General features: G+C 39.8%; 3 protein-coding genes across 16 annotated transcripts; 2 read left to right on the top strand and 1 right to left on the bottom strand.

Annotated features, from left to right (window-relative positions):
* The first annotated feature begins 23,085 nt into the window (after positions 1 to 23,085).
* NSUN7 (NOP2/Sun RNA methyltransferase family member 7) lies at positions 23,086 to 45,143 on the top strand. The gene is made up of 12 exons (XM_088163309.1): positions 23,086 to 24,183; positions 26,688 to 27,047; positions 27,601 to 27,659; positions 29,009 to 29,139; positions 30,295 to 30,447; positions 31,712 to 31,895; positions 33,444 to 33,654; positions 34,254 to 34,397; positions 34,937 to 35,038; positions 35,550 to 35,667; positions 38,258 to 38,375; positions 40,437 to 45,143. The coding sequence occupies exons 2-12, from the start codon at positions 26,735 to 26,737 to the stop codon at positions 40,884 to 40,886; spliced, it is 1,983 nt and encodes a 660-aa protein (XP_088019435.1). The 5' UTR covers positions 23,086 to 24,183; positions 26,688 to 26,734; the 3' UTR covers positions 40,887 to 45,143.
* Positions 44,130 to 211,234, bottom strand: APBB2 (amyloid beta precursor protein binding family B member 2). Of its 14 annotated transcripts, none has more exons than XM_088163301.1 (17): positions 211,111 to 211,157; positions 156,833 to 156,919; positions 147,340 to 147,449; positions 137,541 to 137,608; positions 132,766 to 133,566; positions 109,380 to 109,585; positions 104,384 to 104,446; positions 103,851 to 103,936; positions 103,679 to 103,739; positions 89,231 to 89,377; positions 84,845 to 84,972; positions 53,551 to 53,665; positions 50,970 to 51,057; positions 49,819 to 49,902; positions 49,210 to 49,325; positions 48,267 to 48,446; positions 44,130 to 47,653 (listed from the first exon to the last, which is right to left on the bottom strand). In XM_088163301.1, the coding sequence occupies exons 4-17, from the start codon at positions 137,557 to 137,559 to the stop codon at positions 47,486 to 47,488; spliced, it is 2,262 nt and encodes a 753-aa protein (XP_088019427.1). In that variant the 5' UTR covers positions 137,560 to 137,608; positions 147,340 to 147,449; positions 156,833 to 156,919; positions 211,111 to 211,157; the 3' UTR covers positions 44,130 to 47,485. The 14 variants fall into 14 exon arrangements, with proteins under 14 accessions (XP_088019427.1, XP_088019426.1, XP_088019424.1 ...); XM_088163300.1 differs by having other exon boundaries at positions 109,380 to 109,588; XM_088163298.1 differs by lacking the exons at positions 137,541 to 137,608; positions 211,111 to 211,157 and adding an exon at positions 211,216 to 211,234 and having other exon boundaries at positions 109,380 to 109,588.
* A 15,339-nt stretch (positions 211,235 to 226,573) lies between these two features.
* Positions 226,574 to 231,213, top strand: UCHL1 (ubiquitin C-terminal hydrolase L1). The gene is made up of 9 exons (XM_014871096.2): positions 226,574 to 226,626; positions 226,730 to 226,741; positions 227,112 to 227,240; positions 228,062 to 228,212; positions 229,453 to 229,538; positions 229,614 to 229,661; positions 230,027 to 230,096; positions 230,427 to 230,485; positions 230,787 to 231,213. Exons 1-9 carry the CDS (start codon positions 226,594 to 226,596, stop codon positions 230,871 to 230,873), a joined length of 675 nt encoding a protein of 224 aa, XP_014726582.1. The 5' UTR covers positions 226,574 to 226,593; the 3' UTR covers positions 230,874 to 231,213.
* The last annotated feature ends 25,081 nt before the right edge of the window (positions 231,214 to 256,294 follow it).

Below are 256,294 nucleotides of genomic sequence, written 5' to 3' on the forward strand. Positions count from 1 at the left end.
AGGACAGCATAACATTTCATCTGCTCTTGGCTCTAACAAAATCTTCAAGCCCTTCCCAGAAGGGAAAGGCCTTAAAAAAAACCCCCTAAAACAATACGAAGAAACCCAAACCAAAAACCAAACCCACAAAGCCCCAGACCAAAACTGTTTCCAGGAGACAACAAATGGGAAAAAAAGGAAAAGGATGTAAAGGTTACAAGCTCAAAAATTGATCTGTAGAGGACTGGAGGGAGACAACAAGCAGAGCATCCTTGAGAGCACCTACTACTCCTTGAAGCTGTCCAGAGAGGCAGTGGCCACCACTGGGTTGCTCTGCACAGGGACTCAAGAGGACTTGGTGTGGACACAGGCCACCAAGGTGCCTACACAGCTTTCTCCTCCTGCTGATATGTGAAATCAGTCTGACCAGAGCCAGGAGGAGGCCAATGAGGAGCTCCTGAGATAATAATGCTGTCTCCCTCTGTCCCCTTACACCAGGAGAAGGGAGGTCTTTATTATTCAGTGTAAATTGCCTTCACACCCTCTGGCAGGCCACACAGCAGCCTTTTGACCTGAGGTTATCCCAGATGAAGCCCCATGAAGTCCATCATGTGGCTGTATGAAATGGTAGGACAGATCTCCCATTTTCATGCTCTGAGCTGGACAAAGCTGTCTGGGAAGAACTGGAACAGGTAGGTGCAGAGCTAAAAGCTCTCTTTTCCTGTCCATGATTTTGAGAGTGGGTATCAGCACTGGTGTATTACCTTGATGGCAATGCAGAGCTGCTCAGAAGCAGCAGCTGCCTTTGAACATGAGCTCTTTAGAGGAATATGAACTCTGGCAATGTATTGCTGAGGCCAGAGAGCACCCTGCAAATTTGAACCCTTTGTATTCAACAGAAAACTGTTCAAAATCCCCATCTACATGGCTATTTAAGGCAAGTCTATCAAGCTGGACTTAATAGTGCTGTGCAGAAACAATACAACTCACAGACTTCAGGTTACAGGGGAATAACCTTATCTTCCTCATAATGAGTTGTATCATGTCATAGTGACATAATTCATTTGGGTGACATGGCAGTTGAAACCAAGAGGGCTCCTTTGCCATAACAGGGGTTGTGTTGTAAGTGCAAATTGTACTTATAGGGTTTGGCTTCTCTGCAAGACCTCTGTTGTTAGTTACTGCTGCTAAATGCCAATCCCTGGGAGCAAGGGTGGAACAGAGGGAACTCCAGCCTTTGTGCCTTCCCAAGCACCACAGGAACAGCACAGGACACACTGAGCCTCAAGCCCCAAATGCAAAGGTTTGTGGTCAACTTGGGCTGGATCTCAAAGCAGCTCCTTTACAAAAGCCTTTAAAATGTTCACCTGTTTTTTTATCTGCAGGCATTTCGCAAACCCAGTACAACCAGCTAGCCATTCCCATAAAACATGAACAACAGAATTCAGAAATACGACTCGCATGAAAGGCTTTAGATAAAACAAACAGGTGAACAAAAGCTCAGTGAGACCCTCTTTTGCCAGATAGCTCTCTTCATAGATAGATAGGCTTTTGTTTAGCTTCTTGGCATCTTGCAAGGGAATAAATGGGATCTAATATATAGAAAATCTAGAATTTTTTTTCAAACACTTTTTAAACACTCCAAAGCACTGACTAGGTACAGATTACCTCGCCCACATCAAAGAATGGAAACACAGCTATGTAAAAGAACCCTTTTCACTGGAGAAAAACATTCCCTTCCAGTGTTTGCAAACAGAAAATTGTATTGAATAATAGTCTTAAATTCATCAGCTAAAGCAAGCATTTGTAAAGGATTTGGGGAAACTTCAGTGGAAGCAAAACATAAGGTGTACAAGACCTAGTGCATCTTTCTTAAATTCTTCTGAAATGTGTCAAAACTATATTTACACCTTTTTAAATCCTTTTTCTTTTAATTTTCTATTTTTAACCAGGGCTTTGCAGACTGTATCCACTCTCCTCAAAACTCTTAGCTGGCTTTAAGCTAACAATGTGCTTATTTTTGATGAACAACAGGGGAAAGTTCTAACCAGCAGCATTACTTGGATTTTTTCTTTTTGTGCTGCTTGTTGAAAGACAGATTGTGAATGCAGACAAGCAAGCTATTCAAAGTCAGCTGTAGTATGGATTCACAGATCCATTAGAGTAGCAAAGGCCTTTTAACAAATCCTGCAACATCCTATACAAAAGTTGAGAAGATAAATAAAGCTAACAATGTAATTTAATGGAAAAAGAGCACCTTTCAAGTCTACCACCTTCAGGAAATACAGGTTCAGAAATTCTGTGCCTTCCCTCCCCATATATAGTAAATTAGGTTATCTATAAAATGGAAAGCTTTGGAAGTCTTGAAAGGCAGAAAACCATGTTCGTTACCCAGAAATGAGCATAGGCCTTAGTGTGAAGAAGTCGCATATAATTCTTCCTGAAATTTGGAATCTGATTGCTCGGAATAGAATGCTTTTCCTGCAAATTGTTGGTTTGATTCTGGTTTGGGTAGCAGCTCTCATTCAGCTTTGGCAGTTCAGCCATTGCTGCCTACCAGGGGAGATGTCTTGGCAGAGAAGAGGATACCACCCAAAAGATAAATGAAGCTGAGTTCTGGGGGAACCTCCACAATAACCCAGAACCTCAGCATTGCCCCTGCTGTATATTACAGCCCATCACAAAGGCTGCATGGATTCTCCTGCTAAGCCACATGAGAAGGTCACATGAAGGTGAGGCCGTTTTAGAAAACAGAACCTGTAGAAAACACACCAGATGTACATAGAGAGATGAGAATCAAGTGCACATCGAGACATGAGAATCCTTCCTTGCCTCAAGGTATCTCTCCTGGTCACATGCAGTTAGTGGGAGCTTTGCTAAATGAGTGATGTGTGGAAGCACTTCTGGTTTCCTCATCTGGCATAACAGTACATCAAAGAGAAGCATAACAGCCTTTCCTTGATTACAGAGCTGATATGCGATCCAGTGTGGTGAAATTTTGTCACAGTATAATATTTCTGAATATTTCTGAATTTTGACTTAGATTGGCTTAATTATTTTCAAGAATTGGCCAGATTTTGATGAGCTGTAAAGTACCAAGCAAATGAGCATTTCTGGGTGTTGTGTGAAAGGCTTGTTTTGGCTTCAAATTTCTGTATATGTGTTCCTGAGATGATATAAAGTAGTCAAAAACTCCTACAGAAGAAGCAGTCAAATGTTCACCTTGTAAGAGATAAATCCTCACCATCTGTCCACCTTCCACAGAGCAAGAGGTTTGCAATAAAAAACACACCAGGTACCCTAGCTGCCCAGGTACCATTGTAAACCTGTGGTTTCACAGGTCTTTTTTTCAGTAGCAATGCAAACATAAGAATTTTGTCCCACTTTTTAAATTTCTGGTGCTCATTTCCAGACCTCATAGAAAATTTCAGATTTGTAGACATAACTGATGGGACTGTATGGTTGTGGGAATGAGTACCTAAGCATATCTATGAAGAAAGAAGAGGTGAAATTAAAAATAAGTCCAATTCAAAATTTCTGTTGCACAGGGTTGAGTTAGTATGTAGGAAAATGTATGGTTCAACTTTCCTTGTTTAAGTTAATTCTGCCTTGCAAATGAATTTCAAAACTTTACTGGAAATAAAATTCTTATCCAGGCATATACTAGACTGGTGGAATAATACTAGTCCCCACCTCATTCTCTGACATTATTGAACAATGGCTCTTTTGTCTGATATTAGGATATTTAAAGAAGCTCATATATTAAGAGAAATCTGTTGAAAACAGATAAGAGTTACATAATGCAGGATTTCAGCTTCACAAGCACCATAACCTGGAGATTCCTAAGAGCAAAGCGAAGTGCAGGTATTTGGTCCCTGACTTGTATAAGCCCATGGAATTTTTTTCAAATTAAAAGCTTCTCCTGCTTCCTAAGGAGACATCTGAATGATGCATTTGAATGGGAATCTGGAAACCTGTTCCAGCCCATCTCTTCTACATTGTGAAATCCAGCATTTACTAGTGGTATTTGGCATCATTAGCAACTCTTTTATGTACACAAAGGCTTTGGAAATCAGTGCAGTACTAGTTTTAGTCCAAGACTTCAAAGCAAGACCAGAGTGACATGTAGGGGAAGCATACCCAAATATAAACAGCCATGGGTAAACACAGGAAAACACTTCAGTTTTCTGATATTCCACTGCATGCACAGGAACAAGCAGATATATTTATTGTCTAATTGGGATGAGCTAACATGGATGTTCCTGGATCTACTGTAGTAGTAATTTCAAATTCAGCATGCATAGATGCAGAAAAGGTCACAAACTGCAACTTTCATATATTTGTCATGGAATAAAGGTCTGTAGAACAGAACAGTAAGATCTAGAATACTTTAAGATTACAAGCAGTGAAGAATGGATTCACTTATCAGGCTTAGGAAGCACAAACATTACATCTTCTACCAGCAAAGCCTCTGCTTGCCCCCAAGAGACTTTCAACTCTGAAACTGCTGAGCTTGCTCCTGCCATCCTGATTGTGTATGACCCCTAAAGAGGATATACAGCTGCTTGGTCAGTTCTGGAGCAGACAAATAGGGATCATTCTCTTTTTCCCTTTTTTTTTTCTTCCTTGCAAACCTTTTCTCACTGAGTGGCTCTTGCCACTGACACGAGTTTCCTGAATCCTCTGCTCTTCAGCAGATGGGGGTCATAGTTGGTGTACAGTTTCACACATTCTGAGTAATTTCTAACCACCGTCTCTTGAGCTGGAAAGGAAGAGGTTTGGAAGCTGAGTACTCTCTGCCTCTGGGGAATTTGGGGTAGGATTTGCATCTATAGAAATCTTTCTCTGTAATGTCACAACTAGTTGGGACCTCCAAAATTAATGCATGGTTACAAACCCAAGCTACATGAATTTGGGTGAAATCAGCAGTGCTACAGGGATCAGCAGCAGATAAAAATATACACACAGTATATTTTTGCCATGACAGAGAGAAATGGATTGTTTACTCATTGACCTGGTACAACTGGTCAGACTAGCAATGATTACTTTAGTAAACAGCTCTCATTCCTGCCTTTTCTGCCACATACAGGTTGTGCTCTCCTATATTAAAAGCCACCACAAAGAACTCTCCAAAGCAGTGGCAACCAATATTGTGCACCTTACACAACCTAGGTGGTTTAAGTATGAAAAATAAGGAGCTGTTGGCACACTGCTGTACTATCACAGGAGAAAGTGGAGCTAAAGGGTTTTCTGAAGGGCAAGGAGTTGTGTGGCAACATGCTGCACCATGTGACCTGCCAACAAAAGCAATCAGTGGCACAGACATGGCACAGACATGCACCAGGCATGGGAACAAAAATGGAGAACAGGGACAATAGCAGGAAGCCAGAACAGTCCTTGCAGCAGAAAAAGGGGGAAAAATTACATTCATCAAGTACCTCTATAGATTTGCTTTGTAAGAATGTGAAACAAAGGGAAATGCTTTGATGCTCAGCTTTCAGGATCACTAAATGCATTCTGGGAATCATTGTAATTGTTATCCCCATGTTCCACTCAAACAATTAATGCTCTGACTTCTCTTCACATTAGAAAGGAGTGGTTTGTTAGTTTTGTGGCAAATAAAAAAGAGGAGGCATGTCAATACAAATTATGGACAAAAAAATGTAGCTGAAAGTCCAGTAGTGATTATTAGTGCTATTTTAAAGTTTTAGTTAATAACAAGCATCATTGCAGGGACTCCTACCAAACTAGCTAAGTCCTTATCTTCATGAATGTGTGCATATGTGCATGCACGTATGTCTGTCATGATCTAAGGAATGCATAAGTGATTTTAATAGCTTTCAAGGACATGACTATACTTTTGATTACTTCAGCATTGTACTGCTCATGACACCAAGGCAAAAGTGCAAGTGCAAAAAAAGCTATGAGGCCACAGTATGAAACTACCTTTCTTGGTTAGCTAGTAGGATATCTACGCAAACATTTTTAAAAAAGAGAAAGGCTAGCAGGGACTTTTTGTGGTTGTTACTTTGAGAACATTACTGCGTGACTCAGCTTGAGAAATCTGAAGATTAACAACTTTGCTCTTAAGAAAAACTTGAAAAATGAGGTCAGATACAGTTCGAACTGGTTAAGATTCCCCAAGAGAAAAGTTACAAACACAAATAACCCCAAGACCAAATATATTATTAATTATCTATCAGGAAGCTAAAGGGTACATGTTAAATGAAGATAAAGAAAAACTGTAGTAAATACACAGCAGTAATTTATCCTTTTCATGAGCAGGGGGGAGAGGGGCAGAAGGAGTAGGGACTCTACCTTTGTGTAGACTATTACATAGAGATATCCCATTAAAATATAGAAGTCTTCCTTATTCTAGCAAGAAATGCCAGAATAAGACTCCACTCTGATGGTCATGCTCATTCACTACAAAGAATCTGTATCAAAGAAGAATACTTTCAATATTCTTTTGCTCTGTATTCAAACCAAACAGTCTGGTCTGCTATCTCTACCCAGTTTGTTACAAGCTTGGGGAACCTAACAACAGATACACATTTGATTCAGAAATTTGACACAGTTAATTGTATCTAACATAAAAAGATACAGGGATTATTTCCTTAAAACTGTTACTCATCAACGATGGTAATTTAAGATGACTGTCCATGAACTTACGTTTTATTGCCTTTAATTTGGGCAATTGAGCTAGAATCAAGCCAAACTCTGAGTTTATCTGACATTTGATGATAAATCTATTATCTTTCAAAATCAAACACCATATTATACTTATTTAGATATTTTTCTAAGTAATGAGAGAAGATGCTTTCTGTTTACACATTTACACATTTTGTTTACAGATTCAAAACATTGGTGATGAAAAAGAATTGTATAAGCCCTAAATACATTCAGAGAGCAAATTAAGCATCCTTATTTTTTATAAAAATCTAATAAGTAATTATTTTACAGAAGTGAAGGATTACTGATCCTGAATTTTTTTATATCTACATATTTTAAAGGATTACTGGAGCAGGATCACTGCTCTTAACAGACTTTCAAGTATCATGTCTGTAACGTTTTAAGTGGAAGCCTGGAGCTATACTCAAATGAAGACACAACTGATCCCACCTTTCAGGCTGGAGATAAGGTGATAGTTGAAAAAATACAAGTGATGAAAGGGGAAAGAAAATCACTTTCTTTGTAGTCTGAACAGGGTGGCAGGAAAATTTTGTTTCAGGAGACAATAAACAAAGGAAGGACCTCTAGTAAAATGAGTGTGAGGAAGATAACGGTGGGCATCCACCCCCGAGTCTCAACTAGCCTTAGAATAGGTCAGAGTGTCTGTGTTTCCCTAGCACATTAACTCAGGCATAGAAACTGGAAAAATTCTAGTTGCCCTGACTTTAAAAATAATGCAGACATAAGGCAATCTTCAGAAGCAGTGCAATTCCTTCACAGTGCTATCAAATGTTTTTTCCCCTTCCATATTTTCAAACACCAGCATTTCAATGCTGAGATATTATGTGTGTGCATGGAGTTATTAGGATGGTACAACACCAGATTTACATCTCAAGATTCACTTGTTTCCAGCCTAAGATTCTTGACTAAAAGGTATTAGAAGTCAGGAAGAAAAGATCCCAGAGCCACTGGATCTTCAGTCTCCTACTTAAACACAAACATCCACAACAGTTTCACAATATTTTGCACTCATCAGGATCGTGGGGGGACAGACATGGGGAAATTCCTAGAACCCCTCCAGAGTGGCATATATGCAGCCTCCTTTCATTATCTCCTCCCTCAAAACCGCGGTGCTCCTGCCTTTTGAGGCAGAGGCAGCCCAGCCTCATATTTTCTTCCTCTTTAGTTCAAGACTTGCACAGCTCTGTGAGGAGCACTCCCAGCCTGGCTGCTCTGTGGTTATCCCTTGTGACCATGTCCTGTTTCCACCTCATCAAGTAACAAAACAAATAAACATGTTCACAGTGACACATGCTGCAAGTTCACTCTTTTGATTAAAGGAAGGAGAGGATCTGACACTATTGCCTAGAATGGCTTGCAAAGCTTTCAGAGCAAGCTCTGGCTTTGCCTCACCCATTCTTTGGAAAGGGGATTTGTCTGTCTCAGTCTGACTGAAGCAATTCCTGACCGTAACAACTCTGTGTGTGGCAGGACCAACATACATTTATTCCCAGTGAAGTGGCTGCTAATGCATCCTTTGACCATGTGGTGAAACAGGCAGATAAGACAAACTTCACCTCAGTAAGATTCTGCTACTATTTTATCTGGATTTAGAAGCTTGTCAGGCTGATATAACCAGCAGGCAAAAGAGCATATATGAATATGACTGGAAGTTTATCTATTCTGCACACTGTCATGTCAACACTCATGAGCATGGCTCTGGAACTCTGGGGAAGCATTGAGAAAACCACCCAAAAAGACTGCTTCGAGGCAGTGAAGTTCTGGACTCGTATCTAAGCCCAAACTTTGGCAAAGTTTAGATTTGGATATTTTCTACCTGTCTTGGAGGCTGCTTCTGTTTCATAGTTTAAATGCACAGCTGATTAAGGAAGTTGTAGTGTGACACCCTGTGCCAGAATGCAAAGCTCTACCAGAGCTGCACGCTGAGCGTTTATAAAAGGGAGCAAGGCAAAAAGCACAGTATAAATAGCCAGGTATTGGGGTGTCAAATAACTTTCTATTAATTCCTTGTGCACAAATGCCAATGTTTTTAGGACCTGGCCAGTCATTTTCTAGTTTATTACAGGGCCCAGCTTGGTAAATGAAACGTAATATGTCTTGGTCTAACAAATACCTAACGAGAGAGGGAAAAAAATCACTGTGACACTGCACAGTTTGAGAAAGAGACACGAGGAGCAAAGATAATGACCAAACCAGCCAGCAAAACCTAACCAGATGGAAGTTATTGGATAAACCTGGTATGAATAAGGCCAAAATCCTACACAAAGCTTTGCACTTGCTTAACTTAGAGTATATAAGTGGTCTATTTGCTGCCATTGTATACCAAAGTGTTGGCACAAGTGTAGGAATGAAATCAAACCCATGCAGAGAACGTGTCACAGGATCTGGTCATGACAGAGCCCTAAGGTAAGACAAATGAAAGGTAAGAAAAAAGCTTCCACTTAAAAAAGCAAGGATATAGATGAAGATATGGCAGCAGGATTATTAAAATGGAACAGACCAATATACAGGAAAGGTACAGGAAAAATTATATGCTGATTAGGTAGCCAAACTTCCTTTTATCCATAGTTAAATATCTATTACCATGCACAGTCATTTTTTTAGGCTGCCATTTCAGTTTCCTTTACTTAGTTGCACTATTCTGTTTGTTTAAAAATACTGCCCTAAGTAATAAAAAACTAAACCTATACTGTCCCTTTCAACCATATTTATGTCTCTTCTACCTGGATTTGCACAGCTGTCATGTACTTAGTTGCTAATGACTGACAGCTGAAACTCAAAAGATTTGCTATAAATGAGTACTCAACACTGGGGCTTGGAAAACACTGTCTTAATTTTTGATAGACCTTTTACTCCTTGCAAAACGAAGAATAAAGCGGCTGATAATAAATGAGTGTCTCAAAAACATCTTGTATTTCACCTGTTGTACAGTAACGTAGACAAAGGGGAACTCTCCTGACAAATGATCCCAGGTATTTTTCCTTAGTGTGAGAAGTTTGAGAGGAATTGGCTCCTTGTTCCTGCAGCTCCTCCTGCTGGACAAGCAGCAGAGTTGCAGGAAAATAAGGAGAGAGCGGCTCCTCGCTCTCTGTGCTGGGAGCTGCTGCCAACACCAGTCATTTTCCCGAGCTGAACGAAACGTTCCGTCTTTTAACAAAGGGGAAAGCCTGAAAATACCTGCAGACATAAAACAGTGCAGTTATATAACAATAGCCCTTATGGAAGAAAACAACGTTGCCTTCTGGCTTACATGCATGTTAGATACTCTGTGATGATTCCATAGCAAGAAGAAAATATGACAAAATGCACTGATAATTACTGTGTACACACATGACTCAGTCCAGACACTTAGTTTCACAGCACTCTGACGACTAATTGAATAAACAGCTCAAAAGTCAGCATCCATATTGCAGCTATTAACCTTGCAGTAAATGTTATGACCCGTGGGACCTCAAATGTTGGTGCTTTTACCAAGTCAGCACTTCGAATCTACTTAAGTTTCAGTTCACGACCTGCATCTAGGAAAAACCAGGATCTTAGAAGTTTGCGTCTCAATTAGCACCATGATGTCTGCTCTATTTGAGAAACAGCAGACCCACAGAACTCTTATTTTAACATTTAAATTCATTTTCATGGAAAGGTGGTGAAAGTGCTGAGCTGCCAGTCCTGAAGACTGGCATGTACTTTTTGCACAGAGGAAAAAAGTATCCAAAAACTTGCCTTAGCTTTGACATAGGATATTACAAAATTTTCATCAAATTACTTTTTCATTTGGAAAATTCCATATGAAGCTACTGATGTAGGAAATCTAAAACACTGCTGATAGCTCATGTTTTCCAGTCTTAGGTGTCTTCCTGAGAGGTTCAAATATGTAGAAACCCTCTTTATGCCTGCTGATTCGTAGTGCTCACATAAGCACTCTTTCTGCAATAGAACTTGCAACATTTTCGTTCTCTGGTGCCATCATGCTAGAGAACATTATCATCTTTACCAGGACACTGCTGGTGCATGATGAGTTTCCCTGCATTTGGTAGTATCTTTTGGCCTGTTTTTGCCTCTTTCCTCTTCACAGGTCTACAAAATCTAATTTAAATTCTAATTAAAATGGCTTCTTGACTGCTGTATAGCTGAGCATATTCATCCCACCAGAGGCACAAAAGAAAAGATATATAATGCTAACTATATACTTTTTTTCTGCTGGTGTTGTTATATTTATTAACCACTCAGCACTTTAATGTTTTCATGTCTTAATAGATTTAAATAGAAAATGCCCCTGTAAAACTGCAAGGGAAGGGTGCATTTTCTAAATTTGATGTTAAAATGTTTCATACACAGAAAGCTGAGGAATATTTAAATGGAATGACTCTAAATAAAACCAAGCTCTAAGAACACTTTCGTTAAAAGCTCCCAGCAAAAGGTGTGTTAGAAGCCATAAAAAAGTATTCACTGAAAAAATACCAGAGACTGACAATTTATACGGCTCCCCTCTGAATGTGGGTCCCTCTCAGTTCTGCTGGTGGAAGAAAATATGTGGGCATTTTCTATCATCTATTAAATATTCCCCAGCTTCACTTGAACAGCCTTGCGCAACAGCTTAAGTTAAGCCTTCAGACTTTGCACTGATATGGCACAGAGTATTCAGGTGCCATTACACCACTGATATCTGACACTGAGGTGATAAGAAATCCTAGGATAAGAGGTGTGGGGAAAAAGCATTAGCTCTAGCCCATTTGTCAGATGAAAAAATGTTTTAGGCTTAGGTTTATTTTTGTGATGGACAAATGTCATATGTCTCTACCAACTATTGGTGCAGAAAGGTGAGATAGATGGAGAAGCACAAGTGAGGAAAATGAGGCTACTTCCCATTTGTTCTGGGCGCTAGTTAAGAAATACTGAACTTTGTCCAAAAGTCAGCCAGCAACATGTAGAGCCAACGAAGTGGATGGGTGAGGACGTCCCTGGTGCAACAATGGATTCCCAGTCTAGCTTAGCAAAATACAGTGAGGACCTGCAGTGTCCTATATGAATCCACAAATATCACATACATGAAAGCACTTTTATACTGTCACACGGGGGTTTACACGCAGGGATTCCCAGGGCCATTGTGCCCCATTTTTTCCTGCTATATGGCTAGAGTGGGCAAAACCCGCGCAGCAGCGCTGCGAGAGGCTCGAAGTGCCTGTGACACTGCCAGGCTCGGGCTGTTCGGAGAGGAATGCAGCAGAACGCCGGCCGGGAGTGCCAGGGCTGGGCCGGGAGGTGGCAATGCCGAGGCACGGCTGGCACCTCTCCCAGGGGTACGGCTCCCTTTTGCACCGGAGCTATGACCGCTCCAGAGTGCCCGAGCCTTTGAGGGCTGATTTACCGCATGCATTTTGGGATGCGCTGCTCAGCTTTTCCCCCAGCAGTCTGAATGAACCAATTAACAGAGAGCACTTGACTCCACAACGTCTTAGTGCCTGAGGAGTTTGCTGAACCAGCTAATGATGATGTTTTATTTGATTGAAGATGATATTTTTTCATAGCAGTTGATGTCAAAGCATGAGGAACGTAGCAAAAACCCCAGATTGTTATGAGGGTCTCAGAAAGGCTCTGATTAGATTAAGTTTAGCAAGAGAAAAGCTTAATGACTTTTATAATATTTAAACACTATGTTCCAAACACAGAAAAGTTGGATGTGCAATTTTCAGTGTGGGACTGAAAGAGCATTAGCAGCAGAAATCACATTAATTCAGTTACAGATGAAGTTTGAACTCTGGACTTTATGGGTTGGCCCCCAACTCTTTTAACTATGGGCTGTGTCTCCAGTCATGGTTTCTTAACAGTGAGCAAGATCTTACCAAAGTGTCTGCTTTTCTGTTCTTTGAGATCAGAGATGTCATTCATTCCTTTGATGCAACACGTTCAAAGAGTAGGGGATATTTTCTTATTTGACTCCAGGGCTTGGATTCCAATGGGAAAGATATAACACCAGAACAAGGAGAATTTGGATATGTAGCATTAATTCAATCAGATAACTAAGACGTCTGATGAAACACAGCCAAATTGACAATGTCTTCTATTGAATTTATATACATGTTTTGTATGGTAAATTCAGTGTAATGTTACAGAATTTTATTGTAATGTTCAATTTAAAAAATATTCCGGCAAAGTTCAGTTTGGGAATACTGCTTTTCCTCTGGAATTCTTCTCATGCAGAGAAATAGATGGCAGTATGTTTCAATTTCCTTCTGTGTAGGTGTCAACTGTTGCCTGGGTTCTGCATGATAAACTGAAAGAGTCTGAACAGTGCCAGCAAGTAGCAGAACCATACGAAATTCAGCAACAGAATCAGATCAGGTTTAAACTACTATTAACTGTTCTCTTGGCTGAAATGATAACACAAATCACTACTAAGGAGAATAGCCCCCTACTCTACAGATATCCTTTCCATACATTCTGGGAGCTTCCACATCATCAGGGGATTACTGCTGAGCCAAAGCAGCCAAGTGCCAGAACGGAAATCTGTAAAAAGAGTATGAGATTTTTGCTGTAAGTTCTGAATGGATCATTGGACTTCATGCTGTGAACTTGCAACACAAACTTGAGAGATTAAATCTGGAAGATTTCTTAGGAGTACCCAATGCCTGTTTAGAAGACAACGTCCAGATTCCTTCATGGAATATCACTGAAATTACAATTACGAATTGTTTCTCCTTCTCACTGGTACATCTCAAGTTAAAAATTGCACTAATTAAGTGGCATGAATCTGCTGGGGGAATATCCTCAGGCAAAAGTAAAATACTCTTCACTCGTTCTAGAAACTTTTGCCAGTTTTTCTAACTGCCAATCATCTGAACAGATAAATTAAGAAAATATGTGATTCCATATAACAAAGACATTTTTAATTCCAACCGGGTGAGCTAATGTAGTCTTTTTACTGCCCAGGACTTCCTATGACCAATAATACACTGCTGAATCCAAGAGGAGCTGATTTGGATGAACAAGACAGGGATTCAATAAATTAGAAAAGAAAGATTAAATAATTGAGGACTCTTTCTGTAACTGAAATATAAACCTATCAGAGCTCTTGTTTCAGAAAGGAAAAATGTTGCTTAGACTTGCATCCCTATATTTTCCTCCCAATTATACTTCTACAGATCAAGGGAAATTCAGAAGCCCAGTCAGGAAGAACAAAAATTTCCAAGTTGCCGATAAATACACTGATATTAAACAATCAGTGTTTCATTCACCTATATAAAAAGAGGAAAACTCAGGGCCCTGCAGTGCTGCTATGCTGATTAACAATATCACTGAAGGTTTTAACAAGTGAAAGAGGAACAACAGCCTTCCATATCATTTTGCAAATTAATGTCATGATATCCTTTGCTCGCATAACTGAGTGCTTCACAAAGAATTTAACATATGTAAAGATTTGGAAAAAAGAGATTATGATAAATGGAAATGTATTTTCAATCTTTTATACTCTCATCTCTTTTTTAGTATTTTCATGTTAGTTTCCTTGCAGTATTTTGAATAGAACTGTTTTTTCTCCTATGAGAAGCAATAGCTCTAATTCCAACAGTCTCTATGGAAACTCATAATGTTTGAAAGCAATTACTAAGTTGTGAAATGCTAATGTACACAGTGGTCTTTGGCTTGAACCAGACTAGAATGCAGACGCAGAATCAGTAAAATTTTAAATGGAAGCCTGATGGCTGTTTTGATCTAGGACAGACAAGCACATTGCTATTTCTGTTGAGGAAAGTTTTGCTTGGAAAGCTAATATGATCACAGCAGTGCACAACAGCTTTTAGTATCTCTAGCTATTAATATTAACAAATTTAACCACTCAAAAAGTGCAACCTTTTCGCCAACATCCACTGAGTAATGCAAAAAACCAAACAAGCCATAAAATCACATGCAAGAAAGACTCAGGCCAGTCTTCAATGAGAACAGTAAGAACTGCATAAATCCTTTTTTTGCTAAAAACATGGAGAAGAAAATTGTCTTCTTATCTCCATGCTGGCCATTCCAATATTGAATTGATGTCTTTGTCCTGCACGGAAAGAACAGAAACCTATCAGCAGCCTGTAAAACTGTTTTTCTTAGCTTGTAGCTTGTATGTCTCTGTCTACTTTGACACTGTTATCACTTGCATGAGTCACATGCACAGTTCCTCACCAGAGTGGCTATTATTAGATGCATGAAATCAGTTGGAAGGCTGTGTTTTCTAAAGCCTGCCCCATTTCTTAGAGTACTTAAACACTGCAGGATACAGGCTGGGGAAGTGCCAGACTTTATAACAGGTCACATCTGTTCTTCACTGCCTGAAAGAAACCGGGCTTAAAGTGAGGAACACAAAGAGAGGAAACGATGAGCACTGTGAGGACAGGCTCCAAGCCCTAGCAGTGTTCTATTACACAACATAAAGACAGCTTTAAAAGTCATTGCAGTATGCAGGCTACCTATTTTATAGACAAAAGGTCTAAAAAAGCCACTAAACTAAGACATATCAGAAAGCAAACAGTGACAACCTGCTTCTAGTTTCAGGTTATGTCGTGAGCAACATTGAACTTCAGCAAAATACAAGAACAGAAATGTGATTCAAAACCACTGTTTCTCTTCTTTATCATCCTGGCTTTGACGAATACTCTTATGCTGCCTCTGCTGGTTCAGTGATTTAAATTCTTTTAACCTTTGTTTTGGAGGACTGTCTCATTTCTGTTTGTTCAATAACATAAAAATGCAAATCTGACTTGCTAGGACTAAGATTGTGCATTTTCATTATTAATTTTGCTACGTCTTGGTGAGAACGGACTGGTCTTACTAAAAGACTTGTCAATTCATGTTATTAGCAGACTATTTTGTCATTATTGCAGGAAAATTGTGACAAAGTACTCAAAAGGAAAAAATGGATAATTTCACTCAAACTTACCAAGTGAGTTGCAAACGGTAAAAAGCAATAAATAGGATCACAGTGTATTTCTTATGGCTGTGGCTGCATAATGGATCAATCTCATTCCCAGGCAATGATTTGACGATGCATATGCACTGCCACAATAGCTGCATTGAAATTGCACTGCTTAAAAACCACTTTTCACAAATCTGCTTCACATAAAATACATTTGAGAGGGACTTGATTGATCTTGTGAATAGGGCTGAGTTAATTTTGAGACTTAAAATGGTTGGCAGCATTCCAAGGAGAGTTAGACTCACGGATTTCTCTGCAATATTCTTATCTGCAGAGCAGTGCCAAAGATTTCCAAAAAAGAAATCAGCTTCATCAGCAGAGAAAATTGCATACAGGCACTGTGATGAATATTCTTAATCAGAAAGGTGTCTGTAACACACGGGTGTTTCTTAAGTTGCAAAGTCAGCATGTTGACATTCAAGTGAGATTTAACTCTTGGTTATATGTTACTTAGTTTCCAGCAGGGAGAGAAAGTAGGAAAACCCTCACAAAGACGGTAGTTTTCTGCCTGATCCTGTAAAATCTACTGGACTGCAATGATAACAACAACAACAATAATAACATGTGCCTAGAATATTGATCTCTGTCTTTTTAAGCTTTGCAGTTTTTATTTATAACACTGCCTAACACATTACAAATTCTTAAGAGACATATGAAAATAGTCTGGGCTGAAAAACGTGCTATTAGATGATAGTAAGTCATGGGGAAGACTACTGGAATGCAAGGCTCTTCTGCTAAATCACCCCTGTTCTTACAAGGTACCCAGTATAAACAGCCAGAGCTGTAAGAGCTGTTTGATCTGGAGGCAGATACTCTCAGTTTTGTAAGAGAGCGGCTGGAGACCCATTTGCAGATGAAAGGAATTTGAAAACAGGAATTCCCCTCCAGAAAAAGGATAAAAAATTAACTGAGGTCAAGAAGATTCCTGGGCATATCATTGATTATGCTAACAACAAAATTAAGCACAGTGAAATGGGTGCTTGCGGGCATTAGCAGCATGTGTCTTCACTTGGTTTAGAGCACAGATACCTTAATGCCTTGTTTAGAGTTTATCTTGGCTTTGACAGTGATTCACAGAGCAGAGACAAGATCGGGGGAGACATCAGGGCAGCAGTGAATTTGGATTTTAGGGAGAACTAGCAGGCACAGATTTGTAGTTTCTGCCATTACAGTAAGACGGATATCAACAAAAGTGTGAAACGTCGGAAGGGGGAAGGGAATATGTACAATCCTACAACACCAGTCCTCCCACAGAATTGGATACTTACTATTTCCTTGTGAATAAAATTAAATTAATTTGGAACAATGGGTACAATGAACTAAGAATCTCAAAATGACAGGTAGATATTACCTGAATTTAGCTCAGTAGATGCAAGTGGTGAGAGGAAAGGCTGAGTGGGCCCCAGAAGTATAAATCTGTCTTGGTGTCTAGTGTTACCTGTGCAGGGGTGCTGGAAAAGAAGACAGGATCTCATTTCTTCACATCTCCTCAAGTTGTCCTAGACATTCAGATTGTCTCTGAACCTAAGTTACAGAAGAAAGGAAGAAAACAGACAACAGAAGCGTTGAGCACCACTTTAGACATGTACCAAAAAATATGTACTAATGAGTCAGGTTATAATTTAATTTTGCAACTGTAGGGACGTAAACAAATCACTTGGGGCTTGGTTAATTATGCATGTACAGCTTCAAGGCTCTCCATTCTGTATAGGTGGGCTTACCTACGTACAAGATGAAAATTAAAGGAGCTGTTTATGTCACTAAAACTAGAACATGTTGTCCCTGAAAGGTAAGAGAACGTCTTCTCTTATATCTTGCCAAACCACAGAGCTGCTGCTTTTTGGTGTCGAATTATCTGACTGTGCTTTACTTCTCTGTGCTATATCTCCTTTATCTTCCTGGCAGATATCTTTGCAATTTTATTAGTATTTGCATAAGTGAACATTGTCTTGCACAAATGGTTTCTATGGAATGTATGCAGTAGCTTTATTTTTCTTGGTAAAGTATAAGCATTAGCAACTGAGGTGACTTACATGTTAAGTCCTTACATTTGAGCTGTAATTAGATTATACAGGGAAATATTTGTACTGGTAATTGCTCTCCTGTTCTTCCAGGAATAATATTTTAAATATATCTATCTATATTTATATATAGATGTAAACTATAAACAGGTATTTCAATATAGATATGTACTATCAATATGGATTTATAATATAATAGAAATTACATATATATATATATATGTATATATATATATATATAAACAGTATCTGAAGGGTTGTTTTTTTGTATGAATATGTCAAAGTCTAGCTTTGCTAAACAATATTGTTTTGATAATTGTCCAGGTATGCTAACAGGAATTTATGCCTGTCTGTCTATGAAAAGTATTTGTGAACAGAAAATCACTCTTGAATCTTAATGTTAGCAGTACTGATTACTATATTAGCTAGAGGTCATAACCATCATTATCCAGAAATAAGGAACTCAGTTTTGCATGTTCTCAGTAAATAAACAATATAAATACTTTTACATAACCTTTACTGTAATGAAAGAGTATATCTGAAATGTTTTATTAATACCCTGGCTGCTGTGTTTTTACAAAATGTCAATAATAATAATAATAATAATAATAATAATAATAATAATAATAATAGTATCTGAAGACTTGGAAAGCTAAGGTCATTAGTTACAAAAATATTAATTACTGCTGCAATGATTTTTGTACCCCTTGCTTCTGTGTGACTGAAAACTCCACTATTTTGCTCTGCTCCTTCTTTGATAGCCTCTGGCTAGAAATGTTGGCTCCATTTCCTCTGTCTCTTACTCCTATTATCCCTGAAGCAGTTCATATTTCTCCAGTTCTCTTTCAAGCTCCAACACATCTTATTAATAGAAACTCTTCTGGTGCCTGATCTTCAGATTTCTTCCTGAGCTTTCCTTGTCATCAGCTTTTCCTTGTCCTTCACATTTCCAATTGCTAAAATAATGCTTTAGTTATCCTACTCTTTTCAGGGCATTTGTTAGCTTCAAGTCAATTCCTGCTAGTTGTTCTGTGTTATTGAGTTGCAGACCTCCTAGCTGTAAAATAATTGTTCAGAAGAGTGAATGAGGTAAATTTATAACATTCCATATCAAAACAGACCTTTTTTTCCCCTTATTATAAAGCCTAACACAAGATTTCTTGCAAGTGTAATGAGATAAAAATTAAATAAAATCTCAGTTGTTAAGCACAAAACATATCTGGGCAAGCTTTCCAGTGAATAGTTGATCATTCAGTAGCCATTAGCAACTTTTGGACTCATTTGGCCATTATCTTTAAAAATAAAATTAAACAATCTAGAAAAATCAAATGTAAAAAATGGGTTTTGAATTAACCCCTTACATTTTTGACTGGATTTGCAAATTAATTAGAAAAGCAAAAGAGGAACATTTATCACCTGCACTTCCTTTGTCTGTCCTAAGGTCCCAGCTTACATTACAGTCCAGGCAGCTGTTTGCATACACTTGAATAGTTGAAGATTTAAGGTTGAAGTTATTATACTGAATTCAGATTAGTTTCTAAATCTAATGAAAGACACTCTGCTCTAGAACTTAAATCTTTCAGTTCTGAGACAGGAAAGCTGACCATAACCAGGATACTGATGAGTATTTGAGAAATTTACACTAAATGTAACACTTCAACATGAAGGAAAGACATAAAATTAAAAAGGAATTTGAGATAACATCTCATATGTTTTTCCCCACTATAGCTCCCTAAAGGTTTCAAGTTTTGTTAAATGGTTTGAAAAGTGAACCAAAGACACCCTTGAGTGAAACAAAATATTACAGTGACTATCAGTTTTGAACAATTAAATTTATTAGCATTCCTGCAACAAAATGATTTTCAGATTCACTGAAACCACAGTTACTGACAGAGTGATTAGAAGGGACAAAACTGGTGAAGTCTTGGTTCACTTACTAACTCCAGTTACTACATAATAGGTCTGTTTACACATTAATTTGGCAACCTGTGTTGGGTCAACTAAAATCTGCAACCTCCCTCACATATTTAATCTAGTCTGAAAGAGCTATCAAAAGAGAACAACACCACACAGAGCCAGGTCCCAGGGCCACCAATAACAGCACAAGTACAACGTGCTTGTACACCAGTAAGTACAGACGTGCCTGTTACATATGGCATAGAACGTTAATGGTATAGAATGTTAATGACATCTTACTTGCTTTTAGTAAATTATTTACTAGTCTTTAATTATGAAGAGCTTCACAAGCCATTAAACCCAAGTTCCTGTGGATTCAATGAGTAATCAAAACTTCTACAATGTTCAAGGCTTAGATGAATTGAAACTCCTATGATCTCCTAGGTTTTGTATAATATGTCAGCACCTGCTACTTCACTAGATAAATCAAATATTTGATGTTTCTTGATTTTTTTGGAGAAATTGAAAGTTTCAGAAATCAGCGTGGACAATAATCAGCAGGTAGATGTTTGTGGGCATGACCAGTTTGGCAGATTTTGATTTTTCTGCCTCTGCATAACTTGTTATGCTGGGATTGTAATTTCAAAATCAGAAGGGTACAAAAGAATGCCCTTGTATGGATGAAAAATTGGCAAAAAGATTGTAAGGGACGGTGGGAAGGGAATTCACCAGTGGAGTTCTTTAGTTATTTATATACTGACTTTTTTTGTTCAGCAACTATCTGGAAAGGAGCAACGAGATGTGATAGTTTGCCAATGCATAAAAGTATTCAGAGTAGCAAGGATGAGGGAAGGCATTAGAAATGAGGTCAGAAAAACCTCAGATAAAAATCATATAAATTATGTACATAGGAAAAAATAGAACCCTGGCTTCAAATACAGGCAGGTCGACTCTGAGATGAAAGTTGTGACTTAGGAGCAAGATCTCACTCCCACAGAAGTATCAACTCAATGCACTGTGTCATCTTCAAGCCACCAAGTTCAAGTTTTACCATAACCAGTCCTTGAGCAGTATTAGATATAGTTTAAATCACTATCTTACATAAAACAGCCTAATGGTTTTTTATTGCTCACCTTCAATGAAACAATTTACCAAATTTGACATTATTTAGCCTAACGAACACACTCAAGTATTAGAAGTTGTGCTGGAAGAAAGTGAGATTTAATCTTTTATTCTCATTCTTAATGTTCTACTCTAACTTTGTCAGCAGTTCATTCATGCACTACATAGTGTGCTGAGCCTGCAAGCCAGCAAGCCACTTCAGCTTGCATCAAATTAACCCTAATGAGATTGCTCAGCTCCAGAGCAAGATAAACTCTGGGAAGAAAGGCCCCAGATGGAACAGAACACTGTTTCCTTTTTTCTCCATCCATGAATAAGTTAAAAGCATGTAGACTAAAAAGTCTAACTTAAAATATGAAGGACTTTTACAGGGCTTCCTATGAGGGGACAGTAGCTCAAAATGTCACAGACAAAATGGAAATGAGATAGTGGTGTTAATATATATTTATTTCCTTCAAAAGACAAATAGGTCCAGGTATTGAAAATTCTCAGCAGAACTGTGAACAAAATCAACTACTTCAAATTGAAGGTGAAATATTACTACACATAAATGAAATTGACTTTGGGCAGCAATTTCCAGTTAGATCTTTCAAAAAGAGCTGCCATACCTATTTGGACAATACAGAAAAACCAGCACAAAAATTCCTTTCCATCTATACTGTAGCTAGCACAGTGGCCTATTGATCCACACAACCTACTAAACACGTATTTTACCCCTTTATCAGGAAAGATTCAAGATCTATTTGAACTGCTACATGCAAAGTTTACCCAGCCTATTTGGCTCTCGTTGTAACTAATTGCTGCTGTCAAAGTTGCACCAGCCATGCTGGAGCACACAGAAGCTCCACATCAGAGGGGTGTCTTTGTACCATCAACAAATTAAGCACTGTTTCTAACTCCCCAACTTTTCTAGTCCTGATGTATGTGATTACATAGAATCACATCTTGGTTTGCTTAGATATCTGATGAGATTGATACCAGAAAGGAACCTGGCGAACACCCAAGTTTTTGGCAGGAATAACAAGCATGGGCTTGTGTGCTTCAACGCAGCTTGTTCCCAAAAACTCTGTAACCTCACAGTCTGTAAAAACATAGCTATACTTAGGTTTGTACTGTGGTTTACTAAATGTGCAGCCAATCTACATCAAAGTCTTGGTTACCTAGCTTTCATGCAGCCCTGCTGCAGAAATCTGTACTTCTGTGTTCCCTGTGCAAGGGCACTCATACCTGTGATAGATACTTTTGTGAGGTGTCAGGTAGGATCTTGTTGGAGAAATGACACTTCAAAAGTCACCACAGATTTTAACAGAATCACAGCAGTTTTTCCCTTATTCAGAAGAATTAAAAGTTGTCCATGAAAGCATTGATGTAACAGGAACAAACTTCACAGAGAAAAAGCAATTTCTGTTTTTTGACAAAGGTTATGGCTCATTTATTGGTTATTGGAATATTTTCAGTATTTTTCCCCCTTTTCCCGCCTTAAAAAAAGAAATTGGAAACAACTTTAAAGCATATTCCAATTACGTTTTCAAACTCTGAATAAAAGCAGAGACAGCTAAACCATTACAAGATCACGCTGCTAATTTCAAGTGCAAGTGAAAACCCAGCACCTTATCAGGAGCTATTCCTGTACTTGGGGGATTTCCAGGTCTGTCACTGGTGGCGTTTCGATGCTGCTCGGAATGCAAGTGTCGGTAACACTTGGCTGTAAACATGCTCATGGAGTGTGACAATTAATGCTGTTTGGACTTTTTTTTTTTTAACAGCAGATTTTTTGGAAAAAAAACAACAAACAAACCAAATTTAGGAAAGGAGCGTGGGAGCAGCTCTCGTTCCCGCGAAGGGATTTTCCTAGAGGCGCGTTCAGGGAAACCTCTGGAAGCAGCGTTTCTCCGGCACAGCCCCGTGCGCGCCGTTATCTGGCGTTCTGCGCCTCCCGGTGGGCGCCGCGGGGCGGGGGCTCGGCCTGGCGCTGGGGATGGAGCTCGGCTGCCAGGCCGCGCCCGGCGGGGCTGGCGGGGCCTGTGCGGGCCGAGCCCCCGCCCGAGCACGGCGGGTGGCGGCGCCCCGGCCTCCCGCAGCGGAGCCGCAGGTGCGTGTGGGCCGCGGCGGGGCCGGCCGGGTGCGGCCAAAGACCGGGCCGTGCCGGGGCCCCGCTGCCGTGCCCGGCATGGGGCCACCCCTACCCGGCACGGGCCCGGGGGTGGTGCCCGCAGCCCCGCCCGTAGCGCCCCGAGGGAGCCGCAGGAGCCGGGCCAGGTACGAGTCCCGCGGCCCTGCCCAGGCCAAGGGCGGCGCTTCCGCCCGCGCCGCGGGGCTTTGGGGAGCTGGGTGTGTTCCCGGGCTTTTCAGGGCAGTGTTACAATGAACGCTTTGCCTGCTTTTACAAAGAAGTAGCTGGTTGATTTTTTTTTTTTTTTTTTTTTTTTTTTTTTTTTTTTTTTGTTCCTTTTCCCTCCTATATGAATGTTGTGTGTGTGGAGTTCAGCTCTTTCTCCTGAATAAAGCGCAATAGGGGAATGGTCTCTTGGCTGACTTGTTTTCCTGACTCCCACCAGTCTTCGCTGCCCTCCAGCTTGGCTGGAGCAGCGGCTTTTGTTATAAATGAGAGACAAAAGTCTCGATATTCAGCAAAATTTAGATTGCTTTATTTGATACAGAAATGCAAGCAGCGCGCTGGGGAACGTGAGGGGTCATCGCCCACTCCACGCTCCCCTGAACCTTGGTTTGCAGCCTCTTTTTATACTGTGGTTTCTCGTTGTAATCAATGATTTTTGGTTTTTTTTGTTGTCATAAGCAGTGGTGTTTGAATAAACATCTTTACACAAATTTAGAAAGCCTTCGGGCGATAATCAGTCACAGATAGCCATCTGGTTCTTGTAGATAACCACCAGAGAAGTTTTGGGAGTCTGGTGCTTGAGATAAGCAGTATTGATTAGACAAAAGCAGGAAGGGCTATTGGGAAGTTTGATTTTGTAAGCTGGTAGCCGATACAACTTATTTGGAAAACATAACATAATATAACATAATATAATGTAACATAATACAACGTAATATAACAAGGTGATTTTAAACAATGATTTTATCATCTAATTTCTTTTATCTAGTGTCCATGCTTCACTTCGGAGCTTAGTATTCTGGTTTATACAAACCCCAATGCTTTTGTGATTAACACGAATCTTTTATTAATTATCACAGTTTGAAGCTCAGTGTCAGTCACAGTGATGTTAGGAAGCAGATGCCGTCATGCGTACCCACAAAGTTAGTGACACCAAAAGTACCGCGTGTCTGCGGCTGCCAGGGATTCTCTGTTGGTGTGTGAGCAGCCACGTCCATGCTCACGTACCCGCTTCTCACGGAGTCGCTGTTAATGTGAATCGGAACTGGGTGGTCAGGCTGCCTGCTGTACCTGATACAACACAAGTGCTGTGCGGCTGTTTTCTGTTAATCTCTTTTCTTTATTTGTAGAGGCTACTGAGAAAGGTGATAACTGAAGAAATGGGGAAGATACACTTACTGGTATATAAACAAAGGAATTAGTGATTTTTATGTGTGTGTGAAGTACTTACTATGCTGTGCAGTGAATAAATGTCATAATTCTGTCTGCTTGAGTTTATTAAGTCAAAGCTGGAGATGTCCTTCAAGCCATTCTGTTTTAGGAGACCTTGGGACCTTCAGTGTTTTTTTTCCCTGTCAACTGAGTAATCTGCTTGAGATCCACAAACAAAGGCAGGATCTTTTCTCTCTTGTCTGGGAAGCTCTTCTTCAGAGTTGAATTTTGTATTAATCCAGCTTGGTGTTTTCTGCTTGGCACAGTGTTGAGTAATTCAGACCGTGATTTACAGTGTTGCAAGCACACAGTGTGTCTGCACAGGGCAGAACACTGGCATCTCATCTTTATTAGGATGACATTTGTCTTTTGGGAAAGTATATTCATCAAATCATCCAGTGGGTGTTGTGGCTCAGCAAAAATGGCTTTGGCAAAGAAGTCACAAAGAGTAGCTGGGGACTCTATGAATCTTCAAAGTCCTTACAACACAGACATGGTTCACGTGCTGTATATTCTAAAGTGGAATATTTGCATTCACCTGGAGAAGATATTTGAGTTTCAGGCCTCTGAGATGGTGCCTCTGTTTCTGTGAGATACATTTGCTAGTCAAAATAGTGTAAAAGATTATGAAAGCATTTATGGTTTTTTTCCCTTTCTAAGCACAAGCGTTTCAGTTTGGTTTAGGTGATCTGGTGCTTTATTCTAGTGAAGAATAGGGCTTTCTTTTTGATAGCATTGTTCAATTGTTTCAATAAGGCTTCATAAAATAAACTTATTTTTGCTCCATGGATCCATCTAACAGGGATGTTGGGGCAAAACTACGGCTAGAAGAAACTGTCTGAGGCCTGAGGCCTCTATAAAGTAACAGTAAAAGTTGCTCCTACAGGGTTAGCAGTTCTCAGTTTTGGAGAGCAAATCCTGGGGAAGGGGAATGAGATGTGGCCTCTTCCAGACGGGTTGCCAGAATTCAGGAAGCCACACTGGTCCATTGTGTGGAGCATGCCGGGCTGGTCAGCCACTGACTTGTGCTGGCCTTGGAGAGTGGAGAGATGGGCTGAACATCACCCATGTTTGGGAAAGGGAGTTTGACTGGGGGAATGCTGGCTCAGCATGGAGCATTTCATGGCTGCCTGCTGGAGAAGCAACAATTTGAAGTTTGTGCCCCTTCCTTGCCTCTCCAACTCAGTGTCCTGCCATCCTCCATTGCCTCTATGGTTTTCTGTGATGGGGCAGGAAAGGAGAGAGAAAGAAAGGATGCTGAGCAAGTATGTCAGAACTGGGGAGAAGAGGTATGTATGTTATCCTTAGTGATGCTGGGGAGGGCAGGGAAAAAAGCTTGAGAATTGTTGTAATGAACTAAATTATGTAGCAAAAAAGAAGACTTCTTCCATTTGAACAGAATAGCATCTTCTCCCCCACCCCCCCAATTGTGCTATTTTGTGCTCTTAATTCTAAAATATCCAGAACTCTTTGCCAGCAGCGGATCCATGCCTAGCTTCTTGTGGTATAGCTGCTAAATTTCTCATAGTCCTTTTGTATTATTCTTCCCTAGGCAGGAAAATTAGTTTGATTTTTTTTTTAAATCTTTATTCTGTATTTAAGTTTGTTCTGGCTTAACCCACTTCTGAACATTTAATATGACTTCTGCATCTGTAGGTATTATCATAAATGCATATTATAACAACCAGAACAAGTAGGGTAAATCCAATACTTTAGATATGTTTTATGTGGAGCTTTAGCATATTTTTGCATACAACTGACTGTGGGACTTTTTCATTTCCTTGATGCCCTATTCCACCTCCGAGGAAATAATTTTTATTCTACTGTTAATGTAAGATGTGTAGAAAATTTAAGAAATGCACATGGGCATACGGAGAGTTGGATAACACCTCGAGAGACTCTCAGAATGGATTTCCTGCATTTAAAATTGTGCTGTGTAGATAATACATTAAATACATTAACATTTAGGTGATCTCTGTTTTCCACTTTTGAGAACAGATATAGAGTTTAGTGGACAAACATTTGGAATTCATTGCAGCTCTTTTCAAGATGGTTCTTCTTTGGAAGACATGATGTCTGCTTTGAAATTTTGGTGTCTTTTTTGTTAAAGGAGAATTCCTAGTAAGAGATACTATTCTGCCTGCAATAATAATGGTTTATTAGACACACAGAATCGAATCTGTGTGTATAGTCCATAAAGGACCAGTGATTGTAAAGCAGTGACCTTTTTGAAACAAGTAACCAGTCTTTGCATGTGCATTGGTGAAAACCAATAATGTAAGAAAACTCTTATAAATACTTCTCTATGACGTGTAAGATGATATGTGTATAGAAATATAGATGATACACATATATATGTATTTTCAAGATTGAAAAAATAAAAGAAATTCTATTGAAAACCCTGAAAGGAAGGGAAAAGTGTATTCTAGTGAAAGAAAATTTCATGATTCAATACAAACTTTGTGTTTTGCAGAGGCAGCAGGATTGTGACTTGCACTTACAGAGTCAGCAACTGGAAAAATGCCAGATTCTGAAAGTAATTTGGTGTCTTCACATGTGGATGTTATAAATGGTACTTCAGTCTTGAGTGAAATGAAAATTTCGGATGAAAAGAGATCTGTTGAAAAAAGAGCAGTGACTCAGATTGAGAAGAATGGCTATCCCGATTCGATATACATAAATGCAGCTAAGATTTTTCAAGGCATTCATACTGAAAAGAGTGAGGATAAAATCCAGGTGCGGTATGGCAGTAACTCAGAGTCTCCCATGATGGCTTTTAAAGATGAGCATTCCAGGCGTGTATCTTATGAACTGGCTTTCAATACTCTAAAATGTAAGTACAAAACTTACCCAAGAATTGCCAACAGAAATGATGCAGCAGAGAAAACATGGCAGAACAAATGTTCAGTGTCTTGCCTGACAGCAGAGATCTGGGGAAATTTTTGTGAAGGTTCAGGTTATTACAGAGTCACAGATTCACAGAATATTCTGAATTGGAAGGCACCTACAAGAATCATCAAGAATGGCCCATAAGGGGATTGAATCCATAACCTTGGTGTCACTAGCACCCTGCTGTGTTACTAGAACCAAGCTCATGGCAGTGTTTCTTTTCAGATCCTAATTATGGATGAATATATACATTTACTAGATTACTCATATCCCTCAAATATTTAAATATAGCTAAGTATTTTCAGCATTTGTGAAATTGAACATTTAAAGTCTATTCTTTTTCATGTAAATGAATTACATAGGGTTGCTTCTGTTGATGATTGAATTTGCCCTCAATTTTCATGATGTTTAAAATTAGTTTGGTGACTTACAAGGTTAACTTCCAGAGAATCTTGTAGAGAGTGGCATAACTTGTCAACGTTTTCTTCTTTTTACAGATCAAAATCTTCTTGAAGAAATATTGTTAGATAGTCGTACTTACCCGTGCTACTCAATAGTAAGTGAACATTTCTGTGTTGATGTAATTAGTACCTGTTCTGAGGGTTCTACAACATTCTTCAAAACAATTCTTTGTTGTTTTGAACTACATGACAGCCTTAGACTGGAATATTGCTGACCTTTTTACATAGTTGTCTAAAGCATCCATCTCCAAAGTCTGCTGTCAGATTCTCTTGCAACTGGTTGCTGGGAGTCAAAACTTTCAAAGAAAGGAAGTGAGAGAGCAAGCCATGAACTTTACTGCAGTGTAGTACTTGCTCAGTACTGCATTATCCATGTCCATGTGCTTTCCTTCCCAGCTATGTCCCCTTGTGAGCAGGGAAAGAAAATGTTTCCTTCCTATCCTTGGGAGTTGGAAAACATGGAGTGAATCCCATCAGACAAAAAAATGCATTGACCCCATTATTCATTTCCTGGGCAAATGGTACTATATACAAATACTGTACTGGCAAAAACTGGTCCAGTTTACTCTCTCAACATGCTTTCCTGCTTTGACCTGGAAAGGAATTCTAGAGGTAGCAGAATATTCTGCTGTTATTTCCAGTTTTGTCTTTGATGCCTTTGAAAATTGGAAGATAAACTTGAGCTGTTCTTGTTTGTGGAGGTTGATGTGAGCAGGCAGATGATTGAACACATTTATCTTTGCCTTGTTTTTGTAAGGAAGTAAGCCTTTCATGCTAACATTTTGTGTTTGGTGGTATTTCCCTAATAACTTGAGGTTTCTAACTGATTTTGAGACAAGACTATTTTTGAGAAGGTGAAAATTTTAGAAGGCATAATAATTGTAAGAATTTCATGTAAAGAGGCAGACAGTAGTAACTGAAGTGCAGTAATCATTGTCCTTGAGCAGGAGATGCTCCCTGGTTTAAACATCTAGACAGGGAAAGAAGGTTTTATATATATCCCAAAAGCAGAAAGGTTATTGTAACTGAGTGTATTGGATGCTACATATGGAAGAATCCCACAAGAGAGGAACTGATAGACAAGAAGCTTTTGTTAGCTTAGCTATTTAACAAATTACTTTATGAAGAAAAAATAATTTCAAAGTTTCAATTCTGGTAACATTAGATATTAAGACAGAGTATTTTATCTGTGTGCATGAAGAATGTTTTGAATTTTGATAATCTAAATAGCTTATAAGTTATGTATTTGAGCTTTAAAACAATATTTTTTAAAAAGTGTTTTATTAACCCTTCACAAGTAATTGCTTTCATATTCTCGCGAGTGAGCATTTAAGGGTTTTTAATGCCTTTTACATGGGAGACTGCTGTTTGATATGGATCTTTTTTTGCAGAAATAATGCACACTTTGGGTCACTTTCTCTATCCAGTTGCTTTTCTCTTGCAGCCAGATGAGTTAACCAGCTTGCTTGTTGTGATTCTTTATGATCTACAAGACCGAAAGTTTAAAAAACGAAAGATTTTTGCTGAAGAGGAACTTGTAGCTGAGGTTCAGGAAATAGAGAATTATTTATACAGGTATATGTGCAAAGAGCTATTTTCTGTTGATAGAGACTAGCAAAAGTGAAGATTTGTAGAATCAGTGCTTTTTAAAGGTAATTCTAAACATGTCTTTCACCTTAAAATTTTGCGGGCTTTTTTTTTTTTTTAGTGAGAGCTTAGTTTGTAGGCAAACATTCATATTTATACAATTATGAAAAATACAGCTAAGAAACCATCCTTATATTGTGGATTATTTTGCAGGCATCTTATCTTATTTTGGCATTGTTGAAACTTTCATACAATTCTAGGAAGGAAATTAAATATTCAGTAAATGTTCATAAATGCAAGTGTAATAGAGTCAAAAGGTCATGGAAGAGAATAACACTTGTTTATTTAGTAGTACTTCTACTATGAAACTTTGTTAAGTATTTATTATTTTAAGTAATTAGAACAATAACCAGAATACATAAACATTTTAATATTTATTGTCTCGTCCATCAGTCAGTTGATTAACATAAAAGGCATTTATTAGACAAAATTGTTTTGCTGCTGGATTTAGAATAGCCAAGTTCATTAATCTCTTAAGTGCAAGGTATTTCTGGAGGGCAGTAATTAAGATATCTTAAGTAGTTCACCAGCAATTTTTGTTTGTTTTGAATTGTCATGTATCAGGAGTATGCATGAAGCTTGTGGGAAGAAAAGATTGGAAATATTTTCTCAGACATTTTCATGTAATAATAATAAAAGTGACTCCTGGTTGCCATCATACTTGTATTGTTTCTGTACACATTTAGGAGCCAGCTTTCATCAAATACTCATTTTGCACATATATGTAGTTACATTTTCAAACATGCAAATGAATCTGATGGTTGTATTCCACATATTGCAGTTCCAAAACATACTGAGATTTTTTTTTAGCTGAGAATATGGATGTATTTGAGAGTCACCTGTTATGATTTCAGTCCTGCTTGATAAAAATAAAATAATCGTAGCTCTTGACTACCCCCTTGCATCTGCTGTTGTCTGGGGTAGAAAACGTTCTGTAACTGTATTTTCTGTTGAAACTTGCAAAAGAAGGTGTCCCTTTTGGATTTGGTTTCTGAGGAAGATGGTATTGTAACAGAAATGTTGCATGCTAATAGCTGATGAAAACATTTGTAAAACTTATAGAACTTGTGACTGTTTTTATAGTTACAGGACCAAACTGGCAGCTGCACTAGCACGATGTCGCATCAAATATGATGCTCTTTCAATTGAATACTTTGTACCAGAAACCATATGGAAGCAGGAACAAAGGGCTTCTACTTTACCTCTCTGTTTTTGGATAAACACATTTAAAATCAGGTAAGGTCTTTAAAAGTATCATCTGATACATCTGATGTTTTTGCATACGAAGTGATATAGTTTGCTACATACTTCTTTTAGAATTCCCAGATTTCCATATTTTTACCAGTAATTAAAAATTCTTACAGGAAACTCTGTTTCATCCAGTGCCATTTTGTTACAGTTTTTTTGGTAGTTTTTATATATTGCAGTAGTGGTATTTATACACTATTTTGAAACAATTCTTCTTACTGTTCTATTGTTTGTGTGGGTCTTTCACCAAATCAATGAGGAAATAAAGTTAGAAAAAAATATAGGTGAGTTAACTTGGTGACAAAAAATAAGAGAAATTGTCTTTAAAAGTGGGTGTATTAGTGTAAACCATAATCTTGGCAAAGGGTGTTAAGACACAATACTTAAACCTGCTGTTTATTTTGTCAGGATAGTATAAACTTGAAATTAAAATACACTTTTAAAAATCCTTATATTCTGTAGGGTACTATATATGTAACACTGATGTTCCCAGTTCAGTACTAACTGATTCATGAACCATACCAGATTATCCTGTTATCTGTTTTGTTAGACAGGTAATCCACTTTATAACATTTTCAGGAATTTTGTTTTACTGCTCTTGTCTTGGGCTAATGTTCAATGCTTAGGTTATAGACTCTTTAAGATAATACATCTCACTTTGGGTGTGACTTTATAACCCTTAAATAGGAAATAAATAAAAACTGCTCCATTCATTCCACGTTTAATGTACTGTATAAACTTATGGCACTGTCTGAAATAGCATTTCAACAACCATCTCTTGCTATATATGCCTTTAAATATTTATGATATTTAAATTGCTAACCTCAGCAGTTATGCCTTTATTACATTTACACAAGGATTCTTTCAGTATCAGCTATTAAAATTATTGGTGAGTTGGGCTAGACTGAAAGCAATTGAAAGAACTAAAGAATTCCAGCAGTGAATTTACTACAGTGTCTCCTGAGCACATGGACATTTCTGTTTCGATGCTTTGAATCATCCTCTGGAGACACATACCTCTTTTTTAATTAATTGCATCAGACTTATTAACTTACTTGTTTCAAACTAGAACTTACATGCCTAAAGTAGAGTAAATTTCCCTCCTGCATTAGACAGCATGCATTTTATACCTCTATATGGATGCATATGTATACACACACAATAACAGAAGTAAAAAATTCTTATAATCAATGTAAACTATGTTGCTGAAGTAACTCTTGTATATTTAATGGTCAGAGTTGTGTGTTAACAGCCTTGAAGATGTTATCAGAGATTTGGAGATGAAGGGATTCAGAAAAGTTGAATCTGTGTCAGACTTGGACCATTACACATATGCCGTGGACCAACATTGCCATGATGTATTGGTTTTTCCTTCCTCTCTTAGAGAAGAACTGCTTAATTTAGATCTTTTTGCTGATTGCAAACTCTTACTGCAGGTGAGTTGATGTTCAGCCTTGAGTCAGATGACCTGCAAATTGAAATAATTGCTTTGTATTAGGAAGAGGTTGTGTATTGTGTGACTAGTCTATTAAATCAGGCAGCAACAAACTCTCATAAGGCTTTGGACATTTGTAATAATTAGGTTACAAACTGATCCACTTACTGAATTTAGCATACAAATGTCAATGCTTATAATTGATAGCTGCAATTAAGTTAGTAGAATGTTTTAAATTTAATCTTAGAGGTGTTGAACTAAATATAAAAAGTGGTCAAAAGAGGCAGTCTCACTTCTGAAATTGTGAGGAAAGTTTCAATATAACTCAATATGCTTTCCGTCAGTTAGTAGATAGTGGTATGCTATTGTAATATTTCTTTCTCTTCAAATGCACGTTTGTGATGGAATGATTGCACTTTGCAGTGTGGTTCCTTGATCTCCATAACCCCCACTGGTCTTCTTCCTGACTTGCCATCATTAGAGACTCCCCAGTGAAGTTTGATGGGAGGTTTCTGTTCTAGACTAGTGGTTTGCAGTAACCATGCAACAACACAACCATGAATTATCTGAACTGTTTGGTGATTCTTGAGTGCCTATCAGAAACATTTCAACCATCATTTTCGCTAGATGTCTGAAAACTTTAGCCTTAAAATGTATTGCTCAAATTAAAAAGTGACTCAGTATTCAATATTCCACTTCAGTTTGTAGATTTTAAATAGAATACTTACAGAAAAGAACTATAGATGAGAGCCCTGTAGGTAATGGGAACAAATTCTGAGTGCATGTACTTAAAAGTATTCAAAATGAGTAAAGAAAACCATCAAAACCTCCATCTCTGTGGTGTGGTGGTGCTTGAATACTGTGTGTACATAGACAATGATGTGAACTTAAAAGCTCAGCACTTTGTTTTTCCCTTTCCATTTATCATCAGTTTGTCAGATTTGGTGCAAGACCTGGTATCTTTGGTCAGTATCTTCACTCCTTGCCTTTCTAAGTAATGTGATAAAGTTTTCTCTTAATCATCAGTGGTACAAGAGTATTTACTCTTGTGGAGCTGTCTCTGTTTTCTGCATTCCAATCTGCCTCTCTTGTTCGAATTTCAGCAAAATCTTGATCTTTGATCTACAAGGGAAACATTTTTCCTGGAATTACCATCAAGAGCTATGTGAATAGTTTTGCATTTCTCTGTTAAGCTGCCTCAGAGAATGAATTCTGCCTGAATTGTGGCCTACGTTTGTCTTTGCTGGAACAAACTGTTGCTAAGAGTTCCTCCTTACAGGGATGATATGCACTTAATTTTCACCTATAGATATTATACTTTTTAATGTATTATTTAGAATTAAGTTATTCAAACTTATTGAGTGACCACTTGGTTTTGTAATTTATTTAATTCTGTATTAGCAGATATCCCTCATTAGTTTTTTTTCCTCCCTTCTTTTCCATTTGCTATGAAAACAATGAAATACTTTCCCAATTTGGAAAAGAAGGTTGGCATTCACAGAAACCAAAACAGTTGATTATACTTAATTTTTGTGTCATTGTTTTGTAGGATAAGTCTCGCAGCCTTGCTGTCCACTCTGCACAGGCACTGTTGAGTGAAGGTGGTGACATTATAATGGCTCACATAGGTTCCCACCTGACCATTGCCCATATGTCAGTGCTGACAAATAGCAGCAGATCCAAAATTTTTGCTTGTGGTGTGAAATCTTCGGCAAAAGAAGAAGAATTGAGGAACAGTTTCAGTCACATGGGATGTGAAAGTAGGTGCTAAAGCAGTTGGTATTTAAAAAGTATTGTAATACAGATGTTTATGATATTTGTAAATATGGACTCATTCTATCAGAACTCAGAGATCCCTTTGGAGGCTTGGGGGTGGCAGTAACAACTTTTTTGTCACAAGGTGAGCTGATAGCTCTTCAGCTACAGTCAAGTAAATTGCAGTCTACCCATATCATAGTTGAAAGCTCCTGAAATATTGGTGATTTTTTCCATAGAAGTAGCTTCTACATAGCAGTTGCTGTAGGTGGTAGCAGGGAACTTTTGGTGTTTTGGCTGTTGCTTTCAGTCTGATTTCCAGCTATCTGAGAGTGTTAATCCAAAACACATGCAGTTTTCCAGTTTACCTGGAGGACACTATCAGGACAGAATGCAGCAAAACTGAAACCCCATTAACTGTCTTTTCAGTGGAAGATGCAGCCCTTTGACCTCTTTGAAATCCATAGCCCATACTTTGGAGGATCTGAATCTAGCAGGCTCTAGCTCTGTCGACTTCCATGTAATACCACAGTCTCTTCACTTGTATCACCTGTAGGCAGGCTTGCTTGCAGTCTGTAAGTGTTGAGTTTTTCCTGTTTTTCAGATATTCAGTTGTTACATGAAGATTTTACTGAGCTTGAACCAACAGACCCAAGGCTTGATAAGGCAAAAGTTATTTTGCTGCTACCACAATGCTCTGGACTGGGTGCTGGCAATCCAATGGAGTTTATTTTAAGTGAAAACAGAGGTAACTTTTGATATAAATCTAGATATGCTTTCTGGTAGAAACAGATCCCAGTATTATAGTCTAGACAATATAAGTGCTTCAGTAAATTATATAACTTAAAGAAGCCTTCCTTATTTTAATTACTATAAAACATATAAATTGCATAATTCTGTGACTTCTTCAGGTTGATAGTATGAAAGTTTGAGGGTGAATCTGTGGAGCAGAGTGTGTATAGTTTTTTTTAAGTAAAAAGACTATAGGCAGAAAATTTGTGTCAAGATACCAACATGTATATAATTTTCTATTTGATTATATTCCTTTATCGACTGTTTGTGTAAGTCCTTTCACTGTACAGTTTTTGTTAACTAGAAGCAAGTAAGAGGCACCAGCAATTACCAGTAAAGAAGTAAAGCAAATAAATCAGGTGCTCCTTGGTGTTCTAATTTGTAAAACTTACCTTCCCATTGCACCAGTAACAACCATGTCTGCTTCTGCAAACAACTGAATTGTCAGACACGAATATAAATTGCAAGACTAAATTTACTACTCTCTGCTTTTAGATGCAGGATTGCTACGAGACCTTTTCCAGGGATTTGTGTCTGAGGATAAACTCAGTATTCTTGCTGAGAGGCAGCTTAATGAGTTGATTCATGCACTGAAATGTAAGTGTGCTAGTTTCCTAATTTCTGGGAAGACTTTGCCTATCAATTAAATTGTATTATCACAGTCTTAATAGAGTTAAAAATACACCAATTACTCTATTAATTAGCAATAAGCATGTAACCAAACCCCCTGAATAATTATTTCCTCCAGTCTGAAGGTGTTTGTGTATCCTGGTGTCTACCAGACATTAATACAATAGTCTTCAGTATTGTGCAGAGAACTGGCTTATGGCTTAGTTATACTCTGCTTTGGAAATTCTGCAAATGTAGTCTCCCTCCATCTGCATGCTGCCACTTTTTTCCTCTCTCCTTTGGTAGCTGTATGAAAAGACTGGAGACAGCTTTGACTTTGTGCTGAAATCTGCAAATATTTGAAAATATTTTAATTATTTAAAAACACTAGAGATCAGGAGGTAAAAGTGACATAATTTTTATGATGCTTTTAATCCTTACCAAACCACTGTCTGTATGAAGAATCTGAAGAGTAAAAAAGTTGTGTTTTGTTTTGTAGTTAAAAAAGTACAAGCTATTGTTTACTGCACTTGTTCAGTTTACCCAGAAGAAAATGAACTTGTAGTGCAAAAAGCACTGGAATCTGGAGTGGAGGGAGATAAAGTACGACGATATAGGTACAGAATGAGTAGTTTTTATCTGTGGAAAAATTAAAGTATGACTTTAAATTGTAGCATAATTCTTATTCTAGACTGATAAGTATCTTACATGAAATTAAAATAGCTTTTGCTGCCTGTCACACCATTCTTTTTGTTTATGAGATTACTTAGCAGTATTCAATTGACTTTCTCATCTAATATTTTTGTTCATCTGAAATTAAGATTGGAGGAAAGCATCACTGGTTGGAAATAACATTCTTCAGATAGAGCTATTGCCATTATTGTATTAGTATTCAGACAATGAAACTAACTTGCTAGCATGCTCTCTGCTTCTGATGTAGAATAATCAATTTCAAAGGAAAAAGTAAATCTTAAATTGTAAGAATAATACAAAAGAATAAGAACCATTTGCTGTAGGATTGCTCATTGCTGTATTCAGATGAATGACTTCTGGGAAGGACAGGTCTACTGTAGAGATCATCCTTTGGAATCATGGCAAATACAAATATATATGAAAAAAGTATGTATGCTGTATACTTTGTATGTCGTTATAACCTGTCATCCCGTCAGCCATTTATGGCCTCTTGCTTGTGCTTTCCTTTGGAATTTGAAATTTTCTGGAGTCTGACCTCTGTGCAGCTGTTATTCTATGAAGAGAACTTGGGGGACTTTGGAATGTAATGGCCTCTAAATTATTGAACATAAATAATATGTAAATTCATAACAAAAAAAAAATATTAAAGAAAAAAAAGTTCCTGGAGCTTTGTTTTTTTTTTAAAATCCCCCTTCTGTAAAACACCTCCCCTCCCCACAAAGCTATCCCAAAATCTCTTCACTGTTTTGCAGAAGCATTATGGATGTTGTCAAACCACCAAATCATATTACACTTTCAAAAAGGCAATCTTGGATGGTAAGAAAAGGACAATAAAATTATGTTAGGATTTTTTCAGACTTGAGCACATTTCTGAGTTTCATAAATGACAATTTCAGATTCAGTTCCTCCTTCACTGTCTGGCAGTATCTTGGATGTTTCATTGTAGTCCTTGCTACAATAAAGCTGCTGGTAACCAGCACGAACAGAGCATAGAACACCATAAATAAAATATACAGAGTGATTATGCTTAAGATGAGAAAGGTCAAGCCATTTAAGATGCATGTACTACTTACCAAAATTCCTTTTACACTTTTCTTAGAATTAGAGAATTTATTTGACTAGAACAGTGCAGTATAGAATAAAAGGCTGCTGCAGAGTTACTAGCCCCCAAGTTCACAGTAGTATCTTTGAGAGACAAGTCATAATAAAACATGTTGTATGATCATCAAAGATCTACTGAATATAAATTCTCTTTTCTAAGAAAATGGAGGCCTCTTAGGAAACTCTTACAACAATTTTGCTTAGTTGCAATTTATCTTTTGGAATTCCTCTGCAGTAGGGAAGTGGTGCCAAACAAAATAAGGCTCTGTTGGAGTTTGGGGTCACACAGCTGGTCTTAGGGCTGTGCAGTTTTAAGGGTGATTTCAAACATGTTTGCACTGGTTAAGCTGAACTTCCCTTCAGGATATGACAGTTTACAGCAGCAGCTTTACCTAAAGAAAGGGTACACATGGCAAACAGGTGTGTATAGAAAGTAGTCTAAACCACTCATGTATTTTGCTTTAGCCTATCACATTTGAATTAATTTCTGCATAATTTTTCAGGGTCATTAAAGGGATTCCTGATGAACAGTAACTTGTATACATCAATAAAAGATTACCACTTTGTGGTTTTTTCCATTGAATAAGCTGATCTAAAATCAAAAATCTGTGTCATAAGATGTAAGAGTTTTATTTATTAATGTGAGGAGAACATGAGCCTTGTAGCCTGTTTTATGAAGTTCCAAGAGACACAGAAAAAAAATCCAGATCACGGTGAGAACTTGGAAACAAATAGTTTTGCAGATTTCCCATTAAAATCAAACTAGCCAGCCAAATCAGGATATTGTTTTCAAATATTGAATATATCTCTCTGTAACCATCTTTGAGTAAGGCTTTTTCACAAGAGGGTTAGTGGACCATTAAGGAGTAGCACTCTAGCTTACAGTGAAGAAGAGGGAATTATAATTACAAAACGACATTTTAATAGTGTTTGTCTGTACTGAGACAGCTTAGTACTAGTTTGCTAGCTTTATGAGCCAAGTCCTTGAGACTGTTTTATAACAATCAGGCATTTCTGGAATCAATGAAGAACAGGAGAAGAGGTTAGTTCTTCCCTCCCCACTGATGCACTGAAAAACTAAAATTGGAGAAAAAAGTCCTCAATTAGAACAAATAGCAAATTTTCCTAACCTAATATTTTTAGCTTAGATAGATATTTATTAGTTATTATTATTATCTGGTGATTAATACACTTAATCATTGGGGAAAAAAAAGGAATTACTGAAAAAAAAGGAAAACACCCACTTATTCTAAAAAGGTGAATTATCATGATTTGCCTGAATTGCAGTTTTAAAAACTAATGATAAAACTGTTATTGAAAGATATAATTTGAAAATTACTTTTAATGTATCCTTGTTTATTTCCTTTTATATTCTTAAATATTATTTTCTGGTCTTCTGTTTCCTTTTTACAGGGTTATTCCTTCTGTTTTTTCTACTTGCTCCAATTCAGAGTCTTCCACTGAAATGTTTTTCAAAATGGAGCCATCAGAAATTTCCAGTGGCTGTTTCCTAGCTGTTCTAGAGAGAGAGGTAAGCTACGAAGATAGCCATTTAAAATCACTTCACAGAAGATGAGTACTGCCATTTTCCACAGAAGAATAAACAAAATGGAACATTTCAAATAAAATTCCTGGCTGCTCTTTAGTTGTCTTAAGACTGAAAGACAGGTGAGCAGTTGAAATGTGCCACTTCTGGAGTTTTATGCTGAGCACAGCTTTAAAAGATGTGCTTGTTCTTCTGGAGCTCTTCATGATCAGAGCAGGCCCTTGCTCCAAGTTAGTGCCAGCAACATCTAGAAGAAATATATTGCTGTTATCACACTTTGGAATTAAATACACAGCTTGATTAGACTCATGATAAAATGGTGTCTAGTAAATGTATTTGTTATATGTGTCACCAAGATTTTTCAGTATCCAAGCAGCCAAAATCTTAATTCCTATGGGTGACACTATTATAATTTGAATAAAATAGATATGAATATGTTTCCTTCCCAAACTAAGGCATATGCAAATCTGGCTTGAAAGACAGGGGGCTTTTGCTGAGTAAACAGAAAAGTCTTGGCATGATTCCTGAAGAAAAGCCTTAAAGGGCTAGTTTGCATCTCTGAGCATCAACATTGTCCTTGTCTCTAAGAAAAACACACAATATTTCCACCAAAAGTGGAAGGGCTGTGGGGAAGAACTAATCTTAATTTCATTGCAAATTAAATATAAGAGATCAAGGAGATTGAGATTGGTGATTTGTACCATTTTCTGTCATACTGCGATTACAGTGTTTGAAGGAAGCTTGCCTCTTGGGAGAAGTTAGATTTTATTAAGAGTAAGAGAATTACATATGAAAAGCCCTTCAAATTACCTATTATTTCTTTCTTTACAATATTTAACTAAAGCTCAAACCAAGTTAAAAATATTTATCATGCTATGTGCATCTCTACCATATTGTCTCTCTCCAGAGAAACAAACACTTTTGTTGCAGGTAGTTAATTCAAGTAATTTTTTTGGGCCAGATTCTAATACAAAGAAGCAATTGCTCCAATGGCCACTTTTTAGGTGATTCAGGAAATGAACATTTTCCACAAAGTAGAAAACATGTACTTATAATTTAAATTGAAATTCCTTGTTTACAGAAACTTTCTTCTTAGCTTGTTGTAAATAGTTTCTTCTCCAGGTTTCTCTTTATATACTTGGATGCTTACCTTGTTCCTAGTTTGAGAGCTCCTTACTTACTATGAGCAAGAACTTTCATTACTGCGAAATTACTCATGTTTAATGTTACTGATATTTCTGTATTTTAGTAACTCTTTCTGATACACACACAGAGGTAATAGATATGTATGTTCTTACAGACATATTACAGACCAGGTCAGTGTGGGAGTGTGTTGGTTTTGGCTGGGGTGGAATTAATTTTCCTCACAGTGACTTGTGTGGACCTGTGTTTTGGATTTGTGCTGAACACAGGGTTGACAACATAGAGATGGTTTTGTTATTGCTGGGCAGGGCTTATACAGAGCCAAGGCCTTTTCTGCTTTTCACACTGCTGAAGGGACTGGGGGTGTGTGGGAGGCGACACAGCCAGGACAGGTGACCCAAACTGACCAAAGGGATATTCCAGACCATGTGGTATCATCTCAGTATATAAAGTGGGGGGGGGAAGGAAGAGGAAGGGAGGACATTTGCAGTTATGGCACTTGTCCTCCCAGGGAACCACAGTCTTTATCTTAACCCAGGAGTTCCCTAGCTTTACTCTTCCAGTTCCTTCCCTGATCCTGCTGGTGGGGGAGTCAGCAAGCGGCTGCGTGGGGCTTGGCAGCCAGCTGGGGTTAAACACAAGTCAGACACACATTACAGAGCCCAGAATTGAGTTTCCCCTCTTTGGGTCAGTAGAGAAGAAAGCCTCTGAAGAGCAAATGCTCCAGTACCTCTTTGCATGAGTCAAGTTTTTAATTTGGTGAATAAATAGTTTGGTTAGCATTTATCACACGAGACTTAAGTCCTTCTGCTAGATTCTGCTGTCTTTTTTTTCCAAGGAGTAAATTCTGAGTAGCTCAGTATTGTGGCTTAGATTCATTGGTGTTTCCTGTGAAATTTTCAGAAAGGTACTTCTAAAAAAGTGTCTGCTAAAGACATTTTGGATGCTGCTGAAGAAGAAAATCTACTAGATGGCATCGCTGAAGAAAAACCAAAAGAAGAGGTGAAAAAGCAGAAAGTAAAACAACGTAGACGTAAGGCTACTGCTAGTAAGCCAAAAGCTGCAAAGCTCCTTCACCGCCAAACTGGTGCGAATGTTAAGGCTGAAGTTCCTGTGTCTAAAGCAGCCAGTAAGATACAAGAACAGCACGAGGGCCACGTAAAAGCAGCCAGTAATGCATCACAGAAGACGGTGCACAGGAAAAAAGCAGCCAGTAATGCACCACAGAAGACTGTGCACAAAAAAAAAGTAGTCAGTAACACACCACAGAAGACTGTGCACCAAAAAAAAGCAGCCAGTAACACACCACAAAAGAAAGTGCACCGAACAAAAGCAGCCACTAAAATACCATAGAGGAATGTGCACCGGAAAAAAGCAGTCAGTAACATACAGCAAAAGAATGTGCCCCCAACAGTCAGCCGTGTTGAACTGAAGAACCCTCATTCACACACAGCCCCACTGAAAGTGCCAAAGCCCACATCTCATCTGTCACCTCTGGGCAAGGCATATGAGAGACAGACACCTGCTCAAAAGGCACATGCAGAACAGATCAGGCTTGTGCTGAAGCTCCTGGCAATCACTTTGCCTCCATTAATAACACAATATGAAAGGTTGTAATGAAACAAGCCCAGGGTATCAACTTAACATTGCTTTCATGGCCAGATTGGAGCACAGGATCCAAGTGGTTGGATAATTCCACCACCCTGGTCAAAAATGGTCAAGCAAACTTGGCTGTATGAACCTTCAGACTCTAACTTCCCTTTGTAAAGAAGGTAAAGATTCCTGTATATTTATCAATACTCTTACATTACAGTATATCTTTATGCAAGGATAATCTGGCCTTGGGATAGATTTATTATGGGCTATGTATGTATAAATATCCATGTTAGATAGTAACTTTTAATGCAGTAATGACACTTTAAAGTGAATGCAGCTCAGCTGCCTAAGGCTGATAGACTCTTGGTGGAAGTGAGGTCAAAGAATGATAGCCTCTTGCTATACACAGGTATAAGTGACAAGCTAAATCCCCCCACTGTGATCTAAACCTGTGCAAGTAATCAGTTTCATATTGATGTTTTTAAAGTGAGACTGAATTTTTTAAAGTGGGTTTGCTCTACAAGTTCTAGATTTTTGTGAGTTTCCGCTTAAGATCGATGCATGGAAAATAAGCCTTGTATTTCTAAAACTAAATATTGAACTTTTGTATAGGAAACTGGCTAAGTACATTAAAGCCCATGCATAGGCTTTCCAGTACATGTTCTCTTGGTTTCTTCTTAAGTGTGCATTGAAATACTAATAGTGAAATTTACATCAAATATTCTCATGCTAAAAACCCTGAATTGTCATCATAATGTCACATCAGACTATGTCATGGTTCGTAACTGCTTTTCATCAATTTCTTAACATAAACAGTTCTTAGTTGAAAAGAGCTGCTACTGTCAAAGTAACATTTTTATAAATGTTACTGCTAGTCAGCTGAATAATGACTGGACAAAGAGTAGCTGCCTGTCTTTGGAAACAGCTGTGGGCTTCTAAGCTGCTCCCTTTTAGTAGCAAAGATAAAATAACTGTAAAATATCTACAATTGTCTTGTAATGTGAGTAGAGGATAAAGGGAGGCACAGAGATACTTTTAACAATAAATCTGATTTGTATTTAGAAGTTGTAAAAATGAAATAGAGATAGCACAGCAATACAGAAAGGCAAAGGTAGCAGAAATTTTCCTCTAGGCAACCATTTCAGATACTTGGCAAGAGTGTTGCCAGGAGCATCACCAATATAGTGTGGAACTTAACCAATTTGACATATGGGTTTGGATTTAGACCCACCCAGAGAAAATATTGTAACATCTCTGTTTTCACCCACAGCAGTCAGTGTCACTGGATGAGCAGTACCTTTTTAAGAAAAGATGTGAATGATATTACACTAGCAGTGCAGACAGCTGTCTCTTGTTCATCTGATAAATATCCTTGCTTCACTGAATCAGTGAAAATTTCTTTTAGCATTTTAATCTGAACCAGCTGTCTTGTACAAAGACATCCCTCACCTGCATATCGCTGTGAGCAATCCATGCTCCCTACCCATTCCAGTAACACAGTGAACTCTACTCTTATTCCTGAACAAATTTGTAAGGATAGATTTAGACATAGATGTAGACCCATACACATGTCACGTGTAGCACTAGAAAAAAAGAAGTTCTTATTTTATTGCAAAACCATCTAGGAGGAGGAGAGATTCTACATGTTGGATAGAAGGAATGGACACTATGGAGATATATTTTTTCCAATATGGTTGTTAAATGCTTAAAATAGACTTAAGAGGTTCTGCAGTTAAAGAATGATTTTTTTTTTTAAATCAAGATCTGTATCATTCATTAATAAAGTTAAAATTACTTGTAAAACAACATACCTGTGTCTAATGACAGAATTTCTGGGCTACTTACGTAATATGTGCCATGATGTCCCAAACTTGGCCTCATGTTGCTTTCAGGAATTTGCATTTTTGACACAGTATGGAGGTTAAACCAGTTAGAATCTTGATGTCTTACCAAGAATATCAGAGATTGAATATTTCAACTGCAGGTCAGCAGCTTACTTTGTAAGCCTGGAACATCACATGGTGGCAACATCTGGGACTGACTTCAGATGGTTTGTAGGTAGATGCCTATAACACTCAATGACTTTTTACAGTAAAACTGTATCTTATGTAACTATTTTTCTGTAATCTAGTTGTCTATTTGTAATTTTCAACTAGAAAGTGTTGATTCAGCTTTCCAGATACAAAACTCTTCACAGTACTGCTATTGCCTCTAAACCACCAGTACGTTTTTCCCTTCCCTCAACCACCATTTTGAACAAAATAATTTCGCAGTTTCATGGAGTAGTAACAGTTGAGACAATCACTTTATGCAGCTAAATTTATTCTCAGAACAGATTACATTTAAATGTGGAGAAGTGGTCAACAGCAGGGAAAATTGTCCTTTTTGTTGTCAGTCATGTACTTTTATGTAAGACTGGGCTCTGCTAATAAACAGTGGTGTGTTTCCATCTTTCTTACTGCTGTTAAATCAAACCTGATTTAACTTAAGTAAACCTGTCCCATTGACTGATGGGACAGCACACGTTGTGGCAATGTGCTAATTACCATGCCCAAGAAAGGAGTAATGCATTTGGGGGTAATATTGAAATGCTGAGCCCATACTGACTCTTGAAATGAGAATGTTCTCTTTTCAATGGGTGATGTACTAACACTTTTGGATTCCATGGTAAATGATCCATGAAATGCTTGATAAAATTAACACATGTAGAACCCTTAGTGACAGAGAACTGGTGTGAGCTGTTAGATATTCCACAGTTTTTGTTCCTGTGCCACTAAAGGGTATAATATTTGTTAGGTACAGGTGACTCTGCACAGGAAGTGTATCAGTATACCTTGTTCTACTGTGAATGGATTTTATGCTATTCCTATGCTATTTTTGTTATTCCCAGTTAACCACCCTGTAGGTAGCCTCCATAGCCTTTCATCTCCCACACCTCCTTGCTCCCCAGTAAATGAAACAGTAAGTGGCTTAAATAAAACCTACAGCCAGCACTACAGATTTCAAAAGAAAAGCTTTTATCTATTAGTCATTGACTGTGAATATAAATCTCCTTGCTTCTGCAAGGAGTGTGTTAATTACATGACTGACTGACATGTGATACCTCTAACTTACTACTTGCATTGAAAAAAAAATTAAGAAGTTTGCTTTGCTTTACATGATTCTTCTACAGATTTCAATAAAAATGTGACTACAAATAATTACAAAGCCTATCTTTTTTAGGCAACCTATAGTATACAGAGTGGAGAATGTTACAAGAGCACATCCAGTAAAGACAATACATCAACATAATAAAGCAGGATATTTCAGTAAAAATAGAATAAATAAAATAAAAATATTTTAAGCTGTATTTAACAGGTTAAGTTAGAATATGGCATCAGACATACAAGGCATAGTGAACATGGCTGCCGGCCTACAGAATCACTAGGTATTATAAAAAATGCATAGATAACTGAAGGGTTGCTATAACATCAACTAGAACAGTTGCAGTTGCTTAAACTCACATACACACACACCCCATACATACTTTTTTGGCCATGGTAAAAAGGGTGCCTGAATATATTGTGAAGATAATAGGCTTTGCAATATTAGGCTCTGATTCTGCAAACACCTGGGTGTATATTAAATCTTTTGGAGAATAAGGAGCTCTACTGAAGCAAAAAGGCCACATATAGTCAAATCATCAAGCACACTACTTAAATATTTGCAAAATCAACAGTATTTTGTTAACAGACATAAACTGCTTAAAACATACACTGGCAAATGATGTACAGCTTTTTAAATACCTTTCTGTCTTCTCCTCAGCCCTGCCTGCAGTTGCACACATTGCTAATGAAAGCTAACAGATGCTCCTAGCCTTGACAACACGGATATAGAATCTTTACACTGCTGTTTGAAAAGTGTTGGTTTAGTTAAAGAGAATTTGGATCTGTCTTGGGGAGAATCAGCACTATGCAGATACAATGACAAAACTTAATTATACTGTTTAAAATTAATTCACTGCTATACAACAGTTGCCAATTCCAAATCATGATGTTGTCAGCAGGTACTTTAAAAAGACACTGTCAAAATATTTAATTTAAAATAAAATAAAGAGTGAATCACTAGCACAATGACGAACAAGGAAACCTTTATCTCTTAACTTCACAATCCTACCTAAGGGTACCATGTTAGCCACCACAGTTTGAAAGCAGGCATCCCTGGAAATGTTCAAAACCAGGTTGGGTGGGCGACTTTGTCTGGTGAAAAGTGCCCCCTGGTAAGGATTTGGAACTAGACAACCTCTGAGGTCTCTTCTGAACCAAACAGTTCTGTGATTCTGTGATAGGAAGTGAGTTTTACACTGCTCCTAACAGAGGTGACTGGGATCAGTACTGGAATCTATAGGAGCTATAAGCAAGATGTCATCCCCATGCTTTGTGATCTGGCTCCGTGGTCAGTTCAAAGACAGGCACTGCTAAAGGGGGTGGGTTTGTTTGCACCCCTCCCCTCCAGCTCTCCCTGTGGGCACAGCATAAGCAGCTTCTCCAGCTGTACAGGCAATAGAGGTGGTGCAAAGGAGGTGGCAAGAGCGTGAGCCTTGAGAGGGGAGAAAGTTGCTTCAGTGCCTGAGGTGCAGAATTGTGGTCATGAAGAGATTCGAGATCCATAGAGGATCAGCTCTTCAGAGGGCATTGTAGAAAGCTAAATTTAATTACAATAGTTGCATAGCCAGCCTTCACCTGACACTTGCTCATACATCACACCGAGTTTAGTAATGATTTTACTGCATTTTTCAATGCAGAAATTTCTTGAATCATCATTCTTTTCCTGTTGTGTTCATAAGTTACTTTGCCAGGTGTGGTCATTAATTTCTTCAAACAAGGAAATAAAAAAGAACAGTCTCTTGCACAGTAAAATAAAAAAAGAGCTATTGTAACAAGAACTTTGCCAGTGCTCCTTTATCATTGGAGTATGACAAGATTTGCAGTCTTGGGAGACAGTTACAGTTTGGAACCTAGCTATAAACAGAGGCAAAACATTTTTAACACGAGTTATACATACTTAATGTTCTATTTCCAAAATCTGTACCAATCTGCAGGTTTAGACAGAAGATGACAAAGGGAGAGACTGAAGATGCATGAATGCATTTCAAAATCAGCCTGAGGTATAATTTTGAGGGCAATGCTGGGCTGATTTGTGAGGGTCTGCAGGTGTTAAAACAAATCAATTAGATGAAGTCTTTGGAACCAAACATTGAAATCCAATTGTACTACCTGAAACACTATCATGTTAAAAAACAACTCTCTTCTTATTTTGTTACAAGAGCATTAAAAGTAAAATAAATTTAACAAAATTTTGCAAATAAAAAGAAATGTAATTGTTCTTTTTCTGGCATCCTAAGTATTCAGCAACAAACTCTGAGGGGAAGGGGGATTTATGCAACCAGACACCAAACTGAACATTTTATCAAACACTTGTATAGAAAAGGTCTGGAATTGTTTAGTCTCTATAACAGTTGTAAGAGAATAAAATCACTAACTACTTCTTTCTTATTACTTATATTGGTTTGAGCCCTCCAGGAAACAAACAGTATTTTTGATGAATTAATGACAGATTTAGGAGAATAAATTTAACAGCCAGCAGTTGAATTTGTATGTTTAAAGCTGAAAAGCTTCAGTGGATCACTCTGCAACTAAAAACACTACTGGATTTTTCATCATTGGTTTGGTTTTAAACAAAATTCTTCTGTAAGAGCATAATGTGTAACCAGAAGATGACATAATGACACTATAATTCAAAAACATGTCAGGGAGATTTTGAAGTAGTTGCTAGACCAATGCTGACAAACAATTTAAAACTAATAGGTGCAGTTCTGTAAAAAATAAAACTTGGTATTTAATCTACAGTAATTCAATGGTAGCTAATACTTGATACCTATTCCAGTGTTGAAAACAGAGCAAAGTGCTGTAAGATTTAAGATTGGTTTGTGACAAATCCAGCTCAAGAAGTTGAAATTTTACTCAGGCATCATTCACTCCAAGGACTTTAGCATGAGTTCACTGGGAGGGACGTGGCCATATTCTCTTTTTTGTGTGAGTTTAGGTAATGTTCAAGTATTTACAATCAAACAGACCTTCCATTGCCCATGATGTAACTCACTGACAGCAAAAAAATTATTCATGCTTCTTTTCATATCACACGATGGTGGCAAGAATGAGAACATGCTTGTTTAACATTGTTTCAACAGGGGTAAATTCTCTGAAGAGAAAGCATCAGCAACTGAAATGGAAGGTCAGACATCGTCCGTTCATTTTCCCTAGTGTAGCTACTTTTATCTTCAGTCAAATGGGAGGAGAATCTTCTCTCTTACACAGCTATGGCATCTCAGTGACCGGGCGTTTCTGTTTCAAAGTGTCAATGAGAGACAAGACTCCTCTTTTGACGTTGGTTGTAACTCTTCTGGTCACCGAGTCTGCAGGAGGTGGGGGCGGCCGAACCTTCTGTGAAGGAGGTCTGGCTACTAAGCACTTCTGATACCGTAACTGCAACAAAGCAAAGCCATTCTGCAATCAGGACTGGGTCAAATAACTTCATAGACCTTTTAAATACACTTTTAGTATTTTCTCGTTAAATATAGTAAAACCTCTGTTTTGGTTGTGACCAAATGCTCAGCTGAAGTTAATGGGAAATTGGTCTGTCAATGTTTGGGCAGAAACTATCCATTAGCACACAACAGATACTAAATTATAAAAATATCCACTTGAAAACTGAAAGATAACTTTTCTGGGTTCAGGTACTCTTCAATAAGGATTATTTTCACTATATTACCACTAGATTTCTTAACACAGTTCCAAGCAAAATGTTTTTCTGGCATTAGGTAATTTGTGTAGTGAAAGAAAATATTTCTAATTTACATATATGTTGCAAAGGTTAGGAGAGAAAATAATTAAAGGGGCATTGTTCACTAAGCTGGCATTTCAAACATTAAAATGTTTGAATTTTAATTGATTAAATATATCATAATATTAGTTCCTACTTTTATCTTTCTTTTCTTTGTCTTGAAATTAATATAATTGCAAATTTGAAAAAATGATAATTTATGGGGGCAGTGAAAATCAAAAGTGCTATTAGGTGCCTTTGAAGAAGGTCACTTACCATACAAGCAGCCTGAACAGCTTCTGATACATTGCCTGCATTTGGTTCACACCAGAACACATGGCACTCAAAATGCTGGTTTCCTGTGTCCATAATGAAGGCAAACGTGTGGATGTCTTTGCCTACTCCCATGAAGGACAGGAACCGCACACGACATTCCACCATGACTTCCTCTTCATTCTGGCCATCAACCAAAGGATTTGTCATTACTGCTGGATACTCTGTGGAACTCTCAATTTCAAATAAATGGGAGGATATCCTGGTACAGTGTAGTAATTCCTTCTTATCTATCTGCATAAACCAAGTGTGCTCAGGCCTGGGCTGGATTTCCCCTTCTAGGCTTTCACCAAAAAAACAAAGCTTTGAGCATCACCGCAAAATTTTAAAATGTTGTACATTTTAGTAGCTGCTTGTTTTGTGAAGAAACAAAACAACGTGGCTACAATGACTCCAAAACATGATCCCCTATAACTGATATGCTACACAGATTTTGGTTTAGTACCTCATCAAAAGGCATATATAAAATACTGCATTAATAAGTCTCACTGTATTAAACTCTATGGAAAGTGCTCTACATTTTCTTCTGTAACACATTTTTATTTTACTCTTGGCATCCATACCAAGAGTAAGGCAAATGCAGTTTGGAATTGCTACTACTTTGGGCTTAACCTACAACATTTTAGGCTCAAAATTCCTAGAAAGGAAAACACTGAATTTAAGTATCTAATGAATACTTATAGTAATTTATTTCTGAGAACATGCTTGGAATGATAAAGAAAACGGAAGCTGATATGAGCAGTAAAAACCTCTGCAGATTCTGGAAAGAAATAAAATGCAAAATAAGCAAATGAATTTTAGTTTAAATTAAGCCTACTAGCATTTCTCTGTTCCTGGTTTTCAACACTAATTTTAACTGTGTTTTAAACAACACAGTCTGCCTTACTCTTTCATTGATGACTGTGACAGTAGCATCAGCAACGTTCATGGTAACTGGCAACCAGTCATCTTTGCTAGAGGAAGCCATTAGACTTTCAATGGCACTGTTCAGAGTATCCATTCCTAAAAGAGAATAAAATGCAATAGTGAAAAATTATATATATAAAAAATAACAGATTTTTAAATTTTCACACAGTACTATAGCAAACAGATTGTTTTGGATTCAGTTGAAATTAATTTGATCATGGAAGAAAGTATTGTGAAGTTGTATTTTTCTATCTGTAAAACCAAAACAGGTGCCTCTGGCTTAGAAAAAGACAGGATAGCATCTTGTTTAGCTTTTGTACTGTTTCAGTTCTTTAGGGCCCTTCTCATTAGTAGCAGAGCTCATATTCAGAGAAAGCTGTAGAAAGAAACTCTGCCTTCTTGGCAGCTCCCAAAATACCCTGTTTGCAAAACACATGTTTATATGATGGTCTGAATATTAGATGTCTTCGTGCCTGATTCATGTGACTGAAACAGAAGGGTTGCTACCCTTCAAATATCATGCACTGGCAGTTGACAGGCCATTAGAGTTTAAGTAAAATACTCTGAAATTCACTTAAATGTTACATACCCACAGGTTTAGCTACAGGTAGCATGCCCAGGTACTGGACGTGAAACTTCTGTACCAGTTCTGTCTTTGGTGTTGGGAAATCTACTGCATGGGAACAAAAGTCAATTTCTATTAATCAGCATTCACAGCAGGAAAAAGCATTTTTATTTCATCAATAACATAAAACTGTTTACCCATTAATTGTACTCTGAAGGTATTGCATTGATTTGAAGAAATTTTTATTCCTTCTAACAAGAACAAGCCTCAATAATTTCTAAAGGAATTTTTGGTCTATGCTAAGAATAAAATCACATTACATTGCTGGCATATTAAAACACAGAAAATATAGATGAATGCATCTCTGAGATGTACAAACCTAAGTTTCACTGCAATAACTATGCAAAATCTATATCTGCTTCTAATACCATCCTTGCTAATATATTAAACAGTCTCCAAGTAATCAATACTACTGGAACAGTACACATTACACAGACCATTGCACAAGTTGATGTATGGATTAGGAGTAAGATATTCAGTACAAACTGGTGGATCTAGAAGCATATAATTTGCTGTAAAGCTAACACAAAGTATATTTGTTCTCCTGGAATAGTTTCAAAACAGCAGCTACTAAGATATGAGAAATAACAGCACACAAAGGCAACTTCCTTCTACCAGGCAGTATAGTGTGCAAAAGCTGGATTAAAACCTACTTGCACTCTTGCCTCAGAAGTTGCTAAAATAGATGCTGAAACCTAGGAGGAGTACTCCTATGGCTCTTCTGAATCCAAGTAACTGGAGTATATTCTGCTTTTAAGGAAGATTTGACCAACTGGTACAGTCTCAAGTCAGGAGGTATTTTGATTTGAAAAAGACAATATCCTGAGTAGCCATAAATAAGTAAGACTGTGTTTGAAACATCTGCATTTCAAAATAAAAGATGAAATGCACAAGTTGACATAACTGAGCAGGACTCCATAACGCCAACATAACTAAGAAAAATACTTACAGTAATACAGGAACAGATTACAATCAGTCAGATACGCTAATTAAAAAGCAGGAATATACTCCTGACTTCTCCACCCAGCATGCTCCATTTTTGTCAAAATCTGCATCAGAAACAAACTTATCTAAAGCAGGAGCATGCTGAGGATACCAGCTGTAACACACAGTACCTTGCAGAGGAACATCAAGGGTGACATTTGCCCTGTCTTGCAATGAACTGCAGGCCATGGCTTTAGCATTCTTCCGTTCAGCCATAATCTGAAGAAGACAGTGATAAAACAGCATTAAAAAAAATAATATATACATATATAGTATAGCAGCAACTACAAATCTACTCCTATTACAATCCTATTTCTGAAACCTAAAATAAGTCAGAAGGTACATGACTAAGCAGGTTATTCTTTTTAAATAACAACTTTGATTTTACCCCACTTTATTCACCATTCCTTGACTACATAAAGAACTTAAGTGGTGTCCAAGGCTAGATGAAAGAGAGGTTGAAGAGGAAAAAAAAAATCTAGTCATTTTTATCAACAGCAAAATTATAGTGAGGAGTAATATAGCAAGAAACATAAATATTTAACACAAACAGAAGAATGTTCATTGTGCATGTTCCTCTCTAAACTATCTTCTGCTGTGTAAACTTATTCCTCCATTTTTATGTTTATTGTGGAATTACAGATCTCATGCAAAATACAACATGTGGTTCCTTCAAAATGTGTAGTACTAGCAGAAGAGGAATAAAGTCCCACTTCTAAATAAACATTTTGGATGGCTATTCCCTACAAATACATGACTGAGAACAGATCCAGGGAAGCTGACAGAGGTTTTCTGAAGCTCATATATGAACCATAGCTATCTGCTCTTTTATCTTACAACTGTTCATTGTAATTAAGCTATAGAGATACCTGGTCTTACAGCAGATGACACTTGGTCTGAAAATGCTTCTAGCAAACTTCTCTCCTCTGCCCCCCTCTTTTTCTTTTTTAGGTTTTAAATTCTGAAAGTATTTTCAGTTGCAGGGTCACATGGGAATATTCCTGCCCCCTCTGATTAAAAATTATACACACTATCTTAGGAAGAAGCTGTGACTCAGTAAAGAGGTACAGTATGTCAGCACAAGCCAAGTGCTTCCCTGAATCAGGATTACATCAATTGCTGAATTAACTGTGTTGCTGCTAGCTATGGTTTGAGATATGTAGTTATTCTCCTACCCAAAATTAATGTCAGAAGTCTCATGTCATAATGCTTATGTGACAGCTCTGCTCCCTTGCTGATATTCCTGTGTAAAACTACCACAGCCTTTACTTGATGTTGACCTTACTGGATTAAAGCAGCAGTAGTAGGGCCTGTGTAGCACATTCTTCCCTGCTAGACTTGCTGGAAATACCTGTGTGAATTGGAAAGTTGGAGGAGAACTAGGAAGAACATAACAGGTGTCCATTCAGCCACTGCTGCAGTGCTGGTGTTAAAATTCACCAAGCACAGCCAAGTTGGCAGTTCCTTGGCCAACCTGAGCAGCTCCCCAAGTGCTACCACTGGCATCCCCTCTGGAGCCCAAACACACACAAACCTGCCAGGCTTTGCACAGTTGCTGGGCTACCTTCTGCCTCAGGCATAACTCTGCTGCCCAGAGGGTTGCAGAAATGCACTCTGTGCAAAGGCTCATGAAACACCACAAACAAGTTCAATACCACATCTTGAGTGTTGCAAAAATAAACAATTTTTAGACTACACAACCAACTACAGAGGAGGGTTTGGCATCACTGATTCCATTCACTAACACGGAAACAAAAGGCAAAAACCAAATGACAGTCATACAGTAGAATTTTAAAACCTGAAGGTTTCCTAACTAGCACTTCTGGAAGATCTGTGACTCATGAGGAGAGACAAGTTACACAGGGATAACTGATGTTATTCACCCCCACAGCCCACTTTTTATGTGATGCACACTAAAATGTTTTAAGGAAGACCAAAATGAGCAGTGTAATCTTTTTAAAAAGAGGATGCAATCTCAAGACCACCACCGCTCAATAAAAGAATAAAAAAAGAGTTTCAAGTAGATTAATTTAACTTCCTCTTTATAAAGTGTTTCAGATTGCTCACTGTAAAAGATGTGCTGCATTGTTACTGCTGCATGAAATAACTGTACAGAGGACACTCATGAACTGATCAACCAAGAAAACCAAAATTAATAACCAGGGAATGGGGTCAAATCTGTAAGGCAGAATGACTGAAAAGTCCTTCCCAGTATTATTGACAACACTATCAGAGCAGGAACTAAGATCCTTTAGGATACATAAGCAGAGTATCTTAAACCCCTTCTCTCCCATGTTTTTTTAAAATGCAGTTAGCAACTATTTTCCTCTATGTCCTGCAGGATAATGCCATTGAAGAAAACCATTCAAACAAGGTCTGATTTATTTATGGAGTTTAACATCATTGTTTATTATTAATTGAACTTCTGTGTTCTTTTTCCATTTTGAACCTGCAGTTTCTTTATTATTCAGGAAATCCTTTGGCCTCTATACACACTTGTCAAATCAAAAGCACATACCATCCTCCTCAAATCTAAATGCCCACTCTCCCACAATTCTCACCCATTTGCATACTTTCCCTTACAAATTCTTTACACTGTTTCTTGTTGCCAGCTATATAAACTAAACTACCACTGCATACAACTGCTGATTACATGTATAAGGCTCAGGGACCTCTGAATAGACAAATGCAGCCGATTTTAAATCCACTTGCCTTTGAGCAGATTTCGTGTAAACTTGTAGCAATGGCTTTTGCAGGTGTGTCACATCGAAACACATGACATTTCAGAATTCTTGTGTCTTTGTCTCTTGCCACATAAGCAAAGTCTCTGTGTAAACAAGATAAATGGACACATTAGAAACATGCAAAACAAATTTGATGACATTAGAATCAGTAGTATTTCCAAAACTGCAAGTCCTACTTCAGTTTAACGGGTGTATGTCTCAGATCTCAAGGTATAAAATACATGCCTTCGACAAAGCAGTTCTACAAATGTAATAAACTGCTTACTCATAAAACATATATCTATGATTTGTTGCTTAATCTATATAACTCAAAAGCTCATTATGGTTTCCTAACCATGCAATTCAAATTACAACCCATAATTCCAAATGCAACTGTAAGCAAACAGGAAAATTTACTCAAGTATGTTATTGAAGGTGAAGTAGAGAAAGAATTACATATTAAGACAGAAAACATATGCAGGTCTAAACTGCTAAAGGACTCCAAGAAACAGCATATAACACTGTAGTCAGAGAAAAATCGTATTTCAAAGGACTCCATAAAGTGTTTAAAATATGCAGATAGTAATTAGAGATCTGGTTGCAAAAGGGAGATGTGAACCTGCTGAGCTTTGCTCACACTAATTGCCCTAAATTTCTGACCTTATTTTTTCAAAAGTTAAATAAAGCTGCCCTACAAAAGAGATTTTTGCACTGTACTGGCTAGTTACCACAGCACAGTATAGTTTTCTAGCATGGATGAAGGAAGTGCCATGACTAGGTTTATTTGTTCTCAGGCTGCTTAAGAGTTGGAGCTCTTCTGAAACAAAGTGATACATACTGAGCCAGGAAGAAGCCTGGCTTTGCCCAGCTGCCAGCCTTGCTACACCAGACTCTGTTCACTGGTCTTGCACCTCTGCTTTTTCATGTCCTCCAAGCAACCACAGCTCATTCCTACTTTGTGACCACCTTCCTACCTTCAGACTTCTCTGGGACTTTGAACAGCAGACTCTTCATGAGCCCTTGCAATATAAGGGCTGCTCAGTAACAGGTACAGGTGGTTGCTCTATCTAAGTGCTTTGCAACCTGAAGCCTGATGAATAATATTTTAAAAAACCCAAGCCACACAAAACTATCAGAGCATTTGATCTGCAAGCAATTCCACATGACAGAACCATGCAGAAACACAGTGAAGCTGGATGTCCCTCTCCATCTCGCTGCATCCAACCTGCAGTGCTCCCCTTAGGGCCCAGGGACAGCAGGCAGTGGGGCAGCACGTGGAATGTGCTGCCACCTGAACCCTTCCTGCATGGGGAATGCAGCCCATGGGCTGCATTGGCTCTCACTGGCTGCAGCACTGCCCTGCCAGCATGTAAAACACAGGCATCCTTTGGGACAGTGTTTTACCCAGTTGATGGTGACCTGCAGGAAAAACCACAAAGCAATAATTCACCAAGGTGCTGTCTATTACAGAAGATGCCCTAAGGTTTCCTCCCCAAGTCCCTCGGCCACAAGAGACTTTTAGCATGTTGGTCCCTTTTTCTGCACTGCAAGATGCTGAGTTTCAGCTGGAATCTTGCTCCTGGAAAAAGACTGATGCTTTTGGCTCATCTAGACATGTGCCAAGTCTTGCTTTAAAATGGTTTTCTGCTCGCTTAATGCATCCAAAGCAACTGAAGACTCCTAGCTGGACTCCAAGAGAAGACGATATGGATCACCTGTAGCCTATGAAAAATTAGCAGCTACAGGGAAAAAACATGAAACTAGGTGCCATAAAAAAACCCCACAGGGCTGGTGGTGGGGGCTGGGAAGGAGCTGCCAGGACCACCTGGTCTGCTTCAGTTCCACCAGTGCTGCCTCAGTACTGCAGTGCTGCATGCAAGGCTTGTATCCTGCCTCTCCAGCACTTAGTCCTGCAGCTTCTGTAAATATTTCTGCTTGTAACGATATGCAATCAAAACCAAGGCTGTATAACACAATTACAGAAGAAAATGACACACCAGCCAGTGCATCAATTTCAAGTACTGAGAGCTAATAAAACCCTTATGGTGGTGTTTCAGACTCACACACTAGTGGTTCACTTTAAGTACCTGAACAGCTTGAACAAAGTAAATCAGATAATTACATTCATGGATTGTGAATATACATAAAGCTTTAGATGATCAGGGCCTGCATCTACTGAGACAGAGTATGAAATGTGAATTCTTCCAAACCTATGGTACCACATCACACTCAACCCTGCCAGCACCATCTGTTTCCAAATCATCAATCAAAATTAGCATACAAACCATCCTTTCCCCTTCTGGCAGTGCACAGACAATACCACTGATGCCATTAATCCATGGAAGTCACCTAGATGCCTTTGTGCTTGCAGGAGTGGCCCTACATGGCAGCCCAGCAGCCAAGACCTGGAGATGGGGTTGGAGATGGAGATGGGGTACCAGCTGGTGGCAGCTGGCTCCTCCACTGCCAGCAGAAGCCTTGCAGCCTTGCTTCAGGCATTTCTAGGCATCCAGAAAACAGAGCTCCACAGTTCCTCTTGGTATGGCTTTCTGAGGATTTCAGGGAATCTGCTTCTTACAGCAACAATAAAACTTAGGAAAAGTTTTGTGTTTCCCTACACAGGACCACAGTGAAACAGCTGCTTTTTTTGTCCAAAGCCTTGAATACCAAGTAAGCCAGAAAACCAGTCTCTGATTCTTCTTCCACTTCAGATTCCTTCTGGGCTGCTTCATCTATAAACCTTCATTTGACTGCAGCTCACTTGAAGCTGATTAACATTTAAGTGAGATTTATGTGCAACAGGCCTCTGGGATAATGAAGAAGTGCTGAGCAACGTGTTTGCAATAGAAATTTACAGAAAAGGGCAAATCCTGCTCTTACCACTCCCCTATCTTTACATTCTGCTAGGAAAACAAGCAAAAAAAGAAATTAAAAAGCCATTACAAAGCCCACAGCTGGACAGAGAGCTAGTACAGGGTTAACAACACATCTCATCCAGCTGGATGATTCTCTGTCTCCATAGGGTGTGTGTGCACATGAAATTGGTGGGATCTGAATGACAGCTCCTCGTAAAATTTCATTCCATATCAGTGGGAACAGCAGCAAGGTATTTAGTGGGAGAACAATATTGCAAAAAAAGCTGTATACTCTTGAAATTTTACAACACAAGTGCAACTTCAGTTGATACAGGATTATAGAGAAGAAGTACTGCATAGAAGATAAATTTTTTAAAAATCATTTGCACACATACTACATCATCCATTAAAAACTTTCCAGTTATAGGAACTGGATATAAATCAGTATTCTGGACAAAAGCTAAAAAACCAGAAAAATAGATAAGAATTTGTGCAAGAGTGGGTAAGACTGGTTCTGCTGAACAGTTAAAAATTTAGTAGTAATTTATTTTGAAAGAACGCAGAACTAGAGAAAGACATTTTAAAAAGCAATTTTGAGAGCTGAAAAGACAATGTAAGGTGCTAAGTAGAAGGGAATTTAATTTTTATTTGCTCTTTTACTCTCTTTAATTGGCAAATGTCTACAGTCATTGACTAAACCTTAGATAGTCATATCTATTTAACACCTGGCTAAGCATCACTTAGCTGCTCAACCTTGGATGAATATAATCACATTAAAAGCAATTTATGCTAATGCTGTCCTGTTTGAGTAGCAGTTATAACCATTTGCCACTATTAGGCTGAAGTCCTAGGAGGCATCCCAATTAAGTACAGCCTAGAAGAGTAGCACATCCTTCATTACCTTCTCACATTAAACTTATTTCTTCAAAAGACTGTAGAAGAATTGTATAATTTGTTGGGGTTTTTTTAGGTTAAAAATCCCTAACATCCTAGCCTTAAAACATGAAATAAAACTTTTTACTCTTCTCAATAAAATTAAATTGCTGCTACTTAAAGCATCTACATTAAAATAATACACATACGGGAAAAGGTATATTTCTTTCCAGATTTATGCATTACAAATTGTAACAAGAATCTTTGAATCAGAAAATTATATTCTCTGGGCTTGTCTTAAAATTGATTGAAACTCATCCAGAATAGCCTACAGAAGATGATTTCTCTGTACTGGTGTATAGACTTCTACAACTGCAGGGTCACAGAACAGATATGCGAGGCTGTGGGGAAACCATCTCCTGAGTCTGTAACTTTCAGGCTCCACTTTGCTTTCCTGCAAACAGCTCACCAGAGACTTATGAGAGCAGGAAACAAAAAGGGGAGAGCAGCCTCCACTAGAGCAGAGCAGGGTCAGAGGCACCTGGCAGGGAGCTGCCTTTCACTGTCAAGACTTGAATGTCCATGGGAGCAGAGAAGGAGTAAAGCAAGAGAAGGCACATCATAAAAGCAGGTAAATACAATGCCATCAAGACTATCCTCAGATGGGCTTTTTCCAAGACACACAAATATTCTAGTGTCATGAATGGCAGAGAGGATTAGGTGCGAGAGACCCTGCAGTAATGTGTATTTTAGAAATTACAAATCCTCTGGATTAACACTTCAGGCTTTTTATCCAGACTTCTTATTCACATAGGAGAAAGGAGAAGGCTTATAGCTGAAATAATGTTTGTGATTCTGTTCAGTTCCCTTGTCTTTTTATTATGGTCACACCAAGGAACTTGCGAAGTTAGGGAGAAAAATCCAAAGGTAAGAAAACTATAACTAGACGAAACAAGCAGCATTCACAAACACTGCAAAATCTGTTTGTGAAAGATCTGCTGAGGATCTTTCAACTGCCAGATCCCAGATAGATACCAAGTGAAACCACTTCCCTTCCACCTGTTCCAAATGAAACTCATAGCTCCTTCTCGAAGTGAATATACACCCAACACTTTGGAATCAAATTCTGGAGGAGGAAGAAAAATAACTATTCCCAAGAGTCTTCTTCCCATTTCTCTTACACAGTAACCACCTCTATCCTTCTCTCCTCAGTGATGAGAGCTGGAAGTGATGTGGGGAAGAAAGAATTTTCCTTGTGTTTCTGACAGTTGTTGAAAATCCTAAACACACATGAAAGCCTTCCATTTTTCTTCACCTCACAGAGCTCCTCCACTTTTTTAGCTGCTCTCCAGCTATAACCCAGAATGGCACACTTGGCCACCACGACATCACCCTGGTGATGAATTTTGGATCCAAGTAGTTAAAATGCCCTTCCCAAGAAGAGATTTTTGGGAAACTTTCTTATTTCAATTTTTACACAATTTGAAAATGGATTTCCTTGCAGCAAAACATCAGTTCTGCATTTTAATAAATTCTCCTCAAATTGTCTGGCATTGACAGAGTGTAGCTTGTTTTTCTAATTCAAGCATGAAGTTTGTAGGGTAAATTATCCTCTGCTGAAAGGCTGTTTGCTTCATTCCTTGATAATGTCACTTGCTCACTCTGAAGGAGGAGTTATGGTTACTTTGTGTGATACTCAGAGGCTTTAATCTGGCAGCCCTAAAACTCACAGCTGCCGGTTTTTCTTTGATGTCTTATCATTGCCACAGTTCTGCGTGCTTCCAAAATTTGTTAAAACCCTCTCAGAGCTGATACATCTGATACCCGGCTCAGCCCTTCAGAGCCTGAAAGCATTTGTGTGACTTTCACTCCAATTTCCTTCCTGCAGCCTGATGCTTAGGCAGCTGCAAAAGCTGGTCCCCCAGGTGGGCTTTCCAGGTCTCAGTGCTGCCCACCACCTTCTCCTGTGTGGAGGGGACAGGAGTCCTGTCAGCCTCGCCACCACTGCCTCACTAGCATGAAAAGTGGCTCTGAGATGTTACAAATCATTTCCCTCTCTACTACCAAGGGTTTCATTCTACTCCTGCAAAGGGCCACAGGTTTGCATCAACTGGAGTCATGTCAAAGTGCAATTCTCCAGATCCATGAGCTCTGTTAGCACAGTGACAGCAGTGCAGACTGTACAGCTTACATGTATATCCCATGCTGGTCCCCATTCCCAGCCTCACCTCACAATCACATGGCTAAAGCACCACCACCATAGCCAGGAGGACAGTCTGTCACATGTGCCATGGTCACCACCCAGGGGTGCCCTGGGAACCGAGATCCTGCAGGACTGGCAGCCCAAGGAGGTCTAGCTAACAGTATGTCACATCCAGCTGGTGCCTGGGGGTCAGGGCTTACTGCTGCTCCCCAGCTGCTAGACAGGCATGGAAAACTGAAAAGTCCATCAGCAGCAAGACCTCTGCTTGTTTTATAGATGGATTTTACCAAAGACAGAACTTTTGGGACAGATCGTATGAGAAATCACTGGTCACTGATTTGGTCAACATAAATTTTTCAGGGTGTTCTGTTGGGTTTTTTCCTTAACTACTTCACAGTATTTCTGAAATGTCCATGGGAAGCGGGATGCTTCTACCCTGTGAGGCAGTTTTAAAGAAAAGGCACACAAATTAGGCAGTTTGTCAAGGCCATTAAAGTTGCAGCTTCTCCCTTGCAGCACTGTAAAGTGGTGGCCATCCTCAGAATGACCAGTGAGATGAATCCTGAATTTACTTTAAGTAAATAAATGTGTTATTATGCCTGTGAACCTCTGAACAGCCTCTTTGCAGCAGAGCCTGTAAATTTGACTTTGACAAATTAGTATTTAGATATTTTTGACAATGCTTCTGTCTTCTAGATCTAATTGGAAGACACGGGCTTTTGTTTAAAATTAATATTTAAAGATTTAATAAAGAAATACATCAAGTTGAGATGCTCAAAGCACTATAACAGATTTAACTGAAGACAGCAGACTACACCAGAATAGTTAATCTCTCCAGTGTGATTTGTTTTATAAGCGAGGCTTCCTAATTCTCCTTTGTTCTTTATTATTCAGACAGAGAACACAGCAGTAGTGCACAGACCCTACACATGAATGTGCTTGAAGCACACTGCCAGTGCTAGGCTGCAAGGACCATTGCTCCCATGCATGAAACCTACAGTGGACTGCAAAACCATAATCAAGAAAGTTCAAATATTTCCCTAGGCCAACACTGCCTGAAGAATTGATTAAAAAAAAGTCAGGCCTGGAAACCATTCTCATTATATTCCACAAAGCAAACATGAGGAACGGTCTGCATCTCTAAACCACATTCCTTCCACCCAGTTCCCCCTTCAAGTTTTTGCAATTTAGAAGAGCAAACAAACCCCAGATCTCATCTGAGGGATGCAATTCTATTGCTAAGAGCCTTTGGAGTGGCTGCAGCCCTTGTGCTGCAAAGCACCTGACTACAATGCCTTACTGTCTGTGCTCCCATGAAACAGGAAGCATTGTAGAGAATTCCAAACGATCCCTTTGTACATCCAAACAAATCAAACATACTGGGGACAACTTTTCTTCAAACTTAAATTAGAAGCAAGCAACCCAGACAGACCTGAAACAAATACCAAATATATAAAATAAATGTTTACTTTTTCAAATCTCGCTAAACTTAGCTCTGAAATCCCCTGCTCTCAGAGTCACATTTTTTCCAATTTTTAAATTAAAGTTGGGATTTTAACACTGCTGTCTTTCATTTCGGATTCCAGAGAATTTAAATCCCAAGACCAGGAAAAATACTAAAACCCACTGTACCGCATGATTTTAAATTGTTCTGTTATTAAAGGGTTTGGGACCTGAGGGAAAAAGACCTAAAACAAGTAACAGCCAGTATCAATTGGACAATTCTGTTAACAGCAAATTGAAAAGGTGACAGATATGAATTTACTCACTTAAGTTGAGCTTCTGTTCACTGATACAAGCAAACCAATACAACATTTTTCAGTACATGCCAGAAGGATAAACACAAAAATGGAAAAATGAAAATCATTTACCTCTCTCTGAATCCAGGGAAGCATGAAGAAATAGAAAGAGCAAGTTAGAAAGCACTCAGGCAGACAAAGCTCCAGCATATGATAAGACAGGGTAGCTGAAAAGTGCTGTACATTTAACATACACTGTTTGTAGCACAGCGTATCTAAGCATACAGACACTATTTCCTCTCAACACTTTTTTTTCATTGAATCTTGTTGCTCTGAAGTTTGTATTTTTGGAAACATGCAATGAAGCCAACAGGCATCAGCTGAATTCAGTGAGGCAGCACAGACATATCAACAGTGGGAGGTAATAAAGCTTAAAATACCACACACGAGTCTGGGAAGTAGTATGCAGAAAATATAAATAGACATCTAGAAAGTCCATGAACCTTCCTTCGTCCAAAATACCACTTTCTACAGCAGACATTGACAAAAGGAACAACAATAATTCTTCAGGTTGTGCAAACCTTACATTGTTTAAACTCAGAGTAGAAAGCATGTTGTGCAAACCTTACATTGTTTAAACTCGAAGAGTAGAAAGACCATCACCAGTTTTTAAAATATCTTTTCCAAAAGCTCAGGCCCCAAGGTCACTTGGGGTCCTCTGAAAGCTGCACCCTGAAGAAGTGACAGCCTGGGGAACAACCTTCCATGGGCACTGAGCTGAAGCCAGGATGTATAAAATCACCACACACCTTCATTCCAGCAACCACTAACTCTTGGTATGACTTAACCAAGACCCCTTTCCCAAGGTGAAGGCAGACAGGAGAAGCACAAGCTTCTGCCCCCTCCCACAGACCTGCTCTGCCTCCTGCCCTGCAGCCCTGGAGGAGGCTCCCTGCAGGTCCTGGCACCAACCACAGCCTGCTGCTTTCCAGTCATGCCAGCCACCACAAAACCCCAGCAGGGTGAGCTGTGAAGGAAGCACGGCTTCCTGGGATGTTACCACAAAGGGTTAGCTGGACATGGGTTGCTTCTGATTCTTTGCACCTCTTCTTAAGCACTGGACACCATTCTGTGCAAGGCTTATTGTCTCTACAGGGATAATGGACATTCTCAGAAGAGAGCTACTTAATCCTGCTCTCCCACTCCTGCCTCCTGCATGCACCTCACAATTTCCCTTTTTAAGAAGGGCTTATTTCTAGTGAGCATCTGAGCATGGTTCATGCACTGTACACAAAAATGTGAGACCCTATATCATTCCAGCTTGTAGCTGACTCTTAAAAAAAAAAAAAAAAAAAGAAGTGGGGTGGAAAAATCATCATGTCTCAAGTAATAAGGCTAGGATTAAAGACAGAGCACACTAAAGGGAAGTGATTCAATTCCCATTAGACACCTCATGTCAGCAAGCTTACAGTGATTGATCTGTTGCTTAGAAATGGCCTAGTGAGTAGATCTGATATAAATATAAATTTTCTAAGGCAGGTTTTAGCTAAACATGCATATGGTTCCTTAATGCATCCATCCAAAATGGATGTGTATGCATCTAACTAGAGATTTAATTTTTTCTCATGGTGAGATGAAACCTTTCCTGCTGTAACTTGCACCTGCTGTCCTTTGTAATAATCTCCATGTGGCTCCTTGTGACAAACAGGAATTCACTGCAATAACCTCTCCATGGACATGTCAGAGCTCCCATCACAGGAGGTTTCACTGGACAGGGTGCTAGACTATTTCATATAGGCTCCCTTTCCCATAAATGGCTGGATCAGATGGTCTTCTCATATTCCTTCCAATCTGGGCTATTCTATGAAAGCAGCCAAGTTGGAAAAATGATCTATATTTACAAATGTAATGGACTTCCCCAGAAATTTAACAACAGAGGCATGAAACTTAGCTTCATTGTAAAGAAGAAACACATGGTGCTCTGCTCCACTCCTGTCATACACTGAACTGGGAGTTTCCCCTTTCTAATACCCAGTGGTGACCTGTGTGGATCCCCCCAGCCAAAACCCCACCCATCCCTTTGCTTCAGCTGTATGGGCTTTCTACTGGGCTTGGCACAATCAGCAAGTACTTCCACTATTGCTATAATTTTATAAAATAAAGGGTTAAAATATCAAATTGCAAATATTGGAAGTTTTTCAAACCTAAACACCATTGATACTATATGTCAGTGCCAATACGAAAATCAGAATTGAAAAAGTAGTATCACTTTCACTTTCTGAGAAAACACAGTGTTTCTAAGTGGTATGAGAAGTAAAGCATATGCGATTTTCTTTGTCCATTAATCACTGGCTTTATGTGAAGTGGACAAACAAAGATTTCCATCTCTTAAAAAAAGCATTATACTGGAGAAACCGTCCTGTATCTTAGACACAACATACTGCAGGGAGGACAAGAAAAGAAATGTCTTAGAGACACAAAACATGACCTGCTGGAGCAAACTCTGAAAGGGAGATCTGTTAATTCCCCAATTGTTATGCAAGATACAACTGTACAGAACAATCACCACTGCAGCTGCCAGCCCAGAGAAAAGAGCACTGAAGGAAATTCAGGAAGGTGAGACAAAATAAGCAGTTGAGCTGCTGGACTTCCTCAGGCAGTGAGAAATGAGTGGGGCTCTGGCTGCCGTGGCATGCATATGAATCGGGGGAGGCTACCTCCTGCTTCTAACCAGCTAATTACAGCTTTCCAATTAACCCAACAACTTCTCAGAGTGTCACGTAACTCATTAATTATTTTCATACAAAAGACTATTTGCCTGTATTCTCTTTACATTCTAGTAGCTCAAATATGGTTGAATAATTTACCTTTAAACTTAAATAAACAATTTTTTTAAAAATTGCCCCAAGTAGTACTAAAAAGTAGACATGGAAAGTTTCAGTTCAAGTGGCAGATTTAGTTGATTGCTCTTAGTGCCAGAAATGCTGCAAGAGCAGCTGTACAAGTGCTTTGGTGTGGTGCCCTAAATATTCCTTTCCAAGCTGACTGAGTTAAAACAGGTCAAGCCAGAGCCTGCCAGCAACCCGGGAAGACAATCCCCAGAAAATTGTGTCAAGGCTGCTACACAGGATTTGAGATTCATTTCTGAGGGGAAAAGGCCAAGACCAAGAAAAACAGCCCATGACCTTCCAGTCTGCAGAAGTGTGAGAAAGGACCCCCCTCCTGGAGCAAACCCTGAGAGGACACTGCCTTCCAGGGAAGGTGGTAACAGTCTCTTCCTCCCCATCACTTCTGCCAGGCTCATTTATTCCAGGTTGTTTTCTGATTAGTGCCTTTAGGGACAGAGCATTGCAGTACTGGAAGGACATCTGCCTCCCTGATCCCTGCTTTCCTCTAGAGAGTCCCCAACCCAGGGATGCAGTGGAGGCAAGAGCTGAAGAGTGCTGTAATTGATGGGGCACTGCTTGAGTAGAAGACCATTCCTTCTTTCAGTCCCAGGTTTTGTACATCAGTGACTGATGCAAACTGTATCCTGGGGGCTGACCATTGATGCGCTATGCCCATCCCACAAGCAGAAGGGTGATGGAGATTTCACTGAGAAGTGAATAAACACATTGGACATGGTGCTCATGATGCTGTATCTCCACTTCTGCATGCAAGTCCATGGAGAGTGACAAACTGGAGTGAGCCCAGCCATGGGCAACCAAGGCTGTAGGACCCATGCTTTTTTAGCTTGGAGATGAGGTGGGCTTGTTTAGCCTGAGGACAAGGTAATGGGAGAGGATCAAATTAATGTCTCCCACTTGCTCATGGGAGGGTTTAAAAAATAGAGCAAACCCATGTTTCTTTGCCAAGACAGTGGGTAAACCCAGACATACACACTCTAAGAAGCTGTGCAATCTGTTCTTGGAGCCTTGTAAATATCAACCTGAAGTGGCTCTGAGTTAATCCTGAGCCCTGCCCAGCTTTGGGCAGGAGCTGGTTCTAGCTGACCTGTTGCAGTTCATTCCAGGGCAACTCTTTTCCCTTGACTCTGTAACAGAAACACCTCAAAGCACAGATCTGAGATGTGCTGTACTGATGGACATGGTGATGCTGTGTTTACACAGATGACCAACCTATGGGACTGTCTCGAGAGGGAAGAAGGAAGGTGGCAGGGATGAAACAACATGCCCAAGAGTCTCAACAGCCCAGGTATCCCACACGTCTACCCCTGTGGCTGGGACAGCAGGAGTTGTCCTGGACTCCAAATACTCCACAGTTGCTATTGTTGTGTCTTCTACTTCAACAAGGGCCACTGTAAGACTGCAATGTGAAGGAGAGCAAACCACATCAAGAAACCTGACAGGTTTTGTTTTTGTCACCTCCAAAAAGGTATTTAAGGATCAAGGTGATATTCTCGTGCTTGGATGATGTTTTAGTGTGGCACTGCACTGCACATAAGCCTGGGAGAGTGTTGGGAGTTTAATCCCCTGTACCTGGCAGAGATCTACAGCCCAACCATTTTTGTGACTGATGCATTCAGCCAACTTTGTGAAGACACTGTTAACACTTCACACCTCTTCATTCCTGTAGCTTCCCCTGGAGTCTGGCATACTGCAGCTTCCTCAGTTGTCTTTTTTAAGCAGATCAGAAAAAGGCTGCCATGTGTTAACATACACCATAAGGAAGTACAAAGGTCTGCCCTGCAACTTCCATGGTCCTTCAACATTTTCACATGGGACTGTACACACCAGAGCAGCCCTGACCATCTCTCTTCCTAAGAGATAACAACCAGCTGAAATGTCTTTGCTGTCAATTACTGTAGAGTTTTAATGGAGTAAAACATATTTAACTTGATTAAAAATTACAATCCGTTGCATGAGCCTTTCATCCTTATTTACAGTTTCGCCTGAGCACATCCTCTGAGGCACAGAAGAGGCTCTATTCTGGTTCTCTAATTTGTAATTACAAAGTCTAGTCACACTCAATGCAACAAAATCCCTATGTAAAATGTAGTTACACCTCAACAACACAACATGAAAAATAAAGGAAACAGCCTTCACTTCTGTGCATTTGAAAGCCTCTTGTTGCTTACAGAATGATTATGTCCTTCACTTTTTAGAGAAAAGTTTCCTTTTAATGAAAGGAAAATAGCTGTGGTTTATAATTTTTCTGAGGGTTTGGTAGCTTTTTAACAGTTTGGGGTTTTTTTAGGTGCTTTTGTTTTGGTTTTTTGTTTGTTTGTGTGTGGGTTTTTTGTTTCTGTTTTTGTTTTGGTTTTTTCTGTTTGAGGGGTTTTTTTGTTTGTGGTTTGCTTTTGTTTTTTTTAAGTAGTCCTTAAGCCTTTTGTCTCCCAATAAGTATTGAAACTGCAGACTATTCCAGCAGACTGGTCTTGAGTTTCTGCCACCACCAGGATGGAGACTGAGTAGAATTACAACTAATGCTTTCTGCATGAATCCCCTGTTTGTTGTGGGCCAGATTGTGCCATCAATTTTTAAGCATTTCTCCACTGGTAGCAAAGAAGAGCTCTGCTGAAAAATTGATGGCTTGATCTAGTATTCTGTTGCTAATTATATATTATGAAGACTACTATAACTTAATCAGATTCTATTTTTAAAATAAAAAGAAAATATTAAGCACCCGACAAATTCACATTTTATAAAGACTAAGTTGTACTCTTAAAAGAAGAGTTTGTTTTAGAGTACAGACTTTCTGAATCAGTAAGCCCCATTTACTGGGACTTTTAGGTATTCTGTCAGATATCAATCTAGCACCCACACTATGAAAGTTTCATAGTTTGGTATCTGACATCACATTGGCATCTGACAGCCAAGCTGGTTCCTTGTTATTCTTCAGTCCTCTCCATAAATAAGCAACCTCAGGTCATTTTGCCATTCCTTCATGGTTTCCCTCACCTGCACACACTCAGTGACTGAAAACCTGAGATTAAAGAGTGGGTGCACTTAGAGCCCTCTGGAGCACATGGGCACCCCAGGTTCCTCCTCTCCTGATGTAAACCAGAGACATCTTTCATAATACACTGCAGATCATTTCCCTCTCATGAGGAAATGTTGGCTTGTTAGGGAAAACAAACACATTTCTGGGAGCATGAAAAGAATGTTGAACAGCAGCCACCTTCCCCTCAAATCACTAGAGCATCATTTAGGACAGATTGGTTGGATATTCCCAGGCATCCAGCAGTAGGACAAGAGCACACAGCCTTAAGCAGCACCAAGGGAGGTTTAGGTTGGACATTTAGGAAGAAGTTATTCACAGAAAGGGTGATTATACAGTGGAATGGGCTGCCCAGGGAGGTGGTGGAGTCACCATCCCTGGAGGTGTTTGAGGAAAGACTGGATGTGGCATAATGAAACAGAACACTTTTTACTGACTTGATATCCCTGATTTAGAACTGTTAAATTCCAGAGGTCGACCTATATTAACTTTATCCAAAGAATAAGGTTATCTATCTCAGCTTAAACATTGAAGCAAAGTCTGCACTCTAAAACCAATTTAAGCTTTACAGTGTAGTTGAATCAATACTAGCACTCTAGTATCAACTGCATCAGAACTTTGTCCACTATAACAGTTTTACTTCATGTCATGAAATACAGGAAACTGTGAATGATGAATCAGAAAGCCTTGCTGAATTCCTAACAGACTGCAACAATAAAAGAAATACCACAGACTTTCAATAGACACCTTGGTTATCTAAAATACTAATTCAAATGGTTTGCTCTCCATCTATATTACAACTGATTTATGTTTAAAATGTAGGGTTTATGTATATACATCCACTTGTTGTAAAAGGAAAAACTAACCTGTACTTTTAAAAAAAATTAAACTTAAAAAACCCCACCCTTAAAAATTATAACTGGTATTACATAAGAAAACTGCACAATCTTTCCCTATCTTTCTTTTAAATCCTTATGAAAATAAATACGCCACTTTTTACTGAGAAATGCTCCAGGGCCAAATAATGTTCTTTTCCTCACTCACAAGTTGCTATAATTACTACAAAACAACAGCTACAAGAATATAATTAAAGCCATCGTTTTAAAAGATGAAACAGATCTTGTACTCTCCTCACAGACTCAGCTATTATCCTTTAAGAAAGCAAAAATTACTGCACAGAACAGGGAGAGCAACGAGGTTCCATAACATGTAAGAAACCTAATTGAAGAGTGAAGCTGCTGAGTTTAAAGAAAAAGATAAATGTGTTTGTCTCTCTTCCTACCCCATACACCTAGCATAATAAAGGATTCAAAGCTATATATCAATTAACAAATCAATGAAATTTCTCCTGCTACAATTCCTGCTGAATTTATAAATTCAGATTAAGCAAGCACAGAGATCTCAAGGGAATGGATCACATTTAATCATGAAGTTTCCTCTTCTGTCAAAAAAGCTGCTAACCATTTCACTTCAACTAAATATATTTAACATGCATGTATATCCACATATACTGCAATACTTTTGCTATTAAACATGTTCACACCTTTTGAAGATTTACACAGATTGACAATGAAGATTGAACAACTCTGGGCTGAAAAAAGAAAGCCCAGACTGTCTAGCTAGAAGTTAGCAGGGAATTAGACATAAATAATTATACAGGTGGCATATGCTGGGAGTGAAAATACACAGAGCTTTCTTTGCTTTAGCAAATGAGGTTTCTGCTGTTCTTAACTACAGCATCTTTTCATACATTAACATGGCTTTACCAGGAAAAACAAATTATGATCAGCCTTTACAGAATCAGGCTGGCCAGTATGCAGTCAGTAACCACAGCCAGTTTAGGAACATGTAATTCTGAGCTGAACACAGTCCCCCAAACCTATTAATCATCGGGTCCATTAGTTAGCTTACTGCTCAAATGAGCAACATCTGAAGGGATGAAGGAGAGGGAGAACAGCATCAAATACTTACTGCTCAGCACACAGTCCAGCATTTCTGCTACAGTGCTCTCCTGAAGGTTGTTAAGTGTCAGCTCTTGGAGAAAAGAAATCTGACTTGCCTTTGTCACACTAGGAGCTGTAATTTGCCTTGCAGGCATCCACACAGTAGCTTTAGACTAATAGACCATAGCTTTGAAAATACAGCTCGAGACAAAGGCTACACTAATGCAAAACTGTTGTCTGCGGGATGGAAGGAGGAAGGGCTGAGGTTTTTTTCTCGTCACTTTTTAAGTTTCTTACCTTTTTGTTGCAGCAAACAGGAATTAAATGCCAAGCACGTCACAGAGAACACCCAAGTCAATGCTGTGACTGGTCCCCGTCTCGGTGAGTGTGTATCCAGGCATCAGATGCTGCAAGTGCACTTGATGCAGCCGCGTGCTTGTACTTCAACGACGGGGGCCAAAAACCCCTGAGAACAGCAGCTCATTCATTTTGCATCGAATTGAAGCACATCATGTCAGCTCCCACTCTCCCCACGGACTGTGCATGCTTGTGTTTGCCGGCTCCAGCTGTGAGCCCGTGGGTGCTGCTCTCAGGGCTGTGTCTTTCCCTCCCTTCCCATCCCTTCTCCCACTTGGCGCTCCGTGTGCTCGGACCCGCGGAAGAGACACCTCTGTGTCTCTCCTCCCCCACTAACCAATCCCCGCTGCTACGCATTGTGTTTCTAGCCAGTAAACTTCAAAGATTAATCTTTTGTGACAGAAGTAATCTTTTGGGGAAAGCTGAAGTGCACAGGGAGTCTGCCCCTCTTAATTTTCCAAAACCTCTGCAAAGCATTCACTACCTACTGAACGCAACAGAGAAAGAAAGTCTCCTTTAAAAGGCAACAAAGATTTACAGCTAAATCCAAAAATTCAGACACAAGTAACAACTGCATTTACTTCAACGAAATTACATCTGCTTATGCTGGAAGTGAGATTTATCCTTGAGCTGTAAAAACAAACACGCCAGTAATTTGATTTTCCAGAACTGGCACATGCAGTAATAGCAAACCAATTTAGAGGTGTTGCTTGTACTAAAGGTTCCCGGAGCTCTAGTTTTTATCAAAACTCCTCATTAAATGTATTCAATCAGCAACAAAGAGCTGTTTCTGGCAGAGACAGCACTTAACATGTATCAGGGCTTAAACCTCATTCCAGGTTATTCAGCTTTCACAGCTACCTGCAGCACTGCACATCACTTCTCCTCAATGCAGGGGGAAGACAAGCTCTGATCAAGAAACAACCCCAAGTTTGCAAGGACACAGGTCACCACCACCCTGCAAGTCACTCTTCTCCATCCACGGGAATTTCTCCTTCAAACGTGCCAGCAGAGCTATCTGTGGGATCACACCTGTCATCTCCAAGGAAAATAAGCCAACAAGTCTCTTTAAATCATCTGAGCCCAACCTGAGTGAAAGTAGGGCAAGGAACATGACCACGGATATTTCCACCAGCAGAGCTGAGAGGGTGAAAAGCAGTTAAGGACAATTTTCTGGCAGTCACTTCTTTCAGCCACATAGATGCATAAGGAGCAGGATGTTTTTTTCACCACCTACATAAACCGAGAGGCTAGTAGGATTCCTTCCTTCCTTCCTTTTCTCCAGCTTATCATCAATAAAGTTTGGCAGGACCAGTTATGCTCAAGCAATAACCTGTGCCATCCCAAAAGCTTTCCACTGATTTCCAGGGAGTAACAGGAGGGAATTTAATAAACAAATCTGTTGATGCTGCCTAAGATAAAACAGCTCCAGCTCCTTCTTGGATATGCTGAATGCCCAGTGCTAAGAAGAATTCAAAGTCACATAATAATTTTTGCATTGTCCAGGCAAATCCTCAAAAGTCTTGACATAAGTGTGGAATTCATTTGTGGGGAAAGAAAGGGGCATTTTTATGGGCAAACAAAGTAGCACCTGAAACTGGTTAATGCAGTAAAATATAAACGCATTACATTTATAATCTAGGTTCCAATATGCATTCAATGTAACTTCTTTACATTTGAAAATGAGGACACAATTAATTTGATAACTATTAACTATCACAACAACACTCTTCATTGCTGTTGTCTTCTTTTAGTCTTGGTAAGTAACACAAGAGGATATGGTAGCCTTCCAGCTGGCCAAACAACAGCACTCAGAACAATGTCAGAATTCTACTTAAAATGCTTCTAAAGAGACAAGCCAGATTTTGCCATTTTAATATGCTGGAACAGTTTGTGGGAGAGAACTGCTCTTCTCTGATACTCCTTCAGTATGAAGAGAGAAAAAGAGATTCAGCAAAACTTTATAAACCTGTAAAAAAAGTATAATTAAAACTAAATCTCAGTTTTCAAGTTATTAGTTGGCTTTTCAAAAAGTGAACTAGGGTTAAATTCTAATCTGTGTTGGTTTTGATATTTTGTTAGATGCCACACTTACTGCCTGTGCACCTGTCAGTAATGACATGGCTAGATACAAACGTGTTTCAAGGAAAAACCTGCCCTGGTTGCAGCATTTCATCTTCCCTTGCCCCACACCCTCTGTTCCTCCAAGTTTGTTACTTCTAGTTGCTAGATGTGAAAAGGGCAACAGATTTACCTCAACCAACAGATATAGGAAAATCTCCTAGGGTTTGACCTGCAGGCAGTTTCTGAAAATGAAAAACAATCTGAGCCAAATCTCTTCCCATTTGTGCACAATTTGCTTAATAACTACAACTGTGTTGCTGTGGCAAAACTTAGCTTTACCAATTCTCAATCACACCCAAAAATGTGAATTCAAACATGAATTAAAAGTTTTAGCTATAGGCTTCAGGGTAATGCTAGTAGCATCTGGTTTCTGATTTCTTCCAGTTTGCTTGGCCAAGTATCTTTATTCAGAAAATGAAAGGTGAAACTCACACAGAAGTCTTCTTTCATGTACTGTATTGTAAAGAATAATCATCAATAAGCTTTGAGACCAGTCCTGGAAGTGACAAAACTCCCCACTGGATGCCAAGTTTGGCTGACAAGCTCTCCCTAGCAACAACTCCTACCAAAAACACAGTGAAAAAATTTCCAGGGCAAACACCACACTGAGTCTCATTTCCCACTGCCAGGCAGGCTCTGCAAACTTACAGCCAAATCCCTTGGCAGTAAAAATCTTTGTTCTGCAATTTACCTGCAGGCTGCAAAAGAAATAAGATTACAGTAAGTAATGGGTCAGATTTACACTGACAAAAACATCACAAGCAGCCAGCTCTGGCAAGGTGAAAACAGCCCAGGAGAGCTCTCAGCTCATGAAGAGCTGACAAATTCAACTCCTTCAACTGCCAGAAGTGCCAAATGAGGGTAGAAGGGGTGTTTTGGGGCATGCCTGGTGTATAAATAACATCTATGTTGTTCTAAGGCTCTCCCAGCTATCATGTGCTGCCCTCTCATGGGTCCACAGCTGGGGTCTATTTCCCAAGCTGCTATGTTCCTCACTGGGGATGAGGCTCAGGCAGGCTCACAATGAGGAATGGGTATTTAACACTGTAAAGAATCTGGGCAGATCTCCATGCACTTGGTAGCACTGACGTGCCCAATTCTCTGGTTAAACTGCCAGTGAACAGCAGAGCACCTGAGTAAATGAAACTAGCTTATCCTCTAGACATGGGTGGGATCATGCTCTCCCTAAACTGATCAAATATTCCCATTGCATGGCCAGAATCTGTACCTCAGAGTGAAATACCAAACATCCCATCACACACAGCCCATGCAATACTAGCAGAGCTATAGATGGGCTGAAGAAACAAACACACCATCAGCATCTGAGAGCCTCATATTCACCCTGAGCATGTGGCAAGGACTAGATCCAAGTGTTTCACATAGGCAAAATTTTGAGGGAAAAAGAAAATGAGTATATGAGTATGGAAATTGGATTCAGGTTGCAGTTTGTTTCAGTTTGAACAAAAAGAGAATTTTATTATAGGAACATATTCATACTGTGAGGTCAAGAGTGTATTTTAGATAGTCCTAGCAGCTGCCCTCACACTGCTGGCTCACAACTGTACCCTTGCAGTCCTACACTTGAGTTGAAAGCTGGAGCAGGTTTGATACCCAGTTCATGCTACTGCAGCATTCAAAAGCTCCACTTCTGCCCCACAGGAACAGAAACAAATGCTTCCCAAACTAGCCCTGCCTTTTGCTGTACTGAAGCATCCATCCTATCTCTGACACAAAACATTTCAACACTTTCAGGAAACAAAAAAATTAGTCCTTTTTGCAAACCTCAGAGCACTACAATATTCTTTAGTCTTTAACAACCTAGGAGCTTAAATCCTCCCCTCATCATGATCATCTACTTGCATCACAAATTACTGTGCAGTAATTAGTTATTAAAATTAGTTTACTTAATAATAATTAGCAGTGCCAATCTTCTAATTTATCTGAAATTTCCTATTATTTTCGAAAAGAGAAGGTAAGAGGCAAGTGAGGAAACATTTAAGAAGCTTTAAATCCTAGATTCAGGCAGATATATCTTCCTATGTATAATCTTCATACACATCACAAAACGAGTTTCCAAAATCCATGGATGGATGAAGAAAATTTGAACTATTACCTTGAATCCTAAAGACTCCAAAGTGAGAAAGTAAATATAGAATTTGTGAATGTCTGAGTTGGCAATACTCCAGAAGAGCTTTGTTTGTCTTTTTTACATTAAGGCCCTTGAAGCCATGTATGTATAAATGAACAGAGGGCAAGAACAATTGCTTAGTTTGCTTTGTCTAATTCATTTCATTATGTTCCTGATGGTGGTTGAGTAAAAGCAGAGATGAAAAGCTATTTTCCTAAATAAATACACACAAGTGTTCTCCAAATAAAAAAGAGAAAAAATTAAACTTAGTAATTTTTCTTGTGCGTGTGGGTATCAATCTAAAACACATATCTCCATTGTTGGAGATACATATATGACGTTTCTTTAGGTTCTTCAGATACTGCAAAAAAAGAACAGGCAGAAAATAAACTTAATCGATGTAGAAAGACTGATGAAACACAACTGCAAAGCAAATGCAGGTCAATACATCCTTAGCAAACTGAACTACACCTGAGGTAGCTTGCCAAAGGAAGGACCTGCATTGCTCTGATATTGTCTGCCATAAGGACCCTTCCAATCTAAGCTACTAAAAAATAATTCTGTAAATAATCGACAGTACCTCTTTCTGCATCTTGTTGGCAAATACAGCATCATTACAACCACTGCTGTGTCAGTATGAGGTACCCCAGAACACAGGCAAGCTGACTTTCACAGGGTCTTGTCTGAAGTGGAAAAACTCACTTAACTGATGTTAAACATAGATTAGGAGAATACTACATCAAATACTGAAGACAGCCACCTTGCAGACCTTTAACTCTTTCATACCCTTTTAAAAACCATAGTAGGCTCCTTACTTTTCCTCCTGCTATTTTGTGCTTGTGTGAGAAACTTAATTCTGCTAAAGGAATAACATTTACTGTTATCCTGGTGCTCCCAGAGGTATTACATTGATTTTGCTGAGCAGTCTTCAGGTCCTCTGTAAGTTATGGACTAACTCAACTCATGGTGAAGCTAATAAAAAACCTCTCATCAGTTATAAGGGGAATTTGGTCCAACTCAGGGGACTCAAGTCTATGTCCAGCCAACTTTGAAATTAATCAAGGTGCGGAGATGGAAACTTCAAGCAGTAAAATACTGAAATATTAGAGATAATTGAGTTCTGTGTTTAATACATTAAATACATTCAGGTTAGAAACTGAAATAATTTTTATAGGATTAAGATAAATAGCATTTGTGTGAAGATAACTGTCATTATATCATAATACACACGATTTTTTCAATGTCACTAAGCTCAAATTTCTTTATAAAAATACAGATGTTAATGTAACAATTTATAAATACAAAACCAAGCCAGTCAGTAAATAAATCCTTAAACGTTTAAGACACTTGAATTATCGGTTGACAAAAATCTTTTCATTTGGTCAAATTAGTGTTTAAACTTCTGCTAATCAATCTGCACATCTCAAAGAGGCTTCTGCAAGCAATCTACCTCCATTGCCAGAGGCCAAATTGTGCTGAATACCCCTGATGAACAAAGGCCCTTTTCCCTACGAAAGAAGCCAACATATTATTCTCAGAATTAAAATCCTGAAGTGAAGATGCTTTCTAAATATATGGAATAAATAAGACAGTATATGCTATGATTAACATAAAAATGCACTTCATATAAATATTTGAATTGCAGTCATCTAGCAACAAATGTGAAAAAGCATCCAGGGATAGATGTGACAAATAATTGAAGTGCTAAATTGATAGCAAGAGAATCCTCTTATTTCAAATTATTATCTAAGTGCAGGTAGTCGAGTTTGTGACTGTGCATAGAGAGAGACACAGGTCAAAGTCTGTACCTCGTTTTACTATTGCATATAGCAGATGTCAGAAGACATTCAGTGGTCTACAAATATATAGACATGTCACAAATCCTCTTGATATCAGGAAAACACTCATGCAAACATCCAAAGTGTTTTAGTGTAGGTGGCTATAAATACTTGCAAAGTAAAGGTGTATATTGAAACATCCTACTCTCTCTCTAACCCACCAGTACAATAAGATGTTTGGACAGGAAGAAGAGCTATAAAGGTCACTTTCTGTCTGTACTTTTGCTTTTTAATTTGCTACATTAGAATGTTATGAATGTCCCATATTTTATTAACTAGCATAACAGTGAGAAAATTGAATTAAATACTTTCTGCTGCACAAAATAATATTTTCCTCTCAATTATTTTTTCTGAAATTATTTGACAAGTAACAATTTTTATGAAGTCAAAGTTTTACTTAAAATAGAAAACAGTAACTAAAATAATTACATATCTTGCAAAAGGTTGACATTTTCAAGTGAACCACTACACAACAGAAGAGTCTTTTACTGCTCATACAAACATACTACATTCAAAGTTGCAGAGAGATTTATGGACTTTTAGCCAGCAAGCTTTTAGTAAGTATTCTTGGCACAATTTTTGTAAAACATTGCTCTTTTCTTCAACAGCCTATGCTTTCTTTGGCTTTCTTCTCAGAAGTTTTTTTTATATGTCCACCTTAATACTAACTGAACAGCTTCAATATACATTAGACTAACAAAGTAAAATCACTACTGGACTAATCTGGTTTTCTCTCATCTGCTACAGAGACCTTAGACTAGAAAACATCTTGAGACGAGGATGAAAGAATACAAAAAAGTTGCTATTGAGGTTTTTTTTTTGTTTTGCTTTTAAGAAAAGTGTTATTTAATTATTTGTCAGCCATTTATTCCATAGGTGGCTCCCTCCATACACAGTTCCTATGTTGATATAGCTCCTAAGAGATGTGTAATTAAGATGTGTAATCTTCAGCACTGCTGAAGATAAAGGGGGTGAATGAAGGGCACCTTCCATTAATTCCAACCAGTTTGGGAAGGAAGATGCTATTTTTTGTTTGCACAGCCTCCTTGGAGAGGAATGAACAGAAGGTGGATGCACCCAAGTGATGACCACACAAAGTAAACAAACTAAGTTTAAACCATCTTTGACTGTGAGATAAGACCAAGGCTTCCAACTGGGTATTGAAATCTAGGAGGGTTGTAGAGAGTCTGGAAGTAAGATGGATGTTTTCTCTTGACAGCTACAGAGTGGACAGCAGCTGCTTTTTGCATCACTTGCATCACTGTTTTGCCACAGAGTTGAAGCAGCAGTTACTTAACAAAAATCCAGTCTAGACACAGCATCTGCTTGATTAACATGCAGTGAAAAGAATAGTAGTAGAACTCATATTTTCACCCCAAACTGGCAGTCAGTAGCTCTCCCAAGCCACAGACACTTTCACAGGCAGCTCAGGTGTTCTCAAGGGATGTCTGTGATAGCCACTTAAATTCATGGATTACTCTAGCTGTATCCTAAAGTGTTTGAGTTTAATAGCTGAAATAACAGGGAATGCTAGATTCTCTAGCACAAATTTGTATAAAGGCTTTAAGCCAGGGACTCAGTCAATATGCCATCTTACTGAGACAACCTGACTATATTGCAGTGGTTATTTGTAGTCCATACCTAGATATATCATTTGTCTGAAACTTGTACAATTGAATAATTTCAAGTGCTATTTTAAAAAGTTGGAGATCAGGAATAATTTCTTCCCAGAAAGAGTGATTAGACATTAGAATGCACTGCCCAAGGAGGTGGTGGGGTCACCATCCCTGCAGGTGTTCAAGACAGAAAGGATGTGTCACTTGGTGCCACAGTCTAGTTGACAGGGTGGTGATTGCTCTAAGGTTAGGCTCAATGACCTCAGAGATCTTTTCCAACCTAACCGATTCTGTGTTTCTATATAATAATTTTTCATCTCATTAGTGATATTACTGAGAAAGGATAGAGGGATGCTGCCCCAGCTGAAGCCACCAGCAACAGAAAACCATTGATGCAAAACTACAGGTGTTTCAAATTACATAATATTTCAAGTTAATACTGGCCTATTTAAATGCATCTTCAGTGTCTTTAATGTTAAACTCCAAAGCTAAAATAAACCAGTTTAATGAATCAGAGTACTAATGTACACATGCAGCTTTTTGCACCCACTTGACTGTATTTGCTTTAAAATACATTAATTCTGTAGGCCTGACTGGATTCCCCCTTTTACAGCTGTATTGTTTCATTACTCCTTCCTAGAACACACTGAACCTCCAAACAATAATGCCAGAACTCATGGATATAAATGGGGAGTTTTGCATAAATAACTACCTAAACTATTTCTTAGTGAGAAGAGAAAATGTTGCCAAAATATACAGAAAAGGATCTTCAAATGCATCTGGCTTGGGGAAGAAGAAAAAGCAGAAGATAATTGTAAAAACCCAGCTAAGAAGAGAGGTCAGAAAAGCCAGTAAAATCCTTTTCCTCCAGTGTAATCCTTCACCTATGCCCCATTTATGAGATTCCTTACAGTATGTTTTGTCCTTATTCCAAGGTTACAGGGACCGAAGGGAATAGGCGATATTGATTAATGGTGTTTCAGAGATTGAAGAGCTCAGCTGAAATTACACATTCTTTGAGAGGGGTTATCTTTTCAGAAGAGCAGGTGCAAACACCATTTCAGTTTTAATTTATTTTATTTTCTGCTTTTCTTGACCATGTTGCTAATGCAGAAGAGAAAGTTTATTATTCATTATCTTGTACAGTTTGATAAGCTTCTCTCATAGAATTGAAGAAAGACTCACAGCACATTCAATCATCACCTCAGAGGGAAGGCAATCAAAAAAAAATTAAACATCTCCCTGAATGATGCAGCTAGAAGCCACTAAAACTGAATTTAGACACTTGATTTTCAAAGACACTAAATGTGCAGAGATCCTGCTGAAGTCAGTGGACAGCACAGGTGTTAAACACCTTTGAAACCCAGACATTTCTGTTAACCATGGAAGAAACAAGACAGCACACTATTTTTAATTCCCATATTCTGAGGAATTGGAGCCATAACTTTACACCATATCTTCCTCATTTTCCACAGATTTGTCATATTTTTTTGTTATATCACTCCAAAAGTTTTCTCTTGTCCTAGCAGCTCCCGAGATAATGGAGCTCAGATAATTTATATTGTTATCAGGACCCTTTTCTCTTTCAGCCTCAGAGGATTACATCCATCTGACCCGGGGCATCTATTAATTTAGTTGCCTGCTCTCCCCTTCTTGAGCTTGAGCCTCATCTTTGGTGCATCCATTGTTCTACTTTCTTCAAGGCTCTGTCTGCCTTCCTCCCCTTTTTTGGAATCTCAGCTTCATTTTATTCCTCTGTCTAGGCAGCAGAAAAACAGAAGCAGTTCAGAGAAGCAGGGCAATGGACATCCCCATCTGATAAAATGGGCATTATTAGGGCAGAGGAAGGAGCACAATACATTCACATCATCCAGTCAGAATGTCTGTGGTCAGAAAACCTTAATATCAGAGAATGAGCCTCTGCCATCGTCTAAGAACCAAAAGCAACCAGGCTCCCTCCTCTGTCTGTGAGGAAAACTCACCAACCATACACAGAAGACAAACCTGCTCTATGTGGTGACAAAGCTAGTGGATGAATGGACACATGCTATATGTTATGTCCAATGTACCAGATGCACACCCCATCCAGTTCCATATTCAGTCCCATCAAAGATGTCACCTGAATTCACCAGCAGCTCTCCTTGCCAGCTAACCACAGAATACTTCAGCTGGATATGCTGCTGTTGTATGAAGCCACCGGGAGAGAAGAAACTGTGATCTTCCAGGTAATTAAAGTTCTGTAGATTTTTAAAACTTGAGGTGGGCTTTGGACTGGTGGAAGAGCAATGAAGCTAAAGGAGGAGTCGGGGAAATGTGTTAACAGAATCTCTTTTACAAAACTGATGGGCCATTGCTTTTTCTCTCTTCCTTGTTAGTGAGCTGCTCAGAAAGCAAAGGGCATGCACCAGCAGTCCAGGAGGAGAGACAAAACCCAGCCTAAGGAATGATTAATGTACAGTCTGCAGCTCACAAGTGAAAAGAGCAGCCCTTTTATAGCCTCAGTGGGCTGAGGCTGTGAACACACTTTTAACGACAAGGAGAAAAACATGGCATGTATGGCTTGTTAAGAAGCAAATACAGCACTGACAATTATTCACTGATACACCTGTGACACCTCCATGTGACCATGACCCAACTGATCTTGAAATCAAACTATTTGTGCAACTGCAAGGACTGCTCTCATTTACAAATAATACTAAATGAATCATCATGACTGTTTTCAGTGCAGCAGGAGAGGAAGACTGTACAAAGGACAGTGGTTTTTGACTTCTAAAAATCCCAAGATATAACCTAAGAAACCAAGTCTGCCAAAGGCTTGCACATATACATTTATTTTCCTTTAATGCCCATATATAGGTATCAAACATAGGATCTCAGTGTACACAGACATGCATACCCATCAACTTTTGGGAATCTGCTTTTGTTCATGATTTTATGAATGCACTCCAGGCCTTTTTAAATCAAACATATTTTACTGACTGATCAACTGAAAACAAGGGATGAAACACAAAATAAGAAGACAGTTAAATAAGAAACTCCAAAGGTCAGGATAACAGTGTAACCTATGCAGAAAGTGATTACAGTCTCCTGGAAGACGCTTCTGCCTGAGGTGAGTTAGCAGCCACATCCTCAGATTAAACTTTCATCAGCAGATCTCTGTATTTCATCAATCTTTCATTATGGCAGAGCTTAGAAAATCATCTACTTGTGTGTTATTAGAAAATCTCTTCATCTTCCAAAGCAGAAACTACCCAAATAAATTAGTACAAGCAGAAGAGTTAAAAGGAGGGCCTGCATACCATTTTGGAGTTCAAACAGATCAAAAACACAGGGAAATACACATTTCTACAGTATTTTAAAATTGAAATACTACCTTTCACAACAGATCTGATACGTTTTATTATACAGGTTCTTGGACTAGGAGATATAACTAATAAATGAAATTCATGTGCAACAACTTCTGGAAGAATTTCTCACCAGAAACTGGGATTTCATCAACTTCATGAACACTTAATCCACCTAAGCAGCAATGTGATCCCCTTGCTTTTTTTTCTCGTGATGGCAAACTCATAAACAGGGAAAGTTGCTTTTGCAGTCAGTGAATGGCTTTGGTATTTCTCACCTCAGCAGCAACAGGTGATTTTACCAGGATGAATGCAAGGACTGTGAGCTAATGTATACATGAGAAGAGGTGCAGTGCAGTTTCCAGCTCAACAAGATGATTTTCTCAGCTTGTGGTCTCCTTTTGTTTTGTCTCCAAATGCCTTTTTCTTGTCTGCTAGTGCTGCTTCAGCAAATGCTACATCTTTTATGCTACCCCTCAAAGCGTGTTTCCTACACTGAACATTTCTATGCCCAAAACATTGTACATTTGATTATGCACTCAGAAGTTTGATCTTTCTGCTTGCTGTTTTGATCTTCTGCTATTTAACATGCAGTCAGAGTTTACTTACAAGTAATAGCTTTTCCTACAGTCTTATTTTTTAGAATGTGTCAATAAAATATTAAACAAATTAAATTTCAAAAAGAGTGGGCTCCAGTCCTGAAAGCCATTCTGGATACAAAATTTCTGCAAAAGCACTTATCAAAATTCTTACAAATGACTATGAATAGGAAAGTTCTGAAATAAAATTTCTTACGATGAAAAAACCCCAAATGCCAATAAAGATGGCTAAGAACATTTATGTGCCAGCAAATGAAATATTAAAGCTGATTTTGACTTTGTTCTTAATACTTAAACACAATATATATTAAAATTTAATAAACTATTTCTTGCTGCTCCTTACAGCAACTGAAATATGCTCTCTAGAAACAACAAATATTCACTTTGAACATAGAAAGGCCTGCTCCCATTATTGACAGTAGAAACATGAGAAAAAATTAGTTTATTTCCTCTGTATTGCCAGCATCACATATAAAACCTCCTTTCAGGAAAACAGTTCTGAAAGTGGCTGCTTTTTATGACCCAAAAGGAGGAACTGGGTTTGAGGGGTTCTTGTTGCTTGTATTTATTAAACTGGACCTGTACTTCTCCCACATATTCCATAGCCAAACATTTTTTCTTAATAGAGACGCTTCTGCAGAAGTCCTAGCAGAACTAGAATTCCTCTTTAGCCCCCAGATATGGCATGAAAAAGGGCAGGAGTGGGATCAGAGATTTCCTATGTCCTGCATGTAGCTTTTGGTAAATGTGGCATACTACAGCAGGTCAGAGCAGACAGAGTGACTTGTGCACATGCAAGTTTTCCCAACAACTCCTGCCCTATTGATAGGGCATTACGTTCATCTAGGAGAGTCTGCAATTGCCTTCCACCCCCAGATATATTTCATTAAAAGTATACAATGTTATTGGTGCCACATGATTGCAAAAGGTACAAAAAAGGTACAGTTCTCTTAAATGTTTCCTGAAAACATCCATGACCAGTTCTGTCTTTAGGGAAAGAAGGTACCCAGCCTGAAGAAATATGATTCATTATCTTATTTTATAAAGAACATAATGGAATGATTTTATTTCACAAAAGAATGTAAGTATTTGGGAAAAGAACTGTAAATGCTTTAAAAAAAAAAACAAAAACGAAAATCAAAGCTGGCATCCTTTACTCTGTAAGCTGCATCACATTTAGGCACCCCTTAAAATGCTCTATTTATTTTCTGACTGAAGCAAGGTACTACAAAAACTGACTTGAAGGGAAACGTGTAATGCACCCATTTTCTAATGCAAACAAAGAACTCTAATGGTTTATTCATTAGGAGTTAAAACCTTTTTACTTCCCAGGATTTCAAACTGGATTTGTCCTTTTTAGATCTCTCAAAAATCTGTACTAATGGAAGTGAAAAATAGTTAACCCACACACAGTTGATTATCAGTCATTTATAAGGGTAAAAAAATTAGAAACCTTTAGTCACCTAAAAAATTAGTCACCTTTTCTTTTAGAAATTTAGCTACTGGTAATCAGAAACTCTGAGGCAGATAAAACAAGTTTCAGAAAAATCTTTTACTGGGAAAGATTTTTCATGTTTGAAATTACATCTTCTGTTGGAAGTTAGAGACAAAAAACCCCAAACCCCTACTATTGCAAGTATCTTGGCAATCACAGAATGGCTTGGGTTGGAAGGGACCCCAAAGATCATCAATTTCCCTGCCTTAGGCATGGACACCTTTCACTAGACCAGGTTTCTCAGAACTCCATCCATCCTGGCCTTGAATCCTTCCAGGGATGGGGCATCCACAGCTTCTATGGGCAACCTGTTCCAGTGCCTCACCACACTCACAGTAAAGAATTTCTTCCCGAGATGTAATCTAAACCTACTCTTTTTCAGTTTGAAACCATTCTCCCTTGACCTGTCACCACATGCTCTACTAAATTGTCTCATCCCCTCTTTCCTGTAAGTTCCCTTCAGGTACTCAAAGGTTACAATTAGGTCACCCTGAAGCCTTTTCTTTTCCAGGCTGAACAATCCCAGTTTTCTCAGCCTTTCCTCATAAGAGAGTTGCTCCATCCCTCTCATCAGCTTGGTGACCCTCCTCTAACAGCTCCATGTCCTTCCTGTGCTGGGACCCCAGAGCTGGATGCAGCCCTGCAGTGGGGTCTTACCAGAGCAGAGCAGAGGTGCAGAATCCCCTCCCTCCCCTGCTGCCCACGGTGCTCTGGATGCAGCCCAGGAGACGTTTGGGGCTTTCAGGGTGTGAGTGCCCATGGCTGGGTCATGTCCAGCCTCTCATCCAGCAGCATCACCCAGTCCTCCTTGGCAGGGCTGCTCTGGATCTGTCCATCCCCCAGCCTTTGTTGATATCAGGGGTTGTCCTGACCCAGATGCAGCACCCTGCACTTGTTAAACCTCATGAGATTTCCATGCCCCCACTTTCTGAGCCTGTCCAGGTCCCCTTGGATGGCATTCCACCCTTCAGGAATGTCATCTGCACCACTCAACTTGGTGTCATCTGCAAATTTGCTGAGGGTGTAGTTGATCTTTTCATCTATGTCCTTAATGAAGATATTAAGTAACACTGGCCCCAATGCAGATCCCTGATGGACACCACTTGTCACTGATGTCCACTGGGACTCCAAGCCATTGACCACTACCCTCTGGATGCAACTATCCAACCACTTTCATATCCATCTAACAGTCCACTCATCAAATCCATCACTCTCCAATTTAGAAAGAAGAATGTAGTGGGAGACTCTGTCAAAGGCTTTTCAGAAGTCTAGATAAATGACATCAGCAACCCTTCCCTTGTCCAGTGATGTGGTTATTCCATCACAGCCAGTATTGGTCATGCAGGACTTACCTGACCATTATCAAACCTGGACACAAAAAACCAGAAGCTTGCTAGTGTTACTCAATCCTTACTATCCTTGTGTCAGGATGAGTACTGTCCTAAGATCCTGGACTTTCTCGATGTGAATGACAATGTTTTCACTATATCAAAATGCCCAATCAGACTGGGAGACAGCTCACTGTCCTGCTCCAAATAAGTCCCTTTCACAACCCTGTTTCCACAGCAATGTTACATGACTAACAAGAATGCCATGAAAAGATCAGTCAGGAACGAAACCAAAGGAAAGACTGCCTGCAGGGCAGGAAGGCCTTTAGCACACACTCCTGGCTGCTCCCTACCACAAGGAACAACTTCAGCTCACAGGCAGCACATTTTAGGGACATCTCGGTTTTCTGCAACACCCTTGAGGATTTTCTTACATCAAGAAGTAGAAGTAATAGTAATAACTTAAACCCATACTTTTCCCCAATCCAGCTTTTTTCTCCATCACACTAAATATCTCAAGAAAGTAGAAACACACGCCTACAGTCAGAGCATTGGTAGTACATTTAATTTGGACCAGCAGGAAGACACGCTTTCACAGAGCCAGGAGAAACGTACTACAAGACATGTTTGAAAACATGCTTTTATACCAAAAATTACTAGATACATCTGAAACAAAATAATGTTACACGTGCAGTTTTATGCACCTGAATTAATCTGAAAGGCTTGTTCAATGCAGTTTTAACAAAACACCATATAAGTGATACACTATGAAAAGCAGAGAGTTTATAAAGAAAAATAATTTACCCACCTTCTCACAGGCCCTGGACAGAACAGTGTGCACTATGTATGAGCAGACCAAAACAGCACCAAGTCAAGACAGACAAGAAGAGCGAGCACTCACCGACCGTTGTCACGCCCCACGCCCCAGACTCTGATGCTCACAATGGGCTGTGAGTGCAGAACTGTGCGGTCCATGGGATCAATCAGGTTCAGCATGTCATTTTCCAGAATCAGGTACATGTCTTTGCCCTGCAGTTCCAGACAAAGTACAATTACACAGTACATCGCCCTCTCAAACTGGCTGGGCTCAAGGTGTGATGTCTGTGCTGTTCAGACTAGCTTCATCTTTACTCAAAGTTTTGGGTTGTTCCAAGAGCAAATGGAAAAAAAGCTTCATATACTTCTGTTGTGAAAGAGATCTAAGATGTTATCTTGCTATTATATTTTTAAACAATCCCAATCACAAAATGCTTTGATGTATTTCAAATACAACTCATTCAGACCCAAACTACTGAGTTATTCAACAACTTATGTATTTACCTGTTTTTCAGTAAATTCTTCCAAATATATCAGAAGTCATGGTCTTCCTCATAGTAAAAGCTTATATCAAAAAGCTTATATACTTTGGAGGCAGAGTTCCTTCTTTCAAAGTGTTTTGTTTCCATAAACTTTAACCAATGGATTATGGGAATAGACAGCAATTTGTACATGTCAAAGGATTTACTCTTTGAAGAAAGATTAAAGGGGAAAACCCTAGCATTAAGACCTGAATGTGAATTCTGCTAGTGACTGCAGAATCTTGGAGCTAGGACTTCTTTCCAATTCTTCTGGCATGCAAGGGTAATGTTTTTTTCTCTTACAGGAAATAAATTTAGAGACAATTTTCCTTTTGATGCAAATTCACAAGTGCTTATCTTCCTTCTCTTGACAGCATTTGTAATAGGTCTGCTGCCTCTTCTATCACATTTAATATCAGCCTCTCGAGATCCTGCAGAAATGATCCTGGACCTATTGCTGAGCAGTAAGACAAGCTCCTGCTGAAAGCTATCAGCTAAATATAGAGTAATTTGTTTCCTCCCTTTTGTGCCAGAATCTATACATGAACAGAAAGAATAGAAAGGGTCTGAATCCTTACTGACTAATGGTTCAAAATTGACCTTTTTATTCACCTCAGTGACACAGAAACCCTCTTCCTGCTTGGTTACAGTGGCTCAGGTCTTTATGATGTCTAATTTTGTGTCTGTATAAGAAATACATCAATGTCACCCTGTGAAAGCTTTCTGCCACTGTTTGTAGGCAAGGCAGCAAGGGGCAGGCACTGCCACATCCTCTTCCAACCCCAGACCTCCTAACAGGGATTCCAAGGGAAGTTGTGACACAGAGCTGGCACTGCAAGTACCAAGAGGGATGTGGGAGAGACAGGTGACACCTGGTATGAGCAAAGCCAACACAGGCATATTCTGCCTGATGGAAAAAGCACCTCTGTGTCCAAGATGCAAGGCTGGATATATAGGCTGCTCCTAGAGAAGCAGAAACAGACTTAGCTGTGATAGTCATGCAAAAAAATGGGGCAAAGCAGCACCACTGAGATGTTAGTGGCAGACAGAAAAAGAAACATCACAAAGAAAAAAATGGAGAAATTTGCTTGGAGGTCAGAAGCTGTAAACAAATTGTGTGAAGAATGCTACCAAGTGTCACAAAGATTGCTTTTTGGACACACTTTATACTTATATATTTGTTCCAGAAGGAAATTATTACAAGAAGGAAAAAATATGTTATTCATGGAAAATACACTGGAATTAGAGTAACAAAACAGAATCCAAATTAGCTGGAAAAAATTGGAGAATGGGCAGATAAGCAACATAAGACACAGGAAATTATCCTTGCAATGCTAAGGGGGTTCACTTGTCTGCAGCCAGAAGCAATATGTTTTGCAAAATTTTGTTGCCTTACTGTACAAAAGCTATTTTAGAGATGAAAGCACTGCATAGGTCAAAAAGAAATTATTTAGATAGGCTAGGAGCTTGAATATAGGCCTTAACGTCTCAGACTGCAGCTGAAGAGCTGCAGAGATCTGATGGTTTGAGATGAGGAAAAGCCATGGGGCAAAAGTGAAAAAGGAAAGAGAGGCTCAATCCCAGCAGTTTTTCTGGAAGTGTTACAGGCTGCAGTATATAGGTCAATGGCAAGAAGATATCTTTTTCATGTAATTGATATTGTAATGTGCAGAAATGGAAATCATGGCAATAGAGCAACATAAACAGGTGAAGAGTGTTTTTCTTTTTAGATTTTACAGAACAGCAGAAGTTCAAAATTTATAGATAATTTCTTTTGGAGCAAAGGGCATGAAGTCCCACATTAAAGCCATTAACAAAGCCTCTGCAGGGTCAGGATTTTACCCAGGGTGTGGGAAGTTTTGTTGTTTGTTTTGCAGTTTTTTAAATCATGAAAACTTGAGGCTAGTCCTAACCCAAATGTCACTTTCATTACATTCTAGCTGAAGTAAATCTTTGGGCAATCTTAAAATTCCTACATGCAGTAATTTAGCTTCATAATAGATTCTTGCTGTAATTGCTCTATCTGATACATCAGAGATGTAGTATAATTTTTCCAGGTTCCTCTTTAAAACATGCCTCTTCTAATCACTCTTGAAGCCTTACATTGCAGGCAGGAAAATGTGGTTGGATGTAATGAACTCTTTTAAAATCAAGAAGACAATTTACTTCAGGAGCCACCTATTCAAGCACAGTGGATAGAGATATTGTTTTGCCAGGCTGATTTTTTTTTTAATGAGTAGCACTTTTAATTTAAACATCCATTCAAGAGGACCAAAACTTTTCACCAGCTTGGCTTGAAAACCTGCAAGGGTCTCCAACAAAGAACAAAGGGGTTGGCAGAGAGAAATACAAAAAATGTGAACATTAACTCTTAAAACAAATCATGACAGTTCAAAGTAAATATATTTCAAGTCAATCAAAGTGCTGCTACCTGAAAAATGGATGAGATTACACACATGTAAAGATAATGGTTTTTTTTCTCTCCTAGGGTCAGCAGTAAGTCCAAAGTCCATGACTGACACATCTCTAATTGCCTGTCTAGCTATATTACCTAAATAAAACTGTTCCCAGGTGTAAGAAAGAAAGGAAAACAATATTATTTTGTTCATTTATATGTATAATATATACTTACATGTAAAAATCCTTCTGAAATTATTTTAAATAAATAGGACACTATAAATGTGTTCCTTTAAACATAATTTTAATTTTTAAGGGCACTTTCTCCCAGTTGCTTCCCTGTAGCATCTTGGCATTGCTGTGGTCATAGGACAGTGAAATCAAGCCATAGACTGCAGCAATAACTTGGGAGACTGAATGTTATTTTTCCTGAAATTTTTCCTGAAATGTAGACAAGTCTTTCTTTTGATTTCTTTTGTTTGGCAGTGCCATTTCTCTTAGATCACACAAGAGAAAGTTACAACATTCACTCTTTTGTCACTGTTGCTTTCAGATCTTGTGTGGCCAATCCACATTAGTGTAACCCTTCTGAAAATGTGTCAGGAGAGAGGTAGAAAGTAAGATTTGGCAGAAGTTTAAGTTGCTCCATGAACAATCAAATAACAAAGATGTTTTACTGTGGCTTTGCCTCTTATGTCTTCTGTATGTCCCACCTTTTCCCTTCTTGTTTCACTTACTGACCCCTCAACATCTTCCACTTCTTCACCTGTCCCCAGCACATTTATTTTCCACATCACAAAACCTAAAGCTCCCTTCAGTTTTCCTCGAGTTCCCCCAGCGTTATCCTCTCTTTGCTGCCAACTCAGGAAGAAGCACAGAGCAACCGTGGTTCAGTCAATGCAGGCACATTGACCCTCCAGCAAACCACCAAAGGAGAAAGCTGGGCTCTCTCTTTTTCCCTCAGTGTGTGGGAATCTGGCACCCTCGAATATTGGATGACACTGGTGCACAGATTCAAGAGTTATTGGAGAGGAGCCAACAGACAGACTGATACATAATTAATTTCCTTCTGAAACACTGATAAAATAATCATTGTAAGATAAACCATCTGTCCATCAGTTCCAATCTTCTCATGCATTTCAGAACCACAAATCAGGCAAGTGTGGGTTTCCTTAAAGCCCTTTGCCATTGTGAAACCTTTGAAAATGCTGTTATAAAGCAGCACTTTCAGACCTCTAGTCAGGAGGAAGACTTATATTGAATTTCAACAGTTTGGCCTGTGTGTCCCCAACACTGCCACTGCACAGGTGTGTACTAGCACAGATGTGACATGAAAGCAAGCTCTTTGTGGCATCTGCTGTCCTGAGCAGTTTGGAACAAAAAAGTCAACATTTTCCCTGAACCCTTTGATTAACTTGGCAGTGCCAGGCTGAGGTAGTGAAATCCCAAACACAGAACATGGACATAGTTGTCTACAGGATTGTTCCTTTGAACGTTTTATGATGCAAGAGGGATGTTCCAAGAGGAGGAGGAGATGTTCACTCTGTTCTTACCTCTCCCCAAATGCCAACAGTGTCTCTGATGTCATTTTTACAGTAAGAGAGTTGTCTGATGCAATTGTTCACAGCAACACTGCTCTTTCCAGGAGCCAGATCTTCTTCTGCCATTTCTACCCAGCCCAGAGATCGCACAGCAAAGCACTAAAAAGAAAACAAAAACATCTGTCATACAACAGCTATCAGGCAGTTAAGGTTAAAGGTCTCCATCTAGAATGGGGAAAAAATTAAGGCCTTTTAGATGGGCTTATACTCAAAGGCAAGTAAATGAAAATATAATTCGTGAATGGCAAGGTGAATACATTCAAAGGAACAAAGAAGAATGCATGACTTGCTAGGAAAGGTGTCTGTGGAGGTAACAGTAATACCTTTCAATAAAATAATTTTGTTAACATAAAGGAGGAAACAAGGGAGCAGTAAATATTAGGATACATACAAATAAAAAAAAATTGAAGGAAAAAGCACAACTATAGCTAGAGTAGATCTGAAATTTTAGCAAGGATCTACAGCTTTAATTGAAAAGAAAGGAAACATTACTGGATTATGTCTCTTGTGAGATACCCAGTGTCTGGCTTTTAACCAGAAAATTACACTTTTTTGTGGATTACAGCAAATCACTTCTAAAGTAAGTTTACCCAAGGTAGCAAACGAAAACAAAATCAAAGCTAAGAAGAAGATAAGCTATCATAAGACGAAAGCAGGCTTTTTCTAGAAGAAATTCAAAATTACCTTTAAAATAAGACTCTAATTATACATTTTTTAGCAGAAAGATGTTTAGCCAACCAGAGCACTCAGTTGGCAGAACAAGCCAAGGCAACATTATTTTGCACATATGGTACTTTTTGCAAACAAAACAAAATGGAAGAAATTGAATGGCACCATCTCTACCCTACATCTACAAAGGTAGAGAATAAAAAGTGTTCATTCTGAAAAAACACCAAAACCTGCTCATTTGCTCTCAGGCACTATGGTGGGAGAAATATAGACCTCACATTAAATCAATAGGAGTTTGTCTATGAGACCAAGACTTCTTCCAGAGAACATTACAGGTGTCTCACTCTGAACTAGGGGTGCACTGCCAGCAATGGGCACAACAGGCTTACTGTTGTACCTCCTGACCAGACACATCAAATGCTTTATATTGTGTTTCATCTTGTTTTTTCTCTTCTGCCAGAGTCAGGATTAAAAGCTCGAAAGATGGTATTTTGTATTTGGACTCAGATGTTTATTAATTCTTATCTATGTTACAGTGAGCGCTACAGCACTTCCAGCTAACAAGGTGAAAAGGTGATGTAGCTCTCTCTCTCTACAAGGTCTTTTAAACCTAAACTATCCAATTCAGAATGGACCTAAATTATTTTTACTTTTAACCCAATGACCAAACACCCGTGACCCACAGAATGGCATTTTCTATCCAATTACAAAAGTACCACCTAGATCCATGAAGAAAGGTAAAGAAGAAAGAAACCTCCACCCTAAAACCTTCATCTTGTTTTCTATATATTGCTATATTTCAAAACCTTAAATTCCAAATTTTCTACCATGTGACATTGACATTACACACTTCTATTCAAACTACACACTTGTGATCTTCGTTCTATCATTCAATTTTGGAAGCCTTCTCCATGGCCTCAGGTCAAAAGCTGTGCTTTCTTGTGGGTCAGTGCCTGTCAGCACAGAAGGTCTAAAATTCTCAATATCCAGGGTTCCAACAGCTTTAGATGGTCCCTAAAGGTTCAGCAATAGTACCAACACTCATGGTTGAGCTGCTGCCTTGTGCCACACAACTTCCTTTTCATTGAAGAAAGATGAAAAAAACGACCAACAATAAAATGTGAAGTGGATCTCTTACAATCCAGCTGCTGGCCCTTGGGCAAGCAGACAAAGATCCTGAGAGCTGCTGGCAGGAAGGCAGTGCTGGAGCCCTGCTGCCTCCAGCAGCACACAGCTGCCACACAGGCACACAGCCCACGAGCTGCAGCTACCAATCCTTCTTCTTAAGATGCAGTAAATAAATCAGCTTCAGAGCTCGAAAGCTGAATATTCACTTGTCACCTTCTAAAACCTGCTGTGAAGTCAGTGAGTTGATCAAGCTCACACACCATCACTGGCGTGGCATTTGGGAATAGCTGCCCTCAAAAAAACCCTACCCCAGAACACCAAGGTATTTTAAATATGCATTAATGTCAACTTTGGCAAACTAAGGGAGGAATAAAATTCACCAGTGGATAAAATGATTAATGACTTTCTCTCTCCCTTTAAAACTTATCTCCTCCTTCAGCCTTCATTCAGTTTGCACAATGCAGGCTCACTCCACCAAGCAGGAAATCCAGCCTTAAGAGCCTGCTTCCTGTACCTCTGGTGCCCACTCCAAAGACATCTCAGGTATCAGACAGCAAATACACTGTGCAATTGCATAAAACCCTTTAGTGAGTGTAGGTAAAAAAATTAAAGCCTTTCATGCCTCCAGCTTTTTTGTAGGTTTTTTTTTTTCATTTTTGCTTTGCAAACAAGGGAACCAACATGCAAATTCTTGCACACTGCTGCCTCCTGACACAGCTCTGCTGGAAACCCACAAAAGTGCTGACTTTCAATTCTAAAGGGCCACGAAGGAGAAGGTAAAAGAGGAGACAAAGAAAGGGTCAATACTCAGGAGTGCTCTTCACTTCAGAGCTACACAAGATACTAAAAAAAATTTTTTTTAGCAATTATTAAGGTGTTCTAATCTTAAGATTGCAGAATTGTTTCAGGCACATTAGATGCTCATGAATCTTGCTAAAAGAGCTGCTATACCCACCGGGGTATTAAATATTTATTTTTACAAGCTTTAAAAATACTGATTTTTACTGTACCAGAAGAAAGGGGTTTTTTACAAGTATTTAAATACTAAACTGAATAGCAGAATACTAGCAGAGAGAAACATTTTTAAATCAAAAGAGAGGTGAAGAATTAAATATATACAATAAGCATACAGTTTCCTTGTTGCTCTTCATATCTCAACCACACCTGCAATTTCCTAGCTGCTTTCTGAACACAAAGATAAATATGGAATCACAGAATGCTTTGGGTTGGAAGGGACCTTAAAGATTGTCTAGTTCCAATCCCTCTGCTGTGGGCAGGGACACCTTTCACCAGACCAGATTGCTCAGAGGCCCATCCAACCTATACAGTCCTTGCACTGAACAGTGAATCTTAAGAAGGCCAAAAGTGATGAAAAACTATCAATTCAACTTGACAGCAGATAAATCTCTTATTAGTAAAGATGGTGAATTGTTCTGCTATTTTTTTCCCGGCCTTTTTTAATTCCATGTTTGAAATTTTCTGGTGGCAGCATTCCCTGTATTTATGCAGCTCATTGTCAAAACAGTATAGTGAGCTGAATGCACTCTTGTCTACCCCACATATTGCCCTCCATGTGAAGGACCTGGCTTCCTTCCCTGCTTCTGTTCCCTCTTGGTGCTTCCAAGTGAGGTAGACAAAAAAAAGCCCTTGGCTTCTGGCACCAGACAAGTTTTTGTGGATGTAACAAGAAGCCCTTACCATAACCCAAACAAAATGCTTCAGAACAGCTTCAGAAAACAAACCAATTTCCCAAAAATTCACTGCAAACAAAAACCTCTCAATAAACCCTAAAGAGACTCATCATTCTACTCACAGGGTAATGCATGTACCTCAGTGTATATATATATATAGGTAACTTTCTTTTGCTCAAAATACACCTAAAGACCAAAAACCTTGTATTTTGTGGTTAAGTGAATACATGTGCTGATGTGGCTCAGCAGTCATGGCTGACCTTCACACAGATTTTCAGAGCTAGAAAATAGGAAGACCCAGTAACATGACATGTATCAGAGTCCATGCAGCATCAGTATAACAGCAGTATATAAACACACACCTGTGGAGTGGGAGACAGGTGGGAGCCAGAGCATGCATGCCTGCATGTCTGTCTTCTCTGCATATTGCCAGCACCTGCATTGTAAGAGATCCACTTCATATTTTATTGTTGGTCACTTTTTTCATCTTTCATTATTTGACTTAGAGATTCTCTTCTCTTTAAAACAAAAGAGTACAAAACCCAGCAGAAACAAACCACCTAGTGTCTCCAGTCAGATATGACCTAATTTTCAGACCATGGCTGGCTGAGTTAGCTGTGACAGCAGAATTGCTTAGTACCCTAACACAAGAACACAGCAGCACGGTTCCCTGCCTCCCACCAAGGATACTGACAAGCCAAGAGACAAAGTACTTCCCTTGACCCCAAAGAGCTCTGATAATGCACTCTATTGTCTTCTGCAGCTAACACCTAGAGGCAAACCAAGCCAAGCTAAGACAGAAGCTTTGCTTCCTTAAGCGTCTATGAGCTCAGTAAAACCATCATTCCTGGAAAGGTCAGTTTGTTATGCATCTCTACTCAAGGCTTAGAGAAAATTAGTGGCAATTAATAGTTATTGGCCTGTCACAATTTCAAAGTAATCCCAATACCAACTTTTGTCTTACAGTAGTCTATCTAATTTATTTTCTCTCTTAGAGAAGGTTTTCTGTGCCTGGTCAGGCTGTCTGCTTGCTCCCAGACTCATTTCAAGAGCTGATAAAGAAAAACAGGTTTGAAGAAAAACAAAAGGTGTTGATAAATACAGCAGGATGAAAGATTCTTAGGAATTGTACACTGTGCAACATTACTGATTGGGAAAATCAAAGATACTACCACAAGCACTGCGTGGCTGAGAGAAGTGAATGAAAAAAATGTCACTTAAACCATGGTAAGCCAATAATCTTGTGTTTTCATCTTGACTAGAGATTTCATATTTCCTGCCTGGCTACAGGACATTGTGCAAAGAAATTACATAGAGGGGGAAAAAAATCCGTCTTATCACCCACTAGCCCATGAAAAGACAGGTTAACAAAAATGAATACACAGCTACTGCTGCTTGGCTTTACAGTTCTGGGAAATCTATGTTCGAATAGCTGCAAATCCAATCAATGTTTCAGGGTTAATGATCTGTAACCTAAGAACCAAACTCACAAATGCTGTCATCTGAACACTGTATAGAGGTCCAAACCTCTCTTGCAGTGCAGTTCTGATCCAAAACATTGCCTAAAGCTGGAGAACTTTAGGACTGAAGAAATAACAAACCACAAATCACACTTTTGCTCTTTAGCATTGCAAACCCTTCACCACAGGACAGAGTTCTGCTCTGCAGCAGCTTTTCCAAGAGGAACTCTGGAAGGAGCTTTGGCAGGGATACAGAGCTGTGACAAAGTTCTAACCGTAACCAAATGCACACTCTAGCTGTTGCCTAGCAGTGCTAAGCATATGGCATTAAAGAAAATAAAAATAAAATAATCAAGAAAAACAAAGCAAATACAATCTCCTACTAACAAGAGATCAAGTGCACATGACTGATGGCAGAGCAGTATTGGAAATTGGATGGATCATAAAGGTGTGGATAGAAAAGATCCCACTATAGGGTGAAAATGAATTAGAACATCAGTTCGAGAACAACAAACTAATGCACATTACAAGACCACAGACAGATTGTTTTTCCTATTACACAGCTGTTGGCAGCCACTATGAACACATCTGCACTAAGACTATGTTTGCCTTGATGCTTTAAATCTGTGCTACTTATTTCTTCTCTACTTCCAAGCCCACAGGACTTGGTTTTGAGCAGTTTCCCTTTGTTTCCTTTTATATTTTTCCTATTTAAAGGTTATATCTGCCTGCAGCCATACACTACGATATTTAATAAGGCCTTTTATCACAGACCACTGAGCAGGTTCGTGCCTGAGACACAGCATGTAGGCCACATAATTAACCATTTATTATGCAGCCAACATAACCTTCAAAATTTCACTTGCATTTCTGTGATAGTTTGAAAATAAAAAACCAAAACCCTATCATATTATTTTAAGCTTTGGAAGATCAAGTAACGTATCTTTCTATTCTGAGGAAGAAGTATGTTTCAGTATATTTGTCTGCTGCATAGCAAGAAAGATTACATTGATTTCAGATGAAAATACTGGAGAAGATCAAAGAGTACCAAGAGAATAAAAAGAACTTATGCAATTAATGAACAAGCTCTTTCATTTAATTGACACAAAGACTCTGCAGTGCATCTACTTTCTCAAAGAAATACTCACAGATGTCACATAAAAGTTCTTAGCTACAAAAAATTCAAAATGCTTAATCAAAAACATACTAATAAGACTTTTCAACATTTCCAGCTTCCTGTTACAGTTCATCTTGTATCACTTGAAATACACATGAAATACAAAAATAAGCACAGAAATATTCAAGTCACAACAGAATTCAGAAATCACTAATAAATGCTATTTCAGGCAGATGATTATAAACTAAACTCCCCTAGAATTAAATATGGGGACTTTACAAATACTATAAAATAACCTTTAAAATAAATTACTTCTTTAGAGGAGGTCAGTATCAAATTTTCTGCTCTCACAGTCCCTCACTCATTCCCCAAGCCACTACAGTTTCATTCTTCCAGACCTGCAGACTTCAGTGTGTAGGATGACAAAAGTCCCTCTCGTGTTTTGAGCTTAATACTTCTGTCTCAGTGGTTCCCTCTGGCTTACAGCCAGAGGTCAAATCTGCTCTACCAAGGCAAGAAAATGTTGCAGGAACATTGTGCTGGTTCAAGATTTTTTAAAATCCAGTCATTTGAGCAAAAAAGAGAATGGACACTACTGTTCTCTACTAACATCCCCTTCTGAAGAAGAAATTAAAATCAACTTATTCTTTTCTCCAGTCTTCTCAGCAAGAACAGGTTTTCACTTTAGATGCTTTACAGATACCTTGACTTCAGATCCTAAAGGGATGAGTTTATGCATTTGCTTTGAGCTAAGGGCGGTTTGGGCTTCATTTTAATATAGTGAAATAAAACCTGTGCTTCCTGATTTAAGAAAAGGCAGGCCTATTTTTCACTAGAAACTAATACAGGATGTTTAAATTCGGGTCTGAGTTGCAGAGTAACTGAACTGCTAGGAGAACTCAAGCAGATTTCACTGCTCTGTGATACAGACATACCCCAGCAAACACACACACATGCTTTGCCAGCAGAGGCAAACCCTGCAGGAGTTCACAGAGCATAAAGAACGTGTGCATTCATTGCTTTAAAACTAATGCTCTGCACTTCTTAACCTTAACCTTAAATGTTGTATTTTCCCAATATAGGCTCTTCTTCAGCCTGATGGATATAAGTGCTTCTAATGCCACCAGCAGTACTTTATTTAGTACTGTGGTGCATAATTTGAAAGGGAATAAACATGACATCCAAATTAAAAAAAAAAAAAAATCAAAATGCACAAAGAAACAAAAACCCCTGAAGAGCTCCCAACCTTTAAGTGAACTCTTGACCTTATGAATCAATGGAGAAAAACCTTCCAACTTCACTAAAATCTGAATTTCATGTCTCTTTAGAAGCAACATTATTACAAGTTATTTGATTTCTGCAGAAATTATGTTTACAACAGGATCCAAAGTCAATGAAGTTGAATCATGATTGATCAATTCCCAGTTTTCAAAAAAGACTCAAATAAGCATGAATCCAGAGTCCAGAAGTCTTGAGCCCTGGTGGACTTCCCACATTTGAGGATCCATTTACTGTCACACTGTATCCTTGAAGCACCATGGAGTCATCATTTCCAAACATATGGAATAATGCATAACTGTGCAAGATGGCACTATGATGCATGGCCCATCTTGCTTTTACATATCTTAAGTGATAAATATTATCCCTTCTCTCTTGGATGAAATGCAGAAAATTTTGACAAGGAAAATTTCTCATTTTTTAAAGTGAAATTTAGAAGCAGAACTAAAAATAAATATACATGCTGGCTAGAGTTATCTAAATATTTCTGTCATTCAACTCAATGTTCCACTTTAATTGATTTTTAAATGAATTTCCTCCATAAATGTACCTTTCAGCTAGACCACAGCGGACAAATAACTCACCAAGTTTCTACCATGCTGGTTTCAAAATATGTATGTGCAATAGATAACATAAATAAATACATATATTTTTATATACACATAAATACAAATAGCACTTTTTTCCATTAAAAATCTATGCCATTGAATGGTAAACATCGTGATATTTCAAACTAGAACAAGCTATTTCCCCGAGCTGCCCTAAACTGGCAAAGTAATGTAAATAATTGAAGAGAAATACAAAAATATCTGTCAGTTCATTTTGCAGCAATATGATGAACAGACATTCAAGAGGCAATTCCACAGCTGAAGCTGACAGAGGCTACACAGATTGTTTCAGGGGTGAGAAGGTTGGTCTCAAGTGGGAAGTATGAAAGGTTGCAAGCTGTGATTACCTCTGCACTGTACTAGCCAAGACGCTGGTGAGCTGACAGGGAAGTCTGCCAGCAACATCAGCCCAGGCTGTGCTAAACTGGGAGCTGCTTGCTGACAGAATCCACTGGTCTGCAGAATGGCCACAGAAACGTTTTGCCTGTGGAACATGAGTATGATGAGCTCTTGCTTCTCCCAGTTTCTGTCCATTCCTGAGGGTTCCTTCAACAATCACAAAGTACTGCTGGCCCATGAAAAGTTTACTGTGTTGCACTATGAAACAGTGAATAAATTGTGATTAAAAACTATTAAAATAAGCAACATTAAAATATTAGAAAGTGAATCAAACAAAACCAATTTTGCCTAGATCAGCAGCCTAGGGTTTTTTGTGTTCTACTGAACCACTACAGTTTGTTATATGGCTGTACACAGCAAGGTGCTGTACACAGACTCCAGCCAAGAAAATCGGGACTGTGCACCTCCATGAGAAAAGTACTGAAGAGGACACTGGCACTTTGACCTAGGGAAGCAATAGAAACTGCCACCATGGAAGAAACAACATAATAAAAAAAAAAAATAAAAATAGGTATATTCATGTTTTCTCAAACATAGCCAGCACTTCCTAGTATCCCATGCCTGAGAGGCCACAGCAGCACATTGGGTGTCCCACAGTTGTGATTCCAGGGACAAGGCTCCCTCCAGTGTCACCTCACCTGACTGGCAATCAGGGAAGCTGCCTCCCCACAAGGACAGTGGTGAGTGGCATACACCTAAACTGCCCACACAACCTGGCCACTCATTGCAAAGGCAGTAATTGTTCCAAGGGCAAAGCATGACCCACACAGCTCCCACCTGCATCATTCATCCTCCTGTAATGCTTTTGGCATCTATATTCTTGCTGCCCCAACAGTAATTCCTGGCCAACACACCTGTGGCAGACACAGCCACTGTCAATATTGGACCTTTACTGGCCATGAAGATACTTTGTTTTGAGTTGAAACAAAGGTGTTTCTATGATTTATCTTCTTTCCCAATCCTGTAGAAATCTCACAGAACAGTGCAAACATTTTGTACAGTGTATCTTAATAAAGCAAATCCTGATAATACCCCAAACTCAAGAGGTAATTCTTAATTCGTAATTCTGCATTACAAACTTGGAAACTAATGGTAAATATTCAAGCAGTTTCCATTCTCTTTCGCATGATTAATGGCTTTTTGATGTGTTTTTCTAAGGAAGACTACAAGTTAAATTTCTCCTCTACATCCCTCCTACTGCTTAGGCACTCATGTCCTGATCATTGTCTTCAGTTCACAGCTAATGAGATCCTAGAGATACATGGGATTCCTAGGAGTTAAAGACATGCAATATTTTGAAGGATCTCATTATAATCTTGAATGGGTTGAAAAATTAGGCTACATTATCCCAGATACTTATATTTTACCTCTAATAGAAGAAAAAAACCTACTGTAACTCTATATGCCCTTATAAAGTAAATCCATGAGATTTGGGAAAATGCTGCATCTTCCTTGCCCTGAATTCATCTTCATATTTGATTAAACAAGACTCCATTTAGAAACAAGGTGGAAGGAAATATCCTCTAGATGGAAATCTGTATTATGATGTACATCATATCATGACATCAGCAGTTTTTACCTAATGACACATCAGATATCAATAGTAATAGCTATCGTTCACAGAGATAAAAAAAAGCAAACACATTCTCTGAAAGGTCTAATACATAACATGAAAATGACTATTAAAAAAAAAGAAATCGTTGAGGATATGTATTTTAGTGCTTTTTGGCTATTTCTAAAACAGCTTTTGAAGCAGAATATTTTCAAGCACCTGCATCATTTACCTGCAGCATCTCTATAGATGAGAGGGTGCCTTAATGCTGCTAATGGCAAACAGCCAAATTCAGAAACACCAAACCAGTCTAGAAACAGCCACCCCCATCACTCAGCACTGCTACCCAGGAGCTGCAAAGGTGGAATGGCAGATTACACTTGAATCAGTTTGTCAGGAAGACGAGTCAAGGCAGAAAAAAGCCCCACAAAAAACACTTAAGAAGAAACTTGAAACTAATACATGGGATTATATATTACAGTTCCCTTATAAGGGTAAAGGAATGGGTACAAGATTTCTTTCAGTGCTATTTCCTTGGGAATGAAAATAAAATATTGCTTTGAAAGAAAGAAATTCCCAATCCAAAAACCAAGCAAAAATACCACTTTAGAAGAAAAATTGTTGAAAATACCTGATTTCTCTTTTGATCTACTTTTGTAAAGAGACATAAGATAAACTCCTCAAATGTAATTAATTGATATTAATTTAATTGAGGCTTTTTGCAGCATTTTGTCAGCTCATGAGAAGACTGTAATGCAGCCTGAGGTGGACTGCTGGAAAATGCTGAATACTCCCTGCTTGCACCAAGAATTTCAGAAGCTGCTCTGACTGAAAGAAAAGAATCCTTTCTTGGGATTGCTGGACATGGCAAAAGCTCCTCTCAGGTTAAGCCTTCTCTTGGATCAGAAATCAGATTCATGTCCATCCCCAAGGACACAGGCTGATTATTTACACATGATTCTGTGTCTAGGCAGGGTATTTGCTTCTGGAAAAGACAAGAAAGAAGCAAATATACAATGCCTCCAAAACACAAACATTTGCTTCCATAGTAAGAAAAGCAGCCAAGATATCAATTTTAGTAGTGCTTAGATAGATTATTTTGATTTATAGGCCACTTTCACAACAGCCACAAGTCAGTTTGCCAAAGGCCATCTGATTAAACCCTAAAGGCCAGGTAATCCATAGGAATTCATCACCAACTCACTTTCCATGTCTCCAAGTGTATTTTCATTCACCTACAGGTGAATCACTAAATTTAAATACATGCTATAAACATCTCCTGATGCTCTCTCTCTTGGAAATAGTCTCATCCTCTTCTTTTGAGATCCAGAGCATTTATTGGTTTCTACAGTAGAAAATAGTCTTTTGGAGTAAATGCCTGGGACTTCCACAGGTTTAAATACTTCTTCCCATTCTTAGATAAAGGTATATAGCTAAAACTGCTCTAAAATGGTGAGGCTGGAACAGTGAAGCTTTGCTGAGCAGACCAATGTGGACAGGGAATTTGAAAATCCATGCTTAAAGAGAAAAGGAGAGAATAAAGGCATGGCTAAATGTCAGGCCAAACAGGCCAACTTGGAAAAGGTTTTAGAGAAAATCAGTCACACGGGCTTTCCATTTTTCATCCATTCCTAGGGACAGTGACAGGCTTCCCAGGAGGTTCTGTTTCTATATATGGACATAAGAAAAAATTTACCACCTTCCTATGTTTTTACACAAGGACATCGTATTTTATAACAGTGAAAAAAAGACAACCTAGAAGAATTTACAGTCTGAGATTGGTAAAAGCATCTTCTGCCTTCCTTGAAACTCAATTAGGAAAGCACACATTGCTCTATAAATTAACCAGGAAGGTTACGATCTGTCTCGTGGGAAGCACCAATTCAAAACTCATTTCTAGTTGTGCATGTTTCACATACAGAATTAGGATCCTCATCAAGCACAATGAGCCATCTCTTCAAGAAATTTCTACCAAAATAAATTACTGAAGCTAGATGTAATAATTCTCCTCTTTCCACTTCTCCTTGATGACATTCTGCAGACAACCTGACCCAGACGCCAGGGATATGAAACTATGAACTGCATCTTAAGCACACAATACATAGAGAAACGTTTGCTTTTTACTGGCAATTATGAATGCTTAAATGTGTTGCTGCACAAGTCACTTTTCTTACAACAATTACATGAATTATATGACATGCTTTTCCCAAAACAGACATTTTTGCAGTGCTTCAATCTTTGCAGAAGCTGACACTCCGAGGGAAGACAACTACTAAAGCTTTCCACAAGGTGGCACGGTTCCCTTTGCTGAAATACGGCATTAAACGTGCCATAGAGACGCTGTTTTTTTCTACGAATGTACTGGCCAATGTCATGATTAGGTTTAAATAGGTTTAAGATCTCTAACAAACCTCTAACAAAGTTAATTTTAACAAATTCTTCCAATATATAGTTTAATGAGTTAAAAAAAAACACCTTTCTTCTCTTATGATGAAATGAAGAAATTTATCTGTCCTTGTTGCCACACAAAAAAAAGCTTCAATCAAAGATACTTAAGGCACATAATATGGCAGGGGAGAGCCTAAAAGGCTAAAAATATCTAATTTTTCCAAGTCATCAGTTTCAAATCCTATCAGATTTCTTTCAGGCTCTCACTACTTGGGGTAAAATGGACCAGCAAGGAATCCACCGACCCCATCTCCTTCCCATTCATGCAAGAAATAAAGATCTCAGAGCATTTTCCACAGTTGAAGATTTCCATGCTGTTTCTGGACCACTTCCAGAAGTGGATCACTTGCCATTCCTGTAACATATGGCCATACTTGCCCTGTCCTTGGGGCAGAGGCAGATGCACTGAATAGCTCTGCCCTCAGCCTCTCCTGCTGCAAACCAATGTCAGCACTGCTGGGGTTCACCTGCAGGACCACACAGTATCTGCTGTGGTCACTGCTGCCCCTGCACAGCACCTGTATTGGACACAAATCAGGTAAAGTGCTTTCACTCAAGTGATTTTTAAAAAGGCAAGAACATATCTAGTTTCACCTCTAATTCTCGTCTTGCTCCTCTCAATCACTTCTGTGAATGTTTCAGTGCTCACTTTTGATTACCCATATAAGCATTATTGGCATAGTTTGCCTGAACTGGAAAAACAAAACCAGCTGTGACAGACAAAAGAGGTCAAGCTTTTGGCACTGTCCCATTTCACAGACACCAGATAAATACCTGATCCATAAATACTGGAGTTTAAACAGTGAGTAAGAGAGAGAAGGGAGATGATGACACAAGTTATTTCTCTATAAAACTACTGCCATGGTTCTCCATGCAGGAATGGCTCAAAAAATATGCAGTGCAAATCACCTGGTAAAGTCATAGACATATCAAAATACTGCCTTCCTTTAAAGCCTTCCATACTGTAAGGCTCATCATGAAAGGAACAACTCTATCATTCCAGGACTGGAACCTAATGCTCCTCACTCCTTCAACTCCATTTACTGTGCTCAGAATTTAGTGCTTGTCATTGTAATGAGCACAGCTGAAACTCTTGCTTTTAAACTACTAGCGGGCCAAGAAAAGTACAACTGTTTACATCTGAATTAAATATCACAAGCCAAATAATCAAGATGACAAAGAAAATTAAGTCCTCTGATCAGTCTGTTTTCTCAAAGTATATCATTAATGCTATTAAAATTATCAATTCTGTTACATACATATTTGCTCCTGCAAATAAGTAGCTTCAGATCCTGCCAGTTGCTGCAGCTGTATGGCACAGCCAAAATACTTATTTAAATTACTTGGATTTTCAATTATAGGCATTCATATACACCCTTAATAATCGATGCAAGCAAAAGGCAAAACTATCAACAAGACAAATCTGGGGATAAATATACAAGCATACAAAACTTTCTGCTGTTTCTTTCTCCTCAAAACCCTTAGATTACAACAGTAAAAGCTTTGATTTAATTATGGTGCTTCGTCATATAATGGTCTATTTTTTCTCTGTGAACTGCATTCTTTCTTCCAAAAAGTGAAGTTTCTTGTTCTAAAAGGTAACTTCCTTTTTAGTAGCTGTAAGTTCAAGCAGACACATAAAAAAGGAAAAGTACTTCAAAAAGGGACAAACTTGAAAATAAAGAGCAAATTCTGTCACTGAATGCCCCTGGAAGCTATCCAGAGATAATAAAAAGCAGAGCCCTCTCTCACACAGACAGTTGTTCAAGAGGACAGTTATTACAGTTGGACAGTAGAATCTTGAGCTCTAAAATCCAATTTCCTGGCTTATGTGATTTTAAAATGAGTCACACTTTCCTGACCCAACTGAATGAAGCTTTAGATCTGTAAATTCCTTTGATGGAATTAGTCTTGCATGGTCAATACACATTGTGCCAAGAGGAGGGGTACACCTAATTTCAAAACTTAGGAGACATTCTGCACCTTGCAAGTTTATCCTTACAACTGCTAAATTGTTAATTGTTATACCACTGTAAATCTTCATACAGACCTTGGCTTCTGGATCACTGTTGATGCTACAAGAATCATCATCATCAGACTGTGGACCATTTCTGTGACATACAAGAGACACAAAACAAAATCAGTCTTAAAACCATATGAAAATTACAGCAAAACACAAATCAGAGTTGGTCATTTCACTGAGACTTCTGAAGTCATTGTACCTGAGCTTCAAAGAGGCATAGCGTAACGTTGCTCCTTCAAACTCTTTCAGACTTGGGTCTGGGTTCACAGTGGCTGCATGCAGGTCCTAGAGATAGAGGCAGTGCTATTAGTATAGTTTTAATACTATTATAATGGTATTAAGTACACCATTATGTTATTTCTTATCTCAAAGGGAAATTAAATCCTCCCTGCAAAGAAGCGATAGTATTTCTGGCTGAAGTTGAAAAGAGGCATGCATATATATTATATAAATATATATATATATTTCTCAAGCTGCATTTCATTCAGTGCAGGCATCTTATTTGTTACATCATGGCAGTTGCCCTGCTAGTTTAGATTGAATCCATTCCAAGTGGAAAGATCAGAAAAGGCAGCATGTTTGTGAGCTAGGCATCCCTAGCAGTACCCCCATTCATTTTGGCCTAGGTTATGAATGACATTCATGGAAAAATAAAAGGGGAAAACAGCCACTGCCATGCAAAAAACAAGGGTAATAGTAGTAAAGGTTCTAAAATCTGACAATAATACTTGCCTTCCAAATGTCACTATTAATCTTTCCCCCATTCAGTACAGCAAAATCACTCCATGGCTGTTTCTAGACACATAATTATTCACACAGGAAGAAGCACATTGATAAAAAAAAAAAAAAAGAAAAAGAAAAAAGAAAAAAAAACACAAGACACTGTTGTTAGCATTGATATTTACAGGATGGGTTAGGGAACAGATCACCTCAAACTTCAACTACTTACTCCACTATACCATGGCATTTGGAGGAAAGGGGAGAGAAGACATGCCTCTAACAGTTACTTACCAAAACAAATGATTGAAACAAGGAAAGTTAATATAAATTAGGAACAGACAATGAAATTACTCTTTAACTATGATCTTGAAAGCAAGCAAAATGAATCTGAATATGAATGTTGGCCACAGCTGCTACAGCCTTTGATAACAGCAGTTAAGGGGAAACATTAGGATTTCCATTTGATTGGCACTTTCGTTAAAAGACACTAACAGTACTGGAACTAGAAATACTGAAACACAAAAAAATATATACAAGGGTAAGATATATACAAGCTAAAAATCAAATATTTCTAGAGAAAGCATAAGAAAAGGGCAAGGAAGGGAATGAGGATTAGTAAAGAGTGCGGAGATTTCATGCTGAAAAAGTTGCTTTGAAAAGTCTAGCAGCCCCAAATGAAACAAAGCACCCACCCTCTCATTTTCCACTCAAGTTTCTCAAAAGGTGTTCAGTGGTACAACCAACCAAGTAGCAGTGTGTTTACCACTAAGCAACCTGAGGTTCAGGCTTTCTGTAAAGCTTGAGAGGAACAGCTGATGATGTAGTGCCTCTCTCCTCTGTCTCACCAGAATTCCCACAGTCCTCAATAAAAGCCAGTAGATTTGACTGTTGGAAGACCCAGAGCCACCTCTTTATAGCTTCACCAAATCAAGAAATCCTGAAATTAGTTCTCCTTTTAAGATAAGCTCTGCTGGGCTGTCCAGCTCAGCCCCAAGGTGAAATGGTACCCACTAATACGGCCCAATGCATTAATCTGCAGGGTGGACTTCTCACCCTGGAAGCATTCTCAGTAAATCCCCACAGGAGGAATTATTTTGTGAGAAACAGCTCCCAGGAATAACCCTCTTCTATTGTGCCTTTGAAGTAACTGAGTTGTTACCTTTTCCTCCCAAGCCCCTTCTCTTTAATTATTAGCTGCTAGTGCTTATGTTACCTACAGAAGAGCTTCTAGAGGTGTTCAAGACCTGGGATGAGTTAGGCTGCAAGAAGACACAACTACCATCACCAAATACTGCTATGATCTCAAAGAAGCTCTTACTGAAACTTAAACACTACAGACTTTTCTCTGCAGGAAATGGGAAAGAGGCAGCAAAATTTCTAAAATTTGGAAGGGAATGTTACAAAAGACAAGGATTCCAAAAGGAAGTAATTTGACAACACACAAGAGAAAAGAGGGATCTAAACCAGTCAAATTTCAAGAGCTGTGCAAAACCAAAATACATTTGCATGCTTTTGGAGGGGAGGAAGGGAAGGAACGTTACAGGTTATTCATATTTAGCATTTGTTAGCATTTTTGTTAAATCAGTAAGATTTTTGCAAAATGCTTAACTCATAATTGCTTTGGAATGAAATTTACCAATTATCTTGTGAAAAATTGCCTTGCACTTTGTGTAAAAGTAAGACATTTTCACATTATTTTCCTTTTTAACACATTTGCCAATCCTATGCATGACAGCATCATTTCTCCCTACCCTTTTTTTTTGATTCTCTGTTTTTCTTTATGCCAAATAGCCAAAGTAAGCTACAACATAAAAATGGCTGATCTGTTCTTTGTTAACTGCCCTCAGCTGTGAGCCACATTCTACCAAATGAAGCAAAGCTTCTGTATATTATATTATTTAAGAGACAGGAACACAATAAAAATAAAATGAAGGGGGGGAAAAAAAAGGAGGAAACAAGACAAAGGGTAAAAAGGTGTTACTCGGAGAGGGGGGAGGAGTAGTGTTTCTAAATATTTGTTTGACAAATTCATAACCTGAATGAGCCCAAATAAACTCATTTCAAGACTGGCACATGATGTTTTACAGACAAATGTGACTTAGATAAAGTATTTTTATGGACTCACGGAAGCCAATTGGCTCAGATATGAAATGCTACCCATGCCAGTCCTCAATCCTAGATTATACTCTTTCATCTGCCTAAAACCTATATATCCCCCAACCCTTTCAGAATGAAGCAATACAAGTCCAGAGTGGGGGAATGAGCTAAATGAACCCTCTCAAAATACATTCTCTTGAAGCACAGGCTTCCAGCAGCAATGAGGGAGCCAGCACATGGGTCATACATGGGTCTAGCTTGGAGGTGGAAGCTCTCCACCCCAAGTGATGCTGCCAGTGGTAGTGCTGGGATTAAGGCATTTGGGAGCCCCTAGTCTAGACTGAATTCCCAATCTTCTGTGAAGTGTCAGATAGACTTTATCACAGACACTTGTACTACTCTTTCCCAGGGAGGGAAAGGAGGAGCACTTGGGTATGCAGCAGTGCAGTGAACAGGAATTTAAACAAATATTGCTTGGAGATGATACAGTGCTGGCATGTACCAACTGCAGAGAGACTAAAACCCAAAAATTCATGATAGCTGACGTTGTCAAATTATTTCATTACCCCTATCTCTTAAACACACACTATGACTTATTTCTTTCTTACTGCTCTGCACTGGGGTTCTGCTCAGAATCAGCTGAATCACAAAGGATTCATCCTCTACTTCCTTTTAGTACGCTTGGCACTTGTGGTTTCAAGAAACACAAGACTTTTTCTAACAGTTCTCACTATTAACTTCAGCTATGCCTGGAGCCTCTGTAGCTGTTTCAGTATTTGGAAGTGGGCCAAATCCTGAGCCGAATTCATGCTCTTGTTTTGAACTCCAGCACTGGAAGTCTGCTGGTACTGTATTGGAACAATCTTAATGACCACTGAGTCAAAAAGCCAGTACTGCTTCAATAATGCTGAGATGCTTATCAATGAATGCAGAAACCAACAAAAAGCAAACGCTTTTGCCTATATCTACAATTAAAATAACTAAACAACAATAAAATAACAATTTAACAATTAAATAACATGATATCATGCTAATATGAATTTTGGGGATATGCTTATTTTTTGTGTCACCTTTTACAGCATAGTATATGATCTTGGTGCTGCCATAGAACTGTCTATGCATAAATCTTTGCTGGAACAAATTCCTTGCTGAATTAGAACTGCCATATCAAAACTGAGGAGAGCCTACTATGTACTCACATATGCTTATGTCTCACTTAATACATCTTTACTGTATTAAAATCTATGTTATTATAATTCACACATTTTGTACTCTCGTAATGCTGCTGAGAATTAATGATTATTATTCATAATCACAAACTGTATTTCATTTAAAGCAAATAGAATCGTGAAAGGTTGAAAATACATGCAATACATTACCAGCAGGTCTGAAATTTTAATTGTAACAGAAATAGAAAACTATTTCAAATGAAAATATGCCATTTTTCCTCTGCAGTTTACCAACCATACTGATTTCTGCGTTTTTGTGAAAACCATCTATAATTTACTAATTAAGGTCCCATTCTCTACATTCTAGAGTACAAAAAATAATAATGGTAAAGTTATATCCTTCACATGTGCATTACAGGAATTTATACTAGGAGTTTGTGCAGCACTTTACATTCAGCATTTCTGAATTTTTTCTTGTTTTCGACCAGAATGGTAACAGTTACAGCTTTTTCTCCATGAATCCTCTCAGAAATTATTTCCAACATGCCTGGTATGAGAGCTCGACTGATGTAAACTATAACTGAAATGTTGTGGTCAAATTTGCAGATCTTATGAGTCGCATTTATGAACATGTGGGAACAACCTTTCTAAAATAACGATCAAGATTGTACATATTTAAGCCTACACAGGATAAAAGTTTCAGGGTCAAGATGCTAATAAATACTTGAATGTCCTTAACTCCTCTTAACTTTCATGTAAGTTAGTTTGGTCCATATAAGAACAAAGGCAAGAAGAGAAAAAATGTTCTCTCTACATGAACTAAAAACCAAAGAACAAAACTCCTAGGGATTGCCTGATCCAAAACTCAGAGACAGTACAAAGACTTCTCTTGACAGAGCTGTGGACATTTTTCTGAAAACTCAGTATAAAAATAATTTAAAGCCAGCCTTATTTTATGTTAATTTATATTTAATTCCATAGAAGTCCTCCCAGCATACTAAAAGAAAGTGATTGTATTTTTTGCATATTTTCTTTATGAGAATTGATTTTATTTTTCTACATACATGACACAAAACAAACTCTTGGATTGTGGCTGAAAGCATTATTTTAAAAAGGCTGTACCACATACTGCTATTTCAGAACATGTGGAGGACAAAGTGTATCTCTTTCTGTTTCTAGTTAAAGCCTGACTGCAGCACTGATAGATGTTTGGTACTGGCAGGATGTACAGACACTTACACTTGAGAACACTACATGTTTATTCAACAGAAACTACCCTGTAAAGGAACAAGTGTCTCAAATGAAGGCTCATATGTCTTTTGTGAGACTCCTACCAAATGACCCAAAAAGAAGGTGCAAACATAGAATCCAGCCAAAAGTCTTCTATCATGTGCAAAAACTGTATGTATCCTGTACCCATATAATGGAGCAAGGCTTCAGCCTATGCTACAGAACTGCCAAAGTTTCACACTCATCAGGCACTGCCTGTCTAATTTATCAGACATCTGATTTCATCCTACACATCCAAAGTTTAGGGTGTTTCATCAGGCACCACCATTATAAAATGAACATTTATTATATCCATTATAAATTGAACATGATACTTACAAGGTATTATCAATAAGTAGCTACACTTCAGGACATTATCAGGTCAGTTTAGCTAACAGATACACCTGCAAGTTCAAAAAGTTATTTCAATTTTCCTTACAGTATGCAGCCCACAAGAAGACACAGCAGGTTACCTCAGTTTCTGGAGTAGGAGATGGAGTGATAGAACCAAGTGATCCTTTTCGTGAGCCCTGGAGATCTGTTGGGATGGACACAGGACGCTGCCACTGAGTTGTTCCTGTTGGTATGTGCCAGTAGTAGATCCCAGCAATGTCATTTATTTTTTTCCAACCAGGTGGTAAGTCTGGGTCCGTCTGAAATGAATGATCACTCCATATATCTGCTGAGAACAGGGAAAAAAAAGAAATCACACAAAGACACAAACAGCTCTTCCAGGGCTCTGCACACCTGGTATTGCTGTTTTACAGTTCCTGTGCAAATGAACACCAGAAAAACATATCAAATTATTGAGGGTCGATGTAACATGATAGATAAATAATCTCTTGGTATACTCCTTAATCCCTTTTTGGAATTAAAAGGTCCTTGTTAATCTATCCTTCAAGCTTTCTACTAGGCATTTTATTACGGTGCTTTTTTTCTGAGTCTCTCTCATTTCTGCCACCCAAATTTATGCATATACACACAGGCATGCAAATGTCATGATAACTTGAAATAACTCTTGCACTCCAAGGTACAAATTAGACTATTTCTTCCCCATAGCCACTTAAAAATTCTTAAATTACTGATTTACCACTTAAGTACTAATCTAAGCAAGTTCTGCACAAGAAATGCTAGATGAGATCATTACACTCAAATTTTGTAAAAAGCCTCACCTGCAGCCCAAATTTGAAATCAGAAATATTACCATAATCAGTTCCAGAAGTTCACAAGTATTCTAACATTTGCTTTGAAATGTTGTGGCCTATGGCATTCAAATACGTAGTTCCTGACTCCAAGGTCTTACATGTTTTAAAGCCTACTCATCTTTAACTTTGCCCACTTTTGTTTTCCAGCTGAATAAATCAACTGAACTCTTCTCAACCACGTTAAAGGCAAATAAAGGCAAAACACTTTCTACAGTTTGGGCCACATTGTGCAAGAGGTAATGTTACCAAATATCTAAACATCACAATGAAGTAAGTGTGCAACATCTGCAAGTCCAATTTAAATTTAAAGTTTAGGCACAGCTTCTGTCCTTGCTATTTATACATATGGATGTATACACAGCTACTCAAACATACAGTCAGCAAAGTGCTAAGCTATGGTTACATTAAACTAATTTCAAACTAATCAACCAAAGATGCAGAGGAACCAACAAACTGTTGTATGTTGTTTATTGTTGCAATGATGTTCAGTACCAAAAAGATCTAAACAGGAATTACTTTGAAGTAAAAGCAGACAAAACTCACAGCAGAAATAAAATTTTTAATCCAGAGACTTAAAACAAAGAATATTTCTGCAACAATTAGTTATAGAGAAGAAATTATCTCGTATGTGAACAAAGAGTTGGAAGGAAATAATGTAAAATATCTGGGATAAGTAAATATCACCCAGCTGAGTAATACTAATTTATTTTGAAAGTTTATCCATTAGCAAAAATAAAGACACCAAAATATATTTTCATATGCTGAGAAATAAAGCAGGAATTAGATTAATTTTCACTTAGCATAGCTCAGGACTTTCAAAGAGCAGCATTTCCCACACCAAATGACTGATTTATGTGACTATGTCAGTGTGCAGGTGCTCCTCACAGGGACTGGCCCCAGACCATCTGATAAACATGGCTGAACAAGACAGCACCACAGGGCAGGTGTTCATCCTGAAACACCAAACCTCGCTGTGGTTTCCTACCAGCATGAACTGGAAAGTCTCCATAGTGCACTGAGTGTTCAAACAGATGAAAGCACTCAGTGTGCAAGTCAAAGGTAATGTGGCATCACAAGAGATACCAGCACAAGAGAGACAACAAAATAAGCATCAACACACAAAATCTAACAAGACAGATGAATGCTTGAGGCATCAGGGACATACTACAGGATATCAGGACATCAGTGGCTTTACTCTGCTTGAATGTGGAATTACAGGTAGTAAAATAATGACCCCATTCAATGGTATGACATTTCAAAACATGTAATTTTTGTTGCACAGCAGCTAGGTGTTACCTCCACTTCCAAGAGAACTTGGTGGTGATGACAAGCAAGGTGTGGGGACAGAGAGTTGGTGCCTCTCAGCTTAGGTCCTTGTGCATGAGGGAACCTGGTTTACTGGAGGCCAAGCAAACTTCCTTCCTGAAGAAAATACTCTTAAGTAAGGCAACATGTCTAACACAATAGATTCTGTATTGAACTTGGAGTCGGACTTGGAACAACAGGCCTGCATTTTGCACATGCATCTCTTCTTCAGGTGCAAAGAAATCCCACCAATCAGCATGGCTAGGGCACTAATTTATGGACAAAAAGAGTACTCTTGAGTAAGAGGAAATGCAGCTCCAAAGGGCTTGAGTTTGGCAGCGTACATGACTTCAAAACAGAGACTGTAAAAATGCTGTACAGTTATCAGAGTGCTGGAAGTTCTGTTCCAGGGAGGTGCAGTACAGTAATAGCTCCTATGCCACATGACAATTTTAACTGTTATTTCACAAGCTAAAATCACATTTTTTTTTAAATTTGCTACCTAGAAGCAAGGTAGAGTCATACTAAGACAGAAAATATATTCAGGGAAATCTGAGAGGTATCATTTCATCATTCAAAGGACACATGCTTTGCTTTTCCAGGGATTCATTTTAACAGAGGGATCTCATTTTGCCTCCTTGGAAGCAGTAGCAGCAGATGTGAGTGCACAGCCTCTGGCTAATGTAAATACAGCTCTGCTGGAGTTAGTGGAAGCACTAGACTTCAGTCAGTCTTTCTACCTTAAAGAGGGCTTATTTCACTATGTGGGAGAGGAATGCCCAAGTGAGATTGCATGTCTGCAAGGCTCAAGAATACTTGCAAACACTTGATCTACACTATCTAAATAGGTTAAGTAATAAAATACCTATACTGTACAGAGAAAAAGATATCTCTTTTTTGTTTTGTACTTCTAGCATAGTTATCTCTATTCTTATGATTGTTTTGTAACATTTTTTCTTCTGTTAAGATCCTCTGAAGAAAAGCGACACCATCCCAACACCAGATTTGATCCCAACTGTGATTGCCTACCTCTGTCTCAAATGTATACTTCCACAGTAAAAAAAAAATTAACTGAAAAGCAGTGTTCATTGTCCAGGCTGGAAGCGTGATTGTACTAACAGGAACACTTTCAGTGTTCTCCAAATGCAAAAAAAAAAAAAATCTGGCCAATAATAAATCTGTAAAGTAACTTCTGAATCTCTAGCCCTCCCATTGCTCACATTCCAGCAGTGGATGCATAATAAAAATGAAGAATTCAAACTGAAAAGCACCTTGTCTGCCATAAGAGATCTGCATCAAAGCTTCCCATGTCAATAATTGCAGAGAATGGGACAGCAACAGTATCCTACATGCTGTCCTAGTGTTTGGGCACCAATGGGAAATCACTAACTTCATATCTGAGGTCTATCTTCATTGCTAGGTTGAAGCATAATGAAGAGCTGTGCACCATATCACATGTATTTTATAGATGCTATTCCTCTGGGCAACCAAGGGGAAGCACAAAAAGGAACTGGGAAGACAGGTGGATAAAAAGGTTTTAATAAAAGGAAACGGGTGGGGGGAAATATTGTTTTCTTTTCTGAAACTCCAAAGTCTTGAAATGAAAATGTTTTACTTCTGTCTTCTGCATCTAAATAAAAGCAAAATTAAAGGAAAAGAAGGCCACAGAAACTTAGCCTTTTTGAAGATAAGCCAATGACTTCAGCGGAGCCAGGATTTCATCCTAAGGGAAGCATATTCCCCCCACCCTGTATGCACACTGAAGATCAAGTCAGGCACTGAAGGGAGAGGAAGACTTTATATTAACAACTGAGGACAAGCGAAATTCAGGGAGCACCCTCCATTCAACAGCAGAATGGAAACAACACAGGTCATGTATGCTTTTATCCCATCTATTTCCTGCAGTGGGCTCAATGTGCAAGTTTGGTTTTAACGAAAAGAAGTCTCCAAAGATAACTTCTCACTTTTTATGCACTGCAGCAAAATCAACAGCTTCACCTACTCGCATGATTCATCCCAATGATGGCCAGCAGGCAGCCTCGCCTAAGCATCACTGCAAAAAACACGGCTGCTACCTCAGAAACAAATGCAGCAAAAATACAGGTCAACAGATCAAATAATCATAAATCAGACACGTTTGTCTAATTTGGGGAATGCTACTCAACGAGGAGTGATAACCAGCCAGAAGCTGGTCATTTGTCACCATCTTTGCTCACAGCATGTATCTGGTTGTCATGACAACCCTGTCATCCTCCTTGCCGAATTGCTGAACCAGCCACCAGTCACATACACTTGGGGAGAGGAAGATTCTCTAACACTTTCTAGGAAAACATGCTGAAACGTGGGATTTACAGGCATACATGTAACCAAACTCTATCTGTGCCAAAATGATTTGCTGTTTTGATCAACTGTAAAATCAGCCATAATCAGAAAAGACTGACTGTAAAAATCCTAAGGAAGTTTGGGATGAATCGCCTGTATTATTTTTCTTTTTCATGAGATGCGATCAGGCTGTATAAATAAGTTACTACAAGCATAAGAAGCATTCAAGCAGAGTTGACTAATCTAAAGGAAAGGAGAGGAAAACAGATTTGTCAACATTCAGGAAAAAAATCCAAAACTCACAACTAAACCCATTTTTTCTTGCTATCTTGTCTTATTTTCCATTTCAAGGACCAAAGCTCAAGCTGCTGATACAATAACCACAGTACTAGTACTATTACCAAAGAAAACAAGGGCAAGTCACTTCAGGAGAGGGGCTCTGAAGAACTGTTGACAGCCATGGATGAGGGCAATGGAGGATACTAGCTGTCCTGCTTAAATAGGAGAATTTTTGGGCTCTCCACATTGTCTGCTCAGGGGCAATACAGTCTGAGGTGTAGAGGTGAAGCTGTGAGAAGCCAGCACCACAGCTTGCATTTGCAGCAGTTGATATGAACAGCAGCAGCAGTAGGAAAAAGTACTGTAGTAAGAATGTAAGGAAAGGTCTGTATGTTCCTTCCTGGAAAATGGGCAAAAAATAGGTTAACACAAGAGGACTAGCCTGTTCACCAACCCCACAAAACAAGCAGAGTCTGGAAAAGTAAGGAAGGAAGACTTGGAGGTGACCTGAATTGTTGTCTCAAGGGAGCTGCTGTGGCAACAGATGGACCAGGAAGAAGCTAGCCTCTCTCCCATCTGGAGGAGGGTGGCTGTTGAGTCAGGTGAAGCAGTGGTGACAACATGAAATTATAGATATGTAGGAAAGATCATGTCAGCTTGAGCAAAAGCTGATGAATTGCACCCTGGAAAGTGCAGTAGTGGAGACACATCCTAAGGCTCTTCCACAGACTTTACTGTGTGACAAGATATCAATCTCTTCATTAGGGTGCTGATGGACATTAGGAGAGCTAGGCAACTAAGATCACCTACAGGGTCTGGTTGGAATTGGTCTAATCTTTTTTCTTAGCAGCTTGTAGGGTACTGCACATTACATTTGTAACCAAAACAAGTGCTGGAAACACACCAGTGGTTTAGCTATTGCTGAGCAGTGCTTGCATAGGCCCGAGATTTTCTCTGTTTTCAGCCTCGAGCAGACAGGCTAGGCATTGGCCTGCCAGTGCTAGTGTTTGCATCACTTTTTATATATGATTATTTCTTTCTTCACTTACTAAGCTTTCTTTATCGTGAGTCATTACTTCTTCTCACTTTCGCTCTTCCAGTTCTATTCCCCATCTCACTGGTGAGAGAAAACAAGCCACCAAAGAATTCAAAGCATACTGGCCAACCTAAGATGCAGGAAAAAATAAGCAGGTACCATCTGGGGTGGAATGAAAAAGAGTTCCAAACAAGTGAGGGCAGCATATAAATGAATGCCCTTTCCACCAACTTGGTGCTTAAATGAGATAGTATCTGAACAAAGTGCACCAATATTTTAGAAGATTTCTACCATCTAACTTTCAAAGCAGACAGAATAATTTGCTATTGTTCTAGCAAGTGATCTACTGCTTATAAATACATTTTGCATATCACAGTATTACAGAATGGTTTGGGTTGGAAGAGACTTCCCCCTCCTAAAGCAGGTACACCTAGAGCAGGTCACACAGTATTGCATCCAGGTGGTTTAGAATATCTCCAGAGAAGCAGACTCCACAACCTCTCTGAGCAGCCTGTTCCAGTGCTCTCCCCTTCACAGTAAAGAATACAATCGGTGTGACTGAGTTTCTAGCTTATTTGAAATGCTAATTCTCTATTCTTTCCACTAGATGGCAAAAGCTTTTACTTAGAATAGTCCAAAACACAGCAGACTGTGTGCCTCTAAATTGTCTAAATCCACTGTGATCATGCATTGTGTGATTCTGACCCAAAGGACTCCTCAGCTCAAAGAAATCTGAGCAGCAAATAGCTCATCAAGAGCTATTCAAGAGTATTTTCATTATCATCATTAGCAAATTACTAAAAATGGTATTGCCAGTTAGCTTTCAGGGCTAAACCAGTCCAGCAGCAAGCTGCATCTGCTTTTCTCATTTTTTAAAAAATTTCTTCTTCCCATGCCTTTCCCCAAAGAGAGCAGAACTGCAGCATATGATCTCATGTTCTGGGTTCATAACATATTTAACTACTTTGTTTTAGAAGCAGGGTTTTGTTTGGTCTAAGGAGGAAGAATTAAATGACCACCCCACCCAAGGGACTGCTAGGCTCGCAGAGCAAAGCCTGTGCCCACACTGTCACCCTGGCAGGCACACTGCACAGCACACCAAGGGAAAGCAATGTGCATATGCACGGAGTCCAGCCTTCCTTCCCTTCACAAAATTTATCTGTCACAACAACAGCAGCCAAGCATTTGGTAGAAAAACCAGGAAAATCACTTTGGTAGCAGCTCTGGATTTATATATTTTTCTCTTACAGAGTCTGATTCTCCTGTCTCCTGAAAGCGAATTGGTATGCTAGTGTCAAACCACCCAGAGAAAAAAACATTAATTTTGGGCAATGTACAAATATAGTCAGGAATTTTTACACAAAACAGAAAGATTCAGTCTGTAATACTGACACAAAATATATTCAAGTTAAACACAGATGTCCTTCTGACTTCAAGACACAGGATGCCTGCAGAGCAGGAGGGGAGGGTGTGCCAATGCCTGGCATATGGCAGTAGGGTCACCTCAACAGCTTCAACTCTCTACAAAGCAACTCCTAAACCATAATGCTTTACTTACAACTAACACTTGTTTTGCAAGCTTCAAACAGAGTTCAGTATTTCCCAGCCTGTAACTCTCCATTCTACTGGGACTGGCTGTAGACACAGGTGGTTCCCATCTCCCTTACATTTTCTGTAAGTAGCTAGAGATTCTTACCTTGTTAAAAGTCGTGAAAGACAAAGGAACAGATGTTAATCCCTCCAATACACTTGCCATCAATCCCTGGTACTAAAGCATGGCGACAAGATTGGACTCCAGACTTCTAATCCCATTTGTTTGGACTGAGGAATAGCTTTCTATCCTATTTCTGTTGTATCCTCAATAGTTTAAATTGAGGATTGGTAATGTCAGCCTCTTTAATCTGAATGACATGAGTAGTAAGACAGCATATGGAAGAAAGAAGCTGACTAGCAAATACCATTTTTTTTCTCCATTTTAGAAAAGGAACTGCATAAAAATATTTGCATTAAAAGTCAGATACTGGGCAAGGGTAATTTCTTTCATCTAAAATATAATGAGGCCTACTGACTTCAGGAGTCAATGTAGAGAAAGGACTGCACTTCTCTGGAGAATATCCTGCATAGATATATTGATATACTCTGAAATTTTAGGGATGTGCTCATTAGTGGTTTTGTGCATATGACTGGCTAATTAAAAGCAAGTGAAGTTGCCCAATGGCACAGACATACAATTCAACTGGTGGCTTGACTAAATCTGCTTTTCTTTGACAGCTTCATTTAGAGCACTGTGCAAATACATAAAAAACCCTTTTTCTGAATTTAATGATTCAGTGAAAACAGAATATAAAACTGAATAACAATGGAGCTACTGTCTGAAATTAAATGTTTTACTTCACAAAAAAAAGCAACATTTGTGAGAGCAGTCATTTCCCCTGTTATATGCAAGCTCTGCTCATCCTTCAGGTCACACACTGCAGCAGAGGCTCTAAGATGCCATAAAATGACTGCTTCATCTTCACACCAACCTTGTGAGGCAGAAGAGTACAAGCCCTGTTTTAAACAAAGTCAGGGAGGTGGAGGAGGAGAGGTCTGAGATGCACTAAATAACTCTCCTGGAGTCATGCCCAGACTCCAGGTCTGTGCAGGCTCCCTGCACCCAAGCACCAGACACACACACACAGTGCACAGAGATCAGCTACTGTGCTCCAGTGTGTCTACACATCACAATCCCCTTCCATCCTTCAGTATGGACTGCTCTTTCTAATATGGCAAAGCTTAGTCAATTTAGTACTATCAGTAAAAGCCAGAATGTGACTTTTAACAATCTATATAATGGATTAGTTTGCACTTTAAAGCTGTAGTGAAATGTGCATTAGAGAGCAAACTGCAGGATCCTGTTTTTTTCCAACATAGAAGCCAAAGACCTAGTATTTCTCCATCTGCAAGTTAATTTCATGTTGCTAAAGTACTGAAGGGATGGGAGAATTTATTATGGTGAAAATCTACTTAGAGATGCATAAGCATGAAGTTGTGCACGAGCCTAGGAAGCAGCACATTAGCCCCATGGCCCATGGCCTGCCTGCAGGGAGAGACCCTTGGGCACCTCCAGCCCATGCTGAGGGCTTGTAAGATGGTAAGCTTCACCTCCCAGCCTTCAAACTCTGAGACTTACAAAAAAAAAAAAAAAAAAAAAAGTCAACAACCAAACAACTATAACCTTTTCAAAAGTAATTTTGCTTCAGTTGAACGAAATCTTTTCCTGCACAATGCATAGAGCCATACATGAAGTGCAATGTACAGCATCTGCAACAGGCAGGCTTTATCTGACAGCAGATGGAAGCTCCAGAGGAGCTGGCTTTGCTTCACCCACCCTGGGAGAGGGAAGCATGCTGACAGCACACAGGGGTCTCTTAACCCTGCAGTTTATTCAAGTATTTCACATCACTACATTGGTATATCAATGTTCTACTAAATCTTTAGTCATACTGTCCAAATACCTTCTGGTATTAAGTAATCTCAAAGATGTTAGTCATCTTTGAAAGCACCCATCTAGCATTAGAAATAGTAGTATTTTTAATTCTCATAGCTACCTCGTGGCACTCCTGCACTAAAATTCTGTATTTTCCACAGAGTGGATTCATATATGCAATTGAAGCTAGACTTAAAAATCCGCATTTAAGGAGATACAAATGGTATCTCTGATATAAGCACTAGCAAGAATTAGAAGAAAAATTCAGAAAATATAATTGTGGCCTAGATCACACTAGGAAGCCTAAGTCAGCAAACAGTAGCCAGGAACAAACCCAATACACAACTAGAGTCCTATGCCAGATAGCATTGGAAAGAGAAAAATGAAGGGATTAATTTTAAAATTCCACAGAATCACAACACAATTTCACTTGCAATTAGTATCACCTTCGATTCAAAGCCCATTAGCAAAATGGATGCTTTGAAAATGAGGATAAACTTCCCTTAAAGATGCATATGCCCAGAGCACAATTTGAGAAATTTTCTTTATTGTGAACCCCGAGATAGAATACCCCTAAACACAAACACCTTCTTGGTAAGAATAAAAGTATGCCAAAGCACAGGAAAACAACAGACAAAATCTCCAGGGTATGATAAACCACACACCACTGAGCACTGTGGAAAAGACCTTCTGGTGTTAAGAAATCTGGAAGATGTTTTTTGTCACAACCAGTAAAACAAGAGATGCACAAGCATCCCCCAGCTGAAAACAGCAGCCAATCTTTGGTGGAAACTTTACAATTTGTGGGCATGCCAGAGGACTGCAGCTGGTCTGGGAAAGCTGGAAAACCAGTTGTAGCACAAGAAGAGCATCCTTTCTGGATTCCAATTCACCTTTGTTGCTGAGCAAAAACAAATGACTGCAGATAGATCCTACAGGATTAGGATACATACAGTTTCAAGAGCTGTTTTTCAATGCACAATCTTCGCCTTTCAGTTTTCTTGAACGGACAAAGATACCCATCTCCTCATTTTCATCAATTTCTTAGGAGCTCCTTTACTGTTACTCTTCTGCTACTTCAAATCCTCATATATAACAGCAGACAATTAATTACTATTTGCCACTCTGGAAGGATCAAGGTCACAAAGTTTTTTAAGGTAGCATTTTAGCACTCCCTGGCAGTTGAAAAAGTTACACTTCAGGAACCAAGATCAAGATAAATGTCTTTATGCCTACAATTTTAATGTAGGATTGAGCTATCACAGGACTAGTGCATGCACTTCACATGCCCTACTATAAAAATGGATGTAGCAGAATTAGAAAAGAGAGACAGATAAAAATCTCTCTACAGGAAGAGACATTGAGTAAAGTAGGGCTCTCCAGCTTGGAGTGTAAATGACAGGGAGGAGAGGAGGATGTCGGAGAAATATGTAAATTCATGAATGGTGGGAAGAAGGCAAGGATGGAAAGGAAATCATCATTCACTGTTATTTACTGCTTCCTAAAACAGAAAAGCAAGAGGCATCTAATGAAATTATTGGAGAGCAATTTTATAACAAAAGGAAATACTTTTTCATATAACACATAATTTGATTATGGGGCTCACAGTCACAGGATGTTGTGGATGCCAGAAATATAAATGAGAAAAAAAAATTAAACAAATTCATGTTAGAAAAGTCTATCAAGGGCAATTAAAGAAGATAACATGAATGACATACCAAGTCTCCACGTCCTAAAAGTATCAATTCCTGAAAGTGAAAAAGATATAATAGGGGGAGGACTGTTTTATACTAGCTCTGTTTTTGTTTTGAGTGAAGTCATAAGTTTCTGCCACTGACCCCTGTCAGAGAAGTGACCCATAAAGAAGCTATATAAGGCCATTTGGTTATGTACAGCACGGTGCTGTAACCACTGTAACTCTTGTAAAAGCTTTGTCTTCCATTTACTATATTGGTTTATATTGGAAATAATGGAACTAACAACGTTACTGACAGACTTCGATAGAAGTTACCACAGCTGTACCACAGTTACACTGGATCAGATTAAAAAGCCTCATCTGATGTGAGAACCTTCAAACCAATATATCCATGCTTTCTCTAAGGAATTTATATATAAATATACATATATATTCCAAGAAGGAAAATACAAAATGAATTTATTCTCATAAATACAAAGGTACATACTTTCTTACCCTGAAATAAAGAATAATCTCATATGACAATAGAAATGCAGGAGTTATGGGATTGAATATTATTATTGAATAATATTATATTGAATATTATTATCTTTTCACACTTGTCTCCTTCCAATTTATATTAACGTGTAGTAGTAAAAGGAAGATTTTACTACTTTTATGCCAAATTTTGCATCACTGTTTAACAAATATAAATTTATTTATAGATAAATAGAACAGTCTTAAATATCTGTATGAATAAGGAAAGGGGAACAGTTTAACTATTGAGGAACAGTTAACTAACAGCAGATCTGGCTGGTGATTAGTGCAGAGACAACTGCTGTGGAGAGGTAATTAGCACTGCTTACACACATGACAATTACTACAGTTCAACAAGCTCTTATGTCAGTGTCTACAGGCTCACTGTCCTAATATTATTTGCATTCCTGAAAATTTTAGAAGTAGAAAAGAGAGATGACAGCAATATACTGTAAGCAAGATGCTAGCCAGAAATTCAGTTTATACACTGATAACAAATTCTCAGTGAATCCTGCCACCTGAAAATAGAATTAGCCCTGATAAAACTGTGGCCAGGGAAACATAATCCTGACCTAGGATCTGTAAAACAATAATCCAAAAGTCAAAATAACCCGATTTGGTGGCCTTTACACTGACCCTTTTGCAGTAATGCTACCAGAAGGAGAAAACAGTTTTTCCTCTCTTTTAAACTTTGATCATCACCTTACCCCTCAGCAATCATAAAACCACATCCCACCAAAAGACCTTCAGCATTTGCCACATTAGGTAGTTGATTTGCTCCTTACTGCAGAATTCAAGTTGCAAGGTTGTTTCATTTCAAAAAGTTTACTTTTAAAACAAGAAATGAAATACTGGTCCTGTGAACTCAGACTTGTTTTCAGCACTTTTTACAGCAGTGTTCACGACTTTTGTGTCTCGTGATATGTGGAACTTTTTAACTCTGTAACTTCTGGAAACAATGGGAAAATTGCAGCTTGTCCACTTAAAAAAAACCCAAATCAACAAATATTCAAAAAACTTTTCCTTACAACCCACAGAATCTCCCACGTTTCCCTCTCAGAAAAAGATAAAATCTGAAAAAACAAAATTAAAATGAAAGTTTAACCCTAAAAAGATAAACAATGACCTGAAATATATCCTTGCTTTTGAATACACATTGTTTTTAAACTCCTATTTGGGGACAAGGTATATTGGTTCAAGAAGAATTTATGCATGTTTTCCTTTTGTTTTTAATTTGTTTATTGGCATATACTGAAGAACTTATTCATCTCCACTTTAGCCTTTATAAATGCGTATCTATAAATATTCCTGTGTAACAAAAATGAAGATATAAAATTAAATGTATTACTAATAAAGGAGCTACATGTGAAATCTCCTTCTCCTCCCTTCTACTGCCAGTGTGTGATCTGTCCATTTTCCCTGTCTGCAGATGGGATGGTTTGCAGAGGAAAATAAAAGAGGTCTACTATGCAAATACTAGATGTATTCCACCACCCACAATAACGTTTCTGTGGTACACTTGAATTCTTAAAATACAACCAATAATTACTATTACAGTATTTTTCAAGTGTGGTCTGCAGGGAGTGCAACTTCTAAATCAGTACATTTTGCCTGTGGTGTTTTTTTCACACTGTCTAACAGTTATTGCACTGATGTTACCAAAATTTGGAAGCAGTGAATCTCAAACATCGGCTGAACACAGAGATAACATCTCCACTTACTTCTGGCAGAGAAAATCCCTTCTGCATCATTCCTGGAAAACCAAAACTAAGTAGAGTCACTACTCAATTAGTTTCATTTTGGAACAGCTGAAGCTTGTCCCAGGTTAACAACAGTCTCCCTCAAGTCAGAGACACCTATCCACCAAAAAAAGTGATTTCCTCCAGGAAGTGTTGAATACACTGGGCCATGGCCCACTGTTTCCTGGACCAGCTTCTCAAAACTTAAAGTGAATGTGGACAGAAGCCACTGGGAGGAACAGAGAATGGGGAAACTTCCACTGTCACTCTATTCCTAAGGCAGCTTCTCTTAAGATACTGCATTTTCCCTGTGAAGTAATTATGGAAAATTTTAAATGTAGAAAATTTAGAAAATTGTAAGAAAATCTTAGGTAATAGGAGCTCTATATATTCAAAGTACAGAAATCTGGAGTATAGTTCTGAAAGAGAGAATTCACCTGTGACATGAAATCAAGAGAACTATATAAAACAAATCTTCTGTTAATGATCATACACTAATTTTGATGTTGCATAGAAGTCTTATTCCCTATATCTACCCTGAATACACATAGGCAATATAATTTTACAAAGCCTAACACACGGATTTTAGTGGGGGGGAAAAAAACCAAACCTGTAAGAAAAATGAAATAAACTTCCTCTTCCACACCAGTGGAAGTGAAATCCCTGTTGTTCTGACGTCATCTTCCTACTTTTCAGATATGTTTGTTTAAAAAAGCATTGGTTGTATTTCAGCACAATTAATCAGAGGAAATTAATGTAGCCAAGAGACTCCAAAGTTCCTTAGTTGATCTGCTGACAGCCTCCATGGGCAAAAAAGGGAGACGCATTATTTTGTTTTCGTTAAGCACAAAAGAAAAGGATATTTGAGTTTAACACCAAATGTTGTCTTGAAATGCTGCTACAGCTGAAGTGTGACAAACAATGTTAGCTTACCCACAAAAGAAAAAAGTGAACTAAATTTCAAATAATTTTACAAAAGCCAAGCCAAATTGTTTCTTATATTGGTTTGTTTCTGTAAGGAACAAATACAGTTGCACTATTTAATTACATTTCCCCTGTAATGAAGAAAAAAAGTTGTGTAAAGGTTTTGTGTGAGTCAGCTTTCCAATAAGACATTCTTTTTCTACCTCAACAAATTGATTTATTTAGAGCTGACAAGATGGACAAAACAAAATATCCAAGATATTAGTCAACATTCTTTGACAACTCCCCATTCAATACTGGCTATAGACTGCCTCATTTTTCTGACCTCCAAGACCACACTCATTATTGCAAAAGTTCCTTTCCCTTGAACTTTAGGGAATGACTAGGGGTACCACTATTGCACTGTTTAGAAATATTTTTTTCTTCCCTTTGACTACAAGAAAAATACAGGAGAAGAATTTGTCACTTGTAAAGGAGAAAGCAGAAGTCTGGTTTTTAACGTATTTTAAATCTATGTAAAGATCTTTAATCTCTATGGATCACAAGTATAAAACATCACTTGTCATTTCACTACTGAAATGATGAGCATTCAGGAAGATACTGCTGTAACCTAACCTGTCAGATACCATCTGATCTTCCACTGAGCAGAATTTTTATTAGCAGATAAAATCATTGCATTCAGTATCCAGGCCTAAGTGACATTGCCAACCAGTGCTATGAAAAAGTAAAAAAGAAGTGTTACTTACAGTCACTAGATGCTCCTGTATAGTTCAACACGTACTGATCTGCTACCAGCATCCTTTAAGTTTGCTATATACATATCCCAAAAGCTTCATATTCTCCTTCTGTGTAGCATCTCCAACTCAAATTATGAGAAAATACACTGCTGTGTTTAAACAGCCACTTACTTAATTAGTTGAATGAGGAATGGTACTTTGGATGGGAGGGAAGAGAAGCCACCCCCATTCGACTGCTGGTAAATGTAGCAGAGGAAACACCACATGTTGACCATGTAAATGACTGCATTTTTTCATAAGCCAAGAAAAAATAAGAGAGATGGCTATACATGGATTTCAGCAGTGTGTGCATTTACTGCATCCTCCACTGAATTCATTCCAGCTTGCAAGATATTGATGTATTTTCTGACTGACTCTGCTTAGGAGACAAGCTTTTGAAACGGTACTTTCAGCCCACAGGCTTTCAGATGACAATCAAATCAAGATTTAATTAGTTCAACTTTGAACCAGAACAGCCCCTCATCCTGCAGATCAGCACCTCGAAATATATTTATGTTGAGTTTTTCTCTTCAGCTGCTGTATAAACATGAAAAGATTTAAAAAATGTAAAGCAAAGATCCACTCTTCGAAGACAAAACCTTCTTAAGGCTGTAAACCTCCGACTTCCCGACGGTGCATTGCAGGAATGGTAGAAATTGATTTAGTGAAAGGCTTCTATTAGTGAGAGCGCTGTTCTCATTGCAAAGTCCCTCCCCTTGCTATAATCAATAATTTAAGCAAAGCCAAGAATCATGTCAGCCAAAATGACCAGGATAACTTGACTGTCTCTTTCTTACAGAGTACAAGTAAAATTAAATTAAGGTCTGAATGAGAATATATTCTAATTTAAAAATTAATTCAGCCAATCTGAATTCTGCTTTTTGGCTTCCATGTTGAGTAGGGGAGGAGGGCTGGGGTCCTTTGCTCCTTACTAAAAACTTCTCAAGTTCAGAGAAGTGCCCAAAATTCAAGAAGTAAAAGTCATAGCCTTTGATAATAAGAGTACTTTGTCAGTCATGTGCAAACAAAAAATGTTCTCTACAAAGTTAAAGCTCTGACTTGTGGATTATGACAGTGCTACTCCTCTCTCAGTGCCCTGCAATGATATCTAAGTCAACAACTGATGCAGTGTTTAAAATTTAAGTTGAGCTCTGCAGAATCTCAATTCAAAAACAATTAAAAAGCAGGAAAAATGCATTTAGTTATATTGTGTTATTGTTTAGGATTAAATAGTTTTATTAAGAAACAGTTGCATGAAGAGTTCTGAGAATATTTTCAAGCAAAAGCCTTTAAGTACACTTACTATGCAATAAATCAGTCCAGTTTATCAAATAATGTACATATGAAATAATCAACATTACAAATAGCAGTTAAAAAACAATCCCTGTAACACAACACCATATAAAACTGGATTAAAATGCCCCAGAGACACTATAAGGAGGAAGCAAAAATATATGCTTTATATTTGGAATTGTACTCTCCCTCTCTCCCCAGTGATTTCTCACCATCAAAGTACCACAGAAAAATCTACTGTGTAAGCCAAAGGACACACACTGCTGGGGTTTACAAAACCAGATCCAGACACTGCAAGGAACCCATTTAATGTCATTATCTTGAGCTCCGTGGCATCCAGATATTGGACATTTACAGCCTAATCCTGAGTACCCAGGGGCTCTCAGAATGAATCCATCAAGTCTTAATAGTAAATATATGTGCTTTCATGGGATTGTTTAAAAAAGGCTTCATGTCCCTTAAGGCAGGGACTCAAGCGAGGACTGAGTTCAGAGCAAGGTCTCTGCAGCATGCTAAGTCATATCACACAACACCTCTTCTGCCCATGGAGATGCTCAGCACTGCTCTGAATCTACCCACCTTCTCCTGATGCAACAGCAACAAACCCAAGGCTGCCTGCAGCACTATCTACTCCATGTCTTGCTGGTACATGCTGTAGCTTTCTGTATATCCAGAAATTTCTGCATGTCCAATACCATAACTTGGAACAGCACCATTGTGACTCAAGGGATACACAACCCCACTTCAGCCAATCCCATGTTGTTAATTAAAGCCAAATTCAACTTCAGCTAACGCTTGACTTATGTGAGAATTCAGCACATGAGGAGCCAGTGCACTGAGAGACTGGGGTCTAAAGAAGCCACTAACTTGGGGAGATTAAAAGAAATACCTCCAGGTGCAAACATAACAGGGCAGGAACTTAAGAGGATTTAAGTCAGCACACTCTTACTGTACAGACATCTCTTTGCACAGGGGCCTGAACTAGGATCTGACTTACTTTTAGTACTTCACTATTAAATAACTCAGAGCTCGCAGTTTTTAAGTTTCCAGAACTTCTGTGAAATAACTCCCCAGCACAAACAAAATTCCCAATACTCACTTTTGCTGTCAAACTTAGTCCATCTGATTTACTGTCATTGCCTTTGTACTAGTCTTGCTTGCCTAACCTACAAGCATCCCTGCTTGCTTCCAGCTCCCTCTCTGTTGGTGCCAAGTCCTTATTTATCTCCACAGCTGCATAATATTCTTTCCTTCTGCTTCACCCTTCAGTGGGTCCCTCCTCCAGGTCATCTTCCCATCTTCCAGTCCATCCTCCCCACTTCACAACCCACTTGCTCCTCCATCAGCTTTCTCCTCTGAGAGCAGCAGGAGACCAGCTCACCACTGCTGTGCCTGACACTGGGATCACAGCAGGTGCTCACAGAAACAACCACAGTGGCCCAGGCTTTGCATTTCCACTCTGCAGAGCACAAAGAGGCAGGAATGCCTCCTGAGCAGGAAACTCCCCAAACTGTGCTGCCCATCCCTGGGTTGTACACTGGGTGAATCGCTGCTACCCCAGCAACTGTAAGGTCCTCTGCAAAGACAAGAGACTCATTCTGCTGAGTGGTGATACCATTCCTCTGCCACACTTCCTGCAGCTGATATACATGATCCTAGAAGATATCAAACAAGCACCCAAACAGGCTGCAAAGAGCTTCAGTGCACACAGACCCCACCTAGAAGAATATAACCTTGTTCTCAGCTTGCCTTAACAGAAGCTGCACATAAAGCAACCTCCCAAAGGTAATACTGTTTCTTTCTTCCCTTCTCCAGAGATATCTATACCCATTTCAAAGCATCAATCAGGTGGATTGAAGTTTGGCCTGACTGCTATGCAGCATTCAGAAGTGCTGAGGCAGAGGTTTACTGGATCGATTTCAGCCATAATTTTTTATTACTTGAACAGCTTTATGAACTGGAAAGTTTCTTTATTTTAAGGAGAGGTGGTTAGTCTGGTATCAGCTTATTGTGGCTTTTCTTCTGTGCAACTTTTTGCACTATCATCCCTCTGAAATCAGGAACCTGACTTTTCCCCGTTACCTTCTCTTCTGTGATTTGTTTTCCCTTTCTCTTTGCTTGGCCCTGTGTCTGACAACCCTAGGCATAGAGGAGTTTTTCCAGCAAGATCCATTCAACCTCAGAGAGGACATACAGCATCCAGAAGTACACACTTCTGTCTCTAAACTACAGAAGCTTGGAAAGTTTCCAAAAATAGTTTGTCAAGTGAAGTACCTGACATCCTGACGTGATTAAGTTATTTACTACTTCTGAAACTTGAATTTTCCACTTTGCTAGAGCACACAAAAAGCATGTCCTAATATCTCTTACCATTACACATTAATGGAAAGTGCATTGTGGAGTTAAGGGAAGCGTGCAGTGCTCTGGGCATCCTCCAGTATGACACTGGCATTTACTGCCCTGTGTTGTCTTGGCACCACCTCTACTCCCCATTGCCACCTTTTATTTTCCCATGTAGGTATTTGTTTATCCCACAACTACACATTTTACTGAATAGAAAAATATTCATTTTTAACACACTCAAAATCGTAGTACTGCACTTATACAAAGCAGCACTATGATATTTTCTGGATTAGGAATTACATGCTTTACTATGGTAGCATGGGAAGAGTCCCAGAAAATACAAACACCAAACAAGAAATGAAATATCAAGGGCAAAACAACCCAGTTTGTTAGACTCCCATCAAGTGGCCAGAAATTCAGCTGTAAGGTAAGGTAAGGTCAGTAAGGTCAAAATCAATGAAGCTGTGACAGTTGGGACTGGGCCACATTTGACACTACTTATAGCCAAAGGACTGAGCTAGCCACAGCAATGCTTTAGTAGTCAAAGCACAGCCACCCCAAGGCAACTGTCTTGAAATTCAATCTGACCCAGCCCCAGGACACCCAGGGAGAAACATCATGCTAGGAGAGAGATGTTTTAACAAAGAATATGACAAACCTTCCTAGACCCTTTGGGAACAATATAGCAGAGATTAAACAAGGAGCTATTTTTAAAACAAAGACAGACACAGTAAAAGAACAAATTTCATTTCTGCACTACAGGGCAGGTGTTTCAAACTCTATTCAGCTGGTTAATTCGTCTGTGAGTGTTACCTAATGTGCATCCTGCTCAGCCTGTCATTGTTTCTCCAAATGCAAGTCCTAGCTCTTGCCTCTTCTCTGCTGCCTGCCTTGAACACCACCCGACATCTCAAGGGACACCAGGTGGGCAGTTGAACCAAGCTCACTCCAGGGAGGAAATTTAATGGCTCTGATTAACTGAAAAATCATTATCTTTTTGGCAAACAGTTAAGTATGAAACTGTAACTGTGACCATACAGCACATTCTGGGAAACCTCTTCTATAGTCCTAAATTTTGGTAACAGCAACCAGAGTTTGGAAGACGATGTTAATTGTTGCTATATAAAGCATCTATTCTCCCATTCCTGAATTTAGGCACATTAATTCACTTTTACATACCCATTTTTGTTATCTGTCTGAATTCAAAAGGGTGCTGATTATTATTACTCTTAATTGTGGAATCTGGGTGCTGATTGCCACTTTTAATTGTGGAATCTTTAGATTTCAAGTCAGAGCACTCAAGCATCCAAGATAGGGATTTAGGTAACTCCACTGAGAATCACAGAATAAAATCAACCTGACTACCTAAACACAGCAAGCAGCCTCCCTGTGCAACTGATAGTGGCAATGTGTACTCGAGAGGATCATCTTTCAAGTTCAATTTATTACCAAGTTCCATTTATTTTATAGCCTTCTACCAGTAAACCCTGATACCGTGAACATTGCGTAACCATGGCTGCCCTTGAAGTTTTATTTCTTTTAAACTGACCCTAAAATCTTCTGATAGGGATGGCTAAATAAGAGACAAACATGCAGTTAGTAACTTCACATGCAGAATGTTACCTACACACACACTGGGGATATAGAGCAATAGTCACTTTCATAATTTCATAAGCAGTCAGTAAATGGTCAAGCCTGAGACCATAAAGCATGCACTATTCTTGAGACATGGTTATCAGTAACATGAAGGATTAAAAAAATATATAACAGCCCAATATTAAAAGTTCTTAGCCTTTAGAATGCACAGCAGATGTAAACCAGAGACTCATTCCAAAAAATCTGATAATTGGGTTTTTGCTTAGAACCCTACAACTGTATAGGTGTTCTCTCTAGTTTTATAGGACTTGTGTTAATCTATAATGTAATTGAATGTATTTTTTATACATAAATCTTTTTCCCCACTCAGGAATACAGAAAACATATTCTGACCAAGTAACAGTCTTACTGTCTGTATCATATAGGTACTGCAAAGGAAGAATCGTGCTTTTAAGAGGACATCTATGTTAATTTGGTCAAAGATGCTGGTTAAAATCAGAGGCAGAATTGAGCACTGCTATAAGTCTTTCTGACTAGTTCATGATTTACTGTAATTTTTATTGTATTAAGAGGGCTATTCTCCCCAGCTGTGCTGTTATTTCAGAACACCAGGCTCTCTTTACAAGAGCAGCATTCCGGATCCCCAAGGGCCAGTCTCACAGCTGCCATTTCTGCCCGGGATTGAACTCATTTATTTGTAACCAGCTATTAAACTGTGCTCTGGTATCTGCTCAGAGACCAGCAGCAGGCAGGCACTTGGTACATTGCAGTTGCACACAGCAGCAAAACAGGACACTTGTGGTTTTAACACCACTTTGATTTCAACTAGGGAGAAACGAGGCATCACATGACCCAAAGGCTGGGAGACCAGGGAGCCAGAGGATTCTGCTGCCCCTGCACATCCTCCCACAACTCCAAAGAGAGCAAGAAGGGCAGCTGGCATAGAGCAAGAAACATCTGCCACTCTTTAGCACCACGTGTCCCACATCTCAGGGACTTTCCTAATTATGGGGCTATTCCTGGCTCTAGAAGGAGGGAGTTTTATTTAAATTAAAACAGAAAGTAAAAGCAAATTCCAGTTTTCTTGTTGGTTTGGAGGCAAAGAGAATTTGTTTTATTTCCCTAAGAATTCCCATTTCTAATCCATTAGAGATTATTACACAGAACACTGCACTTTACTGTGGCAGAGTAACTCTCCACTGAATTTTTTTCAGGTGATACAAAGATTAAGAAATGTGCCTGCCTTCTAGGGAGCTTCTTAATAAAAAAAAAACCAAAAAAGCAAGCTAAAACCGAAAAATATCACCCTCATTCTCTCCTAGGTTTTAGCTCTGGGGCATGTGCTTTGCTGGTCCTTGCACCACATAGATTCATACAGTGAATACAAACAGATTATCCAGGTGAACCTGATGAGAGGAGAAGGAATAGGTAGATGGTGTAATAACACAAGATGTGTTTCCTCTGAAAGCTAGACTAAGGAAAGTTTCTTGAGAGAGAAGGAGGAAGCATTCCCCATGACATGAACCCAGTTCTGGTCCATTTGCAGTACTGAAACCACCTGGAGCTGGTGTCTGGTTATTCATAAGGCTCTCCAAATGACAGGGGATTCAGCTGGATAGATACAGTAGGTCCCGGGGGAGATGCAGTGCCTGGGGCCAAGGGAGGGAGGTTTCCTTGTTTGGGGAACCGCCTGCAGCACTGGGTGTCAATCAGCTCTGGTGGCAGTGGCTGCCTGTCTCTAGGAAAGCTGCCTGAAAACCCATTAGGGCTTGGCATGTGCTAAGATCTCGATGACATCCCATTGCTTTGCTGACTGTAGGTTTTTTCTCCTTCTAAAATCACCACAAACTCTTTTTTTTTCTTTTTTTTTTTTTTAAGTAGTGAATCTCAGAAAGAAGGTTAAATAGCTGAAAGCGCTAATAAAATTATCTGAAAGTTGAGGTCAATGTAGTTCTTGTCAAGACGCACATACAGCTAATTTCCCTGGAGACGAAAGATTTTCCTCAAAACAAATTTCTTATACTGTACTGTGTTTGTGGTGTTCAATGCCCATAATTAATGGATTCTACCATATCTGTTTATTAACATTAACATTTGTTTAAATAAGTCAGTTGTTTTGTATCTTTAAATTCAGTAGTATTTGTTTTTGACCTCTTCACTCAGAGAGAAGGTCAAGGCTCTTGAAAACACCTTTTTATTAGGCCACACGTAGAAGTATCTTGCCCTAAGGAGATTTCAGGAGAATTTTATCTAAATAATGATGCATTCCCAGTGCAATCAATTAAGAATAAATTTTTCAGAGTTTTTGAATTACACAACTCCAAAAGGAAACACATGAAAACAAAACAACAAAAATACCTCACAAAACAACATTCAGATTTCCAGAATTTGAATAATGAAATATTGTTAAGAGTGGGAAGAGGAAGAAGACAAAACAATTCAGAAGGGCTGAAAGAAGCATACTGTTATTTTCAACAGTGTCTTCTTAGGAAAATCATATTTCTGCATTAACTGAAGTGCTAAATACAATCTCTGGACTGAACATTAATAATTCCCCAGGTATCTGCTGGATTACATTCTTTTATGGATTAACTGTTCTCAATACTGGGGGATTTTTTGACTTCCCAGAAGTCACATGACTAAAACTCTACTGCATATTTTTTTGCCCCTAAATAAATGCCTTTCTTTCTTTGGGCCCTAACATCTATTATTGGAGCATAAATGCAACGATTGGAGAGCACTGAGCTGCGAAGACCCCACATGGTGCTCTCCTCCTACCCCAGATGCAGTGGCAGTGAAGAGCCCTGTCCATGCCCAAACACAGACCTTGAGGATGGACACCATGAGGGCTCACTGCACAACTCCTCAGCTGGGAGGGATTCTCTTTACCCATGCTGGCACACAGGAGCATCACCAAACGACTGAGATGTAGCGGGGCACTTAGAGAATTGTGCATTGCAAAAGTAAAAATCTTCACTCAACCTAAATATCAACATTCAGAAAAGCTTTTTTGTTGTGTGTAGGTAGCTATCGGTCAGCATCTCCCAACAATCCTTCTCACAACATGTGCCCACTGATTATTGAAGAGCAATTATTTATAAACTAGCAAGAGGTGCAGTTAGCATATTTCTAGGATCTTGTATAGGGCATCTGCTGGTGCCTTTCATAAAGCTGCTACAATCCACCAGGAAGCTTCCCTAGCAGACAAGCAACTGTGTGCAAGGCCAGTGCTTGTATTTTGATACAATTCACTTCCCCACTGAGACTGCTAAACCACCTCTCTCCTGCCTGGCACCAGCTGAGGAAAGCTAAGCAATCCCTGTCTAAAACAGTGGCTGTGATCAGCCTTTGCTTGTGTACCTGTTTCATCAGGCGAGCTCGGCGAGGCGCTGTCCTGGGACAGAGTGGTCCAGCTGGAGTCCTCATCACTTGGGGCCAGGTTTTGAATCCTGTGGAGGGCACAGTCTGTTTTAGCCCCAGTTTTTGGGTGATCTTTCTTTGTTTCAGGGCTTGATGATACTGTGGCAACCTGGCCATCCTCTGGGCTCGGCACCTTGTTCTGTTTCCGGGGCAGGACTTCCCCATTGACAATAACGGTAGAAGCCTGGCTGTTGCTTTGTGCAGATTTATCTTCCATCACAACAAAACCCTGCTCTAGATCTCGAGCTGATGTCTCCAGATCCGCATAGTAATTCAGGAAGCTCTTGGTCCTCCTTGGCTGCGAGGGTAATATTTCACAGCCAGAGGAATCCTGCGGGATCGGCTCATTGCTTTCAAACTTCTCAGAAGTTACATTTACGCCTGCAGTGGTACCAAGGTTTTTGTTGGGATCTTGCTGTCCCTGCTCAGCAGCCTTCCTGAGCTGGTTTTCTCCGTTCTTCACCAGCTTTATATTGGCAGAGCTGTTCCCCAGAAGGGGCTGAGCTGCTGGATCGGAAAGACCCATAGCCGTCTGAATGTTAGTCAGAGCGTACTTTTTCCTGCATTTGGGAGGAGTGCTGTTCTTGGTCTCTGTGTGCCTGATTTCTGCATTCAGGAGCTCGTTGTGGGAGGAGCGCAGGTTCAGGGTGTTGGGCGGTGTGGCGGGGCTGTTGCGGTTCACAACGTCCGTCGTGCTGCCGCTTGCCATAAACACTGCCAAGGCGTCCACGCCGGAGTCGACTGAAAGGCAAAAGGAACAGCTGTGAAACACGTCCATTACACACACTCCTGCTAGGGCTTCTGGTAAAGGCATGTAGCACTTTAGGTAATTGTTTCACAGAAGGAAAATCACCACAACCTAAGTGAGTAAGAAAAGAGACAAAAGCTTATCTTATTAAATAAGGAAGAACAGAGGGAGAAAAACAGAGAGATCATCAGGACCACAAAGATGAGAAAAAGCAGAAAGCTTGACCCTATACAAGACAATTTTAGGGCAGATCAGAATTTCTGATTCTGTTGCAGGCAGGCTCTGGGACAGCAGGGTGCCCTTTGTAAATGCCTGTGACTCTCACTATATTGCCATAACTGTTTCAGAATTTCACCTCTGCCTCAAACGAACAGGGAAATAAGTCCTCAAGTGCTCATCACTAGGAAGCAGAAATTTGAAATATTTCTAAGCAGACTGCAGACACATCTTTGGGTAGTGTTGTGACTGCTAAAGCCTGACTGGCTGGTCAGTTGTTGACTCCTAACCACCTGCATTTTCTCTGCTATTTGTCCTTTCCCCTCCCTTCCCTGCCACCTTCCTTTTAAAATATTTTTTAGAGAAGGGAAGTAGAGGGTCAGAGAATACAAATAGGAAATTATTTCACAAAGGCGTATTTAATTTCCAGGGGCAGGGAAGAAAAACCCCTTGACAAAATACCCGGCTGGAATTCAATCAACTTCAAAAAAAGGGCTGGCTCCAAAGATGGTTTACTACTTCTATAGCTCACAAAGTTCAAGCTTAAGGATAAAACATACATCCTAGGGCAGAGTACACATACTACACTGTTACATAATATAATTCCTTGTCTGTTTGTAAACAAGCCAGGGGCACAGCTCATATTTTGAAAAAATATTAAGTTTATTGAGGGAGCAGGTTTTTAGACTATTAAAAATTATCAATATATATATATATATTTAAAAACTCACTGTAATTTGTTCCTGTCTATTTAATTTGTTACTGTCTATTTATGGATTCCACTAATCTGCACAAGTACTCTATGAACATCTCAATTTACTGTAGTAGTCACTGTTGTTTGATACCTGGCCACTAAATTAGAGGCCAATTAATAAATCACTCCCATCTGCCATAACATGAAACACCCTTTCTATTGCTCCTAATTCTCAGTTATCATTGACTGCTTATACTGCACATAAAAAGGTATGTGGGGCCTGTCCAGGAATGAAAAGCTGTCATTTGAGCTAGTCAATGACAGATCATTCCAGCTGAGCTGTGCTGCATCTTTGTATATTTGATATATGACAGAACTGACTGCTATACAGATTTACAAGAGATTAAATATATGGGTTTTAAAAGAACATATAATACATAAATAGAGTGAAAAGGAACACTTCACATTGTTACCTAAATGCAGGCACAGTTGCTAGTGTTCCCTCCTCTTTGATGTGCTGTCAAAGATGCTCACTTGCAAACATCACTCTGGTTCATTTGAAACCAAGCAGATCAAGTAATAATATCCATTGTTCCCTGAATCACCCACCCAGCTGTTGAAGAATGATTTCTAAAACTTGTTAAAAACAGAATTTAAACGACATTTTACAATTTTTCATGTTTGCCAATTTCCCAAGCCCTGTCAGTCAGTCCAAACCAACTGCAAATTCTTTAGAAGATGGATCACCCCGTGCACATGCTGTGCAAAAGCCATCATTTTAGGTAATGGCTAACAAACATCCTGAAACAAACTTTAGCCACAAGAGACTTTAAAACACAACTATTACAAAATTTAAAGGAGTTTATAAATTCCTTCTCAGATAAACACATCATATAAACACACAGAGCTTTCTGGATCTTGTTCAAAACCAATCAGGTCTAATGTAAGCAAAGTCACATCTGATCAGATGTTACCAAAATGTTTTGCATTAAGCAGCTTCTACATAATCAACTGGCTGCTTTGTATTCTTTTCCGAATCACTCAAAATCTGACAACATGAAAGTCACATCATAAAGTGAAGTAATAGGGCAGGAAAATTTCCTCCCCTCACTGCCTGACCTTTAGGATTTGTACAATTGCATGGTATCTTGGGATTTCACTAGATTACATTTTATTTCATGCTTCAGCAAATTAAAAAAAGCATTTATGTTTTTCACCAATAAATAGAATTACCACAATATGGAACAAGATTGAAATTTATTCCTCTCCTTTGTTACAAATGAGCTACTTCATGCAATGTTTGCCACTATTTTTGTCACTGAACAAATTTCTTAAAAAATAATCTTCCTAGATAAAGCTTAAGTATTTGCCTGCCAGCTTATCTTTAGCTTGTCCCCTGCTGTTATTGTTTCATTGCTCAGAAATATTGTTAAGAATAAGCCCTTGGAAACATTGCAACAAAATGTATTACATTTTTCTAATCTGCTTGATAAAGGTTCTGCACTGATTTGATGAACACTGGCACATTGTTCAACGACTGAGCCAAGGAGTCTTTGCGACCCACACACTGTTTGTGACTTGGGGGTTAAGTTGGCTGGTGTATGACCACGAACAGAAAAATGTCAAAACAAACCTTTCACTAGAAACCATCTCCCCTCCTGACCCCATCTCAGGTGATCTGCTGATCAAAGCACCATGATGGAACGATCAGTGAACAGGCAAACAGCAGCACAAGGAGGGCACAGAGTGAAGCAGGCTGCTCTCTCAGGGGACACGAGCCTGCTCGCTGGCCGTCACCCTGCACTCCAGCCACAGCCTGGGATGCACATAGCCAGCTTCCCTCTGCTCTTGGAAGCAGACACATGTGAGAAAAAGGGAGAAGAAATAAGAGAAAAGAAGGCAAAAAGAGAAGGAGAAATACAGATGGGCAGATCTTCCATCTCAAGGGTAGAAGTTGCTATGAGACTAGGACTGACAAAAGTGCCAGAAAAATTGGAATGCAAGGAGATGCCTGAGAGCACTGAAGAAAGACTGCACAGTAGAACAGTGTAAGGAAGAGCAATAGCCTGGCCCTTCTCTTATATACAGGACACAACAATGCTTGAAACACACCACTTTTCCCAGAGGAGGCACATCCCAACTTTCCAACTAAAAACTTCAATAAAATGCAGGAACCCAAGATTCCTGCATCCAGGGCTGCCACAGGCAAACTCCCATTTCCCTCTCAGACAGCTCCTTGTGCTGCCTGGCTGCCAGCAAGGACCATGCTACTGGCATAGGGCACCATATCTTCAATTTCTCTACCTTCTGCTGAAAAGCAAACACAAATGGACAACCAGACCACGAATCATTGAGTTGATATATACATCTCAGTTTAAGTGGGGGAACAATGCTAAATTGTGAGTGAGTAAAATTAGGGTGTTACACGAAAAAATATTCTACTCTGGTGAAAAGCTAACAACATTTAGAACATTATCATTGCTGGGAATAATAACACAGTTAAATTGTTGCTTCTTCAAGACAGCACTTAACTCAGTAGAAGATCTGTCATAGCAATTCACTAAAGGTTTCAACTTGCTTACTTTTCAAAAGAACTCCCAGACTCAATTGTAGACTTTTAACATTCTTACAGATATAGATTAAAATACATTTACCACTATAATGTGTTTAACACAGAATAGAGTCAATTCTCTAAAGACCATAATAATATAAATAACACTACTACTTGAATGGCTTTTATCAATGTTTTTCAATCTTGTCATAAAATTTAGAGCTAGAAGAAAGAGAGAAAATGCCATTGAAAACAAAGAATAGTGCATGACCAATTTGTCTTTGCCATCTAATGACTTTTTTGCATCATATTGTCTACATGAAGTTTTTAAAAAGCTAAATAGATAGTTTCTTCAAAAAGGCACGGTTGAAAAAAATTAAAAAAAAAAATAAGTGCTTTCTCTTTTTCATGTGTAAGTGCAAAATGAAAGTGAAATATGTGCCTGGAAAGAAGAAGAGGAAAATTTCACATATTTGCATAGCAGAATCTTTTAAAGGGCATCTGACCTGGAAGTACTTCTGACATGGCTCGCGGGCGTCAGCAATGCATCAGGAAATAGATTATAATTTGAAATCTGAAAAGAGGGACCATTTAAGAATTAAAACCAAAGGAAAACACAAAAGAAAAACACCACATTTTAGAAGCTCCTGAGAGATGTTAAGCATTCTAAATAAAGCTTACAGCATAACAATGAGGATCTTTTGAGTTTTTAATGATATCTAACAGGCACTTAAGTATGGGAGAGGCTAGTCTGCAGCAACACGAACGTATAATTAAAAATAACTATTGTATTTTTGTTAATGTACAACTTTACTAGGAGCACAAATTCAAAAATATTCTCCAGTTTTAGTCAACATACTGTAGTAAAAACTTAAATACATTGGAAAATACGAGGTTTTTTCCAATTACCCAATTACAAGCTTACTCAGGAAACTGCAGCAGCATTGGTAAAAGAAAACACAGCATTAAGGCAGGTTAACAAGAAAATTTGTAGAATGAGATCTAGCATATGAAACTAAGAAGCTGTGCTCTGATTACACCCACTACAGAAGCACAGGAGTGACCTCACAGGGGAGAATCATAAAAAGAAAGTTAGGCAGTAAATTCCAGTAGAGGACCCTTTCCTGGCCATCTTCTCATAAATAAACCATTTTGCCCTGAAGTCTCTGGTTTGGATATGAATGACACATGCAGTGAGAGACAAGGCACTCATGACAATTTTTGTCACTGCATCTAGGAGACATAGGGAAAAAAATTACAAATCTTTCCAAAAAGCAGATTACCCTTCTGCAAGAATATCTCTTGAGTACAAAATATTCAGTGAAATCTTCATGCCATGGGGCTACAGCCACAAGCCTTATACACTTGGGCTCTAGTTAAAGTCTAAGCAGCTGTAGAGAACACCTTCATTATACAACGATTGCAGCTCAACACCAGCTAACTCCCTTCACTTCAAAGGGTGAATTCCAACGTTAAAACATTGATTCAAAAACTGAGACCAGCTAAATGGTAACAGGCAAATAGATGCCAGCCAAAAGCATCCTAATAAACTCCAGATTTACATTATTAGCTGAAATCAGAATCAAGAGTAGAAGCATTCTTAGTATCAAATGTCATCTGATCCTTCTTACCTAGATATCTTCACCAATTTCAGGCAACACCTAACACCTTCAGAATAGGAAAGGAAAGAAAATATTCAAATGAAGTGCTGTGGTAAATCAGAGACTACAGCCAATGATTTTCTTCTTGCTGCTCCCTCTGGAAATGACATCTTAGCTGGACTGAGCTTGAAAGCTGCAAAGAGAAAGCTCAGCAAAGCCAAGAAAGCGAATTATGATGGTGGGCAGAGCAGTTTGGGGAATGCAAGAGCAGGAAAGCAGCAAGGCTGCAAGCACCTTACACATGGTGCTCTCAAATCATCTGCAAACGACTCCACACAAATCTCTGAGTTGCTGAGGGTGGGAAGGACCTCTCCAGATCATCAAATACAACACTCCTGCCCAAGCAGGTAATCACTGCTGCCCTCTCTACTCCATCTTGGATCTATCCTCACATCAGAATAAAATCACTTCAACCTGATTGCTAAATGCAGCTTCTCCCATTTCCAGCTATTTCCTGCTTCACCTAGTCCTACTGAAATCACCATCTGGTAATCAGCTTTTCTGTCCTGGCTCCTCCATCCCCAAGAGGCACCCTGCCAGTCCCTGCTGCCACAATAATGACATTTCTCCTTTTAGAGCTAATCATGCTGCCAACCGACTGCAACAGCCTAGCAGCAGTGCTGTTTCTGTTCTAGTGGTGCTCTTATTAATGGGAATCCATAAAGCTGATCTGTCTTTATGTGGTGTAATTGAGGAAAAAAAACTTCAGATCCACAATGAGTTGTAGCACTCAAGTTGAATATGCCTTCCCATTTACCATTTTTTTCCTTCCCCTTCCCACAGACCCCCATCAAACTCCTCATCCAGAAAAAATTCTGAGAAAAGATGCTTCTCAGAATCAGATTGTAACAGATATAAAGAAAAAAGAAAAATAATAAAAAATAAAAATATTAGTGACAAAAAAGAAACTGGCTAAATCCACTATTCCTGTACTTTTTAAATTAAGATAGATTTATCTAAATAATCAGTGTATATTTGACTACCTGACTGAAACTTTATATTGCAGAGAATGTGGGTCATCTTGTGCTACTATAGTACTCTTAAATCAAGTAACCATGTTAAGAAATAGAGCAATTCTTTCATTTTTACAAGGTATAGCCATGACATGCTACACCGACTAATCTGCATTTAGTGAGGGAAAAAAACCAAGATAGCATGCTAAGTCTTTTCCAAATTCAATTTTCTCCCTTTAATCAGATTTCCCCCCGTGTGTAGAATGGAACAGTCTGGTAGGCAAAACCAGTGTTGTCACAGCAAGAAGATGGAGTGTGTTTTATCTGCTGGTTACTTGTGAGCACAGATAACATGACCTTCTGTCACTGGATCTATATGTTCACAGTGACATTTGCTAAGTGAACAGCTGTAATTTTTTATAATCCTGTTGTTTAAATTAAATTGCTGAGCCCTAACATTCAGCTTTTAAAACTGTTGTAGAAATTACTCCATCTCTACAATAAAGATCACACCTCAAACTTATTTGCTCATTTACAAATATCCTTCCTTTTAATGTTAAGTGCTAATAGAGGCCACAAGCAAAATAGTCATTCTCCCTTAAACAGAAACACAAACTCAGAAATTATAACCTGAATTTCTGCAATTGAGATGACTAACAAAGCAAGAAGCACTTCTATATTCTGCAGCTTCAATCTCAAGTGCCATCCAAAAATAACGCTTACAAGTCTGAAGGTAAACAATGTGTAATCAAAGCTGATCAGAAATACCAAAACAAAAGCAAAATGTCACATGAAACAAAGTTAGGATAAGTTGTCTTAGTGAAAAAATGTAACCAAAATGTTTTGTAGGACAGGCAGCCTACCCATATGCTTGATGGAACATTAGCAAGGAATCAAGGGCCACAGATTTGGCACATAAAATGACTTTGACAGATTCAAACTGATTTCAAACCAGGGATTTTTCAGCCCCACATGAAGTTAACTTTGATCATTAGTCTGTTCCTAAATCCGGAAACAGAGCCACTCAAAAGATGATCGATTCCTTAACAGGCTAAAGGAAACCCACAAGGTCCAGGACCAGCTTTCCAGCTGGCTGAAACAGCCCTGGACCGATCCCAAGCTCTTTGCTCAGGTGACACAGGCATCAGAAGCAGGAAAGGCATTAAGCAGATCTCACAGTACTAGTAAGAGAAGCATGTAGAACATTAACTGAGATCCTGTCAGGTGAAATGGTTAAGGTTCCAGCACAGATGCTGGGAAAAAATAAAAATTAAAAATTAAACAGATTATTATCAGTAACCACCTCCCACACACCTTGTCTGTGGCCCTGCTATTTGCAGCTTGCAAACGTTCCCTGTTGCTGCAAAGCCTAGAAACAAGGCTGTGCACTCCTGAGCACAATCTGCTTCTCCAAGAACAACTAACTGCATGCACATAAATAAAGACATTTCAGCCTCCCCTTTTAAACTAATTTATTTTAAATTTCTGATGGCCTAGCATCATGATTTCACCTGCTACAACTTCATCTGCCCTCTGAAGCACATATTACAAATTTATGGCGAGTTATACATTAAACTTTTATCAAACAAGGTTATCCAGAAATGGTTTTATCCTCAGATTACCCAGACTGGTAGCAAGAGTTTTGAGCTATCCATTTTTACTGCTTCATAGTTGAGATCTTAAAAAGCATTTGAAAGAGCATTCTACAGAAAAAAAGATGTTATATCTTTACGATAAAGTTGCACTTAGTATCAAATTAGGCTCTAGAGATAAAAATTTCAAAATTAAAAAAATGGAAAATAATCCTTCAGTCGACTCTCTACAACTCCATATGGAAATAAAGAATAAAAGTATGTGTCTATCAAAAGTATCAATATAAAGAAAACATCTATTTTCATTAGTTCCTAAGTATTTGCAAATAATTTCAAATTGCTAACAGTAAGTTGAGACCAGTGAATAAAAATAAAAAGTCCAAGTCTCAGATACAGAAAAGGGCAGTAGAGTACCAGCTTTTGCACAGTGAGACTATCAGGGTTCTGAAACCAAATTAAGATTTTGCATGTTGAAAAGATTGTTTGTGTTCCATGTACATTAAAAACATTCTGTATCTCATCTAAGTAAGGTTAGTATATATGTGCACTTTTAACTACATCTGCTGAACTGCCTGAAAATTTGACTCACATGTCCTACCCATATATTCCTTGCCTCCAGTAAAGGAACAGAGCTCAGGGTACATCAAACCAAAAAAGGTCTCTACATTTCCAGTCTGTTTTTTCATCAAAGGCTGAACTGAAATAAGGCTCATTACACAGACATACATCTCAGCAAGGCTGGAAGTTCCCTGCAAAGCTATGTGTTGTCTTCAACCAAACTTCAATGGGACAAATCAGAGATATTTCAAAATACACAACAGTTTATAAACCAAGTGTTGCAGTACTGCTTAAGCTGAAAGAATGCCAAGGGATGACTAAAAGAGCCATATCCTACAGTAACACTCCCAGTGCCATTATGGTACTAGAATACAACAATTACTTGAATCCTGGCCTGATGCAGCCAGTAGAGCTCCCTGAGAAAGCTCTGCCCATAGTGCTCACATATAAAACAAACCACGTGCTCGTAAATGAAATCAAACTATCATACTTGCTTTATGGTCCCCATAAACTAAACAGATCAATCCATAATAAAGTGGAAGGAGAACAGAAAAGCAACTGCACTTACTGGCATTTATATTAATTACACTGAAGTGTGGCTGAAAGCAGATTCAATCTCAATAAACTTGGCTGTAGAAGACATTGAACAAGTAGAAAAGAACAAACTACCAGTATTACTGGCCTGAACTGCAACACGGAATCTTGAGTTCTTGCCATGTTAGCCAAAATTCTCTGTTCTTTCTTGTCTACAAACTCACAGATCTCCACGAAGTATCAAATACCAAAAGAACTAGAGTTTCTGTGAAAGGGGACAAACACATAATGCAAATATTCTATCATATTGGTTCTCCAGGACCATATGCAACCCCAAGTGGAATTACAAGGAAACTTTCAGCTTCTATCTCTGACTCCCCAGTGAAGAAGAAATTGACCTATCAGGGTCCTGAGATAAGGCTTCTGTTTAATTATGCTAAGAAATAAACACCTAAGTGACAACAGGCATCCAGAGTACTACTCAGTCCCTAAAGGAAGCTTTTCATCTGCAGGCTCCGAGTCAGCTCCTATCTGCCAACATGAGCATGTGCTTTAGAGCTTCACCAGGATCACTTAAGAGGAAGTTCTGCCAGTCTCCACACAGCTTCCTAGGAAAGGCAGAAACCAGAGAGACTTAAACAAAGAGAGCAGCACGTATCATTGGGTACTTCTGCAATTTCCACTCCATCAGTTTTCCGTATTCCTGCCTTTTCCTCAGCTATTATGTGGAGCTCTTAAAGAAACTTTTCCGTAAAGTGTCACCTGCCCAAACATGATCTGAGCAGTGCTAAAGCTTGAATCTCATTTACACCAGTAAGTCTTTGTCTGGAAAGAGAAGGTCAGGAGATACAAGGCAGGATTTCGCAGATGTAGAATTTTACTGACCTTTCTACTGAGAGTTGCACAGTGCATACACTCCTTCTCCTTGGGGTTAGGTGCCACTTTGGGTCAGTAATCTGTTTTTCTAGGAGCAGCTCCAAGCCCACAGAGTCACACCATGATACGATTTCATACCAACTCATCTTCTAATGAGTTGGTAACGATTATGATAATGATAATGCGCTAATGACGGCAATGTAATTATCAACATTGGCTGCAAGACTGAAAGTTTGGGGGTCATTCAGGGGTGTGCTGTTATTTATAATGTCACCGTTCTCACATTTGTTTCTTTATCTCACTGCAGTGAAATTAAGATTTTCCAGCAGTTTCATGAAACAGCAGCTCCCTTGCAAGCTCAGTGCAAAGAAAGGCACAGCTGGGCATTCCTTGGGAAGCTGAATAGACAAGAGGCAGAGCAGAAATTTGAGTATTCCCCAAGGGAAATCAAACCTCAAGTTTATAAAATCCACCCTTTTCTCTCTGCCCTCAAGCACTTGGAATTCTTTATAAGAGAAGTTTAATCATGAAGCAGATGATCATGAAGAACCAAGACTCAAACCTCTCCCATCTGCAGTCCAGGGGAGTGCCATCTCATGAGGAATATTTCCTTTCGTTGTCATCCTTGATTTATAAATGCTTCAGAAAAATGGCATTTCCCCAAAAAAGTTTGCTTGGGGCAAAAAGCCACTCTTCAGCAGAAGTTTCTGAAATAAAACCTGAGTCAACTCTAATAATTATATTGCAGAATCACATTTAAAACATCGTTCCATATGGAACTTAGTTTGAGTCACTAATAAGTAAAAAATCCAGAAATCCACCTCTACCTGCCACAAATCAAGAGGATCAGTTATAAGTGGGACATGTGGCACCACTGTCTGTGAGCAGCAAGGTCTTGGAGCTCCAGGTGCAAGCAAGTCCTTTCCTCCCAGGGGAAGCTGATGTGCCACTGCAGGACTGAGCCTCCACTCCTGCACACTCCAAAGGTCAGTAAGTGCTGAAAACTATCACCCACATATTTCTGTACTTTCTCACTTCCAATGTCCTCTAAAAAAGTGGGCTTTTTTTAATTTGAAGCACTCTCACGAAACTCTGCATTTTAAATTTTTATTATTATTACTAATATTATTGTTGTTGCTGCTGCGGTTTAAGCCTTCATGAGCATTGAATGCCCGCAGGAAGGCACTGGAATCAAACCCATTTTCTTCAAAACACTTGGTCAGGTTTCAATGTCATACAAAAGACTACAACTAACTAAAATAAATGAGTTGTTATGCTGTGGACAGGATATGCATGGACAAGCCCTTTAAAAAGGTTTTTTTCCAGACATACAAAACTCTTTGTGCACAGAAGAAAATTTTAGTATGAAATAAAATTTGAGGCTCCTAAACATCACAAACAGAACTGTATTTTCACAAGAGCTGCTGCAGCCAATGCAGAAAAGTGGAGTTCGTGAGCAAGTATTCGAAAAATATAAATAAAGCTCAGGAGAAATTAATAAAAGAAGTCTGTTTACAAAACCTAGCTTCTCAGTAGGTGGAGACTGTACATCCATCTGTATGTTTTCACAAGGAAAATACAGAAAAGAAAGAAAACCCAACAAAACAGCACACGAGGGACTGTTCAGTCAGCACAATCAGCACTAGACAGTGCCAAGGATACGCCTGTTTTGCTTGCTGACAATAATCAAGGGAGATCATTGCTCTCTAATTACATTTTCTAAAAGTCTAAATCAGCAGGAACCTGTTAAATTCACAGCTCTCCATTTTACAATTTAAACACCTTGCTGTTTTTATACCTTCAGCACCTGTATAGAAAATATATTTCTTAGCATTGGGCTTCAAATAAGCCATTTTCTATTTAAACTGTTATGTGTTTCCACATCTACAAAACCTTCTGTTATTCTCATAAGACCACATACTATTCTATCTAATAAATTTATGAAATCCTTCAACAAAACAGGCAATGTCATAAATGGATGAAATGTTACCTTACCACCTAAGAGGCAATACAGCTGCTATACTCCACACAGACCAAATACTTCCCTTCACAGATTTATTTAGGTATAGGTACATGTATAGACAGAAGATAAAGTCAGAGACTAAAGCTTAAGGCTGCACCAAGTCCTTGATGCACAACATTAAGATTGCAACAACTGTAAACATGAAATACAATAACTGAGATGGTGCAATTACTTCTTATTTATGCAAAGAACACAAAAGCAAAATCATGTGTTTTACCAGAACTTCCATCAAGATCTAATCTGTTATCAGAGATTTCATTATGATCCACGTTTCCCAAATACTGGGTAATTTCAATACCATTATTGCTGGATGTCCAAAACATGTTATGTTAAGCACCAGGAAGCTGCACAAATCATACAGTAACAAAACCAAAAAACAAAGAAAGTTTCCTGGCTTAGAAACCCCGACAGGTTAAGGAAAGGGTAAACTTAACAAAAGCACAAAGCAGTCATGAAGTAGGTGTTTTGATATCTCTGTCCTCAAACTGAGGGAGTTCTGGTGCCAATCAATTGTGACGCAAGTTTTGGCCCTGGCAGATCACGGGAGCCCCAGCCTTTCCCGAAGTAAACAATTCTATTTCTTCATGCCTAAAACTGTTCAACTAGACAACAAGAAAAGCATTTCAGGCTCTTCTGGTAAGAATCAAATGCCTATTACTTGTTCTCTCTAAGCAGGAATGGATTTGATTAGATACTTCTACACTAGAACATCTTAAATCTCTGAGCTTCAAGCCTAGGCATGGGATGTGAATATCATGCCCAGCAGTACACCAAAAGTTTGAAAGCTAGTGCCTAGAATTAATGTTAACTGATTCAAACAGATAAGTTCAACTCAGCACTTCAGTACCTGACCACCAAAGACCTGTCAAAACTGTAATGACCATTTATTTCCTCCACTGTGGTATAGACAATATCCCTCAAACAAGTCTTTGGATACAGTATCTAAACTGGCTCTAATACACCATTTTAACACATATCTATATGATATCTATGATTAGTCTGCAGCAGAAAGTAACCATGCTTTACTGCTTCCTAGGGTTAGAGCTGTGGTTAGGCAAAACCCCAAAAGTCAGGTTCTACATGCAAGATCTCACCATGCAGTTCATGTCCAATGGCAAAGTCACCACAGAAGTCCCTGTCCCGCCATAGCTGGCAGCTCTCACTGCAGTTTGCCACTTGAATCAGCCAATGCAATGCAATAGACCTCCACAGAGCCAGATGCCTGAAGTGGCTGGGGGTTTTAAAGAAGTCTTTTAAGGAACAGAAAGAATGTTACAGAATTGCGAGTTTATCAAGCTGGCTTTTATGCCAAGAAAAGCCTTGTGGCATCACGTTCTTTTGCTACAGCAGAAGGAAGAATGAATGCAAAATTAACCTACCACAACTTCACTTCAGTAGCCTGAGGAATCAACAGAAAGTGCACAAGGACCAGCAGCACACTTTTGGAGGTGGGGTGCTACCCCACAGCTCTCCAGGGAGGTCACATCAGCTCACTTCCCATGGTGTGCACTGTGGAACCACTGCAGGGTGGTGGCTGATGGAAGGATTGAGGTGATAAATTCTAGGAGCTCTCTTTTTGCACTTCCACAGAAGACAAACTTCAGTAAGAGACGATGTAATGGAATCCAGTAGGATACAATTCAGAGCAAAGAAACAACGTGAATAATATGGAACTCAAGAATATAAATAATCTGAACTGGAGACGATAGCTATATTTGTAAGCAATTGAAGCTATAGTGCACATTTTAGGTTGAGCTCAAGTAGCTTGTTAATTTGCAGGTATTAAAAGCTTGAGAGGGATGGGAAGAGGAATAGCAGCTAACCTTAGAACTCTATAATAAATGAAGCTGGAGACCTTGAACACAAACTACAGCACACTGCAGTAGATCTGGTCAAGTCACATAGCAAGCCACTTTTTAAAGTTCTAGAAAGCACCTTTGCAGTATAAACATAAATCAATATACTTACCATTTGGGTACACACACAGAAGGGCTGGCATCGATTAGAATATGTCAGCCCTCTTTATAAATACTATTTCAAAATTTATAGGCTTAGCAGCCTTCAAAAGTAATAAAGCAACAAATAAATGAGACCAATTGCATACATACATGAGCTGCTTGGCCGATAGTGAGCCCCTGGGTACCGCCTGCCCATAGTGCCAGTCAGCACATTACCACACGCTGTCAGCTGCTTCCAGAGTACAGATCGAAATTCTTAACTGAGGGAGAAGAAAAAAAAGTGAAGATTTAGTACAACAGCTGTATCTTTTTCATTAAAATGCTAATGACCCCTACAAATTCCAGGATAACTGCATCTATAAATTATTCAGTCATGATGTCAGAGGAGATGAACTGTTGTGCTATACATGCAGCACAAATTTATTATTGGTGGTTGGCCCCCATTAATAAGCTCACATAAATTTTGAGACACAAAGAAATCTCAGGTCATACAGTAGCTTCTTTTGGAGGATGACAGAGAACAACAAACGCTGCAAGAAAGAACTTGCTATTGGCTATTGGCTTTTAATAGATAGTCAGTAGCTGAGATTTAAAAACAATGTTTGTCTTAAATTTTGTGAAGCAATTATTAAGCAATCATATATGAACTGTTTACTATAGAAGCAAAACTTATCCATGCCACATAACACTGACTGCTTCGTTCTGTTCTGTTCAGCAGTGTCTTTACAGGAATGCAGGCTATTAACCCAAGTATCAATTTTCTTGCACTATCAAAACCTTAAGCAAACAAAAATTTGCATGGCACATCTTATGGTCAGTTTGGAATAACAACTCCAAAGTCTCAATTGAAATGCTACTGAAGCTGTCAAATTACTATTATAAAATGTTTGAGTCTAAAACCAAGTCCTATTTTCTTTTCTTTGGTGTAGGATTTTGTACCAAAATATGATTTTCAGTTGATTTTCAGCTTTACCTTTTTCTTAGTTTACCTGAATAGCCTTCATATTCCCAAATGTCTATCAACATAATTTGTTAAGATACATTCCCTCTTAATTAATTTACTTCCTTGCTGGAAACACCAGGAAAAAAAGCAAATTCTGAGGAGTGTTTTTCCTCATTCATTAAGGATTTTTAATGTCTCAGGCTACAGCTACAAGCACAAGCTTGTTCTAGCCAGGAAATAAAGAGAAACATCAGGACACAGACAAAACAGCACTGCACTGAAACTGGGAGATCTCCCCAAATCTTCACACATGTCAGTTCCCTTACTAAACACAATGCTAGCTTATTCCTGAATTAGGTAAGTCTTTTATATACACTGGTATCCATGCAATTCTCTGGGAGCCAGCACAGTTGAAAATTCCTCATACAGATAGATATTTTCAGTCTGATTAGGCTCTTGAAATGGCTCATGGTGGCTGCACCAGTAAGTATTGGTAGCTAGTGGAAAGAATGGGACCCTGGTAGCCTGAGCTTAAAATTTAAATGCAATTGCATAACATTGCTACACAGCCTTTGTCGATTACTTCTGAAATAGACACCTATAAGGCTGCATGCCTGACAGTCCAAATAACAGGTAAAGTTCTCCATTGTTTTCCAAATCAGTGCTGACAAAGCATGTCCTGTTCAACTCCCCTCAATGGGGAAAGTTCAGTCAATCAATGAGACTGTACTCTCCTGCCACTAAAAGAACTCTGGCTGTTAAGAAGAAAAATGAGTGGTATGCAGTAAAATTAACATTCATTCAGAAATCTCTACATTTCTTTTGCATGACAATATGGGACAACTCCTTGCCATGGGTCAAACAGACTTTTACAAGTTTTTTTGGTGGCCTGCTAGCTCAACACATTATAAAGTTGTGCAAGGAAAAAACCTGCAGATGGCTGCTTCCCCTTTCCTGTTCTATAGGAATAAAACTAAAAATACATATTTATTAGTTGAAAAAAAAAATTAAGTCTCTCCACCCCAAATGGACCAAATTCATAAAAAAATACACAGAACAATTTTTATCTGTGCAAGGATTAGAAAAAAAAAATTGAGGTCAAAACAGACTGCAACCAGAAGACAGTGTTTCTTCTCCATAGATGCATTGTTGTCTTTCTAAAAGGTATACACTTTCCCAAAGCAATCTCACTAAATTATATCAAATGTCTACAGTTGAAACAGGCTATTCCTTCTCTACCTAGCACCACAGTATTAAAGGGGGCCTTCAGCACCATACCCAAAGAAAAAAATCCCACAAATAAAAATGAAGATTCCAAAGCCTTATAATCATGCTCTCAAAGAGCTGAACTAAATACAAAATGGTTCTTCTAAGGTTGTGTGCCCACTCTGAGAGCAGATCACACTTTGTAGAGGTCAGGACCCAAAGGTATGACCATTTTTAAATATCACAGTTTAAAACTCCATAAATTTCAGTGGAAAAGAAAGCATGAAGATAGATTCTCATTATAGCAAAGGTTTCATCAGTCACTGCATAAAATGTGAACTTCAAAGATTTACAAGGTGGATTAAAGCCAACTATCAAAAGTCAATTAAGAAGCAAATGTCACACAGTAAATGAAGTTAAACTGCTCTGCAAAATAATAGTGATATTGGGTTGTATGTACCAGCAAGAACATACCCAGATTAAGACAAATGAAGATGCTGCTCGGGTTTTATTTTGGGTTTTTTTTGTGCTGTTGTTTATTGTTTTGTTTTTCTTTAAGAACCATCTTTGAATTGTGACCAGACTAGCCAAAGCAACCTCCCCTTTCTTTAAACACATCCGCTCAGGTGAACTTCGGGGGGATTTCTGCTCTTCAGCAAGCTCAGGGAACTCTTACAGAAATGTGACCAACCTTGTTGGTACCCAAATCCCACATCTAAAGCATCTGAAAACTAGCTTGTATTTTCCATTTACATCCATGAGACTGATAAACAAAATTGAAGGAGTCCTCAAACGTTGTTTTTGAAAAATCCATGCACTATGCATGTACAGGTTTGGATTTGGTTTTATTTTTAACTGTACACAACTTAGATATGCACAACTCCACATAAATCTGAGTTAAACCTGAATGTAGCTGATAAATTGGATAAAGTCTACCTATTAGTTTTTAACCTGTTGGCTCACATTTGTTTTGTAACAAATGTGATTCTTAACAACTTTCTGTGTTTTGGGGTTTTTTTCGTTATTATTATTATGCTGCAAAATTGCTTTAGAAATGTTTTATAGTGATTTTTCCATCTTTATAGTACAATTTAAAACTACATGTTTTACAACTACTATACACAAAAGGACATATAGCCTTACGGCTTCTCTTCAAGAAATAATTTGGTATATCTCTCCCTGAAGGTTTTTTTTTTTTTGTCCCTTCCTGATAATCTTCTCTGATTCCTTTCAGGTGACCATCCCCACGCTGCACCTGTTACAGAGAACCACGGAAACAAAACCTGAGCACTAGCACTGCATACCTGCTACCCAGGGACCACCTGAAAGCACTTCACCTCAGGCCAAGTCCCTTTTAGGAGCTGTGGTGACAGAGCTACCAGCTACTCATCATCACACATAATGAGGACATCTCATCTTGGAAAGATGCCATGACTTTCAACTGAGACCGTCATCTTCCTAAGCGATTTTCTTTACAGAGCTTTTCTTGCAACTCTTCCACATTTCTCAGGTTTTATAACTGCTACGTAAAAGTTTCATTTTACTTGTATTCATGTTTTGATACTGTGAAAAAAACCCTAAAAGACAAACTAAATTCTGGTTTAGTCTTTGTGCCTTGTTTTGTTTCCAATGAGTGAGTCAAAGCAGGAGTTCTGTCTATACAGCTGGCACACAGAATCCAGTTTGCTTGAACTAATTCCCTTTTGTTTCAGAACAAACAATTCATAGTCCAGCCTCCACACTATTAATGGCCATTAAAGCTGCGTTGTGTTTCACCCAAATTTATATTTTCAGGCTGACTTCTTGACCTTCCCTGCTTCTCTACAAGCAACATTTGCTATAAATACATTTGTGTTCAAACATAAATATAGGTCCATTCATATTGGCTGCTATAATCTCATACAAGAGATTGTTGTACAACCTACCCTTACATACCCAAGAAAAAGGGTATGAAAAAAGGAGATGACTGCAAATTAGCTACAGAAGTCATCCAAGTGTGACTGACTACATCACTGAACACTTGCAAGGAACAGCTGCACACATTGTGGGGAAAGAAAAGGTTATTTTGCATGATGTTTCTCAGGGGTCAGCTACTCAAGAAATCACACTCCAGCACTCTCTGTGTGATATTCTGATAAACAACACAATCCCACCTTCCAAGTCTTCCTTTGAATACCAGGAAATAGGTCTGCTAAGGAATGGGTAAGAGGAATTCTGTGCATTGTTTTAAAAGCACACACAGACCACAGGTCCTATACAAAACAGAACCATTACAGCAAAGGTTCAGACACTGGAAGAGGCTAAAATAGGGAGGGGGGGAAGTTAAAAATCAGTCTGCAACACTGGTGGATGGCTCATTTTAAGAAATCACAATTGATTACACACTCAAATTTTGTGTACGTATTTGCATATATAATGCAAATTTATTGTTTTTCACTTCACTTGCATTCAAAGTAGTGACTGGCAGCATCACCTGTTGGACAACAGTAGCAAAACAATTCAAACAAGCAAGCAAAGTGCCAGCCAGGCCATTAGGAAGTTGTGCTGCTGATTTCTGGAGATCCCTACAGAGATAGCACTTTCATTTTCTGTACTAGGAACAGCTATCAGACATGGATGTCTTAAGTCAAATTGCCTCTTGGAGAAAGCATAATGCTGTCTACTAGCCACGTCTTGTACCATTCCATGTTTTACCTTTTTGGAGGTCACCAACAATTCCTAACCATTAGTTTCATCTAATAACTACCATCAGTTTTTAAAAATAGGTATTTTGATTTCAGGAAGGTTTTTTCCCAAGTCTCCTGTTACCTAAGAGACCTTATCCATCCTTATCCATTCCAGTTTTGTCTGGCAGTGATCACATCAAGGAGGTTATGCTGTCCCCTCCACCTGCCTTTGCTGAGAGGCAGAGAGCCACCCTGCTTCCCAAACAACTCACTCCCCATCACCCCCGCTTGCTGGCACAGGATTAAAGTTTTCCAGGAACCGAAAAGACATGCACAATCTCACAGACAAGAGGATGTCCTGCCTGCACTCCAGCCCTGCTGCATTTTCTATGGTCTTACCACACTTGGACCTGACGTGCTCAAATACCTGGAGAGCCCTGCCCAAAAAAGTCTGGCAATTCCTGTCCTGTATACTTTCTGGCTGCCTTTGTGCTCCTAATTTCTCTCCTAACAAGTTTTGATTTAGATGCTTTCCCTCTTCTCCATAATTGAGAAGTCCTTCATGAGGGCTTTTCTTTTTTTTTGGTCATCCTTTCCAGGTACTGTGCCACCCACCTGCTTAGTTGAGGTTCCCATACACCATGGAGGGGATGGATGCTATTATTTCCCACTCTGTTCTGGAGAATATTAGTATTAATCACTTGAACAAAAGTCCTACTGTTTAAGGCTTTATCATACAGACCCTAACTCATCAAAAACATGTTTTTCTGAAATTTAGCATTTCAGTACTTCTGCAGCCAGATCACACAGAGTAAGCTGAATTTAAGATGTTCATGGTTCCCTGACCATAGCCCCCTGCACAGACAGTACATACTTTCTCAGTAAAGCACACATGCTTTTTACATTTATTATACGTTACCTTAATGCAGATTTTGTTCACGAAACAGTAACAGCAAATATCAGTACATTCTGTGTATAACTACATAAGCCCATATATATTTTTACCTCAAAGAAAAGCACTGTCTATAGCACTTGCAAGTTCGTTAAAAATATAGTTAACTTCATTCACTCAGTGCAGCTATCTGAACTGTTATCAGTTAACAATCTCAATTTTACTTGCTCATTGGTAAGGATTTGTGAAGTTAGAAGTAACATTGCACATTAAAAATAAGAACTGCAGTGCTCTGAGCCTCTGGGGCTGCAGCAGGTTGGGCTGTGTGCCAGAATGAAGCCTGGCAAGCTAAGGAGCTGTGGGAGTGCAAAGGCATTACACAATCAAAGCAACCATCACTGGGTAACACAGATCTCCCTGTAAAGCCTGAACCAAGAGGGCAATATTTCAGACATATATTCTGAACCTCATTTACACCAAGATCCATGAAAAGTATTTTTCAAAGCTGACAGCCTGGTATAAACAGAATTTCTAAATGAGAAGGTATAATTTCTTTTGAAGTTAGAGATGCCACTGTGCTTTTGCTTTCTGTGGGAAGCTTTCCAAGCACAGCCAGGTATTCTGCTGTAGCATTTCACCACCACTCTCCCCTTTCTTCTTCCTTGTATCTTGCAGGAAACAACACAGCATTGTTGCTGCCTGTTCAAGAATGGATGCAAAACTTGAAAGCTGAGACAAAGCAGAAGCAGATTCTCCAGAAAAATGTTGTAATTTCTGCATTTGCCAGCTCTCAATTGACTAGTGCAAAGAGCTACAAGTTCTCTCTCCAAACTGATGTACCTGCCCAAAAGTTCATCAGCTGACCAGACAGAAAAACAAAACCCAAACCCACCACATTTTAGATCTTGCTGGTACTCTTCATTAAATACTGAAAAGTAGGAGAATGACTTTGTATCATAACTTGAGACAAAATCCCCAGTTACCCATTTTGTGTATTTGCATTTTAATGATCTAATCTAAATTCCCTGTGTTCTACTCTTTCAAGAAAGCAGTGAGCACAACAGAACCCACCTCATGCTTGAAGACTGGGATTTCAAGCCAAAGCTGTTTCTAACTGCCATGGATACTAAAAAGCCCTCCAAAGACAAGAGACAAACAGACCCTATTATGCAGGATTTGTAGCTTTACTTAAGTGAAAAAGTATTTGAAACCCATGTGTAGCATACTGAGATATGGACAGCTTTTTTGGATGTTAAATGACATGACCCACCCTGCATCTGAATCCAGTTTTATATTAATGTCAGTCACCCAAATCTCTTGCATAAATATAAGATTAGTAGTGAGACAGACCCTTGTTAGGGCTCTTTGATACTTTCTGCAAAGCTAATGATGACAGTCATTTAGAAGAATGTAAGCATATTCCTGGGTACCTTCTTCCTCCACAACCCATATTATATTGACAACTGTCAAAAAACAGCATAACATAAACTTTTCCTAAGCTGAGATGCAGCGTGCCATGTTCACCTGGAGACAGTGCAATGAAAAGGATTCCCAGCATGCAAAAAAAAGTGTATTAACTGATTCACATGTCAGTATATGATTCAGTATCTACAGTTATCACATAAAAGTTCCGCCTTTCTTGATGGGAGAACTTACTCTTAAGAAAAAAAAAATTAAACATCTGTCAGAATAATCAAAATAGTTTAATGTTGTTGTTCATGCTTCCTAATCCTAACTTAGCCATAAATAATCACATTAAATATTGTACAATTCCATTTAAAAAGTGTTCTCTCTAATACTTTCTAAAATACTGGTAATTTCTACCTCATGGTGTCTTTTCCCATTTTTTGACAAATAAGACAAGTATGAGGACAATACCACCTCAACACGATCAACCAGCTATGATTCAATTGTTTCCTTGTAGAAACACTCTCCACAACACTCTCTTTCCTCAAGTAAAGCAAGAGCTGTCTCCTTTGTTTGCAAGGGCAACTGCTATTAATATAGCAAGATATGTATTTATTTTTGAAAATATCATATACTAAGGTAGTGCAAAAGGATGAATCATGTCCTACACTACTCAGTACTATATCTTCTGTTACCACTGGCAAAAGCAACGATGAATGATGGTGGCTCTGGGAGCAGAAGCACAGGCTTTGCCTGCTGCAAATGGAGAATTTCCCCCAGCATCTCCTTCTCAACCTATTACTATTATTAACAAAACCAAGTACAAGAAAATTAGCCTGATTTTGTGAATAACATAAATCTTCCACAAACAAGCACCTATTTTTTCCAGTCCTAATCATTCTATGGTTCTGTGATTTTAAGTGATGAAAACATAACAGGAACTTTCTGATGGCTGGTGCTGATAAATGACTTGCATGGCAACTCTATGTTTTAGAAGAATATTGCTCCGTTCCCATGTAAGAGTTGAGGCTCTGTCCAATAGGTATGGAGACCAAAGAATAACAACCTGGGAAGACAAGCTGCATCTTTAGCCTAGCCTTCTGTGTATTACAGATGGCTGAGTCTGCTTGATTAACATACATGAAAACCATTAAGGCCATGACTAACCCTGAATCCTTCCAGAAGCCCTTAAAATATGTCTTTACTGGACTAGCTAAAACATTCCCATCTCACATAACTACATAAAATATGAAGCTAGCCCTTGCTGGCTAGAGTCCCATCATTCTCTTTGCACAAAGACTAATTTAATAAGAAATATGTCACTGGAGTGTAGCTTTATGTAGGGGTAGAAAAACAAAGTAATCCAAAAACGCCCAAAATCATAAAGACCTCTGAAATTCTTCTGAGTGAGAAGTAAGAAAATTCTCTAGGAAAAGTAATATGCACCATGAAAAACCATTTTCTAAATCAATGTCTAGGTACTAGCATTTATCTTCTCTCTGCATATTAACTAACCAGCTAAAGAGGAAACCTACAGGATAAGTTTGCAGCTGTGCATCCTACAAATAAAGCAAGAACTGAAGGCATGTGCAAGATTTGCTCAGTGGCTGAAAAGGCTGGCATACAGCTGAAAGCTCTGCCAGGTCACCTCCACCCATTAGGGCTGTACTCAGTAATACCCTTGTAAGGATCACATCAGCAAAAGCCCAGAAGTGTGCTGCTGCATTTCAGAAGAGTGGAAAGGCAATACTGATGGAAGAACTTCCTGCCTCTATCAGCAGCGACAGTGCAGTGTCTTCACAGGGCTCTTGCCAGTGTGACTACTTATATAGCACAGAGACATGCTTAGCCCAAGTCTTCCAGCTAACAGCACTTGCTTCATGGGCAGACAGTTCCAGACCTCTCACATACCTTCTTCCAGAAGATTAGAAACCATGTTGGCTTGCCAGGTACTGGGTAATACATCCCCAGCCTGGTAAATTCATGTCAGAAGGAAGGGAAAGCCATGGCATCAGATGCTGCTGGGGAGCATGACACCAGATAACCTCTCCACATATACAGCCTCAGCTTGAGTCACAAAGCTCTGTGGCTGTGGGGCTCCCTCCCACTCCAAGACTCACAGAAAACCATCTGGATACATCACAGGAGACTGCACTTCTGCACTGCACAGAACACTGATATCCAGCATACGTGTCTGCATTAACAGATAGCATCACTGACACCACAGAGGAACACACCACTATGACACACCTCTGCTGAGTACAGCTTTTTCCCACATGAGGTGGCAGAGCAAGTTGCAGAACAGCTAATCTGTAAAAATGAATAAACCAAGAACTCTTGCTGCAGTACTAGAAGAACTGGACTACCACTGTTCATGAACACTATGATAAACAATATAAGTACTGCATAGAAATACAGGTACCTCCAGTCTCTGTGCTGAAATTTCAGTGTTTATGATGGGAGACATGAAAGGTTCAGAAAGAGTGCCCCCACCCTAGAGGATCCCCAAACATGGAGCAGGTCACTTACTCTTCCCAGCTCGTTGGAAAGCCTGTCCAAAAGCACCAAGTTCTGGAGCACCAGCAGTGCCTCAGGTCGCTGCAGAAATCAGGCAAGCTGCAAAACAAATCCAAACCATACATTTTAATGTATGAAGAGTCAAGAGGGATTAATGAAAACTACTGAGCTTGCAAAGGTGCAGGATACCAGAAGAAAATCGCACAGCCACCCTCTGTGTCTGTGAGGGCCACAAGGCAGCAGGAGCCTGGAGCCAGAGGAGCACTGACAAATGACTGGGTAACCCAAGCAGCCACCTTCAGTTTACATCCTTAAAGCCATCCACGTTCAACAACAGGCACACAGGAGAGCTAAAAGCAGAACAGAGGATCCATGTATCACAGTGCAGGGATCTTCCCAAACCAAGCAGGTGTCATTGCCAAGCACACTTTAAATTCTCTCTCTCCACACTGCAGCACAAACCTGCAGTTTTCCCCATGCACAGACACTGAATATCATGAAGAAAATTAATCCAGATGAAGACATGAGCCCAAGTTATGAAAAAGCAGCAAGAAGTGCTCAGTAAACAATAAGGTCATAAAAAATCATGTTTTCAATTATGCTTGTGTTGAGTAGACATCAAGTATATAATTTATTTTTGCAATGTCTGTACACTGTATCACAGTCATCTCACTCCTGGCAAGTGGTTACATTAATGTTATTGCATTTGGTACTGAAAAATATATATGTATTCTTCAATACCAAATGCCTCAAATATACCAAAATATATATAAAACCACACACAGTGAGGTTTCCTCCCATCAAAAGATGCTCCAGCAGCAGCAACGTATCTGTGAGTTCAAACTCTGTTCCAGGATTTGGGATGTATTCAACTTCCTATTTGTTCCCCAATGTGGAGAGAATAAATATGCAAGACCAAAGATACAAATCTCATCTGCTGTAGCGCTTATATAATATTTTTTTTTCTTTATTAAAGCAAAAGCCAGGCTAAATCAAGCCAAATTATATTCCATTTTAAAGAGAGGTTTATATTTTTCTTTGTTCTAACAGAAATCCAAGAACTATAAATCCTAGAAAGCGCTGAGATAAAACAGACCATTTAAGAGAGCTAAAAACATTCTTGCTAAAAAATATGTTCTTTGAAACTTGTAAATAGAACTTTTTAAAGCTAGATAAAAAGTAATTTTAAAATATAAAGCTTTTTTTAAGAATCAAGAAACTACACTCACTTTATTTTCAATAATAAAGTTGCACTTTAAAAAAAAGTTCTTCCGTAAGAAAACATACCAATGCTCATTAAACTACTATTCTAACCCAATTTAGCCCATTTGTGAACTTCTGTATCAGACGATCAAACTTCAGTATTTAAGAGAGAGGGGGGAAAAAAGAGGGAGAGAAAAAAAACCACACGTGTTGTTAATACCTTCCTACCAGGAAAGCCAAGAAAGCAGCAAGTTCCTGCTGAGATGCATGGGTTTATATAAACAAAACTTTCTGGGTCAAGTCCTGAGATCCCAAACTTCTTCACAGGCTGAAGAATGCCAGCTTTTCCAAATAATTTTAAAGGATTTCTTCCCAACATAATAAAAAAGCTGCATCTGTCTGTTGTGGCACTGCCATTTTATAATTAACTGTTTTCATCTTATATATCAAAATTGTTCTAAACCAAGTCTAGACTAATTGCAACAGAAACAGCAGTCAATTCAATAAACTCAAAGACAATAAAATAACCTCAAACTCAAAATCTTTTTACTCCTGAAAGGAGACAGTTTTTCGACATAATCTAAGATAAGGTCAGCTGCCAGTTCTGAGATCAGAGGCAAGCCTGAAATACAAAATGCAGGTCTCAAAGGTAGGAATGACCAGCCTCTTCATCAAAACAGCTATTAGAAAATTGCAAAACAAAGTTTCATCAACAGACATCTGACCTCTGACCAAACAGGATTTAACAATGATGGCATAAATTCCTAAAACTGTGCTGCCACACACCCAACATTTTCTATTTCCCAGCTGACAATTCACCACCCTGAGTGTTTTTCACTTCCTCTGAATCCTGCTGAAAATGTCCACTTCTCCACCCACATTTTTGCCACATTGCCTGCCTTGAAAATTGGCAGACTTGAAAAGGAAGAATCTTTTTTCATCCTGTTTATAAACCTTCATATTTCAAGAAAGGCTTGGACAGCCCAACAGTGGAGCCAGCTCAGCCTCCCAGACCTATGCAAGCAGGAATAACTCATTTAGGACTTTATAAAGAGCAAAACATTGAAAGGCAGATAACATGCAGGCACTGATACTCTTAGTAGAGAAGTAATTAGCAAATTTTAATGTCTACAGATGACAAAATAGTAACATACCATTACCATTAATGAAATAAACAACTGGCTGGTTGAGGTAATAATAGGTGCAAATTAAAAAAAATTAAATTGTTCTCATTTTATTCTTTTGCAAAAATGGGGTGATAGCTACATATATTTGAAGTGGGATTTCTGCATACTTGGATTTCCACAGGACACAGACCTGTAATCCTATCCTCACCTAGCCTAAGAAAGAGGTGATGTCACAGGAGCCAGTGTGAAACCTGCTCTTGAACACATTATAGAATTTCAGCTAGAAATAATAAAACTAAACAGAAAACACCAGTCAGCATAGAAAAAAAATTCCAGAGTTATTGCTCTTCTTCAGAAGCTAGAGCAAAACTTACTCTTTTGTACATATCTCATAACAGACACAGACTTCTACCTGACAGACTCTCCATGGATTTGTAACATTTAAACTCAGTCCCAAGCTACCTTTTTCACGCTTAGCAGGAGTTTACCAACCTAGGAATCACTGCAGCTTTTTCCTTCTTCCTCACTGCTGCCTGTGCTTGTGCCTGGTGGCTTTCTGCTAACAGCTAAGAAGGTTAGCTGGTTTTACAGCTCTTCTTTCCAATTCCTTGTTATTGGTTATTGAAAGTTCAGGTTAATACACAAGAGGCAGGCTTCCAAACACCAAATTTCAGCTGGAGTCATTCAGTACCAAAATCAGTTCTATACTTTAGTAACTCTTTCTCCTGAAGCACACACACTACATCAACAGTGGGGTTGCTCAGCAACAGCGTAGTATTTCTCTTTTTGTCCTTAAATAATAAAATAACCTGCATCAGCAAGATTTTCAGATGTTTCTGTTGATGCTGAATGAGGAACTCTGATTTAAATCCACTTACATCTAAAAGCTGACACAAAAAAATCAAAAATATTCATCAACTCTTCTCTGCCCAATGGGCAGCTACTTCTCAGATGGCTGCAGAAAAGAGCAGCCAGACTGGACCTGTGGGTGGCGTATCTGTCCAGAGAGAGCAGCAGTCTTCCACTTCTTCACATTGAAAGCTCATTCTATATGAAAATAAATCCATCTGTTTGAATCAGGGAATATAAATTCTGAGAATTCCATCACCCTGGAGTACTTCTGCATCCCTTACAGTAATGGCTGTATATTGCTATTGGACTGCAAACCTGTTTGTTGGGTGGGGTGCAAGGGTGTAAAAGCAGTAATATCAAGGTCAGTAGGAATCCAATTGCTCTAGGAAAAATAACTACAGACTTCCCAATTCCTGCACTTTTAGACTGGAACCACAGTTATGAACTCATGTGTGAGACTGAGGATATTACATATGTACAGTACTCATCATACAGAGCTGAGTGATCTGGTACCACAACAAAACTGGGAACAGTTTTCATACTGCAGCTTCCTCTGGGCACACATAGACATGCACACATGCCACACTCACATTATCAGACTGGGAGCTCTTCCTTAAATTGTCTTTTAAACAGGAATCCCAGGATCCTCCATTAAAATTCACCTCTTCTTCCAATTTCTTAATAGAACAAAGAAGTCATCCAATGTTACATCAATAATTAATAAGTACAGCATGGCCATCTATTTCAGGAATATATTTTTCCTTCTAGAAAGTACATTAACAGTGTCTAACTTCAGTCCATCAGACAGCCTCCCAGTAAGCTTCATGCAACCACCCCAAGAATCTGGGCTGCTGGGGTTTGTTTCCAAAAGGAGAGGAGAGCTTCATTTTTTATGAGGCTCCCAGGGGCTTAGCCTGGAAATAGTTTTAAAACAAACAAACAAACCTACCTCAACAAAACAGCCTGACAACCACGGGGGACTCATAACATAATGATGGCTAAAAAACTCATTGAAGATGGGGTGGAAGAGAAGGCTGCTGCCACACCCCAAGAATTCCCTGACATTTTTAGTATCTACCTTTCTGCATCCTACTTTCTTTGGCAGTAATTTTTGCTGAATCCACAGAAAGAAGTATCAAACACATTAATTCACTTACTGCCAAAAGGAAAATGGCATCACTTAGATGGTTTTACTCTCCCACATTTTTAAACGTCAGGAAGAAGCATTTCTTTCACTTTTAGTGGATAAAACACTGAAATGCACACAGCACTGTTTTATTTATTTATTAATAAATAATTTTATTTATTCATTTATTTATGCAGCCTGACAAGTCCAACAAGACTGTGTTGGCAGTAGGGGTCTCTCTCTTCCCTTTCCAGGTTAAAAAGCATATTCTGGACACCCTCCTGGAGAAGGCAAGTGGAGGCCTCACGTCCTCCTAGCACATGGCCATGTGTCTTTTGCTCCCTGCTCCCCACTCCCCACAATGAAGACTGACCAGGGGTCACTGCATAGGAGACTGTGAGGAGGGAAAGTCTCAATATTTATGAAGGATACTAAGGTCTCCTCCTTTCATTTCAGTGATTTTTTAAATTTAAGAACATCCACAGTGGATACTGAAATGTGGTTTTTGTTCTTCCTTTTCAAGTTTTGAACCGCAGGCGGTACATAGGGATTGGACTAAAACATTTATGCCACTCTGGCCTAAAACTGTATTTTCATTTTAGCAAATCCTCTTCACCATTGCCCTCAAAACACTTATGGAGACCTTCACATTGTCAGTGACTGCTCCCAAACACCAGGGTATTACTTCAGTCCTCTGGCTGCATGACTTACTGCTTTTCTCAAGTCTTACTACTTGTTTAATTGTGCTGCACAGACATCAAACCAGATGAAAGCAAAGCACTGGGTGACACTGAAGCAGAATTAATCTTCAGCCTTGGAGTGGTTGACATCTCCTAGTGCACAGCACTGGCTTCAGCTCACATGGTCCTGTCATATTGTGTACTCCAAAAAACCCATTTAAAATTGTGTTCTGCCACTATAGCTACACATAAATCATACTACCTTACCATTACAAACTTTCATGGAAATACCCTACACTTACAGCCCGAGAAAATTGGTATTTTCACTAGTGAGTAATTCAGCTTCCTAAGGGTGAACCAGACAGCCAGGACAAGGAGCTGTTCCAGAGAGATACGTGCTGCTCTGGTGTGAGGTCTCAGCACACATCCATCCAATGTGCAAAAGCCACTGGAACAAGGGACAGCTTAGAAACACCCAGAACACAGCTCCTGCACTTCATGGCCCTGCCTGAAGCAGGTTTGCAATGTGCTGAGCATCGTCCCAGCAGCACAGTGAAGCCTTGGATCCACCTTTCTGTCCCTAAATCTGCTCCTCTCAGCTTTCAGTATCACTGCAATCATGACTCACAACGAGAACCAGACAATTCCTGTTCAAAAGTGTCTGAGCAAACATCTGGGCTGGGCACATTATGCCAAAAGCACTGCACAATCAACAAGGGTACGTTATCATTCAACAGCAACTCTTCAGTCAAGCACCACTGCAGCATGTTTTCCTCCCAGTGGATGGCAATCAAGCCATATTTTCTGTTTCCTCATCTGTCCTCACCCAAATTTTAGAGCTCGCAAAAGCCCAACACACAGTTCGATGATAGCACTTCAGCAGTAAAACAAGTATGCTTTGAAAACACTTAAGCAGCTGAGTTTAAGAGAATTTTAAAAACCTTAAAAGTGGAAACAAAAACTTGAATCAATATTTGAAAACAAAGCAGTCTGGAATTTCTCTCAAAAAGTCTTATTTTTAGCACAAGGGAGTACAGCATGGCTAGCTGAACATTTTCCAATCTATTTTAGGAATAACTTTCACACAGTCTTCATATTTTAAAGAAGGAATTGAAGGCTAGTATATGTGAGAAAGACCAACCATGAGGGTTAGAAGCAACTAAAGATGCTCTTCCATAGGCTGCCTAGGGAGAAAAACATTTCCAAACGATATGACTTCTCAGCAGACACACCATACTTGAGACCAGATTTTATCTGTCACTTACAGACCTGTGGGTGATGAGTATTCAGGTCACACACACCCCTCTTCTGCAGCAACCCACAGCACAAGTATTCATGTGATAAACACCCACATCACAGTAGAAGCCAGAGGCAATGAATAATGCAGGAGATCCAGTCATTCTACCACCCAGCATACCCATGGGATATGGAGGCAGCATTTTAGCTTAAGTCATCCTTCCTCCTCCAGGGCACAAGCATGCTCCTTAGTAATTCTCTCTCTACCTCAGGTTCTGCATATACATTAACAAGTCAAACCCAGCAAACCAGGACAAGTAGTTACAGAAGAAATAGGGACACAGAAATGCAATACACCCTCTCACAAGATCACATTAAAATATTATGTCATATGCTCAGCTCAAGAGCTCCACAAACCAGGAACAGTTTCCCCAAAAAGGTACTCCTTTGTTGACACTTCCCAAGAGATGTACTTTCTCACCATTAAGACAAAAATTTCTCAAAGCATTAGCTACACTAGGATAAATTAAAATGGAACCACACCCAGCCTTCGCTTATAACTTTGCCTGAATGAAGACAGGTTATTAAATGCACACTGCAAAGCTGAAATAAAATCTGAATTTCCAAGTTACCTCCTTTTTAAAAAGGCATTATCACCTATTCTTCAGGCACAAATTCTCCCAGTAACTCACTTAAGTTCTTAATTCCTATTCTGAATACTATTATCACTGTATAATTTTCCACAACCCTTCTTGATACTCTTCAGTACTTTCCACAGCTTATGCTGCAACAACAAAGTGCTCCATCTTAGAGCATCCTTCAGACTCACCACACCAGGGCAAGGCACAGAGATAATGAATATCATGGCACAGGGCACTTGGCAATGCCAGCTTGGCTTCTCTGGCACACTGTGCCTTTCAGCATCCTGCTTAATCAGCCACTCTGCCAGCACGCCTTCACACAGCTTTTGCCTTAGCCTGGCCATCCACTCACACTGCAGATTTAATGTGCCATTGGAAGGGCACATCTGTCTCACATCTGTGTTGTTGCCTGCTATTTCTTTTACATTATTTTCATATACCCAAGAAAAATCTGTATAGGAAAGCTGATTTAGCAAGAGACTACACTGCATTCATGAATGCCCAGGCAGACTCAGACTGCATGCCTAAAATGACTGCACTGAAAAAAAAAAAAAAAAGGGAATAAAAGCTCATGTCTCTCTCCAGTTTCAGTCATAATCAATTTTAATGACGCTGTTACAAGACCTCATAATTTCAGCTTCAAAGCTAGCTAAAAGACAATAAAGAATTTCTAACTTCAACAACATGTACTGACAGAAATCATACCGATTCTGCACACTAGGGCAACATATTCAAAACTTTTTTGCCAATATGTGCTCAGTTGTAAACAGGGATCATCTCGTCTACCTTACAAGCCTCTCTGTCACTCTGATTTGCCATGGGGCAAAATTAAAAAAAGATATTACAGCACCATTTTGCCCCACACTAGAAGACCTTATGCAAGCCTATGCAAGGTTTGGAATTGACCATTGCAAAAATGTTTAATAGAATTAAGGCAGAACCACTATTAGAAGTAGCTATCAAACCTATTCTATCTCCATCACCTCAAATAAAAAAACTGTTGGGGGGCTTTTGGGCTGGCTTTTTTTTTTTTTTTTTTTGGGGGGGGGGGGGTTTGGTATTTTTTTGTTGTTTTTTTTAACAAAACAGGGTCAGATAGTACTTGGAATTCTTTTTTGCTCAGAAGAACTAGTGTTTAACAGAAAAAAATCTTTGGTTAGCTTTTTTCTTTGTTAATCATCATTGCTGGTGAGCTGACTCACTATCTAGGATTGATCTCAAAGTAAAAATGTTGGGTTTTTTACTTAACACTATAGTTCTAGTGCTATGCAGTATTTTCTCAATTCACTGCCTCTGATAGGGAGCACTATTAATAGTGCAATCACCTGAAGAATGAGATTAATTTTCCAATCATCTTCAAAACACATGCTCACATTTTTCCTACTGTCTTAAAATCTGCTATGAGGCTAAAATCTCTTCTCTAATAAATTTACTTCCACTCTTTTTACTGTCTTTTTTTTTTAAACCAACTGAAAGCCTCAGATAGAAGAGATCCTACAGTTTCTCCTGAGAAAACAATAATTAACTGTTCTAAAAACAACAGGAAAAAAACTTTTTCCAGGGAAAAGTAATTGGGAAGATAGAAGATACAAACTTATCACCTACAGAGAGGTCCAGAGAACCACTACCTAAAGAAAAAACTCCAAGAATGGCTGTCATACAACAAGAAACTTGGTACTTACTTGCCAGAGAAGTAGGTGCTGTATCATATATTTGCTTTCTGCATGGACCAATGAGCTCCCATTCTTAGTGTGACTCAAACTGCAGAACAGCGTTAACTATGCCTTTACCCAAAGTTATACAAAGTTTTCCTTTACCATCCTGTTGGCTTCAAGAGTTTATTCCTCTAAGCTTAGCCATATTCTACCCTGCAACATGCAAGCATACTCTTAATTAATTTGAAAAATCTTTTCCAACAATTGGAGACGAATCATCAGATCCAAATAACCACATTCCCTAAGACTGCAATCAGGAATTCTACTTTAAAAAAAAAAAAAAAAAAAAAAAGGCATTTCTCAGTAACAACTTCTGCTCGTGTATGAGGACACCTCCAAGAACTACTATGCATGCTTACAAGTCTGATGTGGCATTTACTCATAAAATAAAAAAAATAAGATTCCAATATTGATTAGGAAGCTTTTCCAAAAGACAACCACTTGAAAAGTGGTTTATTTAACAGAAGAGCAACAGTAATACTGCGGAACAATTATTAGCTATATTGCTTTGCTCAAAGTAGATTAATTTATATTCTTTTCCACTCCTAAGGTTTTAAGAGCTAGATTTTTATTAACAAGTGTTGTGTTCATTTTTTAAAATAAGCTCACTTAGAAAACACATGAGAAGCATCTATACCTGTATTAAATCAAAAAGGTTTTAAATTAATTTCCTCTTGAATTGAAAGGAAATTTTCCTACAGGACATCACACACTTAATTAAGCAGTCAAATGGCTATACTTATCCATCACATCAATACTCTGGTTAAAAATAAGAAGTCAAACCATAGAAATTAAGATTTCATTGCAATATTGCAGTGTCTTCAGTAAAAGAGCCTGTATATTGCTTAACTACTTTCATTAAAAGACAGGAATGTCATCTCAGAGCAGACCTGATTTAAGCAGCTTTTACCAGATGCTCCAAAAGGAAACAATAAAATTCCCTAATAATTCCTAACTAGTAATAATACCTTGCTCTAGCTCACTTAGATCCCTATCATTTCTGGCTATGAATTAAAACCTCCTGTCATCCCTTTGTTTTATCTAAGGCCTCCATTCCAGAGAATTACATTGATTTTTTTCAATTTATGCAGAACCATCCTTGTCAGTAAGAAACCAAGGGGTGTCACATATAACCACAGTGAGAGGAATTTCATGTCTCAACACTGTGTGCCCAAATTGATTTTAAGACAGAATAAGAAGCAGGGTTTTCCCCCCAAAGACTGCCCGGGATGTGCACTGCAGTGCTTTGTCCTAGAACCCAGATTTCAAGAATGCCAGCTATGTTCAGCATTTTGCTTGGAGGTACTGCAGGAATGTAGGGTCAGCAATAGCCACAGGTGGTCAAATTTACTCAAAACAGTTAAGTTAATCAGTACAGCAAAAAAATGTAACCTCTTGAAGAGAGACAGCAGGGCTGGATAGCTTCCAAAACGAGCATTGACAAACACTAGAAGCTGGCTTGGACAGGAGAGTTCTGGTGCTGTCTATGTACTGATCCTCTCTGGCTAAACAGTGACAAAAGATGCAAAGAATTATAAAATCAAGAAGGTGCTCTACAACAAGAAGCAAAGCATATGATAGAAAAATTTGAACTGAAATGCTGATAAAGGTCTCGAGGAGGCCTCCAGTCAATCAAAGGAAATTTAGCGACTGAACCTAGATTGAGGTCTGTGCCAAAACTGAAAAATAAAATTAAAAATTCTTGGTAATTTAAAAGTAGTTTTCCTCACAGGTCACGTCCAAGTGGAAGAGACTAACACTTGTTAGTGTTCAAGTGCAGAATTACAGCTCTAGGAAACGAAATCACTGACAAGTCACACACCATGGTTGAACACAGCTGAAATAGGATCACTTAATAATCAAAAATATTAAAGTTCTCCATCAGACCCTTCAAAACCTAAATGGTGCCAGAAGTGGCTTTAAAGCAGCATGTGAAGTAAACATCTACAATCGCTGCTGAAGTCACAAACCACAAGAACAATAACTCCCATTGTTTCCAGTTTACCCACCTGGGAATCTGGTTATTCTCAGAGCTACTGAGGGAGAACTAGCAGCTCCAAGACTCCCTGTCAGAGATAAGAGTGTGTATGTGTATAAACATATGTATAAGTATGCATGTGAATGGACACAGACACACACTTTACAGGCCTGCAAGACCAGCTAACTCAATTTAAAATTAACTCCCATAGTTAAAAGCAACAGTGAAATTTAGTATTATAATTAAACTCTGTATAAATTTGAAATATGCAAAAACAAGAGCTGGAAGAGTCCTTAACTTCATGCAGGTAGAACTTAAATAAGAACAGAGTCCTGGACTAAACAAGTTAAAGTCCATGTATGAACAGGCTCACAAGGAATCATTTAATGTACATTCAGCTGTAGAAAGCCAAAGTCAGAATTGCTGTTCCACAGCCAGCACAGTGATGGTAACTATACAATTTTACATCTACACTGATTTAAGCTGACTGTCCTTTTCAGCAGCACTTGGCCTTTAGACTGGCTCCACCTCCTCATCACAGAGGCATGGTCACAAAGATGCATCTTGTTCGAGGGATTAATTTCCAGCTGGGTCCTCAAATTAATCAGATTGGATGGGGGCCAGAAGAATGCCAGGGACGAGGAGATGGAGTGCTGCAATAGCTTGAAGAAGATGGACTGACAGCCTTGAACAGTTACTGTTAACAGCTTTTAAAACATTAATTTTGGAGCAGTCCAAAGTGATGTGAAATCATGCCCATAATCTTTCACCATGCCTTTAAATTTTGTTGAAAGATGTCACATCTGGCACATGTGACAGGCCAGGAGCACTGCCAGCACTAATGGTTTGGATGACACACGGAACCAGTGTGCTCAACTCTTCTCTGCCCACTCCGTATTTTCAGTATTGTTTAAAAATAGAAGGGTGAAAAAACAAATAAAAAAAATAAATTTAATTGGGGTAACATCGGAAGCTTACAGAAATCCACACATCCTGATCTAATTTCAGCACAGCCAAATAGATCATCCTCATTCTCTGAGGGATGAATAGCTGGCACAGGGACAGACCTGCTCCTTGCAAGCTGGGAAAGAAAGGGCAAGGTGATTCCAGCACTGGTCACACAAAAGCCCCCTCCAAGTATCTAGAAGTTTCTGGCATTTGCTGCCCACAGTAGCAAGCATTTTAAAATAAATACCTTATGTCAGAAACATCAGCCAGGTTGGGCAATACCCAGAAGTCCCGGGAGCTTCAGCAGATGTAGGCAACAGAGTACAACAAGCAGCCAGAAGGTTTCACTTGGAGAAACATCACACAAGTCCCCATACACTGGATACCTGGTCAGAGAAGCATTTACCTGACAGAGATGACAGTGCTCCTGCAAATTGAACAGTGTATGCAACAGTTGCAATAGCACTAGAGTAGAAATAAAGATAAAGCTTGAGAAAAAACAGTGTTATAGTTCAAAGGCAGCTGAAGTTAAGAAAATGTAACAGAAACCAGGGAAGTGTTCTGCCACAAAGGTACACCAGTTTAGGCATAACCTTAAATCAATGAAGAATGCTTTGGTGTAATTGAGGGGAAAACCTTGCTCATAGCAGTAATTAGCAGATAAAAACTGTTCCAACTGAAATCAGTGGAGCTAGGATTCTGCAGCCTGTATTCATAATTAAGACCAGTGAGTTTTTTGCATTCCTTTTCAATTATATATGCACTTAGCCAGGAATTCATAAAATCTTCAGAGAAATCAATGTACAAATAAATAGTTTCTTAAAATAATTTTCCATATAATATGCCAAGACAAATATCTGTTTAAAAACCTGACTTGAGAGGCCTTAAAATTCCCAGTGTGTCCATGCCAGTCATCACCTGCCATCTGATCTCCTGGCATATTTATTACCAATCATCTTTCCAACTTATGCTGTTTCTGTCTGTACTTTCAACAAGCAGCTTGTGAACTATCTTAAAGATAGTCTGCTAAAAGAAATAAAACGTCAAACCTATATGTACTTACCAAAAAAAAAAAAAAAAAATCACATAATTACTATAGCACAGGCATGCTGCAGTATGTTTAAACCTTAACAAAGAGGGTTTTTAAAAAACAGTTATTGCTATTCAGCACGTATTCCTAGAACACAGGTTTTGCAGCTCATCTTTTTGCAAGATCATTGTATTAAAGCAGCAGAGAACACTTTTAAAAGCTCACCATACCCAATGAAATACTACTCCAGGAGATAAAGTCCTAATTAGGGATACCAGTATGCAAAACTCACACTGCAGAGGCTGTTGACTGGCTGCAGACCATTACATCACTACACCCTTCTTTGTTGGCCATCTTACAGGCCCATGAGGAACTATGCTTAAATTCAACACACTTCTGATGTGGCTGGTACAGTCAGCAAAAGCACAGCCTCCAAATTTAAGAGAATGGAGAGAATAGCTAAGTTATGACAGGCCAGGGTATCTGACTACAGTGCAGAAGTAACTGAGCCAATTCTGTGAATCCTGACAACCAGGAAAGAGACTGTGCTTTGTAAAGATTTCTATTATGATGGCTTAAATAAAACAGATCCCAAGAGAGGAAATAAATGTTTCCCAAGCCATCTGGCACATTTACTCTTCTCAGGTGCAATGGACAGGGACCCTCCCAGACCAGAGACTGCATTTCCTTGCCAGGGTCATGTCCACTTCCCCCTTGGTAAAGAACACTTTTAAATAATTTAAATTCTGCCACTGGCCTAGTTTCAGCATATGTCCTGATGTCTTATTTGTAATTACTTATGCTTCTCAAACATGGAGAGTCTATCAGGTAATAAAACACAACCCAAACCATCTCCTTTCTTCACTAATTTTGAGACAGATCAATGCTGACATGAAAATGAAAAAAAATAATTCTGAAGGGATAACTTTTAAAGAAAATATCAATCCTCTTTTCCCTCAAATTAGCATATTTTGTTCCAAAGACAGATCTCTATGGGGGGACTGACATTGGCTGGACACCAGATGCACATTGAAGCTATTCTGTCACTGACCTCCTCACAGGACAGGGAGAGAAAGCTCCTGGAGCAAGATATGGACAGGTGGAGATCCCTCACCAATTTATCATCAGGGCAAAACAACCTCCACTTGGGAAAATTAATGTCATTTACTGCCAATCAAATCAGAATAGGGAAATAAATCAAACTGAGAACATAAAATCAAATCATCAAATACCTTTCCCCAATCCCTCCTTTCTTCCTAGGCTTAACTTGACTCTCATTTTCTCTACCTCCTTCCCACAGTGGTGCTGAAGGACTGGAAATGTGGGCTGGGGTCAGCGAGGTTCAGCTCCTGGCAGCTTCCACAGACCCCACTCCTGTAGCCCTCCACTACCAAAATCTTGCCATGTATACCCAAAACAGGCACCCAGAGGCCCAAGGTGCTGCCAGGCCTCCCCAGCAGCCCAGGCTGTGGCCAGTAGCCACATTTGCCTTCTCCTGCCCTTTCTGAACTCCAACAAGTGAGAAGCCAAACTGTACTTACACTGCAGACAGTCTAGCCAACTATTTTAAAACTTGGTTTTTAAACAAAGGGCATCTGCCTCTAAATACAAATATACAGCATAGCAGTCTGCTCTTTCCAAACATATGCTGCATTTTCTCCAGTTGAGTTGGTTTTAAATAGTGACTAAAAATTCTGCTTACAATTTTTCATTCTAAAAGCACAACTGTTGCTTTGCAATTAACATCAATTTTTTGATGCACAAAACAAGATGAATAGTATTAAGCCAACTCAGTCAAAGGTTGTTTGTATCTTTGCCTGATAAAGATACAAAACAACAAACATTTAAAACACTGTACTGCCTTTACATGTTTAGAACAAATGAACTTCCTTTAAAAATAACTGTTTAAAACACTTTTCTTCTAATTTGTCTATTTCTCCAGCAATGCTTATTCTAAATGTTACTAAGTAAATAACATTTAGAAACTGTATCTAAAGAAATCTCACACACACACATTTCACTGCAGACATTCCCCATGATACAGAGAGCAGCTTATTCAACAGTACATAGGCACAATAGGGCCCTGTCCACAGTTAAGGTGGTAATCAAGTTTTACGTAAAAAAAAAAAAAAAAAAAAAAAAAGGTGATTACTGGAGGAAATGAAACATAAGAACAGTTATTGCAGTTGGAAAAAAACAGATACTTTAAAGGTTTTGAACAAGTGGGTTTATTTCGCCTGATAGTGCTAAAAGATCAGATTATTGTTTTGCACTTAAAACCTTCACTTAAACACTCTATCTCTTGTTCAGAGATGTACTTTTAGCAAGGATTATGTTGCCTTTATTTGCACAATAAGAGAGAACATCAGAAATGACAAGAAACCTCAGACTTCCTTAGGCTGAATCACCTACACTCAAGTACAGTAAAAGCAAACACTTGCAACCATACAGCTGTATTAATTAGGATACAACTTACATAATATGAGCAGCTGTATTTATTTTTTACCTCTTAGTTGAACCAGTGTCATTTACAAGGTTCCTTTAAATATTAAGCTAGTGAAAAATCATAGCTTAGACTAAATACAGAGTAACAGCACAGACATCTAGGATTTTATTTTACTAGTTACAGTGAGAGGGGCCTTATACAAATTGCTTAAGCTCATAGTAGGGTGGTTTACAAACTGACTTAAAATCACAACCACCACATGTAGTACCTATGGCTTCTTGACAGGTATCTTAGAACAACCTGGAAAAGAGAATCTGTAACGTCCTCTACAAGTGTATTAATACCTTGTTTTGATACTTGGAGACCCTCAATTGAGGTATAACCCGTGCACAAAACACAGAGCTGGATGAGTTCTCTCCATGACTTCCAGAACCACAGCAAGACCCCAAAAAGTGACAAACCAGTAAAGGAGACATTAAAAGACACAAAGAAAGCCGAAGTGACCTATTACTCACAAATAAAACTATCTCAACAGTCAGAGGAGACTCGAGACTAACCATTCTTATGCCACAGCCCCTGCAAGATAAGACAGCTCTTCAGGAACTCAGCCAAACCTCCCCACACTAATTGAGGCAGATTGAGTGAAGAACCGACTGTCACCTACTGCTGCAATTTAGCATCTTCTAATATTCCTAACTCCTAATTTCCAAGAAAATAGAGGCTTGTTGAAAGTCTGCAAAGCACATCCAGAGCATCTGACAAAAAATAATATGCAATACACACAAGATGATACACACTATTAACAGTAAACCCTTGCTACACCATTATTTTGTGCTCTTGTCCTTTATTTCAGGCCCTTTACAACAAAACAAATAAAAAGCATCTATATAAAGATTGCTTGTTTTAAGTGATAAACAAAGCAGCAATTTATGCTAGCTAATAACAGGACAAATCTATTGTATAACTTCAACATTCCAAGGGATGAGAATAAGCAAGTAATAAATACCTCCATTTGAGTGAAGCCCAAAGCTAATATTAGGATAAATCTTAACTCACAGAAAACTCAAAGGTCTTTAAATGGTCCTGACCTCAATGCATTTCTTCTAAAGCAATCCTTTTAGTTGCTCTGTTTGGTGGAATGCAGCTGTGAACAACAGTAAATATGAGGCTGAACAATTTACAAAATACAAGATAATGTATATACCTGGGTCAGTGACTGGACCATGTAAGGGTCAGATAGTCTTTGAAGTAACTACAGCACCAGCTCACTAGTGCTTAACACAGCAATCCAAAGGAGCAATTTCCCTTAGCAAGATGTCTCAAAACAGGGCAGGTTCAGTCTTCACTCCTATTACTACACAGGTTCAACTGTAAGTAAACTAAGTCAACTAAGTCTTGGTTTGGATGAAGAAACAGTAAAAGCAGCTCAAGATTGATCAATTGTCAGGGTATGATGAATTCCACTTTCCCCTTAGCAGCTGCAGGAGAAGTTGCTTGGTGTCTTACAGGAATAACCCAATCCTTACACAACAACACCTACAATACCTAAATAATGATCAACAGGCTTGCTGATAGTTAAACAACTATCTACTTGTCCAGGCTTTTCCAAAGCATCTAACACTGATACAGAGTTCTGTAAGGATAAATCTTTCATGGAGGAAGCAAAAGACCTGAGCTCATGCACATCTTGCTCTCTCTAGAGATGCTGCTGCTGCAGTATCCCACTTCCAGGCCCAGCTATCAGACAAGCTGTCAGTGATGACTGATTTAACCCCACACCAGCTGCAGCAGTCTTCCATAGTGCAGAAGCTTTATACTGCCAATGCTTATGCTGGGGAAGTATTAGAAACATTTATTCCTCAAGATCCATTCACGCTTCATTCATGCTTTGCAGCATTTTCTTTTCTGACAGATGTCTGATGTCTGCAAAACTCAAGGCCAAATTAGTGTCAAAGGTCCTTAAGCTGGCAGAGGCACACAACGAACAAGGAAATTGTACCATATAACCACAACAGGATAATTAGTGTACATTTACTTTGTCAGAGGAACACAAACAGGGTGAGTAAAATAGGGTCAGTAACCACTTTGGTGCTGGAGGTTGTGTAGAGGCAAGAGGCAATTTCTCACAGCACTGTCTCTTAAGAGCATGCAGCAGGGATCAGCTGCTTTCCCATCACACCTGAAAGGAAACCCAGAGGATCAACACCACTGGGAATTCACACCCACAATACAGGCACAAAACAAGCAGTATCTGACAGGCACAGATCAGAAACAACAGCAATGGTGATATACACAGCAAGATATTAAGGATTCAAGAGTAGAGAGCTGCATTTTTACCTTCTGTGAAGCTGAATGGAGATGAATACCCACTACTGCATTTCATGCCTGTCTTCAATTTGGGTAATTCCAGCTAGCAAGATAGATCTCTTCCCTATTGCAAGAAACTATTGATGTTTCTGCAAAAGTACAACCCCATGCACCCAAAAATCCAAAATCACTGTGTCCTGTGAAACAACAGAACTATAAAAGTTTTGCTCCTCTGCAACAAACAGGTCCTTCTCCCTTTCATTATAAATGTTTTAGTTTTTTCCAGACTGCTGCTGTTCATCAAGGTTCCCAGTCACCTGGTGGAGTCAGCCCACCCTGAGCCTCCCAGACCACAGGAAGCTCAGGAGAACTTTTTCTCTCACACCTCCTGATCTTCCTTTGCCTGGTCTGGCACCTTTTCAAGGAGCCTCCACAGGGAGTAGGATGAATCCTGGCAGTGTATTTAACTCACGCTTAGTGATATATAAAATCAAGCCACTGCACTGGCTGAAACAAGAGGGCAGGGCCACATCACACAACACATGGGGGGAAAAAAATCCCACAAAATAAAATAAAATTATAAGGATTGCCTCTTCTAGCAGTAACTCACTGGCTCAGCTGTAATATTAATTTCCATTTTACTCAAATCCATTTGGCTAAAAGGATGCTCTTCAGTTCATAAGAACTCTTCTCCCAGTGTACCCAAACAGCTGAAATTCTCTTTCAGCAGTGCTCCAAACTGAATGAATTACAAACAGCTGCAAGGCTGCAAAGCTGGTTGATTTCACTTTACACTCTAAGTTATGGCAATTAAAAAATAAACAAATACAGAAAGAAGCAGTACTGTTTCTCTGAAAGCAGCATAACTCCACCTCCCCATTCAACACCACACTAAGGCATATCCTGTGTCCTTGGACATGGCTTGTGACTACTGCCAAGTATCACACTGACCTTCCCTGCTCTCACTAAACCAGAAGCTAGGGACTTTTAAATTTCCACCTTATTTTCCAAACTTCAGTCTAGTAATTCTGTACTGTTCTGTTAATCTCTGTTCCTCCTGAAAGGGGAACACAGCAGAGATAATAGCTACAAGTTGTCGAACACCATATATAAACCAGAAATCAAGAAAGCATACTATTAGTTTGCAGCTGAAATTTTTCGAATGCAATTAAGTGTATTTCAAGCTATATATATTTGTGCTCTAAATTATAACTACTTGGGTAACTTAGTGAGAATTCCCTTAATTTTGATGAGTTAGTACAGGAAAAGAAATCCGATGCCATATTAGCACAAATCTAAGGAAAGAATTGCTTAGCTAAAATTCCACCATCTACTGTTTTTGCAAGCATCTAAAAACACAGCCAATAGTCACTAGAATTGCTGAACAGGGTTTTTAGAAAGTGGGACACACACACACACACACACACACAAAAGAGCAAAATTGCAGATCCATCAAAAAATCACTTTGAGTTCAGGTCAGCTTCTTATCACAAAGGTTTTGTAAAATTGCTACTGAAGTAACTATTTCTTTTTTGGCAGGACATCAAGAAAAAAGACTTGAAACATCAAAAAATGCCTATTAAATAATAAATATGTCCCCCAGACACTTTTGACCTCAAAAGGAAATGGTCTCAGCCTTGGGGAATGATCCCTATATTACTCCTCCTCACTTTCAGAGGTACATTCAAGCACCAGTCCTCCATAGGAAGTGATGTGATTTCCCTATGGAGGCACCTCAAGCTAGACAAGTGGCTCAGATTAGAGTGGAACAAAGGTGAAGCCCCTTCCATGGTCATTTCTGCAGCATGCAGAGCACAGAGCTGAAAGACAGTGACAGATAAGCACCAACAGCACTGAATAATGAGAGTCACTGAGAAAGAAGAGCAGACCTCCAAACTCTGCTGTCATGAAGCTTCATCCCATTCATTAAAACAGTACCCACATGTTCCAGACAAATGCTGCAAAACTGAGCTCTGCAGAAGCCTCAGGACATACCCAGACAGAAATGCCAACCATCTCATCCAGCCACAGCTGCTGAGGCCAGGTGAGGATCAGGAGTAGTGAGAAAGAGGGGAAAAAAAGAAAAATTCAAGAAAGCAACACTAACTTCCCCATCTAGAATTGCTGCCAGTTTTCTCCAAACCTGTACCAGGATTTTAAGCACCTATTGGAATGTCAACACCCAAAGAAGTAGTGAAGAGAATGATTTAGTCCAGAATTCAATGAAGGCATGGGAACTGTATTTGGGTTAATTACAGAAGACTAGTAGATCTAACTTAGAAACTTCCAAGAGCACAGTATCTCAGCCATACAGCAACATTGCTGTGAGAGCTGTTGGGATGCCCTACGAGCTCTGATTTGCCCACAAACCCCCCAGTTTCACACATGCTTCACATAGTGCAGATTTGAGTTTCACTCAGCTGCATACTGATATAAGGCCATAACTCAGTGACCTGGCTCTGGAAATCTGTAAATTTCCATTTTGCTTTTTCAAGTCTGCTTTTACTTATCAGAAGAAAAAAAAAATCCTCTACTTTGTAAAAATGCATAGCATTTTTATTCCTGTTCCAAGCCAAAACCAACACCAGATGGAAACTCATTTAAAATTCTTACATCTTTCTGCAAGGAGGCTACTACTACCAGCTAAGCAGCTCCAGGGAAAAAAAAGAAAATTTAAAAAAACTCAATAGGCTATGAAAGAGATTTACATTATATAAGGTGAGTGAACACAGAAGAAAACTGATCAACCAGAGTGACTTCTTCAAAAATTATAATGTCTTATTTACTTTGAAAACAATGAAAAGTCCTGAAAATACTATCAGGTCCCACCAGATAAGAAATGCATAATGTCCTAAGGACAGTGGAGGAAACCTGAAATAGTTTTACTCTTCAACAAATCTCAGCTCCTAAAAAGATCTAAGGCCACAAACTGACTTGCTTTGAGTAAGACCATGCCAGATGCAGAGGCCAAAAACACCCAGAAAGCCATCTCACCTCCATTCCCCACAATGAGTGACAAAGCCAGACCAGGAGAGAAAATGAATCTTGTTGTTTCCCGAGTTTCTATCTGTAGCTTTAAGGTGGCTGCTCTGCATGTCACTGGGTCACATTTCTTGCTGGAATAACAGGAACAGTTCTGTAGGTGACTCATTCATAATTCATAAACTCTTCAGCATTTTGCAGCTCTCACTATGAATGCAGAGCAGCATTTTCTAGTCTCATTTACCACAACCAGTCTCAACAACAAACTGATATAAAAAATCAGTAACAGAAAAGTTTTCTGATACTGAGAATACTTTGCAAATAGTATAAACACAGTGCTTATACAGCAATATTCAGCATGTGTGCAGTGGTCCTTACTGATCAGTCACTACAGAAATATGAATAATGGCATGTCTTTTTAAGAAAGCAAGAGCTGTCAAAGTGTTATATTTATACTATTTGCAGGGCATTCTTTATTTAGATTTCTATGGTAACCAGTAAGTAAGAGGACTGCAGTTGGTATTTTGAATTTTTTCATTCCCCACAGTCCAAGCTAGCAGAACTCTACCTTTTCTCAAGAAGGAAAAAGCAATAAGCAAACATCTTATGGACTCAAGTAGAGCCGAGTCTTTAACTTGAGATGGAGTTCTTCTCTAACATAGCAACAAACAAATCATTCATTTAAGCTATCCTTGTTAAAGTAACTTAGTAACAAAACCAGTCTGCTATGCATTACCCACCAGGCAAAACTTGTCACAAACGGATTTCTGCCCTTATATCATTTTCTCTGTCAAAATGCAGCCATTGAAGAGGAGAAGGGCAAGTTTATTCTCCCTCTGTCACATAAGGAATCAGGGACCACATGCATTGTGAGAACCAGCACCTACTGCAGGAGTACCATACTGTTAACACAGGAGGAAGCATGTTCATTATTAAACCACACCGATTTAATTTAAAAATCAGCTCAGACAACGTACTGCAGCCCACAGTCACCCTACACCTCCTGAACAGACCATAGCCAGGCTAGTCCAACAGCAAATTGTGCTTGCTGTAAACACTACAGGGCCAGCATGAGTAGCATCTCTCTCCCAGAATACAAGCTATGTCCATTTTAACATCAGAATTGCATGTATTCTCAAGTGTTCACTTCTTACTCTTTGTTCGTCTTGATTTCTGAAGAGGGTACCAGCCCCAAATACTAGTTAGTTAGCCTTTAGCTCCAAATATCCAACACTCATTTCCAAAACCCTCAGAGAAATTAATCCACTGGCGATGACAAATTATTCTTATGGAATATTCCTCTCCCACATTCCACATCTGGCCACTCTCTTCCAAGCCTTTTGATTATCAGAGATGATACCACACTCCTACCTTCTGGAAGCTCATGAGCAAGTCTGGAGCAAGGGCTCCGCAGCAAGCCCATTTTTGCCCAGTGTATGAGTTAAGTTTTTAGGAATTGTGATTCCTCCCTAGACACAGGCTATTTTTGTCAAGGAAAGAGGAAATCCTGTCCCCATCTCCTGTGAGTTTTATCATACATCCACAATTCCCAAGTGAAACCGCACAGGACTTGGAGAACCAATAGCACCGACGGTTTAGTCACGAGACAGCCCAAAACTGCCAAGAGGAAAGCAATGGCTTTCCATTGGGCATGGAGCTTTCCATTGCCCATTCCAGTGAGTGCAGCACAGCAGGAGCCCTCCACCAGCACGCTCCCTCCCCACTGCCCAAAGCCACACAGATGGCCAGGCAGCAGCAGACAGAGCAGGCAACCACGCTGCACCTACCTAGAGCCACCAGTGAGGACCACTCCTCTCAAAAGCCACCTTTTGCCAAACCTGTTCAGCACGGGAAGAAGCCACGTTCCATCAGTGCTCGATGAGCACAGGGTCAGGGTCAGTCTGTGCTCAGCAATGTCCCTTGGCACAAGCAGGGTGTCATGTCAGAGAGCCCCACAGCACAGGGCCTCCTCCATGCCCTCACTGCTGCCTGCAAAGCGCTGAGGAGATGGCAGAGGCACTCACACTGCCCAAAATATCCTAAAGCACCGAGAGCCAGGCACTCATGGCAGCTTGGGCAACTCGCAGAGCCTAAATAAAACAGCAGGGAAATCCTGGGGAAGGTACACTTTACTGCTCACTAGAGCCCCATGAATGGGCACCATTTTGCCTGGTTCCCCCGGGGGCTGTAAGCAGCAGCCACTTGATCCCTCTTGCCAGCTTCTCCCACCCCACAAAACGCTGGTGCCTGAGCACAAACAAAGGCATCCTGTTTGAACACACCACTTTATGGCAGGAGTATGGAACAGCAACGGTAGGCCATAGCAAAAAAAAAAAAATTAAAGAGAACAGAAGTTCTGTGGAACAGAAAGCACTTTCAAAGCACTGAGTTTCACTGGGACACAGAAGCCAGTGAATGAGCACTCAGTTTTGCTAAAATTACTCCAGACTAGTAAAGCATAACATTAGATAGGGTAATAAATTTGTAAAAAAGAGCTTGTTAGATACAGTAGAACAGGAATACATTTTCTACCTGTGGCTTATATCCCTCCTTTGATCTAATACATTCGATTAATTTCAACATCACTGAAGGAGAACAGAGTACTTCATCTTCCTCATGGTCCTATCTAATACAATTAACCAATTTAAAAAGGGAAAAGTCACAAGTGCCTACCAAAAGATGTGTCAGCCAGAGGCAGGCTCCTTGCCAACAAAAACTGCAGCATGTTCATCTCTGCACCTCCACACCAAGCCTCCTAAAAAACACTCTTCACAGCAAACCTTTCCTTAGAAACTTCTTAGCATGAGCTATGCTGAAGCATCTCCTACTGTGTTCTGCAAAGCACACTGCAAAGGTCACAAATATTTCCTCACTCTGTGCTTGCATATGTTAAGTCATAGAATCATAGAATGCCCTGAGTTGGAAGAGACCCACAAGGATTATCAAAGTCCAGCTCCTGGCCCTGCACAGGACAACCCCAACAATCACATCATGTGTCTGAGAGCATTTTCCAAACATTTCTTGAACTCTGTCAGGCTGGTGCTGTGACCACTTCTCTGGAGAGTCTGTTCCAGTGTTCAACCACCCTCTGGGTGCAAAACCTTCTCCTAATATGCCATCTAAACATCCCCTGGTGCAGCTTGATGCCATTCCCTCAGGTCCTATTGCTGGTCACCAGAGAAAAGAGTTCAGCACCTGTTCCTCTGCTTCCATACATGAGGAAGCTGTAGACTTCAGTGTCCTCCAAGAACAAACCAAGTGACCTCAGCTAGTCCCCACATGGCTTCCACTTTAGACACTTCACCATCTTCATGGCCCTTCTTTGGACTTTCTCTAACAGCTTTATATCCTTCTTACACTGTGACAAATGACACAGCCCTGAAGGTGAGACTGCCTCAGTGCAGAGCTGAGTGGGACAATGCCCTCCCTTGCCTGGCTGGTGATGCTGTGCCTGATGCACCCCAGGACAGGGTTGGCCCTCCTGGCTGCCAGGGCACACTGGTGGCTCAATGTCATGTTTTAAAGAACTACAACTCATCACTTAAGTGGCACACTTCAGCACATTTTCTCCAGAGAAGCCACTGTGAAGCACATCCCTACATTCAAGTACTTCTATGCTTGGTTACACTAGCTCCTGTGTACTCACCATGCTGCATGCTAAGGTCTAGGGAGGGACAGTCACCACAGCCAGCTGATTCCTTCTTGTACTTACAAAGTGATTCCCAGTCTGACTCCCTGACCTTTGCTACTGCATCCTCACAAAACACACCATGACAGGACCATCTCTATTCATTCCATGTTTGATGACTGGACCTAGACTGTCCCTGCTGGAGCTCAGAAACAGCAGGAGTAGCAGGTAGATCAAGAACTGAAAGAGGCACACAGGAGGTTTTTTACTTGTTTGTTGTTTTGTTTTTCTTTTAAAAAGAAGATCGATTTATCTATATCTCTCTATATATAGATAGATATATCCATATACCTACTTATACTTTGATCCAAAACACACAAGCCACCAGCAGCAACCACACAGTAAAGGAAACACTTGCTTCTAGATGCTGATACCCTACTTCAGAAAGAACAGTCCCAAGGACAAGAATCAAGAGTCATTTGGAATGCACAGTGGCACCTCACACCTTTGTTTTTTGTTATAAACATCAATGCTTTGTCTTGTGGAAACACAGACCAATTTCTATTACAAGAATGACAGGAATCCTCCAGAACATTAGCATCCTTCCCACAAACAGATAAGGGGAATCACCCTCTGTGTGACCCTACTCAAAATAGCACACTGTTGAGCTATGGTACACACTGGGCAGGTCCAACCATGTTAACATTGTCTTGCTCTGCCCAAGCAGAGCAACATTAACACAGCTGTAGATGCTGCTGGGCCTCCCAGCATCACAGCATGAAAAAGGTCACATCACAGCAACACAACAGTCTGGACAGAATCCCCCTGCTTTCAGCCCTCGCTCCAGACTTCACCATCAGGTTCCTTCACTAACTGAAGGACATGCGTGTCAGTAAAATGTCTTTAGCAGTTCACCATCATACATACATGTTCCAAACAGAGGGGGGGAAATACCCAGTCCCTTTTGGTTCATTCAATTACAAGGCAGCCTCTTGTTACTCTCAATACTGCAGTGGTACTCCTATACAAAGGCAGTTGCTTCCAAGCACCAGAGGTGATGGAGGAAAAAAAAAACCACAAACCTATGATACTTTTTCTCCACAGATAGGAAGCACAGAAACAAAGAGTCCACCATAATAGAAAACACTATAACATGCATTAACTAAAACAAACACCAAACAAAAAGCCAACGAACCAACCAACCAAAAAGATCCAAAAAAAAAACCCCAGAAGAAACGGACTGGGGACTGAGTGGCCCAGCTGTCATCCTGGCCACCTTGAGGTTCTGCCATGCTGGCAGGTAGCACTGTAATCCACAGGGGCTGCTACTGAAGGAAATGCAGCCAGTGCAGAGCAAAATGCTCAGAAGAGCAAGGGAATAAGGAGGCAGGACTTTGGATGACTTCTGCTATAAATGTTTCTAAAAGGACTAAATTATTTAAAATAACTCCCTTTTCTTCCATTTGCAGCATATTTTATCTAGCTTTTTAATTTGTTTTGATCAAGCTCATGTGCCTTCTGTTCCCAACACCTTGATACGTGAACCACTCAATACTCCTTTTAACATATGTCACTGATAACCAGCTGCTTAGGATGCAGAAACACATCGAAATTCCCTGTGCAGTTCTTGTGGCTCTACATAATAAAGGGCACAAAACTTTCCTGGAAAAATATCTCTAGTATCCAGCTGCAATGAAAGGAGAACACATCTACACAATTTGACTGACTCAGATATCAAGTGTTTGGCCTCTGTAAGTAAGTAAGAAAAATAGAAAGACAGAAGAAAGTAAAGTGAAATTAAAATAACCACAGAAAACCCAGGGGAGGACTAAAACCCCTCTCAACACCCCCAAATATGCCCACCTCAAAAAACAAAACCCAGCGTGAACACAGGTATTCAAAAGGAATGACATAAGAACATTTAGCTACATTGTCCTCCAGTAAGTGTTTGGATTTTAAGGTCATATGTAACCACTCAGTTTCTCAAGGAAAGGAGAATTAGATGGCAGCAATAGGCTCTATCTATTTGGGCTTACTTCTAAGAAAAAAGCAACTAAAAAATTAAAAGTGTAGTAGCTTTATGTTGCCTACCATGGAGTTTTATATTAGCATTACAGGAATTTAGGTTCTTCTATAGTCTGAGGTATCTTTAAAGCATAAATATTCCACTTTTTTGAAATAATTGTGTCAGTGTGCCTGCAGGACCGTAAGGTAGCTAGAAAGAAATAGATACCCATTGCTAGGAAAGGGCTAGCTGGGAAATGCAGCAATAGCAGGGAAGCACATAGAGCTGAGGAGATGCTCAGCACACTGCACAAGCCTGAGGGGCCCGGCCACCCCAAGGCACAAAGGGGAACAGGGAGCCTTCCTTCCTTTTTCCTCAGCACAAACCTGAACAGTCAGGTATTATTTTCTATTATCAAATAAGAGCTAGTTTTTGGGAAGTTAAGAGTCTGACAGTTAATCAAGAAAATTCCCCCCAGAAAACTGACTGCTTACTTCCTGCAGAAATCATGAGCATATCTAGTTGTTTCTAATATAAAAGTCCAGTGATTCAGCAACCCATTCCACTAACACTGCAGTCTAACACTTGAAGTTTCACTACAAAGGCATCATCACCAAATCTACCAGTTTATGCTCTCAAACAGCACCTTAACAACATATTGCAGTAGTATTTTCTTTACATTAAATAGGTATAGCATAGAAATAAGTCAAAGGTGCACTTCGAAAAGGTAGTCAAGTACTTTTCTTCTTAACATAGATTTCAAACAGATCCTTGACAAATGAGAAGACCTAAGAACTTCATGGGGGTGCGTTGTCCAAATATTTTGTTCAGAGAGTTACCACAAAAAATGCGGAAGGCCTCCAAAAACCCCTACTTGAATCTAGCCAGAAATGCATACCACACAAGCAGAGTCCTTCCACTAAGAAAGCAGCCTATGGGGTGGTTTTGTTTATGCACTGATTAGGCTATTAAAAGCATTCAGAGGTACCCCACCTACCAGAGTGCATTCCTCAGGGTGTGTAAAAACACAAAGGTCCTCTTTTTCACTGAAGATCTCTAAAACTGTAACAGAGAACAGATTGTTTCCTAACATCTTTCATATAACCTTGTTTGTGTTCATACAATTTAAACACATTATTGCCAGCATTTAACTTCCCCCTCATCTTAATCCCTGAAATTCGATTAATGTATCAGCATTATTTTCCCTACAGAAACCCAAAGCCAATTTATAAAACAATAAGGCTTAAAGATCTTCAGATACAGTGCAATAAAAAAAATTATAGTAGAGTCCCAGTGTTGTTGTTTAGATATAACTTTATTCACATTACAAAGTAAAGATGCAAAGGACAAAATGCCTGGATGGGTGACTGGTGTTGCAAGTGATGACTGTTTTTCTTTATAAAGCCTTTTCTTTTAAATAAAGTCTTGTAGATGTAAAACCAAGAGTAATGTAAATGTACAGGAGTACACTAGGAGCATCAGCAATGCTGACTCTCAAGCACAGAGATCCATCCCTGAGATGGCACCAGTCCAAACTGCCAAGGCTGCACACTGCTACCCAAGCTCAGGCACATTGCTTCTGGTCCTGAGCCAGATGGCATGAAACCAGCTCAGATCTCCACCATAGCCACAGCACATTTATGTGCAATGCAGATAATCTTTCTACAACAAGCCAGAGTGGAAGGTGGGGGGGACACGATACTATTCACTGCGAGAAAAATTCCAACAACGCTTGGCTGAACAAGACAGCAAATTTGCCCGCATTATCACATTTGTATCTTGCCATAAACACCACCATCTAAAGTCAGCTTGCTTCCAAGCATTAAACTCATCAAATAAAACCTACTTGAGGAATTACACTCATTTACATATCAAAAACTAACAACCATTTCACTGTTTTAACCCTTTTCTTATTCCTTCACTGATGTTAAAAATTGGGTTTCATTTTCTTACCTTCCCATGCTTTCGTTGCATGTTGGCTACAATCTGGCAGAAACATCCTACTGTAAGATTGTAAATTCTGTGTTTGGAGAGGTGCTGGAAGTGGATGCTATCTGCCTGGACTTTAGTAAAGCCTTTGATACAATTTTCCACAGCATTCTCCTAGAGAAACTGGCTAATCATCACTTGGATGGGTGCACTGTTCTTCAGGTAGCAATCTGGCTGGATGGCCAGCACCAGAGTGGTGATGAGCTATATCCAGCTGACAGCCAGTCACGAATGGTGGTACCCAGAGCTCAGGACCAGCTCTGTTCAATATCTTTGTCAACAACCTGGACAAGTAGATGAAGTGCATTTGCAGACAGTCAGCATATGACACAAGTTGGGTGGGTGTATTGATCTATGGGAGGACACAAAGGCTTTTATAGAAGGATCTGGACAGGCTGGATCCATGGCCCAAGGCCAATTGGATAAGGTTCAACAAGGCCAAATGCTGGCACCTGGGTCACAACAACCCCCTGCAGCACAACAGGCTCGGGGCAGAGTGGCTGGAATGTGGCCCAGTGGAAGAGGCCCTGGGGGTGCTGGTCAACAGCCAGCTGAACATGAGCCAGCGTGTGCCCAGGTGGCCAAGAAGGTAAATGGCATCGTGGCTTGTATCAGAAACAGTGTGGCTAGAACTATTCAGAAACATCAGAAACAGAGGAGTCATTGTCCTGTCCTCAGCACTTGTGAGATTTCAATTCCAGTACTGTGTTCAGTTTTGGACCCTTCATTACAGGAAAAACTCTATGAGATGCTGGAGCAAGTCCAGACAAGAGCAGAAAAGCTAACAAAGAGTCTGGAGCACACGTCTTACATGGAGTGGTTGAGGGAGCTGTGGTTGTTTAATCTGGAGAAAAGGAGGCTCACGGGAGCTTTTTCACTCTCTACAAGAGAGCCAAGGTTGAAAGGAGGTTGCAGCCAGGTGAGGGTCAGGCTCTTCTCCCAGGTCATTCATCTGACATGAAGGAACAGCCTCAAGTTGTGCCAGGCAGTTTTATATTGGATATTAGGAAAAATTTCTTCACTGAAAGGGTTGTCGAGTATTAGAATAGGCTGCTCAGGGAAGGGATGGAACTACTGTCCCTGGGGGCATTTAAAATTCATGTAGATGTGGTTCTTAGAAATAGGGTTTGGTGGGGGACTTGACAGTGCCGAGTTAACAGCTGGACTGGATGATGTTGGGGTCCTCTTCCAACCTAAATGATTTTCTGATAATGGGTACCATCAGCACACTATATGCAGAAACCAATTAAGAGCTGGAAAATATTTGACCTATGTGTAGATAATTATTGACTAACGCTCAAACACAATTTGAAAACATAAATTGATCTCAGCAGCTATGCTTGCACGAGGAACACCAAGACAACATTCACACACTACCTCAAACTAACACACCCTATTATCTGGTCCAATCTTCCAATTGTTCCTCAAATTATAGAATTTCTACAGAAAACTTGTCTTTATTTGGCTGCTTGTTTTTTCCTACACTCATGTTTTCCTCTATCTATATATATCTATATATGTATGCATCAAGATCTTAATATGTGAAGAACAGGCAGGCATAAAAGCACCTTTCTTTTATAAAAAGAAAACCAGAAACCTGAAGCTCTGACCATTTTCATTAGAAATCAAAGTTATCATGACGATTTTTTAAGTGTTAATTTGTTACTGTTACAATGTTTCCCTGCTTTCATGTTCTGGCTAAAATCAGCTGTGGAAATGACAGAAGAAAGGGTGGGTTTTTAACACCATAAATTTTAAGCCAGAACAGAAGCCGGAAGTTCTGGAAGTTTCACAGGAAAGCTGGTCAGTTCCGTTTTGTTGCTGGAAGCTACCTCAACATTTCTTTTAACATTTGAATAGAGAACAGATATGAATCACTGAAAACTGATGTTCATGTGCAGCCAAATCAAAGCAATACATGAATGGGTGCTGCTATCAAACTGAACTTCAACCACCATCATGCTCACCACATACATGGACTCTGGTGTGATGTTTTATTTAATAAAGTGATAGAGCCTTAGCTCCTCAGGATAGGGACTATGCATTTTGAGTTAAAATAACACACTGCTGGCCATTAAAAATTAATACTGGACTATATGTACTGGACTATCCCTTTAATGCTCCTGAAAAGTTTTGACTATTACACAGAAATGCTTGGAAAGCTGTATCTCAAATCCTATGTTTTTCCTATCACGTACTTAGAGATAGTTAAGTCAAAACAATCAATTTTGGACGGGAGGCAGTGGAAGTCAGCTGGAAACCTGGGCTGACCCCCCTCCTCACACAGCTCAGAACCACCAAGAGCATCTGCCAGCTGCTCATTCATCTCACTGCATGTGGGACCTCCTCTCTACAAATTTGAACTACTGTAAGTTTTTACACCATGGAATCAGGCACAGAGTTTCATCATTACTACTTAGCTTTAATTCCAAACAGTTGCTATTTAAAAGTTAACAGGATGTACATGTGTATATAAAATGTAGACTAAAAAAAAATAAAATAAAATAGAGTTCTCATGCTCGAGTCATTAGAGATGATATGTTTCTTGGCATAAAGCTAAATAAGAAAGGGGAAAAGAACAAGAACATCTGGACGAGATCCAAGTTTTTAATGTCTCTAAAGCAACTGACATTTACTGGCCAAAGAAGAAAACAGTTCAAGTAATTTCAGCCAAAATAATTTTTTTCTTCCTCATTCTTAAATAGCTGTAGTTACCAAGGCAAGACTACCTTATCCACCTGAACTGCCCTTTATTCTTTGAACTAGTGAACTACACATAGTATCAATGTGGATGTGTTCTACAAAATTAATTCAATGCAAAACGAACCCATACTGGACTGCTCTGTGGATACCACCAGTAGCTGCCACAAAACCTGAACTTCTCCAAAGTAACATGGTCAACCACAACAGGCACAGCAGGTTTGTCAGTCAGTAGCTCCTGACTAATTTTAAATTAAGTGTGCTTTGCACTGCCCACCAACCAAGGAGGAAGCAAGGACTGCCACATGCACCTCCCCAGGCAGCAAGGGTTTGCCAGGATAACCAGATGATGGGCAGGCAGTGAGATGCACACACAGCAAACCCTGGCTGGGAGACCAATTGCAAGGATCAGTAAAAAGGTTCAGTGTACACAGGAGTAAAGAGTGGCATCCTATCTCCCACATCCTTGCCTTCTGAAGTATTTCACAATGCAATGAACAGAAAGGAAAGCTGCAGCAGAGAGAGATAAAAGGTAGCAACCTCAGAAAATGACAGTTTCTGATGTAAAGCAGTATCTGACAGGACCATGAGGAGTCTGCAAAGAGATACAAGTGACATGAATGGACAAGAAATAAAGTACCAATGGATCTGAGTATTAACAAATGTTCACTAAATTAAAGCTTTTAAGCTAGCTACAAATCATCACAGGATTTTTAACTAAACCGTTAATTATAACATCTAGAAAGGGACTTGGAACAGCTCAGCAAAAGGTTCAAGATACAGTCATGGTTTAAAAAGCAGAACCTTAAGTTCCATAGCTATGCATAAACAGAACAGAGATGAAGAGTAATGCTAGCCTAATTAATGTCTTCTAGAGGACACCAGGACAGATTCCTTTATTATAACATGTTGTGCTAGTCACTTCAAAAGGTCCTGCTAAACCAGACAAGGTTACCTCTTTCATATAGTGGTAACAAGTCTGGCTCTGTGAATGGAAAAACTCTCAAAATACACTGTCCCCCTGAACAATCCAAATCTGCTGAAATACACCCAAGTATGATAAGACAGAAAACCATTTGGAAAGGAAGCCTGGCAGTTTCTGCTTGCATATGCAAAAGAGTGTGTGAGTATATAAACACAAAAACTAATTCTGGCAAGAAGTCATGGAAGTCAAGTACGGAACATTTTATGTGGGTATCAGGATCAGGAGAACTGCTCCATCTATGCCAGGTTTATTACTAAGACTCATTTATCAACAATCTTAAAGGCACAGGTCTACCTCTAACTGTTACAGAGCATGATAAAACAACAAGTGGGAGAAATACCCATAAAACCCAGAGATGTTTCTACTTTTTCTCTGAAAACATACATCAGTGACACCTCATGGACAAGGTATTGAAAATGGAGGGACACAGGGTCTGATCCACCCTGACAACCTCTCCCAGTCTCAAACTGCACCAGTCTATCTGTCTGGCACAGATAGAGATCATTCCACAGTGGGTCTGGCTCTGGTACCAGACAAAAGGAGCCTTACACAGGAGCAGTAGTACCTGCTGAAACTGGAACAGCTTTTGAAGTGAGAAAGGGTAGATTTAGACCAGACATCAGCAAAATATTTCTATGATGAGGGTGATGAGGCACTGGAGCAGATTGCCCAGAGAAGTTGTGGATATCCCATCCCTGTAAATAAATGTTCAAGGTCGGGTTGGATGGGGCTTTGAGCAACTTGGTCTAGCAAGAAATAAGATGTTCCTGCTCACAGCAGCAGGGTTTTTGAACCAGCTAGTCTTTAAAGATCCCTTCCAATCCAATCCAATCCAATCCAATCCAATCCAATCCAATCCAATCCAATCCAATCCAATCCAATCCAATCCAATCCAATCCAATGACTCCATGATTCTACCTGCCCTATAATGTCCTCTCTGCCATTCCTGGATACCATCCATACAAAGCCAACCTGTTTGGGAGGACAAGGGAGCACCAACCAAACAATGCCAGGAGACACAACGATACAAGAAACACCAAGACAGCTATACAGAAAACCATAAGGCCCTGCACACTGATCCTCATCCAAGTGGGAAGGACAGCTCCACATCAACAGTACACAAGGATAACTCAGAGAAATGCTTAACTTCTGCACAGCTGGATACATCTCAAGAAAGAAAAACACTTCTCCTCTAAATGCTTTCTGATCTTAGACTTACCTCTTCCATAGTTCTAGAATATTGACTAAAATGACACTTTGGTGCATTTTCCATCTGGAGATTTGTCAGACAGATTTGTCTATCCCAGCCACACAGCTCCCCTCCTCCTCTTGTTGTTCCACACATAATATACACACCAGAACCCTCTCCATAAATTGTGCAAAGTTTAAATTGTTTCAGAAATTGCACGCTCAGCATCTGGGAACATACACATTTCTTAATGATCTTCTCAGTACTGCCTGTGCTGCTGAAGACTTTTCAACCCATTCAACTAAGGAAGCATATATTTAGCATAAGCAAAGATCTATTTTCTCAGAGAAAAAAACATGTCCTAGCTTGAAGCTTAGATAAATCAAAGTCTCCAAGATAATTTAATCTTGCTGCCCTCAAAACAAGCCCAGATGAATTTCTTTCCAGCTGAAAAAAAAAAAGTTTTGTGCCTTTTTCTGCCACTCTGTAAGCCAAAAAAACATTATTACATTTTTTTGTTGTTCAGAGTTAATTAAGTGGTCCTTGGAGACCATCAAGATTTGTTGCATCATCTTCCTTTCCATTCTAGGGAGGCAACCTGTACTGTTGTCCAAGTCATGGCTTTTCCAGGATATTAGCTCCTTCAGTGGGTAACTCTTCTACCTCATCCAAATTCTATTCTCTCCTCAGGGTCTCCTTTTAAAAGTCTCTTTGTCCCAAGACAAAGGTCCCAGGAAAAGTAACCCATCCTAGTCTGCACAAGACCATTCACTTTCTCTCCCTACTGAAGGGCCAGACATCATTTCTACCCACACAGAAGATGAGGGCCAGATTCTCTCACTCTCCTGATAACAATATCATGAGATTAATACATGAGGAAAGCCTCTCCATACTTGGGCAAGAGCTCAACAGTTACTACCCAGCTATTCACCAAACTGTGTTTTGATAAATCCCAGTGAGGGATGGAATATTCAGTAGCAGAGCTACAGGAGTGCCATGACAATGATGGAGCTGCATCCACATATAATCTCTGTAAAATACTAACAGACATGCAGCTTATAATTTTCTTCCTTTTTTCCTACCCATTCCCACAGATGAGTGAAATACCAACACTTAACAAGTCTGCCTGGTTGGAAGACATGACTGCCACCACCAAAGGAGATGCAACTGAAAATCCTCCTCTGTTCCCCCTTCAAACTCATCAACTCCAGTCATAAAAAGCACATTTCACTGCTTGCTGCTCTGCTTATCTTTGGGCTCTGGTAGATTTTACTCTCTGGGAGACCAATCACTTCACTTCAGGTAACAGCTTGTAGAAAAAGATGGTTTGTCCAGATCTATGAGCTTCACCTTCATTTTGAAGACCACTTAAGGTAAAGACTTGAAGGCAGCAGCGCATGTATGAAGAGACCAGTTCCCAACAGCTATCTATACTCAAGCATACGGTGGAATTGCTCATCACATAAGCCTATGATTAATGGTGTCCTGATGAAAATAGGAATTCAATTTCAATTCTTCTAGAATAGTCAGAGGCCCTTTGGTATTTTCAGGATGTCGTTTTGGTGTCTGCACCTTTACATAGTCTGAAACAAAGAACAAGCACTTGCAAAAGAAAGATGCGGGAATGTTACGTACAATCTGAGCACAAAATCTGTGCTTCAGCTATAATGAAAGGGTGCTTCTGCAAAAAGCAAAGTAATGCAAACACAAGAAGGACACCAATGGGAAAATATAGGTGACTTCTGTGACAAATTGCACATCACTGCATACAACATTTCACTGTGGGCAGCACACTAGAAGGAGGGAAGGCAAAAGAAAAAAAGGTGGGGACAAAAAGCACTTAAAATGAGAACATTTTGACTTTTCTGAAATCCCACCCACTGCAAGGACTCAAAGTGCTCAAGGACCCCAGGCTAAACATACTCTACTGAGGAGCCTTGTTAATCCTCTCCAGAAACAGTGTGGAAGTTTACTATCTTCATTACACTGCTATGCCCTTACATAGCAACTCCGCAGGTAAAGTGGAGGGAACTGGAATCACTAATGCTCTTGCATGAAGATGTCAGAGCCCAGCATCTCAGAGGAAAGCTCCATCCACGAGGCAGCTGTCTCCTGCAGATGCTAAGAGCCAATGTTCCCATTCAGACAGAAGCCATATGCTAACCCAGCAAGTTAAAACCAGATTATTTTTCCCAACTGTTCCTTCCAGCACACTTTGTTCAATGGAAAGAAAATAAAAACCTAGAGAAGCTGCTGTATTCATTAATCTCTGCAGACTCACTGCAATCCTAATTGGGCAGCCTAACTGCTCAGAAGATTATGCCAGTGATTCAATTGCATTGCAATACAAATAAAGATATCTGCATAAAGTGGGCTTCAAAGTGCTAAATATAAAGACCTAATGAAGTTATACATTTGTGCATCATTGCCCTTTCTAATAGAGTTTGGAAAATTGAAGGAAACATACCATTATATATCATGTGCTATTATTCACATAAGTGACTAAATTACAGAGTTTTGGGAGATACTAGTTATATGCTTATTAAAAAGTCATTTATTTCATCACATAATACACAGACCTCTTTCAAAACTGAAATAGGAAACATGAAAGCGACATCTGAATAGCAAGTCTCAATTAAAAATTATTTCTGCTGCCATAACAACAGCTTTTTCCTCCAGATTTTGGGTTCCCCTCTCACACTGAGCACAGCAGGAGGAGAATTTCTGAACTCTAATTCATGCTCTTCGCATTTATCTTCTTCCAAAAAAAAATGTGCTGAGTACAAACCGTGACAGGAGTTCACAACTTCTCAAAAAACCGTATAAAATTGTTCATACATCTTAAGTACAAAGTTAGAGGACCTGAATAAATCAGGTTTAGACTAAATGTTAAGACTAGAGGCTCTTGGGGACAAGGAGGAGGTAAACATTCACATCAGATAGAGCAGAGATACAGAAGCCATTATTTTAGAAGCAGAGGACACCCTCAAATGTGCAAAGGGTGTTTAGATGTAGGGATACAACCAAGTTAGCCTTTGCAGCACTTGTGATGGAAGCCTTGGCTCACCTTGCACACACAGGGATGAAGATGCTGAGTAGCATCAATCATATGTCCCTTAATGAAGCGCTGGGGATATTTCACACCCTGCTATCGCCTTTCGGTTTTCTTCCTTGTTCTTTTCACCTTGGGCCTAATTGATTACAAGCTTGGCTACCACTGGAATTTGTTCAGCTTCACAGTACACTGGTCAGGGAAGTCCACAGAGGGGCTGCAGCAGTTCCAGTGGCTGTAGGGAGCAGACAGCCCCCAGCATCCCACCAGCCCCTCCTTCCGCAGGGAATGGGGACAAAGAGTGATGCCCAGGCACAAAGGGTACTCCAGGTCAGCTGACCTCTGGCACTCTGGAATCAGCTGCTCCTCAGCAAAGTTTTTCACTAACTCCCAAATCCTAAATTCAGGGTTTGATGAGCCTAGCTTTTCAGAAGCCATTTAATATCAGAAATGGCTTTCTAAGCACTCCCTCCTTTCTCCCTCAAAGGATTTCACACAGCTCCAGGGAGACAGATGAAAGCTTCCTCTCAGAATTTAAATATAAATTTATATTCAAAACAGGCTTAATTACTAAACTGCAGTTTGTCTTATGTGAAGGGATTTGTCTTTATCATAAAAACCACAGCTGTTAAAACAGTGTCTGACAGTACTTTTTTCCTATCATCGCTATTCCTTCATTAACCACAGTGTGTATCTTTTATCTTAACTGTCAAAAGGAAGCTCTGAATACTAAGTTACACAACTTCTACTCAAGTGAAGAAGGCTATTACCATCCTCACATCACAGACATCAACCACAACCACCCCAACACTGAAGTCACATAAGCAACATCTTTCCCGAATTGTTCTTTTAATTATTCAACATGTGTGTCCTCAGCTAGACACACCAAGCAGAATACAACCTCCTCCACAACCAGCTTTTACAACCAAGGATGCCACACTGCTTTTGTAATAGTAAGAGGTAGCTCCAAGTTAGAGTGCAGCTGGCTGCAGTGACATGCCTGTTATTCTTCCTTTGACTTCTCCACATTTTCTTTTCATCTGTGCTCAGTGATGTGGGCTTGAAGCTCTTGAAAGAGAGCATGAATCTAAAACCACACACTACATTTAGTCTGAATGGGTCTTTGAAAGTTTTCAAGAGATCTTTTGGAAGAGCTAACAGCGAGCAACCTTCTTGTACCCCTTGCATCTAATCCCTAAACCTTCACTTTTTAACCTCCCCCAGCTTCTCTGCCTCAAATCTACAGAAGTGCAGGGGGTCTGGAAAGAAATGGAATAGAGAAAAATAAAACAAATGAAATCTTTAGACTTTTGTTTCAACCTCTCTTAAATTAATTCTTAAGTTCATTTAAAATTAAGAGTACAGCTTTCAAGACACCCCCCCCCAAAAAAAAAAGAGAGAAAGGAGTTGAAGAATGCTTCAGTATTAATGGTTTTAAAGAGTTGAACAGGAAGTTCATTAAATGTTATTCTTAGCCATGAACACTTTGTGGTTTTCATTGAAATGTACTGATGTATCAAAACTTTGGCCAAACTTCTAACTGCACGTATTTCAGGGCATTAGGTAACTTCAGAAAATAAGTCCTCTTTTTACTCAAGAACACACAAAAACTTAATTTTTTAAGAAGGTCTTCCCATTCTAACTTAAAACCACCACTCAGCAACAGTGAATACTTCTCCATTACAATGCTGCCTCTCGTGTTGCCATTGAGCTGGTGGGCTTTCCCTATCCGTGGCCAAAGAGATCCAAGCTGGGAGAAGAGGAAGATGAAACACATAAGTAACATCAGTCAGGGTCTAGACAGTGACTTTCTGTGCAAGTCTTTCTTGTTTCCATGCTGTGGTAAGGCCAGATTGATAAAAGGTGTTGAATTGCAGCTAAAGGCACTCTGGAAAAACAAAACACCACAGCAACAGGAGTCGAGCCAAATGCAACTGGATGTGTTTGCAAACCCTGCCAGGAGCATAAAGACCATTGTAAAAGGTAGCTGTCCTGACAAGGCAAAGGAAAAATACTCCCCAGCACATGCTATTCAAAGCCTGTAACAGCTTAGGCTGCCAGGCTGCTAATTCCTGTTGTTTATAAGTTCTTAAACAATCTGTTGACTAGTCTTGCAAGGAGGAATAGCCTGGCCCTCACTCGAAGTCTTTTCTTCACTAAACCATCCATAATAAGAGCTGACCTGCAAGTAAACCAACAACTAGCCAGAGGAATTTCCCTCCTACCAATTCCTGGATGTCACACAATCCTGTAGATGTATCTACCATGCTAGTTGTCTTTTACATGACCAAACACTAGATTGCAGCTGTCACTTTGAACATCAGTGCTAAGAATCCAGGTGGAGAAATTTCCCCAAGGACTATGGGAAGCAATGCCTTAAGGGCACCTATATCTCAAATCTGACTCAGTAAGAAAAGTTAGATGTGTAACTATTTTCCTACCAACTGAACAATCTTACTCAAGCCACTTCCCTTCACTTTTTCCCCCAAAACACATAAACACAGTAACAAAGTATTTGAAATATGTAGGAATCCTTACATAAACTAGACATGAGAGCATGTGTTAAATTCCCCAGCATTGCCAATGCAGACAGATTCTTTTGTGATTAAGCACAAAGTGGTTATGCAGGAACTGAAGGCAGGCACCTTCATGGCAGATACACAACATTCATAACTCCTTTATTTTGATGTCTTGCAACACAAACCATTTTACTGGTCGCTAAATACTACGTTTCCATATAATTTTAAAACTGTCCCACAATAAAGTGTTTTTCTCAATACAATGCTTTCCTCTACCAACACAAAAAACACTACTTGAGATAGGCATTTTAATATGACTAGGGAGGCTTAATAGACAATGAGGTGACTTTAACAGTAACCTTTAATTATTTTGCTTGGGGCAGGGGGGGAAATTAGAACTAATCAGCCACATTGAACTTTCCTATCCATTTCAACCTGGGGGAAAGTTTTACAGCAGGAAAGTGTTTGCTAATCTTTCTCTCTATTTCTGGTCACACAGAGACATGAGCAATGCTACTACAGGTTACCTATCAGGGAGGGAGGTGTTCTGCCCTAACTGCAGTTAAAAGATACATCTGTACAGAGAAACCTCAAATAACCCTGCAAGTTTACATCTGCCTTGGCAGGGAACAAAACACAAAAAGGGAAACAGGGAGAGATGTTTATACTCCAACCCACCACAGCAGACTGAAATATCAAACAGCACATGTGCTTACAGCTCCTCTGCTCTGTGCCACAGCTTCCCTGACCCCACTCCCATTCCATCATGTACAAAACCCATTAGTTACTGCCTGTTGCTGTGCTCCTGCCTTCCACACAAAGCCATGCTTTTTTTGAACATTGCTCTGTATCAAACCCACAGCAGTCAGTAAGCATTGCTAAACACTTTTGAGCCCAGATGCAGCTACCCTACTTCACAACATACTGCAGATTGTTTTAGAAGGGGAGGAAAGAAAAAAACCAGCCAATAAATCTTTTGCTTAGGGCAATTTTACCTTATGTTTTGCAGCTGGTCTATAGCAAAAATTATGCTTTACAGCAGGAATTAAGAGAATATTTTCAATTAAAGCATATCTTGATCTCAAAATTTCACCAAACTCCAGTCCCCCCCTCATCAGATAAGTAGTTTCTTCTCATAGATTTTGGATACATATATATTTTTTAAAAGTACCAGCTGAACCACTAGGACTAAAAGCATATCTCTGAAAAACAATCCTGAAACTACAAAGGTCTCACTGTCTGCCAGGAAAGAACATCAAAAACACGCTCCAACTTGGCTGATGCTTGGACACCGTCAGCCTAAAGCCAAAGGGTTCAGAGCCAGATACTTCAAGGAAGAGCAAAGCTGTCTCTGTGCTCTTCATTTGGTAAATGACCCAATGTCCAGCTTGGGCAGGGAGAGGCATAATTTTGTATGAACAAAGTGACATTGCTTTTAGACATGATTCGGGGCCCACTTATATCAGAGGGAAGTACTTCAGCACATCTATTGTACTACCACCAGTAGGCCAAAATCAGAGTACTGAAGATGTTAAAGTACTGCCTAAAAATGCAAAAGCAAAGCCAAAGGAACTGCATACTGCTAAGAGAAACGAACAAATATTATCCTGGCAGGTAATAATGTTTTCCCGGAACATCAAAATCCTTGTTGTAACTTAATAGCAGTATCCCAAACTATTCAGATCCAAAGCTTTTTAAGAATTTTGGAAACAACACATTTTACAGAATTAAGAATGCACAATGCCATATTTAACTCCTAACCATGAGTGACTCCTCCATCTTGGCTTACTCATGTCAATTACAACGGGTTACTTCAAATTACCATACCACCTATCAGTAACAGGGATGGTAAATGCTTTCCTTTAGACAGGAAAAACTAATTTTCTACACTATTCTTTGCGTCTAACACAGGATAGCTCTTACCACATGTATTAATGGTTCACCACTAACTGTCTACATAAAATCATGAATTGCTGCCATAAAGATTTTAAATACAGTAGAGTTTTCAGAGAAGTCAAGCTTCATTCTTGCTCTAACATTTCTCTGTTGACCTTACAGAGCCACCTTGATTTGCCATGCAGATCTGCAAGGAACAAGAAGAGACAGTACTTGGATCATCACTCCCTATCTCCATGGGTTGGAGATGGCAGCCCATAATTTACATACCATGAACTGGGGAAAGCTGAGAGCAGGGAAATCCCAGCACTGCTCCTAGGACTGCCCATCTTTCTTCAGCATTATGTTCAAAGATATAAATCACTTACACACCTTAACGCTATACTGACATTTAAAAACATCAGGGAGAGCAGATGTCCTTTGGTATTTTTAAGACAGGTAACTCTAATATACAAACTAAGCCACAAACCTGGGTGGTTGCAGGTCACATAGGTCACACACAACATGAATGTGAACATTATAAATTCAGATAATGATAGTATTTAATAAATACTAACATATTATACAACCTTCTGTATTAAACACATTATTATTATAATTATGTATGCAGTGAAAGGTGAGTTTCACTGTTGGGTATTTGATGCAAAAGCTTTTGCAGCAAGAAACACCAAACAGCCAAATAGGAAGCTACAACCAGAGTTTGGGAAACCATATAGCCACAAGCAGTTCAAAGCCTAGGAACTATGGAGAGCACTTCTCTCTTTCCCCAGGCTGAGCAAGCCAGTCCAGTCATTCTTTGTGCCACTTCCAAAGACAATTAATAAAATCTTCTTTCAATTAGCTTTTCCAGAGCTATGAGCACAAAGAATACTTTGCAACTTCAGAAAGAAGAGGTGAGATCAAAAACGTGCAAACAGAGGCAGAGCTGGAAAGGAGTCAGGGAAAGACCAGATAAAGCCAGGGACAAGAAATCCCAAAGCATGTCCCCCCAAAATGCTGGGTAAAGCCAGTGCTTGTGCTCAGAAAAAGGAGCCTTCTTACACCAAGTTGGATTTCAAATTATCTTTCTCACTTCTCATTATTGAAATTATTAATTTCTTCCTAGACAGCAACTCTCCAGTATACTGTATAATGGCTCTACTTCTTCTATATGTAGATACATCTACACCATCTCATTTAATACCAGCAAGATTAATGCACATTTTAAGCACTCCTAACTTTTGGTTGACAATTTTTTTTTGCAACATCTCACCCCTAGTCTTCCCTAATCTAGACATCTCCTGTGCTCTTCTATTGTTTCCCCCTTAGTACAACCCTTAACTGCTTTGTAACTCTAGCGAATGCCATAACAAATGTTTTATTAAAGACCAGATGAAATAAAAATACTTATCCTGACTCACATCTTAAGGTAAGAAAAAGAAAATTAAGGGTCATTTACTCTGACATAGTTCACCAACAGACTAACTTAAGCTGCATTTTCCATACATGGTTTTAACTATTCTTTCCTTTAATATCTGTTTTAAAACTTAATAGTCTGTTTCTTCTGTAAACACGCACTGTGCTTCAAACACAGCAGGGCTGTTACCACTTTGGAAAATAAATAACTTTTACACGTGTTTATATTCTATTAGAACAAAATAAAGAAATATGCAAAGAATGAAAACACAATACTTCATTACTCAGAGTAGAGGTTTAAAAAAAACCCACCAAGTTCTCTTTCAGAGAAAGATGAAGAAAGAGGATATAGTGACAGGAAAACAAGAAATGTCTTCAAACCAAAAGAGAGTAAGTTTAGAGTAGATATTAGGAAGAAATTCTCTACTGTGAGGGTGGTGAGGAACTGAAACAGATTGCCCAGAGAAGCTGTGGATGCCCCATCCTTGGGGAGGTGTTCAAGGCCAGGTTGGATGGGGCTTTGAGCAACCTGCTCAATGAAAGGTGTCCCTGCCCATGGTGGGGGGGTTGGAACAAGATGAGTTTTAAGGTCCCTTCCAACCCAAGTCATTCTATGACTCTATACAGAGAAAAAAAAAAAAAAAAAGGTTAGTCACTCAAGGAAATAACAGCTTTTCCTATAGCTTCTTTTTCACTTACTCCAAGAAGCAGCAACCTGCTGAGAAAGAAAAATTCAAAGTTTGTGTCTTACCTCCCAATATGAAAAGTCACGTAAAGGAAATCCACATTTTCCACAACAAATTATATCTATTAATTTCTGTTCTTTACAAAATATCTAGTATAGAGCAACAGCACTGCTACCTCTGTAACCACCAGTAACCACCAACACTGGGAATTAGTCAAGCAACTAACTGCAGACAAGCACAATTGTGTCACAGCCTTGAGAGGTGTTAAGTCACTCCATGCTGGGGAAGAGACATGTGAGACCTTTCAGCTCAGCTGGCAGCTTGCAGTGCTCGTCCTCAGAAACCCCACACTGCTGTATGAGATAACAAGTATATGTTTGCACAAAGGGGTCACCGACATGAAATTAAGCCATCAAATTTCAAGCAATTTTTGTACCTGAGAGTATGAGAATCAATTCACTGGAGAAAAGTTCTACTGCTTATATATTCTAGGTTAAGTTGGAGCAGCAATTTATGCTCTGTATGCTGAAAGGTTACATACACATGACAGTCTTAATAATGGTCACTCAAAAATTCACAGAAAAAAATCCCAGTATATTCTCACTATGCCTGCCTGGATGCACAGGCAGTGTGTAACCTCTATTTTATAGCACTAAAAAGCATAGCACACATGTAATTAAAGCATCAGAGTTCCTTAATAATAATATTAATAATATGATCCCACATCTGATGGTTAGCTGCAGCTTAATGAAGAAGAAGAGAAATTAATGACTTATGCAAAACCAGGATGGAGGCTAAAAGGTTTGTTTCCTCTAGACAACGACAGAAGGACCTAAGTGATAATGATTACCTGAGAATATTCAGGAAAACAGACCATCTGTGATAAAAGCAATCTCAAAGTGTCTGGTATACTATCGTCATTTATAGTTCCAATTTTTATCCTCAGGGAAAAAAAAATTGACTAGTTTCTTTGACATTACCAATGGCCCTACACAGAAAACTATTATGGTAATTACTCCTTCTTTTAAAAACACCTTTTCTTTTTTTTAATACCTTCTTCTGCCCTGATAACACGGGCCAGTAGCCAATTACCATCTCACATGAGTAAAGTCCAAAACTTTCCACTTGCCTGAGTGGTGGCATCAACAGACCTCCTTTGGCAACACAATCACTGCTGACATGCAACTTGCATACAAAGTTTTCTGTTCAAAAAATTAATACAGTTTAAGAAACTCATCTATCACAATCAGTATTTGGGGGGAAACCCCATCAGTGTGGTAGAACCTAAACACAGCATCTACCTAATAATTTCATTTAGAATGCAGGGAAAAAAAAAATCACAAGATTTGCTGTTCTCCCTCCTCCCCTTCAACTGTGATTCATTTCTGAAGACAAAACTTCTCATTTCTAATACATTAAATTTTATGCTTGCCTGACTCGATGTGGAAAGGAAAGCATAAAAAGAGTAACTGGGTCAAGGGTGTAATTATCAAAAATCGTATTAATGTGGTGAAATCCATGTGACAACAGAAAAACCAGCAGATCTAAAAATTCCTGTCAGCATGCTATTTCTTAACTTTGTACTCAGACCATCTAATTAAAAGTTGCCAATGCCATGCTAACATTATAAATACTTTGCTTTTATCTTTGAACATAAATGTCTTAGGAAAAAAGTTGTTTTAAACACAGATATTGTTATATCATGAAAAAGCATGGAGTAAATGAAGGAAATTAGCATGTAAAAGCCTCCTAACACTACTTCTCTTTGGAAGCAAGAAGTGAATTTTGTGATCTTGATTCTGACAATAAGCTCCTGTTCTAAAGTAAACTCAGTTTCTGAAGCTTTCCCTGGTGACCCTTAAGATAAAAGCACTAGAGCTAGACTTCCCAGTAGAGCTGCCTTTTTTAAAAAATACTTGCTCCCCATCAGAGGGTATCCAGCCCACACCATCATTTCACTGCAGTGCTTTGCCTCTGTCAATCCTCAGTAGACACCCAGTAAAACCAATCTAATTCAGCTCCATCACTTCACCTTGTAAAATTGTGATGCATTCTTCAATTCAAAGCCTTTTGCCTCAAATTTAAACATATTACCAAGTTTAAGATATAATGTTGCTTTCTAGTTATGGCCAAATATCTCAACAACACCCATTTCAAAATAATAATAATTACACTAATAATTATACTACGATTTCCTGTATGCTGTGCAGATACCATCTGAGGTAAGAAAGCATAACCATCCCCAAGAGTCATGCACTCGTGTGCACTGTTCTGTTTCAAAGAAAAAAAGTTCTTTCACCCACTTCTTCTGAGAGAGGTAGAAACATGGTTAATCAATGAGCCTGTCACACTCAACTTACAAGCCTTTGGAAAACACTCGTTTTTAATCATCCATTTTTACCAACCAGCTGTGGCCAATTGACAAGCTTTGCACAGGGTCTCTCACAGCCTATTAAAACTCCCTGTTGTGCTGTGAAAGCATTTGAGGTAGCTTATGCTTCTGAATTAGAGATAATAAAAGCTACGGACACTACTACGTTAGGAATAGCCAAGAAAATGCAAAGGAATGCAGCTTCTGTGTAAAATTCCCATATGGAAACTTCAGTTTCTGCAAAACAAAGCACAATTATTTTCATATTTGGGCACTTAAATTCTTACAGAATAAACCCTGGCCTGTACTTAAAACAGACATGGAGAGGAAGGAAATAAACCTAGAACACATTTTTAAACAGGTTTATATTGTACTTAGCACAGACTATACCTCCCCACTGCTCCACAGAAGAGTTTTATATCCAGGTTAGCATCTAACTCTGTCCAAGGGACTTTGGCTGCATTTTGCAGCCAATCTCCACAACTCCTCCGTGTAATTAAAATTCCTCTTCATCTATTTATGTACTAGCTCCCGCCTCCACCCGAGTCCTCTGGCAGGTGCCTTTCCTGAGCCAGCCTTTGTGAGCACCGGTACTTTCATTTTGGAATTGCAGAGTATGTGTGTCACTCTCTTTAGAGCACCTCCTCTGTCAGCTTTTAAAATCTGCTCCAATTCAGTTTCATCCTCTATCATCATGGATCTAGAATTTCAACACCTCCTTTCAATCTCACCTTGTGCAAGGAGGATTCACATCCTGACATAACAGCACATTGTATCTACCCATGCCTGAAATATTTGCTTGCAACCTCAACTCAAAGAACAACCCCAGAATGGGGAAAGCCCAGTTTCCAGCTTGAACATTGGCTGCCTGAGGAAGTTATCAAGTATTTGCACTCAGCAACAGGGAAAACTCAGGACATGCTCATACAATGTGCCAAGCAAGAGTGCTCTAGGAAAACTCTGGACACGCTCACACTGTGTGCCCAAACAAGAGCTCTCTGGGACAGCCTGATGACACTGTGCAAAAAGCATCCACCCCATTAGTCTGGGAGAACTAATGACACCAATACAAACATCAGTAGCCTGTGAATTTTCCATCCCTGTACTGCAGTTTAGGCAGCAGAAGCTAAAGCTCAGCACTAGTTAGGTTTGAAGTCAGATCAACATGTCCTGAATCAGCCCCACAGTGTCCAGTCTTGGTTTTACAGCCAGCATGCTGTGTGGGCTGACAGTCTTATTTTAAACCTTTGCATATGTGTTATTTAACCCACAGATTTAAAACAACCTTGGGACTTACAGACATGAACCTCTACAGCTTTCAAGGAGTAATAAGATTTATCAGGCCAAAAATTAAACGGTTAGAAACTCAAATTTCTGATTTATAGCAGAAGCTCATATTTCCAAATTTAAGTCCCAGTACAAGCTAGGATACCAGATCAAGTGCTATTTTTTCCAGCTCTATATTTATGCTTCGAGGACTGTGTAGAAGCACAGAGCAGAAGCAAAAATCAGCTAAATACCTCGATTGTGAGCCTTTTGGGGGAGGTTCAGAGAAGTTTGGGTTACATGTCTTCAAACACGTTTTCAAGGCAATATAGATCTAGCCATTCATCATAACTCAAGGAAGGAGGACCCAAACTTTAAATTTAGGAAAATAGTAGCTTTACCTTGCACGTGCACAGAAGCTTAGAAAACTATTGTGACAAAAAGGAGGCTTTCTCTTCTGCTCTTGCAGGAGGTGCAGCTGAAGAATTTCAGCCTTGGTCGTGCAAAATTAGATATTTATTTTGGATAAATCCCACAAAATGTTTTCCGCCCAGCCAGCACTCCTACCTGCAGGTTTGGCAGGAGCAGAGGCAGGCACTGTGCTGCAGGATGGCAGGCAGCCAGCCTCCAACTCCTGGGCCTCTCAGACACTGGCAGGGGAGACTGCTCAGTAAAGCCTCAGGGTTACTGCAAGGCAAGGACAGTGACAGCTCTCAGCTGCTGCATCTCTGAGGCTGCAAGGGTCACCAGAGCCTCTGCTACCAGGGAAACAGCAGATTTAGGGATGTAACTTGCCATATCCTGCCTGTCAGCTGCTCCCTTCCCTGTAACATGTGCATGTACATGGAAAGGAGGGAGAATAAATCACCTCCTGACTTGTAGGTCTGACCAGGGAAGCACTGAGGGATCCCCCTTTTTCCTGCCTAAAAACAAGCAAGTAAAACCATATCACATCATTGCATATGTTCCTACACACTGGCTGGCCAAAACCAGAGCATGGAGACTGTATTTATTTCAGAACCAACATACAACACATGCTGGCTGAGTATTAGCCCAAAGCAAGATAGAAAACAACAGGAACAAACCTTTAAAAATGCTCTGAGGGTCCCATGACTTCAGGACTTCCCTGGCATCAAGCCCCACTGACATCCCTCAGAGTTTCCCAACTGCCTCTCTTGATTCCCTTCCCCACAGAGACCCCTCACTGAGAATTCCTGAATTTTCTGTGATCTGCCATCAAGAGTTACACTTTAGTGCAAGGGTATCACAATATTGACATGCTGCAAAGACAAACTTCCCAGGGAACACTCAAGCCATTTCCCTGACAAACAACACCATCTTTATCACTTTAGGACAAATCTATATTGGTTTTCAAAAAAGAATTACTAGTCCCTAAATGCTCATATGCCTCTACCAGAAAACTTCCTATATTTTGGAAGATATAGAATCATCATTTTTAGCCATGTTTAAATCCATACTTGCAAAAGGAAATATACAGGGTATTTCACTGAAAAAGTTCACACATCAGTGTTGACATAACAGCATGCAAAGATTACAAAAATACATACATAATTAAGCATTGTTTGCTAGCAGCTCTTGCACATGCTTAAATAATAACACATGCTTAAAGCCAACATTATTTTGTGTTATTTCAATATCCTTTGTTAGTCATCTTACCAACCTACAAAGTTATCTAACAATAAGTCCGATCTCAAACGCTTCCAAGAAGCAAATATCAAATAATTTAAAATGGGAGTTTTTTCTAATGTTTCTCTTTTCAAATACACAAAAGTTTCATCAAACATTTTTCTTAAATTGGAGAACTTTTTAAGGGAATGAATGTAAAACTTTTCAAAAAAATTTTAAACTCCTGTTGGTCTGAGTACATGTATTTTTTTATATACAGCTGTGTTAAACGACTCCCTTTACTGATGGTTCTCGTGCTAGTTCACCATTTTCTTGAATTACAGTGGGGAAAAAAGAGAGAGGGAATGAAAGAAGGAAAAAAAAAAGAAAAAGGCAAGCAGGCTCCCACAGGACTCAAAATATATGAGTCATTTCCCAACCTGCGACTCCACCAGGGTGCCTGACTTGGTGAGATCTCACATTCCCCAAAAGTTTTACACCCAGATGGGTATCAAGGAAAAAAAAACAAAGCCACCAACAAAAACCCATGGAGATCCTGCCTCTCCTGCTCACATAGGAGGCCTGCACGGGGCCAACAAGACAAGATCATCACATAATGCTGAAGGTTTTTTTAATGCCACGTGCATCCCAAACACCCAGGCTGTCCACTGTGTTTACTTCCAGATGAATCTTGCTGTAAATTCATAGACTGTGGCCTGTTTATATGTATCTCCAACTCATTTAAACAACTTCATTAAACTTTCTCTCCATTATGCCACATTTAAATCCCAATTTGATCTCTCAAGTGCCAAGTTCTCCATGGGAGAGCATTCCTCCTCCTTATTCTCTTCCTTGCAGTACCCTTTCATGTTTCATGGTGGTTCTTTGCACAGGTTCCTCCATAGCCACACAATTCAACACCTTGCTAAGAAATACCTCTTCCTAAAAATAAACCACTTGGCAAATAGAATTAACAAGGCAACTGTAAACACAAGAGCAATGAATTACTTGTCATATTTACCCAAACTACTGCTTCCATTTCCTTATGAATTGGAAGCAGTAGTTTGTGTAAATATGGCAGTAGTTCGGGTAAATGAAATTCTATATTAAATACATAGAATGGCTTAATGTCAAGCTCCTTATTTGCTGAATTCTGCAGCTGGCCTGTAAGAACCCTACAGCATCTCCCTTCAACTCATCTAAGAAATCATACTTACAAGGTTTCCAATAAAGTCTTAGCTAATTTGTGTCAATATTAGTCACACCAATGACTGCCATTTAAGAACTGTTTGGAGTGCTTCCTACCCCGAGAACACTGCAAAGAAAGGATATGTTTCTACAACAGATGGCAACAACAAAATATATAAAGCTTATGGTAGTTTCTGCTGTTAAAAACAAGTTAACTCATAAAGGTGAGGAACATTAATGCCTGTCAATTTCTTTCTCTTTGGAATTTGTCCTTCACACACAGTAATTACACCAGGAAACCTTTCTCTATAACCAGCTGATAAAAGGAAAAAAACAGTTGTCACTAAGAGAGCACTGCATGAAGCATATTTTAACACTAACATTAAATCCAAATGGTATTTTTAAACACATCATCTACACTTGAAATCTGCAGAAGTACTTTAGAAATGTTCCTTTTGGTGCCTTTGAAAATTAAACTGAACTTGCACTAAAGGCAAACAAAGACGAACCTCCAACAAAACAACTAAACACACTGCAAAATTGCTTAAAACATATAGCGAAGCATGACTAGTGCTTCAGGAGGGTTTTCCCAAAGGCAGACAGAGCTGATATTTGTCTGACAGGGTATATCATCTGGGGTGAAATGTAATCCAGCAAGGAAGACAAAGGAAAAAAAGATTCCCCTTAAGTCTTCTACAGAAAATAAGAACAGCCGAACAGTAATAAATCACTGAGTTATAACTCTATTTTGGCATAGCTACAGGAAGACATCACTGAGATTTTAGTGGATGTTTTTAAAATGTGAAGTCAGACAGATTAAACTGTCAAATATAAGTCTGCCAGGAGTTTGCTTCAAGTATTTTACAGCCATAGCACTATTCATAAGGTAAAACAAACCAGAATTACAGACACTGGCTATCTGAGACTGAGATCAGAAGAAAAATTTGCATATTTTATTTTCTAGGAAACCTCCCTCTGTTACATATTACTTTTAATGCACTACTACTCAAGTTAGTAGTTTACATTCATGAATTCCTAGACCGAACTGCATCCGACTTCATTCATCTGAGATCAGTGTTCAGCACCAAATGCAGCAAAGACTACTGATAAAGGCACATATTTGCATCTAGTTAATCATCCTAATTGGTATGCAGACCACTTGAAAAATGCACTAATCAGTGTTACACACAGATGCAGGGTTTGTTCAACAGTAAAAGTCACAATCTAAATACTTATCCAAACAAATATCACATTTTCAGGGAAGACTGAAGCTCAGCACATTTCAGTTAAAGAAAGAAAATGGTTTTAACATTGGGAGACAGAACTTTGAGGCTAGACCTTAGATCTCCAGCTAAATCGAGTTTCACCTTTTTAAAGCATAAAGAAATCCACTTTCTTTAACAAGGTTAACTCACTGTGCTGAGAGTGATGGAGGCCAAGTGTCTGCTGTCTTTGTCAGGGCAGACTCCTACATTCATTTCTGTCGCCTTGCTGTAGGGTCTGCTCTTACACCCTTGGCAACAGACTTCAGCAACCAGGACCTCCCAGATGAGGCACAGATAAACCAGTGTTCATTAGCAATCCCAGGGCACTCTCTGCAAAGCAACACTTCCCTCAAAATCTTCTGCCAGAGCTCTACAGCCTCCCACCTGTAACACCCCTTGCAGGTGAATGGAAAGTGGTAAAAGAGACAATAATTTCAGCAGGGATCCAGGGGAAGCCAAGCAGAAAGAAGGAATTCTTTTCACAGCCAGGAGTAGACCTACAGACAAGCAACACTCCTGGCTAAAGGCCACAGAGGCTGCAACAGAGTCCCAGGAGGCTGCAGACAGACCAGACAGGCATTTGGAACCAAAAGCCACCAAATGTTTTGAAGGGAAAGTTTGCATCCAACTCTGCTAACACCAAGCTGAGAACAGCCAGCATTTCAGAGTATCTATAGAAGAGGTTTCGAATAAGGGCATCCTGTTCTTATTTTTCTTTTGACATCTTACGTGGTGACAGAAAAAAAAAAAAAAGAAAAAGGAAAGAAAGAAAGAAAAAAGGTTGCAGAAGACAGCAGATTACGAAGAAATCAGGCTGAAGGGAAAAAGAATTAGACAACTAAAGCAGGACACCACACAGAGCATTCCAAAAACACCCTCTGCTCCTTAAATCTCTGGGGACAGCACAGTCCTCTGTCCAAAGCATAATGAGACAAGGAAACAGGCACAGACGTGCTGGGATACTGGTCATCATGAGAAGCAGTCAGGCACTGCTGACAGTCACAGTACCCATTATACAGCATCTGCAGCTGGTTGTATTTCATGATGCACGCATAATATTTTTCGAACCAGCTACAGACTTAATACAAGTTCAACTACTGCAACCACCCTGCCAGATTCAGCCATTCTGCAGGAAAACAAATGAGACAAATCCCATGCATAGCTAGCTCAACTAGTTTCAAATTTGTTTTAAACTTCATTTAATTCTGGTCTTCCAGTCACAGCATGTTATTTATGAACTACTTATATATATGGGGGGGTGTGGAATTGCTGCAGTTCATTTTTTTACCTGAATGTTAACAAGCTCAAGCAGCTCACACATACAAATATATAGTTTCCTTTTGCACAGCTTCGACTTTAAGGAAAAATATTTTCCACACAATTTGATGCAGTTATTAGACAACACATTATTTTAGAGGGGGAAAAAACTAACATGCAAAACATTTCAGAAAGTGGACACTAAGCACATTGCAACCATGTAGCAATACAAGCTGTAAAGCAGCTTTTATACCAGTTTCATAATTTTATATTATTTACTTTATACATTTTAAAATAATAATTATATTATTCTTATACCAGTTTTGTAATGTCAGATTTTAAAAATAAGAAACACTAACACATAAAATCTATATTAAGTTAACTCAGACATACAGAAAAGCTTTTCCTGAGTCACCAAGCCTTCCCTCCTACTGCCACAGCAAAGCATACAACACAGACTTCCTCAACATATCCTCAAGAGCCAGTTAAGGGGCTTGCTCCTATTTACCACGTTTTAAGGTTGTTCTAAAACCTGAGCCCATTTAGGGAGGAAACTGTGTAAACTTCAGGTTAAGTTTCTTCATGCCAGTTCATACCATTCGTTCTCATGCAAACATTGCTCTTTAGCTTAAATACATCCCCTCTCTCTTTCTAGCATTTATATCCCAGCTGTACTTTCAGACTATAATCATAGTCCATCTCAGCCTTATTTGCTAGGCTAAACAAGCCAGGCTTTCCTTGTCTTCTCTGAATAATTGACACTGCTGTCCTCCAGCCTCAGTCTGCACTGCCCCATCTGCAGCACAGGTGAAAGAACTCGTGGCTGGCACTCCCCAGGAGCTCACCCCCATTCCACCACCCCTCCTGCCTCTGTCTGGCCTAACACTTTACTTTCTCCGTGGCAGCAAGGCAGCAGCAACAGTGCACCCAGGACATCCCTGGCTCTACTGCTCCCAGTAATGGAGCTCCTTGTCCGCAGCAGGGTACAAAGGTAGGACTTTGTGTCCCACTAGAAAGGGATGTACAGTACAGTTTGTTTTCCGTGTGGATGATTTGTTCAAGTATGACTGCACATCCTGTGTCAAAGCTTGCTATCTCATGGAGATGTAATCAGTCAATTGCTCACCATTACCTATCAACTAGCAGGATTCACTTTAGTTTTTCACAACCTCTGCTAAAAAAAATCCTTACAGCAGGCAATCTCAAGTACTCAAATTCCCCCTTAACAAGCCCTTGAAGCTACCACTCTCTTCAGCTCAAACCCTGCAGCAGCCCTTTCTAGGCTCCTCAGGCATTTCCTAAGGAAGTCCCAGTCCCTCCTGACCAATGGCACAGCAGAGTCTACTCAACACAACACCAAAAATGACCAGCTTTGTTACTGGTTCCCAACTTAGCTGCAGAACTAGAAAACAAAAAGTATAATCCAGGTTTCCAAGTCATGTATTTCCTCTCCTAGCAAATGATTCCCACAGTTGTAACCTACTACTTAGTTGACTTGCTGGGAAAGGCACATTCACTCCTGCTGATTCAGAGCTAAGAATCTTCCTCCTTGTTACAAGAGTTATGTTTTCTTCATAACACAGGATAAAATTACTCTCCATCCCAAAGAATCTTCTCTAGACCCTGATTTCCCTTAGATGACAAAAAAACTCAAAAAATACAAGCCAAAAAGTATTCCACCAGACACTCATAGCTGTAAAGGAAGAACAAAAATACCCACACTCCACATGACTGTTCCAAGCAAGGAAATTAATCAGCCAAGATTTTGTCCCAAGGTCATTGTATGAGGATGTCTCTTCCTTTAAGTGCTAGGACATCTGCACTCTTATTTTAACTAAATGCAATTATGCCAGCAGAAAATAGTTTTAAACACAAGACAGACAACTCATTCAGGCGTTCAGAAAATATTAGAGCACGAGATGGCAGGATGACGACATGTAGGATGTAGAACAAACTGGAGGAGCACACCTCCGAGCCAGAGGACACAGCAAAGCTGCAGCAGCTCAGCAGCAACCCTACCTCAGCTTCTGAGGCAACACAGCAGATCTTGGTGAAGCACTGAAACTTGCAGCAGATACTGTTACCCTGAACTGCAGATACCATTTATGATGTACAGCTACCAGCAGCATCCACAACACACAAAGCCTACCAGTACATCAGTACTGCAGAGCTGGGTTTTTGTCTTGGTTTTGTTATTTTGTGTTTAAAGCCCAGAAGTACACTTAACCTCCCTAGCAAGCAGGACCGCAGCCAAGAATTATAAAACATTGCGAACAAGCAGGCAAAGCAATGAAGTACAAACACAAATCGTTACACTTTCCAATTTATCTCTCCCCTAGCTTCAACGAAAAGTAGCTCCGTTGCTGCCTTAGGAGCCAAGCAAATTCCAGACAACTTCCAAGACGGATTCAAGGGGTCCACGTTTTGTTCCAAGGACCGTATTTTTTGCATGCTCCCATTTGCAGCCCTGCAACGCAACCCTCGGGGACGATTTAATCACAGAGCTCAACTCACTCAAAAAAAAAAAAAAAAAAAAAAAAAAAAAAAAAAAAAAAAAAGAAGAAGAAGAAAGGTACTTGTACAGGCACTTTTATAATTTTTCAAGCTTCTTTACCGCACCACCGCCAGTAGAACCAGCCCGGCTGCCGCTGCTATTCGCCGCCCGCGGGAGAGGAGCCCACGCTCGCCGCAGGCGCGGCCAGCGCTCTGCAGTAGCAGCGGCAGCGCTCCTGCACACCGGGGTAAGACAGAGGACCGCAGGCCGGCCTCGGATCCCCACCCCAGAGACCGGGATGCGGGAATCGCCCCGGGCAAGGGCGGCAGGACCCTCCCCCGGCCTCCTGCCCGGTCGCACCGGCAGCGGGCCGGGCGGAGCGGCGGCACCGCGGGCGGCCGCGCACCGGGGCTCTGCCGCGGCACGGCACGGCACGGAACGCGCTGCGCTGCCCTGCCCTGCTCTGCTCTGCCCTGCCTTGTCCTGCCCTCCCCGCCGCGGAGCGCACCTGCCCGCCGCACCGCGCCGCTCCGCCGCCCGCCCCGGAGGCGCCCGAAGCCGCTGCGGGATGCGGCCAGCCTTCCGGAAACGCTTCCCGGCCCGCTGCGCTTACCCAGGAAACGATTCCGGCCGCCGGTCGCCACCGCCCCTCCTCTCCCTCCGCCCCGGCCGCCGCCCAGAGCCGCGGGCCGCCGGGTGCCGGCCGGGCGGGGCGAGACGAAGGGGGGGACGGCCGTGGGGCCGTAGCGAGTGTGTGCCCTCGCCAGCCCCGCTCCCGCCCCGCCTCACCCCCTCGGTCGTGGCGCACCGGGGACTTCAGGTCAACAGCCCACACCAGAGCAGACTACCTCTGTGAAGGAGTAGAGGCTGTGTGTGAGGCAGGTCTACCCCCTGAAAAAAAAATAAAAAATATTTTTTTCTCCTTGGGGAAAAAAGAAGGGTCTGTCTTGTGCTTGGCAAGTGTAGTAACGCCCGTATCAAGGTGAGGCAGTGGTGATGACTCTCCAAAAATGCCACCTGCTGTATCCCAGTGCTCCTCTGGCAATAGTGAGAGGAAGAGGTAGACAGCCAAGTAGGCTGGGAAGCCCTAGAAGATTTTATCACTCCCTACAATTACCTGAAAGGAGGTTGTAGCCAGCTCGGGATTTGTTACTTCTCCCAGGTAAAAAGCAATAGGACAAAAAGAAACAGCCTCAAGTTGCACCATGGGCGGTTTATGCTGGATATTAAGGAAAATTTCTTCACTGAACAGTTAGTTAAGCATTGTAACAGGCTGCCCAGGGAAATGGTAGAATTACCATCTCTGAAGGTACTTAGAAGGATGAGTAGACGTATTACCTGGGGATGGGTTTAGAGGTGGACTTTGGACTTCATGGTCTTAGATATCTTTTCCAACCCTAACAATTGTATGCTTCTGTGATTCTAAGAATGGGTTGTTTTTCACACTGGATATGGGCACCAAGTAGCAACATGGCAGTGGGTTGAACACTCACATGGCTGATGAACATTATCAATGATGAAATGTGATGAACGTCCCCTCTGGTCATGGATTAATGGAGGGTGCTTGGCATCGGCACAGCTCTCCAGGCAGCTGTGTTCTGGACTCAGGTAACCAGTGTGAATGGAAAGGAACGAGGTGTTCTCATGTGCAGAAAACAAACGAGTAAAGGACCAGGCCCGGCAACTTCACTGCTCTAACCCGTGTGCACTATTACAGGGTTAAAGTTCAGATTAAATCCCTTGGCACATTTTGAGATGGATGAGTAGAGAATCACAGCAACATCCTGGAGAGTTAGAAATGAGTCTTAATAGAACACACCCATAGGAAGATATTTCTGTTTAATGCCTTCCAAGTATGTGGAATATTGTCTGTTCTGTCAAGCTAGTCTTTTGAGATTGCAGGGGAAGATACTGGACATTGCTAAAGCAAAAAAGTTCAACATAGGATGGTAGTTCAGTGGAAAGCATGAAACAGACCTTTTACTTCTACACCTTCTAACAATTTTAGGAGGTCCCTGGAAGAGCAGATGCAAAACAATCAGCAGTAAAATAGTGTCCTATTGGAATGACTTGAGACGTACTAAGGAAGTCAAAGGAGTCTATTACAATAATGAATTTGGCATCTCATACATTTTCTTGCATGTTCTTGTAAATGTAAACACATTTAGTAATCCTATTGAAGTGCTCAAATCTATTTTAAAATTTATCCCACCTTTTGTAACAGCAAATCTGTTTATCTGCAAGGTATGATTTTTCCTATGCATTCCATTGCCTTCTTCTGTGTTTTGTTCCCTGCCTTCACAATTATGTTCCTGGTAATAACAGAACACTCATGAAAGAACAATTTAAAGGATAATTAAAATTAATAGCAATATTATGTCTTTAATTAGAAATGTTTATGGTTTTAGAAGATCATATTGACATCCACCAGCCCAAAGAACAGAAAAAAAATTTAATTATAAATACTACACTGATGAACAAGAAAAAACAACAATTAGGGGAAGACATACAACAATTAGGCAAAGTAATTCAGAGCAAAGCACCTGGAAATTATACTTTAATGTTTAATAACTTAAATGTATTGTTCTTTCTTGTAGCAGTACCCACTTTTTCCATTTGTCTTACAATTGCACATGATTTAATCTCCTGACACTTTTGTAAGCTAAAACTCACATTTTAATTGATATTTTTAGAATCAAGACTATGATAATGGCCCCAAAAAGCCCCCAAATAGTTATAATGATCTGTAATAAAATCATGTAATCGTGATCAGTTTCAGAAGGACCAACGACCTCCTGAGACATCCAAAGGTGATTCATCAAATTCCAGGATTTGCAAATCAGGTTGCTTTCCTCTTCAACAAAGCACATCATCCAGCAGGAGGGAAAGCTTTTGTGCTTTGACAGCATACTGGAGAAGAACTCTCCCTGGAATATGCACTATATCTACTGAAGAGATGCAAGACAATTAGCAGGTTACCAAGATTATTAGTGAATAGCCTATTAATAAATTTCCCTGACAGAAATGCCCAGGCAAGATACTCAGAAATTCATGTTCCTTTAATAAAAATAAGCGTAATAACACTGCATAGTGGTTTTCACTATGTGGTTAGAGTTATGATTAATATTTAGTTACATAGTCTATATAATGCACTTTGGATTGCAGTGTAGTAAGCAGTGCCATAAAAATGAAGTGTTGGGGAAACAGACTAAGGAATTTCATATACATCCTAAATGGACAGCTGCCCAATACACTTACTTCTTGAAAACATTTCTGTGTGGAGGCTGTGCCTGCCTAGGCTTAGCAAGTCTCATAAAATATTTCATAGAATCATAGAATATCATTATTCTATCACAAGGATAATCAAAGTCCAACTCTTGGGCACTTTACTTAAGACACAAATGTCTTGTGGGATAGTGTTTATAAACAGCAGTGGAGAAAAAAGAGAGGCCTTTCTATATTATCAGCTTGTACCAAAAGAATTTCATTATCATCTTGCTGTTCCTGTGTGTAAACTATTGACTGCAACTTTATTTTGTTCAAAATCTCTCCACCTTTGCAACAAGAACAACAGTCCGTAGGAATCTCCTTTGGCAAGTAAACCTCTGCAACTGACCTTCCCCACTGCCACACGGGTTGGCAGGCCTCACATCAGGACTGACTGTGCTCTGAGGAGGAGCTCGTAGCTTCTGCCCTGCCTTCTTCTATGTAGTAGCTTTTTACTTACGGCTTAGTCTGTGTAGAGAGATAATTACAGTACACAATGATCCCATCTCTTACTGCAGCGGTCTGTAGGAGAGAAGTGACTATGAAATAAGCAAGGCTACCATCTAGTGGTGCCACGTAGCACACAGACACATACACTATCTTTGGCTGAATGTACTGATCCCAAACACAGAAACTTAACTAAGAAATTTCAGTTCTAGGAGAATGGTTGGAACACTCTCTAACATTTTCGAGCAGCTCCATTAAGTCTCCATTTTAAATACTGTTATGAATGATGTTCTATTTTTCCAATTTATCAAGCAAATAGATTAAATGTAACAACGAATTTTTGATAGTAACAATTAAAAATGAATACAATCAAAATATTAAAGATGATGACAAAAATTATTGAAGCTGAATACAATCAAAGTATTATTGAAACTGAATACAATCAAAATATTAAAGATAAGTAAAGTATTAAAATTGAATAATTTGGGATAAGTAAAATTTGAGAGTAAGTAATTTAGTATAATTGAGGGTCGTATAAAGCATAAGCAAAACCGACCGGGGGTACGGGGAGGGGACTGCCCTTCCTCCCGTACCAAAGCACCAAGGCTAACAGTCCTACTTTTATACTGTAGGCTACAGAAGTTTCTAGAAAACTCCTCCTAGTTTCTATGCCTAAAATCTATGTCACTATGTTGTATGGCACATGCTCTACTAATGGGTTAGGGGGTCTCTCATCCTTTTAAGGGTCTTATTTCCGATGAAGGCTCATCGTCTTCCTCAGTGACCGAGGTGTGACCTGCAGGTAGCGCAGGCGCACTGTGTGACTGAGCAGATGTTTTCCATAACATGACTCTAATTAAATCCCATGTCTGGAATCGTCCCATTTTGGCCCATTTCAAGGTTGAAGTTCTATTTCTAGATGCTGCTTATCAGACCTACCTCCTTCTAATATTCTTGTTTGACTTTCTTCCAACCTCGTTCTTCGACTCCCAACATCTGGAAGATGTCCTTTGCCCTGTCTCACCCATCTCCCCCCTCACTCTGTAACAATTGTCTTCTATTAATCTAAATACAATTTTGTTAATATAGTTACGATTTAATTAGCACGAATCACATTTATCACAATACAAAATCAATTCGGTTTCCAGAAAAAGCAAAAACTACCATATACAGTGCACCTGCAGCTGGGAGATTCAAGAATTAGACTCCCAGTATGTAATTTTTCATTACAGGCTTGAACATGTTTGGAGGGTTCAGTCCCCCAGACAACATTGCTTCTCAGGACCTGTATTGCTCCCATTATTTTGAATTCCCATCTGCTCCCTGGGCTAGCATATAGTGAAAGGTTAGTTCTGCCATGAACAAACTTCTCCATGTTATTTATAGAGAAGCAAAGGCCACAAGACATCAGTCTCAGATAAGATTATTCCAGTAGTTAAACCAGGAACTAAATCAAGTTCTCTTGCTCTACTCATGGAGCTGTATTAGCTATCTTGGGCACATTGCCCCTGCCTTAATGAAGGCTGTATAGGAACAAGTGCAAGTGGAGCAATTTGTAGGCCAGCAGTTCTCTGATATCTTGGCATGCCAAGCAAGGTAGAATGATAATTTTGAAGTTTCTCTTTAACTCTTCGGGAATGCAAAGCCTTGTATCCGGGAATGGTTGTAAAGTAACTATAAATGATCTCTTAGACATCAGTATAGATGTAATTCTCTGATCTCTTCTTTCTCTGCCGGTTACACAGTGGTATATTGAGATTTCCTGCAGGGAGGGTGAAGAAAAGGCGGCCTGACCTGACTGGTTGGTTAAAAACTCCTTGGTTGTGTGGTGAATTTGCCCAGCCCACTCACTCATCCAAACAGGGGCAGCTCCATTTTTTTTATTGTTATAGGCAGGTTCTGAGTGGTGCAAGCAGGGTGGCTGTGTTTGCTCACAAACAATCACCATATTTGAAACAGGAGAACATACCAACTGACCACTGCAGGTAAACTGTCCATTTGAGACTTCCTTCTAGCTGGAAGGGCCAGATGGGGGAAAGCTGCTGTTTGTAACAAAAAAGCTGCTATTAATGCAGAGTTTCTAAATGCTACAGTAGCTGCTTAGGCACTGCTAGAAGCCAGTAGCTGCTTTCAGAGCTGACTTTTCTGCAGACTCCGCTTACTCTTTTATGTGGGTCTGGTGGACAAAAATACTCAAAAGCTACCACAGAGCAAGGCCTGTAATTATAGGTAGACAAATAAGCAGAATAGCTCACACTTTCAAAGCTGACATCTAGCTAGACTTTTTTTGCCTTGGCTGCTTAAAATGGGAGCTATAGCCCTGATGGGCACTGAAACATATGATCACCAATATTTTCCTACAACTGAGAAATAGGAACACAACAGAGATTTTGCAATGTAGGTTGCATTTGAGACTATAAATATTTTGTTGTTCAAATAGCACAAAGTAAAGCCTAGCTTGGAAATTTTAGGAAAACACCTCTCCATTGTCAGCTGTGCTTCAGGCCTGCCGCTCTGGCATCTTGGAGCTTTCCCTGGAAGAACTTCACTGCAGATTCTGCCCAACAGGCAGCCAAGGATGATGTATCAGTATAGCTCCCTGTGAGGTGGTCAAGAAAGCCGTGTTTCAGGCCAGAATAGCTGACCCACTCATGTTATATGTGGGGCTTTGAGAAACCTGCCTGGTATAGTTGAAGGTGTTGCTGCCCATGGCATGCCCATGACTCTCAAAGATTTTTGAGTAGTCTTGGGAATCTGGAGAGGTCACAGGTGACTAGAAGATGGCAAATGTTGTTCCAATTTTCAAGAACAGCAAGAAGGATTACCCTAGGAACTACAAACCTGTCATTCTTACTTCAGTGCCTGGTAAAATTATGGAGAAAATTATTCTGGGAGTTATTAAAAAACACTCGAAGGACAATGCAGTCATTGGTCACAGCCAGCATGGCTTCATGAGGGGACGGTCCTGTTTTACTAACTTAATTTGCTTTTATGACAAGTTAACTCACCTAGGTAATCAAGGGAAGCCAGCTGATGTAATCTCTTTGGATTTCAGTAAAGCTTTCCATACTGTCCCTCAAGTATAATTCTGAACAAAATGTCCAGCCCACAGCCGGATAAACACATCATGGGATGGATGAGCAACTGGTTCACGAGTCAGGCACAAAGGGTTACAGTGAATGGGGTGGCATCAGACTGGAGACCTGTCACTAGTGGGATTCCACAGGGCTCTAATTTAGGGCCAATGCTCTTCAACATCCTTATAATTGACTTGGATGCAGGACCTGAAAGTAAAGTAAGTTTACCAACAGTACTAAATTGTGGGGAGCTGTTGACTTCCTGGAAGGTAGAGCGGTCCTGCTCTAATTAGAGGGCTGGACAATCACCAACTGTATGAAGTTTCACAAGGGGAAATGATGAATTCTGCACCTGGGTTACACATACAAACTGGGGAATGAGATGCTATCAAGTAGCACTGTGGAAAGAGACCTCTGTGTGCTGGTCAGTGGAAAGGTGAACATGATCCAGCAGTGCCCTGGCAGCCAGGAGGGCCAAGTGTGTCCTGTGGGGCATCAGGCACAGCATTGCCAGCTGGGCAAGGATTGTTCCACCCTGCTCTGCACTGGTGCAGCCTCACCTTAAATATTGTGTGCAGTTTTGGGCACCACAGTGTAAGAAGGATACAAAGCTATTAGAGAGTGACCAAAGGAGGGCTATGAAAATTGGTGAAGTGTCTTGAGGGGGAGCCATACAAGAGTGCCTGAGGTCACTTGGTCTGTTTAGCCTGGAGGAGACTGAGGGGAGACCTCATCACAGTCTACAACTTCTCATGAGGGGAAGAGGAGGAGCAGACACTGATCTCTTCTCTATGGTGACGCCAGTCACAGAGCTTCAGGAAACAGCAAGAAGCTGTGTCAGGGGAGGTGTAAGCAGGATATTAGGAAAAGCTTCTTCACCCAGAGGGTGGTTGGGCACTAGAACAGGTTCCCCAGAGAAGTGGTCACAGCACCAAGACTGACAGAGTTCAAGAAGTGTTTGGAAAATGTTCTCAGACACATGGTGTAATTGTTGGGATTGTCCTGAGCAGGGCCAGGAGCTGGACTTTGATGATCCGTGTTTGTTTCTTCCAACTCAGGATATTCTGTGATTCTGTCACCCTTACTAGATGATTTTTAAGGTCTCTTCCAACCCAAACCATTCTAGAATTCTTTGATTCTATGTTATGCATATATGCACACTCACATCCGCTAATACACATTAAGAGGTACAGAAAGCTAAGATAAAGTGGAAACACTAGGTTTGCTAACAGCAGAAGGCCAGTGCTTTGTCTCTGAAACAAGAGAGACAAAAGTCCAGTGCCTAATGTCCTAAATACAGCTAGAAAAGCCCAGGCTGCAAATGCACTCAATGGGAATTCTGTCCTACGTGTATAAACATACACAGGAAAGGGCAGCATGTTTTGCGTTTATACTTGCAACTGTAGAATGTGATAGAGTCCCATTGTTTTTCTGATCTATAGTGTATTTTCCCTCACAATCTAAATATTTTTCTCCACTCGGACACGGATTTGTTTCAGCATTTATATTCATAAGCTACACTCCTCCACTGAAACAGTATGGCTCAAGGTCCAAATGATGGTGTTCTTCATACCAACATGTGCTTTGGGTAAACAATTCAAAACAGCGCTTGTTAAACTGAGAAAAGAAGTTTCTCTATCAGTGATGTCTAAATATTTCTCTAAAAGTGGACGTTTGGAAATACTCTCCTCCTTGTCTAGTATGAAAAATTCCTGAAGCAGAGAGTGAAAATATCCTCCCTTTCTCCACACGGCTGGTGCTCTGAGAGCAGCATCTGAAGATGCACAGGAGGCACTATAGTGTTAGGTTCTGAGTGGCTGGGTCAAAGGCGGCTTGATGTTTCCCAACTGGATTTGTTTCACTGTGTTTTTAATGTTAATTGCTTGCAGTTGAGCCCAGACTAGTAACCTTCCACCAGCAACATCCCCAGCAGTGTCAGAGCAGCTGGGTCCCTGCGCTGCTGCATCGCCCGGCTGGTAAGAGCAGCACGTACAGGACAGCTGCTTTACATTAGCGAGACACTGGGTGGTCACCACGTGTAAAACACTTTGTGTCAGCATTATAACTTAACCAAAAGGTTATGTCCTGCCAGATGTACTTCTGGAAAGTGGCTATTAATGTAAGGTTAAGTCTCTCATTCTTACACATTTTGAAATCAAAGCCTTGACTTGTAAGTACAAGTGAATAACTTCCGTTATTTGTCATTAACACAGGAATTGGTACAGCAAACTCTTTGGAGATCTTGTTGCGTAAAAACACACCCTGCTAACTTGACTAAGGGATACATTTAATGCTTCTATGTGCTGTTACAGGGTGGAGAAGCAAGAGCAGCTTGGATCTAGGTCTGTAACTCTTTCTATCTTCCATGGTCTCAGTGAGAAAGAGCCAAAGCTGTGCTGCTGTGAGTCACTTCTGATTCACTACCCTGCCAGGCCTGCATACCAAGTATACATAGAGGCTAGGAACCTAAGGTATGCCTTACGACTGATTAAGAATAGGTAGTTTGACACTGCCTCAGATGCAGAAAATATCTTTCCCATGCAGTCCATTTCGAGACAGGACTAGCTAGGCAGGCTCAGGGCAGACTCAGGGCAATCCAGGGACCTCAAGATCTTGGCTTCACTCACTGGACTGGCAGCAGCTCTGTGCCAACATCACTCCCCAGGTGAAGTAGTTCCAACAGAAGAACCATACTTGAACATCTCATAGACTTTCTGAAGCTAAAGCTTTAGATCAGAGCACTTCTCTAATTAAAAACAAAATCCTTACACTTCTCAAGAGTGTGCATATGTTGATTAGGAAGCAAATCCTTTGGCACAAGTTAGTGTAAATATTGTGCTACATCTGTCCTTGTTGATGTGTAGGAGCTCAGGGTAGCTTGTACTACCCGGGACATTTTTGTTATGCAAGTGAAGATTTTAGAGAACATGTTAAGCTGAGCATAACTCACTTCAGAATTTATATAAGTGGGGGTGAACATATATGTAAAGATCAGGTGGAGACAATTGACCAGAAGACTACTCTTAAGATACAGCATGAATACAGGACCATGTCAGTTATGTGGAAAAAGCAATTGTCTTTCAGGACTCTGTGGCTAAATCAACTAAAAAAATGAAAGGGGAGAGTTGGGGATTTTTATTATTTATTTATTTATTTTCATGAAGTGGCCTTGTTGTTCACTGATTTCAAATGTCAACTACTCTATCAGTCTGCTTTTTCTTCTCCCCAAAAGAAGATAGCTGATATCCAGGGCATAGGGTAAGACGGTTTGTTGTGCTGACCTGGAGTAGTTACAAGATTTCACAGTAAACCCTCTGCACATGAGAGTCCTTGTCTGCCAGTGCCTCTGTTGTCATGCAAGCTGGACAAGCCCCTTTTTCTTTATTCTTCAACAGACACAAACCCGTTGCTATTCCCTTTTTGTAGGGCCATACTTCTCCCTTCTTCATCCAACAACAGGCTAGCCAATTTCTTCATTTTCTCCTCACATTTCCCCCAGAAATACCAAAGCTACAGTAGCATGTAAAGAGAGTGCAGGTGACAATAGACCTGATCCAGAGCTTAGATCCTCAGCAGCTCCTTAAGGCATATATTCTGCCCTTTCCCTGAAAAGGGTTAATTCTAGAAGTTGGAGACTGCTGACATAAAGAGGCACTTGGGAGGTGGCCTGTGCCTTTCCCTCAGCACCCCATAAGCCTGAGGAAGAGCATCTCTACTGCTATAAAAGTACTACCGAGTCAATGTCTTGATATCTTTCAACTGACTGAAAACATTTCTCGTCTCTCCTTGTTTTCTGCTCCTCTCCTCCAGCTTAAAAGTGGCTAGTGCTCCAGAGCCAATTTGAAGCAGCCTTTTATTTTGTTTCACAAGAAACTCATCCTGTGTAAGGCAAGCTCTTCTATCAGTCCTAGAACTCAGGGAGAGATTAATGCTTTCTGGGTGCTACTGTATGGCTGTTGAGCATGCAGAAACAAATCTAAGGATAGGCTTTGCTAAGTTCTTACTGAAGAAACTGAAAACTTCAGGGGAGAAGCAGACTGGGGCTACCCCAGGATGGCCTGGCACAACACAGTGCTTGGAAAGAGGCATAGTGTTTTACTAGAGAGTGTATTACAAGAGTCAAGTGCTGCTATTTACGTTTCTCACAACCCATAGTTTAAAATCACACGGCTCATCTTGTTTCATTTTGTGCCTGTTAATCTGAGGAAAGCATTCTCTGGATGAAAATGTAAGTAGGTATGCAAGTCCTAATCACAGATCATCCAAGTATTACATCAGAATTAAAATTCATTATTATCAGCTATTACATGTACTATGCTAAATCATTGCACAGAATGACGTCCTCTTGAAATGTGTATTTTACATCTCTAGATAAAAGCACTAATCCTAAGAATGTTTAAGTCAACAGAACAAAGAGGAAGGAAGCTGAGATTTTTCTCTTCTACAAGACTAGAAAGATGGATTATTCCCGCCTATAGAGGAAAAATGACAGATTACTAACATCACTAAAGAAAGCATTTGAGAGAAAAAAAGACAGATGCTGATTGCCCATGTGCCAGTATACTGTCCTTTTTATCCATTGACACAAGCCTTGCAAGCTTTCATATCTTTCATAACAAGATAGCATATCATTTCATTGGAAACTAAGAGACCCTTGTCAACAATTATGTCCCTCCTACCTTTCTTTGTGAAAAGAGGAATAAATCACTCTCTGTTTGTCCTACTTCTACCATGAAACAAAGCGTGCTATTTCTGTGTTTCTTATAGATATCATTAGTGTTCGGTGGACACGATTTTGGAGAGGAATGAAGTGAAGAATCATCAGCATTCTGCCAGATCTGGAATCAAGGAAATCATGGCTGCACTCTTTAGACTTGAGACTCTCAAGGCAAGCCTTCAAAGCTACATTTCAGCAGTTTGACACTTCCACCTACAGACTTCCAGAAGAGCTCTTGCATTCTGTAGAAAGCATTCTTTACCTGCTGGTGGACTTGGCTGTAGTTCAGAGCAATTGCAGAGTCACTGCTAGCAGTCAATACACACAAAGGCAGTCCTTGGCAGAGCAGCCCCTTTCATCAGCCTGACGCTTTTTATCTGCATTGCTTCTGTTACCCCTCTCCAGCTGGTCTTCATCTCAGGTCCGACCCAGAGCTCACATCCTTCAGTATGTCTCCACCTTAGAAGCCCTTAATTAATCCATCTCCTAGCCAAAATATATGCTTGTTGTGGACAAGGAAATACAAGAACATAACTTACATAACTTTTCCAACCTTTACTATAAGTAAAGAAAGATTTGGGGCTTTTTTTCCCCATTCCCAACTCAGCTCTGAGCTGCTTTGAATTTCTTTCATTTCCTCCGGCTTGACAGTTGAGATGTTTCAGCTCAGAGCTCCTGGGTGCTGAGTAGTGACTGGGCTTATTATTCCCCACATGCTGGGCTGCATGACTTGCAGGCTCCTCACATAAGTATTTAAATTAACCTGGGTGCAATTCAGAAACAAAGAGATGTCTCTCTTCCTGCTCAAATCTTTCATGGACCCAGGCTCTCTATAAAAGCACTCAATTGCTTGGCCTATTGATCCCTCTGATCTTCTAATTAAAGGCTGGGGCACTCTCATGCAGGAATTGCTGTTGTGCTCCAGACAATTTACCAGAAGAGAAGGGGGGATGTTTTAGCCTTACACAGATCCCTGACACCCACTATCCCTGCAATGTCCTCAGATATATTTTGTGTTTGATACCTTGTGACACAGTGTATAGGTTCTGGCTGGGATGAAGTTAGTTTTCTCCATAGCACCTGTCACAATGCTGTGTTTTGGTCTGTGTTAGGGTTAGGTTTAGGATTTAGAGCAGCATAATCCTAACATTCCAGGGTCACATTTGTTCCCTCCACACCTTTCTCTCTGGGCCGCAGCTTCAGCCCAGAGCTGCCTTTAGAGTTAGGGTTGAGACCCATAAAATTTCCAGCTTCAGGGACACTGTCACAGCAGGAGGCATGCCAAAGGGAGCATGGCACTGCATCAACATTGCTCCATCCACATGCAGGGATGCTGCATATGTGTGTAAATCAATCCCTCTCAAGCACACTGCTATGGCAAAACTGCAGGATTTACGTCAGCCAGGATTTAGTCTCAAACAGAATTTACCCTCAAGCCAGCAGAGGTACTCACAGTAAGTCAGGGCAGTTAACTCAAACACCTTTTTCTCACTGTAGGATAAATGCAATAGTGCAGTTACCAGGAGAATGGCCACATGTAGTAAATCCTGTTGCTTCAGCACCTACACAACCATGTACCTTCATCCTGCTGCCCTGGGCAGCCAGCTATGGACAATAATTGAAGCTAGGGAGTAGGGAATTAAGGAGGTTTCCAAGGAATGAGTTTGGAAACCTTCTTTTGGGAAGCGAGTCATTACAAGAAAATGAAGAAAAGCACAGGTCTGAGATATTTGCTAGGCAGGTGAGGATACTGCAGAAGACGTGGACTTGGGCTGCCTCAGGGCCTGGATTTTGGCAGGACAATGGGAAAACTATTTTCTAAATAGTATACAGCTTCACCTTCCATTTCAGGAGCTCAGCATTGTCTAAGGCCAGCTTTGCCTCCTTCACTACCCTACTTGTTATCAATGCTTCTGTTTGGAGATCCTCTGAACTCAGGAACAGGCCTTAATGATAGGTCTAGCTCTTATGAAAACTTTCAACTGGAATATGGTGGAGAGGTAAAGACTGACACCAAGCCCTATATCTAAGAGAAAGCAATCTGCCAAAAGATCATATACATAACAAAGATTCTTCACACTTTCTAGATTAGACATCTGAACAAAACCTTAACACTGTGAACAGTGTTTAACATAAGTGCTATTATTACATTTGGACAGGGCAGAAAGTTCACAAGTATGTCCAGTCACTTTTCCAGGTATTTATGTTATTGCAGAAATGGGAATGAATTGGATTAAATGTGTGTGTCACATCTATCTTCTTCTCTGAAGAAAGGTGGTCCAGAGACTTCCTTCATCTTTGCAATGAGGTGGATGGAGACTGCATATGACACACAGCACTCCTTATGTGATTTTGTGGAGACAGACGTCTTTATGCAACAGCAGCAGTTTTAGAAGTTTGATATTGTTACACTTACTGTTTATTTTAAAATTAGTTTATTGATAGATTTGACAGATTCTTCCATAGAAACAGTTCTGCTATCACTTCCTGTACATGGTATGCAGAGCCTGAAATTGCACTTGCACAACTGTTTGCAGTCTCTTTCAACAGCCTAGACACAGGAGCCATCCCAGGGATGACTAACCTAGGGATCTAAGCACTGCCATTGCTGAGGCAGGCTGAAATTATAACCACCATTTGCTGCTGCACCATTCAGAAATAGGATTTTCTTCCTTTTTTAGCCTTCTCTTTTGTAGGCTGCAAGATGAGTGTTCTGATATCCTCTCAGAAGAGCTGCATGCAGACTCTCCTACATATTTGTCAGGGACCATTAGCATTGGACTTGTTCATTCGAGTTGCTTTGATAACCTTGCACCTTACAGTGCATTAAGAGTTCATCAAAAAAGGAAAGATAGTCAAAGACATCTTACATAGAATTAATATTTTGGGCCAATTTTAGCTTGCTTATAGGCATCAAAGACTGTTTTCAGCTACAGTAAAGGGGGAAAAAGGCAGAAATAAATGATACTGTCATTTACTGTGAAACTTTGCCCCGTCTTCCTGAGAAATCTTTGGTTTTGAACAGCGTGTATTACTGTTCTTTTACTGTGATAGACTAAATCACAGGATCATGGGGTACTTCAGGAAGGGTTCTCAGGATATCTCTAGACCAAACTCCTGCTCCAGGCATGATCAGCTAAAAGATCCAACAAGGTTGCACAAGGCTTTTCCTGTCTGGAAACATCTCAGCTTTGGCCACAAAATACAAACCCTGCCTTGCTATCCTGATTTTTCTTCACTAAGTCTTTTTATAGGTAGAACCTATATATGCACATTGAACCTTTTATGGTCGTATTTCAAAAGTTTAACTCTAGACTTTTTTCCTAAGGACTTGATGGTAAACTGAGTAATGTGGATGAATAGGTCTCAGTTCAAAAATGCATGTGTGCAACCACCTGATGTGAATGATTCCCCACTAAATTACGGTGCAATTAAAGTTAATTTAAATGTGCTTGAAATCAGGCAGGCACTTAGAAATGTTGCTGCGCTGGGGCCCAAATCGCTCTGAAACACAGTGAAAAACCAAAGGAAGAAAGTCATCAAAACCAAACAGACTGCAGACATTCAGCTGACTCTTTTGTTCAGTATTTGCATTGTTTGAAAGACAACTGTGAAGCATCTCGCTTATCCACAAGGCTCCCATCAGGCTGTTTACCAGTAAAATTTGAAAAGCTGTTGGGAATCCACGTGATCTCTAGTATTTTGAGCAGGTTGGTTTTGTTTCCTTGTTCAGACATATTCTAGTCCAAAGACATTGTGCACAGAAACTGTCAGGTCATGAATAAAAGATAAAAAGCCCGCTATTTTTTAACCAGCTTCACTGGACTGGTTCAGGGATTGGGCCAAACGCAGAGACACAATCAGCACACAGGAGACTTTCATGTCGGATTAATCATGTTGGAAATTTACAAATAAGTGTTGCATGATTTTGTTGAATATCAAAACCATTGTATACTTTACGCAACATACACAGAAGAGGGTCTAATGCTCAGGAGCGGTGAGGCACATGAATGTAGACATGGGCTCTCGGGATGCGCGGAGTCAGGGGTTGGGCCGATGGTGGAGGAGAAACCTGTTGCCCTGGGTGATGCCAGCCGCTTGCCCACGCTACCGGCCCGCTTCCAGCACTTTCTCCACGCCAACGTCAGGGGGCCGGGGTCCCCCTGGCCGCACCCCGCTCCCGCGGAGGCGGCGTGCCCGGGCCCCGCAGCCCCGGCCGGGCTCCCCCGGCCCCTCAGCCCCGGCCCCTCAGCCCCGGCCCCGCGGCCCTACCGCCCCGCGCCCCCCCGCGCTTCGGCCGTGCCCTGCTCCTCCCTCTCCCCCCGCGCCTCGCGGAGTGGGCCAGCCCGCCCCTATATAAGAGCCGGGTGGGCGGCTCCGCGCCCCAGCGTCGCCAGCGGCTCGGCAGGGGAACTGCCGCGGGGGACATCGTCGTGAGTGGGGCACAGCCTGCTTGCTTCCCGGCTCCCGCGGCGCTGCAGCCATGGCCTGGCAGCCGATGGAGATCAACCCCGAGGTGCGCGGGGGGCGGTGGACACAGGGCTGGGGCTGCGGAGCGGGTGGTGGGACGCCGTCTCTCACCGGCACTCACGCTTTTCACCCCCCGCATTGTCTTCCAGATGCTGAACAAAGTGAGTGGCCGCCGCCAGAGGACCGCCGCAGGCGGGAGGGCGCTGCCCCTTCCCTCTCCATCCCTCGGCATCCCTCCCTGCCGGGGAGCGCCAGCCGCGGTGGCGGTACCGTTGCGCGGGGCGCGGCCGCACCTGCGGAGCAGCGGCTCCCTCCATCCCTCGGCATCCCGCCCCGCCGGGGCGCGGAGCGGCAGCGCTGCGCGGGGCGCGGCCGCACCTGCGGAGCGTTGCGGGGCGGGCGCGGCCGGCAGGTGGCGCGGCGGGGCCGCGCGTTGTGCTGTGTCACCGGGCGCGGCGGGGCTGGGGCGGCCGCGCCCCGCGGGGACGGGCGTGTCGCGGCCGGGCCACCCGCTCTCTGTGCCCCGTGCAGGTGCTGTCCCGCCTCGGGGTGGGTCCTGGCTGGCGCTTCGTGGACGTGCTGGGCTTCGAGGATGAGGCACTGCGCGCCGTGCCCAGCCCAGCCTGCGCGCTGCTCCTGCTGTTCCCGCTCACTGAGCAGGTGGGTGCCCCTCCCGCGCAGGGTAGCGCTGGCTGCTGGCTGGAGCGCGGCTGTCATCCGCCCAAACATCAGATGGGGCTTGGCACTAGCACGGTGTTGTACTTGGTCCCAGCCTCCAAATAGCCTCAACTGAGCTGAGCAACCAATCAAGGGGCTCTCATTCCATCCCAGTGTTCCTGTGAGATTTTGTTTTGTATATCAGACTGAGGGGGGAAAAAAGCCATGAACCATCTTGAGTGTGAGGAATAGCAATTCCATTATCATGCTGAATCATTGGATCTAGAGAGGCCTACATTGCTTCTTTAATATATTAATACTAATATATTCAATCAACTTGATGCTAAGGAAGTGAATGAGAAGATGAAATCCAATTCAATTAACATGTTCTTAAAAAGAAGGTTTATAACCTTCCAATAGTGATGGTTTTTGCAGTTGTTCAGATGGGGAGGGGCTCATGAAGGCAAATCATTCTAAAAGGCCTATTGTAGAGACATGCTGAGTAGTCTAGTTCAATGGACTGAAGCAACTAAGAGAGGATACAAAAGAGCCTATCCATTATATTATTTCCCACCCTAAGCTATTTCCAGTGTATGGTACAGATGGAGAAGCTAAGAACAGTACCTTTGGATATGACTGAATCATGCAAGTAGTCCATTAAGTGTTGGCCTGAATCCAGTTTAGACATACGGTGTTTTACTGGTGCCACAAAGATGACTTTGTGAATAAATCTTTGTCCAGTTCTGCACAACAATTTACTTGTCCAGGGCACAAGATAAAGATAAGACTATGATGAAATGCCTCACACAGTTACATGTTTACAGCATGAAAACTTCAGGAAGCAACAAACTGAGAAAATAAAGGACCAGGAGATCAGTTCCAAAGTGTATTTCCTGAAGCAGACCGTCAGTAACTCCTGTGGGACAATTGGTCTGATACATGCAGTTGCTAATAACAAAGACAAATTGAAACTTGGTGAGTATGAATGCTCTGAAGTGCTTGAATTTCCATTTTTTTGGCAGCAGATTGAATGGGTATGGGCTATTGGGAGACAGGTGGGGCATTCAAGCAAGCTAAGTTCAAGCATGCTGTACTGTTTCACTTGGTAAGTGGGTCTTCTAGCTCTTGGAGAGGGGCATGTCCCCTGCCTGAAACACAGAAGGGAATGTGCTTTGACTGCTGTCTGCTAGCTGCAGAGGTATTGTCCTAGTAAGCAGTGCCAGGGGAAAAGGGCACTTAGCAGGGCTGACCAAAGTCTGTTTGTAATTAGGAAGTACTGTGTTCAGAAGCAGTTATTGACATTAAGCTTGATATCAATAGATGAGATGGAGTTCTTCATGCTACTTATGTCTAATGTAAATTGATGTGCTCAGAATAGCCTATAAATCAGTCTAAAACATTTTCTTTTTGCTGGAAAGTTGTGTCGATAAGGGTTTGTAATGAATTTTTCCTACCAAGGTAATAGTTTTGATGGCTTCTTTACTACAGAAAAATATTCTTCTATTGTTCAGACACTAGAGCTGCAAAATACAACTACCATTATTTTAAGAGAACTTAGACCTTTTCTGTGGTGTGGGATTCATTTTTAGACAAAGGAAATCATGTGGAAGTCAGAGCATTTAAACATAGTTTTGCTTTTACTCTTCTTAAAAAGGATTCACTGGAATAAAACACTCTTGATGAGTGAAACAATGATGCAGCACATCTTTTATGCGCTAGACCTCAGCGCATCTTAGTACTGCACTACTGATTTATGTTCTGGAAAACCAAAGTAAGCCTGGCATGAGCAAGTGCTGCCTTCATTTGAAGAAAGTGAGACATTTTCACCTACCCATATTCTGTTAGTTACATTCTTACAGCTGGTACCTTTCTTGAATTTCTTTAAAAAAGGATTGAACATTTCTGCCGACTGTGCAGTGGGGAACTCAGAAAAGCTAAATCCCATTTGAAAATGATTTTCAAAGCAAGCATCCAGAGTACCCTGAAGCACTCTTCTCTGAAACAACTCTGGTTGTCTGTGTAGATTGTTACTAATATTTTCTGGATAAATAGCTTACTTTAAGTGGTAGTTATAATGTGTTTATGTTGGAGATAGTTACAGGCTGAATGCAGTCACTTGTAGTTAGTTCAAAAAGGATTGATTACTGTGGGCTGCATTTAAAATGTGGCTGATGCTTTACCTATACTGAATAAAATGTTTGATCATCTTGTGCAGAGGAGGGGTCTGCCCTGAAGAAGTTTCTTGATGAAACAGCTGATTTGTCTCCTGAAGAGAGAGCTAAGCATTTGGCAAATAATAAGGTATATGAGCTACACAAACTGCTGACATTTACCAGCACTTAAAGATGTAGTAACCTGTTCCTGCTTTCTCTTAAGGCTATCCAAGAAGTCCACAATTCTGTTGCACAAGAAGGACAATGTCGGGTAAGATGTAAATGTGTAAAATTTTGGGAAGATTGTTTAATGAAGGTGGTAATGCACCACTTATTTTTTGTCTGTCAGATAGCTGTACAGTTCATGAGGAAGAATGAGTGACTCATGGGTGAATGCTTGCTCAGGATTTCTTCTTCAAACATGGATTGAAAATTTGGATCAAGACTCAGTCATAAAATACCTTACGTTAGGATTTCTGGTGCTTGACCCTGTAGAAGTCTTGCCACAAACCTCTTCTCCTGAGCTTGTTTTCAGTCATTTGCTTACTTGTTGAAGTTTCCTCTGTTTTGTAGTCACAAATTTGGTTTGCAGTACTAGCTTCAATCTAACAAATATATCTGATGGTGTCTCCTAAGGTTGAGGACAACAGTGTGAACTTCCATTTCATCCTTTTTGTCAATGTGGATGGACACCTGTATGAATTGGGTAAGGTCCTGTGAACTCTGCAGTTGGAGTGGGCCTACTTCACATTGCACAGCAGTGTTGGGGGCTCAAGAAAGCTACTTTGTGCTAATTACACTGTTTGCTGAGGCTGTCAGAGCCAAAACACAATTTGTATCCTCATCTGAAGATTTTAACTGATGCTGGGTTACACTGAAGACTTAAAGCATGTCGCTGGTGTGGCTGAGAAACAGTTTTTTTTCATCTCACTCAAAATATTGACAAATTGTTCTGACTTCCCAAGTATCATCATATGTGTACTTGTTTGGATCAACTGTGCTCAGTTCTGCTAATTCAGAAGTGTTTCTTTCACAGATGGCCGTATGCCTTTTCCTGTAAACCATGGCACAAGCTCGGATGACTTGCTGTTGAAGGTAAGTCTTCCCCCTTGCTGCTTATTTCCCTGAAAAAGCCTTATAAAGAGGTGAGAAGTCTGCATGTGTTGTGTAGTGCCTGCACCTACTTGCTATAAAAGTCTGTGCTTAAATCGGCTAAGTTTATGACTTCTAAATGTATTGTCCCTAAGAGCTAGATACCTGTTCAATGTATTTATTAGCTAGTGCTATAAGATTTTGTAACTTAGTTGGTAGGAATCAGAGAGGAACTGCAAAGACTTGTTCTCTACAGGAACTGTATTTGGTTAGTCTAAGCAGCTGTATTTTTTTCATCCCCAAGGATTCTGCTAAGATCTGCAGACAATTTACAGAACGTGAAAAAGGAGAAGTTCGTTTTTCTGCTGTGGCTTTCTGCAAGTCTGCTTGAGACTCTGAAGAGATGCAAGGAAAACAGTGTAATAGCACACCAGTAAATGCAGTTTAAACTCCAGTGCTTCAGTACTTGTTAAACACAGCTGTTCTGGTAACTTAAATTATTTCCACCTTTTGCTATACACAGAAGCAACATCAGCTGAGCTTATGCTAAAGGATGAGCTCAAGTTTTAATGTGAACGGTTTGGACACATCAGATATCTTTAGACTCTTTTTTCACATGTTAAGTAGAAAATGCTTAACAGGGCTTGTTTGATCTGTGTTATGTTATTTGAGTTGTTGGTTGATATTTCCTTGTCCTTAATGAGAATAAACTGTTCTGCTGGAAGACTAAATGGACTAAAGTGATAATTTTCTCCAAAAGGAGTTGTGCGGCATTCTCTGTAAGTCGTCTTTTCAAAGGACCCTCAAAGCTTTCCTCTGAGCAAAAAGTTAAGTTAACCTCAGGGTAGCAAGGCAATTGCTCTTTCTAGTGTCTTGGAGGTCTTCAAGGATGGAGAGACATTAGTCTAACACATAGCAGTGCTGCATGCTGCACTGCCCTTCTAGTAAGGCTTTACCTAATGTCCAGTCTGAAACTTATAAGCTGCAATCTGCCACCCTGAATACATTTTTTAGAGGGGTAAGATGTCATAAACTAACATTCAAATGTCACCTTAATGTGGTCTGTATTAGTGCTGCAAACCATAGAATACCCACTGAGTTTGTTGGTCTTAATATTTCATTATAGGAGACAGTGTTAGAACAGGTGTTTTCCCTATTTGTTGCTAAACGACACCTGCTGGCTGAGGCAGAACACAATCCTGGGCTAGGCCCCGTGTGCTCACTGACTTGTGATTCTGTTATGAAGCCCTTTAAAGAGGCTGTACTTATCTGTCCCATCCAAAATGACCTAAAAAGGAGAAACCCACATAACATGCATTTCTGATAGCAGGATGTAATTTTGGATTCAAGGGCAAGAGATATAATCTATAATACACATTCTCTGGCATGAACCATGACCTGTGGAAAGTATTTTTACTTGATTTCTGCTTGCTGCTCTTGCAGCTTCCTGCTGACACTTCAGGTAGCTGTAGGCAGGGATAAAATACCCTTTAACTTGGGTCTTTAATGCAGTCCCAGTCTGTCCCTGGCAACCATTTTATGCCATGCTGGGTAACACAATCTTAGATGGTCACTGGTGCTCCAGGTATGCTGCAAGCTGTTCTGGCTTCAGGGCTTTATTGAAGGGTAATTCAGGCTATTATTAAAGCTCTCTGTGGGCTGAAGTTGTTTTGTATTGGGCCTTGCTACTGCTCATGTAATTAGCTGAAGCTGGCAAAGAGTTGCAACACATTTTTGTTTGAATTCTAAGGATTTACTAAACCTCAGGATACTTCAATTCTAAACATCAGTGGCTTCAGTTTCTGTTAGCAGAGAGATGAAAACTATGGCTAAGAAAAGGTTATGTGTCATTGTCGTCTACAGCAGCATCATCTTCTGCCTGTTAGTGGAAGCTGTCGTGGGAGGGGGGAGAGGCCTCCTGGGGCATCTCTCCTGGAACCTGCTGCTCCAGCGCAGGCTCAGAGCCGTGCCTGTGGCTCGGGCTGCTTAGCAACACAGCCAGCAGGAGAGGAAATGCAAGGGGCAGGAGCACAGGAGAGTGCAAGGCACAGTAAAAACCAGCTACAGGAGGAGGAGGAGCATTGGAAGTGCCAGGTGAGCTGGCTGCCTTACCTGGGGCAGTGAGCCCTTAGGGCAATTACTGAGGTTACATGCTGTGACTGTGCCTAGAGTCTAGAGTCAATGCTGAAGAAACCTGAAAATGCCTTTGAGACACTGCTGTATATTTTATAGTGATTGCAGCAGTCCAGTATTTTATGTTTTACTTTGTGTTTTAATTTGCGGGGCAAACGGGGCTACTGAAGTTATTTCAGTGTTTCATAAACTTTTTTTCATTCTACTCAAGTTTCTGGGTTAAGAATCTGCCAAAAGGCAACATTTTAGTAATTTAGGCCCCATGAAAAAATAGGGAAAGGGTTGCTTGTGCCAGACTTTTCTTATTTTCTCACATTCTGATCCCAGGTATAGTTTCAAAGGATGGAAATAAAGAGAAAAACTAAAGAATGAATCTTATCTGTTTACTTATACATAACATCACTAGCTAGGCTGTTGTCCCCTGAAGAAATTATGACAAGGGCTTAGCAAACAGCTGGGCTTTACTTTAAAACACGTTGAGTTTCAGAAAGAGAAAGATGAGTTATTGGGGCTGGCCAAGGTCTTGGGAGCTGGATACAGATCACTACCCACAGTTCGAGATCTCTGAGCTGAATAGATGGAAGATGTTGCAATATTACAGTGCAGCTGTTCCAAATATGTTACTGCATTCGGGAAAAAAGTCACAATGCATAGAAGTGTGTCTTTGACAACTTAAAGTTATGTTTAATAAGCCATAAACAGAAAACCAGGAAGATGTTTTAAATCCGTATCAGGCACATATAATCTCAAAATAAATGCTTTTTCATTTTTTCTAGCTTATTTTACCTACTTGCCAGTTTTTAGATTTTTATCTTTGCCTGTTATTTCACACTTTGGCAGAAATGTTTGGGACAAGAGTTGTTTTGTAGAGTGCTATGTACCAAAACACTTTTCACGAGAAGATGCTCTTATAATTTAGTACTTTTTCTTGGGCACATCTAATTGTAGTGGGGCTCATATCTTGTCCCTCCTTATTTTCTCTTCTTTGTCTTATATCTGTAGTTCCATTCAGAATGGTTACTTTTCCTTGATCTCCTGTGTGTCCTTCTTAAGTAACTTAGCTCTTTTGACTCTCTCTGCTTCTCATCTAAAGCCTTGCATGCTTTTCCTGAATTTACCCCAGAATTTTCGCTGTGAAAATTGTTGAGAAGGGCAGGAGCTTGCAAAACATGCAAGTTTCTGAAGAAACTGGTGACTGTTGCTCTTCCAGACAGAGGAGTCTATTGAGCAAATTAATTTGAATTGACTGCCATTTTTGTGCTGCCTTCCAGAGGTGGACATTCAACAGTTAATATTTAGAACTATCCTTGGAAATGCTTGAGGAATATTGAAGAGTCTCAGGTAAGATTTTAGGCTTATCCGTTTAGACATGCACACTGCTAACTCTACCAGGGTTGACTGCATGTAATCTATCATTTTTGTAATAGTTTTCTTGCCTGCCTGTTGAAAGCTGTAGTCATCTTACTCTGTAGATGGCAGCATTAGGAAACTTAAAGCAACAAGTCTGATTTGGGACAAATGACAGATCCAGGTGCTGTCTTAAGTCCACAGCTAGTCCTGTTGCTTTCAGTGGGATCATTCACACGCTTAAGCACACTTCTGATTTCAGAGCCAAATAGCCAATCTCTATCTTAATCACAAGTTAGGCATAATGCAACATGTAAAGCCTCTTACACATATGAATAGTCTTTGGCTTAGATCCTGAGTTTTCTTGCAGCTGATGCACAACTTTTGTCCAATATATACTGCTGTGCAATATATACACTACTATTTCCATACAAAATAGAATTATTTTTTTGGGAAGTAAGGGAAGTGTGAGACTAACTCCAACAGTATCTGGCTTTTGACACACAGACCAGTTTATCAATCTCAAATATTTAAGATGGAGAATCAGTTAGCTGAAAAAGGAACTAGACACACTCATATCCTCTGCCATTAATGCAAAGACAGCAGAGCCCATGGTGGGCATTGGGAGGAAATGACACTGGCAATAAACCTTGTAGCCATAGGATCCCTCTCCTGGTGTTGCCAGCAGCAAGAAGAGGCTCATGACAGGACTTCAGCTCAGTGAAACTGGACTAAATGAAAACAAATGCAAATTGAGAAAAATGCAACCAGAAGCATAGTAACAGCATTAAAGTTCCTTTGTGACCAAAGGATATAAAATATCACTGGCATTTTGTAATTTTAACATATAAAATGATATTGAGTTATAGGGACTGGTTGAAGGATGATATTGAATTATAGGGACTGGTTAACATGCCAGATACTTTGAAGCCAAGGGACCTCAAGGGATGAGAGGATGGCTTAGAAGAAACCTCACAGAGTTCAACACTGTGAGGTGCAGAACTTGGCACCACCCTGGATGGAACCACCCTGTGGCTGGGAGATGATGGGCTGAGTTTCAGCCCTTCTGCAGCCTGGAGATTATGGCAGGTGCCAAGCTGAATATAAACCCATATGCTGAGTGCTGTTCCTATAGGGCAAATCACATACTGTGCTGGGAGTTATACTGGGAGCAACAAGATTAGCAGGTGGAAGGAATTTATTACCCATTACTCCTTGGCACCAGTGAGGTTGCACCTGGAATAGTGGTTCAATTCTGGGTCTCCCCCCTAGTCCAGAAAGGATGTGGAAGAATCTGGAGAAGGTCCAGCAGCAGGCTACAGAGGCAGGGAGCATGTGGCCTATGAGGAAACAGTGGTAGAGCTCAGCATACATAGTCTGGCAGGAAGGAGATTAAGGCAAGGTCTAATTGTAGCTTACAATTCCATCAAGGGCAACTGCAAAGATGACAAAACCATGTCTTTTCCTGGTAGTAGGAGATGGTCTATCAAAGGGCATTAACCCCAAATAGCAGCTTGAAAGGTTCAATTCAGGAGATTTGGAAACTAGAAGAGTATTTCTTCATAGGAAAGTAATATAATGGAACAAGTTGTCAGAGAAATGGGAGCATTTCCATCCTTGCTAGTGTGTAAGGAACCAGAATTTAACAACCAGCTTCTGTTAAACTGCCTGAGATTACCTACTACAATATGAAAAATTAGAGCAGTGATCAGTGCTGCTCCAGCCTCAAGAACTGAGGAAGTCAAGAACTTTCATTCCCTTTCAGGAAAGGAAATGAAATCTTGAAATGAAAGAATAAAGTCTAACAAACGCTCTGGAAATGATCCAATACAATGCAGTAGAAAAAAACCCAGAAAATTTGGAAATGGAGTGACTACAACCAAATGGACTGAGATGAGGGGCTGTGAAAAGGACCAAACCTTGCCAAAATTACTCCAATTCAAATCCTGAAATCAGGGAAGAAAGATGAACAAAGAGAGAGGAGAAGAAATTGAAGAAATGAAACGCTAAAAAAAGGGAAAAATTCTGAAACCAAGCAAAATGAATAAAAGTGAAAGGGATGACAAGAAGTGCAGGGAAATGGATCAAAGCTTGCCCAATTAATCCTCATTGAAATTACAAATGTTTTGCACGAGGAAGTTGTTCCCTGCAGGAGGAGCTGGAGGCTGCTGACTGCTGGTTTTCTTCTCTGTCTGGGATGGAAGGACAAGAATGGCTGCAGAAACAGCAGCGAATACATCTAGGGCGAGGTGCAGGTTCTGTTACTGATGGGAGAGTTTGTCACTTCACAGAGAGCTGGGGAAGGCAGAGGCCAAAGGAAGACCTGAGGGAGCACTTCCACAGTCAATGAATCAGAAACTGAAATACGACAAGTCCTCCCTAAGGATGAGTGTAATACCCCTAGGGATGCCCTAGGGGGAAAAAGAGCAGTGAGTGATGGGGAAAATGGAAAAATGAGAGAATTCCTGGACATTTTTCAATTGTCATCTTTCCAGCAGTACCATAAGACTGTTCAATGAAGTTTCCCAATCCCTTAAATAATTGTGCATCAAAAATATAGTCCTAGGTGAAGCTTGGTGAACAAATAATGAGTTATGTAGAACTGATTTGAAACTTTTGTACTTTTTGCTTAGATGAGCTTCAGATATGATTAGATAATATTGCAAGGCCTACAGCAAGATACAAAAAGTGAGATCTGCATGATGTTGGAGGAACCAGACTAGGCAAAGGTATTTCAGCTAGTTTAGCATTTCCAGCAGGGTACCATAAAAAACAAGACAGTTAATTCCATTGCTTAGGAACACTCTATACCATACTAAGAGGTATTATTACTTACAGCACTGTAGCCAGACTGAGTTGCATTTTCTTTTCAAGTCTTCATAAGAATGCCTGTTAACAGTATGCATGTTAACAGAAGAGCTTCTACTCCTAGAGTGTTGAGAGTGGGAAAAATGCAGCTTAACTATCCCCACCTTGCAAGTAAGGAATGGAGACATAGATTCCCTGATTTTTTTTTACGGAGAGAGCTCTTATATTTACTCTACCTTGGCTGTGGGCCTGAGTTAATACACTCTCCCTCTTAGCTGGACTTATTAGCTAAAGCTTAGAGTTAGACTAACCTCAGCTTGACTGACTTGGAGAACAATCAGGTGAACTCATGTCTGTCTGCAAAGAGGTCTGTATTGATACATAGTCCCCTGAGTCCCCTTATAATGCCTGAAGATATTTTTCCAGTAGACTTATATTGCAACTCAACATTCAAGAAATACTACTTTCTTCTTTTTTTTCCCCTTCCCATTCCACAAAAATGTTTAGCAGCACCAGGGAGTTGAGGAGTACACATACATGTAAATTGCAGATGATTATATGAAGAGTGGTTGCAGTATTCAGGCTTTCTGACATACTGAAGAGTCAGGTGGCAAGGCTGTGGCCATACGCCTGAGCGTTTGAAGAAGTATTGATGAAAGAACAAGATGGTTCGGAAAATAATATAATTATTTAGGTAACTTGATACTTTATCTGACTTTACCAACCATTCTTTCTCCTTTCACTGAACAATAGCCCTGAAGGTAAAGTCATGTCAATAAACAACACATTTCTCAGGACCAGTTCTTACTGAACAATGTGAGAAAAGGGGCTGAGGGGCTAATTTTTCCCAACTTCAGAAAGCAGCTGTTACAGGTTTTTGATGCAGCTCAGTGCTGTTATGAATGTGATCTTCCCTAAATACACAGTCTGGGACTTGGTTTTGAATTTTCATGACCCTCTGAGGAAAGTCATAAAGTAATCCCTCCTGTGTTTTGAAAATGATCACTACCAGCAGCAGTGACTATGTACTTTCCTGTAAAACGTCATTCAAATCTTTTATCAAAGACGGCAAAATCCTGTTTGGTTTGAATCAGTCCGATGCAAGCTGGATGGCCCTGATCCGGCTATGAGGGTTTAGGAAAACTGTTGCTCTTTGTGAAAATGCAATGTTTCAGGGCAATGAGAAACTGCTGGTTAAGCAGCCAGGGATCTTGTACAACGTGTTTTACAAAAGTTGTTTCATTTCTATGGCCTGTCTGTCATAGCTGCTGCAGAGATCTGTGTCAGACAGATGACAGATTTTAATCCTTTGCTTAGCTGGAGTGCGGATGCGTGTAGCTCATCAGTGTCACTCCTGAGGCTCATAGTAGGGAATGGTCCCAGGAGAGCCCGGGACTTCTGCCTATCTTTCCTGCAGGGACTGTGCTTGCTATGCTGCAGGCTGAGAACCACACACTCATTGACAGACTAAAAAAAAAGAGTAGGAAGGAATTAGCCTAAAATCTCTTTGATTTTCAAAGATTGAGCTTTTTCACCTACTAGCCTCAAAAAATTTTAAGTGGTTTTTTTTTACCCTATAACTTAGCTGGTGTTTTTAAAAGTAAAATCCACAACTGCACTTGAGTCCCTGTGAGTGCAATCAAAATAAAAGAAATACTGCTGCTCAAAATTTGAAACATTAGCTCCACAGCAACACTGGTTTTGTTCGTAACTCATTTGATACATGCATGTCAGGAAATGCCATTTGGTTCATTAGATTTGATGGGGCATGGAAAAGTTCCCTGCTCAAATACATTCACTAAATTTAGCTCCTAGGCTGCAACAGGCAGATTTATTTTTAAGCACTGTGTAGCAGTTGGGATCTGATTTTACAGAGCACCTCAGCTCATGGCTAGTCCATGATCTCAGCTGAAATCAAGCCTTCAGTAAGGCTCTAGCACATGGTTGAATTTATGTATAGGCTGAAGTGATTTCCTTAGTCAGACACTTGGTGGTATTTCCACATCTGTTTAGACTCAGAGCCTGAACTCATTGCATGAGGAGTGCAAAAGTCCATTTGCTTTCAAAAAAAGTATTTGCTTTCAAGCAGAAGCCCCTGACTTGGTATTTTTCATTCTGGAGTAGGAATTAACAAACTGCCTGTCCTTCTTAAAAAATTATACCAATTCTACTGCATCAAGTGGGACAACTTTCCTTGGAATGATCATACTTTTCCAAGATTTCATATCCTCACTCATCTGACTCCGTTTAGCACAGGAAATTACAGTTAAGCTGTAAGTAGACTTACCCTGACTAAATCCAATATATCATAAATTATAACAAGGCAGAAAATGTGAATCTCAACAAAGTAACTATAGTCTGAAGTGTAAGCATTCACAAGTTCAACTTATTTCCCCAGTACTTTTTATCACAACAGTAACATGAGTTTGTATAAATAATGTAGACATTTTTAGCATATTTGCACACTGTAATATAATAGATAATATTTGTGTGCATTAGAAGAATGCAGACCTGTGTGGGCTGTCTCTGCCTTCATTCTCAGACAGGAGATTTTTGGACTTTTCACCAGCAGTGACCACCAACAGAGTGACTTCCTTCTCTTTGGTTTTTTTTTTTCATAAGAATGCTGCTGGAAAGTTTCTTAAGAAATAAGCTCTGTAAAGCTTCCTAAGAAATAATAACAAGTTGGATATGCTTTATCCAGTCCCACAATATTTTTCATGTCTATGGTAAGATCTCAATATTTGTCCTTTCAGTATTTCAGCAGTCAGGCCAATATATATTATATCTATGCAATAACCTCACACAATATGGACCAACAGGGGAAGAAAAAGCTCTCTCCAGATAAAAGAGCAGATCTAGCAGCAATGAGGGCCAGAACCAGTCACACAGCTTAGATTTTCTTATGCTGTCCTAAACAAACCACTGACTGGACACAGATGCATTGTTTTCTCTTATGTATATGAAAGATTTAATGCACATTGTGTAAAATATACATCAACCAACATAGATCATTATAGTATATATAATAAAAATATCATGATCATAATAATATCAAAAATTATTTTTAAAACTTTAAGGCTAAATAAGAAATCATAAAACCTAAATGCAGCTAATACATCCTGTGTGGTAATGCTTTAAGATACTTGAGATAGAGCTACTGCTCACAAGTATATTCACATGTAAGAGGAAGAGGATTAGGAACAAAAATAAGAACAATTACTGGATTGAATTTAGGGGAAGTTTACCATACACTGACTTGTAGAATACACTAGGTTTTAAATTCTATGGTTTGCACTTCTAGGACTTAAATTAGGCTCTTGCTAGCTAAAATTTGTGCAAAGAGACTGCCTTTAGCTCTTTTTTGTTGAACGACTTTTCTTTATGGATGATTGCAAACCTTTCAGGGATCACTGTACAAACACTGTCAAAATCGACAGTGGTGAATATGTGGGATAGGGAGCATAAATTAGGGAACTTCAATGCCCAGTTAGTGCTTGGCCATGGCAGAATAAATGCCCAGTTAGTGCTTGGCCATGGCAGAATAAAAGGCCAAACCCTCAGGGGAAGGACTTTGCCCCTTTACTCTACATAGAGACAAAACCAGTTGAACTAGGCAGGCCACTCAGCATTCCCGTTTAGGACCAGTTTTAAAAAGGAAAATAGCTGCACTGTGCACCAACAAATTCAGCTTAATGGAAAGTGTTAGCACCCAGGAGAATTCTGACCCATGACCTAGATAATACAGGAGCAAACCATTGTGTGACTGCATCTCTTTAGCAAATGTAGTACTGCAATCAGCAGTCTGCAAAAATACTCACTTTCAAAGCAAGCTTTCAGTAAAGCTTTCAGAATTACTTTTGTTTCAGGAGGGAATCACAGATGCAAGCACTAGAAAGGCTTTTCAACACCTGTTTATTTATTTATATTTATTCCTATCTGGGGCAAAATAAATGCTTGTGCATTTTGTTTGCAAATACAGCACGGTCAGTGAAATCTATAACAAAACAAAAGGGTACATGGTGGCACCCATAAAGCTCTGTCCAGCATATATATAAGATAACCAGTTGGAAGAATTATGTGCAAATACTAATATGCATGCACTTTGTAAGCTGAGAAAAAAAAAATCACCTGTAGCGTAGGAAAAATGATCTGAAACTCATGCCATTTATTGTAGGGAATTACAGTTGATCTTTCTGCATTAAAAAAAACCACCAAAAACCACAGAAAATACTGGAATGGAATACTGGAAAAAGGCTTCCCAAACTACAGCCCGTGCATGCTCATGGTATTCAGGCATAAAACTGCAGCCCACATACAGAAGGCCAGGCCTCTCATTTCCTAGTGAATTTAGAACTGTAGATAATCTGAAAAAATATTTAGAGTCTAGAGTGGTCTTTTCCCGTAGAAATGTATTGTATTATAACATACAGATTTTGAATTTGAATTGGTAATGAGTTTCACTTACATCTTCTGGCCCAGAGGCGTTTGTTTTAGTACATCTCTAAGTGTGCTAATCTGGGAAGCCTTCAGGACGAGATACAACAGATGGACAGAAGCAGTCACAAAACATGAACTATACTGGAGTTTAACTGGCACACACTGGTGAGGAGATGTTTAACAGAAAGGTCTGTGTCCTAAAATATCCTCTCCATTCCCACAGTATCTCAAAGAATGACAGTTTCTCTCGATGGTGCAAAAAATACCTCCACTCAAGAGACTCCATGGAACTCTCATCTCAATGATATTGTCATGTCCTTATTCTTGCTGAGTATCAACTGCTTTCTACAGCCAGGTGGACATTTAGAAAGAAAGTATTCACTGACATGACTGGCAAAGGAAAAATGTCAGTGTTGAAAGAACTACAGGTCTGTGTTTCTGGGATGGCAGCATGTAGACTGTCATTTCAGCTAGTCAGATTTTGGTTTAAACAGTGATTTTTTACCTCCCTGGGTCTAAGATCATAAGCATTAGTCCTGCTGGAAGACAAATTTTGATTCTCCCTGCCCATTCAAAGTATTTTCCCCAAATGTATGTCTACAGCTTTTGAAAAGATAACACAGCCTTTTCCATGAATACCAAATAAAGGTAAAGAGTAGTTTTCAGTAGTGAGAAACTTACAACTTTTTCTTTTGAAAATGTCTGTTAATGTTTGTTAATTTTTGGTTTGTGGGTTTTTGTTTTCATTTTCTCAGAGTTGTTTTGCAAGTAGGTTTTTGCCAGTTGAAAACGGAACCACACTGATGTAAATAGGCACAAGAAATTAACTCGCACAGGGAAACTGTTTTTTCCAGTTTTATGTCCACCGGAATCAGGGTTTGAATGAAGCAAATTCGGGCAAGAAGACAGTAAAAAGTAACTGGAGTTAAACGTTTAGCTTAGAATAGTTCATCCTTCAGGGTCATAAACCCAACTCCTAAGCCAGCTGAAGCTGGTGGCAAAGTGCCCAGGGATGGCACATTGTACTGCTTAGATCCTGAGACTTCTTTTACTCACCTAACAAAAATCTACAGATCTACTTGTAAAAGGCAAGAAAGCCACTATTGTCCAAAGCAATGAGGATGCTCAGTGACAAGTCACAGTACTGTGGACAAGCGGTAGAAAAAAGCAGGAGGGCTGGGTCATCAGACCAGTCTTACATTCAACACCCTGCTCTGCCACCACTGCTCTTGAGAAACCTGCACAAGGCAAAGTCCTGCTCCCACACATTTAGTCACTCAAGTAAATCTCAGCCTTCAGTTAGGCAGCCTGATCCCCAATAAAACCAATGGGAGGAACAAGCAGATTATGGCTGGGAAGCACACAGCTGTAAACCTACAGAGGAGGGCATTGCTTAGATGCAGTTTTTCCCCAAAAGGAGCTAAACATTCTGAGGGTAAGAAGGAGATATTTATCCCTGCTTAATACTCCTACTGTGAATAGCCTCCTACTGCTAGGTGCCCTTTTGAATGAGAGAGAGACCAGACAGGCTGTCCTGGGTTATGTCACTTCTCTGGCTAGACGTTTTCTTCTGCTTTGCTGCCAAAACATACACTGAATCACTCTATGTTTAACTAAGTTTAACTATTAAGCTATCTGCCACATTACACTCTGGCAGATTACACTCTTCCTTCAGTGGTCCTCCATTTGAAGGCAATGAATAGTCACTAGGATAGAGATTTGACTCCGACTCTTTCACACCAGTTTCTAACTTCCTACCATGAAGGTAACATCTCAACATCTCTCCTTGCCTTAATGTATATCCAGTTTCTTTATGCAAAATGTATTTCAGAGATCTGTACAATTTATTGTACAAGATAATCTGGTGGTGATATACAGGTGCTAAAATACAGAAGCATCAGATGCAGAAAAACCAGGAAGCTGGAGTCAGACCCCTGACCTCCCATCAGAGCCTTTCCCACCATGTGATAACAGATGTGTGCTTTGAGAACTACAAGATTTTAGTCAGTTCTGTTCTGTGCAAAGCCTCACTTAAGTCCTTTACTAGCCTACTCACTTGGCGAGAAGAAGGCTGAGTTTAAGAGTGCTCTGACCCTTAACTCAGATCACCAAACAATTCTGTGTTACCAGAAGATGAAGACCATCTGAAAAAAAAAAAAAAAAAAAAAAAAGCACAAAACGGTGGCAACACTGGTAGAAAAATACGGCCTAACGGCAAGAAAGCTGATCAAGTTTCCCGAGGATTTTAGTAGCGCCTAAAAACTGAGCGCAGTGCTCAGAGTTTCCTGTTGGATTTAGTGTTTAGTCCCACCTGATGGTTAGAACAATGCCGTGGTTGCTGAAGGTAAAAAACAAGGTTTTGGAAGGAGGCGAGACCTCAGTTTGCAGGCTGATGCTGTGTTCTGTCTATAGATGGCACTGTAACTTACCGAATGCTTTGTTTCCCTGCCCAAATTTTGTCTGATGCTATCAGCATTATGCCATCTCAAAAAGCGCACTGAGGGTGAAAAAATCCCTCAAAACCATCAGTAACACCGAGATGCACCTCAAATCATGGGTGTGATTTCTAGTCTCAAGAACACTATAGCATTTAGGATTTGGTCAAAAAGCATCCCCATTCAGGATTTGTTAATGGTCAGTAACATGAACTTGGGGTAGGATATAAAAGGAGGCTGAACATATAGTGGTGTTTGACAGATTTTTCTTTGGTGAGTTTCTTCAATTGCTTTTGCACCCATACAAACTTTAAACACCCATAGCAAATCAGATGGTCCTGGTTGAAGCAACTTCTGGATTTTTCCAGAGTGAACATACATTCAAATGCATTGTAAGACATTTGAAGCAATTAATGTGCAAATGATCATCATTATGAGCAGGAGCTAACTAAAAAAACCTTCTCGCACATAACGAGTCATGTGCAATTCCCTCCATTATCTATCTCCTTGCACATAACTTCTTCTGTCTCAACATTACCTTGAATAAATGGCACTGTCAGCATCCTTAGTGCTCATTGGTAGTTTAGCAAACATCATTGTCAATAAAACCAGGTCAAACACACCAACTCAATAAACTGTGTTTGTAACCACAGAGCTTTCTAAAAATATCATTGAATGAAAACAACCTATAGAGAAAGATTTGATCATCAAATTTACAGGAGTATCAACAAATTACCTCGATTCAGAGTCAAAACACTCCATGAAATCCACAGGGACAGCCCAGCAGCCTGGCTTTTTCTCAGGCCATGGGGATCACCTTGCTGCAAAGTGGCCTTTTTGAGTGTTACAACTTCAGAGCTGCTGTAGCACCAACAGCTAGGCACCACTGAAAGCAAAGTAACAAGCAGTTACACATTCACACTGTTCACTTTTGAACTCCAATGAAAGAAATATTTCTGCATAACTCCTTCAATCATAGTTCCCAAAGATTTATGTTCCCTTTTCAATAACCCCAATATATATACATGTCTTTATATATATGTATGTTATAAAAGCAATATCAAATTGCATTTTCAATCTCAGATGCAACTTCAGTTGTATATATAATTTTAGAGTGATTTATCATTATATAACTTCATTTCTGACAGTTCTCCCACTTTTATCATCCAGACTAATAACTTTTAAATATCTATGAAAAATTAATACCTTTATCTTTTAAAAATTTACAGTAGTATTCTTCAAAATTAAATAAAGGCATACAGAATGTATACAGTAACTGAACCAGATTTATGGTTACAACCATGAAGAAATAGGCCATGGTTTATACCTGATAAGCACAGTGTATTTATTTGGTGGAGAGCAAGAGTTTTATTATGCATTTAAGCATTTGTTTCCTTATTTTTGTATGTGTTAACTAGGTTTACAATCACTGAAACAGGTTCAGAAAGTCAGTCCTAAGCTTCATAATCATTCACCATGTTATGAACTGAGGATATCTGTTGATGTAAACATCTCCCTCTGTACTGCTGTGCTTCTGCACAGTGTTTCTGTAAGAAAAGGTGAGTCAGGGGATGGCTTTTTGCATTATCACAGGTTTTAAATGCAGAGTGTTTCAATTAAGTAATTTCAATACAGGCATGGAGGACCAGAAGTTTTAGAGGGAGATAAGAAATAAACCCCAGAAGTTAGGATACAATTTTCTCACTGTCCAGACTCCTCTCTGGGATGGGGTGCAGAAACCTCATCTCTCGCCTGTGGGTTTCACAGTCACAAGCATTGAAAAATACAAACGAGTCCAGAAAGTCCATGTGCTCTTGCCAAGTTCACAAGGGGAGTGAAGCAGAAGTATCAAAAAAACAACAACAACAAAAAACCCAAAAAACCCCAAAAACCCCAAACAAACAAACAAACAAACAAACAAAAAAAAAACAAACCAAAAAAACCCCCCAAAAAACCAAAACCAAAACCAAAAAACCCCCCAGAGGTCCATATCTACCTACAGAAAAACAGATTGTCTCGCTCCCTCAGAGCTCCTCACCTGCCCCAGGGCTGGAGTTTCTTCACAGTGTATTCCTTCCCCTGCATTGCTCCTGGAGGCCCCAGCACTTTCAAGTCCTCTAAAAATAAGAGCTATCACAGTCTTTGCAACGAAGCAGCCCTAAGAAGTGACAGGTTTAATGGAGCATATGTACAGCTCTTACTCTTCTGCACAGCACCCCCAGCATGTGATTATGCACACTATGATGGTTTCCAGCTGGCTTCTCCTATTAGGCCAATTTCAGTGCTCTGTACTCAAAATTTTTCACAGCATTTCAGAAGCTGGAGAAACTAACTGCTGTAGAAAGTGGAAGGGAAGACTACAACCACCTGATGATTCTGGGGCATACCCACAGATTGATATGGTACATGCTTTGAAGAACCATTGTTCCTCTAAGATATCAGACACTCCACATATCAGACTCCATTTTCCTTGCAAATGTGTCTCCTTCCTCTAGGTTTAGATCATGAAAACTTGAGTGCTATGCTGACACCAGCCACCTCAAAGTAGAATTAGTTTTATGTTACAAGAGCTCCCACAGCTGATAGTCCATCCCTCTGCATGGCTGGAAAATCTTCCACTCTGTGGAACCACTTGCATGACTTCCCTTACACACAGGGATGAAGAGCCCACATGTCCTGATTGTCAACGAGGTTTGAGTCTTTATTCCTGTCAGGCTCGTGATTTCCCAGTTTCACTGAGACATTCAGATGCTGACCAATCCCACAAGGGGCTCCAGAGGCTGATCATCTCTTCCTGCACAACAATCTTTGCCACACTGTGGTTGCAAAGTGGTCTATAAAGAGAAACATTTGCAATGGAGCTTGACTGAAAAGTCCGGAAATAGTGCACAGACACAAATTTGGCATATTCTAATTCAGCACAGAAACCTGATTAAAGTACTAATTCTCAAAGAATCATCCTGCACACTGTCTAAAGTTAACTGAAGGCCCCTTGTCCTGTAGAAAACCTCGATTCTGAAGTCTGCCAAATGATTAATTACTCTAGTGCTCCCTGTGCTGTCTGACCTGAACTTTCAGCCTCCGTCTAAAATGTTTCCTTAGCAGTAACACTCCAGTCTTTTAGAGATACACCCTCATTTTGACCTTTTGCTCACCTACTAGCACGTTGTCGCTCACTCCTTACACAGGACACTAATCAAATTGACAGTGGACTCACAAGTGACACAAGCATCAGTCCCTTATCTAAAAACTTTCATACCTTTCCCCTGATTGACTGTGGGCTCAAGATGCTGAGGCCAAGACAGTAGCAAGCATCAGTAGTTTATCAAAGCCTTCTTGCCTTTTCCCCGTTGCAATCCCATGAGGAACAGCATCACACAACACTGAATCCTTCCTCTCACACCACAACCTGCTAATTCCAACAGCACCTCTCTCTCCTCTTCATACCTTTTCTCTCACATGCATAACACCTGTGTGCCCTTTTACTCTTTTGTGGTTGGTCAATACACATCAGCATTCTGTGTTTCTCATTCAATGCTGTTCACCTGTCTTATCCAGCCTCACCCCAAGAGGGATGAGGCTGCAGCCCCGTTCCTAATCTTCCACAATCTTTTCTCCCACACTAGCATGCTATGCAAACATGGGGTCACCAGTGTCTTAGGACTGGAATTCTTTAATTGGATGGTACTTAAGGGGCTTGACCCCATTAATTTTTGAGATTTGAGTATCTAACTCCTTTAACTTCTTATCAAAATCCCTATCCAGTTTCCTGGACACGGTTCATCAACACAGTCACAGATCACAGAATATCCTGAGTTGAAAGGGACCCACAAGGAGCATCTAACCCTGAAGTGAATGGACCAATGAGGATACATACAAAGGGTACTATATTTCAAGAAGAAATAATGCTGAGTAAATACGGCCCTTTAAAAAAAACAATTATTAATGAAAAAATGTAGCTTGGACCAGCCACAACTATGACAGTTCTGCAGCATGTGGATTGTCTGTCCTTTCTTCTGGCTAGATCAGGAGCTCCTGTGACAGACAGTCCCACCAGAAACCAAAAAGTGCCTGAGAATAATAACATATATGTGCAACCATAACGTAGATTATCAGAAAGTCTTTTCTGTTCCCTTGAGTGATCATTTGAGATTTTCCTGGCCTTTGGGCTTCTTGTGGATGCCCATAGAAAAGCACTGGGGCCTCCAAACTGGGGAAAAACTTCAGGCCTTTTTCCTAGCCAGACAGAAATACATAATTACAGAGGTAATAATAAAGAAAGTTATGAAAATTACTTTAAAAGAATCCCCCTCCCACACCCCTAGCCCCCCCATCAGTTTTGCTAGTTTAAGGGCCATGCTCATAATCCTTTTTGGCTGTACTCAACAGTAGTGATTTCTTGGCAATCTTGTTAGCTCCACTTTCATATGGGTGGGCAGCCTTCTTATAATAAATCATTTAGCAGCTCAGACAGTGATCCAACCGTGTAATATCTTTCTCTTCCCTGAGAATTTGTCAGCATGGACTATGGCCCAACAGGAAGACCTACATCATCACATCCAGTCCTAAAGTAGGCTGGAAAAGAGCAAACTGCTCCAAAATCTGCTCCATGGTGCTTGGGCTTAAGCCCAAGCACATAAACCCATTTTTTTAAGCCAGAGTCAGTGGTACTGACTGGAGCTACTGCTTTGGAGGTGGCTTACATCTGGCCGGCTGGGAGCAGAATCATCTTACAGCTGGGCTCAAAAGAGCAAAGTGGAAAACTTACATGAACCCTTCCAGCACTGAAAGGTGTGGAAGGCTGTGATGGATTCATACATTGCAGGATAGGGTCTTTGGATTCAGGAAAGTTTCTGTGGAGTTCAGTGAAGTCCAGTATAATCCCCAAGAGGTCCAGAAGTCAGCAGAGGAAGTTACTCCTTTAGAGCACTGAAAGGTATTAGGGAGGTCCAACAGATATTAACACTATTCCTTGTTTCTTTTATAGTAAGTGTTAGACATTTCTATCAAGAAGCATTCTGTATCTGCAGTCAGACTCAGATTTACATTTTTCACAGTCAGTATCTCTGGTGAATGAGTTTTTAGCTGGTGTGTGTAAGTTGTGAAATTATCTCACAGCTCACAGTAGTAATTTAGACAGGGTTACAAATTATACTCTGTTCTTTGAAATGATGGGTAGAACAAAACAAAGAAAACATAATAAAGAAAACATAATAGAGTTTAGACTGTTGGCTGATTTTGACGCCCTGATTCTTATGAATATGCGACAATCCATGTCTGTGATGGCATGGCAGATCCCATCTGTCCCAGAAATGGTGCCTGTAGTGCAAAAGCATCTTCACAGGCTTTGAGTGTCTTGTTCTGCAAGGATTGTCATGACCGGGGAAATCACAGAGCAAGAGAGCCTACTAACAGAGAAAAAACTCACCTATATCCTACATTACACTGCTTTTTCTTGCTCCTAGTTGAACATGATCCTCTGCTAAATTCTGTCCTTTCAATGTTCACTCAAAGGAGAAAAACCCACCCCTAATATTCTTGTGTTGTGGAACTAAATCATACTGTTGCTAAATAACATGTATTGTCCTACTGCATGGAGGCAAGTCTTTTATTGTTTTTCTTGTTTTCTGACCCTCTTTCTCTCTTTCTTTTCCATTTTCCACTTTTGTTTGCCTATTTCTTTATCTTGAGTAGATGAATATTCTAATCTGCTGCGAGCCAGGTAAACTCCAAACAAATTTGGATAAAACCCAGTGTTAATTTCAGGTACTAGTTTTCCCTTTTGATCTTCTCCACAGGAATTATTTACTGAGAAAAGGAGAGGGAAGATATTATTCACCAAAAGGAGAGGGAGGATATTATTCACCAGTTCTGTCTGGATTATGCAAATCACTGCAAAAGTTAAAGACTGAATGTGATGTGGATTTTCCCACATTTTTAAAACTTCCACAAGCAGCTACCTAGCAAATAGCTAGATTCTAACATCAGTGAGAGGGGGCTTTGCTATTCTTTTTGCTCATTTGATAAAAATAATGTGGTTTAGTGAACTACATGTTTATGCCACCACTACATAAAATTTATTATACACCAACAAAACGAATATAAGAACCCAGGAATTTACTTTAGAAGCTAGGACTTGGTTTTCAAATCACTTTTTTTTCCCCACATACAATTTTTGATTTTCATTGTTTTTCACCAGTTTGGCACAAGTTTCTGACTGCATTTTTTTTGCATGCTGTCTCATACATGACACCCCCTCTCTTCCCCCAAATACCACAAGTCTTGTTTGAACCCACAGCTTGCTGCAGAGGTTTGTAGAACCCTGAACCACCTGCTTTGGCTCCTTGTCTTTCCTTGTCTGACTGAGCCTAGTTAGACTCAGCTGCACTTATGGAACTTGAAGCTGGCATGTGCTCTCTAAGCATGTGAGCTAACTTAAAAGACCCCCTTCCTTAGTGGTGGCAGTATGAGAGATGTGTTGAGGAGCATCTCTCTGAGGGTACTAAAATCCCTCTAACCACATTCCTCACCGAGTAAATTTTGAGTAGCTCCCTGTGCTCGTCAATTTACTGTGGATGGCAAAAGGGAGTAGGTAATATGTGTACTGTGTGTGTGGCAGCAGGGGAAGGTCCTGCATTTAAATGAGCAGAGTGCAAAATCAGCTGGAAGGTTATTTCAGATACATCCCGGAGGTGGAGAGTCCTGCTCTGGATCAGACTGTGTTTGGAAAAACACCTCCACTTCTAGTCTGGAATGAAGTATATTTAAAGAAAGAAGTTGAAAAGCAGTCAAAATTGAAAGAATACTGGAGGAGAAATACTGTCTTGAGCTTCTGTATCACTTCCAGTTGAGCAGAGAAGGTTGTTTGTTGTCTTTAATATAAAGAAACAAGATGTCATATTGGCAGGTACACAAACCTATGAGCATCCCCTCCCCGTTAATGCACTTTTATTTTAATGGGCTAAAAAGATCCTTGATAACAGCTGGTGAAAGACCCATTGTCCTGCCACATCCTTTTTCAGGCTTGACCTGTCAAGAGGGTAGAGCTATGCAGCTCTGGGAGCAGAGAGCAGGGTGGAAGAGCCACATATTCCTTCAGAGTACCCTTTCAATTGCTGGTCTGGGCATGTGGACATTTTCCTCTTACAATATGATATATATCTTATGAGAGGATCTGGAAAGAACATATATGGACCTGGACCTTGCAGTGCTTGGTAGCTGTGAATGCAGAATGAAAGGATGCTCTGACAAGTTCACTGGTTCTGTGCTCAGATTTATTCTTCCCTTTACCTTGGTACCTATTTATTTCTGATTGCTTCACTTCCCTTTCACCACTCCTCCACTTCTTTTTTATATTACTGCTCACTTGTCAACCCAGTTTATGTCTTTTTACTTTGTGTAACTTGTTATCACTTACTTGTGATCTTTTCTTTTCACTGGCCTTCTCTCTGCTTTTCTTTCCCAGTGGTTTTCATGTTTTTTATGAGTTGTGTTTTCTATCCACATACTACATATGAGCAAGAGGAAGTGAGAAGTACCTGAGATACATACTGGAGGTCAAAGACACAAGATTATGGCAAGTTGAGACAAAAGAAAGCAGGCTCATGGAGAAAAAAAAAGCTTGTTAAAGAGGAGGCTGGATATAAGAATTTCCTATACCAGAGGAAAGGCAGGTCTTGATGAGAACAATAAAAAGAAGGAAGGAAATGGTTGTTTGGGTGAATAGGAGAATTGACCATGGCTGTGGATGAAAGGAGAAGCTAAGCCAGGCTCTGTGCCATTAGCAGAGCTATCAGCCTGGGATCTGGAGGCCTCCAGGAGAGACAGAAGCAAATCTCAAAGCCAGAAAGGAAGGCCAGGCAGGAAAGCCTCACAACTAAAGGCACAGCAGCATTCAAAACAAAGAGATGTTAATCAGGGATTTCTTAGGCAGGGAATAGAGACGATGGTGAAGCCCCTCAAAATTACTGCTTGTAAATGACATTGAATATTTACATGCTTTTATGCACGTGAGCTCTCGTTTTGAATCACCTACACTCTGATTCATTAGGCTTATAGCTCATTAAATAGCAACATGTGGTATATCCAATCCCAGGTTTGCAACAGCTTTTAAAATCTAAAAATTAATTAAATGCAAAGACAGAAAAACAGGAAAATACCAAATTGTGCTCAGCTACCAGATGACAATTGACTTTCCAAAAATCAATTTAGGAGTCCAAAATAGAGAAAAACTGCTTCACGAAAGAGCTTCACCTTCTTCCAGAACGGTGTGAGAAGGGATAATCCTGATTTTCTCCCAGGAAAGAGCAAATTCAGACTATCCATCTACTCCTGTAATTCCCAGAATGACACAGAACATCAATGCCAAGCCTGACAATATGTTGCTGAATGAGTGGTACCAGAGAGAAAGTGACTGTGATAGAAGACAGCATGGCCGGGATAAACAAACAGATGCTGTCAGCCAAATGCTGAACACTGCAAATACACCGCAGCAGATGCCCTGATTAAATAAAATGTGAAGTCACAACATTTGTCTGAGTGGTTGGGAAAAATCAACATGCTCTCATGGTCACAGATTCATTGATTTTTCATGAGAAATAAAAATAACTAAAGCTCATTTAAAGAGTCATTTTTCAAAAGCAGGGATTTTCTGTGTCTTGCTTCCAAGTGGGTATTATTACCAGCCTTCTCTCCAACATAGCCTGCATGTCATTCACAGTAGAACTCTCTCTGAATCTAGTTTTATCAAGGAAGAGAATTCTAAACTCCTGGTAACCATCTCCTCCACCACCCTCCTCTACCTTGATAGATGCTGCTTTAAGGGCTCTTCTCATCTGCTCACTCAACTCACCTCTCAACTCTCCCTTCCACACAGGGCAGGCTGTGAAAATGCCCAACCTGCCTTTGTCAGTAAAGGCAGTAAAGTCAAATCAGTAGTCAGTAAAAAAAATTTAAAAAATCTCCAAATACTCTCTGGCAGAGTTAATACCTGTTGAGAAGCATTAATACCAATATCTTCATGCCAGAGCTGTCCAGCTCCCACAGCATCACCAGCAGTGAGGCCCGAGGCAGATCAGATGCAGCAGCTATGAAATGATCTGGGGGTTAAACAGAGCTGTGCTAGGTGTGCCTACCCCTGGTTTAAGCTTTAGAAAATGAAGGAATTCCAAGCAGAATTCTTACAAAAAATACTATACAGACTCAAATTCTCTGCATGATATTCAATGATTTCTTAAAGGCACAGAAAAGACAAGCAAACCAAAGAAATATGTAGAAGTTTTTGAGCAAGCAGGGAAGATACTTAGCCAGAAGAGTATGCTTATGGTTCAGATTTATGGGAGATCTGGCCCAGGACTGAGCAACATCCCAAAATATCACCATTATGGTCTGGAGAATAAAGAAGTACTGCTCAGAGAATTTCAGCCTGGGGTGGCAGATTGTGAAGGAGAGAAGGAGACAGAAAAGCCTTGATGCCAGCAGGATAACTTCCTTTCTTAAACAGCCCAGGGGCCTTGCTGGTTTAAGGCACATCCGTAAAAGCTCACAAAGAAAAGATTAATGAGCAAGGTAAAATAGAATAGAAGTATATGATCCTTGGATGTTTCACCCATTTTTCCTCTGTGCAGTGCTTTCTGGTAAGATAAATGTTTTTCAAATGGAGGTTATGCATGTTGCCAGAAGCATTTTTGACAAATTTGCTTTGAAGAGAAAGGTTTGTTGTCAGGCTGATACAACCAGAAAGAGTAGTGAGAGCACAAAGATGCCATCTAGGAGTAGTTTTGCTGAGAACTTGGTCTTGAGCACCAGACCAGTTCATTCAGGGAGACAGATCATAGTGGCAGAAGCTGCTCAGGACATGGCTTCCTTGAAGCAAGTTGTTCATCTCTGCCATGGGATAAGATCAAGTCTGCCATGACAGCAGTCAGGCCTTATTAAACCTCTGCTCCTGCTACTCAAGAAGCTTAACAATTTTAGATGCTAGTTGAAGACAAAGAGAAACAGGAGACCTCCTCTTCCCAGCAGAGAAAACTAAACAAGTTAGAAGACCAAACCAATTAAAATAAGCTGAATATTGTGCACAGCAGCAGAAAGATCCCTGCAAACCAGAGGAGACACTCTTTCTCTATTTCTACTTTCTCCCATAACCACTCTATTATGCATTTTTCTACAGTTACTTTACTTATGCAAGGGCACACTCTGCTTTTGGGACGGGCAGCTGAACCTGGACAAAGATATGCAGTTTGACACTGATACCTGCACCCTTATAGGTTTTCCCCTGTTTAGTAAATACAGGTACAAGTGAGTTGATAAGGATTGTTGAAGTGCTGGCTTGAGTTTTTTCTGGAATGAAAAAATAAGTTAAACTGCTGGCTTTTTGCTGCTACGAATTCCACCACTAAGTTTCCAGCAATGTTTCTGGTTAGGAGCAACCGAGTGACCTTGGGAAAACCTTGCTGTAGTTTCTAACACTCTAGTTTCCATATTTTGTCTTCTGTAATTACCAGGGTGGTTGTAATATGGAAAGGAGAATAATTGAAAAACCTGTGACTGGTATTCAAGGGGCTTAGAGCAAGTCCTGCAACTCCCTAGGCAGATGGTGATTTAAAAAAAAAAAAAAAAAAAGAAGCTGGGCTGATGCTAGAAGTGCGTTTCCATGGGAACAGGGAGGCAGGGATGCTGCCTCCTACTTGACCGAATGAGAAGCTGGTTCAGGATTAGGATTAGAAAAGAAGTGGCCAGATTCCTACTGCCAGTCAGAGTGTCTTTTACACTCCTAAATACATAACAGGGCTCTTTAAAGACTGCACTAACTCAATATCCATGTGCCGCTGTGAGGATTTAATAAATTTTAAAAGTTATGTATGCTTGACTGTAAGCATATAAATAGAAGTGTATATCAGAACACATTTTCTTTAATGATCCATGAAAATTGACTGCATAAATGGGAAATGAATGCCCATCCCTCATTTCTAGACAAGGTCTGGGGTTGTGGTCTCTGCCTTGAGTGCTGCTCTGTGTTCGTGTGGTGCTTATCCTAGCCCAAGCCAGCTCTTCTAGTTCTCCAAGAAGTGATGTTGAGATCACCAGACAGGAAAATCATGCATTTGATATTGCACAGTAATAAGAAAAAAAAGAGATAGGATAATTATTTTAAATTGTTAGTCTTTCACTGCCCCAGGAGAATGAATCTAATTGCTGTCTTATAAATATCAATGTTATTTAAATATTACAAGAATCAGAAAATAGATTGTTAGCATAAGTATTTCAAAATATGCTGATTATTTATCTTTAAATATTTGAGATTAGATTACTCATTCGTCCAGTTTTTGTCTAGTTGCAGTTCTCAGAAGAATCCCTATAAACCTTATATCCTGTTTTTAGGCCCTTTGTTATTCCAACACATTTGAAGCAATAAACAAAGACCGAAAATAAAGGTAGTGAACAATAAAGACAAATTCCTAGAATGGAAATGGAGTTAAATATATGCACTTTTGTGGTATATTTATATTTTTTGAGTTGGTAATTTTCGTTGACTATCAAAATAAACAAGATTGAAAATCCCAGCTATTGAACTGAGGGGAAATAAGGCCCAAACCAAGGCCATGTTGAAAAGTAGATCCTACAGTCTGCTACTTGCCAAACCTATCACAAGCTGAAGAAGTGGCCAGTTATGACCCCTTTAAAAAAAACCTTAGTAGTAGGGGTTAAGGCTCGCACACCTGCATTTCCAGCACACAGATACTTTTCTGTGCTTGCATAAGTATAAGCTCATCTTATAGCTCATCTTTTGAACATTTGTGAGAGGAGATTTTTAGGATTTGTCTTTTAAAACGCCTGGTGAAAAAAGTTTCCTTCTATTTCTAACTAAATTTCCTTCTGTGCTTAACCTTATGTGCTTGAGTGAGGACCACTCACACCATGTAAGTTAGGCATGCAAGTCTCTGCAGGACAGAGCTGGATTTCTTCCTCTGCCTAAAGAGAAAGATGGGAAGTTTTCACCTATGGTGTATATTTTTAAGCACACTTCGATGCCTGCTCTGCTTTTCAAGGAAGACGAAGGCAGTCCGGCCCTGTGCTGACCCTGACGCGTTTTGGCCAGGCCAGTGTCGCCCCTCAGCAGCCCGAGGAGATGCTCGCAGTGCCGTCAGAGGCACCTGCCGTGCTCCGCTCCTGCTGCGGGAGCCCCCGGCCCTCCGGCAGGTGGGTGAGGGACGGGCGAGGGGCAGCTCGCTTTTCCGCCGCGGGATGGAGATTCTCGGGTGCTCCGCGTAGCAACATCCATTAATGAGGTGTTTAAGGCAGCAGCCGCAAACAGCAATTCACCGTGTGCCCTCCGACCGCTGAGGATGGGGGATTGGCTGCCAAAAACAGGGGGTGCTCTGCCATCGGTACCCCCCCTCCCCGGGAGCAGCGGGGTGAGGGGAGCGGCTCTTCCCCAAGCAGGGAGTGCTTTGCCATCACCGTCCCCGTCCCCGTCCCCCACGAGGGTGCCCGAGTCCCCCGCCCACCCTCCCCCCGGTCGCAGCGCCGCCCGCGATGCGATGCTGGCGGCGGGGAGGCGGCGGCGCGGGCATTTGCATGGGCTGAAGGCAAAGCGGCTTCGCCCGTCTGTTTTATTTTTAGCTGGCAGCTCAGGACAGCGCAGCGC

The sequence above is a fragment of the Sturnus vulgaris genome, chromosome 4 (assembly GCF_052056855.1).
Source record: "Sturnus vulgaris isolate bStuVul1 chromosome 4, bStuVul1.hap1, whole genome shotgun sequence".
NCBI classification, from domain to species: Eukaryota; Metazoa; Chordata; class Aves; order Passeriformes; family Sturnidae; genus Sturnus; species Sturnus vulgaris.

Bases quoted from the DNA above. Each gene is read 5' to 3' on its own strand.
- NSUN7 (XM_088163309.1), top strand. From the start codon at position 26,735: ATGCCAGATTCTGAAAGTAATTTGGTGTCTTCACATGTGGATGTTATA. The intron at 33,655-34,253 runs GTAGGTGCTAAA...CCTGTTTTTCAG, and splicing joins CAGTCACATGGGATGTGAAA to ATATTCAGTTGTTACATGAA. The intron at 35,668-38,257 runs GTACAGAATGAG...TCCTTTTTACAG, and splicing joins GATAAAGTACGACGATATAG to GGTTATTCCTTCTGTTTTTT.
- UCHL1 (XM_014871096.2), top strand. From the start codon at position 226,594: ATGGCCTGGCAGCCGATGGAGATCAACCCCGAG. The intron at 229,539-229,613 runs GTATATGAGCTA...CTTTCTCTTAAG, and splicing joins AGCATTTGGCAAATAATAAG to GCTATCCAAGAAGTCCACAA. The intron at 230,486-230,786 runs GTAAGTCTTCCC...TTCATCCCCAAG, and splicing joins CGGATGACTTGCTGTTGAAG to GATTCTGCTAAGATCTGCAG.
- APBB2 (XM_088163298.1), bottom strand. From the start codon at position 147,385: ATGGGCAGGCGGTACCCAGGGGCTCACTATCGGCCAAGCAGCTCAT. The intron at 133,567-147,339 runs GTATGTATGCAA...TTTGCCTTTCAG, and splicing joins CTATCGGCCAAGCAGCTCAT to TCGACTCCGGCGTGGACGCC. The intron at 47,654-48,266 runs GTAAGTGACCTT...GCTTTGTTGCAG, and splicing joins CTGTTCAGGCTGCTTGTATG to TTACGGTATCAGAAGTGCTT.